Source organism: Spermophilus citellus, assembly GCF_964194105.1.
Source record: "Spermophilus citellus genome assembly, chromosome: 3".
In the NCBI taxonomy this organism is placed as follows: domain Eukaryota; kingdom Metazoa; phylum Chordata; class Mammalia; order Rodentia; family Sciuridae; genus Spermophilus; species Spermophilus citellus.
Window position 1 is genome coordinate 26,485,198 of NC_138184.1, and position 288,358 is coordinate 26,773,555.

The window sequence follows — 288,358 nt, forward strand, 5'->3', positions numbered from 1 at the left end:
GGATCACCCACACTGCCTCCTTAAACACCTCGGTTCTAGGCTATTTACTTATTTCAGACTCATGTTTCTGTTGAAATGTGGCTGACTCTCTCCAGCCCTGATCTCAGGCCTGCCATTGGTCATTTTCAAGCAAATTCTGTCTATGGTGCTGAAAGGAGGACAGCAACAAAATAGAAATCATCAGACAGAGGTAGTAATCACAGATATTAAGAAGTGACTGGCGCTGCACACAGTGGCACATACCTGTAACCCCAGCGGCTCGGGAGGCTGAGACAGGAGGATGGAGAGTTCAAAGCCAGCCTCAGCAATGGTGAGGCACTAAGAAACTCACTGAGACCCTGTCTCTAAGTAAAATACAAAATAGGGCTGGGGATGTGGTCGAGTACCCCTGAGTTCAATCCCTGGTACTCCCCCACCCACCCACCCACCCACCCTCACAAGAAAAAGAGATGACTGGTCATCCATTGTAAAGAACACACAAGGATGTTAAAGGCCACCAATAAATAAATAAATAAATACACTCAACTAGGCTGCAAATGACAGACCAGAGAGTGTTGGATTAGATTCAAAGAGAACCAAGGTGACTAGAAATGAGCTGGTAATAGCAATATAAAGTTTGAAGGGAATAGAAATGCTTTTGTATTTGGTATCACTGTGTCATACACACTAATGGAAGATACTTGGCATAGGAACAATTTTATGTGAAAAACATCTTGGGATTTAGATCATCACAACATAAGTGTGAGCCCAGACTATTAATCCTGTGCCAAAGAGAATGTGACTCAGTGGTCCTCTGGAATGCTATACATTAGACTACATTTGGATCCTGGTCTGGGTAAAGGGACTGAGATGGGATATTAGAAGAAGGTATGCAGATTCCCTTTCCTGGGCCCCCTTCCTCAAGTGTTGTGTTGGCTGCTAATATGCCTGAGAATTGCCCTTGTCCAAACAGGGACCTCTTCATTCAGGACAGTTACTCCTAACTCCCATCAGCAGAGCTAATGACTGAGTGACAGAATGCAAAAGACAGAACCCTTTGCCTCTAGGTGGGACTAACTTATTGATGCTATTCATTCCCCAGAGCTCCCCAAGGAATCCCCTGCTGAAGTTGGTCTCTAGCCGAAATCACATCCTTGCTTAGCTGTGTCCTTTGTCCCACCCTGCTTCCCTACAGGTTTCCATGTGACCACTCCCTAGTAAATCACTTGCACCAGAATGCCTGTGTGACTCTGGATAAGGGTTCTATTTATATATCATTCAAGGAGAGAGAAGGAGCTGGACTATTTAGTCAAGGGGGGAAGAAAGGATTTGAGGAAATATGATAAGTAGCTTCCTTCAAATACTAAAAGAAAAAGGGAGGGGGAGGTGGAAATTAGACCTAGGAAGAATTTGGCTTAGTATCAGAAAGAACTTTCTAATAATCAAACTTTTACAGCATAGGTATAGTCTTGTAAAATAATTAACAGCCTACCCCTGGAAATATTCCCCCAGACTCCAGGGGACACTTTACAGTGGTGATTCCCTGAACCAAAACCAACACTCTAATTGTCATTATTCTAAGTGGCCACAAGATGGCATCAGCAGAGAATTCCCAACCAGTGACTAACTAGAAAATTCTAGTTGTTTTCACAGATTTATCCAGACCTTTAGCTGTCAAAATAGGTGTTGTGTCTACCAATATTAGCCTTTATTGATTGATGGCCACACATTTTTGAAAGTAAAAAAAAAAATTTCCTGAAGTCATAGTTTTTACTATCATAAAATAAAAAAGGAACCTCAGAAGGAGATGAATTTACTGTGTGTGAAGTTCACCCTGAATTAGCGTACACATATTTTTTTTAATATGTTGATCATGGTGCTTCTTCCATATGGTTACATAGGTTTCCAGGTCTGACTATTGTGTACTGTATCTTCCAAGGGAGGGAGTCTGTGTTTAAAATAGCCTCAATGACGCGTTTGCATGACAGGTCTCAGCCTAGGCTGATTTATGGTTCTCAAAGGAAAAATAAATGATCCATACTAGTAGACTTCTTTTTTAATATTTTTTAAAAATATTTTTTAGTTGTTGGTGAATATTTATTTATTTAATTATTTATTTATATGTGGTGTTGAGAATTGAACCCAGTGCCTCATCGAGGCTAGGCAAGCGTTCTACCACTGAGCATAACCCCAACCCACTGTTAGACTTCTTTTTGTACCAACCTCAAAGTCTACATAAGATGTCCCAGCACTGAGATGCTGAGGAACAACTCTATTGAGGAACCCAAATATACCTGTGATTTCATGAAAAAGAAGTATTTGTATCAGAGCTCTGTTCGAAACTCTGAGGCCAATTAATTCTATCAGGTCTCAATACCCAGCCATGCTTGGCTCCAATCTGTGGTAGCCAGTCACCAAGATGGCCACCCGAAAATTCTTTTCTCCTGGTATCTATTCTCTTGTAATGTTCTTGTCCATACTGGTCTATGTGACTGATATAATATGTAGAAGAAACAACATATGTCCACTGAGACTAGGTCATTAAAGACACTTGCAGGTTCTGCCTTGCTCTCTCTTGGATCACCCATGCTAGAGGAGACGAGCTGCCATATTTTGAAGATGCTCAAGCAGCCCTATGTAGAGGTCAATGTGGAGAAGAACTGAGGCTTCCCATTGACATCTTGCAGTAACTTGCCAGCCACATACGTGAGCCACCTTGGAAACAGGTCTTCTAGCCCTAGTCAAGCCTTCAGATGACCCCAGTTGAATGGATACAGCTCAACATAATTACAATAATCTTGAGTCATAACTGCCATGATTGCCCCTAATTAACCCTTGTTGTTTTTTTCCACAGTTTCCCAATAAACCATAAAGAGAAAAATCCATTAGGGGTTTACAGGTGAATCCTGGCTCCAGGAATGCACTTGATGCTTCAGTATTATCTTAAGATAAACCAGATACGTTCCAGCCAGGATCAGTTCACGTTCATCTTAACCCAGAAATATGCCCTTCTTTCCAACCCAAATTCCAGGGATTCTACTGGCCTTAGTGCCACTCTGGACCATCCTTCTAAGTCTCATGATAAGTTGCACTCTGCAATGCTATTCCTGTCTGCTTTTCTTTCTTTGGCCTCCAGGCACTTTGGGGCCAGTCTTCATAGGGTTGGAACAACCTAGTTCCTCTGGAACAACAACTCTATGCAATATTTTAACTGCAGTCTCATGAAAGACCCCGGTCTGAACCACCAGTGTTGCTGATTTCCTTTCCCTCAGTAGCTGTACAATCATGCTTATCATGTTAAACTACTAAGTTTTGGGGTAATTTGTTATGCAGCAGTATGTAACTAAAACAACACCCCCAAATACTAGCCTCCTTGGCCTTATCTGTTCTCTTCTCACATTCCTGTCCACACTCTGGTTGCTGTCCTCCCTTCAGGGGCTTTGCTCTGGCTCTTCCTTCTGCCTGGAATCCTCTTTGCTCATATACCCCAGGGTTGAGTCTCTGGTTCTGTTCAAGTCTTTGTTCAAATGTCACCTTTTCAGTGATACCTGCCTGGACCACTCCATTTAAAATTGCAATACTTCCTGACATTTCGATACTCATTTCCCACTCCCCTTTTTTCTTTCTTTCTTTTTTGTAGCCCTTATAACATTTTATCATCTAATATAATCTATTTATTTATGCTTATTCTCTCTCTGTATGTCTCTTTCTTCATAGTAGAATGATTATTCCACCTACAAGAAGGGAATCTTTGTGTTTTGTTTACTGATATAATCCAAATATTTCTTAGGATGATTCTCAACATAGCCTTGAGGTTTTCTCCAAGTATTCCCCTCTACCTGGAGGGGACTGTTCTCCAGACTCTGAGCCCAGAAGACCCCTCAGAGCCCATATAACATTGATATGATAAGATTGCTGAAGATACAGTTGAATATGAGAAAGAATACCCTGCATTTGAGGCAGATGAGGGTTGACTGTCCACTCCCTAAGTGTGTGATCCTGGGCAAGTCATCCCCCCTCGTTGAGATTCAGTTTGCTTGCCTATAGTGATGAAATTAGTAGTGTTTGTCTCCTCTGCCTTGCAGGAGTGTGGTAGGAAGCATGGCCTTTGAACTTAAATCCTTACACCTCAATGACCCAAGGAAATGTCTATCTTCAGGTTTACCAACTGGTCTTTGTGATAAATTACCAGCTTTGGGAAGGACATATTTGTGTTTAAAACTCAGAGATCTAGCAAGTCACTAAATGAGATGTGGATTACAATGTTCCAGACACAGGGAACAAAGGTGGAGGAGGGGCATGCACACCTGATCAGGGACTACTGATATGGGAAACTTGTCGGGTTGGAAAAGATCAACCACTTCCCAGGAAGTCCCTACTAGACCCTCTGTGGACTCCAGGACTTCTGATTCTTACACTACTTTCTTCATCACTCCATGTTCTCCAAGAGTGGTAAATGTAATCATTTTCATAATATGGTTACGTTTTCGGGCTCAGTTCCTTGGCTCACTGGATACTCCATGGATCATCACACTTCTGTTTAAGCACTATGTATTGCATCTGCATCCACTTTTCAAGCATCCTATCAGAACAGGAGGCAATCCGAGGTTATTGTCCCAATTCTGCCAGTCACCTGAGTTCTTGCCACTTCCATAGTTCTTAGACTACCTTTTTCTTCTATATAATGATAGGAGTTTCTATCTTGTTGGATCTTTGCTTTTATACCTTATTGGCTTTATCTCAGGTTTACTACTGTGCAATTTCAGGCTAGGTACTGGGGCATTTCTGAAATATAACTGTGTGCTTTATGTGTGGGTGGATGTGCATGCAGGCATGGTCTGTATCTTTGAATCTGCAGTTTAACTGGTAATAATAATAATGATAATTAACAATTTGGATGAATATAATAAAATTTTATTGATTAAAATAATAACAGTGGGCATCATTTATTGAGTGCTTGTTATTTCCCAGCCACTATATTAAATTCAGGCAGGGACCACTTAAGTGTAAGAAAATCAGTCACATGCAGTCAGTGATAGAACTGGGCTCAAGAGTCCATTTTTTATTTAAAATTACAGCATCCTCTTATTCTTCCCTCCTCCCCAGCTCTTGTTTTTCTTCAGTTATGGTTCCAAACTCTTTGTTCCCTCAAATCACTAGACAGATTTTCATAATTAGCCACCACAAACCACTTCCTTGGCCAACCCACAATGTTTTTTAATGTTTTTAGTTGTCAAGGGACCTTTATTTTATTTATTTATATGCAGTGCTGAGAATTGAACCCAGTGACTCACACATGCTAGGCAAGTGCTCTACCACTGACGTACAACTCCAGCACACCTCAACCCCAATTTTTAATGTGCCTTACCCAAATCTCTTGGCTGGCTCCAACTCCATCGGCAGCTGTCATTGACTATGGCCCAGAGTTTGTCCAACAGAATGGCAGGAACCTCCACTCTAAAGAAAGTCCATGCCCTCCTTGCAGGTGGGGAGGACTTTCCTACTCTGGTCCACTTCACATCTTCTGTCTGATTTTTCATGCTTCCTCCTTTGAAATCTCCCTCTGAGCCAGGCTGAGGAGTTCTGGAGAGATTTTGCTAACCTCACCTGGAATAAGCCCTGCATCTTTTCCAGCTATTTATATCAGCTCACATCCTATATTTTTCAGAACTCTTTTTTTTTTTTTTAAAGGCAGGTTCTCAGCAACAGAAGCTGACCCTTTAAAGGCCTTATTGGAATGATGTGGAAATCTCACAGAATTTACAGAATCTGAACAGGCAGGCCCCAGGAAGGAGAGGAATCAGGGTGTTTGAGGAATCCAAACAGCAAGAATGAATGGGAAATCTCTTCAGGAGGTTTGTGTCCAGCATACAATTTCCATTCTATATCCTTGTGCTCAAAATTTGAATCCAGTCCAGCTACTTGGGAGACTGAGGTAAAAGGAACATTTGAGCCCAGGAGTTCAAAACTAGCCTGGGTAACAGAGAGACCCTATCTTATTTACTTATTTTTAATATTAATTATTTAATATTAACATTTTAATATTAATCAATTCATTTTGGTCACTTGGCCACATACACCCTTTAGCCACAGCACTTTGACAGTCCCATCAAGACTGCATGTAATGGCTGCTGTAATAGCTCAGTGGTACAGCGCTTGCCTAGCACATATAAGGCATGGGGTTTGATCCTCAGCACTACATAAAATAAATAAAATAAAGGTATTGTGTCCATTTATAACTAAAAAAAAAAAGAAGAAAGAAAGAAAAGAAAAAAAAGAAAAAAGACTGTAGGTAACTGGGTAGAATAAGTTTCTCAAGTTTCTAAACCAGGACAGAGGGGTGGCGGAGCAGGCCAGACAGTGGGGCCACAACTTCCTTTCTTTTTCTCAAGCCTCAGATGCACCTCCTGATGGCCTCTTACCACCTGCCTTGCCTAGGGATGATATTTAAATTGTGTGCAGAAAAACCAGTGCCATAGCCCTCAAAGCGCTTGTTGCAGAGCACACAGTTAATTACCTTCCTTCACTCTGTAAACTCCTTGGGGCCAAGAGCCAAGGTTCCTAATTCCATAGGTTTGCCAAGAGCCCTTTCGTGTACCAAGTCTTAGTGACTGACTGAGCTGCATGTTGTGTGGAGGGACAGGATATGTGGAGGTTGAGGGACTTCAGGTAAGTGGGAAGCCTTTTACTACCAGAATATACCTATTCCCAGGTGAGAATAATGATATCAAGTTCTGAGAGAATTTGAACAAAGAATCGCAGTTCAAAGTTGGCACTGGGTCAGGTTCCTTTAGACTTCCATTGTGGTCACATGTGCTTCTGGAAACCACCCCTATCATTGATTCTTCTTTTTTTTTTTTTTGAGTATGGGGGATTAAATTCTGGGGCACTTGACCACTGAGCCACATCCCCACACCTATTTTGTCAGTGAGACAGGGTCTCACTGAGTTGCTTTTGCTGAGGTTGGCTTTGAACTTACAATCTTCCTGCCTCAGCCTCCCTAGCCGCTGGGGTTATAGGTATGTGCCACCATGCCCAGCCTTGGCTCTCCTTTCATGATATTTTTCTGTTAGAGCCCTTATGAAAAACACCAACATTCCCTCTACTAACCTGCCATTTGAGAAAGAACTTTGATAGGGATTTGGGACATTTTGATGGGAGGACTCAACCAACTATACCCCCTACCTGCTTAGCTGGTAATTTTTTAATTCATTCAACAAATAGGTAGTGAGAACTATATATCAGGGCACTATTCAAAGCACTACTGAGGACACAGCAGTGAATCAAAGAGACCAAGTCTCTGCCCTGCTTAGATCAAATTCTAGCAAAGGGTCCTACAAATAATTGGATGATCAGGCAAGAAACAAGTTGCCCAACCAGTTGAGTCTCCATTTCTAAATCTTTTTCTTGGAGGCAGGAGGTGTTCATCAGCTCTCAGTGCTTTTTCAGACTTACTATTCTAGAATTATAGGAATGAAGACATAACAATTTTTAGACGAGCGCAGTGGCACACGCTTGTAATTCCAGAGGCTTGGGAGGCTAAGGCAGGAGGATTGCAAATTCAAAGCCAGCCTCAGCAAAAGCAAGGTACTAAGCAACTTGGTGAGACCCTGTCTCTAAATAAAATACAAAATAGGGGTGGGGATGTGGCTCAGTTGTCAAGTGCCCCTGAGTTCAATACCTGTTACCAAAAAAAAAAAGATATAACACATTTTTGTATCTAATTCAAGACAAAGAGGGTATTCAAAGTGTCCCAACATATAAAGAATGGTAATAGTGGGTTTTTTAAAAAAATTTTTTAGTTGTTGATAGACCTTTATTTTATTTATTTGTATGTGCTGCTGAAGATCGAACCCAGTGCCTCACACATGCTAGGCAAGCACTCTACCACTGAGCCACAACACTAGCCCCTGATAGTGGGTTTTTAAAAATTTGTTTGGTAGTGGAGATTGAACTTGGGGGTGCTTAATCACTGAGCCACATCCCCAGCACTTTTTACTTTTTATTTTGAGTTAGGGTCTCGATAAGTTCCTCAGGGCCTCGCTAAATTGCTGAGCAAGGCTTTGAACCTGTGATCCTCCTGCCTCAGTCTTCTGAGTCACTGGGATTAGAGATACTTGCCACCACTCCTGGGCTTAGTGATAGTGTTTGGAAGGAGTTTGGAATCTGAATGGAGAGAGAGAGAGAAAGAGAGAGAGAATGAGTGTAATTCAAATTTCACAAAATTGATTCAATGCTGTGTCCCAAGCTCTAGAATAATGATGGACACACCACAAACCCTTACTAAATACCATCTGTTCAGTGGATGAACCGTGTGGGAAAGGGGAAGGGGACTTAACAGGTAGGTCTGAAAAGTAGGGGGAGAATTTCCTATGTTGACTCTAGTTCCTTCCATGTACCTTTTCCCCCTCTCCCTTGTCTTGGGAATACTACTGCTCTTTCTGCAACACTCCCCATCCCCTCAGGCATTTGAACCAAAGCAGAGTCCAGGCCTGAATCCAGAGGTGAACTGTGGAATCTGATTCTTCCCACTGTCTATGATGCTAAGACAAATTCCTGGCTCATTATTGACTAGATAACCCTAGGGTTTCCCCTCTTCTGAGGAAAACTCCCCCCCCCTTTTTTATTTTTTGTAGTTGTAGATAGAGAGCATGCCTTTATTTTATTTGTTTCATTTCTATGTGGTGCTAAGGATCGAACCCAGTGCCTCACACATGCTAGGCAAGTGCTCTGCCACTGAGCTACAGTCCCAGCCCCAAACTTTCCCTCTCTTTATCTTCCTGTTTATTCTTAATGGAGGAGAACATTTGCTTCCTAGGCATGCAACACATCTTCCTTAAAGAATTTAAGCCTGGGGTCAGAGATTCCAGTGCAGACAGGAAGAGGCCAGGCAGGAAGAGTCCATGGTGACACAATAGGAAGTGCTAGGGACTGTGGGGAACTGGACAGCTGAGTCCTATGTGTCCAAACTCAGACTTCTAAAAGTACTGTGTGGGCCAAACAAACCTCATCTGTGGGTGCGCTAAGCTGGGGGACTTCTTGTTTATGGCATCATTGATCACTAGAAATAAGAGAAAGACTTAAGAACTTCTAACTCCATTATTCTGTAGTCCCTCCCCTGAGATTATGTGACCAATTGGATGAAGGGAAGGGAGAGAGGCCATCCCCAATGGAAAACTGTAGGTTGATAACTTCGGTAATACCCTACTATATCCACATTTGGCTGGGGTGAAGACTTGTCTTGGGTTAAACTACACAAAATTGCTATAGAGGCACAATTACAGGCTGAAACAAAAGCTGCCTTTGACTATTGAGAGGGGACAGTCTGGGTCAGAAGGATCAATTTTCTGATGAATCAGTGAATAATTCTGACTGGAACTAATCAGGCTTGTGCATGTCACCCTTCCTCTATAATCCATAGTTCACTGATTCGAAATTTGACCACCCTCCTTTGACTTCCCTTCCTCCTCCTCTTTCTCCTGGCTTTCCTGGCATACATGGAAATAGAGTACATATGCATGCACACACATGCGCATTTGGAGAGCAATACAGGACAGAAGGGAAGAGGAAGGCTCAGAGGGATGCTAGAGCCTTCTTGGACAGGACTGGAAAAAGAGAAAGATGTGAGAGGATGATGGCCAATGGAAGGAATTTAGTGCTTTCTACCTCCTGGGAATCAAGAAGGTCTCAAGAAAACTCACTCCTGGGTAACAAATTAGCTCCCCAGCAAGGCACATTCCTGGAGGATTAAAGGTTGGGGAGTGTTCTCAGCAATGCTTCTAGCTTCTAGTTACTGATGCCAAGGGAATAGGAAGGGCAATCAATTAATTTTCCCCTCAGGATTCCAACTGATGTTATCCCACAAAGCATTGGGTCACATTTCCAAAGTCATGTTAGGTCAGGGATCACCCATCCCATTAGTTGAGGTTATATTGGTTTCAAGGAAGAGAAATGGATTTTGCCTGGCTTAAACAAAAACAAGGGTTTTTGGAAAGCTTCTGGTGTTTTTTATGAAATCCAAAGAGAGCTGATAGCTGAATAATCAGAACTCACAAGAAAATTAGTACCAGGAGCTCATGGTTGCTTTGCCAGTGCTATGCTTCTGTTTCTGTAGGCCTAAGTTCTCTTTGGGATAAAAGGATCTTATGGGTCCTATGACTTAACTCAGTTCCCTAGAAGCAGAGGGAGTCTGGGGAAAGTGATTTATTGGGGAAGTGCTCTCAAGAGAAACCTGTAAGGGAATGAGGAAAACAGGATGGAGCAGGAGACAGAGCTAAAAAGCCTGTCTCAGCCTTACTCTCCACCACGCGGCCTGCGCAATGGTTTCATTAATGAGGTTCTAGGCATAAAGTTAGTTAGAAGAGATCGAAATAAAACACACAGACTCAGTTACCTTATTTCTATTGCTAGGTCCGAGATGGCTCCCCTCTCTGGTTCCCTCCTCTAACCGCCCAGCAGGGCAGCAAGGATTACTCAGGGCTAGCAGGAGAGAGAGAGAGCGAACACGCCAGGGAGTAGCCTTTTATTGGGGAACAAGAGATTCAGGGGAGAATTCCATCCAATGAAGGTTGAGGGGGGCTGCACTCCAAGGTCAGGGTCAGTGATTGGGTCCCCGGGGTCAGTGGTCAGGCACACCCCCACACGGATGGGCTCTCTCATCAGGAAAGGGCCGGGAAAGCTTCAACACAGCCAAAGTGCCTCAGACCCTTAACTGGAGCCACCCAATCACGTGTCAGAAATGGCTTCCCACTTTACTCTCTAGTGGGATTTGGAGAGTGAATAGCACTACCGCGTTATCTCCCCTTTCTTGGTTTTCATCTGCCTGGCACCCCTTATTCTTTACTTCTTAGGGATTTTTTTTCCCTACTGGTATTGAGGATTGAACCCTAAGACACTCTACCACTGAGCTACGTTTCCATTCCTTTTTATTTTATTTTGGTACTGAGGATTGAACCCAAGGATGCTGTTCTGCTGAGCTATATCCCCAGATCTTTTTATTTTTTGAGACAGGGTCTCACTAAGTTGTTTAGGGCTTCACTAAGTTTCTCAGGCTGGCCTTGAACTTATGATCCTCCCGTCTCAACCTCCTGAGCTGCTGGGATTCCAGGCATGCGTGTTCTTCTTTGTTCTTACTTCTTTGTTCCTTTTCTATGGTGAGATTCCCATCATATCATTCCATCCTTTTGGTTTCAGGGTATAAACGGGGTCAATCAAGTCCTCCTCCAAATTTGAAGCTCACATGGAAGGCTTCTGGAGTCTTTAAGAAGTGCCCTGAAAACAGGCCAAGGATCTCCTGCTGGTAAGAACCTGGAGCTCCCCAGCTTTCTGTCTTTCAAAAGGCCATGGTCTTTCTCTTCCCTTAGTACTGGAACAATCCAAGAACAGTCTTTCCAATAAACTCCTTAGACAGAGCCAGTTTCTAGTGCTAATAGAAAATTTATATTCTCCCCTATTCTTTTTTTTTTTTTTTTTTGGTTTTGGTTTGAGGATGAGCAATGATAGGTTAATAGTAGATTACATATCAGACTTCAATGACAAGAAATACGTTGAAAAAATTTCAGCAAATTGGAGTTATCAAACATTGAATTGCAAACATAAGTTGGCTATTCAATCAAGCATTCAGAAAAAAATCACTGAAAGCATGTGGAATCAATTGGCTGTGGAATTATGGTATTCACAAGAGAAGTATATTCGTTTTGTCTAAGGTGTATGCTAAACATGCTTTAAATCAGTAAAAATTTTGTAAATTTATCTCTCTGGAGACTTGGTTATTTGCCAGCACAGCAATAAGATACAAATTAATTTATTTATTTTAGGGATAATATGAAGTTCAAGTAAAATGTACAGGGCTAGGGATGTGGCTCAGGGGAAGAGCACTTGCCTAGCATGAGCAAGGCCCTGGGTTTAATGCCCCCCAAAAGGAAATTTATGTAAATACTTGGTATTGCCTACTATCTCCCTATTCTTATTCTGCCACAATCATTGAGCAAAATGGAGCATTTTTGAAGGATTTAACTATTCTATTTATTTGTATTTTATAAATAAAATCTCCTTAATTGGCTTAAAACAAGTCATTGCCATATTAAAACCATAACTGTGAATTTCTCTTATTACATATCCATGGTTTGAGTCCATATGCTCCAGGTTTATTTATACTAAGAGATGGCTACCAATTTAGGATTTAAAAAAAAACTCTGTCCTTTGAATTATCTAACCTAAATATGCAAACTTTTCTCTGAAGGACCACATAGTAAATATTGGGCCATATGGTGTCTCTCACAACTATTCAACTGCTGTTGTAGCCATGGACAGTATACAAAGAAATGGCCACATGGCCATGTTCCAATAAATGGATGCTAAAGTTTGAATTTCGTATTATCATGTGTCATAAAATATTCTTATTCTGATTTAAAAAAAACATTTAAAAAATATCAAAATGATTCTTGGTTTGCAGGCCATACAAAAACAGGTGGTGGCTGGATTTGTTCTAAGGGCTATAGCGTGCCAACTCCTGCCCTAATCCTCCAATTGATTGTATATTATTGAACAAAAGAAATATTGGTTTATGAAATTGAGATTATAAAATAATAAGCATTAGTTATAGAGTATATAGTAACATTGTCTCCTAAAGTTATGAGCATATAGTCAAGTATATACCTATAAAACATTAAACAGGTAAGATTTCCTTGTTCACAAGAATTCCTATGAAATGTAATAGAAATGCAGAATGAGCTTACTATAAAGCGACTGTCTATGTACTTGTTTTCTTGACTATCTAATTGCATTGTATACTAATTGAACATTTATTGTTAACACAGAATAAGGAAAATAAGGAGTTTTATGATGTATAAATTACAATGTATAATAACAATGCCTTACAATTATATAGCATTGGATAGTTCACAAAAACTGTAGTTTCCTATATTTCTCTCAGGATCCTTACAACAACCCTGGAGGTACACAGTCAAGGTATTATTATCCTAATTTAAAGACAAGCAACTGGCCCAAGATTACACAAGGGACAGGGGAGTGGGAGGAACACTCTGGTCACACCTCTGAATCATAGTCAAGAGTTGTTTCCATAAAACTTAATGATACAATCATGCAATTCAAGAACTGGGTAATGAGTAAATCCTGCCTCACCACTTGAGGAATACACAGTGTCCCTCCACAGAGATGCCTCAGGTTTATCAACTTGTGCTCCACGTGCCTAATTATGGGAAATCCAGACATTACCTTCTCCTTCCCTCCTTTCCCGTATGTCTAGGAATCAGAATGATCTCATCCATCATCCATGGCTGATTGCTCTGGAAGGTGTTACCTTAGCTGCTGTAGAAGTTGGGAACTAGGTGTCACTACTGAGTCCAGAATATTCCAAAGCAACACCCTCATCAGTTATGCCCTTGAGAGGCAGTGCACTTGTCAGACTTCACTGCTGCCCATGGGGTTTGAGCATAGTGTCTTACAGCTAATAAAGGCCCTGTCTGAAACAAACACAGCCCATGTCAGACCCAAGCTCAGCTACCACTACTTTGATGGCTTGCTGAGCCATAGGAATATGCAGGAAGTGACTTGGTCAGAGTTTGTGTCCTCACTGTGGCTGATATTGGTGATTGTCCTCTCAATTCTTCTATAATTATACATTTAGGTCGTGCATCCAATGCCAACTAGCTCAGGGATCTCAATGTTAAAGTTCTCTAGACTCTTCACTCAGATTCTTCCCCAGGGCACAAGTCAAATGTGGAAATACATTTTCCTAAAGCCTTTACTTACTTAAAATTTAGCTTACTGTTACGGGCTTTTGCAAGCATACAAAAAAGTAGAGATATGATTTTATACTGTTTTCCTCTTCTCTCCCCATGTACCTATCACCGAGCTTTCATTCTTATCAGCTCTCATCTAATCTTGCTGCTTCTGCCCTGCCTCTTCCCCCACCCTTCTGAAGTATTTTGAAGGAAATACTGAAGATCAACTAATTTCATTCCTAATTAATTCAGTGTACAGTTTGTTGGGGGGTGTGTACTAGGGATTGAACTCAGGGACACTCGACCACTGAGCCACGTCCCCAGCCCTATTTTGTATTTTATTTATCTCACAGAGTTGCTTAGCACCTCGCTTTTGCTGAGGCTGGTTTTGAACTTGTGATCCTCTTGCCTCGGCCTCCTGAGCTGCTGGGATTACAGGCATGCAGTACCACTCCTGGCTTCAGTGTACATTTCTAACAACAAAGACTGTTTTCAAAAATATAACCATAGTATTTGAATAATACCAACAATATTATTGAGCCTTTATCATCTAATACACAGTATACAGAAAGATTTCCCCATCATCTCAAAAATGTCTTTATAGCTGATTTATCAAATTAGGATCTACATATTATATTTGATTATTATGTTTCTTAAGTCTCTTCATTCATTAAGGTAATTTATTTGTTAAAGAAATCTTGTCATTGGTCCTGTAGAATTTTCCACATTCTGTAGTTGGCTGTATTCTCTTGGTATTGACATTTCCTACTGTTCTTCTATTTAGAGGTTTGATTGCATTCAAATTAAACAATATTTTGGGAGAGTGACAAAAATATTTCATAAGCAGCTCATGAATTTTGGAGTATGCTAATCAGGATGCTTATGATTTATGGCTCTTTGACTTTAGTGTTGTTAAAATTGATCAGTGAGTCCAGGTGTTGTTAACCTGATCCATCCATTATAACTCTGCCCACCAATCTTTCATTTGATGGCTTTATCAGTTATTTATAATTATTACTTAAATCTATTATTTCACTAGAGGTTTCTGAAATGATACTGTAATTGTATTATTCCTTTTATTAATGTAAAATATTATTATTATTAAAACATTAATATTATTTATTAATAGAAAATATTCTATATAAAAACTTATTTTTCAGAAACTCATTGACTACAATGAAATATAATTTGTACAATAAAGGGAGAATGAACTTTTGATTCTTTATTTATTTACCAACTACCTTTACCATATAATAAACACCTTGGCACAGAAACTTCTATAGGTGACTAGTAAACATTTTCTTAGTCATTATAAACCATGGATTTAAACATAATTTATGTGACAAGTGATTTAGAATATATTCTGTAGGCAATGGTGAACTACCACAGGCAGTTTCTAAATCTTCAACATAAAGCATACCTGAAAACTATCTAAAATCAAACAAAAAAACTTACTTGTCTTAAGGAGGAATCCTTTCCCAAAGAACTAAATTCTAAGTCTTTAAACATACCTAAACTTATAAACTCACCTTTAATAATGGATTCTGTACTTGTTTTCTGACTTCCTTCTTCTCTTCAGTTTACTGGACTTCATTTAAAAAAAAAAAAAAAACTGGAATTGAACACTGAGCTGCATCCCAGACTTTTTAATTTTGAGACAAGTTCTTGCTAAATTGCTGAGGCTGGTCTTGCACTTGCAATCTTCCTGACTCAGCCTCTTGAGTAGGTGGGATTGGACTACTCAGCTGTTGGGCTTTATCTTATGTATATCTATCTGGTTGTCTGATTGAAGCTAAAGATACTGTTCTTTTGGTACACCTAATAATGATTTCCATATTCAAATTATTTTTATTTAATTTTGTTTGTACCAGGAATCAAACCCATGAGAACTCAATCACTGAGCCACATCCCCAGCCCTTTTTTGTATTTTATTTTTAGAGATAGAGTCTTGCTGAGTTGCTTAGAGCCTCGATAAGTTGAGGCTGGCTTTGAACTTGCTATCCTCCTGACTCAGCCTCCAGAGTCGCTGGGATTATAGGTGTGCACCACGGAACCCAGCTATAATTCAAATTATAAGACCCATTTTCTTATAATTAATGTATTTTCATTTTTATAACATAAGAACAAACACATGCTCAAATAATTGAACACTAGTATGTGGACAACAATGGGGATCCTGCTCAAACTGAAGCAATGACTAGAGATCAGTGCTGCTGTATGATTCATGCAGCATGGGTTCAACATATTTGTCAGCTTATGCATCAAAGTCAGCATTTGATGTGTAAAAGGACAGTTAGGTGTTTTCAAGGAGAATGTATTAAACTCAGTTACTGACTGTGATACACTGGACTGTTTGTCAGCTTACTTGCTAGTTCTAGGAGGGAGGGAGTCACATCCATTCATTTACTCCCAGCATCCAGTACATGATTTTTTTAAATGAAAAAATAAATGATCTATGTAAGACAAGAGAAAAATTGACAATGGCTTTAAGCAGTGAGGACAATAATTAGATCTATTTTTAAAGTTATATTATTTGCAGTTAGACTTTGGTAGTGTTGGTACTTGTGTTAATCCATTTGGGCTGTTATTGCAAAATATGATAGACTAGTTTATAAAGAAAAGAAATTTATTTTTCACAATTCTGGAAGCAGGGATGTCCAAGATCAAGGTGTCAGCAAAATTAGGTGTCTGGTGAGGATCCACTTCCTAATAAAACAACTGTTTTCTTACTCTAATCTTACATGGTAAGAGGTCTGTTTTAGGTCTCTTTTATAGGTTCCCTCCCACCCCCAAAGGGGTTTCCTGCTAATCACTTCCCAAAGGCTCCATTTAATAACATCTGTTAGTTGGTGTTAGGGTTTCAACATATGAGTTTTGAAGGGATACAAATAGACCATAGCAGTGATATAAACCATATTTAAGAGATTTTTTTAGTTTTCGATGGAGCTTTATTGTATTTATTTATATGCAGTGTTGAGAATTGAATCCAGGGCCTCCACATGCTAGGCAAGTGCTCTACCACTGAACTACAACCCCAACATCAAACCATTTTTCATTTACAAATGAATCCATCTCCTTTAATAGAGATTTTGTTATATTTCATGATTATTTCATTATTATAAATTTATTTTTTAAGGTATTGGGGATTGAATCCAGTAGTGGTCTAAACTAACCATACCCAAACCTAATTTCCATTACACTGAATTCTGATGAACAGGACCACAGTACAGTGATTCTCGTCAGAATTGTGTTTGCTAATAAAAACTGGCTACTCCATGGCGTGTACAGCTCCAGGATGTGAGAATAATTTCAACAACTACTCATTTAGTTTGGTTTGATATTCTGCCAATCTTATGACTGATTTGAAGCACATACTAGAACAGAGAGTGTAATGTTTGGTGTCCAGGGAAGCAGCAAACTAGAGGAGCCATCCCAAATTCCAGAAATATAAACATCCTCTGTATACCAAAGTTATCCATATTCTGCGGCAAATATTTAATTCAAATGTTAAAAAATGTTATATTAAGTAGGTCAAAGGTCATGTGGAAAAATATCTTAGTATAAAAAGGGAAGGAAATAGTAAAACTGAAAAGAGGTGGAAGAAAAAACAGACACAACTGTACATTTTCAAGATTTTACACTGTAAATGTCCTTCTAACAGAAGATGTATTTGAGCTGATTCACAGTCTTTTGCTTTTGCAGTCTTTCCCACGCCTGTGAGTTAGCAGCCACCTTCCCCCAAGGCACTGAGGGCAAAGAATATGTTTCAGGCAAACTGATAATAGGAAAGAATTATAAGGACAAGAAACAACCTGTAATATCAGGTGGGAGTGTCCAGAAAAGCAATGTGCTGAAATTCTGACCCTTCCAGCTGGGTAACTTTTATACTTGTGATTTACTTTTTGTGATGTTCATTCATTAATGACAATGGAATCTGTGACAGCCTGATGATTCAGGGAAAACTGTAGTATTGGGCATGAAATTGGGAGAAATTCAACATGAGTGCATTACTAGTTTCTTCTAAAAGACTAAGGAAGAAACAGTGCTTAGGTTTTGAGTTACTTGGCATAGTAGGTAGGTATTGTTTTTTGCCCTTCAGTATTTATTTTCTCATTTGAGTGACAGTAACCCTTTTGTCCCCCCCTGGGGAGCCACTCCTGTCTTATAATAGTTCATGCTTCTTGGGTGACCTGGAGAAGAAGCATATGAGTCAGATTTGACCAGTCACAGCACAGAATTTTATAGCCAGGATAACCTGCTAAAGGAGGGAGTGGGGTGGGTTAACCCATACTGGTTCAGCAAATCCACTGGGAAGGATCTCCTTATTGCTAAACTCAAGAGTACAGGTAACATTCATTATTAAGAACTGTCTTGCTGGGCTGGGGTTGTGGCTCAGTGGTGGAGCGCTCACTTAGCATGTGTGAGGCACTGGGTTGATTCTCAGCCCCACACATACAAATGAATAAAAATGTAGTGGGATTCCTTTTTAAAACTTAAAAAAAAAGAACTGTCTTGCTATCACATGAAGTCTAAGAATAAAGCCAATATGGAGGAGAGCTGGCCATTTATTAGTTGCAAAAGGCTAGCTTTTATTTGTCTGACTTGAGATGAGCATGAGCTGCAATAGATTGAAAGTTCTAATTCTATCCTTATTTTCATAAGACAGCAGTGTCTAAATATTTATAAGAAAATTGATACTTTATGAAAACAAATGTAAACCTCTATATTCAAATAGTTTATTTTATTCTATGAACAATATAAATGTCTTCTAGGGACATGGTATTGTGGAGTATATGAAATAAAATAATTTTTTTTCCTTAAAAACATCGAATCTGCTTGGGAAGGCAAGACCAACACTGAAAAAATCTCAAAAAAAGAAGCCCTTTAGAACACAAGTGAACTGCAGACAATAATGAATACAAAAAATTCTGAATGGCAATATAAAGCAATTGATATTTGCAAACAAAACCAACTTATAACAAAAACATGAATAAAAGACTTTAGACCAAACTCTTTCAGGGGTTTACTGTCAAGCCACTGGTGCTTGCACTCCTAATCTTTAGGTGGTGATTCAGACATTTGCATTTCCTACCTGGTTTCTCTGAATTACTGACTTGTATCTCTGTTTAGATGTCTAATAGGCATCTCAAACTCACCTTGTTCAAGTCTTCTTCCAAATCTTCTAGAGCTGCCCTATTTTCCAAACTTCAGTTGATGGCAAGTAATTCTTCCAGTTGCTTAAATCTAAAACCTATGATATCTATTATTCTTTTTCTCACATCTCAAATCCATTCTATAACCAAATTTTGTTGGTTCTCTACTCAAAATTTATTCAAAGTCTAACCACTTCTCTATTGCTACCTGAATCATTGCAATAGCCTGACTGGTCTTCCTACTCTCATTCTTCCTCCCCCAAAAGTCTACTTACAGCACAGAGTTTAAAACACGTCATTTTACTGGGAAAAATTTCAAGAGTGCAGTAAAGTTGAAAGAATTGTACAGTGATAACCTCTAAACATCACTTAAGATTCTACTACTGCTCAAAATGGCTTACATTATTCAAAGAGGAAAGCCAAGTTCCTGTGATGGCATGATTGGGTCCTAATCATCATTCTTCTTTCTTGTCCATCACTTTTCAGCCACACTGGCCTCCTTGTTGCTCCTCACATATGGCATGCACATTTTTGCTTTAGGACCTTTGCATTTACTGTTCCTTTGCTTGGGATGCTCTGTCCTCCAATAATTCACATGGCTTGCCTCTCTTTACATCACCTCGTTAGAGGTCTTCTCTGACTCTTCAAGTATTATGTTGAATCATATGATCCTCATGCCACACACTGGGTTGGATAATATAACTCTAATGTTATTTTGAGTTAAAAATAATTTAAAAATTAAGCTGGGAAGGGTGGCATGTACCTATAATACCATTTGAGAAGCTGAGATGGTAGTATCACTTAAGCCCAGGAGTAATGTAGTGGGATTCCTTTTCAAAAACAAAACAAAACAATACAAAAAAACACAAAAATTTCATATGGCTCAAGCTAATAAAATAGAAAGCCCATCCCATTATTTCATTCTCGCCCTTTTCTAATATTCTTTATAACACTATCATCTTATGTACTTTTTGTGTATTATCTGTACATAAGGTGCTCAAAGATAGGAAATTTGTTGTCCACTGCCATGTGTCCTTAGTATGCAGAATAGTTTCTGGCCCAAAGTAGGTCTTCAGGACACATTTATTTAAAGACTGAATTATTTTTTATTGTTCTGAAGCCAGAGTAATCTTTTGAAAATACACATGATCAGATCATGCCACTCTCACTAAAAATTCTTCAACTGGTTTGCATTGAGTTCAGAAGATAAGAATCTTTACCACAGCCTCTAACATCCTGCCTGGTAGACCTTTACTTAGCTGCTTCCCCCACCTCCAGTCTTGCTACCCTAAACTTGCAATCCTCCTGCCTCAGCCTCCTGAGTTGCTGGGATTAAAGGTGTGTACCACCATGCTCAGCAGGATAACTTAGCCCGTAAGCCATGAAATATCACATTGTCTCTTTCTTTTTTAAAAAAATATTTATTTTTTTTTAGTTGTAGTTGGACACAATATCTTTTATTTTATTTTTATGTGGAGCTGAGGATCAAACCCAGGGTCTCGTACATGCTAGGTGAGCACTCCACTGCTGAGCCACAATCCCAGCCCTGTCTCTTTCTTTTGATCCCTGGGATTCTGCTGGTTCCATCATGATGTCTATATGCTCTTTTCAGCATAATCCCACATCTGCCTCTAATTTACTCTCAGGCACTTTTAAATCCTGATGGGAAGCATCTATTCTAAGGACTATTTCTGACACCCCATATTGGGTTAAGTCCCACATCTTTTGTGTCCTTATGGCAGTACATATCATCCTTAGTAATACGTGGTGTATTATGAAGTTACTTCTGTGAGATTGATTCCCTTATCAGAAAGTCTCTTGAGAGAAAGAATCCCACTCTTTTTTCTTCCCATTGTATCCCTAACATTTAGGAAGTGTCTGGTACACAATAAGAGCTTATTTTAAAAAAAATATATATATATATATATATATATATAGAAAACACAGATACCAAGGATTCAGGGCATGAAGGGAAGACAGAGGACACAGAAGGTGGCTAAACTGCAAGCCAAGGAGAGAGGCCTCAGGAGAAACCAACCCTACAACACCTTGATCTCCGATTTCTGTCAAAAAGAAATTTCTGTTTAGGAAAACAAAACAAAACTTGGGAATTCTACCTCCTTAAGGCAGAAATCCTATTTTGTCCCCATGTTTCTAGTGCCTAACGAGGTGCCAGTATACAGCAAATGAATAATAGTTTGCTATAAATGAGCCATAATATAAAGGATGTTTTATTACTCGTTTATAAGTATATAATGCAAAGGAGCCCTCACTTGATTATCTCTGATGAAGCATGCATACATAATTGATACCTAAAATATAAATTCTCCCCTCTCATTAACCTACTGCCAAGAACAAAGAAAGTAATTTACACCTTTTTGTTTCCCCTGCTCTGAGTGAAGAGTGAGCCGCCCTGGCTAGGATAATCCATGCAGAGCCAGAATTAGCTGCAAGTGAGATTTTGAATCCCAACCCAACAGATTATTCTTATTTGAATAGTTAGGTGTTTAGAAATATTTTTCTCCCAGTCAAGTGAGGAGTTTTCTTTTTCCTTTAAAAAATTTTAATAAGAATCTCTTTGAAAATATTTCAGTGGTCAGAGATTGTACTAAAATACATACATTCACAGTTGTATAAATGGATTTAGGTCAGGGTGATATGAAACAGTAAGCTTTACAAATCAATCACTTTCAATTGTGTTGTCCCACAGAATTTTCAAATAAACTTGTAATTTGAGTTGAGCACCTTAGCAAACTTATTAATTATTAATATTTGCTAATTAAGAAATAGGAGAAGAACCAAATCAAATAATAAAAGAGTTGTTTCCAAAATGGCAACCTTTTGATGTTATGAAACATAAAAAGAAACTAAACACCTGAAGAAGATAATAAGATGTCAGTTTCCTAAGTTTTAATTTGGAAGGCTGAGGTAGGAGAAACAAAAATTCAACACCATTCTCAGCAACTTAGAGAGACTGTCTCAAAATAAAAAAAAAGGGTTGGGAATGTAACTCAGTGATAGAGTGCTCCTGGGTTCAGTCTCCAATACAGCAAGAAGACAAAACAAATACAACAACCACCAAATGCCTAGATCATTAGAGTTATGTAAGATGGTACCAACAGGGACAATTGGGTGAATGGTACATAGAAGAAAAAAAAAAAGAGAGAGAGAGAGATGACAGCAAGAGAAAATAGTAAATACAGACAGGAAATTTTAGAAAGAGAACTTACACATAGTGTAAGGCAGTTATATTGCCAAGTTCAGATAGCCTTTTAAGGAGCTATCCAAAATTAATAAGTGCTCCCAACACATTAACATACATGTATACACAGACACATAAAATTATACTTGCAAAAGTAGCAACCTATTTAAAAAAATTTTTTAGTTGTTAATGGACCTTTATTTTATTCATTTATTTATACGCAGGGCAGAGAATCAAAACCAGTGTCTCACACATGTGTGGCAAGCTCTGTACCACTGAGCCACAACCCCAGCCCCTGGCAGCCTATTTTTAATGTTTAAACCAAAGTTTCCAAAGATGTCTAGAGAGACAAAAGTTTTGTTTGTGAAAACCACAACAATGATTATTTGCTCTTAAGAAAGGAAACATTTATTGCCATCAAAGAAAAATATAAAAGACTGGTTATAAAGGAAGGAAAAATATACAGATTCTACCACCTTATTCCCAGAACTACATAGACACTTTCAAAAATTTCCTTTATCTATTAATAAGTCTTCAGAGCAGCCAGCCCATACACTCCTGGGGGTATACACATCTCAGACTATTCCATAAAGATCTGAGAGCACATATTTTTTGGTGAAATAGTTAACACGCAGGGAGAGACTGCCCATGATATAATTCAGAGTTATACATTTAGTCAGAATCCCCTTGCAATGACAAAATGTTAGTGTCACACTTTACAGCATTCTTGGCAGCACTCAAATCATATAGGACACGATGAACTCTTACAACAAGTGGAACAGTTTTCATTTTCTTGTTGCCAAATAGACAGTAAATTGTGAGGGAAAAGTAAAAACACAGAGAAGTTCCTCCATAACGCTGTACCTTAAAGTACATTTTCATAGTAAAAATCCCAAAACCAACATAGAATTCTGCTTGGCTGGACACTTATCTTTCCCTTTTAACTATTAAAATAAGCCAGGTCTGGTGGCCTGTAGTCCCAGGTACTCAGAAGACAGAAATGATAGATCCCAGGAATTCTGGGCTAATCTAAACAACAGAGCAAGATCCTTTTTTGAAACAAACAAACAAACAATTAAAGGAGCAAAGCAGTATGAAGAAAGGGGGAAATTAGGGCAAGAAAAACCTGAGCTCAAATTCTGGCTTTTCCAGATATTAGTTTTGTTACCTTAGGGAAGTCACAATGTCTCTGAACCTCAATGTCTTTGTTACTAAAATGGATATAATAATACCTATATCTCAAGGTTAGTCATAATACTGGAGAAGATATTTAAGCAACTTACACAATTCTGTGTAAGAAGTGTATACTCAATAAGTTTAGCTCCCTCAGTTTTTCCAAAATGACACTGCAAAATATTTAGTTTGTCATGAGTCAAAACAATTGGCTAAGCAGTAAAATGAAAAGGGCAAGAGAATCTAACTCTAATATTATTCAATCTTTCCATTAATCATGCAGTTCATATTTGGATTTATGGGTATTATTTTGGAACCACATTAATATTTGATTAGATTCTCTTCCTTGCAAGTAGGGTTTTTATTTTGTCTTCAACTGATTTAACAAAAGATGACATGTCATTAATCCTTTTATTCAGATAACAGTACAGCCTGTTACAGAGAGCAGGTAAAAATCAGTTTTCATGTTTACTCGAGTCCAATAAAAAGAATGACATGGAACGAATCAGCCAAAGGTTATAGAATTTGTCTCCCTAGGCTGATGGATATATTTTTCTGTGTCTCATGAACCTCCAATATTAGTGTCATAGTGGCAGCACCCAAGAACTCTAAGGGTGCGCAAGCTTTCTAATTGCAGAGGGTTTTGTTTTGGAGGGCGGGTACTGGGATTGAACTCAGGGGCACTTAACCACTAAACATCCCCAGCCCTTTTTAATATATAGAAATGGGTCTCACTGAATCGCTTAGGGCCTCACTAAATTGCTGAAGTTGGCTTTGAACTTGTGATCCTATTGCCTCAGTCTCCCAGCTGCTGGGATTACAGGAGTGCGCCACTGCACGGGCTTCAATTAGGATCTTCACATGGAATCTTTGAGCTTATTCGGAGAGTTCTGGAACCTGCAGTCCCTATATATGTTAGGTGTATGTGCATTTCCTGCCTTTTTCATCAGGAGGCTGCTAAACTATCACTTCCTCTCAGAGGATCTTCTCTAGCCATCTTCTCCAGCCAGAGGCCTTGCCCATAAAATCTTTCTCATCACAGTTTCTTGCAGAGTCGTATTTACAAGCTGTCATTACCTGGTTTATCTGCATCAGTGTATCTATCTCACTAGAAAGCAAGATTCCCAAGAGCAGAACCTGGTCTTTCCCAGTGCTTTCGACCTGGTGTGCCTCGACAGATACAGATATTTCTGGAATGAATGACTGACAGGTCCGCGTCTGTCAGATTTTATTTTATTTTTTCCACCTGAATACTGTGTCTCGTTGATTCCCAAGCCGGCCTGAAATTCACAGGCTCCGGGACTACAGGTGCGCACCATCGCGTCCGGTTATCCGATTTTTAACAGACTCTAAACTCTTCCTTTCACCTCACTCCGCCAAGCATTCTTCTCTAGAAATCATTTTAAAATAATGCAATTCAATTTTGTAAATACGGCTTGCAGCGTTTCAACCACGCCCATCCGCACTCTCTGGCTTCCTACAGCCAGAGCGCCACTCCCGCCCACTTACCCAAGCCCACAAAGTCGGGCGGTTTAGAGGCGACCCCGGCAGGTGCAACCGTGAGCCAGCACACGTATCAATTCGCATATCAGTCAGTCCCTGTCCGGGGTCTGGGATACGCCTGCCTCGAAGAGCCCTGGGCCTCCGCCCCACCGGAGGCCGCGCTCCCCGCCCTTCCTTCTTCCCTCCCGCGCCACCCCAGCGGCTCGCGGTGGCGGAGTGGGGAAGCAGGCACACTGCTGCCCGGGACATCTCTACCGCCAGCCTCGGGTACTTGGCTCGCCGAGGCTTAGTCCGGCCGCAGCGCGCGGCGCTCGCGGGCCGTCCTGGCCACAACTACTTCCGGGTGAGCGGGTCGGTGACCCCGTGGCCCCGCCCCTCCTTGGCCGCCTCCGCCTGCCGCCGGGGCTGCGGCTCATCCTGGGGCCGGTTCCCGCTGTCTCAGCCGCCGCGCTGAGGGCGCACCAGCTTGATAGATCGGCCGCCGGTGCTGGAAGCCACCGCTTTCAGCTCGGCCCTCCTGGCTGGGAACCCGGGACCGACTCTGGCCGCAGCGCCTCTCGCCCTTCGTCGCTGTGCCGGGCGGGTGCCGGGCCGGCCAGCCGCGCTCCGGCCCTTCCCAGGCGGCTCCTCAGCCACAGCCCGCCCAAGAGGCAGGTAAGGGCCGCTCCTCCCGCCCGCTCAGTGTGAGCAGGGAGCTGGGAGGCCCCTCTTCCCGGCCTCCGCAGCCCAGAGGATCCGCGCCGCCGCCCACCCCTGTTGGGGGCCGGGCTACCCTGGGACTACCCAGCTCCTGGGCCCGGTCGCCGCTTGACTGCCGAGATCTCGGGCATCTTCTGTCGCGCACCCTCCCTCCGCGGGGAGGGAAGGTGTTATTCCAGTTGTGGTAGAAATTAAATTGGACGGCTGCTCCTCTGACACGAGTGTCCGCGGCTCCTTCTGTTCCCGACGTCACACTCAGGGTTTCGGTCCCCGGAGAAGCACTCCCGGGAACGGTGTCAGGCCGATGGACGGTGTAGCATTTTTATGGAAATTTTTTTCTCTTTGCTCCTTTGACCTGAACTGAAGCGCGGGCTAACAGGAGCTAGCTAGGTGGGTCAGGGTTAATGCTTGACTAATATGGGGCATTATTCACACCCAGATTGTTGAGTTATACAGTTGCAGTCAGTCCCGGCTTCCTTTTTCTGTGGATATCCAGCCAGAAGAAGCCCCCTTCCTTTTCTTGGGGAGAAAAAGATTCAAGTGTTTGCAGTATTTTTTATACCGTGGGAGTTACAAATATCAGCTTTCTGAGACACGGCTGGGGGGAAGCTGTAGCCTAAATTTTAATTGTTTATAGCTTGTTTTCTTTTAATGACTCAGCATTTCTGCCACAAACAGAAAAACTGTAATTTAATTGACTAAAAGGATGACAGAATTGCTGTTAATTTTTATGTTATCACATTGAGAAGAGAATGTGGATGCAGTAGTGGAACTGAGAGATGGAGAGGAGGGTAGGGATGAGTAAGTTCTTAATCAGTGTTTAAAGAAATATTTTTTCAAAATAATACTTTATTCGGTGATAATCTATATGAAAAGGTGCAGTTGTTGGAGAGTACAAAATGTTGCAGGTAAAGTTAGTGGGCAGGAACTTCAAGTATGCCACGGTTTGAAATTCTTGAAGTAAAACCCCGTTTCACCAATGTCATGCTCTGTTTAACAAATACAGAGATGATGACCTACTATACTTGTATAGAATAAGAATTTTGGAAAGTGTGATTCATATAGGAAGTTAGATCACTCACCTTGTGAATCACTGATATGGATCTTAACAGTGAAATAGAGGAAAACTAAGTTTGTTTCTGCTTGTTTAATTAGATGCCTTTACTTATTTTATAGGGAGTGTTAGGTTTGTTGCTGAATGGTTTTTGTCATAAAGTATGCTAAGAAAATGACAATTGAAATTTTGCAAAATGCTTTAATTACTAAGTGGATTGTTGTGATTTTGCCCCATTTTTTTTTTTCTTTTTGGACTAGATGTGGCAAGATAAATGAAGGGGTGTAGAAGCAAAATAAATGACCCTGGCAAGGAGAACTACCATCACTAAGGTATGAAAAAGTTCACTGAAAGAATTTGCGTTATACAAAATAGTCTTTTGAGTGGAATGCCTTACCCATTTTGCCATTCTATCCTTAACAGAATGAGACTATACTGTTAATTAAGTTTTGTTACAGAAGAAAGTGTGTATTGAATTTGTGATTTATTTTTGGAATGGATTGATATTAAACTAGAAATAACTTTTTATTGCTGAAATGTAATTTGATCATTTTTGGCTTTCAAAATGTTGTTAAGCAAAATAACTTTGAATTACAGAGGTCTTGATACTTTTAACCATGTTTTTCTTTTCCTTTTTTTGGGAGAGGGGGATTCAGCTTGTTTTACCTTTATTTTTCACTCATGAAGACCTTCAATTAGCTATTTTTTTAAAGTAATACCAAACTTATCCAATTGGTCTTACTTACAAAATTTCTTTAATTCTTTGACTAAAATTTGGCATCCTTTTTTACCTTTATGTATTTTTTTGGGGGGGGGATTTATTTATTTATTTATTTATTTTTTTAATTTAATTTTTTTTTATTGGTTGTTCACAACATTACAAAGCTCTTGACATATCATATTTCATACATTAGATTGAAGTGGGTTATGAACCCCCAATTTTACCCCAAATGCAGATTGCAGAATCACGTCGGTTACACATCCACAATTTTACATAATGCCCTATTAGTAATTGTTGTATTCTGATACCTTTCCTATCCCCTACTATCCCCCCTCCCCTCCCCTCCCATCTTCTCTCTCTATGGGGGGGGGGATTTTAATATTTATTTATTTTTTTTTTGGTTTTTGGCGGACACAACATCTTTGTTTTGTATGTGGTGCTGAGGATTGAACCCAGGCTGTGCTACCGCTTGAGCCACATCCCCAGCCCCCCTTTATGTATTCTTATTTTCAGTATTCTCTAATGTTGCTTTTGATTTTTGTCCAGCTGAAAGTGACTTAAGAGTTTCAGTTCCTTGCAAATAGAGATTCCCTTTTGGAAAATCCCTTGTGGGAACCACCATAACTGACAGCCTTAGTGGGCAAATATGCAAGTGAAATCTTCTTAGGTCAAAATTTAAGCATCTCAATAATGAAGGAAAAAAGAGATATGCAAAATATATTTGGCAATGTATCTCTTAAAAACAAATTTTTACTAGAAATGAATTTAGCAAGAGGGAGGGAGCACTTTCTTGCAAAGCTCTATGAATTGTTTATCCTGGTCCTAGTGTAAAGAACATAGTTCATGGTGTAGAGGGAAAAAAATTCTTCTTGCAATGTGCTGGGAATGTTGATGAGGATCATTGAGAAGGAAGTAAAATTCTTGTCCTTAACATAGGAGCACTATCTATTGCACCTACAAAATAGAAACCATTTCATAGCCTTTTCCTTTTAGGTAGTCACTTTCTCTCTGGAGAATCTGAATAGAGGGATGATTCCATAACTAAAAAAAATGTAATATACTTTTCCAGTTTGCAAATAAAGATTAGGTTCTATGACCATCTTTCAAAACTGAGCTTTTAAAACTTTGAAAGGAAGGAATTGAGCAAAATTTACCTTGTGAGTAATCTACTTCATTCTTTTCTCCATTTTCCCTTCTAAGATAATAGATAGGATATCTTTGGAAGTGATTTTTTTTTAGTGTTGCACTTTGCACTTCCACTTTTAAAAACTTGAAATAAATTAGGCTAGGCTTAAAAGGAATGCGATACTGGGTTTATTGTATGCTATACTCTTTCATTTGTTCTATTATTTTTGATTTTGGTGGTGTTAGGGGAACCAAGAGAATTCTAGTTCTTGAATAGTCTCTGATACTTGCTACATATGTATACATTTGTTTTACTCTAGTGATACACAAAGCAATAGGTAAAAGTAGAGATGGTTAGGAAGAGGGGAAAAATGGCATATATAGGATAATGCTGATTTCATGGGTTTAGTAGAATTTGTGGGATTTTTAAAAATCGATAAAATATTTAAAAAGAAAATGTAAGTTTCCTTTCTGCCCCAAACTCCTAGGTTTTCTTTACCCCTACCTCCTAATCCAAGCAAGCACTGCTTATGGTTACTATGTGTCTTCTCAAAGTTTTTTATTATATATACACAAGCATACGTTTAGTAGAAATATCCTGTACCTTTCATTCTAACCCTTGATGTATCTTGGAACCCCCTCCCCCAACATATATATTTATATGATGAATGTATATATTCACCTCATTTTTTCTAAAGATTGGATGTCCTGCTTAGTGTAGATGAATCCTAATTTATTCATTTTCCATAATTTACCATTCCCTACTAACAGACATTTAGATTGTTTTTAGACTACTACAAGCACTACTATAATGAAAAACTTGTAAAACAAGTCTTGGCTCTAGTTTATAAGTATGTATATATAGTGTATGTTTGACTGTATGACTGGGAGTTTGGGACTTAAGGTGTAAAAATTTAAAAATTTATTTAAATCCTATATTAGACTATATAGGCTTGTAGAAGAAAAGACTTCTTAATTACTTTGTATTCTCTACCCATTTTTCATTAAAAAAAACATTGCAAATGTATTTTATAAGGTGATTTAAGACATTAGAGTATCAGATGCTTAATTTCATTTGTTTCAATTAGAAACAAGGTAGTTTGAAGACTGGTGTTTTCACATACAAACCATTTATATTTGGTAATAGTTAAGTGGCTACATCTTCTTCAGTTGTTTCAGAATTTTATGTTTTATGTCAATTAATAACATTGTATATATGCTGGACTTAATGCTGGGCTTGATAGCCCAAGCCTATAATCTGAGCCACTCTGGTAGCTGAGGCAGGAGGCTTGCAAGTTCAAGGCCAGTCTCAACAATTTAGGAAGACCCTGTCTCAAAACAAAATTTAAAATGGACTGGGAATGTAGTTCAGTAGTAGACCGCCCCTGGGTTCAAACACCAGTACTGAAAAAAAAAAAGTATATAGTCTATTTAATTTTTTGTACTGTTGAAGTCTGCTAATATTAATAGTTAATAATTATTAACAGTTAATATTAATAGTTAATAATTATAATTATTAATAATTATAATAGTTAATAATAAATAATAATTAATATTAATAGAGAAATAAATAGTCTGTCTTCTTCCTTTACATTCTGCATCCTAATCTGTTTGTAATAAAAATACAAATAGATTCTGTGGAAGCTGGGCTCGGTGGCACATTGTCTGTAATCCCAGCAGCTTGGGAGGCTGAGGCAGGAGGATCACGAGTTCAAAGCCAATCTCAGCTAAGTGAGGTGCTCAACCACTCAGTGAGACCCTGTCTCTAAATAAAATACAAAATAGGGATGGGGAGATGTCTCAGTGGTTGAGTGCCCCTGAATTCAATCCCCAGTATCAAAAAAACCAAACCAAACCAAAACAAACAAAAAAACCAACCTCTTTGGAGCTTAGGATCTGAAAAATCTCTTTGCAATTCATAGTGTTTTTGATGGATTGATTTTTCACGGCAGGAAGAAGGTACAGATTCTTTTGTTGTGGTGGTGCTGGGAGTTGAACCTGGGGCTTCACACATGCTAGGCAAGTGTTCTACTACTGAGCTGCATCCCCAGACCTTCAGATTCAGTTTTTATTCTGCAAAGCGTTTGTAAGCAGAATAAGGGAGGTCAAGTTTTTAAATTTTGATTAACATAAAAGTTCACTAATGGCCAGGAGGAGGTTCAAGATCCTTTGTCCTCTTAAATGAGAGAGACTAGAGAAAAAAAGTTAAGTGCTGAGAAGTTCAAGTATGATGAAGTTGGAACTTGTGAGTGGCAGTTTCCCTGGCTGGTGCCTGGGATCTATTTTGAGGCCTTGTCAAAGCTCATCTGACAGAACCTACCACATAACTGTAATCTGGCCTGGCCCTGCTGCAAGTCAGGAAGGCTTGTGGTTTAGGAAAAGTGGCAACCACAGAAGAGGGGATTATAAAGAACATTTGTCTTCATAAGATTAAGGCTCTTTGGGGGCTGGAAATCTGCTTAGGGTGTATCCCAGGATCTAGGTTTTTGGCTATTTTATTTATTTATTGTTTTGGAAAGAGGATGATTAGGGAAAACTGAGCAAGTTTTTATAAAGAGATGTACAAGGAGAGCAAAGAATTGTCACAGCACTGATGTTATATTCTAGTTATTTGAGAGTGTTTGCCAGGGATCAGTGGAATGTTTTACAACAAGGGAAAAATCATTACTCTTACTGACTCAGGGAGGCCATACCATAATTTGAAATAGCATTCCAATTCAGACACCTTCACACTTGTCACTGGGATCACAAATGTGAACTCTTGGACTTTTGGAATGATAGATTGTTTTACAGGATTATTTTGAATTCACATAAATTAGCTTCTTCTCAAATTCTCATTCTGTTTTTTCCACAAAAGTATAGAGTACCATGTAGTTTTTGCTTTAAACTCTTAGTTGTTACCAGATGCTGTCTCCTAGCATAGTTGTGTCCCTGGGTCATGTGGTGCCTCATGAAAACCTTGATGTTTTCTATATTTAGTGAATGAAACACTTGAGTTTATAGTTCTTTAGCTATGTCACTTCTTAAACTAGAAAGCTGTTAAGGAACTTAGTGTTCCACCCTTTGACCAAGGTTCACATTAGTGTATTTAACTGCTATATTACAGTCAAAGTTGTTTGAAGAATTCAGCATGCAGACTTAATTTATAGACACAAGCCTGCAGATGGTTTCCCTTTCTTTTGTTTAAGATTAGGTTGTGGCTCCAGGAAATATAGTTTCTCCTTGTCCTCAAAAATTGGTATTGTAGCATTTTATGTTGGTGGTATATTTAGGATTCAGTGTGAGGAGAAAAAATAAAATAGTAGTGTTTTTCTTTTCTTCCTTAATGCTATTATTTGGTTTATTCCTATTATTCTTTCCCTGTCTCAGCTTTTCCCTCCTAGAAGAAGAGGTTAAACAGTTGGGAAAAGCCTTAGGGTGCATATCAAAGTGTTTTTATTTTTTCAGAGGTAGAATATTATCCACCTCCCACCCTACCCCAATTAAAGAATCATAGCTCAGCTTTTTCTGTTGTTTTCACTTTGAAACCTATATATACCTTTATTATGCACATCAGAATTTTAACTAGTTTTTATATATTTTTATTGCTTTAGGAAATACATTTAATTTTTTAAATTGCTCTGAACACTTTGTTATTCTTTCTACAGTCCCACTTTTCAAGTAGAAACATTTTAACAGCTTGGAGCAATCTTGACTATTTTAAAGTTAAAGAGTATACTTTCTGCAGAGGCACACTTATTTTCCTATGAATGGTTTAAATCATCTATGTCTGATAACAAACAATAGCAAGCATATGTGTCGTAGCTATTTTTTTTTTTAATTAAGTATTTGGTCTAAGTGATTCAAGCATTATAGGACTAAAGATAGAAAAAATTTAAGTTTTAGATGTGTTTTTTTTCCTTGTCATGAATAATGATATCTATATTTATCTATCTTTTTATCTATCTATCTGTCTATTTATCTGTCTAGTCATTGCCTTCCTGGTCTTGCCAATTTCATTTTTTGTGATCTACAAGTTTGTTTTGTTTTTTGGTACTAGAGATTGCACCCAGGGGTGCTCTACCACTGAGCTACATCCTCAGCCGTTTTTATGTTGTATTTTGAGACAGGGTCTCTTTGAGTTGCTGTTGGAATCACTTAGTTGCTGAGGCTGTCCTTGAATTTTTGATCTTCCTGCCTCAGCCTCCTGGGTTGCTGGAATCATGGGCATGTACCACCATTCCCAGTGACTTTTTTTTTTTTTTTTTTTTACTTTTAAACATTTTTTGCTCCCTAGCACGCCCTTCTGGCACAAGTAAAGCTTTACCTTGCCCCAAAACAAAAAACAAAAACAAAAACATTTTTTGCATTACTGGGGATTGAACTCAGAGCTTTATACTTGCTAGACAAGCATGCTACCACAGAGCTACATCCCCAACCTTTATTTAAAAAAATTTTTTTAAAATGTTTATGGTTATTTTTATTTTTTAAATTTTTAAATTTTTATTAGAGTATTATAATTATAGTTGGATTCATTTTGACAAAATCATACTTGTAAGGAATTTGATTTCAGTCACTGTCCCCTTTTACCCTCTTCCCTCTTTTTCTTCAGAACTCTTCTATCTGCTGATCTTCCATTTATTTATTTATTTATTTATTTATTTATTTATTTATTTATTTATGGTACTGGGGATTGAACCCAGGGGCACTTAACCACTGAGTCACATCCCCAGCCCTTATTTATATTTTAGAAATAGGATCTCATTGAGTTACTTAGGGCTTCGATAAGTTGCTGAGACTGGCTTTGAACTCGAAATCCTCCTGCCTCAGCCTTCTGAGCTGTTGGGATTACAGATGTGCATCACCACACCCGGCTCCTTTATTTATCTTTCATTGGTACTTCCTACATATACATAAAGGTGAAATTCCTTTTGGCACATTTATATATTATATAACATGATTTTTATTAAATTCATTTCATATTTCTTCCCCTTTCCCTTCCTTCCTCCCTCCCTCCTCCTCATTCTCCTACTCCACCACTTTTACATATTCATGATACAATCCCCACTCCCCATCCCCCCCACCCCCGCACCTACAGCCTTCTTTCCCTTTTTCTGCTCCAGTTTCCATGTATGAGATACCTGCACATTGAAAACATGAAATATGGTGGAATGAAATTAAAGAAGACCTAAATAATTGGAAAGAATCCTATTTTTATGAATTGGAGTCTTAATATTATTAAGATGGCAGTTGTCTTCAGATTGGTCTATTGATTCAGTGTAACTGCTTTGTAATCCTGATTACCTTCTTTTTTTCTTTTTCAACCATTTACCCCCGCAAATAAAATGACAAACTGATTCAAAATTTACATGGAAATGTAAGGGATCCAAAATAATCAGTCAGTCTTAAACAAGAAAAAATTGAGGATTCCTTTTTCCAATTTTAAAACTTATTGCAAAGCCACAGTAATCAAGATGATGTGATATGGCATAAAAATACACATACAGATTAATAAAATAAAAATTGGTGTCTAAGCCAGGCACAGTAATGCATAATCCCAGTGGCTTGGGAGGCTGAGGCAGGAGGATTCTGAGTTCAAAGCCAGCCTCAGCAACTTAGTTAGACCTTGTCTGTAAATAAAATACAAAAAAGGGCTGTGGATATGGCTCAGTGGTTAAGTGACCTGAGTACAAAACTGGTACACACACAAAAAAAGATGTCTACAAATAAAAAATATCCGCCCCCTTTTTTTTTTTTAAAGTACTGGGGTTTGAACCAAGGGGTACTCTACCACTGAGCTGTATCCCAACCCTTTTCTTTATTTTGTATTTTGACACAGGGTGCCTCTAAGTTGCTGGTCCTAAATTTGTGCTTCTACTGCCTGAGCCTCCTGAGTAGCTGGGATTATAGGTGTGTGCCATTCTGCTGAATTATAAGCCCTTACTTCTCTGGTCAGCTGATTTTTCAATAAGGGTGGCAGGACAAGCTGGGCATGTGGTGCATACCTATAATCCCAATTACTTGTGGCTGAGGCAGGAAAGACTGTAAATTCAAGGCCAGCCCAGGTAACTTATGGAGACTCTGTCTCAAAATGAAAAAATAGAAAGGGCTGGATTTAGCTCAGGGGTACAGTGCCCCTGGGTTCAGTCTCCAGTATTGTCAAAAAAGATGGCAAGACAATTCAATAGGGCAAGAATAAAGTCTTCAAAAAATAGTGCCAGGATAAGTACATGTTCACATGCAGAAATATGAAGTTGGATCCCTGACTCACACCATAATACCAGAGTTAACTGAAAATGGACCATAGACTTAAATATACATGGCAAACTGTAAAAATGGGTCTGTTTAATAATGATAATTATGATAGAGTTATAGGTGGTGATGATGACGATGATGATGAGGATGATTTTTGGTGGTTCTGGGATCAAACCCGGGGTGCTGTGCCACTGAGTTACAGCCCCAGCTCCTTTTCGTTTTTATTTTGAGACGGGGGCTCCATAAATTGCCTGGCCTGGCCTCAAACTTTTGATTCTCCTGCCTCAGCTTCCTGAGTCACTGAGATTACAGGTGTGGACTATTGTTCCTGGCCCACATATGTATACTTAGTCATTTGTTTACATCAGTTTTGTTCACTGCTCTATCTTCAGTCCCTATAGTAACTGAAAATAACACATACATATTTTTTGCATGGACAGTGTTGGTTATTATTAATTACTGAATAACAAGCATTCATTTTTTTTATGTGGTCATGATTTAATTGGCATTGTTTCTTAAATTACACCTTGCTACCTTCTTTGCAAGATACCAACTTGGATTCAGACCTTAACTCTGTCTTCAGTTACAAATGACTGTAAACCAATCTGGTACAAGAATTTCTTATCTTTATGTAATTTTAAGGTATTAGAACCTCTTGAACATGTTCTTCTGAAACTTTAGGCTGAATGACTTTTCTGAAATGCCTTTCACTCAGGAATGGAAATAGATTTTAGAAATAGTTGTATTAATTTTAAACTGTTAGGCAGAATTGCTGCTGACTTCCATTTTCTGAGGCTAATATACTCTCATAGTTGTTGTGAATATCATAGTGAAGTTAGGAGGTTTAGTAATTAATTTAAATTTAAATATTCTAAAATTTACTGGAATAATTGATCGTGTGCAAAAGTAGTTATTGGCTAATTTTTCCAAAGACAAATATAAATCTTCTGTTAAAGTTGAATGTATAAATGGGCATTAAAGAAACATCCAAACTTACTGCATTTATTTTATTTCAGGGCTGAACACAGTGAAATCACTTACAGAGTTGGAAGGCTATTAAGAACACAAGATGGGGACTCCTGGTTCTGGAAGGAAACGAACACCTGTGAAAGATCGATTTTCTGCAGAAGATGAAGCTTTGAGTAACATTGCCAGAGAGGTGTGTCTGGTAAACTCCTTCTCAACACCAAGTTACACAGATGAGAGTATTGTAAAAACGTGGGGGTGACATATAGATACTCATTCATTGAGCTAGTTTCAGAATATTTACTATGAATAAGATATTGTTAGCCTCTAAAATACTGTATTAGAATAAAATATACTTAGATAGCTATTCACCTCACCTGCGTTAATTTTTCATTATATTTTGAGTTCAAGGTATTGTCCTAATGTATTTAAATTTATAATTAATCTTCAAGATTTAAACTTAGGGTAATTAATTAGAATGTTGGAGATGTAACTATTGAAATGCTCATTTGACTGTAGTTCCAAGATGTGCTATGTGAATTTTGACAGAAATAGTTCTTATTTGGTGCCTATTCAGAATTTTTTTTTTTAAAAAGAGAGAGTGAGAGAGGAGAGAGTGAGAGAGAAAGAGAGAATTTTTAATATTTATTTTTTTTTAGTTCTCGGCGGACACAACATCTTTGTTGGTATGTGGTGCTGAGGATCAAACCCAGGCCGCACGCATGCCAGGCGAGCGCGCTACCACTTGAGGCACATCCCCAGCCCTCAGAATTTTTAAGTTACTTATTTAAAAATAAAATATTTATTTTTTAGTTTTAGGTGGATGGACACAATGTTTTTATTTTATTTTTATGTGGTGCTCATACATGCTAGGTGAGCACTCTACCACTGAGAAACAACCCCAACCCCTTTAAGATATTTTTTTTGAAATACTGCAGTGGAATTTTTTTTTCCAAGTCTTTTTTTTTTTTTTTTTGGTAGTGGTGGTACTGGATATTAAATTCAGGCAAGGCATCACATATGCCAGGCAAGTGCTCTACCACTGAGCTACATTCTCAGCCCTGTGGTAAAATTTTTTGTTTAATTCTTATAGTAGCAGAGCTTCTGGAGCATTGTTTGTTTGTTAATAATTCAGAAAAAGAAAATAAGCAGTGTCACCTGTTAAATTACTAGCAGCAATTCCTTATATAATGGATATTTAAGATAACTTCCACCTTGGATTTCTTAGCAAGATACCAACTTTGATTCAGACCTTAACTCTGTCTTCAGTTACAAACTGACCATAAACCAATCTGGTACAAGAATTGGTTAGATTAGCATTAAATTATATTCTTTTTGTGAGAGTTATTCCCATATCACTTTTTTGTTCTTAGTAAATAACTTATTTATTATTAATGCTGTTTTCTTTTTTTAAATTGATCTATATTTTTCCTCTTAAAAGCTGTTTAGTTTGCTTTTGAATTAGAAACCAAATTTTCTGCAGTCATATATAGCAAATAAAAAATAAAGGATTCTCCAAAAAAACCAAAACCAAAAACCAAATCTTGAAGAGTGTATGAAACAAAAGTTATTTAAAAACTGATAACAAAGTTGTGATGTTACTTTTTCCTTTAATACTCTAAAATTCTATATTTAATGGGCTGGGGATGTGGCTCAAGCGGTAGGGCGCTCGCCTGGCATGCGTGCAGCCTGGGTTCGATCCTCAGCACCACATACCAACAAAGATGTTGTGTCCACCGAGAACTAAAAAATAAATATCAAAAATTCTCTCTCTCTCTCTCTCTCTCTCTCTCTCTCTCTCTCCCCCCCTCTCACTCTCTTTAAAAAAAATTCTATATTTAAATGCTGATGTTTAGCCTTAAATTTTAAGTATACTTTTAAAAATTACATTATAGTTGTACAATAATAAGCCCATAGTGGGACTAATTTTAACATATTCATAAACTCATGTAACATGATTTTCTTCATTTCAATCCCCATGATATTACTTTAACAAAACTAGTTAAAGAAGTTCATGATACTACTTTAACAAAATTACTTCAAAAAAAATTAGATGAGACATTCTTAGCTTTTTTTTGTGTGTATGTGTGTTGTGCTGGGGATGAAACCAGGACCTTATTCATGCACACACGCTTTATCACTGAACTATGCCCCAGTCTGATGACATGTTTTTAGATAAAAATACAAAAGACATTTAAAAGTGAAAAAGTAGATATTATGTTTCAATAATCTTAAGTATCTGCACAAATGAAACATTTTGGAAGCCACATTGTTTTACTTAAAAATTGAAACTTCTCAAAATATTTACTTCCAAATTTGGAGGGCTAAATGAGAAGAAAATGCCAGGCTTCTTTTGTATTTTCACTAAGTATTTGAAACCCCCCCCCCCCTTTTTTTGACTGGTGCTGAGAATCAAACTCATGGCTTCATGCATGCAAGGCAAGTGCTTTACCACTGAGTTACACCTCAGCCTCCCTCCTTCCCCTTTTTTGATGTGATCCTTTCTTTAAAAAATTGGGTTGGAGTCTAATATCCAATATTGTTGAGTCCTTACTTTATGACAAGTATTAACCTAAGCATTATTCATATATTATTTTATTTAACCCTCGTAAAATTCTGAGATTGGGTTTATTTTTATCTCCATTTTACAGATGAGGAAACCATTGCACAGAAAAGTTAAATAACTTTCCCAAGGTTACATAACTGGGAAATAGAAGAACTTAGGTTTAGGTACATGAATTTTGGCTCCAGTCTGTGCATTTAACCACTTCCTATACTACACTATTTAATTAATCTTCTCCAGCTCCCCCATAGCTTGTTTTTTTAATGACTTTGAAAACATTTTTGCATCTTGATTCTCACAGAAATCTTGATCTAGGTAAGATAGGTATTATTATTAGTGTTATTTACAGTTGAGGAATCATCTGAAGGAGAGAGCTAACTATCTAAAAGGTATTAGAATCTGGTCTCCGATTCAGCCATTTAAAGCTGTTGTTTATTCTACTTTACCATACTGCTTCCAAGAGAAGTGGACTTTGCAGACTTGAAAACATGGTTTTGAATTCTGGCTCTGGCTGATAATTGGTTGAGTAATTTTGTGAAGTCACTTCTCTTGACCTCAGTTTTCTCATCTGTAAAATGGAAATAATACTGTCTTCCTGTCTCGTAGGCTATTGTGATGATTAAAGGAGATAATGCCTGTGAACCTTTATTGTTAGGCTTGTGGAGGCTATTTTTGTTGCTTATTAAGAAGAAATAGTGAAAGCTGGGTGTGGTGGTGTGTGCCTATAATCCCAGTGGCTCAGTAGGCTGAGGCAAGAACTTGTGAGTTTAAAACCAGCCTCAGAAACTTGTGAGGACATCAGCAACTTAGCCAGACCCTGTTTCAAGATAAAACATAAAAAGGGGAGGGAATGTAGCTCAGTTTTTAAGCACTGCTGAGTTCAGTCTCCAGTACCAAAAACCCCCCACTATAACCATGCTTAATGTCTTGAGACACTTTAAATACTCCTTTGCCTTGAATTAGGTATAGAAAATTGTTTCCAGGCTGGGGATGTGGCTCAAGCGGTAGCGCGCTCGCCTGGCATGTGTGCGGCCCGGGTTCGATCCTCAGCACCACATACCAACAAAGATGTAGTGTCCGCCGAGAACTAAAAAATAAATATTAAAAAAAAAATATTCTCTCTCTCTCTCTCTCTCTCTCTCTCTCTCTCTCTCTCTCTCCCCCCCCTCCCTCCCTCCCTCCCTCCCCCTCCCTCCTCTCTCTCTCTCTTAAAAAAAAAATAAAAAATAAATAAAATTGTTTCCTCTTCATTCCTATAATTCTAAAATAACTCCTTTAATCAATTCTTTCTCTTTTCTTTAACACTTTCATAGCCATTCATATGCTTCTACTCATATACTGGACAATTGGCATTCATGGATAGTCCCTGATCCTCATTTTCTCCAGTGGGATCATCCCTTTCACCAAAAAATATTGACTTATGTTAGAAATAAATAAAAATGAACAAAATCTCTACAACAATAAAAATGACAGCTTATTTTTTTTCTTCAGTTAAATCTTGTTTGTCTTTCCTCACTTCAGGTTGTTTTTTGAAGTGGATAGGGAAGACCATAAATAAAGCAAAATAACCTTTTTTTTTTTTTTTTCATCTTAACTAGTATCTGTTCAAGTTTCCATGCTTCTCAGTTAGCAAGAAAGCAGACCACCAGAGAGGATGAGAAGGAAAGGAAACAAAGAATATAAATGTGTTCCATATTTGGATAACTTTTATGCTAAAATATGTGGTAAAACACACATAAAATTTACCATCTTAGCCACTAAGTGTACGTATAGTTCTGTGGTATGAAGTAAGTTTATGCTGTTGTGCAACCATCACCACTGTCCATCTCTAGAACCCTTTTTATATTGCAAAACCTGAATGCGTTTAAAAAAGATGTTGAAGTGTTTGAAGTCTGTTCCATGGAAGTAGGAATGTGGGTGGATTTAGGAGCCTTGCATATCTGTGATGGGAACATTGCTGTTTTGCTGGGGGAGCTCAGTCTTTTACAGTTTTTGGAGGTGTCAGAAGTTGTCAGCAAGGTCACTAGAATTATCAGAAGACCAATCTGAAGGCTTATTGGCTTTTAGTGAAAATCATCTGAAAGAATATATCAAGTGTATTGAATTGGGGACCTCTAGGCAGCTAGCCTCTGTCTCAAGAGGAGAAAGATAAGGGTGGAATGAAAGCCAGTTCTGCTGCCTTCCCATATTCAGTTTGATGAATGTTTCTATGAGAAGAAATTGAAGTCTCTTGAAGTGTTTGCAAACAATCTTTTCTTCTTCTCCTCCTGCTCTTCCCCCTCCTTTTTTTTTTTTTTTTTTTTTTTTTTTTTGGCAGTGCTGGGGATGGAACCCAGGGCTTTGTGTATTCTAGGCCAGTGCTCCAAATTGAGCTACACCCCAACACTGCAAACAGTCATTTGAAGGTGTCACTAAAGCCTGGAATATTATTGCTTTCCTTGTTTTGAGCTGAAATTATGAAGAAAACATGTTTTATGTTTAAAACTTCTTCCAATGGAATTCATCAGAAGGTTGTTTAGTTTTTGAACTGATGATCTGAGATTCCTTTTGGCTCTAAAATTCTGAGATTTCTTTTAAGATTTATGACTTACAAAAAAAAAAAAAAAAAAACCAACGCTAGGTGCAATGGTGCACACCTGTAATCCCAGTGGCTCAGGAGGCTAAGGCAGGAGGATCTCAAGTTCAAAGCCAGCCTCAGCAAATGGCTAGGTGCCAAGCAACTCAGTGAGACCTTGTCTCTAAATAAAATACAAAATAGGGCTGGGAATGTGGCTCAGTGATTGAGTGCTTCTGAGTTTGATTCCCTGCCCCCCACCCAAGAAAAAGAAATTGATGTTCATATGCACAGTTCTTTTAAATCTAAAGAATGAATGTTGGACATAGGAACTGATTATAATCTATAAGAACTGGAGTGTAGTTGGTAGTGTCCAGAGATTTTTACATTGACCAGAAGATACACGTAAATACATTTGGAATACAAAAGTACTTGTGATAATAAGGAAGAATGGTAGCTCTATGGTTATATAACTTTTGTGGCTGCTGGAATGTTCTGGTTTCCTTTTTTTTTTTTAAAGTATATAATTCAGTGGCATTAATGACATTCACATTCACAGTATTATGCAACTATCACCCCATCACCATTATTGATTTCCAAAACTGTTTCATCACTGCAGACAGAAACTCTTAACTATTAAGCAATAACTCCCTAGTATTCACTTTTTCAACTCCTGGTAACCTTTAATCTACTGTATGTCTCTATTAGTTTGTCTCTTCTAGATGTGAGTGAAATTATGCAATATTTGTCTTCTATGTGTATCTTATTTCACTTAGCATAATATCTTAAGGATTCATGTTTGTTTAACATATACCAGATCTTATTCCTTTTTTCTTCTTTTAAATAACTTTATTCCTTTTTAGGCCAAATAATATTTCATTGTGTGTATGTACTACCTTTTGTTTATATATGTTTATCTATTGATGCATCATTGGTTGGATTTCATTTTGTTGCCTAAGAAAGTTAATGGCCAGATGAGGTATCTTGGAGAATCTGAAGTTTGTGGTTTATGATTATAGATTAACAGCTTCAGGAGAAAGATACACAGGGGAGAATTTTGCTTACTTTAAAATACTTTCCAGTGTTAACTGCTTTATGGAATGGTCTTCTCACAGTAATTTTACTACTTTTAGTAATTTATTCATTTGTAGGCTCTGGTAAACTTTTGTTAGGGATAAAAGCTTTTTTAAAATATAGAGAATTATCATAATCAGTAATAATTATGAGCATTAATGCCATCTTTCATTTTAGAATATAGTTCCTTTTTAAAAAACACATTTTTTTTGATGTCATTTGCTCAGTAAATATTGAAGGCATGGGCTAAGGACTTTAAATGAATTTAATCCTCACAACAATCCTGTGAGTTAGTCTACTATTATTATTTTATCAGTGATGAATCCTTGGTATGGAGAAGTGAAGTAACTTGCCTTAAGAATGGCTAGAGCCAAAAATTGCACTTGGCTTCTGCACTCTTAACTGTGGTCCGTCCCATAGCATCAACCTGGAAGCAAGGAGGATAGAGAAGCCAGAGTTAGGTCAATGGTTCTACTCACTGCTCTCTGGGAGATGTTTGGCAATATACGGAGAAATTTTTGCCTGTCTCAATAAAAGAGATTAGAGTAGGGAAGACGTGTTACTGGCATTTGTGGATAGAGGCCAGGAATGGTGCTAAATATCCTAGTGTACAGTTCAGCTTCCTACATCAAGGTAATATCTGGCCCAGAGGTCAATAGGGATGAAATTGAGAATCCTACATAGGTTCTTACAGCCTGTATTTAGGATTTTGCTCTTTGTACTAAAAGCAAGGGAAAGCTTTGGAAATTTTTGTAGGGTTATGACATGATCATATTTGAGCTTTGAAAGAATGACTTACTGAAGGTTGGAAATTGTTATCAGAGGGTCTTTAGTGCATTCAAGGAAATTAAGTCTGAGACTATAGAGATGATGATGGCCAGCTTAGAATGGTAACAGTGGAGTTGGTGAAAGGTGGTTGGAAGGAGAAGTTAAGTAGTCAGTGCTCAATGAATAATTATAGTTGAATGGCAGAGAGAGACGTTTTGCTTTTTTATCTGGATGAATGGTGGAGTGGGGAGGGACTATGAATATATGTTGTGTTTAAGGTGCCTGTGAGACACCTACATGGACATTATAAAGAAGTGGTTTGAGAATATAGGTCGAGAGCTCAATGAAGAGGTTCGGGCTGTAGATTAACATTTGAGAGTTGTGAGTATATAGAAGTAATTGAACCCATAAATGTGAATGAGATCATTTAGTGAGAACATATAGCGTTCAAGAAGATCCCTCTTTGGTCTCAGCCTTAAAATGCTACAGAATTTTCAAAATCAAGTGTAGAGGTTTTCTTAGTTCTGCCATACACACACACACACACACACACACACTTACTTTTTTTTTTTTTTTTTGGGACATGTGCTAGGCATCTACCCAGGGCCTTGTACAAGCTAGGCAAGTGCTCTCTCTATTCCTGAGCCACATCCCCAGCCCTCTGACATGTTTTAAATTATCTTATGTGCTTGGTCCAGATTATCCTATATAAACTGGATTTGTCTGAAAAAAGAAAAAAAAAAAACTCCACAGGAGGCAGAATTACTGAGAATTACTGTTACTTAAAACTTAAACGTGTTCTCAGTATTAGTACATAAAAATTCATCAATATAGAAAGTGAAGTTTTTTCCATTTCTAGCCAGTTTAAAAAAAAATCAAAATTCTCCCCTTTCCTATTTTTATTAGGAAGATCTTTTATTTATTTGGGCAGGTACTGGGGATTGAACCCAGGGTCTTGTATATGCTAGGCAAGTGCTGTCCCCTGAGCCGTATTTCCAGCCCTTTAGTTAATTCTTTTGAAAAGAGCAAATTTAAGTTGTTGTGGTTTTAGTCATTTAGAATTCCTTCAGGTGGTATTAATGCATGAATTTAGCCAATTCCTGGTGGGTGCAGACCTTCCTCCATGTTTTTCCCACTTACTGAACTAAAGTTAAGGACAGTAGGATGTGTGGTTAGGGTAGCACTCTCTTGTCCTTTGCCTTACCCTCATGTGCAGCATGGCCTTGGTCAGTTTTTCTGTCATTGCCAGTGTTAGTCTCAGTATCTCACTGTTCCTTGATTTGTTTCTCTATTCAGAATTAAAGGAGGATTTTTGTGTTCTAAGATTTAATTTTGTCTCAGACTGAAACTTTCAGTGTCATAATCTTTGCCATATTCTGTGATTTACAAGGATTTAGAGGGAAAAAATTCAGATAGTACAGTAGCATTAACCTAAACGTGAAGGTGGTGCTGGCAACACCTTTTTCCACTCCAGAAGCATTTTTACTAGAACCAGGATTCATTTTGGTTAGATATGTCATTGTAGATAAAAAGTTTCACTTTTTCTGCTCTATTTGCTTCTATTCAGACCTCAGTAATAAAGTCCTTAACCTTAGATTTCCTCTATCATTCCAAAAGAATATTTTCACTGTCAAAAGGCCTCTGAATAAAAGAAAGATATATTTGTTTGACACCAGAAAAAAGATGAGTTAAAATTCCTAGGTTTTTATGTAATACATGTTGATGTTGATGTTCAGAAAAATTTAAATATTTGTCAATTACCAAAAGTTTTTTAGAAAATGGTTAAATACATTGCAATATCTAATTAAGAAAAATTGTATCTAAGATTTTGTACTAAAAGGAAGTTGCTAGGAAATGGAGTAATAATTTTTATTTGTTAATTTGGTAACCATGGCAACACAATAAATATTATGTCTCTTAATTTGTCTTTCAGTGTTCTTTTGGCATGAGTGTCATGGAAGAATAAACAAATTAAACACAGCAAAGTCTGAGTCTTAGTTACCTGAGCTAGTCATTTTCTTTGAATGTATCACTTTCTAAAATTCTATAGTTAACATTCCTTGAAGTTAAAGCATAGTCTGTAAAAGCCCAGATTATACCTTACCTCTTTTATTCCAGCCAATTTTATAGGTTTTATATTATAAATATAAGCGCGGGCTGACAATTCCAGACTCTGTTGACTCAGTTCAGTACATTTCTGTTAAACTATGAATTTTAAATTTGCCTGCTTTTAAAACTGTTACATGATTGCAGTGTCACAGAAGTTTTTAAGCTGGAGGATTTTTTTCTTCTAAAGGCATTTGAATGAGTGGTTCAATGTAGTATTCTTATTCAATACAGAAAGGTTTTGATAATGATATAAATATTCCCGAATTCAGCACTCCCAACATGAACAAATGTCGATTCGTTACAATTACTTCAGATCTTTTCTTTAAAAAGATAGGAGGGAAGAAAGGGAAAAGATGAAATTATAAACCAAGTTTAAGGCCCTTTGTTTCATTTTCCAGGCTTATTCACCCTTTCTCCCCATCATGGGAAATCACTAACAAAATCAGAAAGTGTCTTTCCTGTCCCTGTTTTTGAAGTTCTAACATTTATCTGCATAAACAGTATTGTTTTGTGGATTTTTGTGTATTGGTTTGTAACTGCTCTATATGGATGTGTGTGAATACTGTGGAAGACTTCCAGAATAGGAGCATCTCATGCTGCTAGAGAGGAGTTGGAGTGGGAGGAGGTGATGCTGGGGAGGAAGGAGGGACCAATCAGGAAAGTATTTATGCATTTGATTTTTTATACTGTGGGGGCCACTTAAAGGATACATAACTTATCAGATTTGAATTATATTACTATAATTACCTTATCTACCTTGTTGGGAGGGACTAGTAGAAGGCAGAAAACAGAAAGCGGCTGTTCTGATCTTGGTGAGAGGTGATGAGAGTGTGAATTTAGGCAGAAACAGTGGAATGGGAAGTTGGGATAGAAGAAATAATCAAGAGATGGGAACTTAATGGGAGTGAGGTCATTGAGACTAAATAAATATGGTGGGAAGATACAAAAAAAGGAAGAAGCCTCATGATCCTTATTTCATATTTTGGCTAATGAAACATTTGAAGGGCAAATATAAAGAGGAAGATGAAGTTTAAAGGAAGGATTATAAATTAAATTGGGGGTATAGTGAGTTCAAGGTTCTAGTGGGAAGAGGGACAGCTCTAGTGTTTGATAGCCAGTTAGAGCAGAATTGTTGGGGGAAATGTTTGGCTTGGATACAAAGATTTGCAGACTATCTCTGTCTTCCAGGAGAGAACCTAAAATGAAAAGAGTAGATCAAGCCTGGTAGCTTTAGTTATATTACAGATTTAAGGATCTAACAGAGAAGAATGTGCCCATGAAGGATTCCGGGGAAGAGTGGTCAGAGTAAAGGGGAAAACCAGCAGACAAAAACTCTTGCAGAATGTCAAGAGATGAGAATTTTAAGAAGCAACGAGTGATAATGGCATTGAAAGTCCAGAAAGGAAAATTGAGATAAGAATTTTAAAAATTCCACTGGGTTTGGTACAGGTCATTCATGAGCTTTCCTTGAACAGCTTCAGTTAAGTGACTTTGGCAGAAGCCAGACTGCTATCATTTGAAGAGAGTGAGTAGAGAGGAGGAAGGTGTGAGAAAACTTAGCTGTAAATAGAACACAGGGTAGAACTGAAGTATGGTGGGATTTTTTTGTTGTGTTCTGCTTTTTAAAGATGGCATAGACTTTGAACCTACCTTTGAGAAGAAACCAATAGAAGGAGAAAGTAAAGATGAAGGAGATAGATGATAGGGTAAGGTCCCTGAGGAAGGTGAGGAGAAGATGTGTTCAAGAGTATGTGTGTGGGTTGGGCATGTTTGACCTGAAATGACAGGAGGTGGGGCATTTCTTCTAGTGGAATGACAAAGTAAAAAGGAAGTGTTCCAAGATTGGGAGATCTGTTGGAAGCTGGGGAAGGTGTAGATAGAATGCCTCCTTTATGCCTCAAGATTCATTTTGTCATGAAAATGTATTGGCACAGGAGAGGAAATCCTAAAAGCATAAGGGCTAGAATAGTAAATGCAAAGAGAACAGTGCTGGACTAATCAGATTTTGTAGAATTTTTCCCATTGATAATGATGACCTTTATATTTCTTAGAAATATTCTTCTTATTTACTTGAAAACAGGCTACACATTTTTACTGTGACACAGTGCCTGTTTTGTTTCTAAAAGCCCATGTGGTTCATTGTATACTTAGAGTACATGTACTTGAAAAAATATGCTTATTTATTTGTGATTAATGAGAGGTGATACATTAAGTGCATTTACTTAGTGGACCATACCCAACTTATAGTATTTGAGTATGTTTATAAGTTATGTTAACTCTGTTGCTTCGCATCATAAGGTGATATAGATTTAAACTAATTTTTAAAAAATAAACATATCTTTTTTTCCCTCCTGAATAATACTCCCAAATGAAATCTAATTTGTCATTTATATCCAAAGGAAATAGTGAGCAAGACCCAGCAGATTGGATATATTCCTTCTTACTTGTAGATCGACTGGATGAGGAAGGAAAGGCTTATAATAGAATTAATTATCCTCAGATGAGCCTTTAATGCCACTAGGAGCCACAAGCATATTTATTTTAACTGTTCCCCTGTGTTTATTTAACTGAAGCAATTACAAAATTCAAATTCAGAATTCAGAAGGCTTAAGAATGCTTTTGGATGTTGTGCACTATATATTATGGCTTATCATATTTTGTATTGAGATATTTTACCTTGCTTTTCCTTACACTTTCAGGTAGATTAATTCAACAGTGTGTATCGTGGAATGGCAAGGAACAGAGGAGAGCTGACATGGAGAAACTGAAATTAGAAAACTTTAGCTTGATATGGTGGCACATGCCTATAATCCCAGTGATTGGGAGGCTGAGGCAGGAGGATTGCAAAAATTCAAAGCTAGCCTCAGCAATTTATTAAGGCCCTAAGCAACTTAGCAAGACTCTGTCTCAAAAAAACAAAACAAAAAAAAAACAAAAGGAAACTTTATTCCAGGTGAAAGTGGTAAGAAGGGAAGATGTTGGGAAGATGGGGGAGAGTATTGGAATGGAAATAAAAGGATGGATTCAAGGAAGACTAAATGAGAAGGTAGGAGGTCCTGAGATCCTAGGTTTGATGAAGGGTGACAAAATTTCCATTTCTGGAGTCTGGAAAGTAGAGGCACAGCCCTTTTAGAGGGGAAAGATGAAGTTATTTCCATTCAACCTAAGTTTGTGTTGCTGACAAGATCCATTAGAAGTTAGAAATATAAGCTTTGATTTTGTAAGAGTTTGTGATGTAAGATTTGAATCATTTTCATTGGCTGATAGTTGAAACTGTGGATTAAAAAGATGAAAGGAAAGACTATGTACAACAGAAGGACATTATCTACATTTGGAATAAAGGTGTAGTCAAAGCAATAATAGAACCAGAATAGTACAGTTTGACAGAAAAGAGAGGATCTGTGCTAAGTTGAAAATCCTAGGGTAACTCACTCAAAGCAAACTTTTCTGATTTATCCAAGGGTATGTATGCTCTTAGACTTGGAGTATACAGATACAGATGTGCAGCATGGTTAAGAGTGTGAACTGGAGTAAAGTTCTTAGGATGTGGATTTCTGCTCTAATATTTGCTGGCCAGGTAAAACTGGGCAAGTTACTTTTCCTTGCTGTACCTCAAGGGATTATTTTGGCTGGGGATATAGCTCAGTACTAGAGCATTTGCCTATCATACACCAGGACTTGAGTTCAGTCCCCAGGGGAAAAAAATCCAAAAAACAAACAAAAGAACAACAACAAAGATTATTTTGTGTATTAAAATAAAATAAGCATCTAGCCTTGCTAATAAATAAGTGCTTGAAAATGGTAGTTATATTGTTAGGTCTCATCTTCCTTATTATCTGGAAAGTTTGAGGTGTTTTTTCTTTTTAAAAATTTTTAAAAATTTATATGAGACAGCAGAATACATTACAATTCTTATTACACATATAGAGCACAATTTTTCATATCTCTGGTTGTATACACAGTATATTCACACCAATTTGTGTCTTCATACCTGTATTTAATTTGAGGTTTTGATTGTGAGATTTTCTGATAATATTGGTTAATTTTATAAAGAACGAAGGCAGATGTATCCCTTAACAGATTTTAGTACAGTTGGAATTTGATCCTGATATATTGCCATAAGCTTAATCACTATGTCTCAGACTGTGTTCCTGGAGCATGATGCTTGGAGATTATTTAGAGTTTATTTAATAATGTGGTACAGTCTCAGAAATGCTATATATTCTACAATCTTCTTTGGGATTCATAATGTATATTATTAAGGACTCTAGTTAAAAACAAAAACCAAAAAACCCCCTTAACTTAGCATTTTCCAAACTTGTTATCCTAAGATCTCCTTTCTCCTCTTTACATAGTTAATTTTATGTATTGGAGTTTTATATATTTCAGTATTTATTTTATATACTCAGTCTCATCTATTTAAGAAAGTTTAAATTGAGATATAATTCAGATACTAACAATTTCACCATTTTAGAATATTCCATGTTTTTAGTGTATTCATAAAGATATGCAATCATCACTTTATCTAATTGTAATGTTTCCTGAGCCCCAAAAGAACTCTCTTCTTAGTAGTCACTTCCTTTCTCCTCCTTTCCCCCCTGGCAACCAGTAATATACTTTCTGTCTGAATGTATGCCAATTCTGGACATTTCATATAAGTAGAATTATATAACATGTGGCCTTTTATGTCTGACTTTTTTCACTCAGCAACATGTTGTCAAGATTTATCCATGTTGTAGCCTGTGCCAATGTTTTATTCCTTTTTATGGCTGAATAATATTCCATTTTTTGATATCTCACATTTTATTTATCTAATCATTAATTGATGGAAGTTAGGATTATTTCTGCTTTTTGACTTTTGTGACTAAGGCTGCTATGAACATTTTATGTGTATATATATTCTCATTTCTCATAAGTACATGTCTGGAGGTGGATATGGGAGTCGTATGACAACTCTGTTTAACTTTCTGAGGAAGTGCTAAATTGTTTTCCAAAGCATTCTTCAGTACTGAAATTCCGTACCCAGTAATTAAAAAATTCCCCGTTCCCTTTTCCCCTCAGTCTTGGCAACTACCATCCCACTTTTGGTCTCTATAAGTTTGATCACTTTAGGTACCTCATTAAAGTGGAGTTATACAATAGTTGTTCTCTTGTGTCTGGCTTAAGTCATTTATCATGTTTTTAAGATTCATACATGTTAGCATGTATTAAAACTTTCTTTTAAAGGCCAAATAATAATCCATTGTATGTATAAATCACAATTTTATCTATTTATCCATTGATGAACATTTAGATTGTTTCTACCTTTTGACTATTGTGAATAATGCTGCTATGAACCTTGTTGTTTAAATTATCTTGAGTCTTTGCTTTTAATTCTTTTGTATGTATATCCACAAGTGGAATATTGGCTCAAATGGTCATTGTGTGTTTGGTTTTTTAACTTTGTTCCGTTTGTTTTATGTGTGTGAGGTACATGGTAAATGAATCTAAAGCAGTTCTTTTATGCCACTTTATTCTGAGGTAAAAATGTTAGTAGTACTTCCTAGAAGTATAATTTATGTACTCAAGATATTCTACTTAAAAATGTGTCAGTTATAAAGTAAAGAAGACATCTTGAAACAGAATATAAGATTTTTAAAAAATATTTTTTAGTTTTTGTCTCTAGAAGGTAGGAATCAACCTTTACTCCTTGCTGTGCTTACTATGTGGTAACAATGTATAGAAAGAAACAGATAAGGGAGTATTAAATTCTGTTTACTTCTTTTAAAGTGTGTAGCTTAGTGGTCTTTCTTCAATACCATCTGCAAAGGAGGTAATTCCTGAGTTTTAGATAAAGTTGGCTAACCAACCAAGGAAAGAAAGTTTGTCTTTGGAGCCCAAGGGTTTTTGATTTATTTATTTATTTATTTATTTATTTATTGTTGTTCTCTTTTGTTGTGAAAGAAGTCTTATTAAAGAATAGATTCTGTTGATCTATAACTTATGTTTTGTTAGGAAGTCTCATTTTAGTATAATTGTACAGAATTGGCCATAGACAGATCCTAGAAGGTAGAATAGGCATTTTCGAGTTGAATTTCTAAAAGAGGTACAAAGCTAATACACATGGCAATGAAAATTCCTGCTTATTGCCATGGTTCTATGTTAGAAAGGATTTGCAAGCTTTGTTACTGTGTAGTTTATATATATATATATATATATATATATATATATTTTTTTTTTTTGCTATGTATTGATGTATAACTTAGCCTCTAAGTCTTTTTCTATAAAATACAAAGGCTAGGAAGAATGTTGTCTACTCATAGTCCAGAGGGGTAAAGAAGACGTCTTGAAGCAGAATATAAGATTTTTAAAAAAATTTTTTAGTTTTACATGGACACAACATCTTTATTTTCTTTGTGTATCTTTATGTGGTGCTGAGGATCAAACCCAGTGCCTCCCATGTGCAAGGCAAGTGCTCTACAACTGAGTCATAACCCCAGCCCCAGAATATAAGATTTTTAAAAGATAGAAGTCAATGTAAAATTTATGTGAGAATACTAATTGTTATGGATATGTTAGTGGTTATCACATAAGGGTATGTAAATTATAATTTATTTTGCATGATTTTTTGCTATTAAAAGGCCAGTTAAGCAGAATGGGAAATTGACAAAATTGAGAGAGTTAAATAGAAGTTAACTATTAAACTATCTTCTCTCCTTAAAGCCTTCTGTGACCTTGCTGGGTAAAACGAATTTCTCCCTCCAGCCTGCTTTGTTCCCCCTAATCCTTGTGCTTATCTCCCTTAACTTTGATTGTGAGCTGCTTTAGGGCAGAAATGTCATATCCTACTGTGTATTTTAATCATCTCACATAATTGCTTACACATAGTAGATCCTTTTAAACATTGTTTGAATCTTTTATTATGATACTTGCACAAATATAATAAAATGGGAAGAAGCAACTACTGTAGTTATCAAAAGTAATAATCTAAATCAGAGTTAGGATGTGGCCAAGGACAGAGGAAACCCGTAAGATAGAAACCAGAGAGCAGATTTTAAGGTTTCATGGGATGCATCAAGTTATCTCCTTATCTCATTTCCTAACTGTGACTCTGGCCTATGGCCTGTAATTTATTTGTTTATTTAGCAGACATTAAAGCATGAAGTTGTGGGATGATGGAAGCTTACAATTAATAAAGCACAACAGAGGCATGGGTATATTATATTGCTCTATGAAAGAGGGAATGCAGGGAAATCTTCATAGAAGATAATATTTTAGCTAAATCAGAGAAGGGAGAGTACTTCCTGCCAAGCAGATAGTCTGAGAGGTTAGCCAAACACAGTTGTAGAGTCCAGGCAGAGAGAGAGAGAGAGGGGATGCACCTGGTCCATATGTAACAAGTTCTGGGAAATGACGTGGGGACCTTACTATGAGTAGTCTTATTTCTGTATTTGCCTCTTTTATCTTCTTATTGCATTGTTTCTTGGAGTTTTTGCTTTAATAGTTTTTTTATTAATAGTGGGGAGCAAGGGAGGTATTTTACATGGCTGAGTGACATAAACAGAAATATGTTAGTATGCATTAGAGGGCAGATTCTGGAGGTAAGAAGATGGTTTTGGAGGCAGTTGGAGTAAGTCCAAGCAAGAGATGTGTTCCTGTTGTATGCTTTCATTTACATGAGATGTGCATAGGCAAATTTAGAAGGTAGATAAATTGGAAAGTAGTTTGGAGGTAAGGTGTGATAGGGAGTGGCTACTAATAAATAAAGGGTTTCTTTTTGGGGTGATGACAATATCCTATTACAGTAGTGATTATTGTATATCCTTTTACAATGTTATATTAAAAACCACTGAATGTATACTTTTAAATAGTGATTTTTTAAAATTTTTGGTTGTACTGGGGTCTGAACCCAGGGTCTTGCACATGCTAGGCAAGTGCTCTACCACTAAGCTACATCCTAGTCTCCCAACCCTTTTTATTTTCTTCTGAGATAGGATCCTGCTCTTGAACTTGTTGTCCTCCTGCTTACCCTCTTGAACAGCTGGAATTACAAAGACGTGCTGGTATGCTTGTTTAAACGGCGAATTTGATAACATGCAAAGTATATCCCAATTTAAGAAAAGGCAAGGCTGGAAAAAGAGACAGAAAGAGACTATATAGAATGTATGTAGAGTTCCTGAAAAAGTATGGTTTGAGAGATATTCAGTGATGGAGAATTGGTATCATTTAGAGACCGAATATTGTCAATATTCAAAATGAAATAGTAACTGGTTTTGAAATTTCTAGTTTTGTGTGATTGAATTGATGGGGAAAGAAATGCTAGAAAAAGATCATTTTGGAGACATATGTAGTGAACTATTTGAAATATGTTAAATGTGTAAGCAAGGTAGGCCATTAAAGATAATAATCTAGCTGTGAGGAGAGACTTTGGAACTAGAGAGAGAAACAGATGTATAGAAGTTGACTGAAGAGGCCACTCAAACTTGCTGACATCTTCCAACCCTCCTTTAGAAAGTCATGTTCCTTTTGCTTCGTATCCTCAAGTGTGGTATACAAGTTGTTTTTGTTTTTGTTTTGTAAAGCTGAGTTTTATGTTACTTTTCAGGCAGAGGCAAGGCTAGCAGCAAAACGCGCTGCCCGGGCAGAAGCAAGAGATATACGCATGAGAGAACTGGAACGACAACAAAAAGAGGTAATTTGGGGAAATAGAACCATAATTTCATGCTTACCCCCCCCCCCCCCCAAAATCAGTACTTGGCCCGTTTAATTCTGATTCCTTTTGAAACACTGGGAATAGTCTAACTTGCTATATGTGTTTTAATAAGCCATTCTGTGTTAATCAATGAAATGTAATATTTGTTTTAAATAATAAATGATTTTGTTTTTTGTGTATGCATTGTTAGAAGTTCTTATAATAAGTGCTTTACTTATGTTCACTAAAGTAGGTGTGGAGATGACAAAACTATTTAGTATACCCCTAAATGTCCTAGTATTTGGATTAATTGTGATATCTGTATAGTAAAACAGTGACAGATCAGTCTTATAATTTTGAGACATATTTAATAATCATTAAAAATATTCATGTAAAAAAATGAAAAGAAAAAGAAAAACAAGTGAAACTGTAAAACTGATAGGACCCAATTTTGTGTTACAAAAATTAGTACCCATCTATAGGGTCAACCTTCTAGAAAGAATATTGATTACTGTCAACACTTTGGTTTGACTGTGTTGGAGTTATGATTGATTTTACATACTTTTTTTTTCCTAGCTTACAAATTTTTGATACGCTATTATCATCAGAAAAGCAGAAAAAGGCTTATGGAAATTGAACTGACTAAAATGGAATACTTTTTATGCTTTCCTTCTGACATTGACTTGGCCCTAAAAATCCCCATAAAAATATTTTTGATATTGTATTAGTATAAGGGGGAAACACCTGTGGGGAAATATTAAGCGCTTTTGTTTTGTGTTAGTGGTGGATTTTCTGCTAGTGAGTTAAAAAGAAATTTATGTATTCTATGTTTTATCATAGTTCAAAAACAAAAATAGTTGATGTTGCTAATTTTTTTAACCTCATAAAGTTTCAAATATCAAATAGAAATTTTGACTGAAAATGGAAATGTTACAATGTATTGTCTTTTATATTCACAGGATTTTACTAAACTATAAACAGGAGATAGTTATTACATATAAGTTCAATTTATGATCTTCTAAACTTCAGAGAACCATGCATCTTTCTATTATTGAACATATTTAGCTTCATAGTTTTGTATAGGTGAATGTGTGAATGTGTCACCTATCATGTTCTTTAGGGCAAATATGTATGAATAAGAATTTTTTTGGAGAATACAGTGTTTTGGAAACTGTTCAGTTATGAAACTTTTGCATTTGTAGCACTCTCATCATTCCTTTGACAAGAAATGGGGACAGATTCACAAGTGGCTGGTAGGCTAGAATTGCCTGTCCTGCATGTTGTGATAAGTTGCTGACATAATGCAGTTTTGAAGTAAAACATTGACTAATGGTTTGCAAAGTAGAAGTGTTTGGCCTGTGTGAACCTAAAGGTCATGAAATATCTGTTCTGGCTGAAGTGGACCAATTGTGTACTTGGAATCCAACCATTTTCTGTTGTGATCAGCAACTTCACTTTCGTTTCATGAGTGCCCCTGAATAAGAAAGATTGAGAAAATGAATGCTTGTTTTCTTCTTATGGGTTTGTCCTTTTCTTCTTCATATCCTTCCTTTCCCCCATCCTCTTTAAGAAAACTGAGTCCCTTGGGTCTCCGTGAAGAGATGACATAAGTCATTCTTCCATGTTCTCTGAAAACGATTCTTTTTAGCTCAGCTCTCTCAGCTCCTTTCCAAGTCCTTTACCACAGCTTCCAGGTTTGTTAGCTCTAAAAGCAATTCGTATATCAGTAAAAGTTATTGTGAATCACTCCTAAATTTGAATGTTTTTCAAAGTTTTTTAGTTCTCTGTCTCTTTTTGTAAGGGTTCTGAACTTGGTATGTGACTGAACTTGGGAGGTAGAATGTAAAACCTTAAAATCTCATGCAGACTTTTGGAAGTATGTGTAGACATTGAAAGTATGTATAGTTTTTTTTTTTTTTTTTTTTTTTTTGACAGTGCTGGGGATTGAACTCAGGGGCTTTGAGTGTGTGCTAGGCAAGTACTCTTTCCACTGAATACCCCAAGACCAGAAGTATATGTATTTTTATGGGAAGTGCTCACAGGTATTTTTATCATAAGAGAAAGTCTATGACTCCTGCAGGGTTAAAAACCATTGTCTGATTGATGATAAACAAGCAGCTTCCATAAGCAAATTTCTCCTATAGCAGCATTTTAAGGTATAACCAGAATTAAAATATTTATAATGTAGTGACCCTTGAACTTAAACCTTTATCATAATTCTCATTGAGATATTGTTTTATAAAAGAAAGAAAAAAGATGCTTGGTAACTTTAAATTGCATGATTCCTTATGGATATGTTTGTTATTTTGGAGTGGAGTTTGTTCCTGATTGTAACTAAAGCTAGCCTAATTAATTTATTTATTTAATGTGCCTTCTGTGGGTTAGTATTATTGTTGATGCATTAAAAATGCTTCATGTAAATAAAACAAATCACTTAATTGCAAATTTTCCCAGGAAAATTAGCTTTATTTGTTGTTTAAATTGTGTATTATCATTCTAAAGTTAAATGGCCAAAGCTTTTAATGTTATAGAGCAAACCAAAAAAAAAAAAAAAACAAAAAAAAAAAACAAAAATAGAAAAGCATATATTAGAAATCTAACATTTGATTTGTATATTCAAGGACCATGAAAATCTCCCCTAACTTTAATACTTTTTTGTGTGAGACTGATTTGTTGGAATATGAATTAGGGAACAAAAGGACATGGGGCTCAGGGACTCAGCAGTGAAGCTAACTTGAGAAACCCCTGTGCATCAATCAGTGTGCTGTATTAGTGCTTTTTACCTAGGTTCCATTTCACATTTTAAGACAGGTAACACTATTTTCATTTTATAGATGAGAAGATAAAGGATTGTTAAAGTAGATAACTTGCTGTATAGTTCTTGGCAGAGTTGGAATTTTCAAGGTAGAGAGTGCCACAGCTGCCAATAGTTTGCAAAGTGACACAACCAGGTGGAGCCTACATTTTCCTGGGCTTCCAGATAATCTTAGTTTAGCCAACTTTCAATGAACCTAATCATTCTGATTTTAAATCTGTTGTCTTTAATCAGTAACATGTTGGTGTATGTCTGGAGGAGTAGATGCAGTTTCTAATGTTTTCCAATTTGAAACTGAAGGAGTGACTCTAGCCTGAACTTAGAAAATTTAATTTGTTGATAGAGAAGATAGTCAAATTCATGGGGGCCGTGGTTTTCTTTCTTTTTTTGGGGGGGGGGGAGGGTACAAGGGATTGAACTCAGGGGAACTCAACCGCTGAGCCACATCCCCAGCCCTATTTTGTATTTTATTTAGAGACAGGGTCTCACTGAGTTGCTTAGCACCTTGCTTTTGCCGAGGCTGGCTTTGAACTTGTGATCCTCCTTCCTGAGCCTCCCAAGCCACTGGGATTATAGTTGTGTGCCACCATGGCCTGGTTTGTGGTTTTCTTTTAATGAAACCATTTCATACTCACTTCAAGTGAACTTTTCCAAAACATAGTATGTTTTATTTTTATAAGTTGAATTTAAATTTATTAAAACATTATTTACCAGATCGTTTGGAACAAATATACATCCATCTTTTACAACATCATTCTATTAACTCAGGTTTCTTTAATCATAAGGAGGATTCCTGGAGTAATGACAATGTGTGTTGCTTTCCTTGACTATGCAAGAAAGGGATACTCTGCCTTGTAATTCGTTCCTAAAAACACGGTTTACTGTAATTTGTATTTGGCCAGTGGTGCTGTTAATTCAAGAAAAGCCATTGGCAGTTAAATCCTACTCTAGAAATACCTGGGAGATGAAGCTTTTTGTTCTTCCAGAGAAGGAGGAGTTTTGGGTAAAAACCAGAATACCTTACCACCACCTGGCTCCTTGTAATTAATGAAGAATTAGCTAGTGTAGGATGGTATCTTTAAGATTCAATGGTCTGGTGAGCCTGAGGATCTGTATGCCTGTCCCAGGTTTATGACTTTGCAGATACTTATTTAGTCTTTCTTTTTGTTTTTAAAATATATTTCTTTTTAGTTGTTGATAGATCTTTATTTTATTTATTTATATGCAGTACTGAGAATCAAACCCAATGCCTCACACACGCCAGGCAAGTATGCTTCTGCTGAGCCACAGCTCCAGCCCTCTTACTTAATCTTTCTGTGGTATAACTTTCCTTCCTGTAAAATGAAGGGATCAGACTAGGTGGTCTCTAAGGACCCTTTGAACTCTTAAAAATAATTATAGAGTTGTTACTAGAGTCTTTTATACAAGGGTTTCCTTCTGTTTGCTACTATGCAAAAGTTTTCAAAGTATGAGGAATAATTAAAATTTTCCCGCGTGCTTTCTTTGCCTAATATAAGAGAGGTGATACTTGGCAGACTCTTGGTAGATTCTTGGTAGACTCTGGGTAGAACATGTGTTTTGGATGTTTTTGGCATAATAAAAGTTTCTTTGAGCTTGCCTTACTATTTTACCTGAACATTTATTTTTTAGTTAGGTTTAGAGAAGTTCTTCTGTTCAGTGTGGTAGCCACTAGTCATGTGTAGGTGTTAAATTTCAATTTAAATTGACCAAAAAATAAATACAACTTAAAATTTAGTTTCAAGTGCTCAGTAGACACATGTGGCTACTAGCTATCATGTAATGAGAGCACAAATAAAAAACACTTTCATTCTCTCAGAAAGGGCTGTTGGATAGTGCTTATTTAAGGTATAGTTTATGATTATGGGAATAAACTGTATTCTCTCTTCAAATTGCCTGGCCTATATGGGAGTTATGTTTTCTTTTCAGTCTTCTGATGTCTCTTTAAGCAAGGCTTTCAAATGGAGCTAAATGAAAAGCTGTTCATTTTTTTTGTGTATGGTGCTGGGATTGGATCTGGGGCCTGGTGCTTGCTTGCTAGGCAAGTATTCTATTGCTGAGCCACACCCCCAGCCCCCAAACTATTTAAATATAGAAGTATATCTGAACTTCATAAGGTATTTAAATTAATTTAGAATTATAATAAGAATTGAAAATAAATATGAATTCAACTGTCTTTGTTGTGTCTTTGATGGAATATGCTTTTTAGATTTTTTTTTTTAAAAACAAATACTCCTATGTGGTTGGTACAGTGAGAAGAAAGGCTAACATAAAGTGAAGCTTGAACATTAAACCTTAAACATTACTCTAATACCCAAAATAACATTGAGAGGTGCATGTAGCATTAATTTTGCTGAGAGGTGCATGTACAATAAATTTGCCTCCTGGTTGGTTAAACTAACCAAGTTAACCAGACTGGCATTGGTTATTGTTTAAGCTGTATACCCTGCCAGGCTAATGCATATACTCCCAAAACTTTTGTGGTGTAACTGGATAAAGAAAATGAAGAAATATGCTTGATTCCTGTATGTGTCTGTTGTATAGCAGAAAATGTGAATCTAAAGATCAGAACACTGGATTGGAAATTGAAACATTGAATCATAATGGTGCTTATGAATACATGTCAGAGCAAATTTGATCAATTTGGCAATGTACATAGCAGATGTCAACCAGGATATTTTTGGAATTATACTCAAAGATCATGACCAAAAAGAGATAATATACTATTATGTTTTGGTTGAATTACTGTTTCTATTTTGAAATGAACAGTCATATATACCCCCATGTATTTGTTCTGCTTATGAAATGATCATGTTGGATTGCCATGAGGTGTTGTGGCATTGATTGTTTTTGGAAAAGATATTGTGAATATTGACAGAAGTGAATCTACTTAAGACATTTTGTGTAGACTTTTAGTGTAAATTACTTTAATACTTTGAAATTATGAAATATCAGAAATTCCTTTTGGTTTTAGGTGACAATATTCTTAGGGCTGGCCATTTGATTTCACATGTGTCAGGCTTTAGTGCTCCATTGCTAATAACAGAATAGGGAAAATTTAGAATTATGTATGCTTTAGTCAACTAATGTTAAGCTATAGTCAATCTTTATAAACCACATCAAGTATGACTCTTGAGATAATTTAATCAACTTTAAAATATGTGGTTTTTTTCTAAGCATAAGTAGTTTTTTTTTCTTTTACTTTGTTTTTATTTTTTGGTACTAGAGTTTGAAGCCTCTACCACTGAGCTATAGCCCCAGCCCATTTTTATATTTGGGATAGAGTCTTACTAAGTTCCCAAGGCTGGCTTCAAACTTGTGGTACTTCTATCTTAGCCTCCTTAATCACTGGGACAATAGGTGTGTGCCATCACACCTGGCTAAACATCTATTTTTAATGCTGAGCTCAACATCTGTTTGTTAAGTATAACTGTGTATATTTATCTTGGTGTATTGAGCTCTTTTGGTCAGATGTAGATAGTATCTTACATGTGGTTAGTTGTACATACATATGATAAAAATTGCCAACATTATTTCTGCTTTCTAACCAAAGCATGCAATTGCCACAAACTCAGCTTTTAAAGTGAAGTTGTCCAAACCTGCCTGCGCTAAGATGTTGTACTGTTAATTTACTGATTTTTGCTCCATTTTTCTGATAAAACACCTGTCTGTTCAGTGAATAACCTTCCATGTACTTTCTCCTTTCCCAGGAAGATTCCGAAAGGGCCAGGTATTCGCACCGGTCCAGTCATCACCGTTCTTATCTGGTTTGTAATAACATATAAACTTGCCCCTAATGCTTTTCTTCATTAATTTAATGTAGTCACTCACAGATTTGTACTGTTTATTTTTATTTTTATCAGGGAGTTGAGGATACATTGTCCTTCCGAAGTCCTGGAAGTCACAGGGTTGGTATTTTAAGTTGTTTACATACCATAGTAGCAAAGCTTTTATATGTGAGCTTGCTTCAGAATCAGTGATTATATAAATAATCAGATAGTGTTCATATATTCTTTTTCCTTTTTTTTTAAAATGGAAATATTGTCAAAAGTTATTTCACTGGAAAAAAAAAGATGCTTTCTCTCAAATTATTGCTATAAGTAAATCATTTTTAAAATCTTGAATATTTTCATCTATTAACATATCCTATTTTTCTATAGAAGGCCCTTTGATTTCAGAAAATTATCACAAAATAATAAGATTGATTTTATAGAATAATATCTGCTTGGGTCTGACTTTTAGATTTCTCCTGCTTTCATATTTTCTTCTTCTTTTTTTTTTTCTATATTGGGGGTTGAATCCAGGGGCACTCGACCACTGAGCCATATCCCAGCCCTAATTTACATTTTATTTAGAGACGGGGTCTCAAAGAGTTGCTTAGCCCCTCACTTTTTGCCGAGGCTGGCTTTGAACTCATAATCCTCCTGCCTCAGCCTCCCCAACTGCGAGATTCAGACATGTGCCACTGCGCATGGCCTACTTTCATATTTTAAAAAGTGACAGTTTATTAAATGGGAAGTAGCTTTGAGGCTTGGGTGGCTAATTACAGTTTTATTACATGGAAAATTTGAGCTGTTGATTTAAAAAAATTCTTTGCTTTTCATATGTATAGGAATTATGCTTTGACATTTTGATTAATAGTTTATAGAATGTTCTGGTGTTTTAGCATAAGTTATTAAAAATCAAAAGAAATGAGAATTTGCTCCTTAAATACTTGCATATTGTGCTTAAACACTCATCTCTCTTTTCTTAGGGAATTATGCTTTATAGTAAAGCAATGCTTTTAATTTTTACAGTGATAATGCCATATATACATTTTATGTTTTTTTACATATAGATTTTTCATTAGTAAAATGATTTTTCTCATTACTTTCCCCCAACTCTTAATTTTTCTTCCTATTTTTTATAATGTGTAATAATAAGTGTGTTCTGACATGTTAGTTATTGACATCTTTGTATTCATAAATAGTTTATTACGTTGGTTGTTTTTGTTTTTGTTTATGAATGTAATCTTTTTTTTTTTTTTAGAGTAAGTGCATAGGCTAATTTTTGAATCATGAATATTTTGGTTAGTTACAAAGTTTTTAGAATTTTAAGAATATTAACAAATCTTCAAAAAAGTCCAAGATAATCAGTGGCTTGAAGTGGTTTTTCAAGGCCGGGTGTGGTGGTGCATGCCTGTAATCCCAGCGGCTTGGGAGGCTAAGGTAGGAGAATCTCAAGTTCCAAGCCAGCCAGCAACTTAGTGAGGTGCTAAGCAACTCAATTAGGTCCTGTCTCTAAATAAAATACAAAATAGGACTGGGAATGTGGCTCAGTGGTAGAGTGCCGCTGGGTTCAATCCCTAGTCCAAAAAAAAACGTGGATTGTTTTTCAGAAAGAAAATGCTGTCTTAATGCTTTCCTCTGGAGATACTTTTTAAAAAATACTTTGAAAAGAATCATGTAATGAGTTAACAAACATTTCAAAGTTGAATGTCAGGGGCTATGAAAATAATCCCCCCCTTTTTAAAATGGGGGTATTTTTAGTTGTATATGGACACAACACCTTTATTTTCTTTTTGTGTGGTGCTGAGGATCGAACCCAGTGCCTCACGCATACTAGACGAGTGCTCTACCGCTGAGCCGCAACCTAAGCCCCCACTCCTTGTTTTTAATGTATGACTTTTTACTTTGTTTTCTATTATGTTTATAGTGTGAATTTTCACATATTTGGTATCAGGCTTTTTCTTTGTAAATTTGTATGACATTAGGGAAACTTGATTATGTTAGTTTAACTTAAATGGCAAAAATCTACCAAGTTTGACTTAAATAAACAAATAACAAATAAACAGAAATCTACCATTAAGCTTCTAGGGTGGTATTTACCTAGAGTGTCTCTAGACTAATGAAGTTGATTTTGTGTGTGTGTGTGTGTGTGTGTGCGTGTGTGTAAATTGTATTAGGAAACAAATGTAAGGATAATTTTAACTCACCAGTTTTTGTGGTACTAAGGATTAAACCCTGAAGTGCTTTACCACTGAGTGACACCCACAACCCTTATTATTTTTAATTTTGAGACAGGGTCTTAATGAGTTACTGAGGTTCTTACTAAATTTTTAAGGCTGGCCTCAAACTTGTGCCTGCCTCAACCTACAGAATTGCTAGGATTATAGGTGTACCATTGTTCCAGGTCATTTTTTTCCCCCACCATAATAATTAATGAAAATCTGTTACTATGGGATAAAGTTCTCGATATTTAAAAAAAAAAATCAATGTGTGAACTTGAAGAGTAATAGAAGTTTTACACCCTAGAGGAGACTATGGTACTCTGTTATCTCTAAGTGTATACATTAAACACACTGGAGATATGTGGACATTCCCAGAAATAAGTCAGAATGCTCACTCATTATATTGTTTAAAAGAAATACAATTGAGTTTTTTCCTGTTTTAACTAGATAATATTGGGAGTTCCAAGTTTTCGTAAGATTGTTTGCTTTTTGGGGGGACAGGGTGCTGGGTGTGGATTGGACATGTTAAACATACATTCTACCACTGAGCTACACCTTCAGTCTCTGGTTATTTGCTTTTTAAAATAGCTATCTGCTAAGCTGAATGTTAGACAACTTTTGTCCTCTGTGTAAATAAATGTAATAAATGATGGCCAAAATTTTCTTCTGCTTTACCATATAATTTTTTAAAATATTTTTTTTAGATGTAGATGAACACAATATCTTTATTTATTTATTTTTGTGTGGTGCTGAAGATTGAACCCAGTGCTGCACATGTGCGAGGCAAGCACTCTGCCACTGAGCCACAATTCTAGCCCTCTGCCCCTTATTTTTTTTTTTTTAACTTTACTTACAAGCTATGTATTAGGAGGTCTAATACTTTTTTGAACCTCATATTTGGTGTGAGAACCTTAATAGGATCTGGATGTGAGGCAGCTGCATTTATGATTTTATCCTTTTGTTCAGTTATAGGTAACTGAACAAAAGCATAAAATCATAAATGCAGCTGAAAGGTGACTTGCCAGAAGCTATTTGAGCTGGAAATGTTGGTGTTAATATTATAGATTTAGTATTTTAAAAAAAGCAAAATTAGTTCAAGACTGTGAATGGTAGGGTTAGGGGAGGGAGAATAAATCAAAACCTCAATTTATTATTGAGACAATCTGTATCTATTAGTTATGTGTAATGATGAGATCATTAGCAGTGTGGAATATTAGTGGCTGCCTTAAAATTAATCTTAAAAATGCTTGGTTATGATCAGCTCAGTGGTGCATGCCTGTAATCTCAGCAACTCAGGGGGCTGAGGCAGCTGGATCACAAGTTTGAAGCCAGCTTCTACAACTTAGACCTTGTTTCCAAATTAAAAATTAAAAGGGCTGGAGATATAGTTAAGTGTTCAAGTATCCTTGAGTTCAGTTCCAGTATTGAAGATGGGGTAGAAATGCTTGGTTATTGGTTTGTGTATTGAAATACTAGAGGGCAATAAGGTAGAGATCCAAAATTAGAGAATGATATGATCTTGAATTACACTGGGAGGAACAATTGCCATTTCTCGTGGGTAAAGATTTTTACTTTTAGTTTCTATTTATATGTTAATAGCCTTGATATAATTTCAATGAATTTAGTTTTTAAAATATCCTTATATTTTATTTTTTGTCATTTACTGCTATACTGTCTAATATTACTAAAGAACCCATCAAAGGATATTACTGGGACACTTTGGAGCAGAACCAGTACACCGAAGAGGAGAGACATCATGGTGTGTAATCCAGAAATGTGTGGTGTTAGAGTTCCGTACATTCATTGATTTTCAGTGTCCTGGGGTTTGAGTAATAGGTGCATTCTGATAAAAACTGACACTTGCTGAACTTTGTTTCTACAACCTTTTGCTCTACTTTATTTTGTTTCCATGTGAAAATTTTCAGGCAGGTTTCTCTTGAAAGTTGGAGGGGTTTTTTTTTTTTTTTTCCTCTCTCTCTTTTAAATAGATTGTAATAGCAAATTTGGAAATGTTTTAGCTAGCACCCTTAATATCCCCAATTTTCCTTCCTTTGATACATCATTTGTTTTTAAGCAACATAAATAGCAACTTTCACTTATAAGCAAAACTCTTTTCGTTTGCCCAGTTGTTCTGGTGGCAGTTATGATGTATACCCCTACCAGATAGACTGAGCAGTTTTAAAACCATCCGAACTTTTGCATTATATTTTGGAGAAAGAATTGAAACAGATAAATTTTTCAGTTCAGTTTGTTAAAATCTATTCCTATGCAAAATGCAATTGGTACAACAAAGAGTATAAGAAGATATGTCCTTTCTCTTTGCTGAATTTATCTTGTTGATGAGATAGAATCATTTATATGTTAGAGGTGTGACTTGAGTAATATGTTTTTTGAGCCATGGATTTTTTTTTAAACTAAAGGTATTTTAGTTATACTAAAGGTATATCTTTTTAACTTAAGATATTTTAATTGAGGAAAAAAAGTAAATGAAACTTCTGTAGAAAAGGAACTTTATTTTCTGAGAAACATCTCTCATCATGAAGTCATATTTTACCATTGTACATCATTTACCAAATGCACACTTGTATGCATTTTAGAAAATTTTGTTACATATGCAACAATAACACTCCTTATTGTTTGCTTTTCTGCTACTTTCAGAATAAAAGAAAAAGCACACACATGTAGATAATTTGCTCAAGTATTTTTTGATATAGCAATAACATTTTTAATAATTTTAAACCAATGGTAAAATTGTTCCTCCTAACCTAATACTTTATGAATTGCATTATTTGATGTTTCTGCCATCTGTGTTGTAAATGACCAATTTATTATGCACGAAGGGTGTGACTTTGTTCTGTTCATACTATTATATTAATGCTATATAAGAAGTAGATTGTATAGTCTGGTCTTCTAATATATTTTAAGCTTTTTAGAATTGCAGCTGTTACAATAAGAAATATTTTTTATATCATGATCTAGTATATAATGCAGATCCCTGGATGTGTATATATGAATATACAAATATATGAAAAATATTATTGAAACAAAAGTTTCACAAAATAATGTTAACTTTTACTGTGCTCAACGCTTTCTAATATTTTATCTTCTAAAATGGTAGTTGAAACCACTAAATTGATTTCATGACTGGCTTGTAACCTGTAATTAGGAAAACATTACTTTTTTTGATTAGCATTCCATAAAATGCTAAATGGATGTAAGAGTTATAAAGGTTTTTTTTTTTTTAACTGAACAATTAGTGTTTAAAATAATTGAAGAACTTGTTCATTGCTGTTATTTATTTTATACATTGACATGCTGGGTAAGATGACTTTAAACATGTAAGCTAGAAGGCTTAAAAAATGTTAGGAAACGACCATTTTGTGTAGTTACTATTTACTTCATTTTTCTTGGATTTGAAATTTGGTATCACACATACTATCTTATTTTTATATTTGTGGTTTTTATTTTTTTAAAACATTTATTTATTTATTTTGTGTAGTGCTGAGGATTGAACCCAGTGTTTTGCGTGTAGTTTGGCAAGCACTCTACCATTAAGTTACTTCCTTAACCCTTACTTTTTTAAAGGACCCTAGATTAATTGTGGATTTTGTGGTTTTTATCATGAATTTTGTATATTTTCTTTGATTTATATTTAATGTCACATTTGTATTGTATTTAGTGCATTCCATATTTTGCTATGACCAAGTTTCTCACATTGTTTAGCATTTTCTTGAGGAAGGAAGTTTATCAGGTGTGTGTTTAGAGTAGATCCAAGGGAATGCTCTGCATTTTGTTGCTGCAGTGGTTCTTTTGTAAGCCTGGTCTTGCCTCATTGCCTGTTCATTCCCTGCTTTTGCCATTTTTCAAATAGTGGGAAGTGATAGTAATAGTCATGTAACTAAAAGTATCATTGACTTCAGTATATGCAGTCCTTACTTTTGAAGGCTCCCTTAGGTTTTGTGTTATAATATACTGAGATTGAATCATCTCACCATTACTGATTATGAATTTGATATTTGAAAGAAAAATAAATTGTTTCTTATTGATAGTTTTTAAGAGGTGGGGATTTTAAGATATTTGCTCTATTGCCCAGGCTGGCCTTGAACTCCTGGGCGTAAGCATTCCTTTATCGTAAGCATTCCTTTATTGAGCCTCCTGCATAGCTGGGACTATAAATGTGATCCACTATGCCCATCTTTGAACATACATTTGTAATTACACATACAGTTCAGCAATAACTTATACTAGGAAAGATTAAGGGGAAGAGAATTCTTTAATTCAAATGTAATAGCTTTTGTATTTGATGATTTTTTTTGTCTTTAAAATAATGCTGGATTTTAACCTGCAAATGTTACTTTTCCCCCACCTTCTTTTTTATATTCTTTACTTTGGAAATACAACCATTCTTTCATCTTTTCCTGAAATCAAGTATGATACTCTCAAGGATAGATCATCAAGACTTTCATCATTAGTATGTAGTGCATGACTTTGTGTTAAGTGTGGAGTTTTGCTTCATAAACACCAATTATTAGTAAACATAGATTATGACTAACTTTCATGGTTTTCTAATGATTTTCTGGGGAAAATGTGTGATTAACAAGCAAAAATTATTGTAATGGTGGCATAATTTATTATGTAAATAGTGATTTTTTTCTTTAGAATTTCTAGTATATATAAAAATGTTTTGATTCCCTATTCAAGATTAAGATTGGTAGTAATATTATTTCTTAAAATAGTGAACCACTCCCTTAATAACACTCATTGCCCTGGAGGACATGTTTCTAACAGTGTTTGATTCACATTGTGCTCCCCAGGCCTGTTTCATGTTATGTGTCACGAGCTAGCGGGCATGAGGTTGGTGAATAGAAAGTATCCAGCAGTGATAGATGATATTTTAGGCATTAATGATGTTCAGGCATTTTGGCTTGATTTGGTAATGTCATATTAGTTAAATAGTTAAGCTATAGACTGTTTTCCTGGGGTTAATATTAGGTAAGCAGGTTGCTCGAGTTTCTAGATACCTAGACATCTCTTAAAATAGTCACACTAATGTATAGAAGGAAAGGTGCATGTTCAATAATAAAAGAAAACTGGGTTTATAATTATTGATTCAGGATCTAGCTGTGCATGTCAAATAGTTTTTCTAGAGCAGTCTGTTGTTGACTTTTTTTAATTTTAGTTTTTTAATATATATTTTTTAGTTGTTGGACACAATATCTTCATTTTATTTTTTATTTGCTATTTATAGTTATATAGTTGTTGGCTGTTGATAGATAGACACACTTTACATACCTATATATTTATATATATTTATTTTATGTATATATTTATATATGTACATTTATGTATGTATATGTATCTCTTTATATATACACACACACATACATTTCTTTTTAGGCACTGGGACTTGAACTCAGGAGTGCTCAACCACTGAACTACATCCCCAGACTTTTTTTATTTATTTTATTTTTAGATAGTCTGGCCCAGGCTGACCTTGAAATTGTAATCCCCTGCCTTAGTAGCCTCCTGAGTTGCTGGGATTATGGGCATACACCACTGTGCCTGGCCCCCTGTATTGGATTTCTTTGTCTGCCAGTAGACTTCTTAGTATTCCCCTCTCTACACTTGGCTCTATGCTTCTTGGAGAAGTTATATATTAAAACAGCCTTCATTTCTGAGGATCCTTGTATAATGTGATCATTTAGTAATGCTGCTACTACTTTGGGCAGTCTGTACCATTTTGGCTTTATTCCTCCTGAGCAGTACATGCTATAGGACCACTAACTGAGTTAATGAGTATTGTCCTGGGCAGTGAAATGTTACATTGTTTGTTTTTTCAATTTGATTTGGTTTATATAAAGGATTGCTTTTGGCTTTAGGAAAGAGGACTATAGAAGGATGTAGTCTTTTGTTGTCTATACTTTTATAAAGAAGATGAAGGGACTCAATTGAGATGTGGGGTAAAGGTACCCACCATCATCCTGACTAGCTCTAAGCCCTAATCAAGTTTTTTATAGCTGACTAGACACTAAGCTGGATGCTGGAAAGTGAGGGTGGATGTAGATGTGTAGAGAGGCCAGGTATCTTAGCCATGCCAAGTGCAATGAATCATTTATTAATGGACGGGAAATGGATTGCATGAATACTACTACTATTATCTCATATAATTTTGAGACAAATTTTTAAAAATTGTTTAAAAAACTTGACTATGTGATCATTGACATTAACTTAAAATATTTACTTCCAGAATCATTCTTACAGTCACTCTTATGGAACGAAGAAGCGATCTTCTCATTTTCATAAAGACCCCCTGGTTAGTTCTGTTGTGTCACATATTACTTTAAGTAAGAATTATGACTGCTTTGGTGTTTTTGGTTTTGTTTTGGTGTGCCCTTAAGGCATAATTGGAACTTGAAAATATGCTGAAAGATGATTTATCAGAAACTTTTGAAGTGATTTTGTTTTTACTTGTAAGATTTAATATCGGATTAGCATATGCCAACCTTTGGGGCTAGAATTAGGTTAGTAAGGTATCACAAGAAGCTAATGAATGAGGTGTTTTCATTTATGAATTATCTTTTGAAGTATACCTCAAGAATAGTGAGGTTTTTCATCCTTATTTTAGAACTTATAATTGATTTGATTATGGAATTATGGTAGGTTTCATTATGAAAATTTGTTTTGTTTTGAAACTTGGAATGCATTTTCTGGTGGAAACAATAAAGTATGTAATGACAGTTTCCCTAGTTCACAGAAAACTTCTTAACCTGTAATGTAACTAAGCTGCAAACTACCTTTTTTCCCATGCTAGCCACCTTTGCTAAATATCTAGTTTAGTGGGGAATCATCTTCAGAATGCCCACCTGAGACACTAGGAATGCCTTTTTCCTGTTTTGTTGATGTAGTACTGGTAAAAGAAGCACAGTTCCCAAGCTCCCTGCTATTTTAGGGTTACCATGGGGAAGTGGGTGGCTGGCTTTGTCTAGTGGGAGTGAGAATGTAATGGATGAGAGATTTAAGAGAGGCCTTGGATGGTGGGGTATTGGGAGCTCTGGGGAGAGGTGAGCGATGGCACTTCCTTGGGGGTGTGAGTTGGGAGTGGTGCAGGAAAGCCTGGGTAGGAGGGGTAGGGTTTGGGTGAGAGTAGGGATATCCCTGATTGCAGTGTCAACAGTAGAGAGGGAAGTCGTTTAAGTCAGAGATTGCATATATTTTCTCAACCTTGAGTAAAAAAGATGACTAGAGGAAATTTTATAGATGATTTCTCTTCTCAAGTAACTGTGTTGTATAAAACTATTGTATAGTGTATTAAAAATGAATTTGCCATTGATGTTTTAGGCCAAACCATATTGCGCTCTCTTTCTTGTAATTTAATTTTTTTTTAAAGAGAGAGTGAGAGAGGAGAGAGAGTGAGAGAGAGAGAGAGAATTTTTAATATTTATTTATTTATTTTTTAGTTCTCGGCGGACACAACATCTTTGTTGGTATGTGGTGCTGAGGATCGAACCCGGGCCGCACGCATGCCAGGCGAGCGCGCTACCGCTTGAGCCACATCCCCAGCCCTTGTAATTTAATTTGATCAATTTATTTTGACAAATAATGGGATGAGGAAAAGTTTGGAACCAAATAACTCTTTAATCATTTCTGTGGCGTTGCCAAATGGATTATAAAAGTGGTAATTATTCAGTTGTCCTAGGTTTTCAAGGACATTGTTAAGTATGACATGAGAATAAATCGCTTATTTTTATTTCATTTTTTTCGGAGGTAGTTCTTGTTTTTTAAAGCAATAAAAATTAGTAATGGGGCTGGGGATGTGGCTCTAGTGGTAGCGCGCTCGCCTGGCATGGGAGCGGCCCGGGTTCAGTCCTCAGCACCACATACAAACAAAGATGTTATGTCCGCCGAAAACTAAAAAATAAATATTAAAAAAATTCTCTCTCTCTCTCTCTCTCAAAAAAAAATTAGTAATGACTTAGTTTGAAAATAGTTATGTTTTAATACCAATCTCTCTTTTTTATATATTTTTTTACATGTTGATGCACCTTTATTTTATTCATTTATTTGTATGCAGTGCTGAGAATTGAACCCAATGCCTACACATGCTGGGCAAATGCTCTACCACTGAGCCACAACCCCAGCCCTAATACCAATCTCTTTTGAGAGACTTGAAATAATTATTGCTTTGACTTTTTTTAGCATGATCCAATGCTTTAAAGACATTGTTTTGGAGAAGGAAGTTGGCAATGTCAGGTTTTGCCTTTGTGTGTTGTTTGGTCAACAGCCTTTAATCTAAGAAAAATGTGTTTCATTTTGCTTTTTTCAGAGTGGCCTCTACTTTGATCAGAGAAACTATAGCAGTCTTAGACATAGCAAACCCACCTCTGCTTACTACACTCGGGTCTGTCTAAAGTTTTTTGGCTTCTTGTAAATCCACTTTTAACTTTCTAATTCCTCGTTTGCATTTTGACTAGTTGTAACTAATCTGGGAATGACTGTGTTTGAATCCATTTTTGGTAACTGACTTCATGTAGTCCATGTGAGTGTGCTTTCAAACAGTGGGGATTATTGAATCACCCTGTTTATAAATCAGTTCCATTCCCCCCCCCCCCAAAAAAAAATTTTTAAGTGAAAATTTTAAATGTACAAAAAGTTCAAAGAATTACATAGTAAACATCCCATACCTGTCACTTAGATTATAAAATTTATTATATTTCCTTTATCACATAATTATTTATTTCTCCATTCCTGTATCCATCCATTGATTCATCTTATTTTTTGAAGCATTTCAAAATAAGTTGTAGGCATCGATGTGCTTCACAATGGGTGCCCTTTTAGTAAAGTTTGCATGTGAAAGAATAAATTACACGAGATGAGAAGAATGTAATTAGGTTTCCAGTGTTAGAATCTTGTTTTTTTCCAATGTATTTAACAAACAGATCACACATTTGAAACACGTTAAATATGTGACACACAGTACATTGAAAATAATTCAGGGCTGACGGTCTAGTTCAGTGGTAGAGAGCTTGCTTAGTGTGTGCAAGTCAGTACTGGAAAAAGAATAATTTATAAACCTGCACACAGAACTTCAATACTCTTGTTTTTTACGTCTCATTGGTTTTGGTGAAAAGAACTGAGAACTTGTATCCTCAGATGACATCAGAAAAGAGAGATTTAGTTCCTTTAAAAAAACAATATTGTGCCCTTGTAGTGCATGGATTCATTGTTGACTGGTATAATTTATAGCTGATTAAACTAAGGCACTTTGTCCACAGCATGTTTTGCAATATAGGTTCTCTAATGTATTTGAAAAAGAATGCGTGTAGTGATAACTCAAAACTCATTTATCTGCTTCCTTGCAAAACAGCCTAAGCTCATTAGGAGTCTTGTTATTGAAATCACTGAAAATATCATAGGAGCTGCTAATGACCCGATATGGTTACCGCTTGCAGTGCTCTCTGTTTCTCAGTGGTTCCTTAGATTCCTATCTCATACCCTAACAATAGTGTTTAAAAGACATAGACACATTTATAAAAGACTGGTCCAAGTATTTTTCTTTCTTATCATTTACAGTGGTGTTCAAGAAGATTTCTAATGACTAAAGTTTTTTTACTTCATGTGTTCCTAAACTACCCTAACCACTCAGGAATCGCTAATGAATTATGGAGTATAAAATCATAAACTGAAGTCTTTTGCTTTCATAATGGTGGGACCAGTTTGTTTTTGTTTTTGTTTATCTATTTTGTCTTTCTTTCTCAACAGTCTTCTTCCCTATGCAGTGACCCTCTGGCAACATCTAAGAGTCACAGGGTTAGTACTATTGGGGGAGTGTGTTACCTGCAAGTTACCAGTAGCTTTTCTTTGGGTTTAATAATGCACTTTTTTCATAGGCCTCCCCTACTGCAAATTCTGGTCTGCTGAGAAGTGCCAGCCTGGTTGGTATTTTCTTATTCCAGTGTGTGCAGTGCTGGTGGGGCAGCTGGCATGGGCTAACTCTGTGGCTTGATAGCCTTCCTCCAAAATAATCAAGAACACATGGCTTTAATGACATGTGTACTGCATAATGTGCTGCCTGTGTTTAAAGTACAAAACTGTAGGGCATTAAAAATAAGCATATTCCCTTCACAGAAGTAGGTACTGCTGATAGTTGGTAGTCTTTTTTAGAATCCATTTCCTACTGAGAAGATAGATTTGCCTGGGTTCCATGTACTCACAGTGTGAGATGGCTGCCTATGCAAGGGATGTCATATTTTAGTTTGAACAGCTACAACCTTTGCCATATTAATCTAGGATCTGATAAAGCAAGCTGGCTAGAAAAACAAAAGCAGTAGCTCTCTGTAATATGTGAATTGTTGGTTGATGGCTTTTAAGCTGTGGTTTGTTGTGTCATGGCCTATGCTAGTGGACTGGGAAAACTTAATTTTATTGTGATAGTGGGCAAAATGTTCTCTGTACTTCATTTCCCTTTTCTGCTCTATTTCCTCTTTAGAGAGAATAAATAACTAAATATTGGTTCTTCTAGTTTTATTACATGATGATGAAAGAAAATGCTAAAATCGGTGTTTTTTTTTTTTTAATGAAGTACAAATTTAAAGTTATGATGAGATTGTTGTGTGTATATCAATGAATGTTTTGGTAGCCTTTAGAGTCTTTACTTGGGAAAGTTATACCCTTATGTCATTTTTTAAAACTTTTTTGGGAACTGAGTACTCAAAAAAAAAGTTAAGACATTTTCAAAATAACTTTGATGTACAATAGATAAATGGTATTTCTTTTGTTCTTTAGGCATCATTCTACGATGGTGGATTATATAACCCTTATAGTTCTCGAACTGTAAGTCTAAATGGGGAAGTCGTGAAGAGCAGGGAGATGTAGGAGGGTACTATTGACTTACAAAGAAAAAGTCACTCAATCTGACCTGTAATTACTTAACAAGCTGTGATCACTCAGTTAGCCAGTCGTGACTCTCACCCACGCTGTGAGAAGGTGCCTGCTAGCAGTCATGACTTGAAATATGAGGGAAATAAGTAGGGAAACCTCTTTTCTTGCTCAGTAATTCTTCCTGAAGTTCTGAGCAGCACTTCTCAGGGCATCCCCTTTCTCTCCTCTCTCTGTTTCTATGGGCTGTTTGTTTCAGACCAGAGAGTAATAGTTACCTTTTGCCTTGGGGATCATGGTCAAGTTAGGTCTAAGGCCATTAATGTATTCTCAGCAGAAATAGGACCTGATCATTATTATAAAACCTTTCTTCTTGGAAACTTTATAGCCATCTGAATACAGTTCTTACTCATCAAGAACAAGTTCAGCCCGAAGCAGTCCTGTGGTGAGCTGTCTAGTTTCTTTGCATGTTTTATAGAAACTTTTGGTTGTTTCGTTAACCTGCATTCACAGTTGAGAATATTAAGAATGTGGTGTGTTTCACTGCTTTGAGCATGGATTATGATGCTCCCTCACTGCACAAAATGAAGCACTAATTTCTCCTTAGCACATAATTTCTCAAGTGAGTCTTGAATCATGGTCATTAAGAAAATTTTAAGATTATGTATTTCTCATTTCTGTGAAACTTCTTATCTTCTAAGTGGGGATAATTCAGTGTTTGGTTGGCTACCTTTTGTTTTTCATTTCTATCTGAACTTCTGTCTTGTGCCATTTCACTTGCTCACCAGCACTTTTGTAAGTAGAGGGGAAGGAAAAGAAATAAAACAGGCCAATATATATATATATATAATTTTTCATATATTTATGGAAAATAAAACTGGAATAAATCTAGTTACCTAGTCTTTGTGGAATATCAAACTTTACAAAAATAATATCAGTTAAGGAAAGTCTGAAGTAAAATTCCCCAGGTCCTTTCCTCCCCATTTCCAATACCCAAAAGGAGCCTCTGTTTTTATAATAACTTTCAGGGTATTTTCTGCACATATGAGTGCTTTTTATTTTGAACACAAATAAATTCCTATATACCACATACTGCTCCTTGACATTTTCTCTAAAGTATCTTTCTATATCAGCACATAGAGATTTATTTCACTCTTTTTTTGACATTAAATTTTTTTTTAACGAGTAAGCCATGTCCCTTACTTGTTTCACTTAATGCCTCTTAGAGATAGTTTCATATTAGCATATTATTTTTAATGGCAGTTTTATTCCATTAATGCACAGGTATACATTTTAAAAATCATTCCCTATTCATAGGCAATTAAGGTTGTCAGATTTTTGCTCCTATAACACTTTTATAATGAACTATATATATATATACTTATCTATGTGTATTATTGTGGACTTCTGTGTACACTATATATAGTACATGTAAATAAATGTGCTATGTACACTTTATATATGTAAATAAATGTGCTATCTATAAATATACATTTATCCATTTATATTATTAAGTGCTTCTATGAATGGATCTTCAAGGTAACAAGGTAATCTGCACATCATGAAATAATAGGATTAAGAGTATATGCTTTTAATTATGATGCATATTACCATATTGTCAATAAAAGGCTATATTCATTCACATTCCCAAAGGTAAATGATGACTTTAGAATCTACCTTATTATTCTCAATAATGTTAAATAATGGAGAAATTATTTAATCAGTTTATTATCATCAAAGATTTACTTTGTGGAATGGAATAGATGAGCTCTGTGGACTTTCTTTTAAAATTATCTTTGGTTCATTTCTGCCATGTCCAAGTGGCAGTTCTCAAAAATGCCATTCCTATATTTATAAAAAATTATACTCAGATGTTTAAGGATATAAAGACTTTTCACATAAGGAGGAAGTTTATTTTTAACCCATTTAGTAATAAAATTCTGCTTGTCAATATTTGGGCCTGGTAACATTTTTTTAATGTTCCAGGACTGGTGGCACCTTGCAAATAGAACTTGATAATGTAGTTTCAGTCAAGTGTAGGACCTTGCCCTTGTGAGCTGGCTATATCCTGTTTCATTTGCAACTTGGATTACAAAGTTACTTTGTGATGCCAGAAAGGTTTCTTAGTGATGTCAGAATGGGGAAGCAGGAAGAAGATTGCCCCATCCATGTAGGGTAATATTAGATATATCTCTACAAATTACATAGGGATGAATAAAAGGAAAAACGATTCATCACTTCAGTGTCCTTGCTGGTAGGAAATTCTGTCTTTGATACATATTATTGAGTGTTGAAAATTTTTTTTCCCCTTTCTCAAACTAAAACATTGAATATATTTATTGGTTCCATGATAGGATCCCAAAGGATCTGGAAGTTTAAAAAGCATGAAATCCCTAGCTAGTTTTGGCTTTTACTCATGTCTTCCACTTTGTTTAATTTCAGTATAAAATTCTGCTTTAATGTTTGTGCTTTTTGGAAATAGCTTTTGATTTTTAATGATAGTTCATTACGCTTTGCAGTAGCTTTTCTATTTAATGACACACAACAGATTGTGCCAATTATATGGAGTGTTTGTATGCTTCTCAAACCTTCCCTATCATGCTTACAATCAGGTAAGACCTGTAGTGAAACTCAATCTTTTAAATTATCTGCATTTAATATCTATAGTTGGTCAACGATGACACCGCGAGCATTGTATCTTCTCTATCTTCTGATCGTGCCAGTCATGGGCGAAGGGAGAGTGTGGTGAGCATGGTTTGCATGCAAACAAATATGATGAATTTTAAAATGACAACAGTGTGTGATCACATGAAATCTATTGGTAAAATTTGCATTTGACAGAAAGAACATTTTCCTTAAATTTAGTTTGTATGAATAATTTGCCAAATAATGTGTGCTCTCGAGACTATGAATAGACCTTTTTAAAGTTACCAATACTACAAATTTTAAAAATTCTTGTCTGACACATTCAACTAATTATTAATTGTAGAGGCAACAGATATCTGTTTTAGAATACAAATGATATAGTTGAAGGTTATTTTATGAAGCAGGAAAATTTATAGAATTAATGACATTTTTGTGATATTTAAGGAACTGATTTGGAAATTACATTGTTGAGGATGTGTGTTAGCTTGGAGCTAGAATAAAGAGCCCTAGGAAGCTGTGATTTCTTTAGAAAAAAACCAAAGGCATTTAATGCAAGTATGTTATGTGAAAGATTATAAATCCAAAGTTTTCCTAAAGAAAGGGAACACCAAATGTTTTTGAGACTTGTTGCCAAAATTTGATTTACCTAATTAAAGTAGTTGTGATACCTTAGCCAATTAATTAATGCTCATGTATACAGCTAAAGGAGAAAGAAGAAACTGAAACATCTGAAAGCACCTCAGAAGGCAATGGAGTGAAAAGGGCAGGGGCTTTGATATAATGATGCTTGGTTTCATATGCACTTCCGCTACTTAATAGTTGTGCCGATAGCAGTTTTTTAATATTTACAATGGAGATGTTAATGGCTATCTTTGTAGTCAGGCTTAATATGGATTAAATGAATGACAAGGTGGAAGATACCTATTAAGATTCTGAAATAGTAGGTGCCGATAATTACTACATGTAAGTCCAAGTATGCTATTGTTTTGAATAAAAATAGCATTGCTTAATTGTATTAATCCTTAGAAAAACTTTATACCGGTAAGCCTGTTTTGTCTCTGTGATTGGGCTTCTGAATTCCTTTAAGGAGAATAGTTTTAAAGCAAGGTAAATGGTCAGCTGAGGTAAGAAATAGCTGATCAAGGTTAAAAATTATTAATTCAGTGTTAATGGAGTGTCTTTTGAATTTGAGGCAGTGTGTTAAGTGCTACAAATAATGTTGTCAGCCTCTGACATGATTGGAGTTTATGTGCTAGTGAAAAAAATTAGGAAATAAGCTGTTAAGAAATTAACAAAAAGAAAAGAAATTATAGTGACTATAAAGAGAAAAAGCAGGCAATATGATAGGGAACATACAAGTGTGCGTTTGTATGTGAGTAGTCCTTTGGATGGAGTGGTAAGAGAAAGCTCTCGAGGAAGTGACTTCTGAGCTGACACCTGAAATTGGACAAGTCAGCTGCTCAGTGGGCTGGGAGAACTTTCTAGGCCAGTGCTGAGGATTTATATGGGAAAGAACTTGGTGAATTTGAGGAACCCAAAAAAGACCAGTGTGATTCCCTTCCTTCATTATTTTGTCCTATAATCCCTGGCGTGGGGAATACGAGAAAGAGTATTGTGGAAATTGAGTCAAATTTTTGGCAAGCACCTTGAAAATACTTTAGTATTCAACATATATGTACTCAACAGAGTGAGTATTATAATGAATTATAAATTTTGTGAAATACAGTAAAGGCTTTCAATAGTGTTCTAGAGACCCGGTATTGATGGTAACAGATGTCTTAAGCATAAATTTTCTTGCCCTCAGGCAGTAAACAATCTATAGTATAGAATTCAAGTTAAAAATGAATAAAATAGTTTATTTTAGGGAACTGTGATTCCACTCAGGAACCCCTTCTCTTTTCTTTTTACTTTTTTGAGTATTAATTGTGAAATTTTCTTATTTCAATTCATGGTATTTTATCACACACCAAAATTTAAACAAATTTTCTCCTTATTGGCTAATGTTTTTATCTTTTTCTTCTCTCTTTTCTTAACTTTTAAAGCATCTCATTTTTTTTTTCTGACTGAAAGGTTTCTGCTGCTGATTATTTTAGTCGCTCCAATCGTAGGGGAAGTGTTGTCTCTGAGATTGATAACATCAGTATTCCAGATACGACCAGTGTGAGTGTATTGACCAGTGTGAGTGTATCGCATGTCACAATGATTCTGTCTTACACTTGTGACTAACAGTTAATATGATAACTTTTTAAAAATTAGGAACTTTAATTTACTGCCTAGGAAATATTTATTTGAATCTACTAACATAAACTATAGCTATTTGTTTTGGACTGTATTTATTATTATGTCCTTTTGAAAAAATTATTTTTCCTGTGATTATTTTTGCTCATAGAACTCATCAGGAGCTTCAGGCAATTATCACTATTTTGCCAATTTGTCTCATCTGTTTTTTACTCTTTTTACTTTTTTTTTTTTTCTGAATTATTTTAGAGCAAATTCTACACATTTTGTCATTTTCCATTAATTCAAAATCTTTTCAGATCTACTATACCATTATCATACCTAATGAAATAAAAAAGCAATTCCTTAATGCCATCAAATTCTTACCCTATATCCAGATATTCCTGATTGATCTTACAAATTTCCCCCCTTTTTGAAGTATTGGCGCGTGCCTGTAATCCTAGAGACTTGGGAGGCTAAGGCAGGACGATTGAAAATTCAGTGCCAGCCTGGGCAACTTTGTGACTATCTCAATGTAAAAAAAAATTTTAAAAATGTCCCCTTTTGGCTTTGCTGAATCTATAAAGTGATAAGTAGACTTAAAAGTTGAATAAGAAAGTATACTACTTAGTAAAATGTCATTAGTTGATAACAACTGGGAAGAATCTGAATAGATTTTTCCCCCCATGGTGCTAGGGTTGAATCCAGGGCCTTGTGCATGTGAGGCAAGCACTTTACCAATTAAACTATATCCCCAGCCCCATGAATCTGAATAGATTTTAAACATGTAGATTATGGTGTTGTTTTGAAGAAATGTGTCTATCCATTGTTTTCACATTCATTAGGAACTGAATTAAGGAAAGACTGTCCAGGAGAGATAACTTGGGTCATTTGTCTTATTAAAGGAGCTCTAACCATCAGATTAGGATCTACCTGCTGATCTCATCTTTGTGACATTTGCCCTTTGTTGCTGGTATTAGTGTTGTTTTGCCCACTGACCAGTGCTGTCCTGATTGTCAAGCATTTTGGAGGGGATGAATGGCAGCATTTCCTTCTAGAAAAGTTAGACATTAGTTTTCTAATGTCTAATTATAATTAACAATTCAGGGATTATTTCAAATAGCTATTTCTGAACTATTTTAATCCTAGAAAATAATTTCAAGTGTGGCCTTTTAAATATTCCTGATTGTTGACTTTCAAACCTGCCTATGCAATAGTATCAGCTTGCTATGGGTTGAATCAAGGACTCTCTCTACATATAAAATTAGACGATTACCTCCCAAGTCATTCTGAAATATTAATTTGCTTAGTAGCCTCTTCCCCCTCCCCAGATATGGACAGTTACATTTATTTTGTATACTTGTTCTCATACAGATTTTGTTTCTGTCATTCTTCAGTTTACGGTATCTGAGTTAATGGTTATATCCTTCTTACATTTATTTCTTGGAAATTTACTTAGTAATTACATAGAAATGAAAAAGTTGACAGTTATTAAATCTCTCCCTATCTCTACCAATTACATGTAACTCTTTAATGAAAGGAAAAAAAATGTCTTAGAGTAGAGCTTGCAAATCTTGTTATTTTACAGCCTTCAATTCACTGGCTTTTATTAATGACTATATAAGGACTTATGTGATACTTTTAATTTTGTCTCTTGGAAAAGCCTAAAACATTTGCTGTTTCTCCATCTAGAGCAAGTAATTTTTCCTAATAGTATTTATTTCACAGAGCGTGCTATGATTCACTTCATTGTAGACAAATAAAAGGCTGACTTGATATTGGTAGGCCCCTCACCCAATTTTAAAGATAAGTTGGAAATCTGCAATTTCACTGTGAAATATTCTGATTTTAAAATGCTGACAATAAATTCAAATTTTTAGAAGATACTTTTAAAAATATTTATTTCTCTCTTTTTTTTAGTTATAGATGGACACAATACCTTTACTTTATTTTTATGTGGTGCTGAAGATCTAACCTAGGGCCTCGCACATGCTAGCGAGCACTCTACCGCTGAGCCATGGCCCCAGCCCCTAGAAGATACTTTCTGACTGCTCCTTTGTGTGTACCAAATATATTTTTATAGCTAATAGTTTTATAACTTCTGAGCTAAGAGGTGTTGAAAGTCAGGTCCTGATTCTGCAAGTCTGTGTACTATTTATGGTCACCTTAGCTCTATGTCATTTTTTTTTCTTTATTGGCTTCATTTTTGTTCTAAAGGTTTAACTGGAATAAAGGAAAATAATGTAAGTGTGCTAACTAAAATTTTGATGATTGCTACTAATAATTAAATCCACTTCTGATTGGTATTGTCAGCCAGTTTTGCTTTAGGAACTTATTAAAAATGATTGTTTTCTTCCCTTCTTTGGCTGGGGAATCAGATCTTCCATTTTGTTTTTTCTTTTTTCAAACAATATTTGAATAGCAATAACAAGCCAGTACAGGTTGAGCATCTCTAATCCAAAAAATCAGAAATCAGAAATTCTCCAAAAACTGACATTTTTGGAGAACCAAAATAGTGTCACAAATGAAGAATCCCACTCTTGACTTTGTGAGAGGTCACAGTCAGTACTCTGGCACACTAAAAATAAAGTGTAGAATCATCTTCAGTCTATGTATATAAGGTGTACATGAACAATAAGAGAATTTCATGTTCAGACTGGATCCCGTGCCCAACATATCTCATTATGTATATACCAATATTCTAAAATCTGAAAAAATCTAAAATCTCAACACTTAAACATTTCAAAGAAGGGATACTTAATCTGTATATGTAAATATACATATTTAAATATATATAAACAGGTTTTATACACACACACACACACACACACACACTAAACAGAGGATTCTGATCTACTGACTACATTTACCAAATTACACTATGAATACCTTTGTAGATTATAGTTTTATACCTTAAATATGATTACATTTTATTAAACTTGAAAAGCTTTTTCAGGATCTTGGCAGACTCTTTGGGTCTCATTATAAATATTAACTTGTCATTGCACTGCTGCTAGTTAGACATCCTGGCTATTGAATCCCCTGGGGCTTTAGAATACCAGATTTCACCTAACTTTACAGTAAAAGTCTCAGAAGTGAGAGCCAAAGCATCTCTGTCCAAGTCACTGCAGCCACAATAACTGGACTGCAGCATGACTGCTCTGGGCATTTTTTGCTGGCTTAACAATCCCTGAGGTTTGGCGCATGATCTCTTTTGAGTTGCGACAGTTGGGATCTGTCAGAAGATAGAGAAAGTGGTAAGATTCAATGTTGTGATGGCCCAGTTTGGTGATGCCAACTTCTGAAATCTAAGATTATTCCAGGGTGATGTTCTGCTACAAAATGGGTGAGTTTGGGGGTAATTTTTGTAAACAGCAAATAGGAAGAAGGATTTAAATAGACTTAGAAGAATATTTTTATTTTGAATATTTCTTGCTTTTCTCCTTAGCTTGTTAGCAGAAATGAGTTCGAAAACACTCTGAGAAAAAATAAGGCAGTTTATTCAGATATAATAATTCTTTTCCTTGAAGAATAACTCGTTAAATATCAGGCAGTGCATTTCACTAGTACAGATTTGAGGAAGGACTATTACCTTTTAAGGCAATAATTGACAATATTAAAAAACAACTTTTGCTTACTGTTATTACTTGTTTGTTGCAAAACATTGTATATATTGTTTTTTAAAAAATCCATATAAAACTGTTTTTTGAGAGTAATGAAGCAAGAAGTAACATTTAGAGTTAAATGTCTAATATTTTAGTTACTGTTATAATAAAAGGTGTTTATAAACATGATGAATGTGAGTAATAAAAAGAACACTAAAAACTTTTTTAAAAAATAGGAAGTTAAAGTGTTCTGAGTAGAACCAGTAATAATAATGTTTTGTATTTTAATAATTAACTGATGAAGGTTTTCAGATTTCTTCTCTAGTTTGGACTGGGAAGGCTGATGTAGGGTTTGGAGTCTGGGTATATTTTATGTTTCTTTAGTTAAACCCTTATGTGCCTTTTCCCCCTAGTGGTAATTGGGATAGTATATGCAAGTAAATAACATGAACACTGTATTTCATAAAACTGAGGTTTGGACCCAACTCTGACATTTAGTAATTGTTCAACCTTCAGCAAAATCTTTCACCTCTGAATTTTCTCCCTTAGCTCTAAAATCAGAAATTTAGACTAGAACTTTGAGGTTCTTCCCTTCTTGAAACATTGTCCAAAACAGCCCCAAAGCCTTTCAGCAGAGATGGGTTGATTCACTTATGATATATCACGATAACAGACTACTATAAAGCTGTTCAAATAAATGAGGTAAATAAATATATAAGTACAGATGGAGTATAGGATGTACTTATTCATATATCCAACAAATTTTATACTAAATACTATATATTAGATGTTATTATTGGTACTAGGTATACAGAGAAAAACAGGATTTCTGTAGAGAGATCAGACCCTAAGTAAGTGAATAAATATAGTATCAGAGTGATAAATGTTATGAAGAAAAATGAAATACTTTCTCAAAACATTGAGAATTTGGTAAGGGAATAGAAGAAACAGAATATATCTGGAACACTAGTATCAGAATTTTTAATGATTTACGGATTGGTTGCCATTGGTGATTGGAGGTCAGAATATGGTATGTTAGGGATAAAGACCTATTTCTGATATCACCATCCCCATTTTCTTTGGCCATGTATGCAAATATTACTCAAAACAGAACAAAAACATTCTTAATGATGTGAGGAAAAAATATTTGATGATTATATTTAATGTGCTTTAGTTCAATCTGAACTTCTTTGGCTAAGTATACTAGTCTTATCTATTTGTGTCTTAATAATGTTTAGAAATATTTTTTTTGGCTTTTGGTTTATCAGGACTTTTCTTTTGATATGTATACACTTTTTGTATTAACATTTGCAGTACTAAAAACCTAATTTTATATATAGTTTTCTTTAATGCATTTTAAATACCATGAAAAGAAAATCTATCCAAAATCTATCCTTTTAATGAATATTGCTTGCTTAATGCATGTCTTTCTTAGGATAAGAAATAAAGTTCTTGACATTTTGTCTTATATGTCTTAACTTTTATATTGGTTTTAGTATATTTACTTTTAGGTTTTAAACATCACTGAACTTGGGAAACTCAAATGAGATCACTTCTTTTTGGCTCCTAAAAGAAAAATCAACATACTAAGCATCTTTTCTGATTTTTATCTCTGTTCTTTTATAGTTGGATGAAAAATCTGACAAACAGTATGCTGAAAATTATACAAGGGTGAGTATATAAATTCCTAAGGGAATTATGTTCTCAAGGTCAATTAAACTTTTCTATGACTTGTTCATTATTTTACTACAATTGGCCTGATGGAGCTACTCTTGCTCCCTTCATCTATTTCCTGTCCTTGACCCCTCAGAATTCCTCTTTAGTTAAATCATGTGAAACCCTGGGAAGAGAAAAGACTGCATTTTATTTCATTGAATGTCACCTCTTTAGCTTTTGGTTGTTCTTTTGGTTTTCATTCCTCTAGAAATTTATCCTGAGAAGCCATCAAACACTGGAATTGAAATGTGCTTAGGAGTGGTGGTGACAAACTGAGGATTTGATTTCTTTATATATGTTATTTCTTTAAATAAAGTAACTTTTTTGTGTTAGTTTCTAACTTTAACTTTTCTTCTAAAAGTAGCTTTAGAAAGTTGGTTAAGGAAATCACTTTTTAGGAATAATTTTATATTATATCCAAGAAAGTTATATCAGCTTTGTCCAGTAGACATACAATGTAAGCCACTGTTTTAAGTATATACATTAGTCTAAATTTTCTTGTAGTCACATTAAAAAATTAAAAGAGGCAAAGTTATGTTATATTTAATACAAATATCCAAAATATTTCAACATAGAGTCAATGTGAAAAATTAATGATACATATACTTCTTCCTTTTTTCCACACTAAGCTTTTGAAATCTGGTATATATTTTATATTTAATCTCAGTTTGGTCTAACCACATTTCAAATGCTCAAAAGCCACATGTGGCTAGTAGCTAGCATATTGGACAACACAGATCTATATCGTTTATTAATCAGTAGCATACTCACATGAAATTAATTTTGGAAAGAGCAATCTGAATTCCTATTGATAGGCAGTGTTGCTGCTTTCAGCTGCAAATAGAATCTCTGCCTTTATCAGCAAAGTATTAGAAAAAGAAGAGATTCTTAAAGCAGTTTTAGGAACTTAATAGGGGAAGTGCCAATTAGCATATCAGTTATAAAGGTCTAAAACTGCCTTAAATTAGTATATTGTGATCACCTGAGTGCTATTTGAATATAGCAATGATTAACTTAGAGAATAAACAAACTAGGTTGAGGGTGGATGTAGCTTGGTGGTAGAGGCACAAAAAAGATTGTGAGAGGAAGGAAGGAGGAAAGAAAAGAAAAGAACCATCTCCCATTAAAAACAATTTCCTTCTTGGTTATTTAATTCTAGATTCTAATAAGGTGTTTTAGTTAAGAAAATTATGCTTAGTAGGCCTGTACCCTTCTCTGATGGCTCTCTCCCAGAACAACTTATATTGCCCATTGTGATGGTACTTGGTAACTTCCTGACTACACTGTTTTAGTATATCCATCTGAAGTGCACATCTGCTTCTACCACCCTCTACCACCCCATTTTTAGTTTCCATAGCAAATATATTTTTTTTTTAAAGAGAGAGGAGGGGGGGGGGAGAGAGAGAGAGAGAGAGAGAGAGAGAGAGAGAGATAATTTATTTATTTATTTTTTTAATTTTAGTTCTCGGCGGACACAACATCTTTGTTTGTATGTGGTGCTGAGGATCGAACCCCGGCCGCACGCATGCCAGGCGAGCGCGCCACCACCTGAGCCACATCCCCAGCCCCTAGCAAATATATTTTTAAAGAAATAAGATTCAAGTATCATATTTCTCTCTTTCTAGCCTTCATCTCGAAATTCTGCCTCAGCAACAACTCCTCTAAGTGGAAACTCATCCAGACGAGGAAGTGGGGACACCAGCAGTTTAATAGATCCAGACACCTCATTAAGTGAATTGCGGGTAAACCGCAACTTTTGGTTTGCTTTTTAAAAAATCTTCTGGTTTCTTTGTAGTGTACAGGAACTTTTAATATTTAACGTGACTTATTAGAAAGAAGTGACTATAAATTCCTTAAAAATAATTAATAATACAGTTTAAAAATTTGACTTGGATATTTCAGAGCCTGCAGGGAAAGAGATTAGATTATTCCTTTTTTGTTCTCTTTCCTGAAATTTTGATGGTATTAGAATAAGTTCTACAAATGCAAAAAAAAAAAAAAACAACTTTGTTACCTGTATAAAAGCAATTCTATCAGAATTAACTGGCCATATTTTAAATGGAAAATATGTGGGTTTACAAAGAAACAGCCTGGGAAATATTAGTCTTTTGAGCCATTGTAGTAGTATTTGGCTACTTGAATATAGTTATCTTTTTTTTATAATACTATTTGAAGTAATAATAATATTTTGACAACCAAAATACATGAGATAATGAAACACTTATTTGACTCATTAGTTGTGTCTCTTGTCTTTTTAACCTTTTAATTTATAAAATGAAAACTTAAAAAAATATACTTGAAAGTCTACTTGCTCAATCTGAAATTTGTGAGGAACAGAGAAGGGTACTGAAAGAAATTGCCTTCCTCTCTTCCTTTCTTCATTCAAAATTTATTGAATACTTGGTCCTGGAGAAAGGAAACCGATTCTGGCCTTCAAGAGGCCACACTGTTTCATAGAGAAGACAAACTGATTCAAAGCAATAAATCCAGATTGTGTGATACTATAGTAGTACCAAGAATAGGCTAAGTTAATTCAGAAAGGCATCATCTAAATTAGACTAGGAGAAGAGATAACAAAAAGTCTTTTCAGAGAAGACAAATTTGAGCCAGAGTTTGAAGGGAGAATAAATATTAATTAAGCAAAGAAGTTGAAGAGGGAGGGTTTTCTTAGATGCATGCAGAGGACCAGAATGTTATGTCGAAGTTGCCACAGGATAGACTGAGAAGTAAGAAGCAGTGGTGGGTGAGAGGAAGTCTGGGAAGAAATGAGGGCCCAATCACAAAGCATCTTCTATGCCAGCCTGAAAAGAATTCAGTTTTTTTTTTTTTTTTAATCCTGGGTAGATAGCATGCCTTTATTTTATTTGTTTATTTTTATGTGGTGCTGAGGATTGAACCAGTGCTTCACATATGCAAGGCAAACATTCTGCCACTGAGCTACAGCCCCAGCCCAGGAATTCAGTTTTCCCCTGACAATTCTGTTATATTAAGTAGGGGACCAATATTCTCTGATTTGAATTATTAAAAATAACTTTGGCTATAGTTCAAAGGAAGCATCACAATAGAGAAAAATAATAATCCTGTGGTTGAACAATAAAGATCAGATGGGCAAGTCAAAATGGAAGGGAGAAAATATAAGAAACATAATCTGAAGTGAATATGTGAGGCTGGAAATTTGTTGGGCAGTAAGTGGAGGTGGGCGAGAAGAGATTAAGAGAAGGTTTTAACCTTCTTTTAAAAGTGGGAGTGTTGGGCTAGGGATATAGCTTAGTTGGTAGAGTGCTTGTCTTGCATGCATAAGGCCTTGGGTTCATCCCCAGCACCAAAAAAAAAAAAAAAAAAAAGTGGGAGTGTTTACTGTTTTCATGGATTGGATTGAGCCAGTAAAGAGTAAGGTTGAAGATTGAGGAAGAGAAGAGGATGACAAAGCAAAATGCTGAGCAAAGTCCAGGGTTCAGATGGTCTTGCCTAGTCTGAAAGTCCCTTCCACTGACACAGCAGTGGAGGAGGTAGAACAGGTGGTGACCAAGTAAGATTTGTAGGTAAGGTTGGAACAGGAGTCTGGTTTGTGAAATGGGCTGAACACAGGAGAAGAGTTGATCAGTCCAGCATAGCTGTGGCATTGAAAATGTCAGTATTTATTGAGCTTTTACCATTTATAAGATGTTGAGTGCTGATGGTGCATTGTTGAATAAGACAATTTCCTGCCTTTGGATGCTACATTCTAGTGGGACAAAAGGACATGAGAATAAGGTCTTCCATTCTCAGACTGAACTCTCTTTAAATGACCACCTTGAAGGAATGAGATTTTGTGCCCTAGCACCTGGTTTCTGATAGATCTTTAGTAAATGTTTGTTGAATGAATCAATGAGTAAAAGACAAATCTCCCAGGGAGGGAATGAAGTGGGCAGGGGAAGCATAATACCCAAAATATGTATGATTGGCCTTTAGCAGTTGATCCTGCCTATAATAGCAGAGTTGGATTTGGGGCCCTCATGTCCCACCTGAATTGAGTATCCAAAATAGACCTTATATAACAGGGTCAGGCACAAGGGAAATAATATTTTCCATTTAAAATTTGGCCTATTTTAGTTTTTTTAATTATACAGTGGTAATATTCAGAGCAAATGCTTTTCTTATCATTTATGTGGTATCATCAGGTTAAAATGTCTCATTTAACATTGTATTCAAAATATGTTTAACTTCCCTCTTTTTCTCCCAAATTAATTGTGGTCAGCAACCAAGTCATTGAAAGATAACTTTGTTCATAATATTTTTGAAGCTTACACATGAATCAAAGTTGCTAATAATTGATTTTACTAGTTGCAGGCTAAAAATTATTTAAGTGATTTATTAAATTAAAAATTTTATAACTTATATACCTTTTTTCTATATACAGCCCTACCCCCATTTACTGATGTTGTTTTCAGTAGAATTAGTGCCAAGAAAATATTTAACATTAGCTTGATTTCTCCAGACCTTACACCAGCCCCACTATCAATTTAACCTATTTGCCCCTTTAGTGGTTTGGGGTAATAGCTTTGGTTTCTTTTAGTTTGGAATGTACAAAAATAAGTCATATTTTCATCTGACTCTTTTAAGACTTAAGATATGTTTGTGCCTGGTTTTATGCAATGGTTCATTCCTATGTCCTGCAGGATATCTATGAACTTAAGGACCAGATACAGGATGTAGAAGGGAGATACATGCAGGGGCTTAAAGAACTAAAGGTATCAGGGTCCATTTTGCAGCCCAAGCATGCTCCGTATGCAGAAGTGTTGGTTATGGTGACTTCACAAGTTCTGTTAATCCACTGCACATAGCTTTACTAACAGTGTTTGTCTTTCAAGCATGTGCTTAACCTGCAAAGCATAGGAAAGTCAAACTTTCAATTTCTGCTTGTTTAGATGTTGAGTATAATTTTTGGAATATTCAGCAAATATTCCTTACAGTTCTGAAGACATGTAAAATAGTTGCACATCTCTTGTGTTTTAGCCATAAAAATGTTAATTGGGCAAACACCTAAAAATATTTCAAGTTTTTTTTTTTAAAAATTGAGAATTGAACCTTAAAATTCTTCCAAGCTAAATGAAAGGATTTTACTTATTTCTATCATCAAATTCAGTCAGTATTAAAAGCAGGCATAAGAAGCAAATGAGAAAGTATTATTATAAATATCCCCTTTGGAGGAAGGAATCAGAAGATATGAGGCCTATATTTTCTTTTTGTTTTTACTTAGGCCAAAAAGATCTCTAGTGCCTTAAAGAATTTGGAGTTAAATTTAAGTGGGCTTTATCTTTTCTCAACAAGGATGACTAGTAGCTTTCAATATAAATGTATGAGATAAGGGGTTATGGAGTATAGCTCAGTGATAGTGTGCTTGCTTAGCATGTGGGTTGTAAATGGCATTTGTTACCATGTTCTTTCCCTACCCATGTTTCATTATGAAGGATCAAGCCTAGTTTTATGAAGAAACCCAAAGTTTAGGTCTGCATATAGCATCCTGATTTGCAATAAAAATATGCACCAAGTCTCTGAAAAAGCAAAAGCAAGACATTCAGAAAGATGACTCAGGATATGCTCAAAGGATAAAGCGTGAACCTCATGAGCAGGACATGATTTGAAGTAGCTGCGCTCCCAGCCACCACCTTCATGCCGGTGCTTTGGTCCATAAGTTCAAATTCAGGACCACAAAGGGTGGGAAGTCCTATAGGGAGTATCCATGAGGGAGGCCTGAAAGCTGCTAATAAGACAAAGTATGCCTGTAATCCCAGTGGCTAGGGAGGCTGAGATAGGAGGATCAAAAGTTAAAAGCCAGCCTCAGCAATCTCGAGGCACTAAGCAACTCAGTGAGACCCTGTCTCTAAATAAAAAATATAAAATAGAGCTGGGGTTGTGGCTCAGTGGTAGAGTGCTTCTGAGTTCAATTTCTGCCACCCCCCCCACCAAAAAAAAAAAAAAAGACCATGTGAGGTTGAGTAAACATCAGGAAAATTTAGTTACTCTTCTCATATAATCTTATTGGTCTAGTCTTCAGGATTTAATCCTGATTTAAACTTTTAAAAACATAATTTGTAGAAAAATCTTGGGTTCAAGAAGCAAATTCAGTACATTAAATAAATATGTGCATATTAAAGTCTCATACCTAACAGTGTATCATCAGGAAAGCAAACAAGTGATTCAGAGGCAGTCTTGTTTTAATTTTTTAAAGATGTTTTCTCTTGTATTTATTGCATTTATTGCATTCTTTGAAGTATACAAAAGAACAGCTTAGATTTGAGACATGAACAGTTAAGATCCCCCCCCCCTTTTTTTTTAGTTCATGCTAGTATATAACTGAACTTGACTTCAGATTATGTTTATCCTTGGGAGGAAAGTCTATCTGGTGATGAAGCATTGTGTTGTGATATATTCTATTTTAAAAAGTATGTTGGTTCACTGCAAATGCCATTATTCTTTTTTAGTGGGGAGGGTGGGTGCCAGGATTGAACTCAGGGGCACTCCACCACTAACCCACATCCCTATTTTATTTAGACAGGGTCTCAACTGAGTTGCTTAGCGACTCGGTTTTTGCTGAGGCTGGCTTTGAACTTGTGATCCTCCTGCCTCAATCTCCCGAGCTGCTGGGATTACAGACATGTGCCACAAAGTCCAGCGACATTATTCTTGATTATTATGTTTGCCTTTGGACTGTTTTCCTCAAGTCTTCCCTTTATCCTTTCTTTAATCAGGAAAGTTGAGCCTTCAGCAATACAGTGTTTATCACATTTCATAGTACTGTTTAGTGTGCACTTACTCATAAAATACAGTAAAATGTTTTTGAAAAACAAGTGAATTAAAAGATTTTTAATGATTTTTATAAATTAAAGAACTAAGTTCATTTTAAAAACTATTAAAATTGATACCTAACTAAATTTTAATGTGGAATGACAGCAGTAAATAAAAGAATGTAGTAAATCTTGTTTCTAGCAACCAAAAACTTTCCAAGGCATTCAAAAAAGGCAACCTGTAGCATACAATGTATAGTATATAATTTATGTTTAAACACATAAACAGAGGCAAGCAATAACTGCATATGAATGAATAAGAAATGCCTGATAGGTTCTCCACCAAACATTGATGTCTCTGGAAGGCACATGGTCAAGGAAGAAATTTGCTTTATCTGTATTGTTTTTCTTGCAGTGAAAATCTTATCATGTTTTGCTTAGGTACTTTTAGGAGCAGTTGGTTTTTTAACTGGTAGTTAACATTTCAGAATTACTAAAAATATTCTTAAAATCTTGGCTTACCATTACTATCTGACCAAAGTTAAATTACTTAGCCTCCCTGTCATCTGTTATCTACACAATGGGGATGATGGTAAATATCTGATGGAGTTACTCATAGATTATATTCGGTAAGGCATATAAAGAACATGTAAATACTTTATAATACCCTGTAATTATTATTAGGTGGTATTGTCATAACATTAGTCAAGAACCTACCTGAAGCTGGGTATGGTGGCACATACCTGTAATCCCAGCTTTTCCAGAGGATAAGACAGGAGGAACACCAATTCAAGATCAGTTTTGGCAACTTAGTGGGACCTTGTCTCAAAAAAATTAAAAAGGGATGGGGGTGTAGTTCAATTGTCGAGTACTCCTGGTTGAATATCCAGTTTATCTCCATCCCTACCCACCACCCCTAATCTTAGAGGCCAGGGTTTGACCCTGTATATTTCTAAAAATGTTGAATGCAAAACTTCCTCTTGATAATTTGAGAGGCAGGACTAGTACTAAGATACTCAATGTATCTCCCTCAAACTTTTAGCAGTAGAGTATTCTGTGATTTTTTCAGGCTATGAGGAAGGACACCAGCTTACCTTCACAGCAGGCCATGAGGAAGGGGCGACACCAGCTTATCTTTGCGATCACTTGGGTCCAACATAATCTTTTTTTTTTTTTTTTTTTTTTTTAAAGAGAGAGTGAGAGAGGAGAGAGAGTGAGAGAGAGAGAGAGAATTTTTTAATATTTATTTTTTAGTTTTTGGTGGACACAACATCTTTGTTGGTATGTGGTGCTGAGGATTGAACCCGGGCCGCACGCATGCGCTACCACTAGAGCCACATCCCCAGCCCAACATAATCTTGATTTAACCAAAAAAAGTCCATCTTTGGTAAATGTTTTTTGGTAAGAAACAGTTCACACTCCACTTCCTTGATGATCTTAGCCTGAATGGATGGATCATCTTCCACTCTCCCAAACACTTTAAGTGTGTATCACCTTTACTAACACTTGACATATAATGACAAATAGTTGATAATATTTATGGATTTCATATTTGCTATCTCGGTCTTTTCATAAATTTGGAAATTAACATTTGTTAATCAATTTGTACAGTTTCATAGGTTTTTAACTAGGTTTTGTGATGTAGAGGACAAGAACAAAACTCATGCATCTTTGTAAAAGTACATAGGTACTTGGTTCATTTTTATTGATCATTTTGTAATTAAGACCTTTTAGAAAATGTTCTTCCAAATATTTCCCATGCCTTTGCTTCTTAGAAGAAGTGTAGGAATAAAGAGAGAAATGAGTTTGACTTAAGTAATCCCAGGAAGAACTATCGAGAGGAGTTAATAGACTATGGGTATAAGTATTACATTATAACTTGGCTAGTCTGATGAAATGTCTACTGTGGGCACACACTGAGAATAAAATGATTAAGGTATCATGTCCATTAAATCAAGTAGCACACAAACTAGTTGAGGGTTTTGGCCATAGGGCTGTGAAAGTTTGTCCTAAGAGTTATATGGGCATTTAAAAATAAAAGAATATGAATTTATACTTGGAGCCACAGGGTTATGGACTATAATTTAGTTAAATATGTGCCTGGAATACTAGACCTGCTGCCCTTTACAACATTACTTTTGGAACTTGGCATTTCTCCACTGTTGTTTCCAGAAACATCTTTTTAAAATGGACAACTGATTGATGAAATCTTAGGCCTGAATAAATATTAATATACATAATAAATTACAGTGTTGTCATTTTATTAGAGAAAAAGAATATATAGGTATATACAGTCAGATTTTAAACCTTTACCCAGTGACTTCAAAACTTTAGGGTGCACAAGAATTACCTGGAGCCTTTTAAAATATATATATTGATATTGCTGGGCTCTACCTCCAGATTTTCTGATTCAGTGGGTCTGGGAGGAAATTGAAAATTTGCATTTTTACCCTACCGAATTGTGTAAGAACTTTTTTTTTTTTTAACTATTAACTTGTCAAATGAAAAAAAATCATACTAAATTTTGCATTACATTAATATTCTATTACATATGTACTATTATACAGTTGACTTTGCTTATAATCTTTATTTAGATTGAATGTTTCTAATACTAGTTTAAATCTTTTGTGAAGCATGATTTTGGAGAGAGAAAGAGAGAAATGTATTTGTGTGTATTCTTATCAAGGTATAATTCACACACTATAATATTTTCCCATTTTAAGTGCATAGTTAGTGGTTTTTAGCATAATCACAGAGTTGTGCACCTACCACTACAACCCTAGCTTTAGAGCATTTCATCACCCCAGACACAGAGGCTCTGTACCTATTAACAGTCATTTCCCATTCTTCCTCTCCCACTCCCATCCTCAGTCTGAGCAGCTGCTAGCTTTGTCTTTATAGATTTGCCCATTCTGAAGATTTCATATAAATAGAATTATACAGTATGTGATCTTTTTTGGTTGTTTTTTCATTTAACATAATGTTTATAAGATTCATCCATGTTATAACATGTATTGGTATTTTTTTAATGACTGGATAATATTTCATATATAGATTTACTTATTACATATCATTTACTATTTTTGCTATTATGAATATTACTGCTGTGAACATTTGTGTACAGTTTTTATGTAGACCTATCTTCATTTTTCTTGGGTACATAAGTAGGAATAGAATTACTGGATCATATGGTAACTCTATATTTAACAGTTTGAGGAACTGCCAAACTGTTTTCCAAAGTAGCTATACCATTTTACATTCCTATTAGCAATTATAAGGGATCCAGTTTCTCCACATCTTCCCTAAAACTTGATACCTTATTTTTTTCTTTTTGATTATAGATTATAGCTATTCTAGTGAATGTGAGGTGATATCTCATTGTTTTGGGGGGAACTAGGAATGAACCCAGGGATCCTTTCGCACTGAGCTACATCCCCGTCCTTTTTATTTTTTATTTTGAGACAGGGTCATGCTAAGTTGCTGAGGGTCTCCCTAAATTGCCCAGGCTGGCCTTGCACTGGTGATCCTCCTTCCTCAGCCTCCCAAAGTTGCTGCAATTACAGGCATGAGCCACTACACCCAGCCTCATTTTTTGGTTTTAATGTGCATTTCCCTAAAGTCTAATAATATTGTTTTCATGTGTTTACTGGCTGTTTGTGTATCTTGGTTGGAGATATTTCTGAGTCCCTGCCCATTTTTAAATTGAGTTATATTGTCTTTTATTGTTGAGTTGTAGGAGTTCTTCATATATTCTAGCTATAAATTCTTTATCAGTTATAGGATTTACAAATATTTACTTCCATTCTGTGGGTTGTCTTTTCATTTTCTTGATGGTCATTTAAAGCATAAAAGTTTTAATTTTGAAGAAGTCTCTTTTAAATTTATTTGTAGGGGGTTCATAAGCTTTCGTTGTTGTACCTAAGAAACCACTACGTACCCCAATGTCCTAAAGATTTACTTATGTTTTTTCTCTGAAGAATTTTATAGTTTTAGCTGTATGGTTCATTTTGAGTAATTTTCTGTGTGGTGTGAGATAGGGGCCTAAATTAATCCTTTTCATATGTGAGTGTTCAGTTAACTCTATCATTTATTCTTTTCCCATTGAAATATATGACCATACTTGCCAAAAATTAACTGATTATAAATATAAGGGTTTAGGATTTGGAGATCTTTTTCCCTTGAACCTTGGTTTGTAAACATTTGTGCTAGTATTTTCAAAAATTTATTTCTAGAACTTAATTTCTTTTTCTAGGTGAAATGTTTTTCATTTTTGCTTTTAAAAAATCAATAGGTACAAGTAATTACCAAATTAAATATAATTATTAGAAAAACATTTATAAGCTATTTTAGGTAGAAGTTTTGAGGTGTATAAAATATCAGGCATTTTGTGGTAGCTCTCTTTAAATATTTGTTTTTGTATTGCTCACTTATAAAAAATGATTAAAATTTGAATAATTGCTAGAAGAAAGTTTACATATTTTCATTAGCATTATCACACACAGTAGGAAAGTATGGAAAACAGATGTTCAAGAAGTGGCAAAATTCTGTTGTTATTGTTATATACTGTATTTTGAACACTACCAGGAGTAACATTTCTGAAAATATTAATGATTCATTATTTTCTGACTCTTACAATTATGTTTTCCACATACGTGTACACCTTTCAGAAGCTATATTGCTGCTTGATTTGTTTTCTTGGTGAGCAGAGAGGAAATATATTTCTTAGAAAGGCTCTATTGGCTTATTATCATCTTCCTGTTTTATGTGCATGTTACTAAACATGGAGTTCCCAGACTGCTTTTATTTTGTGAAAATGCATCTTTATATGTTTGTGCCAGTGCTATAATTTCCTGTGATATTTCTTATATACTATACAATGAACATATTTAAGATACCAAGCTGATGACTTTATCATTTAGGAGTCTTTGTCTGAAGTGGAAGAGAAATACAAGAAAGCCATGGTTTCCAATGCACAGTTAGACAATGAAAAGAACAATTTGATCTATCAAGTGGACACCCTTAAGGATGTTATTGAAGAACAGGAGGAACAGATGGCGGAATTTTATAGAGAAAATGAAGAAAAATCAAAGGTAATTGCCTATCTTGTATCATAACATTTTATTGGATCAGAAAATAAGATCCAGCCATTTAAAAAGTGATGAGGTCAATAGGGATTTGGAGTTTTTTTTCCCTGTGATCTCCAAATCCAGCCTAAAGAATGATGTATTTGCCAAAACTTAATGGTCCAAGAAACATTAAAAAAAATTTTTTTTTAGTTTTATTTTTTATTTTCCCTATTTTTATTTTAGCACATTTGGTCAGCATGTGCTCTTTTTAAATTTTTTCTTTTTTATTTTTTCTAAGAAACATTTTTGCAAAACTTTTTTGTGTGAACACATTTTCCTTTTTCTTAAGTATACCCTTAGGAGTGAATCTGCTGGGCCATAGAGTAACTCTCTGTTCAGTTGAGGAATGACAGACTGTTTTCCAAAGCAGCTTCACTGATTTACATTCCTTACCAGCAGTTTATGCAGGTTCTGATTTCTTTGTGTCCTCACCAACACTTATTATTGTCTGGCTTTAATTCTTGCCATCCTAGTGGATATGATTTTGATTTGCATTTCCCTGATAGTCTGATGCTTTGGAGTAGATTTTCATGGTCTTATTGGTATATTTTCCTTTGAGAAATGTCTATTCAGATCCTTTGTCCATTTTTTAAACTTGGATTATTTGTCTATTATTGAGCTATATGAATTTTTATAAGTTCTGAATACAAGTCACTCATCAGATACATGAGTGGCAAGTATCTTCTCCTGTAGACTTTTTACTTTCTTTTGCTTTATTAACTTAAGTCCACTTTAAAGAGAAACTTCCTTATTTCTTATTATTCAGATGAGATGATTTACATAGGGAATGGGTTTACATAAGGAAGGTAAGATAAAGGCTTAATTCTTTGCCTTTATTTACAAGTTTTCAAAACAAGGAATTATCATTATGAAGTCATGAATTCAAACATTTGATTTTTTTTTTTTCAGTGTATTGCAGCTTTTATTCTTATTGATGCTCAAATTGTCCCACTTTTGGCTAGTGTGAGCCTCTTCAGGTTGATTCCCCACTATTTTTGATGAGTCTAATTGTTTGTGATAGCTTCTTTGCTTTCTGACAGAAGAAGATGTTCTTGCCTCATTTTGTATATTTTCTGGCCTAGGCTTGGAATCAGCCATTTTCCCAAGGAACCCTGGTCCTCTTTCAGTGGAGCATTATGGATGATAGGGGTGCTTCTTGTCCCTGAGTTGCTCACTGTGTATAGGCTTTTATTGGATATATCAGGGAAATATGTATGTGGGGCTTCTGTTTGTTTGTTTGTTTGTTTTTTAAAGAGAGAGGTTTTTTTTTAATATTTATTTTTTAGTTTTTGGTGGACACAACATCTTTATTTTTATGTGGTACTGAGGATCGAACCCAGCGCCCCGTGCATGCCAGGCGAGCGTGCTACTGCTTGAGCCACATCCCCAGCCCCTGTTTGTTTATTATGAGTTCATGCTGGTAGTCCCAGTTTATATTCAGGACCTTAGGGATTTTACTTAACTTCTTCTGTCTTAATATCTGTATCTCCTTTTTCCCACACTGCAATTTCTATTTCTCAAAGTCACTGGGGATGACAGCAGTTATGTTACATTTTATTCTCACTGCTTTATTCCATATTACTCAGAATAGCAATACCAACCTTAACACATACATAATTACTGAAAGGAGTCAAACATGTTTGGTTTGGTATGGCCTTTATTTTTGCTAGGCTATGTATAGCCAAACTATTGTTTTAAAAAGTTACTTGAAATAGTTTTCTCTCTCCGTGCTTAGGCTACTCTATCTTCTCTATGAATATATAGTTAAGTTCATTGCATTTTATAGTCAGTATGTATGTAGGTGTTGCTTTTGGGTTTTAATTTATATTTTTTATTGTAAGCAGCACAACATAAAATTTATCATTTTAGTCATTTTATTTTACTATATTTTCTTACTTATTTTTGTAGTACTAGAGATTGAACATAGTAGTATCACCACTGAGCTACAGTCCCACCCCATCTTATTTTTGTTTTTTGCAATAAGATCTCACTTAATTGCATAGGCTGACCTAGAACTTGTGATTCTTCTACCTGAGCCCCTTGATAGCTGGGTTTACAGGCATGTGCCACCATGCCTGGCATTTTAAAGAGTATGGTTGAGTGATGTTCATTCACATTGTTGCGCATCAGATCTCTAGAACTTTTTCATCATTTTTTTTTTCCTCCAGTATTGGGTATTGAACCCAGAACATGCTGCCACTGAGCCAAATCCTAACCCTTTTTTATTTTTTTATTTTGAGACAGGGCCTTGTAAGTTGCTCAGGCTGTCCTTGAATTTGCAATCCTTCTGCCTTGGCCTTCTGAGTTACTAGGATTACAGATGTGCACTACCATGCTAAGCTAAAAGTTTTGATTTTTATGTAGTTTAATTTATTGCTTCATTTTCCCTTATTGCTTTCAGATTTTTGAATCATTTTAGGTAAAGTTTCCCTACCTTTGGTTACATTTTTTCCATTAAATTTCTGTGTGGTTAATTGGTTCTCTTACTTGCTTTCTCATATAGGATGAAACTTTTTAAGATTTTCAAATCTTTCTGTGGAATGTACAGTTGTTCTAGGTTCCTACAAACTGGCAGTCCAGACGTGTCTGAAACTCACACTTGGCCTCTGTGTTTTATCACATATGTTCTCTGCCATGACCCATATAAATGATGATATCTTTTGTTTAATAACAGGAGCTAGAAAGGCAGAAACATATGTGTAGTGTGCTGCAGCATAAGATGGATGAACTTAAAGAAGGCCTTCGGCAAAGAGATGAGCTTATTGAGGTATGTCCATGAACTGTGGGAATACTCAATTTTGATAGAACATGAGTTGATTAGGATGCAGGTATGTATGCTGGGAGAAGAAAGGTAAAATGCTGCAGAGTTCATTGTGTCTTCACATTTGGTTGTCTCCTAAAAAAATTTTAAATATGAAACATAAAGGCAGATTTAAAACAAATTATGACTATGAACCCTATAAACATTCCCCCTTCAATAGCCCAGTATTTTAAACATTTTAAAAGATATGGTTGAGTAGTGTTAAGTATATTCACATTGTTGTATATGAGATCTCCTGAACTTTTTCGTCTTTATTTTTATACCTGGTATTAAACCCTTTGGCACTCCACCACTGAGTTGGCTTTTTTATTTTATTTTGAGGTGGTCTCCGTAAGTTGCCAAGGCTTACTTCAAATTTGTGATCCTCCTGCCTTAGCCTCCTGATTATCTGAGATTATAGGATAATCAGGAGGCTAAGTCAGGAGGATCACAAATTACAGTATGAGTAGGGAAAGTCGGCAGTGATAATTTACCAACAATGTATAACAAAGCAACTTAAGTACAAGAGGATATCAAGTAAGTATCATTGCCTAATTAAAAGAATTCTTTGAGAATTGCTAAATGTTAAATTCTGGTTTTTCTAACTGATGTTTCCTTTATAATTCATGATGTTCCTACTATTATAGATTCTGCTAACAGAAAATCAGTTATCAAGCTAATACATGTCTTATTTTTTTAGTTCTGTTTTAAAATATAAAATTCAAAAATCTTACTTATTCTCTGTGAAAAAGGATCATTTGTTCATAAACAATTCTAGAAATGTAAGTTGTTCCATGTTTGGAAAAAGCAGTTATCAAAGAAAGAGTACACATATGGAGCCACATGTACACAGAAATCTAGCTGGCTTGCTGCCACATAACTGTGGTTGGAACAGTTATTCCCAGTCCCCTTGCTTGCTTTTTCTTTTTTTTCTTCTTTTTTTTTTTTTTTTTTTTTTTTTTTTTTTTGGCGATGCTGAGGATCAAACCCAGAGCCTGGTGCATACTAAACATGTACTCTGCCAGTGAACTGCACCCCTAGAAGCCCCACCCCAACTTTTGTAGGGGCAAGCCAGTGAGACTCCTGTTGCAAGACCCTGGATGTCATCTTTCCTTTTAGCAAACCACTCTTGCCTTTTCTGTTTATCCCACACTTTAAAAAAGTTTATCAGTTTTATTTTTTATCTGTTTTCCTCCCTCTGATTCCTTCCCTTTTTTCTTCTGCTCTTTTATTACTTCTCTTCCCCTCTTCCTCTGCAGGAGAATCAGCGCATGCAGCAGAAACTAGACACCATGACAAAAGAAGTGTTTGACCTCCAGGAGACACTTCTTTGGAAAGATAAAAAAATTGGGGTATGAGATGAAGTTGGGCTTTGATTAGAAGCTCATTGATGAGGAATAGACCAATAGAATTTAACTTAGGGACTCCTAAAAATCTGGCCTTTCGATTGTTCTTGAGTAGTTATACAATGTGAAATATGATTAGCAGAAGACAGAGGGTCTTCCATGGGAAAACCTGATTCTGTGCCTGGAAAGAATTCATCTTTCCAGCCGACTTGGGGCTTGTGAAACCTATGAGTAGAACTTTAAAAGAAGGTGGTGTTCTTGCTCCTAGGATCCATATCCAGAAGCAGCCACAGGCATTTAATTCAAAGTTTGTGGGTAGTGTGATATGTTTACAAGAATCTGAATAAGAAGCAGAAAGATAGGGAGTGGGGATAGGGAAAAAGTTATGAGCCTCCTATAAATTCTCAGTGAATAAAATGGGAAGAGATTAAAATCAGTTCAATTATGGAAGTTGATAGGAATGTTAGACTAGGGTGAGTTGCCAAACTGTGACATCATCTCTAATTATAAATCCAGAACTCCCTAAAGCAGAGCCCAGATAAGGGAAAAATTCCTCATTGCTTTTTTGCTTAGTCTTGCAGGTAGATTCCAAGTACTCTGGAAACTGAAAATTGTCAGGTGTCCTTCAACTGACAATCCTGTCTTTTGGCATGAGATTTCTGTTCTGCCTTGGGTCCGTGGGTCCTACGTAGTTGCCAGAGGCTTACCTTTTTAGGGAAAGGAAACAAAAAACAAATGAGGAAAGTCTTGTTTTTTTTGTTTTGTTTTGTTTAAGATTAGATAGGGTAGTGAAATGTTGGCAGAGATCCACAAAAGCACTTGTGGATGTGACAGACATGCTCAGATGTGAATGCTCTGCAACAGATCCTTCCTTTTTAGGGCCATTCTGATGCCCAGCTGGTGGTCAGCTGTACGCCATTCTTTTCACCATTCCAGGTACCTCATCTTCAGTTAATAAACACAAAGGAGTTCATAGATCAAGAATTTAAAGAACTAAACTACTTTTAGATAATTTTCTGATGCTTAAGTTACTGAGTTTCTGAAACTTCATCCAAACCTAGGAAAGCTTTCTGAGGGATGAATGAGAAACTCTATTAGGCATTTTGAAATTGTGGTTGTGAACTACTGATTTTATTTAAACTTTTACTTGGGAACTATAAAATGAGATATGAAAAATTTATGTTACAAATTAGGCAATTTGTAAAGTATAATTAAAAATCTAGTCATTGTCTACAGTGGGCTTCTTTTAGGACTTTACATAATTTCCTTTAGCACAAATCTACAGATCCAGGGTTTCTAATTTGTATAGTTGTCTCAGTTTTTGAAACTGAGTATTGTGGACCAGTCTTAGAAACTCTTAAAACATTTAGTTCAATAAAATGTTCTTTGCTACCAAACGGGCATGCTGATGGTTAAGTTATAAACTTGGCTTTTTAATTGTCTGGACATTTTTTGAATGAATAACTGGAAGTCTTTATTCTGTGGCTGTACAATTATGCATTCCTTTGACTTCTTAAAATTAAACATTTTTAATTTTGAGAACATTTTAGAGTCACATGCAACTATAAGAAATAATACAGAAAGATCCTGTATGCCTTTTATTCTGTTTTCCCAAATGTTCCCACATTGCAAAACTAGTATAATAAATATCACAACCAGGATACTGTATATAATAAGTTGAGATACAGAAGTTTTCCATTTCCAAAAGGGATCTCTCTTCCCTGTCCCGACTCTGGTACCCAGGAACATTCTACCACTGAGCCATATCCCCAGCCCTTTTTAGTTTTTATTTTGAGACAATGGTCTTGCTAAATTGCTAAGGCTGGCCTTGAACTTGTAATCCTCCAGCCTCAGCGTTCTAAGTCTTTGGGATTACAGGCATGCACCATTGTGCCTAGCAGATCACTCCTCCCTTTTGGCCACATCTACTACCCCTGTCCCTCCCACCCCAAGCTCTGTTTTCTATTTCTATACTGCTGCCATTTAAGAATGTTTTATGAAAAATTGTTCTAAAATACAAACAACATACAATTTACCATCTTAACCATTTCTTAAGGGTATAGTTCAGTGGCATTTATGTATATTCACAGTGTTGTGCTACTGTCACCGCCATCCACCACCAGAATTTTTCATCTTCCCCAGCTAATACTTTGTTCCCATCAAACAGCTGCCATCCCTGCCAGCCATCTTTTTACTCTATCTGAAGGTACTGTACTTTATAAATACAATCGTATAGTATTTGTCCTTTTATAAGTGGCTTATTTCATTAAGCATAATCTCTACAATAATCAGTATTGTAGCATATGTCAGAATGAATGTCCTTAATTTTTAAAGTTGACTAATATTCCATTGCATGTGTATACCACATTTATCCATTGATGGGTACACTTGGGTTGCTTTTCCCTTTTGGAAGTTGTGAATAATTCTCCTGTGAACATGGTAGACAGTTATCCCTTTGAGATCATGCTTTCATTTGTCTTGAAATACTCAGCAGTGGAATTGCTGAATCATATAGTAATTCTATGTAAATTTTTGAGGAACAGTCATTCCATTTTCCATAGTGACTATGTCCTCTTACATTCCCATTAGTAGTGCACAAACATTCCAATTCCTCCACAGTTTCTCCAATACGTGTTATTTTCTTACTGTAGGTAGCCATTATTATCTTATTATTATTAGCCGTTCTAATAGATTCAAGGTAATCCTCTTTTAACTTTGAAGACACATTTCAGTTATGGTCAGTGACTACTTAATACATCATTTGTCTCTAGCATCATTTCCTAGATTCAGATTTTGTGACTTCCCGTTGAAATATGTCTGTGATTCCCAGGTTAGAGTTCAGTTTTTCTAGTTGTTCCTTCAATGAGCTCAATGGTCTTGCCTCTAGTTCCACTGCAGTTCTCCTCAAATGCCCATGTGTAGAGTAAGTGTATACAAAGGTCCTGTGTGCTTGGCTAACCCATCATACATTTTTTCCCATTCTGAGTGAGATATTTGTGGCCCAGAACAATTGTATGGTGATTTAACCTGTTGCCTCAAAGTTCAGCCATATATATTGCATATATCTCTGTTTGGCCTTTTGAGGTTAGGTTAGGGATAAAGAATTATTTAGATCTCCACAAACATGTACTTTTTCTCTAAAAAAAAAAAAATCAACTGTAGGAACTATTATTGCATGCAAACACAAGGGTAGTTGTTATATATGGTCAGGTAATGCCACAGGATTGCAAATCCAGCATAAATACGTTTTATCCAATTATAAGGTATTTTGGTAGTTTTCAAACTTTGTGGTGAAATGGACAGATATACAGGATATATTTTATTTTCCCATCTACAATTGTGGGAGGATGAAATTAAAAAGTCTAAAAGTAAAAATTAAAACCCAGCAGTACAAATGTGGAAAGAGGAGAAAATGTCATGTACTAGCATTTGCTAGAATTCTTGGTTTCAAATTGGTCTGTTCCTAAGCGGTCTTTTATATTCAGTGGTATTGTTTCTATAGAGCATGTTGTGACAGTGATTATTTACTCAGTTACATGTGGTGATGCATGGCATAATTATGCATGCAGATACCAATAACTAAAAGTACCTAACCCAGCAGAAATTAAAGTGTGGCTATCCGCTGATGGGAAGATATCACTGTGCTTTGTTCTCCTGATGTTCCATTTGTTAATAATCTAATAGAATGTTAATGCTATCCCCAAGTGTTAGAGTAAAGACCATATGGTACTAGAAACTTAAATTAATTTACAGGTAGATCATATAATACAAATATAAACTATAAAAGGAAGTTAGCCCAACTGTGGTTAGCGCATAGTCCTGCTGTAATCCCAGCAGCTCTGGAGGCTGAGGCAGGAGGATCAAGTTCAAAGCCAGTCTCAGTAAGAGTGAGGCACTAAGCAACTCAGTGAAAACCTGTCTCTAAATAAAATACAAAATAGGGCTGGGGATGTGACTCAGTGGTTGAGTGCCCCTGAGTTCAATCCCCAGTTATTCTCACTGGCCCCTGCCAAAAAAAAAAAAGAGGAAGTTAGATATTGACATTGCAATTGGATAAGAGCAGACTTGCCCTGTGACCTACTTTTGTAGCATCATTTGGGATGATAATCAAGTAACATAATGCAACCTCTATAGAACTGTGATATATAAAAAAAAAACTGTGTATGCAAGGTCTTTGGAACCAAAAAGAATTAGATTCATTTTCTGGTCTTGCCACTTACTGTGACTTTGGGGGAAAACCAACCAACCAACCAATCAACAAAAGGAAGACCCCCACCATCACACCCACATACAAAAAAACACTTCTCTGAGCCTCAATTTTCTGATCTATAAAATGATAAGACAAGTAGTACATTTGCACTGTACATAAAGGAGGTATTTCATATATAAAATTACATATAAGGGAGACATTATGGGTACATAAAATAGCTCCTGCCATATAATTTGTGTTCCATAAATGGTCATTGCTATGATTCCTTTTTAGTCCCAATTTGGCTGCAGAATAGAATTACAATGATTTTTAAAAATTGCTCGATTGTAAGCAGTTGGTCCACTTTGAAACCTAGTCAACTGAGAGATAAGTTTACCTGTTGTAATTTAACTTCTTGGGTTTATGGGAATGCTGGCAGAAAACATTAAATACAAGAATAAGTATATAGAGAGACTTTTTGAAGTAGCCCAGCTGTGAGGTCCCTGCATAGATTACTTAAGGTAGTAGTCTGGGTTACTACATAGTAGATTTGATTTTTTTTCTGCTTTTGCATTGTCCTCCTTACCTTTGATAGTTCTGAGATTCAGGGAGTTCCCAGTGGAAACACCAGTCTGCTTTCTCTGAACCTCTCTTGTGGCCTTGACTACTGCAGGTAGTGCTCTTTACTGAGTACCCCTTTAAACCTCTACCCTTGAGGTGAGCACCGTTGCTATCTCTACTGTTTATCAGATGAGGAAATTGAGGCATAGGTAAATTAAATATATGCCAGGACCTAAAAGCTTTATCCTGGAACCCATAATCTGCCAGCCTCCATAGGTGGGCTATATTTATTTTGTCAATGTTTTATTTTTGCTTTTCACATTTTGAAAGTACATCAGAAAACCAAATGAGTCTTAATTGTATTTTATTAAATTAACAGAAATCCTGGAAAATCCCTTTGGAGACTTGCTATTTTGGACTAAGTGGTATTTGAGTATTTTGCCACACTATTTGGAGAACAATCATACAGCCAATATTTAATTAAAATAACTTACGTATACTGGTTATTTTTCTTCCAAAACCAACTTTTTATTTTAAAGAGATCAGATATATTCTTGAATAAGTTGTTTTAGTTAAACATGAAATACTTCTTGTTGTTGACCAAATGAAAATGTACTAAGGAGGTCAGTGAGGAAAATTTTAACTCTTGCTGCTGTCTTCATCTTCCTTTTCCTATTTTCTTCTTTGGAAAAGAAAGATTTTTTCCTGCTTGATGTGATAAGCATGTTTTGCTAAATTTATGCATGAGAACCAGTTTCTACTAAAGCTCTCTTCTGCAGATGTATACCCATATAACCATTTCCTCCCCTGACTGCTTGTTTCCCAGCTTTTAATGGTCTCCTTGCTTTTTATGCCTTTATCTTTGCTTATTTGAATTAGTTACCTTTCACTTGCTCTTTTTCTGTGCCATTTTTTCCCTTGCTACCCTTCCTAAAACCAGGCCCTAGAGAAACAGAAAGAATACATTGCCTGCCTTAGGAATGAGCGAGATACGCTCAGAGAGGAGCTGGCTGACCTGCAGGAGACAGTGAGAGGAGAGGTATGTGAGCATGAGCTAGAGCTCAGTTTCCCCACTGCTTTACTCTGTCTTTCTCTTATCCTGTCATCTTTCCTAGCCTGAATACAAACGACAATTTTGATCTGGTTTGATTAAGTCATTTTCTTCACAGAGGTGTCTATATATTCCATGTAATTGATTCTAACTAGGTTTCACCCGTGGCAAACATACATTGTTGCAGAGTTACCTCACAGAGCTTCTGCTTCCATATGAGCCATCTTTTGTGATGGTGGGTTGTGTTTTTTTTTTTTTTTTTCCTTTCCCACAGAAACATGGTTTAGTTATAATTCCTGACGGCACTCCCAATGGTGATGTCAATCATGAACCAGTGGTTGGTGCCATTACTGTTGTGTCTCAGAAAGCTGCTCAGGTCCTGGAGTCAGCGGGAGAAGGGCCACTAGGTAAGACTGGTTGCTATTTTATCTTGGATCAATGTTGTTGGACTTCTAGCTTGTTCATAATCCAGCTTGGAAAACAAAAACAGGATAAGGGCCATCTGAAACTCATCTAGCTCCCTAACAGGAAGATCTGGATGTATTATCTTTAGACATCTTTTGACATTGGGTAACCATCATCTGAGTCATTGTGAGGCACTTAAGTGTAGCTACAAGGTCCCTGGATGGAAACACCATGGGTCTGCACCCAGTGCTTTTCACGAAAAAAGTCAAGCATGCCCATCCCAGGGAGGCTGTGGGTTGGCAGAAACTTTCCAAGTGTATTTTTAGTTTTTTCTTCCTGGAACATCTGGTTTTGTGTTTCACTACTTAGTTCAGGGATAGCTCTTTGCCATCACATTTCTTAAGGCAAGAAATAGATGATCAGGAATGATGGGTATCAGAGGCCTGAGATTTCTAGAGTAGGGCTTCTAAGCCTCTTAAAATCTGGACCTCTTAAATGTCATTCTGAGAACCTAGTGGCACCTCTCCCAAGGAAACCACCAGGGTGCCCATCCGTTGTCCTAAAAGTCCTACTAAAGGAAGAAGAATAACACAGATAGTTACTGTATCATCAGCTCACTTTTACCTATTAAGAAACAATCCTTTTACATTTTTCATCTTGTTTTTACATATGCCAAGGTTTCCTAAAGGAGCAGGAGGTGCTGGAAAAGTGGCACAAGCTGATAGTATTTTAAAAGTTAGTAAGCAGGTTCTTCAATGTGCAGAATTTCTGAAATGTAGTTATAGGGCACTTTGATAAAGTAGAAGATGCTGGGTGGGTGAGAGGGAAGATCTAGAGAATGGAATAAGTAGAGTCTAGGGTAGCTCAGAGTATTTCTTCTGCCTGTTCGGAAAGTGCTGAAGAAAACAGAACTTATATTTGGCTGCGACCCTTATTAATTGTGGGATGTGCTTCTTTAACTGAACTATTGTAGTCTCCTCAGACCCAGGGGCCTATGTTACTTAGCTTTTCATCAGTGTGAACAAAATAACCTGAAAAGAACAATTTGGAAGAGGAAAGACTTATTTTGGCTATAGTTTCAGAAATTTCAGCCTGTGGTCTGCTAGCTCTGTTGTGCTATGGTGAGACAGAACATCATAGTGGAAGGGGTGTAGTGGAGGAAAGCTTCTCAACTCCTCTCAGTCAGGAAGTAGAAAGGAAAGAAGAGTAAGCAAGGAGGCAGGAATAAGATACAGTCTCCAGAGGCATGCCCCTGGTGACTTAGTTTCTTCATCTATACCCCACCTACTTACAGTTCCCACCCAGTAGTTCATTCATATTATTACTCCACCAAACGGATTAGTCCACTGATGAAGTTACAGCTCTCATGATCCAATATTTTTTCTTTGGAATCTTGCTACATTGAGGATTGTGTTTCTAACACAGAAGCTTTTCAGGGGACACTTCATATCCAAACTATAACAGGGCTTATATTGGTGCCTGCTTAGGAAGAAGCAACATACTCCACAGGCTGGGAGCAAGCCCTAATGACCCTGCTTCCCAGCACCAGATTTGCCCATGGCTGCCCCCATCTTAAGAGTTTTCCAACTCTCACTAAATTTTGTGGGAATTTGCTCCTTCTAGCATTGTGGTCCTCTGTTTTCTTGGCTCTAGCTTGCCCTTGCCTAGTCCCTGTCTTTCACAACTTTTGAGCTCTCCTGCTAAAAGTAGAAGCCTGTGGGACTCCCATTGGCATTTGAGTTTTTCTGTCTACTGGTGAAAGTTTGTAAATTTTAGAAACAAGGAAGTGGTCTCCTTTGTGCTTCAGTTTGTCCTTAACTGGAAAAATCACTGTTTTAGGAGCAAATGTTGTATTTGGTACCCTGATAAACATCAATGTGTGGAAATACATTTGGGATAATTAAGTAATAGTATGAAAGTTTCTATTTCTTTTCATACTTGGAGCTGTAGGTAATGTAACTTATCAGATGTTTGCTATTTGAGAAATTAATTATTTATATACTACTTCATTACAAATTTAGTTTATAGCCTTTTTCATTTGTTTCAGATGTAAGGCTACAGAAACTTGCAGGAGAAAAGGAAGAGCTACTATCACAGGTAAAGACTTTCTTCTTTTTAGAAGATATTGTTAATTTACCTAAGTTACATGGCAGACTGTTAATAAACTATTCATTGGAAATTGGAAATGTGTTTATTTTAAACCTCAGTACTCAAGTGAAATTTAAAAGATAAAAAGATAGTGCATATTTTGTGTCTTTGTTGTTTCTTACTCTTAAAAAACTATAGGACACAATCTCCAGTGAGTCATTGAGTTCCGCAAAGTGAGTGGAGACAGCAGTCCTTTGCCTGACTCCTCTATCAGCCCTGACCATTTCTATTTAGTTTACAGCTGACTCTTTTGGTTTGTAACCTGCTTATGTTGCTTCTTGATCGTTCTGTTTTAGGCATTCTCTGTTGACATTCCTCTGTGGAAGATGAGAACTTAGCTTCTTTCGTCCTCTGTCCCTGTCTTGGACGTGCATACTTCCCCATCCTCATCTCCTATTAATGAAGGAACAGTGTAATTCTAGTCTGTGTATGTCATCAGGACTTCTGAGCATTACTCACAAGGAAGCCATGTGACATTCTAGGCTTGACTTTCATCTCTTTCACAACCATTTGTTAATACTGTGGTTTTTCTTTTCGTTTCATTTTCCTGGTTTTCTTTGTGTTTATCATTAATTTAGCCACAGAGTTTTAAGCAGTAGTTTAAACCCATTCTTGTTGTTTTCACATGCATCAGCTATTCTCTTGTTTTATCTTCAGAAGTCTTGGCTCTGACTTGACCCATTCTAAACTAGTGGTTTTCTCCTTCCACATGCATATGTGATCATGCTGTCTTGGCACATGGGACTTTTCTCTGCCTATGATTTGGGCTCAGTTCCCTTTTCCTAGTCTGATGCCTTCTTCCTTTATTTATTCTTTTATTTTGGTGTATCTTCCATAACTTCCTGAGGAAAGGGTATGTGGGCTGTTAACTTTTCATGATGTTCTGGGCCTAAAGTGTCTTTTATTTTACTCTCTTGCTTGATTATAAGTATCTAATTCTTCTGGTCTGCAGCATTTCCCTTTGGATTTTAAACAAACTTCTCTGTCTTCCAGTGTGGTTAAGAGTGTTTGAGGACATTTTGATTTTTAAATCTTTTTTAGGTGACATATTTTTACCCTGCTTTTGAAAGCTCATGTCCTATTTTCTTTCTCATTAGTGTTTTAAAATTTCAGTGATGTGTTTTGAAGTTTTATTGCATGACACTGGACCCTGTCAATTCTAGGAACTTCTGTTTTTAGTTCTGGGAAAATTTCTTAAATTATTTTGTTGACTTTTCCCTTACTCCTCCTACTCAATCATTCATCAAGTGTTGAGAGAGATGCCACTATTTAACAGTCACTATTGTATGCACTTGGGATATTTAAGTGAATAAATCAGTTCAGAAACTGATCTGTCCCAGTGGATCTTACATTGTAGAGAGAAGAGATCAGAGATAATAAATAGTGAATGTAATTAAGAAGTAAATTATATGCTATGTTAAAAGTTTATGTGAATGCATTTATTATAAGTGTTTCACTAGCTACAGTCAGCTCTATGGGTAGAGGTCGTGACTGAGTAGAGTTATATTTTACTAGGCAAGTATAATGGGGCAAGGGAGGTGAGGGAGTATAGAAGAGAATGATGAGTCTACTGGACCTAGAAATTTATCTGGATAAGGAGGATTGAGAGGACATCCAAGAAAAATTAAGGCACTGTGAAAATACGATAGAATCAGTGGACTAGAAGTATAGTGGAGTTGAAGTATGTTAGGGTCTATAGATAATAAGTTGGAAAGATTAGGAATCGTGGTGAGGGGGAGGATGCATGGAGCTGAATTGTATAGGAACTGTTCTCTGATGTTGAGATCTAATCTATGACTATAGCATGAGTGGCTGGGGACAAGAAAGGGTGGATAGCAAGATCCTTGGAGAGGAAGTATTCCAGAAACTGAGAGATGAGCCCAAGAGCCTCTCTGTAGGTGTTTCTTGAAATTACTGAGAATGAAGATGGGTGGTCTTGAGGAACTAAAATGCTGATGGAGTGGGATGATGGAGGTGAGGAGAGGGAGGTAGTGTGTGTGAAATTAAGAACTGTGCCTTTAAAGGAGGATGGGGTGTAGAATAATTCAGTACCAGCAAGGAAAACAAGAGGACACCTATTAATTTCCGGGTTCAGTGGTAGGAGGCTGTGGAAGAAAAACAAAAACAAAACACCCAGTACTTGGTGGGACTGCAGAAGAATGTAGATGAGCACTGAGGTAAAGGAAGAGCTCAGAGAAGATGCTGAAGGAGGCAGGGGCTTGCTACTGATGGACTGACACTTCCAGAGGGCACAGTAGAAGAGTTCCAGGCACTGGGAATGGTTAGGAGATGAAGGTTATGGGCTGTATAGTCTTGTGGGGGAAGAGTGCAGAAGAGGAAGGACGACCCTTTTCGAAATGGATGTAATGATTTCCTCAAGGCAGAGAATACTGGCAACCCCATGAATGTTCAGAAGTCAGAGGTGTCTGGGAAGCATGGGTTTAGTCCAGTGCAGAGCTCACCCTTTCCCCATAAGGTTCGTGGCAAACTTCCTCTTGACTACTGTGGATAGAGTTGAGGACAGTTGGGAAGCCACTTGGACATTTCCAATCATTTTTGTATATAGAAAGCTTTCTAAATATTTCACTTATCTCTAAATTAAACATTACTGGTGATAAGAATAAATTGTAACTGCTTGTGAAACTTTCCATTTTTAATAAAAGTAAAATACCCAAAGATGTACTGTTCCATAAATATACACGAATAATAAAATATGGCTATTTTTATTGGGACACCTGGTCCTAGGGCTCACTTCTTTTATATTTGTTTAGAGCTTACCTCTAGTACCCAGAATCGTGTGTCCCTTAGTAGGCACTCAAGAAAATCATCTGAATGGAATGATTTGTATGGCCAATATGATGAGAATCTGCTTTGTTCTGTGATGTGGCCACCGGGTCAGGCATCTGCTTCATTTGAGAGAGTGGATTTTGACAGTGACATTTATTTCCATTTCAGATTAGAAAACTGAAACTGCAGTTAGAAGAAGAACGGCAGAAGTGCTCCAGGAATGATGGCACAGCGGGTGACCTGGCAGGACTTCAGAATGGCTCAGACTTGCAGTTTATCGAAATGCAGAGTAGGTACTAGGGGACAGGCCAGTCTCCATTTGTATACAGGTGTGTCCCCAGAGTGGGATTGTGAGCAGGTTGTTGGGTTGTTGGGTTCTCATACTCACTTGTTTTGGTCATTGGTTAGTCTAGACAGCAGTCAGTAAAGCAGCTGAGCAGAGGCTGCATTGGTCTATGGCCTTTAGGTATGTGAGAGGACACCATCTTGCTCTCCTGCTGTTTCTGGGCAAAGGGGTTTCTTGGAGCTTTTTGCAAGTTGTGAAATGCCTTTGACAACCTGATACTGTCCTTTGTCACACCCAGGTGTAACTTTAAGCTCCCATGCAGCACCCTTCCCCCATTAAAGTTTTGTAGAATTTATCTTGGATAATTGGAGATTTGGTACTAATACTAATGTTAAGTAGTTTTAAATTTTTTTCTAGAAGTACTTTATTAATTTATTTTAATTAGGTATGTATGACATCAGAATGCATTTTGAGTCATTGTACACAATTGCAGCACAGCTTTTCATTTTCTGGAAGTATATTTTAACCCAAATTAGTCTCTAGATGGAATTTTAAAAAGATCACAAGTCTAGTGTACTGTTTATCCAGATTATTCCAGTATTTAGCCCTTTCTACTTTTGACCCCATATTATTTTTACACACATATAGCATTCATATTAAATCCCTAGCTCAGGGATTTCAGCAGCCATTGGTATATAGTTGGTTTTGTTGGTGGTGGCATAATTTATAGACAGGGAAAGACTGATTTTTCCAATTTGAATAGCTTTCCTGATAACTGATTTTAAAATCTTGGCTATTAGGTAAATAATCTGAATTAGGTCAAATAGATAAGACTTTTTGAATTAAGGTTTATTAGTACCAACTTTTGAAGTATTACTACTTCTTTTGGAGTCAGCTAAAATGCTAATAATGTTTCCTGGTGAATGTTTTGTTACAGAATATCATTTCACTGTGGAGGGTTGATGAAAACAGGGACAGGATTAGAGGGGGCTGGCTAGTTAGGAAGATATGATGGTGAGCCTGAATCAGTACAGGGACTTCTGACAGGAGAAATTCAGAAGGAATTGAAGAGAAATGGGCTGGCATTTATGTGTGGCTACTTTCTAGAGCCAAGTGGGTGTTGTAGAGCTGGTTTTTGCAGAAGGAAAAAGTCTCCAGGGAGGGGGGGGGCAGGACGGGGGTGGGGGGCGGAATAAAACAAAGTGAGCTGAGCAGGACTGTGGGAATGCCAGGCCCAGCTGGTGAAGACAAAAGCAAGCAGCTCCCTTGGACCAGAAGGCCAGGAAAGGGGCCCAGGCAACTCTTGGCTTTGAAAAGCACCTTGGCAGACATGGTGCTTTGGAATGAAATGACACATGAAATGACTGAGACAAGGGACTTATACTTTTGTAAACAGGAAGGAATGGGTGGGTTGAAAAGTGAGAGGGAAGCAGCATATTTTGATAATCAATAGGTTGTTAGGGATAAGAATTGAAAAACAAGACCCTAAAATTGAAAAACAAGACCCTTCTGTTACAGAGCTTGTGAATGGAATAGGTCTCTTCACTTCCAGGATGGCTTTATAACCCCATGAAAGGTGATAGCAGCTATACCATTCCAAACATCTCTTGCACTGAAGATAATTAAGTAGTTATAATCTTGACCATGTGGAAATATAGAAAAGTTCTTAGGTTATTTGAATATTTCTTTTTGTTTAAAAGTTAGATTTACTTTATCTCCTTCAAGCTAAGATGATTCTATAATCATTGTATAGGGAAATTTTTGTTAAATTTGGGTTCCTGGAGGGAATTTTTATTCCGTGCCCCATTCATTTCTCAGTTTCTCATTTTAAGTGATTTATTTCTTAGGTCAGATGCACATCTAATGATTCATAGCTCTTTGCAAACATTATCACAGTTTATTAAAAAGCATTTCTTCTAGCAAATACTGAAGCATCCAAGGCTAGACAGAGCCCCTTACCTTACACACACACACATACAAACATATACTCTCTCTCTCTCTCTCTCACACACACACACACACACACACACACACACACACACAATTTGAAAACATGATCAATGTCATAAAAAACAAATTTTAATGCCATAAGGGAAGGAGAAGATACACTTTACTAAAGAGAGTCATGCAGGAGATGAAAGGGCACTTGAGGTTTGGGGGAGCAGAAGCAAAACCTGGAAGGTGGGAGGTACAGGGTTAGGTTTGGGGAACCAGAAGGCCCAGTTCTGTGAGCATGGAGGCTCTGTGGGATACAGGGCTGCAGATGAAGTTGCTTCCTTGGTTTTGCTCACAAAGATCAAGGGGTGAAGAAAGACTTTTCTCTGAATTTCTAGTTCAAGGGAATGCTGTTGCAACATAAGTGCTGGAGATTCAGCAGCCCATCACCTGGCTGCTGGAGATGTGGCAATTGCTGTGTTTTGTGTTTCATAGTCTCGGAGGGCACATTTCTCTGCATGCTGCATATCCGAAAGATGAAGATTATTCATCATTATATTCTGTTCTAGGAGATGCCAATAGACAAATTAGTGAATACAAATTTAAGCTTTCAAAAGCAGAACAGGATATAACCACCTTGGAGCAAAGTGTAAGTACTTCTTCTGTATGGTACTTTGTGATTTAAATTTTTTAAAAAACATCTCCACTTCCTGCATCTAAGTGGCTAACCCTATGAGTGCAAGAGTTACTGTGAGGTTTTTTATTTGTTTATTTGTTTGTTTTTTTGGTGGTGGTACTGAGAATTCAATCCAGCAGTGTTCTACCATTAAGCTGTATTTTCAGTCCTTTTTATTTTTAAGTTTGAGACAGGGTTTTGCTAAGTTGCCAAGACTGGTCTAGAACTTGTAATCCTCCTGCCTCAGCCTCCCAAGTTGCTGGGATTATAGGCATGCATCAACATACCCACCCTATTTGGGTCTCCAAAAACGCTCTTTAAAATAGAGAAGCCAGCAGAGAGCACCTGGCAGGGCGCTTTAGCCTTCTGTTTTCTCTAAAAACATAAAAAAAATATACCTAATAATTTTTTTTTTTTTGTAGATATTTCAGAAGAATTTAAGATCATAACATCTAACAAAATCCCTTAGTGTACATTTAAAAAGTCTAGAAACTTCTCCAGTGAGTTTCCTCTTACAATGCTATTGTGGCACTTAAACAATATTTTATCATAAAATTGGGAAATTGGCCCAGTGACTCTATATCTGTAATCCTCTTGGAGATTCTTCTTGGTTTATAAATAGTAGCTGGGTCTGAGAAGACCTATGACTCATCCTAGGGGGACTCATTAGTGTTATATTATTTAGAAATCGTAATGATGTTATATTTCCATTGTGGTTACCAAATAGTGGTAGTGAATACTAGATGCCTGTATTCTCATATTCACAGATTAACCGGCTTGAGGGGCAGGTGCTGAGATACAAAACTGCTGCTGAGAATGCTGAGAAAGTTGAGGATGAACTGAAGGCAGAAAAGAGGAAGCTACAACGAGAGGTACTTGTTTTAATATACCTCTTGGAGAATACATTCCTAAAAAGAAAAAATCCTTTGGAAATAAATTCTTTACTGCCTAAGAAACTTGACACTGGGTCAAATCTTAAGGAAATAGCAGTTGAATGTCACTTATTCTTGTTACCTGCATGTTGACTGCCACTTACTTTTTTGTCTTGGTCAGTTAGACTTAATAAGTTAAAAAGGTGATTTTCATTTTTGTTTCAGATTAGGTCTATTTCTGCATCTTCTCTATATCCTTTCTGTGATTTTTTGCAGGGGAAGGTACCGGGGATTGAACTCAGGGGCACTCAACCACTGAGCCACATCCCCAGTAATATTTTGTATTTTATTTAGAGACAGGATCTCACTGAGTTGCTGAGTGCCTCACTTTTGCTGAGGCTAGCTTTTTTCAACTTGTGATCCTCCTGCTTCAGCCTCCTGAGCAGCTGGGATTACAAGCATTTGCCACCACACCCGGCCCTTTCTGTGATTTAAACAAATAATACATATAATCATTGTTTAACACCTTTAGGTGACTAAAAAAAAAAAAAAATAGGCTGTTTTGGGATCATGTGTGAGGCCATCACAACTTGCAATGCTTCTGTTTCCCAGAAAATTGAAAATAAAGTAGCACTGAGTTTTGTTTGAGTTTTTGGCCACATGAAGTCACTGTGCTCTCTCCCTGTCTCCAGTTACGAACAGCACTGGACAAGATTGAGGAGATGGAAATGACCAACAGTCACCTGGCCAAGCGGCTAGAGAAGATGAAGGCCAACAGGACAGCACTTCTGGCCCAGCAATAGGGCAGCTGCCCTTTGACCTGGGTGCTGCTCTGTGGGGCCCTGCCCAGAGGGACTGACTCTTTTGTACATTGACACAAACCCTTTCAGTACTGTTTTGAGTTTTTGTCATTAAAACATCCACCTTTGTATTTTATAATTTATGAGAATGAAGCAGGTTTGAATCTTCATGAACGAACACTTTGGATTTTGTGTGTAGTTTGATTCTAGACTAAGAACTGGTCTGTGCTATTCATGTTTTGTTTCCATAATTTTAGAATCATGTTTACTCAACATTTTCCCCCAGCTCCCTCAGTGACTGGGCACTTGGAGGCCTTGGCACGGGGTCTGGAGGACAGCAGTTCTATTGAGCTGAGATACTTGCTGGAGACCTCAGAAAACACAAGTGCCTTCTCCACAGAGCAATTCAGACTTCACTGGTATCCCGTGGTCAAAAGACATCTACCCGTCATATGAGATAGTGTTTATATTTTAGTGAAGAAATAAGTTCAAGCATGGGGAATCAATGTGTTTCACTCAAATTTATATGTTTGGAGGAAAAACCCTTTTTTTTGTAAAATATTTAAATTTATATAAGAAAATGTTAGAAAAAGATACAGGGAATGTATATAAAACTTGCTTTATTGCAGGGGGTAGTGGAAGTCCAAGGCCTATTCTCTTAGAGTAAGAGCAGGGTCCTTATTCTTCCGTATCAACTATGCTGTACCCTCTAAAGTATTTTCATCAGCTGCTTATTTGTGGAATGAACCTCAGACAAGCCCGAAGGTGGAGGGAAGGGCAGGGCAGGCAGGTGGGAAATCTGCCTGTGAATTCTATTAAAAATACCCTTCTTGCCGACCTCAAGTGGCTGTTGACACATTCATTTTATTATAGGAGACTGTGAAACAAATCACGGCAGCCATGTCTCTCCTATCTTGCTTCCTCCTCTTTTCTCTCCTCAAGGAAAAATTATCTGGAATGTAGAACTTTTTCTTCTACAAACTTTAATTTCATCTTTAAAGGCATCCAGTTCAAGGGTTTTTTTTTGTTTTTTTAAATAACCGAGTGTAGACAGTTTTTAGGATTTGTGATTTTCTTTCACTATTGGAATCAAGGTGGTGTTTATGGACATGATTACTGTAGCTTCAAAGTTTACACAAAAAAGATGTTGGGGAAAATCTAATGAATCAAGGCCCCTTAAGATAATAAAACTAGATTTAAAACTAGATAATAAATTCAAAAGTGAATAAAATCTTTAATAATTGTTCCCTTCTTTAGAGTAATTAGCCCTTCATTTTTAATATATGGAAACCAATCTCCTAGATTGAGACAATTTCCTATAAATCATCTTTCTATGGTTTTGAGGTTGGACACAGGCAGGAGGATGTTCTAAAATGCAGTCTAGCTCTGAAGGCCTGGGAAGCCCCTTTCCTCTCCACCAGAGATCACTCAGCTGGCACTCTTCTGGGCTCATGAAACCTCACTTCTGAAATGCCCCAATCCAATGTTCAGAGTTTTAGTTGTCAGAAACTGATCTTGTCCCTTTTATGACACAACAAACATATCCCTTCCACTCTTTTGTCCCAGTCTTTTCTAAATGGAATGGTTTCATTTCTTCCTGAGATACTCTGTTCTTTTCCACTGAACTTTCTTCACAGAAGCCTGTAAATCTGAATTTTACCTTAAAACTATAGGCATTCTTCCTCCCTGTGCTGAATGCTCAGTTTCTGTAAATGCAAGCTAATATTAAGGTATCTTATTTTGGCACTTATAGTTTAAGTGTATACTCACATTATCCTTCAAAAAGAATACTGTTAAGACACATCTGAAAATTTATTTATAGTCAATCCACCATGCAAGAAATGATCTTTTCTCTGTCATTTTACTTTATTTCTGGTGTTTACTTTGAATTAGTTTCTCCTTAGAGAATAAGTTTCTTCTAGTGTAGTTCCTCCCTATGATGGGCTTCACTTTTATTTTTCATTTCTTCATACCTAGGACTGAGGGTGTAGCTCAGTGGTAGGGCACTGTGGGTTCAATCCCCAGTACTGCAAAACAAATATTTAGAAACACCTTTTTCCTTCTGTTCCCTCCCTTCCTTCCTTAGTACTAGGGATCGAACCTAAGGTCTCCTGCCCCCCCAGCCCATAGACATTAACAAGGTGGGATAAGTTAAAAACTCACACCAGTTATAGAACACATGAAGACATTTACCCTAAGAATAAATTAACTTTGGCTACTGAAGATATTGATAGATTCTCAAATCAAACTTTTTCCATAGTTGATCAGTAGAGATTTAGGTGTTCAGGACTTATTTTAAAAGGCAGCTGGACTGACACAATATATGGTATCAGAGGATAAAAATTGCCAAAATACAGAAAGAATCAAATCAAAGCATAATCTGCCAAGTCTTCAAGACCATTTTAGAATTCCTCACGGTGCTTGTAGAACACCTTATTAGATATCAGGGGCTTTCAAACTTTGGTGATTCTTCAACACAACCTGGTATATACTAGGAAAAATCTGATCTAGGAAACTTTTCAAGTGTGATGTTAAATAAGAAACTGTTAAGACACATCAGAAAATTTATTTATAGTCAATCCACCATGCAAGAAAAAGTGCCACAAGTTGACAGGCAAATGCAAATTTTCAATCCTGTCTTACCAACCACATTGGGATATAAAGGAAGAATAGAATACTCAAGAGTTCATAAATGATCATATTTAACACCTCTCAAAGACTTTGTACAGATCAGGCAGGTTAGCAAGCTGCAGGACATTCCCATCTTCTGTGAAATGTTTAGGAGGCAGAAGGTGTGAGCGGAATGCTTTATAGACAATGTGTTCCACAGTCCACTTCCAGGGGTTTGGTGTGGAGCCAGGTACCTCGCTCTGAAAAACACATGTTAGATGTCATAAGCCTTCCTATACATACTGCCTTCCTGGCAATGGGGTGGGCACTGGGCCTAGACAGTCCTGGTGGCTTGCGATGAACTGTGTTGTCTAAAGCTTATGAAGGAGCCTAGCATCTCAGTAATCCCAGAGGCTTGAACATAAGAGATGAGGTCTTTGAGAGGGCAAAGTAGCCATTGCTCTTGCAGGGCCATCTCCTATGGAATCTCTGTGTCCACTCAGGAAGGAATGTGTTGATTATTGCAGGATCTAACATAATGTCTGATCCTTACTGGTGTCTGGATGGCAACATTTGAAGTATCTAACTCACCTTCAAATTTGGGGGTCTGAAAGTAGCTGTTTTTCCAAAACCTCCACAGATAAGAAATGAAAAAAAAAATGGTAATTTTGCTTTATTGTTCCTATGAGAAAATGTCCGTTATCATCTGTAGTTCCTTTCCTTGAGGTACATATTCCCAATCAAATAAGATAACTCTCAGCACTGTATGGTAAGTGTGCTGCCTTGCCTTTTCCACCAGAGTGAGAAATTCCCACGGCTTTAGCCAGAAAGACCCGGGAATGAATCTCCTACACCTATAAGGCACTGGGGATCCCTGAGTAGGCCAACTGTCCTGCAGCTTTCTGACCTGTGAAGCACGCAGACCACTTCATCTCAGGGTGACCATGAACTCACTAAGATGGCTATGCAGTAAAATGGCTATCCTTTAATTTGTGTACTACTTCCACTCCTCTGACCCCTACTACCCCTGAAATACTTGCTGATTGAAAGGGATTATTATCTGACTGGTTGTTATTTGTGTCAGATTGACCTATAAGTGGAATTCCAGAGTCTTATTTCCTGGCTGTGCAGCAGCAGACATGGCAGAAATAAAGGGTGACCAGGGAGACATCCAGAATCTGAGGACTTGGGCTGACAATGGGACTCAGGGACCCACCAGCCTCGGACACTCTGTCTCAATGTGATGGCTTGTACTTCTACAGTGGACAGTTTCTGAGATCATTCTAGAGGTCTAAGTTCTAGAGCAGCAGAAGGAAAAAAAAAAAAAGCTCGTAAATAAAGCTGACCACTATGTTTGATAAATGAGAACATACCCTGTTAGATATATGAGAACTCAAGATTTTATAGATGGGCAAGTTTCATCTCTTAAAGGTTGTATAAGGGCCCGTCCCTGTCCTGGAGTGCTAGTGTGTTAGGCCACAGTACCTGTTGGCCTGAGAGGGTCGACTCCTCCGATATGTACTGCTTCCGAATGGAATAAAACATAGCACATTCTTTACTTAAGCTTTCGAAACATTCCTTTTCTTCATCCCAATTCACCTGGTTGAAAGAATTCAAAAACTTAGGTACATGCTTTAAACAATTTCATTTGTAAATGGGGATAATGAACTACTTATAGCTAAAAAATGAAATGTGACTCTTAGGCATTGAAATAGTTGATAAGTATGGCTGGGGACAAATATTGGTGTGGCTGATGGAATCTTCATGCTGTTCTACCCTTGTCATCTTGACAGTTCCAAACGAAGGTGCGGTCACATGCCCCGTTTACCCAGAATCCATGCATGTACCCATATGCTTAGTACCTGCTTATCACTCACCTCTGTAGCTAATCGAAGGATGAAGATAGGCAATCCCTCCAAGGGGGGCACATAATTGTCAATTAGAAGGGGTAATCCAATCAGGTTCCCTTCCTGCTTGTGGGAAAAAGGACAGAAAAGGGGACAAGATTTAACAAATTTATTTAAACAAAGTATAAACAAATTTCATTAGTGCTTCCCCAGTTCTCATCCTCAAAGGTTTCTGGTTACTTGACTGGACTGGGCATGGGAGGAAGATCCAAGCAGTTAAAAAGCTTTTGGTCCCAGTGTACAGCAAAACAACCTTTTATTTGGCTCTGCTCACTAATTAACACATCAAGACAGAAACTCCCTAAGATTAAGAGGTAAGAGAAAGAAACAGAAGCAAGTGGCATAATCTCATGTATTGAAGCCTGCAGAGTGTGGAATTCAGCTCTTCCTTCTGTCTGGATCCTTAACCATGAGAACAGGAATGGCATAAACAGTTGTATATGCAAGAAATGCAAACAGGGAACAGAGAAGATTTCATTTCTGTCACATGCTGCTTCTGAGGGGGAGCCCAGACTTCTCATCTTGATCTAGGAATCTGACAAATATGGCAGGGGCTGTATACAACAAATGGCCATCATACCATATCAATTTCCAGAGAGAAATAGTCTGCAAGCATCTCAGCCTTCTTCTTCAGAAACTCAACAATATATTCTGCAAGTCCTTCTTTGGGGCCATCTTCCTCCGTCCAGCCACTCTCAGGACTGTCTAAGGCAAGCATGGCAAGGTCAAAGAGTGGTGCTGGCTCCTAGGAAGGAGTGAGAACATCAAGTGGCAAGCATTAAAAGGACATCAAATTACAAAGCCCAAATTCCCACCAAACCACTGCCAGAAGAGCAGGTGAGATACCACAAATGTTAACATTCCCCATTTCCCTCCAAGGAAGTGCCTGAAGAGTCCACACAAAACCTCTTTCCTCTTTGTCAATGGGTGTTTCAACAGACAGGCTGTGACAGACAAGAGGCCTGCTGAACAGCAGGAGGGCTGAGGCTACCAGCAGGTACTTTTCTTTTATGTAGCTCTAGGGATTCAACTAACACAGTTCTAGAAAACTACTAGGCAGATCATTTCTTTACACTGATTCACCCATAACCAAATCAGGGAGGAGGGAGAATAAATCAAATTGAGCAACATTTCAGGTAAATCATCTATCTGGTGAGGAAGAGGATGGCAATCTATGGTCAAAAAGGAGATACATAAAGCTATTCTCCATTTTTTCCCTTCTGTTGTCGTTAGTATTACTTTGCTGTTATTTTTTCATAATAATAGGATTAAAAAAAGGATGTAACAACTTTAAACACTTTAGTACCCAATAACAGTGCTTTAAATTATTTAAAGGAAAAAACTAAGATAACTGCAAAGAGAAATAGATAAATTTGTATTTATAGCTTGAAGTTTCAATGCCTATTTCTCAATAACTAATAGAAAAAATAGAAGATTAGCAAGGATATTGAAGACTTAAGCATAAATATCAGTTTGATACATCTGATATTATAGAACGAACTCAACAATATCAGAAGACTAATTCTGTTAAGTACAAACAGGATATTTACCAACAAAGACCATATTCTGGGCCATGACACAAATCTCAATAAATGTATAAGAATTCACATGTGTTCTCTGACCAAACGGAATTCAGTTAAAAATCAGTAACAAATCTCTGAAAAATCCCTAAGAGATTAGAAACTACATGACACAATTCTAAGGTCAAAGAACAAATAAAAAAGAAAATTAGAAAGTATTCTGTTCTGAATGAAATACAATATCAAAATTTGTGATAATGCAGTTTTTAGGGAAAATTTATAGTATTTTACATCTATAGCAGAGAAGAAAGCTCTCAACTTAGTGACCTCAGCTTCTACCTTAAGGAATATAATATAGAAGACAAAACAAAATAAGCAGGAAAAAAAAATAAAGGTCAGAGCACATATCAATGAAATAGAAAACAAAAAGCAAGAGAAACAGGGATAAAGCCAAAGTTAGTTCTTATGATATGATCAATAAATCAACAAACCTTTAAGTAGATTAATCAAGCTAAAAAAGAAGACAAATTACCAATATTAGGATTGAGAGTAGTTATATCACTACAGATCTATAGATATTAAAAGAATAAGTAATATTACGAACAACTTTAGGCCAATACATTTGAAAAAAACAGGTTAAAGGAACAAATTTCTTGGAAGAAACAAAATGCCCAATGTTACCCAAGGAGAAACAGGTAATTTGAATAGCTCCTTATCCAGTAAAGAAATTAAGTTTATAGTTTAAAATTTTCTCATAAACGAATTTCCAGGCCCAGATGAAATTACCCATGAATCCTATCAAACATTAAGGAAGAAACTCTATAAAAACCCTTTCAGAAAATAGAAAATGAGAGGATATTTATCAAAGGAGAGGATAGTATGGGACCAGCACACCCTGATACCCAAACCATAGATAACAGTACTTCTACTCAACTTTGTTCTGGACGTTCTAGCCAGTGCCATCAGTCAAGAGAAAGAGAAAAGGCATCCAGATTGGATAGGAAGGAAACTTCTTAGTCTTTGATGACATGATCACTTATGTATAAAATCTGATAGATTTGAATTGCCATTTATCACAGCATTAAAAATATGAAATATTAAGGGATTAATTTAACAGAATATTTTCTCCCCAAGTTAAACTATATATTTAACATACCCTAATCAAAATCTCAGCAGGCTTTTTCATAGAGTATGTCAAATGAAAAAGGAAGCTACCTGGATGGGTAGTATGGTTTTAACTCTGAATTAAAATTAGGTACTGAAAAAATCTTGGAAGAATTGGACTAAAATTAACTGTTGGGGTTGTGTTTTGACGAGTTTTATAAAATATTTATTTTCATCTCTTTCCAAGCTTTCTTAAATAGATATGTATTAATTTCTATTATAATAAGCATTTGTTCAAGTTGGCCACTAAATGACTATTTGGCTAAAAAACATCTTAAGGCAATTAGATACTTCCTACATAGCAAATAATATAATACATAAACTATCCTATGCATATTTAGAAAAATTTAATATACTACAAAGAAGATATTTGTGTAGAGCTCCTATTTTCAGAAATGACCAGCTGTTTAAGTTCCAGAAATGAGTATATAAACTTACCGATAACTTCAGAACACCAAAATTGGCAAAATCATAAATGAGTATCTGGTAGAACAATTCTTCACTGAAAACAAAAATGAAGTAATTTTAATGAAGAGCTGAATCCATGCTTGTGGGCTGAACAGCGGGCACAAAATGGGAGAAGTAACCTCTGAAACATGGACAGAGATGGTTCTGCCTGGCTGTGGAATCTGGTTTACTGTCTAACAAGATTTCTTCTTCCTTCAAAGAGCTGGGAGTGCCAACATTTGTTCCTACCAAGGCATTGGGTAGCCAGCCTCCACAGGCAGAGATTAATTTAACAGAATATTTTCTATGTCCAGCTTACTGTCTGGCTTGCTATCACCCATGCTGTTCCCAGCCCTAGGGTGCTATAAAAGATTTCTGACGTCCTGTAGTGAAATTTAAGTTTTTTGTTTGCCTTTCCCACTTAACAAAGAATCCTATAACAACTTTTGACAACTCAACATTAAAAATTACATAGGAAAAAATTACATGGAATGTATAGGCAAGACAGGGAATCTTCCTAAGTAATCGAAAGAGGATATAAGGCAGAATTATACTACACTGATATATGGCTTAAGATGGTGCACTAGCTGGCAACAATCCAAGAGCAGCTGTTAAATATAGAACATAATGAATTATTTACAGAAACAAAGACTTGGAATAAATGTCACATTTATATGATACTTTCTAGTTCTTTTTTGTGCTTTTATTCGTGCACTATAGTTATACATAACTGGGTTTTTTGACATAAACATACATGCATGGAATTTAATTTACTCTGTTTCAGTTTCCAGTGTTCCCCCTTTCCTTCCCTTCACCTCCCCTGAATTCTCTTTCCTCTACTGGACTTCCTTCCACTCATTTATTTATTTTTAATTGGTGCTTTATAGATATACATAAAGGTGGAATTCGCTGTGATATATTTATACATGTACACCGCATAATCTTGTCAAAATTGCCCTGTATTTCCTCCCCTTTCCTTTCCTTCCTCCTCCATCTCCTTCCACTCCACTGGTCTTCCCTATATCTTTATAATATCCAATCCCCGCCTCCCATTTTTTTTCCCCTTCTTTTGCCCTAGCTTCCATATGATCCAACCCTTGATTTTCTGTTTTTCTTGATTTTCTTCTTATTTCACTTGGCAAGATGTTTCCAGTTCTCTTTACCAGCAAATGCTATAATTGTGAATTTCATACTATAAATACTGATGTGCCTGTATTTTGATAGTATGCTGATTTTAATTCTTTTGTTATATTGTATTGATGCGTCTAGTCTTAAGGAAGCACCTATTGCTTTCCAGAATGGTTATACTAATTAACAGTCCCAGCAAAAATGTATGAATGTACCTTTCCCCCACATCCTAATATTTATTATTATTTGTATTCCTGAAGACTGCCATTCTCACTGGACTGAGATGAAATCTCAGTGTAGTTTTGATTTCCATTTCCCCAATTGCTAGCAATTGTTGAACATTTTTTAAATATTTTTTGGCCATTTATACTACTTCTTTTGAGAAATTTCTTTTGCCCATTTATTTACTATGTTATTTTGTTTTGTTTTGCTAGTTCTTTTGCCCATTTATTGATTGGATTATTTATTTGTTTATTTTTTGGATGTTAAGCTTTTTGAGTTTTTTATGTATTCTGAACATTAATCACCTGTCAGAGGAGTAGCTAGCAAAGATTTTTTTTCCATTCTGTAGGACCTCTCTTCACATTCTTAGTTGTTCAAAACTTTTTAATTTGATGTTGTCCCGTTTTATTTCTTGAGTTTTGGGGGTCTCAGTAAGGAAATTGGTGTTGACCCTATGTTTTCTTCCAGTAGTTGCAAAGTTTCTGGTCATCTTTGATCCCTTGATTTGAATTTTTGCAGGGTAAGAGAGAGGGCTGTATAGCTTCATTCCTCTGCATGTGGATATCCAGTTTTTCCATCAACATTTTTTTTTTTTTTATTATGCTCTTTTTTTGGGCTGGGGCTGTAGCTCAGCAACAGAGCACTTGCCTCACATGCATGAGGCACTGGGTTCGATTCTCAGCACCACATAAAAATCAACAAATAAAATAAAGGCATTCTATCCATCTACAACTACAAAAAATTTTTTTTAAAAAAGGCTCTTTTCTCCAGCATATGCTTTTGGCACTTTTGTCAAGAATCAGATACCTGCATCTCTATAGGTTTGTCTCTCTCTCCTATTCTACTCCATTGGTCTTCATGTCTACTTTGATGCCAATATCATGCTGTTTTGGTGACTATAGATCTGCCCTTTACAGTTCTTAAAACAACTAAACTTTGGAGATCTTGCTGAAAGACTTCATTATCAGTCAAAGCAGACAAAGAATCCTCTAGACCTGCATTATAGTGGGGAAAATGAGGTATCAAGTGAGTAACTAATGTGTCCCATGTCACTTAATAAAGTGACAAAGGAAGGAGGTGAATCTAGATATTAGACTGAACCCAGTTCTCTCCTTGTGACTTTTATCTTCTCACTGGAAGCCATTCACATTTATTAATACAATCATCCAAAATGTTTAGGACCAGAAGTATTTTGAACTTTTTCTAAATTTTGGAATGTTTGCGTATACATAATGAGATATCTTGGGGATGATCCAAGTCTAAACACAAAATCCATTTATGTTTTACACCTTATACATATATCCTGAAAGTAATCTTATACAATATTTTTAAGAATTTTGTGCATGAAACAAAGTTTCACAGTGCAGAATTTTCCACTTGTGATATTATGCTGGCACTCAAAAAGTGTCAGACTTTGGAGAATTTTAGCTTTGGATTAAGGATGCTCAAACTGTAGCTGCAATTCTGGAACTGGCCTGGATTTCTATCTGTGACTTGAAAGAACCTGAATGCAACTGTGATTTGAAGCCTTGAAAGTTATGTACTTAGATATGCCACAAAGGAAAGAGCAAGCAAAGTAGAATTACCAACAAATTAGTAAATGGCAGCTCACTATACAAACCCAAAGGTTCTCAAAAAAGTCAATGGAACTGGAAAAGAGCTGCACCAAAAAGGTTTCCAAGCCTAGGAAGGAGTTCTAAATATCTGAGCTATGGAGGCAATGGTATGTTTCTGGACTGGGGCAGTTACTCAGTAAAAGATGGAAAACAAGATTTTATGTCATGTGCCAACTCTAAGCAATGTATACTGGCTGTTGCACTTAACAAGGCTGAGAACCACTTGAAGCCACACAGCAGGTTTTGGAAAGGGGTAGTTTGACAGTTAGTGAATGGTGTTTAATATATGTAAGGTAGCAGCAGCATCCCATATCTATTACCTATTTGAGAACATATTTAGCAATGGTTCTAGACAACAGCTCATTGACCAAAGTCCCAGGAAACCATCAATAGAAATGTTGCTAGGCAAATGGCCCTGTTGAGGTCCATCTTTCTGTGCTGATCAATAACCCCTGGCTTTTTTGGCGGTTACAGTATGCCTTTGGTACATCTCCAAAGCCAGATGGCATAAGATCTTCTTGCCTCCCCCACAGTACCCTGTTGCACACAATAATACCAGATTCTCTACTAGCACCAATTCCTCAACATCTGGTTCACAGCCTACAACATTGAACTAACTCAGTTCAACACTGAGCACTAAGCCCATTGTGAGGACTAGGCTTCTCGGGTTATTTTCCTCACAAAAAAATCCTTCAAGTTAAATAGTAATATCCTAATTTACAGATGAGACATAGTTTAGGAAAGTAACTGGCTCATAGAATGGGAAATGGTTAAACATGGATTTGGAATCATAATTGCTGACTCCCAAACCTTTCCAACCACCTCAAACAGCCCTCCCCAGCTTTACACCCTGGACCATTCATCTAGTGGCTCTACTTTTTAATTTTTTTAAATATGTTTTTAGTTATACATGGACACAATATCTTTATATATTTTTATGTGATGCTAAGGATTGAACCCAGGGCCTCACATGTGCGAGGCATGCGCTCTGCCACTGAGCCACAACCCCACCCAAGTGGCTCTACTTTTTATATATGCTCATTAACTTACCTAAGTTTGGTGGTATTGAGGAGGTATAACTTGGTCTGATGCTGTGCCAGGGCCCACTGAGGGTTTACGCAGCCCACGAAAGAGTGGTTATGTAGCATCTCTCGGAGAGCTGGAAAACAAAAAAGAGAAATGTAAAACAGGTAAGTAATGAAATCCTACCAACACTTCTTCATACTCCAAGGTAACAAGAACCAGCACTAAACACACCAAACAGATAAACATGCCATGACTGAACCTCCTGCTGAAAACACACACACATGAGGAATTTCTAGACTCATCTTTTAAAATGCAATGAGGGGGCTGGGGTTGTGGCTCAGTGGTAGAGTGCTTGCCTACCATGTGCGAGGCACTGGGTTTGATTCTCAGCACTGCATATGAATAAGTAAAGATCTATCAACAACTAATAAAAATATTTTTAAAATGTAATGAGTAATTGCTAAAAGATTAAGGAATACTCAAGGTTTAATCAAAGACAAAGCAGGAACCCAGAGAAAGAATGAGAGCTCTGAAGTCAGTTTTATACAAAGATATTAGATGAACCTCAGGAATCACAAACTTAGAGTGAGAAAGGAGAACAAAAGTCTAAGAATGGTTTGAAATGGGAATTCTAATAGGAAACCACTGCAGTACACACAAGATTGAGATGAAACGAGTGTTCTTAAAAAGAAGTTCCTGGATAAGCCCTAAACTGAAGGTATTTTCACATAACTGATTACTATCTAGAATATATATATAAAGAACTACTAAAATCAGAAAAGATAAAAAACCCAACAGAAAAATGGGCATAAAACTTGGAGAGGCACTTAGCATTAGAGGAAATACATTTAACTGAGCTTTACTAGTCACCAATGAAATGCAAATAAAAACCACCATCAGATTACTGTTTCATGATTACCAAACTGGTAAAAAGTCTGACAGCATCAAATATTGGAGAGAATACTCCTTGGGTACAAATATACTTCTGTACATTGTTGATGAGAGTATAAAGGAAAATTAGAAAATAGTTTGTCATTTTATGACCCAGCAGAAACTCTTATAAGTAAACGCCCTAGAGCAGAGCTTCCCAATCAGTGTGCCAAGCCACTGATCAACTCATGGGTGGGAAGCTGGGTAAGATTTGAGCAGCCAGGAACTGAAGCCATATGAATCTTTCAAATGTCCTTCCATAGAACAAATGAATGCATATTCATGAGGTAGAATCCATTATACAGAAAAAGTAAACCAGAGCTGTATGTAACAAATGGATGAATTTTAGGAACATAATATGCCTGTGTATGTTCACATAAAGCTTGCAAAACTGAATAGTTTTTTAAGGAATACAAACATAGGTGGTAAAAATATAATAAAATGAAAGGAAATAACTGCACAATTTGGGACAACAGTTATTTCTAAGGGTATTTGTTTCTCTGTAGATGCTACATTATTTTGTAATATGATTTTGGATATGCTTGTGTGTGTGTGTGTGTGTGTGTGTGTGTATTATTATTATCTTGGCAGTGCTGAGATAGAGCATAGGGCCTAGTGCATGCTGGGCAAGCATTCCACCACTGAGATACACCCCTAAGGCCTTTTTAAATTTTGAGTCAAGCTCTTACTAAGTTGCCCAGGCTGGCCTCAAACTTTAAATTCTCCCGCCTCAGTCTCCCAAACAGTTGAGATTATAGGTGTGTGCCAATCTTCCCAGTCCACGAGTTATTATTTTTAATGAAAGACATCAATCTCCACCAAAAAGGAAGAAGGGAGAAAACAGGGCAAAGATCTAGGCTCAGCAACAGGCCTATATGTTGTATTTTTACTATATTTTTTCTTTAAGCTTGGCCATCACAAGAAAATTTTCATAGTGTTATATAAGTTCTGTGATGACCCCTCCACCCCGAAAAAAACAGACATTCATTTTTAGAATAAGTGTTTCCCTCTGTTCCCACTGAAAACTCAATGTCTCTACAGGATGTTCTGCGTGGGTGGAGAATGATTATTTTAAAAGCTGGAGAACATCAAATAATCTTGAATAATGAGGCACTGGAGGAAAGAGAAAGCAGTGTAATCTACTAAAAATGGGTCAGAGATTTTTCTGTGCAGAATATTCATGGCCTGCTCTGCTGCACCCATAGCTGCTGACACGTAGCCCCACCAGCAGGGCAGGGAAGGGCAGCATGTGTTTACCATGCACAGGGCTCTGCTTCCCTGGGCCTCTTCCCAGCTTGTCACAGCATCTCTAGGTCATTCCTATTCTAAACTCCTCACAACCCTAGAAGTTCACCAGTGTTATTTCCCTGCTATTTTGCAAAGAGCAAAATGGGACAAAACCCTTCCGGGCTTTAAAGCCAAACTGCATGCACATCTGATTCACAACTGAAGCCAGCAAGTAAAACCAAGCCTAAGGAAGGGCCCAGGAGCAAGCACCAGAAGAAAGGAACCAGTTCTTTAGTTTCTGATGTCCATCTGCAGGTGAAGGCTAGTGCCCTGCTGCTGCCTTCTAGAGCCCTGTGTGCCAGGACCTCTGCTATTGCCTGAGATGATCAACTGGCCTACCTGGCCCTCTGGGGAGCTCTGACTGTGAATTCCTGCTGAACCGCCCTTCTCTCTACCACAGAATTTCTTTCATTCTATAGCAATGGTAGCTAATTATTTACTAAACAATCCCCACACAATACCATGGTATTCTAGAAGGCAGTGTTCGTGGCCTATTCATCTCATCCTCTACCTCTGAGCTTGGCACAAAGAATTTTATAGAGAAGATACACGACAAATGCTTGCTGGACTGATTTCATATACCAAAAGAGACTGTCAACTGTGACAAACCATGTTAAGAGTATATATATTTAGACCTGAGTGTATTCACAAGGACCAAGAAAATAAAATTGTGGTTGTCTGGGGGCAAAACAAAACAAAACCCCAAACCAAAAACAAACAGCTATGACATTCATTATCCCCATTTAATTAGATAAAAATTATGGGACTAGCAATAAATCCAATCATTACTAATCCCTAATGTCATGAAACACCTGACTGGATACTGGGCCTTCCAAAATTAACCTCATTTGTTAACTGAACATGTGCTCACCACAGATGGGTAAACCCACCAGGCTTAAGAAACTTAGTCTGAGTGTTCAACTTGGATACCTCTCTAGAGCAGATCCTAGGTCTTCACCTCCCAGCTGTTCCTCTCAACCACTTGACCTCTCCTATAGCAAGTATCTCCTGAGTCTACATGCCAGGCACCATGCCGGGCAACATGAATGAGACAGTGATCTTGACACTGACAACACACTGATGAAACAGCCAACTGGAGTTCAGAAGGCTGTCTTGAGAAAAGCAGCTCTTATCTCTTCAAACAGGATCATAAGGTCAATGACCCTCAGAGAAATCCTGGTGCAGCATTCCACTCAAAGACAGCCAGTTTTCCCCCGTGGGTATAAATGAGATGCCTGGAACAGTGCCTTGGAGCTTCCAAAGTATGCACACAGTATCTCAAGTATTCGCAACAGCCCAGTAAGGCCTGTCATAGTGGCACATTTTTACAGAGCAGCACAACCAAGCCCTAATAGCTGAGTGAATCTCTGCTTGGCCAATGAAAGGTGTAGCTGGCAGGCGCTTCATAAGAGTTCTAGCTTTGCTCACCCCACTTCCCATATTACAGCTACTCCTGCTGTGAGACCCTACATGCTACAGACCTCCCATGTCTGAAAATACTGGATTTGCCCTATGGTGTCAGAATCACAGGGTGTGCTTGTCCTTCACAAGCCAATAACCTGGTTTTGCAATTAAATACTGGGTGAGACTTCCTGGGTAACTGCCAAGACAAGCAACAACCCACCATCTATAAGTACCTAGGCCTTTTTTCCCCTCAAGACAGGTGCCCACAGTGGTGCCCTGGATGGCCTAGAACTCCTAGACTCAAGCAATCCTCCTGCCTCAGCCCTCAAGTAGCTGGGATTATAGGCATACACCGTCACACCTGACTCTCAGATAGTTTTGGATCATTGGGCTGTTCCAACTAGTTTATCCTCTTCCTCTTCCATTTCTTTGTCATTAAAACAGGAGCCGAGTGTGGTGGCGCACACCTGTGATCCCAGTGGCTCAGGAAGCTGAGACAGGAGGATGGTGAGTTCAAAACCAGCCTCAGCAAAAGCAAGGCACTAAGCAACTCAGTGAGACCCTGTCTCTAAATAAAATACAAAAATAGGGCTGGGGATGCAGCTCAGTGGTAGAGTGCCCATGAGTTCAATCCCCAGTACCTACTGCCAAAAAACAGGAGATGACAGTACCTGCTCTGCCTCCCTCATAAAAGTATTTGAGAATTAAATGAGATGATGTGTGTGTATAATTTTATACCATGTAGATTTATCGTCTTGGCTTCAGCAAGACTCCAAACCTGACCATGCTTGAGACAGGGTGGTATTATATTGCACTGAAGCAGTCTGACACTATTAAAACATTTATTGAAATGATCTTTAATAGTCTTTGCACGAGGGAGACAAACTCAGTAAATTCCAAGTCTGAGAGACTCTGTCAACTAAGACTTTTGTGAAGAGGACTGTTAAATAAATCAAGTAACAAGTCGCATTACGTTACTAAAAATTGTTTTAAGAGCTCCCAGCTTGAAAGCTAATAACAGGGGAAAGAGCAACTGGAGCAAATCTTCATGGAAATAACAATTAGAATCCAAATGGCAATTGTTTCCATACAATTGGCAAAAAGTCAGTCATAGGAAGTTTTTACCCTGCCCAAGTGTAGAGACACCCTATGTATCTCTTCCTACATGTAAACAAAGGTCCAGAGTGCTAAGAAAAGAGAATGAACAGGGAAAGGCAAGTTGAGGCCTTCCTAAATTAGATCAGCTAAGTGGTGACTAAGCCTAGGAAAACCTTAAGAGGCAGCTGAGTCACAGCAACTGTTTCAAAAGGTTAAGGATTAGTGGGAAAGTACCGACTTGCTCCTTAGCTATTCATTCCTTTTAAAAATTAATCCAGATGTTCATATTTTAAAATATATTGAAAAATAGTATTGAAATTTATTTAAATAAAGAATATATAATAGATGAAAAATGAAAAGGTCATGGTTAAATTTTATGCAGATGCAAGTGCAGAGTTGCCACCTGGAATACTGCTCAATAAAGCCTGTACTTGGGGTGTTCTTGCCTCAGATGGTGGGGTCAGGATGGTGTGAAGGCCAGTTTGCTGTTACTCACTCCAATCCCTGGATCAGCCCCCACTTTTAATTCCTACAACCATTAAGTTAGTTTTGAAGTAATAGGGACCAAGATGGAGTTCTATACTTTGGTATTCTCAAAAGCTATTTCTGAGGAAGATGATAATAGTTTATTACTTTCTCTTCAAGTTATAAAAATATCTACTGACTCCTTATTCTATAATAAGTATTTTATTTATATTTAATCTCTAATCAGCACAATGATCTTCCAGGGTAAAATTAATCTCACTTTATAGATGAGGAAAAACCAAGGCATAGAAAGGTCAAGTCCCAAGTATGAGGTCACATGGTAGAAGTGGTTGTGCCAGGAACCTCCAAAGCCTGTGAACTTTCAGCAACAGCATATCCCATTCAGGCTACAGGATAAGAATTTTGCTGACTGTCAAACTGCTTTTAACTAAAAACAGTAACAAAAACAAACTAGAAATTGCTGAAATGACTGCTCTACTCTGACTCCTGTGGTTTAATGAGATAACCGATTAATTCTAATTAAAACAAACCAACTATTTACCCCCTTCTCTTCTTCTGAAAAGTGTCTTTAAGGGAGGGAAGAGAGGTTTGCCCAGTACATGCAGTGGGTACCCTGACAGCATATATGCTTTCTGCATTTCTCAAACCTATTAATGTTAGCAGGCAGATTTCAGCACTTACGTACTCTCATGTCCCCGCTCATTAATTTCTTCCTGCAGACTCAAAACACTAGTGAGGTTAATGATCCTTCTCCGGGGCATACAGGCTGCGGTCATTTCCTTCCGGGAATCACTTTCTATCATTTCCACATCGGAGTCTTCCCGATGTCTTTTTCTGCAATGAAAAAAGGAAACAGGTCATTGCTTTTCCTTTTAATTTTTGGACTTAGCCAAGTTTTTCATGTTGCATTTTGGAAAAGAGCAGCTTCTACACAGCCGCAGAGAGATCCCTACTGGTGGTAGGCCTTTCCAAGATGTCTACTCTCTAGTACACTCCTTATCTGACAATCCTTAGATCCTAGCAGCAGGTTATGTAACCAGGGTTTGGAATCTAGCTTGGCCCATAAAGCCATAGGGTTCTGAGCAAGTGAACTGATCTTGTCAAACCTGATTCATTCATTCCTCCATATACCCATCCATCTATCTGACACTGTTATATACTAATTACAAACAGCAACAAACATAGCAGACACGGTACCTGCTCTCCTGATGCTTACTTTCCAGTAGGAGAGTCAAAAGACAATAGAAAAAATAAAAAGATTGTTTTTAGTAGCAATAAATGCTAGGAAGAAAATAAAACAAGGAAACATACTAAAATGATGGGAAGGTGAGAGGAAAGGAAGCTTTAGTCTAAATGAACAAAGAAGGCCTCTGGCAAGAGGGGACATTTGAAATGAGACCTGAGTGGCAAGAAGTCAGTGCCTTCTAGGTTAAGGGAACAGGAAGTGCAACCAGAGGGTGAGAAGCTCAGTCAATTCAGATTAGCCACATGAGCCATGTGGCTAAAGCAGCATGAGGAAGAGGGAAAGTGGAGGTTTAAAGGGAAGGCAGGCAGGGATTTAGGTTTTAGCCCAATGCAATGGGAAGCCACCGAGAGGTTTTTGGCAGAGAAATGATGCAATGACTTTTGCTTTAACTGTTCTGTGGTAAATATTACTTAGTTCCTCCAAAATAAAATGCAATACTTCCTTTGCAGGGTTTAGGGCATTAAATGAGACAATGTATACAAAATATCTGACACACAATAAATGTTTGATACATACCAGCATCTTTCAATATTGTCTAGAAAAAAATCCTTAGAAACTGTCATGATAGGATGTCTCAGAAATAAGTAAACTGGAATTAAGTAATTTGTCCAAGTCGAAGTGGACATTTAGTGCTAGGGCTTTTGGTAGTCAGCCACCATGTAAATGTGCAGTATGGGGCAAATGACTTTATCTGAGCTCCAGGTTCAGCATGCATACATATTAAATAAAGAATACTGGGGCTGGGGTTGTGGCTCAGTGGTAGAGCACTTGCCCAGCATGTGTGAGGCACTGGGTTCAATTCTCAGCACTGAATATAAGTAAATAAAACAAAGGTTCATTGACAATTTAAAAAAAAAAAAAAAAAAGGAATACCCACCTCACAGATTTCAGTGAGGTACAGTTTTTAGAGAATATGCATAGTGTACACAGGAAATGCTCAAACAAAATGAGTCTAGTATTATTCTAGTATCATTCCTGTCCCTTTTTCCTAGCTCTCTTTTACCACTCACTCATATACTTCAGGAGTTTTGTGAACTGGATTTAGAAAGTGGGCTTCTTCTAAACAGAATGATAGCAACTTTGTAGGATAGAAGAGCTATTTTAGGCTTCTGTCTTTAGCAACCTCTGGTGTTGAAGCTTTATCATAATGCTTTACTAAAAACAAAGGATACACCTGCTTTTTTTCTGATGTGTTTTTAACTAATACTTGGAAACCATAGATGTTTATCGTACCTCAGAGAACACATGGTCAAAGACAGACGGTGGACATAGTCACAGCACTGCCACAGTGGAGGGAGAGGACAAGTCAAGCAAAAGAAAATGCAAGTGGTTCATGAAAACCCAAACTTAGAAGATAGTTTTATTAAAGAACAAAGAGGTAAGCTTCACTTTCCTCAAAAAGCCATACCTGGGGTTGTTTGGGCTGGGACTGGGTGCTCTCTTCTCTGCTGTTTCTGAAGCCTCCTTAGTTGCATCCTCCTCCAAGCTCTGATTTTTGGCTGCCACCTCAGCAGGAGATGGAAGTTCAATCATCTCCTCATCTTGCTGCCTGGCCTCACCACTAGAACCATCTGTCCTATCCCCTGGGATAGTGGCCTGGGGCTGACTGGACAGGGCCTTGCTCATGGGCTGCAGAAAGGCATCAAGTTTCTGTTCCCGGGAATCTGTTCGGACCATTTGGTAAGCATAGACCTTGTCACCACTTCCAGAAGTAGATGAGGAGGTCACACCTGTTGTGGATTTAACCACCTCCCCAGAAGGACCTGGAAGTCCTGGTAGCAAAGTCTGTATCAAAAAAGAAGACAGTAGAAAGACTCAGAATATAAATTATAGAAGCCCATGGGCCAAAATGGAGCAGTCTTAGAGAAAGAAGTTAGAACTAGATATGATTAGCATTACACAATTATTATTATAAGCAATTTTGACCAAAATTCAATAAAATAGGTTTACAACTATAAAATTCAAGAATTCAACAGTCTGTATAATATTAAAATTAACTTAAAATACCACTGTAAAGTTTTCATATTTTTATCCTTTCTTTGCTATTATTTTGTTTTTCTGTTGAAGTGAATATATACAACATGAAATTTACCATTTTAACTATGTTTAAATGAGAGTTAAGTGGCATTAAGCACATTCACACTGTGTGCAGCCATCTCCACCATCTACCTCCAGAACTTTTTTATCCTCCCAAAATGAAACTCTCTATGTGTTTAACAGTAACTTCCCATTCCTTCCTCCTCCTAGCCTATTTTGATTTTATTTGACTTAATTATTTTTTACAGTGCGGGGGGATGAACCCATGGCCTTAAGCTCTCTATATCCCCACCCCTATTTTTAAATATACATATTTCCTAGCTCTGCACACTTAAAAGGCCAAAAAGTAATGGCTTCCCAGAAGCCATGAGGACCCCAGATCCCATATTATGGTCCCTAAATACCAATCCCCAATAAAATGAACTACAGCTCCTCAGAGAAATGTAGCCATTTCTAATCCAGGGTTTAGGCTGGGAAAGCACAGAATATGCCTAAAACATCCTGCCTAATGGAACTGGGTCAAAAAGAGAGGGCACCAGCTAGAAGGGGCTTCCAGTGGATTAAGATAGGATCATTCAAACTTCAATAAGAAAAATAATTATAATTGATTAAAATAGGTTGTTTTGTTAATAGCTATGACAAAATACAGAGAGAGAGAGAGAGAGAGAGAGAGTGGGGAGGGAGAAGAAGGAAAGAGGGTAAGAAAGGAGGAAAGGAAAAAAACGTTAAGCACCACTGGAAAATGCCAGGATATCAACTAATTCCTTTGAAAATTCATATAGTTAAAGGAACAGAGTTCAGCATTTGGCCTTACTTTCTAGTATGAACTATATTTCAGGATAACCAAACAGCTTTAACAAATGAGACAACATTCTTTTGTATAAAAGAATTATAATCAATTGATAGAGGAAAAAAAACAGATAAAACCAAAAATATCATAATCTTTAATTTAATAAAATAACTGGTTCAGGTAGTGGTCATCAAATGGTGAAACCACTGAGCTAGGTGTTGATGGACAATTTGACAAAAGGGAATCAGGTGACAAGACCTCACTGATGAACCTACCACCAAAATGACACAACTAGTCACTCTGCGCCTCCTACTGGGACATGATAGGAAGCACAGGGTACCACCTATCCAGAGTCCTTGCCAAAGTGCTTTCCACTCCCCATTGCAGGAGGATGTGTGAAAAACTCCTCAGTCTGGGGCAAAAATGAGTCCCCTACTTTTCCTACCCCAGGAAACCCCACTAAACTCATTGAGTATCACTGCTGATACCTTACTTTATGTCTTCCTTAGAATATGGATGAGTCAAAAGGGCCACTAAGCAGATTCTATTGGTGTCTTGGAGTCCATTGTTCAAAGGCAGGAGTAGATTGGCAGGGGATGGATCTGAGACAACCACCTGGGTTATGGGCCCAGCACACTCCTATGCCAGTACTGCTCTAGGTAGAGGATTCTCTCATTCATCTTCAAGTTTCACAACATGTTCACGCTCCCTGAGCTGCTTCCTGCTGGAACTCCTCACTCCTGTTCTGCATCCCTACAACACAGTCTGACTGATTTCATGTGTCTCCTCATCACCAAAAAGAGGAAAATGGACAAACATGAATGAAGCCCACAGACAGCATCTTTGAATAAAGAGCTGCTCTGACAAAATGAGTGGGGGTTAGGTGGCTATCATTTGTGAAACTGTGACCCTAGGTCATGATCCAAGGTTGTTTTGAAAATTAGACTAGTGAACTCAACAATGACATAAATGTATTTAATGCTACTTAACTGTACATTCAAATAATCATTTGTGTGTGTGTGTGTGTGTGTGTGTGTGTGTGTGTGTGTGTGATATATATCTCTTTTACCACAATTTAAAAGAAAACCGCATGCCACCTCCTTGACTGGAGTAAGGAAGTTTCTGACTTTATTAGAGTGGACTATTGGCAGTCTGGAAAACTAAGGTTTAGCAATTTGGAATATTTTCTTCTTTCAGGGGATCAAAAATGTGCATGAGTGCTGGGATGAGTCTCAGTGGTAGAATGTTTGCCTAGCTATGTGTGAGGCACTAGGTTTGATCCCCAGCACTGCAAAAAGTAAAATAAAGTGAATAAAAATTATTAAAAAGAAGAATTCTTGCCACAAAAAAATTTGACTCTGAATATAATCATGCCTCTAGATCTAATTTAAGATTCAAAGAAAATATGGAGGATCAGAACAAGTTAAGTGACACTAAGAAGAAGCAATCAGACTATCCAAACTGTGCATTCTTCTATAGGAAACCTATACAACAAGCCAATGGAACAACAATGAAAAAGAAAACTTTTCTAGTTTCAAAGAGAATTAAACAAAAATAACCAAATACTATGAATGGAACTTGACTGGATACAGATTTGAACAAAGCTGCTATAAAAATATTTTGGACAACTGGGACATTTGAATACAGATTGATAATTAAATGATATTGCTATTAATTTTATTAAGTGTAAAATTACATTTTCTTATGTGATCACATAAGAAAAAAATTTTAGATGCAGAAAGAGGTACTAGGGGAGACATGTCTGGATTGTACTTTAAAATACTCCTTTCCCCATCCCTAAGCAAGACAGGGATAGATAAAACTAATAGGGCAAAATGTTGATAGTTGTAGAACCTGAGTGACAGGTACATAGATATTGGCTGTACTGATTACTTTCTATTTTTAGAAATATTCATAATAGTTGGGTACATGGTAAATGCCTATAATCCCAGTGATGCGGGAGACTAAGGCAGGAGGATCAAATTTGAGGCAAGCTAGGGCAGCTCAGAGAGGTCCTATTTCAAAATAAAAAATTCTAGGGCTCTATCTCAGTGCCTCAAAATAATAATAATAATAATAAAATTACATAAAGTAGCAATTCTGTTCAAAAAAGTACAACATACCCAATCAATAAATGGGCTAAGGAACTGAACAGACATCTTACAGAAGAAGTAATACAATCGATCGCTGGGTGTGGTGGTACATGCCTATAATCCCAGTGGCTCAGGAGGCTAAGGCAGGAGGATCAAGAGTTCAAAATCAGCCTCAGCAAAAGCAAGGCACTAAGCAACTCAGTGAAACCCTGTCTCTAAATAAAATACAAAATAGGACTGTGGATGTAGTTTAGTGGTTGAGTGCCTCTGAGTTCAATCCCCGGTACCCGCCCCCCCAAAAAAAGAAAAAAAAGACAATCAGTCAACAAATCAACAACCAAGAAACATATGAAAAATTGTTCATTATCTCTAGCAATTAGAGAAATGCAAATCAAAACTGCTCTAATATTCCATCTCACTCCAATCAGAACGGCAATTATTAAGAATACAAGTAATAATAACTGTTGGTGAAGATGTGGGGAAAAAAACACTCGTTCATTGCTAGGACTGCAAATTTGTATAACCACTCTGGAAAGCAATATAGAGATTCCTCAGAAAACTCAGAATGGAACCACCATTTGACCCAGCTATCTCACTCCTCGGTTTTTACCCAAAGGACTTAAAATCAGCATACTACAGTGACACAGCCACATCAATGTTTATAGCAGCTCAATTCACAATAGCTAAATTGTGGAACCAACTAGATGTCCTTCAACAGATGAATGGATAAAGAAATTGTGGCATATATACACAATGCAATATTACTTAGCTTGAAAGGAGAATGAAATTATGGCACTTGCAGATAAACAGATGGAATTAGAGAAAATTATGCTAAGTGAAACAAGCCGATCCCAAAAAACCAAAGGCCAAATGTTTTCTCTGATAAGTGGATGCTGATCCATAGTGTAGGGATATGTAGGGAAGAATGAAGGAACTTTGGATTGGGCAGAGGGGAGTGAGGGGAGGGATGGGGCTGTGCGGATGGGAAAGAAGGTAGAATTAGAGACTTTATTACCCTATATACATGTATGAGTACGCTACTTTGTACATGGACTCTCTGCACCATGTAGAGCCAGAGAAATGAGAAGTTGTGCTCCATTTATGTATAATGTCTCAAAATGCATTCTACTGTCATGTATAACTAATTCGAACAAATTAAAAAAATGAAAAAAAGTACAACCTTTCTTGTAGGACAATTAAAGCCACTATAATGTATTTACTTCATTTGCTTTTGCAGCATTCAAAGGTGGGTTTGGGGAAGCAAAAGTTAACAAAACCACTTTGCAGGTAGGAATTTTAAAGTCTAAAAAAATGGAATACTTTATGCAATATGACATAATTGTAACAAATCTGCAAGAGGGCCCAGGGTTCCTGATTCCCAAACCAAATGGCTTTACTGCAAACCAGGGACTTTGATTTCCTGGCCCTGGGTGGTGGGGCACAAGGCACAAGCAGGGGAGCAGGAAGATGGCATTTCTACAGCTGAAGAGTTAGAGGTCAGTTAGAGGTCAGCTGCTGTTGATGAAGAGGAAGGTATTCTGATCACCCTATAGACCAGGGAGGACTCTGGATTGGACCTCATGTTCCATGACAGCAAGGAGTCTATAAGGTCAGTGTTACTGCATCATCAGAGTAAGGCTCTCTGATGTAGAAATACACTTTCTTTCTGAAGACATACTGGGTCAGGACTCTATAGAATGAATGTTCTTATGGGAAGCAATCATCCACTGAGTAATTTTTAAAGCTTTTTTGAAACTTGCTCTCACAAAAGTCTGTTTGCAGAATACAGTGTAATACAATAGAGAAAATATTTCCATTTTAATTTCAGTGTCTGTTGTGTTTATAATGAACACATCCTTGCCATGAATAAGAAGGCTGCCCAGAATCACATCATTTCAGAAATGGGAGGGGACACTAAAGAATATATTGTCCAAATTGCTTATTTTACAGATAGGAAAACTGAGGCTCCAAAGAAAGAAAGTAACTTAGAATTGAACCTGTATAATTCTAACAAGACACATAGTGCCAGCCCCTAGACCAAACATCTTCTGTTCACTGTTAACCTACTGCTTGTAACTGTCCTTAGATATACAGGTGACCAGTTCCATCATTACTGAGGGAGACCAGGAGGCAAGACTAGGCAATGGCTGGTAACTTAGGTCTGTATAATATTAAAGTTCTTTCCACTCTACCTACTGCCTCCTGGGGCCCAAGCCCTCCATTCAGCCCTGCATGAGTAGAATTGGTCTCTTCCTGAGCATCTGAAGGGCAAAAGAATGCACTGAAGGAGCTACCTGTTCCATTTTCAGATAGCTCATTTTCCTAGGAAGTCCAAGGTCCCAGACAGAGGCAGATGAAGAAGATAACTCAGTCCTATTAACAGCTTCACAATTAGACCCAAAGAAAGAAATGCTGCTAAAAGAAACCTATCAAAGTTATACTTACAAAGAAAGTTCTAAGGCACAAGGCAAAAATTTGGGCTCTCATGTCTGACAGGGCACTCTACCAGGTGACAAAAGCACAAAGGTGGAAAAGAAACACCCTCACCTGGGTAAAGTACATCCTGGAGGAATTCGAGCCCAGGAGCTTGCCCTCAATGTGCTGCTGCACCCGCTCCAAAATGCTCTCTTCGTGGAGGAAGTGGACTTCGTGCTTTGTAGGGTGCACATTGACATCCACATTCTGGGGACTGATTTCCAAACTGCCAGGAAAAAAAGAGGACAATTACCACAGATTGTGGAGGGTGGGTGGAATCCACACATGGTGTACATGGTGACTAGATGACTTGGGAAGCCAAATAGCAGTGGTTAAAATCTCAAGATCAAGTGAGTGGTCAAATGTTGGTTTTACTACTGAAGAGCTGTATAGCTTTAGATAAGTTACAATATATTTCTTTGCCCCTTGTTTCTTTATTTGCAAAGTAGACATAACAGCATTTCTTATGTCACAGGTTTGTGGTCAGAATTAAATTCATGTAAAGCACTTTGCATACTCAACATATTTAAAATACGTTAGCTATTATCAATATCATTCTAGAATTAGAAGAATTTTTTATTATGTGACCTCAAGAAAGTCACTTAATTTCTCTGGATGTTTTCTCATTTGTAACAATAAGGTTACCAGGAATCTGTCCCCTACTTATTTTTCAGTATTATGTGAGGATCAAAACTAGAACAGATGCAAGGGAACTTTCCATCAGTAAAATGTAACAAAAGAATCAGTTCAGAGACTGTGTCAGCTATCAATTTATTGTCTGTGCTCCAAGTCCATCATCTTTCATTACTTGTTCTATGATAATGAAGCTTTACAATGTGAAATTTTGTCAGTAGAGGGCACCAGAGGGACAAAGGAGGAGGAAGGGTTTCTCTGCCAGGTTAGGGTGCATTTGTGAGTCTCCATACTCAAGCAGCATGTAGCCCCTTCCTGTAGGCAGCTGTCACTAGAGCCTCTCAGAGTGGCAGGGGAATGCCTTATTGACTTTTCCATCATGCAGTGAATCACTTCCATTCTCTTCAACAAGATCAGCACCTCAACCTCCAGTGTTGGGGGAGGGTATGCAGAAGGGACTCTATCTTAGCCCTTGGTGGAATGGCTGCTCCCTGTCACTTCATCTCTTACTACCTGATCTCCCTTTACTCTAATCCTGTTTGTAATTCTTTTTTTAAACTTCCCATGTTCTAATTGTTGTGTGGTTTCTATCTCCTGTTTAGACATGGACAGATATGGAGATAGAAGAAGGTGATAACTGGACCAATTTATCACCTAGCAAGGGAATACAAAAGGGAATCAATATTCTACATTTAGTTTAAAAATTAGCTTTGGCCATGATTCCCACCCCTTCCCACTTCAATCAAAACTAGAACGAAGAGAAAATTACTTTCTTTCTAACACAATTTCTGCTCAGAGTGAAAAGGTTTCAGACCTAAGATGTTTCAGAATGAACCGTACCCTGTACAAATATGGCCCTATTGTTTTTTTTTTTTTTTTTGGGGGGGAGCGGGGGGTTGCACCCGCAATCAGGGACTGAACTCAGGGGCATTTGACCACTGAGCCACATCCCCAGCCCTATTTTGTATTTTATTTAGAGATAGGGTCTCAATGAGTTGCTTAGTGCCTTGCTTTTGCTAAGGCTGATTCTGAACTCTCAATCCTCTTGCCTCAACCTCCTGAGCTGCTGGGAGGGCCCTGTTCTTAAGAGAGCAGTCTTCTGTAATGTTGTGATAAAAATGCCAAGGCTGTGAAATAAACAAGCTAATAGTAGAGCAAGAAACAATGAAAACAGATTCTCCATACTATAATTTTATCTAGGGTAGGGCGCTTCACATTTATTCTGTATTTCAAACATCTACCACAGGATTTGGTCTGTATAAATGCCAGTGCTAAATTATTTATAATCATTAAAATTATTTAAATGAACTTAAATAATTATTTAAGTGGCTAAATTATTTAAGTGAACAATCAACAATGGACATGCCAAGACAAGAACCTCCATAGAGCAGAAGACACTGATGGAAGGAAAACTGTAGCTGTTTCAATTTTTCAGACTGACCTCAGCAGAAGGAATATTCAGAGTTTCTTGAGCACATTGTCTATTCTGCCTACAAGCTATCCAATCCTCCTGAAGGGGAAAGACATGTTATTCACTTTCCTGCCACCAACATAGCAGTGGCTCTCGGTGAGATTCTGCTAAGTTAGTAAATACATAAGGGAAAACTGTGCCTTTTCTCTATGAGAAGGGACAGAGCATCCTTCCGCCAGCCATGATAGGATTCACTGATTGGGCAATTGGCAAGCCTACATCTTTCTCGGAATTTCTGTTCCTGTGAGACTTGAGTGAGGAGTTTGGTGCTACATACCTGAGGTACAGGAATGGGTGTGTGTTTTTGGGCAAATATGCTGCATATACCGTTTCTATGGCTTTCCTTAAGGAAGTTGATTCTACCAGACGATCTAAAAAAGAAAAGGAAAGCAACATGCTTGAAACTGTCTTTATAGGGAGGTCACAGGTGTGCACTCCCACCAAGCCATGAAATTTTCCCAGGAAGAATACCTCCAGAGCAAGAGCCATATCGGATTCCTGTGGAGAAAGGCCCCTATACCTGTCATCACCTCCCAGCACCACATTATGGGCATGGGACTTGCTCTTTTCATCCAAAAGCAGAAGAGATGAGAGGCAATAAATTATGTTTCTCCACCTCCCTTGCCTTCAATCAGCCCATGTGGATTAACTAGCTGTGTCCTTGTTGGGCCCAGCAACAAATATGACCTTAGCTCTCAGATTTTCATTGGGCAAAAACATACTGGCTACCTATCATATGTGCAAGTACTGGGAGAAACTATGCTAGTGAATGACTAATCCAACCCCAAATGGTCAGCATTATCTTTCAGAGGTGTGTGCTACGTGGTGTGTGAGAGCAGCTAACTCTCTCAGGGGGTTCCAACAGTGGGGTTTCCATACCAAGTAATGAAAGATAAAAATAAGTTTTCTAGAATTTAAGGCAGTACAAATGTCTGACTGCATGTTTAATGTAATTCAGAAAATGATGCAGGATTGGAGTTGGGTATATAACAAGACTAGGAGAAAGAAGACTAAAATCAGAGGAAAGGTCTGTTTTCAGAAAACAGCTCTTTCTTCTGAGGCAGATTTTAGAAAACTTGCTGATGATCTGTTGTCCCAACTGTAGCCAAGGATGTTGCACATCTTTGTATTTCCAACAAGAAGTAAAACCATAATTTTTACCAATGAGGAGACTATTGTTTGTGTGCTCACCATATCCAAAGCCTCTGCAATAATGAGCTTGTACTCTTTAATACATGCCCTGATCATACAGGCCTGAAGCTGGAATGGGAACCTGACAAAAAGGACAGCTGGATCCCTTTTGCTGAAATTTCTAAACTTGAGACTAGCCAAGTTGTCTTTGTCTCTGCCACCTAGGTGAGCCTGCATAGTGTATAACTGTAAGAATCTGACCTTTCTTTGCTACCAAGAACCTGGCATCATGAAAGGGTTTGCTATAATACAGAGACTATGGTGAGCAGCTCCAGCAGAAACAGACACATGCCAGCCAGATGGTACTTACCCTGATTTCTGCTTGTCTATTCTGGAGCCAACAAGTGTGTTATAAAGCAGTTCTTCTTCATAGTTAGAAAAAAACCCAATGAAAATCATTTTGTGAGTCTTACATGCACCCAGCTTTGTTTTCTATCAGGCTTCAATTGTTCCTCATGCAATAGGAAAAAACCTTGCTAATATATGAGTTTAACACAATCTGTCTATAAAAGGATTGACTCTCCCATCACTGTTTCTATATTGCTTTGAATAACTGCTGCAAAACATGCATACTTTGAGACATTTATTATTATTATTACTCCTATAAGTGGAAGAGGGAAATATAACATTTCTAACAGCAAAAAAAAACCCACAAAAATTATAAAGTTATCATGAAATACTTTAAAATAATAAAGGTAAACAAGCCATAAGAAAATGAACACATGGAAAGATGCATGTTATTTTGGATAGAAAACTGAGTCAGACTGTCTGGATTATGTGTTGTTTTTTCCTTATCAAAACCTTGTAACAGGGGCTGGGCTTGTGGCTCAGCGGTACAGTGCTTGTCTGGCATGTGTGAGGCCCTGAGTTTGATTCTCTGTGCAACATAAAGATAAATAAATAAAATAAAGTTATTTAAAAAAAACCCTTGTAACATACAATTAAGTTTACAAAAGCAGAACATAAAATAGTATTACTTAATAAGAATTACATAAACAATGTCAGCAGAAAGATAAGGATTGAAAAGGAATTTGGGAAAAATCAAATGCACTTAATTTTCTCTCTCATTTCTAGAACTCCTCTTTGTATCACAGATTTCATTCTTTTTTTTTAATTGATTGTTCAAAACATTACAGAGCTCATGATATATCATCTTTCATACATTTGACTCAATTGGGTTTTGAACTCCCATTTTTACCCCAAATACAGACTGCAGAATCACATCTGTTACACACTCACATTTTTACATAATGGCATATTAGTGACTGTTGTATTCTGCTACCATTCCTATCTCCTACTATCCCCCCTCCCCTCCCCTCCCCTCCCATCTTCCCTCTCTACCTCCTCTGCTGTTGTTCAATTCTCTCCCCTTTTTTTTTTTCCTCCCCCTTGCCCCTCACAACCTCTTATAATTTTGTGTATCACTGAAGGTCTCCTACCATTTCCATATGCTTTCCCTTCTCTCTCCCTTTCTCTTCCCCCATTCGTCTTTGTTTACTGTTAGTCTTTTCCTCATGCTCTTCCTTCCTGTTCTGTTCTTAGTTGCTCTCTTTATATCAAAGAAGACATTTGGCATTTGTTTTTTAGGGCTTGGCTAGCTTCACTTAGCATAATCTGCTCTATGCCATCCATTTCCCTGCAAATTCTATGATTTTGTCATTTCTTAGTGCTGCATAATACCCCATTGACAGATTTCATTCTTTAAAAAGAAAAATCTTAATGTTATTAAAACTTGGTATTTTTACTGCCATTACAGTAAAAGTTATATTAACTTTTAAGTTACAGTAACTTTTACTGTAATGGCAGTAAAAATAGCTAAGGTGTCTGTTTCTGTCTTTGTCTCACTCCCAGTGTGTTCTATTGTGTAATATCAAACAACAGCCCTTGATCTAGGGCATGCTGTAGAGGCTTCACTTCCAGAGGGTAAGGTGCTGGATTATAGGGCCTGTGATGCTTTCTCCCAAGACCCTCTTATAAGCAAGAACCAGACCATGACAGCAATAAGCACGAATGAGAGGGCCAAGCACTGATTTAGGATAAAAAGTATAAATGCTTTCTAATTAAACAAATTTTGGCACAGGGTTCCCCACACATAATCAAACCTCTGAGTTAGGAATTTTGCAGGGTTCCATAAAATTCTCTGTGAACATACATCCCCACGTAGTTCTTTTTCACTTACGGTTGATGAAGAGTAAGAAAATGCACTTCTTCACTGAGTAGTTTGCATTGGATATGTAGCCATTCATTTTGAAAGCTAGGGTTTTATCCTCACACCCAACTTCTATCAGTTCTCTGGTTAGAAAAGATAAATTTTGAGGCCTCTGAAAACACTGGAAAACTCAAACATTATAAAATAATCAGAATTCGAAAACACACAGCTTCTTCCCATAAACTAACCCAGCCAAATGAGGACCTCAGAGACTTGGTTCATTGAGGTCCTCTGGACCTACCCATCCATCTGTCCATTCACGCATCCATACCTACACACATCACCCACCCAACACACAGTCAGTGTTGTGAAGCACTTAGTCTATACATCAGGGACTGCTCTAATTGCTGGGGTATAAAGATGGGGGCAAGCTCTGAGACCTTGTTTTGCTGAAAGTTTTATGCATCTTAGTAACTAAATCCCAGAGTTAAAATTCCAGGAACTTATTTCTGCTTAACAACTTACTGTAAAGCTTGGTACCACAATGGAGCTCCAATGTGTTGTTCCCCAGATTGTGTTTATTGGGGAGGGTAAGTTGATTTGAAAGACTGGTTCTTGGATATGCCACACTTATCTCTGCCTGAAGGCCTTCCCTAGGACTGAACCTTCTGCCTGGAGGGCTAACTTACTGGCAGTTAATTAATTCCTATTTATTCTTCACATCTCAAGGAATACTTCTTCAAAGATCCTTCTCTGACTATCTGACCCAAGATTTTTCCATTATGTCCTGAATTTTTAATTGAGGCAACAAGCACAATCTGCTTACGAATGACATAATAGTCTCATGTGTCTTTCCACCTGGAGAGTTCTAAGAGGGCAAGAATTGTTTCTGTTTTGTTTACTACTGTATCCCCACCATATATTCTAGCCCAGCACCAGGGGAATAGCTGGCACTCACTAAGGATTTGCTGGTTGGACAGCATAGTGTTTCCTGTACACACTGAACCTATAAACCATTTCTTCCCAAAATGTCTTAAGAGGCTGGTGTTCTGGAAACCTGCTTTGGAAAATGCTGCTCTGTGGGATTTCTAATCTCTTATAGTCTCTAGGAATTTCCCTAATTATGAGTTTTAAAATTTAGTCAATAATCTAAAAAGTTATACTGTAACAGAGCTCTCTCTGTTCTGGGAACACAGTTTAAAAATAGTAACTCATTTATACTTAATTAGAAAGAAAAGGGTAAAAAGAATGAATAACTTGTCTTTCAAAGTAGAAATCTGGTATTTGGACAACTGCTGCTGCTTTTAAGATTTCTGGGAAAAGTGAACCAGGGGCTGTCAGATTCTCCATGCATCTATGCATCCACAGCACCTCCTGCATGTGTGGAGTATGGAAGGGTTTCAGTATTCTTCCCCTCAGATTATAACATGGCCAATCTGGACTTTCTGAATACCTGAGATTCACTGAGAAGTCTACAATGGCAATGGTGGTCTTTACAAGCAGATGGGAGCACCAGGAAGAATCTGCAACACAAGTTAGCTCTCCTCTTAGGCTTTCCTGACAATGCAGATTTGGTGACACTTGAAAACAAGTCTTTAAGGGCAGGAAATATTTTATTCATGTTTACACTTAACTTCTAGCCTGGAATGTGGGAGGAGATTAATAAATATTGAATAATAAATAAATGGAATTCTAAAGTAAGTTCAAGGAAAAGAGGAAGCAGTAAAAAATGACAGAATTCTACTATGCTATGAATATCCTAAACACGAAGACCAGGAGAGAACACACTGATTTCAGTCATAGCATCTAAGAGGCAACGCATACCCTGGAAATGTCAATTACATGAAATAATAATTCTATTAGCAAACTTGAAGCATAAAGACAAGCCTGTATATTTGACTAAAGCAAACTCTTAAGTCAGGTGCAATCTTGAGATTAATAAATAATGTGACTTGATGGAAAACTAAGATAAGAAATATAAAAGACTTTTTATATATGTTATCAACGTACCGACTAACAGCATTTCCAAAGATGGAGCGAATATTGTCCACAGTTGTGGCACTGGCTAGTGTTCTGACGTCAGCTACTGTCTCGCCTTGCTAATAAACAAATAGAAGACACAATGACTTACTCTCTCATAGTTGTAACCAAAACATTATCTCCACAGGCAAACTATTGAAAATTCCCTTTTGTTATAATACAAAACCATCCCTCATAATTCAAGAACTTACTTTTTTAACTGAGAAGCTAATGCCTGAATTGTGTATTGCATACCTGGAAATAAAAACAAAATAAATGATAAGCAAAAACTAGCAGAATACAAAGCCAGGCACAGTGGCTCACACTTGTTATCCCAGCGGGAGGCTGAGGCAAGAAGATTGAGAGTTCAAAGTCAGCCTCAGCAAAGTGAGGTACTAAGCAACTCAATGAGTCCCTGTATTTAAATAAAATACAAAAAAGGGCTGAGGTTTTGTCTCAGTGGTTGAGTGCCCCTGAGTTCAATCCCCGGTACCAAAAAAAAAAAAAAAAAAAAAAAAAAAAAAAGGCAGAATACAAAATAGATGTTAGAGCCCCTCTAGTTAAGTAAACCAGCTAAATCAGTAGAGCTAAAGGAGAGAAGCAAACACACACAAACAAAAATATCTCAATACATCCTATTTTACCCTCAGAAAAATAAACCAGCAGAGACCTTAAAGAGATCTCAATGCTAAAATGGGACTAAATCAAACAAAATACAGGGTTCCTTTCTGTTTTTATAAGTTGCTGACTGGACTCAAGGATCTTTCAACACAGTCTCTTCTTTACTTGCAGTTTTATTTTCATAGTGTCCAGAAGGGCCTGGGGAGCCTCCAAAATATCTTTAAAAGCTAACTTTAAACCCTGAACACTTTTATTCTCTCTCAGATCCCTCAATAGACCCTCCTTCCAGGCTTCTCCCCTGCCCCTAGATCCTGTTCCAGTATCTCCCAGCCTTTGCTTGGTTGGCCATTACTTATTACTCCTCTCTCTATACTCCCTATGAACTGAAATACTGAATCTAGCACAATGCATTTAAGTTAAAAAAAAATTCACTTTATCACACCTAGAACCCAAACTCCCAACTTCCTTTATTTTCAGGAGATAATGAATATTCTGACACTGATTTATAAATTTAAAGGGGGAACAAAAAAAATAGAGAGCTTGTTTGGAGGTTCTAGCAGGGAGTACAGCTACTCATATACCCTTGATCTAAGAACATCCTCTTCTATTGGGGAAGGTTATGCTCTTCCACTAAGCATGCAGCTTTGGGAGATTTGCACATTGGAGTGGAGAGGGAGAAAGGGGACACTTGCATAGCCAGCCATATCAGCCAAATCAACTCTCGACGATCAACAGGTCACAGATGTTGCAGCCAGATCGTCCTCACATCCAAGAAACTTAATGTATAAATCTGTACCAGTTTTTTATCGGGCAAAAGTCTAATTCACTTTAGGTTTCTTTAGAAATACTGAAAAATAATTAACATACCTATTACAATGCAAGATCATGTGGGTTTGGAAAGCCCATGCTGGAGCTATCTGTAGCAGCAGATTAAGTCAGTCAAGATCATAATGTTGCTTTCACCTACCCTGAATTCCCTCTTTTACTTCTGGTAACAGTCTCTAAGCTTCCCTTGGGAAATCACCTCTATCCTATTCCCATTCCACCTGATGCACTCTCAGAAAGACTACCAATCAAGAAGTGTTCATTCCATAGTCATGGGTGCAGCTCATATGACCCAAGTTATGCCAATTTCAGATATACTCTCCAGGAAACAAGATACTCAAGCAGGGTCAGGAAAAGAATAAAAACAACTGAAACAGAATTATAATGCTAAAATCCTGAAGGCACCCTGCTTTTTGTCATCTCCAAGAAGCAGCTGTCCACACCTTTTTCCGCTTCTAGTCTTCCAATACATTTATGTTCAACTCAAGGAAGCTAAGGTCAGTTTGTTTTGGTTGCCACCAAAGCAGCCTTACTGATATAATAAAGACCAATTGTTCTTTGCTGAGGAGATGAGAAAAAGCTCAGAATTGGTGACTAAGCTTTGATCAGAACAATACGTACGCTAGTATTGCTGTTTACTATTTAGCTCAGCAATGGTTTTCAATTTGCAAGCACCAAAACATTCCTTTGATGAAATATCTCAGAGACCTTCTCCCACATTTTCGACTGTACCTGCCAACAACTTCCAAAATTTTTCCATACTCTTCACTTGGATTTTTTAAAGCTTTTCTCCTTGTGGTTATGTTGTAAAAAAGATCCTCCACCTGAACAGAAGATTGATTTTTCTTGTAAATTTATAGAAGAACATGGAAAGAAAGGCTCACATTGTTCACTTAAACCTGAGTTTTAAAGTAGTGAATCCAAAGATATTTACTAACAATATACCTATAAGAATTGATTGGGGAAGTAGGCAACACTGACAAAGGAATTGAAGAATATTTTTTTCTGCCTCTCACATTCATTCACTGATTTCTCAACTATGAGAGCTATCTGTATGTTAGCCTTTTTGCTTTGCTTTTTTTTTTTTTTTTTTTTAAATTTGTGGTGCTGGGGATCAAACCAGAGCCTTGTGCATGCTAGACAAGCACTCTATCACTGAGCTATATCCCTGGCTCTAGGCTCTTTGCTTTCTACTCAAAATATGAATACAAATTTTAAAGTGTAGTCTTACTCAGGAGAAATCATAATTTAGGGGGTCATACATGTAAATTTATAAAAAATGACAATATCACATGGCATTTAAAGATATTTTTCAAACTAAGGATAATCACAAAATTTCCAAGATCATTTGGACTTTCTGGAAATCATGCTGTAGTCACCCTGTCAAGGCTCCTTGTTATCATGCACTAAGAAGTATACCACATTCATTTATGCCTACTGCCTGCTTCATCATGCCCAGGAGTTAAAATGTTAGAATGACCTTCAAGGAGATGTGCTCTAGTTGGGATTTGTGGTGCAGGAAAGAGTGTGTAACATGACAGCAGATGTTTTGTGGGGTCAGAAAATGGAAAGAGACTAACCAAGGCGTTCTAGAAATAAGGCAGCATGATGGACTTCCTCCTGACTAATGATATAGTCATATGATCTACCAAATGCAATTTGAGGTAGCTGTGCACATATTCTTTGTTCCATTTAATAGATGAGTAAACTTGTTAAGTGACTTGCCTCTAGATACAACCATTGACTGATCAGGCTGGGACTCCAAATCATGTTGTCTGAAGCCAACCTTAATGTTTTTTCAATTCTAACTACCCTGCCACTGATTTTTGCCATCCCAACTCCTTACAAAAGATAAAAGGGTGGGAAGGCTGCCATGCCACAAAACCCAAGAATCATTTTTCTTACTTACAGGGTGATATCTTTGGTCTTCTATTAACTAGCAAAAATTAATTTGATTATTAGCCTAAAAACTCTAAGACATTTATTTTTCATTATTTATACAAAGCTCTTTTTCAACAATTTACATTCTTACCGTGATCTGAGTCCCTTGATTGCCGGCACATGGTTTAGGAGGAGCTTTCAGCTTTCCATCGGAGTAAGTTGCTCTAATCAGAAAACATGCAAGATTATTAATATCTAATAGAAAATGAGATACTCAGCAGAATAGAATAGACATTATGATTGCTATATGTATATAGGTGACTCTATGACCAGTGTGATTCTGCAATCTGTACAATCAGAAAAGTGAGATACCCCAATGATTCAAATGTATGAATTGCCAAGATCATTGTAATGTCCTGTGTAGCTAATAAAAAAATAAATAAAAAAAAAGAAAATGAGATACTTATCCAAACTGTAAAAAAATTATACCAACAGATTAAAATACAGTCACATTATATATTCTCTTTATTACTTACTTTTTCTATTACTTTCATATTAATTCTAACCAAATTAAAATTTAAAAAATGGTCCCTGTTCGAGTAAATTTTGATTTTTTTTTAGCTGCTAAATTCTGAGCTACTATAGTTTTGCCATTGCCTAAGATAATAGTAAACGTCTGATACAATTCTGCAATCACTGACTGAGGAGCAACCATGTACCAAGCCTATGGAAGCACTGATGATAAAGAAAGGTCTTAGTAAACACTTGCCCTAGAGAGGGGACAGTTTTACCTAAAGGACAGAAGAATGTGCTAAGTGAGCCATATGGCCTGGATGGGAGTGAGGGCTGGAAAAAGCATCAAAGACGAGAGGACAGTTCACCTGGGCTTCAGGGAGGAAGGTTTCAGGTGCAGAAACCAAGAGAGACCATCTAAGAAGGGAAAAACAAACAAAAGCATAGAGGCTTCTGAATACATGGCAGCTCGGAATGTGTCTCAAGAAGAGGCTGGAAGGGCAGACTAAAAACACACTGGGAAGGTACTGGTTGCCAAGATGATGACTCCAGATTTCATGCGGTTACAAAAGGGGAGACACTAGAGATCCTAGGCAGGGGAAAACATGATCCCAGAGGTCAAGAATTAATTTGGGACACATTAATTCGTAATGATCTCCAAGTTTTTTATATGATTCAAATCATACCAGTTCACCCAGATGCTGGGGCAATTATAATTCATACTTAGTCAACTCCCCTAGCTTACACGCTGTATACTCTGAAGTGCTCATTACTTTGCACATTTGTCTGCTGAAGAAGACTAAGAAAAGGATATAGAATGAAATAAAAACACACTGCTCAATCTCCTACTTCATCAAAAGGGAAAGGTTATCTAAATTGCCTCTTTCATTCTGTATTAACCTGTGATAACAACCAGCACTTTGATGACATATTTAAAGAGAGGATACAACATTAAAACAATAACATAATCATTAGAACTTGAAATTTTTTATTTTGATTGACAAATAATCTGTATTTCTAATTTTCAAAAAAAAATTTGGCATGAATTGGGTACTCCTGTCTTCATCTAGTAAATAGCTAGGGCTTATAAAAACAAAGTGCAATTTTGATTCCCTGAATTCCATTTTGTTCTGTTCCAAGGCCATTCATCAGCCTCTAGAAGTTGTGTCAGCAGAACAGCCAGCAAGCAGCCACTCATGGGAAGGCAAGACAGTCCAGGAACATAAGGATAGCATGAGCTGGTGGCTCAGGAGCCAGCAAAGGTACTATGAGCCTTCAGCATCCCAGTCACAGCCCTGTAATCAGCCCCAAATGATATCCTACTAAAGGATAAAGAAGCAGAATTAACATCAGCAACCACCATTTACTCAGAATATTTATAGGTAAGATACACACCTTGCTGGACACTTGTAATATGTTACATTTTATATTTTAAGAATCCAAGAAGTAAGAATATCATCTAGTAATCATCCCTGTGGATTATCAATTTATCAATAGAGAGGAAAGAAAACTTACCCAAGATCTCAGCCAAAAAAAGACCACGCTTGGTATATAGTTATGATTACTCTGAGATCCAGGCAAAAAGTACAAGATGAACATACAGGAGTAAAATAAGTCAGCACTATACCTGTATGCACACTTTCCATCAGCTGTCTTGGTTGTAATAGTAACATGAGCCACATGGCTTATGCTGGCCAATGCCTAGGAAAGAAAAGGAAATAGAATGAGATAATAACACACTGCTCAATCTCCCACCTCATCAAAAGGGAAAGCTTATCTAGATTGCCTCTTTCATTCTGTATTCACCTGTGATAACAACCAGCACTTTGATGACATATTTAAAGAGAGGATATAAAATTGAATCAGTAACATAATCACTAGAATATGAAAATATATTTCTTCAAAAATCTAAAAGAAAACCCATCAAAGCATTAATGTGCTAACAACAATTATATTCAGGTGGTAGAACTATAGCCATTGTATTAGTTAGCTTTCTATTACTACAGAACAAATATGTGAAATAAACAACTTATAAAGAGAAAAGTCTTTTTTTTTTTAAAGAGAGAGTGAGAATGTGTGTGTGTGAGAGAGAGAGAGAGAGAGAGAGAGAGAGAGAGAGAGAGAATTTTTTAATATTTATTTTTTAGTTTTCGGCGGACACAACATCTTTGTTTGTATGTGGTGCTGAGGATCAAACCCGGGCCGCACGCATGCCAGGCGAGTGCGCTACCGCTTGAGCCACATCCCCAGCCCAAGAGAAAAGTCTTACTGTGGCTCAGTTAGAGACTTACTCCATGGTGAGTTAGCCTCTGTGCTTTTGAGTCTATAGCAAGGCACAATAATGGTGAAGAGCATGGGTGGGGATAGGGGAAGCAAAGTCACTCACCTCATGGCTGTGGAATGCCAAAAGAAATGAAGGAGAGGAAGGGGCCCATTACCTCCTTAAAGGGCACACCCCCAATGATCTGAAGACCTCCTACTAGGCCCACCTCTTAAAGTTTTCAATAATGCCAAGCTGGGGACAAGACCTTAACACATTGTCTTTTGAAGACCCAAGGCCTCATGCATGCTAGGAAAGCATGCTACCACTAAGTCATACCTGTAACCCCTTCAATAAATTTTAAAACTTGCCTTCAGAAATGGATAATGAAATCACTCCAAATAGATGATGCTATAAATTGTTACTCAAAACTTGGGAGGGGGGTACCAGGGTTTGAACTCACAGGCATTTGATCACGAAGCCACATCCCCAGCCCTATTTTGTATTTTATTTAGAGACAGGGTCTCAGTGAGTTGTTTATTACCTCACTTTTGCCAAGGCCAGCTCTGAATTCACAATCTTCCTGCCTCAGCCTCCTGAGCTGCTAGGATTATAGGTGTGCCGCGCCACTGTGCCCAGCAAAGCTATTTTTTTAATAAGCAATTACATGTTTATAAATATAAAATTTAAACAATACAATTAAATCAAAATATATTTTAGAAACCCATGACCATTTCTTTCCCCTTATAACTCAGACTGGTTTCCTGGTCCTTTGAGATCTGAATCTCTTCACAAGGACAACATAGTATATAAAGATGCCACCCAGAAACTGTGCTATAATGGGGTCTTCATAACAGCTTCTACACACTTGAAGGAGGTTCAATTCATTAAAAGGAACATAGCTCTACTTGGCAGGCTGAGGCAGGAAGATCACCTACATTCAGGAGTTTGTGACTAGCCTGGGCAAAAATAAAAAAAAAACAAAAAAAGCAACATGGATCGGGCTCAGAGATTACTTTGTCAAGAATCCTTGGTTTATGTAATTTTCATCATTAAAAAAAGCAAATTATCTGGAGACCTATGTAAGGAAGAACATTACATATGTACAGTAGTACAGTACTACACAGCATGTGGAAGAGAGAGTGACACTACACATGGTCCAGCAGATGGTCTTGCTGCTTCAAAGAGGCATTGTTGCTGACAGGGAAACAGCAGACAGGAGCACAGATTGTGGAGTCAAGGGCCTGGTTCAGTTTCCCACTCTGTCACTTTCTAACTGCATGCCCTGACTACATTCTTCATCACTCTGTATACTTCTCCCTGTATAAAACAGGGCTTCTGAAAAAACTACTCTGTGGGGCTACTGTCAGAATTAAGAGTTAATACATACATCTGCTGAGAACCATGGCTGGCACAAAACCTCAATAAATCTTCCCTGTTTAACTGCAGTGAGAAAATAGCCCTGAAGATGTTTCACAGCTAGGGCAACGCTCCAGAGACCATGGGCTTGGAAACTGACCCAGGGAATTTCAAAGCCAGAATGAAACTGTGTTTCTGGAGCTTGACCTGAGGCAGCCTCGGGTCACTATCACTATGAGCACAAGGATGCTTGAGAATACTCTGGTTTGAAGTAAATAGAACAACATTACACAGATTAGATCAGAGACACTTTTTAATTTTTAAAAATTAAGTAAAAGTAATACATGCCCATAATGATAAAAAGTTCAGAAGCTACAGAAAGCCCTGAAATGAAAAGTAATAAGCTCCTTTCCTCTTCTCTACCTCCACTCTTGTTTTCCCAAAATAACTACTCATGAGAGTTTCTCTGGTTCTCTATAGCCTCCAGAAAGAAAATGACCAAGTAAGCTCCAAGTCTTCTGACCTCCAGAAGTACAGGATAATAAATTTGTGTTGTTTTATGCCACTAAGTTTGTGGTAATTTTGGGCAGCCAGCAATAAGAAAACACTATCAATTGTCTTAAAAGTATGTTTACTTTTACCCAGGAATGTTACTTCTATAAATTTATTCTAAGAAAATAACTAAACAAAATGCAGTATTTCATCAAAGCTTTACATTGGAAAAAACAGCACAGTCTTAATAGGAAGTCACTCAAACAACCTATACTATACATACATAATAAAATAATGTGTACCCATTAAAAATTATGTAGGCCTATACTTATTGGATGAAAAGGTATCCATAGGAATTAAGTTAAAAAATAGAGATCCCATTCAGTCTTAAAAATATTTTTGTCTATTTTCCATATCATACATTCCTATAATTTTACCAACATATAATTTAGAGTGTATCTTAAAAAACACAAGCTTAAATGAATCTCACGATATTTTATAACAAGAGACTTAATAATTTCTCCTTAATGCTATCAAATAGTTCAAATACATCTCAAATATGTCTCATTTTTTTTCCACACTTTGTTCACATTAGGATTCAATAAGCTCTAGTAAATGAAGTTGATTCATAAGGCCTTTTAAATCTCTCTTAATCTAGAGGTGATTGTTATCCTTCTCTACTATTGCTTGACTTCTATGTTTTTCCTATATTGCGACTTAGATACAAATATTGAGCAGATTCACTTTCATTCATATATATATGAATGAAATATATATATATAATATACATATTATATATATATATATATATATATATATATATAATATACATATTATATATATTAGTTGTAGTTGGACACAATACCTTTATTTGATTTTTTTATTTTTATGCAGTGCTGAGGATCGAACCCAGTGCCTCACAAGTGCTAGGCAAGTGCTCTACCACTGAGCCACAACCCCAGCCCCCAGATTCACTTTTTTGTTTCTTTCTTTTTTTGGTGGTCCTGAAGAGTGAACCCAGGACCTGACATGTTAGGCAAATGCATTACCACTCAGCTACACCCCCAATCTTCTTTAATTTTTGTATTTTGAGACAAGGTCTCACTACATTGCCCAAGCTATACTTATATTTGTAACCCTCTTGTCTCAGCCTCTCTAGTAGCTGTGATTCCAGGCATGCACTGCCACACCCAGCTCCACATTTCAGTTTTTGACAAGAAAACTTTATAAGTGGTTTTGGGTATTTCTATCAAGTGACACATAATATCTGGGGAGTTTATAGTAATATTGAATATTTATGAATAATTTTCAGTCCTGGAAACTAAATTTAATTAAGTTGGTTCAAATTTGCATATATTTAACAAGTAAAAAATACCAAATCTTATTACCTTTCATATTGAGAAATATATGCTGAAATGACAGCAGTGTCATCATGTGAGGATATTTTACACATTTCTTTAAACCTTAACTTACCTCACCCCGAAAGCCATAGGTAGAAATACTGGTTAAGTCCTCAAAGGTCTGCAGTTTACTTGTAGTGAACCTCTCACACATAATATCCAGATCTTCCTTCTAGAAATTAAAAAAAAAAAAAAAAAAGCAAATAATTATGTTATCCATTTTTCTAAATCTTCCTGAATTTCAATTTTATCAATTTAATTTAGAAATAAATTTCTCTTAGAAGCGTTTTTAAATTAGTGATGACTTCCTCACTTTGTATCCAGAATACCACATTGTCTTGGCGTTCCTACTTTCTTACTAGGCTGTTCCTTTTCAGTGTCATTTGCTCTTTCTACCTCCTACCCCTGGAGGAACACAGGATTTCATTTGTGGACCTCATCCTTATCTATACTCACTATCTTGATGATCTCATTCAGTCTCATAGCCTACTTTTTTAATTAGAAAAACTTTTAAATATCTACAACTTTTTAAATTGTAATAAAATACATGTTAACATAAAACTTTCATCTTAACCATTTTTAATTATCCAGTTCAGTGGTATTAAATACATTCACAGGGTTAAGCAACCATCTCCAGAACTTTTTCATCTTCCCCAAATTGAATCTCTGTACTCAATCATCAATAACTCTCCATTCTTCATCTTCCCCCAATCCCTGCAAACCACCATTCTACTTTGAGTTTAATGCATTTGACTATTCTAGAAACCTCATATAATAGAAATCACATATTTGTTCTTTTGTGACTGATTTATTTCACTTAACATAGTGTCTTTCAGGTTCATCCATATTGTAGCATTTGTCAAAATTTTATTCTTACTTAAGCCTAAATATCATCCCATCTTGTATATATGCATCACATCTTGTTTATCCATTCATCTGTTGATAGACACTTGAATTTTTACCAGTTAACTATCGTAAATAGTGCTGCAATGAACATGATTATACAAATATCTGTTCAAGTTCTTGCTTTCACTTTCTGTGTGTAACAGAAGTGGAATTGTTGAAACATATGGCAATTCTGTTTTATTTTTTGAGGAATCACCATACCACTTTTCAAAGTGGCTACACTATTTTACATTTCCATCAGCAATCCACAAGGAGTCCAATTTCTCTACCTTCTTGCCAATAATTTTATTATTATTTTGATAACAGTCATCCTAATAATGGGTGTGATGTGGTATCTCACTGTGGCTTGTATTTGCATTTCCTTCTCACTAATGCTGAGCACCTTTTTAGGTGAGTCTTATGCCTTTTTTAAAAAAATATCTTTTTAGTTGTAGTTGAACACAATACCTTTGTTTTATTTATTTATTTATTTATTTATTTATTTATTTATTTATTTATTTATATGTGGTGCTGAGGATCAAACCCAGCACCTTGCACGTGCTAGGTGAACGTACTACTGCTGAGCCACAACCCCAGCCCCTAGTCTTATGTTCTTTAACAGTATCAAAATGCAGACAACTCCCAAATTTTTACCTGCAAACTATACACTGCATTTCAGACCCTCACACAAAGAAAAATCTTAAATTTAATGTGCGCCAAAATGAACTTTCCATCTTCCCCAAACCTGTTTCTTCCATAATCTTTCCCATTCAGTAAATGGCAATTTTTTTCACCATTTATGCAGGCCAAAACCAAATTCAATCCTGATTTTTCCTCTCACACCCAACATCACAAATTCTGAGAGCTTTGCCTTCATAATTAACTCAGGATCACATTGCTTCTTATATCTCTTCTACAGCCAAATTGATCCAAGGCACTAATATACCCTCCTGAATTGTTGCAAGAACCTCCTCCTTGTCCCTGCCCTGTCTTTCTGCAGTCTATTTTCCCACATGGCAAACAAAGAACTTTTTATAAAACCACCAAATCATATAACAGTTTGCTTAAAACCCTCTAGTAGTATCCTACCACAGTCACTAAAAAAGCCAAAGATTTTACTATGTACCACAAAGTCCAGCATGTTCTCTCTCTGATCTCATCTCCTTGCTCAACCTGCTTTAGACACACTTGCTTCCTTCTGGGTCCTTAAACATGCCAGGCATTCTTCATCTCATGATCTTTGTCTTTTCTGTTCTTTCTGCCCAGAAGATTTATCCTTTGAATAATTTCATGATTTATTCCTTGATCTCTACCACATCTCTCCTTAAATATCATATCCATACTAAAGCCTTCCTGAATTATTTAAGTTGCATTCCTACCCACTCCCTCATTTTCTTTCCTTTGCTTTAGTTTTCTCTATAATACTTAATGCCATATGACATACTATTTATTTTACCTGCTTGTTTCTCATTACTATAATGGAAATACCCATTGCAGTATGAGAAAGGATTTTTGTCTATTTTATTCACTGCTGTATCCACTGAACAATATACAACACAAAATAGAACACATAATTATTGTTTGTATTGAATTCTTCAGCCAAAAATTTCCAATTACAAAAGCCTAAAGTTTCCAGTAAGGGGAAAGGTTCTGCATTTTCCTGCAGAGATATGACATGAAGCACACAAACATCCTGCTTTTTTGAGGTTTTACTTACCCTGATTCCAGTGCCATTGTCTTGGATCTGAATCAACTTCAGACCTCCCTCTTTAACAACCACTTGAATACTCGAGGATTTTGCATCTAAACTGGCAAATCAAACAGAAAATAGATTATCAGTCTGCAACTACTCTATTGCATGCATGTATTTTAATATATGTCAAGCAATAGAAATGAACTCTAAATAAATACAAGAGTGCTTGAGTGATGTGTTTTTCATTTGTTTTACACACTCCATGTCTACATCATATGAATTTACATATTGTGTAAGATAAAAAGAAGAACAACATCATTTCTAATAGGTCATTCATCACTATTTCTATTCTTTTAGGGGAAAAAAGTTAAATTCAGAAGTAGGAACTTTCAGCAAACGCATCTTTCTCTCTTCTCAACTAATTTTACTATCAATTTTATCCAGATTTCTAAGTGACTCTAATGTCATTTTTAAAAATTCTAAATGTTTTTCTCCATTATCCCTTCTCTTTAAGAAAATATAGTCAGGTGTGATGGCACATAATCCCTCCTCCTTTGGAAGTTAAGGCAGAGGGGTCATAAGTTTGAAGCCAGCCTGGGTTACTAGGGAGACCCTTTCTCAAAAAAGGTTAGGGATGTAGCTCAGTAGCAGGGTGCCTCTGAGTTCAATCTCCAGTACCACCAAAAACAAAACAAAGAAAAACATACGTATGGTAAAGAAAAAAATGGTAAGGCAGAAAGTTCTTTAAGAAGTCAATAAATCTTTCGTGCTTTCACAGAGTAGCCTATACACACAAAGCACCTATTAGACAAAATAAATTCAGCCTGGGGCTGCATGAGAAAGAAGTTATTGACTTGCTCACAGAAAATTCCTTATTCAGAAATAAGAAAATAAGTTATTTAAACATTAAAGACCTTTCTCAGGAGCCCCTTTATTGATGTTGTATCAGCCATCATTACATATATTAAAAAGAGTCTAACTGGACTCCATATAAAATCTCTGCTTACAGAATTAATTATAAGCCACTGAACTAGTATGTTTAGTTTTGTTGTACAGAATTTGGGCAAGGTACAATAACTGGTTTTAAGTTATTCTGTTTATTCTAAGACTATAGAAACAAAAGCCAGACAACGACTTATACTACCACCACAAATCAAATGAAAACGTCCCCAGGTTCCATGTTTCTTTTTGTGTGTGTCTCTTCTACCAATTTTCTTATTTTCCCTCTGAGGTCCTTTCTGACCCACTGCTCTTTCAGTCCCATCGCTCTGAATGCTTTATGTTTTTACAATGAATCTCTCTACAAATCTGTCATTCTTCACCAGAAAGATTTTTCTTTTCTAATAATGTATGGACTTTATTAACATCAAGTGATTTTAATACAAAGGACATGACATAGTCTTTGGGTACTTGTCTTTTGTAAGGTTTACCGTTCACGCCCAATTTTCTTTCCACATATTTTTTAACATCTTTGCTCCATGTTTGCGACAGAGCTAAGCATTAGAATCAACAGATGCCCTAATAAGTCAGACATCTTCAAAGCACCTCTCCAAAAAGTAAAAGGCAGTGAGGCCACTGACTTGGTAATAAGGGGATTCAAAGTTAAGCCCAACGTCCATTAGCCTGTCTTAAAACTCCAATGATTTATTATTATTTTTAAAAATATTTTTAGCTGTAGATGGACACAATGCGTTTATTTTATTCCTGATTTTTACGTGGCGCAGAGGATGGAACCCAGTGCCTCACATGTGCTCGGGAGCTCTCCACCACTGAGCTACAGCCTTAGCCCCCAACGATTTATTTTTAGTAGAACTCAACAACTGTGCCTTTGAACGGGTTTGATTTCTTGAATAAGAAACTGATAACATGGTATACTCTGAAAGAATATTTTTTTCCTCCCACGATAAATTTTTATACATTCTTAATTTCGCATCTTCTGCATAATTTTAAGTAGCTCTCTGAGTTAACGGTACCACTAAAGCTAGGCCGAACACACCCCTGCTACAGGCGCTCCACACGCCCTAGAATTTATGTATCGCGAGAGCAGTGGAGAAATTCTCGGTTCCGGGAAAGGAAAAGGCGGGACCGACGCGCCCCCAGGATTCCAGCGGCTTCCAATGACACGGGCCTGCGCCGGATGCGCCTCCGCCCTCGTCACCGAGGCGTGTCCGCGCCATTCAGAGAAGCGGCCCTTTAGGTCGTAAAATCTAAGCGAACCAGGCTGGACTCCCTCCATACCAGTTTTCAATCATCTCTTTGATCGCATTTGCTGGACGCTGAATAACTTCCCCCGCCGCGATGCGATTCACCACTGTCTCGTCTAACCGCCGAATAACCCCCGCCACAAGCGACATTTTGGCGCCAGAGAGGCCCAAGTCGCGTCCAGATGCTCGCCGGAAGTACCTTCAGCCAATCACTTCAGTCCCTCAAGCCCTTGGTCTTCCTTCAATTATGGTTTACACCATCCTGTAACACCCTGTAGTGGCAGCTGTTGATTGGGCAGCTTGAATGCCAATCAAGTTTCTCAACTGCGTGGGCTGCTGGGCCTTTTCGTCCGTTTCTAAGGCTGCCTCGCACTCGCTTAGAAGGATGTGCGCTTGCGCGTTAGAAATCACTGTCGGCTCTTCCAATTGGTTCGTTGGTCGTAGCTACAGGGACTACGAAATCTCCAGCCAATAGGAACGGAGATTCCATGGCAAAGGCTGGTGTCCGGCTGCTGAGGTGATCTGGCGCAGAGCTCTGGAGCTGCTTGCCGCTAGTCGGGCTCCTCCCCTCGCTTTGCGGCCTCTCTGAGGTTGATCCCGTTCTTGTGTACTCTGGCAGAATGTGGATGACGCCCAAAAGGAGCAAGATGGAAGTCGACGAGGCTCTTGTTTTCCGGCCCGAATGGACCCAGCGTTACTTGGTGGTGGAACCTCCAGAGGGCGATGGGGCCCTGTGCTTGGTCTGTCGCCGCCTTGTCGCTTCTACCCGCGAACGTGACGTCAGGCGCCACTACGAGGCGGAACACGAATACTATGAGCGGTATGTGGCGGAGGGCGATCGCGCGGCCTTGGTGGAGCGTCTGCGTCAGGGCGACATGTCGTTGAGCACCTTGCTCACTCCAGAGGAGAAAGCTGCTCGTGCAGGCCTCGGGCTCTGTCGCCTGTTGGCCTTAAAGGGTCGCGGCTGGGCTGAGGGGGACTTTGTACACCAGTGCATGGAGATATTGCTAAAAGAGGTACTGCCGGAGCATGTAGGCGTCTTGCAAAGAATTAATCTGTCTCCAGAGATCACAAGGCAGAGGATTCTGAGCATTGACAGTAATCTACGTTGTCAGCTTTTTAACCGAGCCAGACAATTTAAAGCCTATTCTCTTGCCTTGGACGATCAGGCTTTTGTGGCCTATGAGAACTATCTCCTGGTCTTTATTCGTGGCGTGGGCCATGATTTGGAGGTGCAGGAAGACCTTCTGACCATAATCAACCTGACTCATCACTTCAGTGTTGGTGCACTCATGTCGGCCATTCTAGAGTCTTTGCAGAGAGCAGGGCTTAGCTTGCAGCGAATGGTTGGACTGACCACGACGCACACTTTGAGAATGATTGGTGAGAACTCAGGACTGGTCTCATACATGAGAGAAAAGGCCGTGAGTCCCAACTGTTGGAATGTTATCCACTATTCAGGATTTCTTCACTTGGAACTGTTGAGCTCCTATGACATAGATATTAATCAGATCGTAAATACCATATCAGAATGGATAGTTTTAATTAAGACCAGAGGCGTTAGGCGACCGGAGTTTCAGTCTTTACTAACTGAATCTGAGTCAGAGCATGGTGAAAGGATTAATGGACGATGTCTGAACAACTGGCTTAGAAGAGGGAAATCTTTAAAATTAATATTTTCATTACGAAAAGAAATAGAAGCATTCTTGGTTTCAGTAGGGGCAACAACAGTCCATTTCACAGACAAGCAATGGCTTTGTGACTTTGGCTTTTTGGTGGATGTTATGAACTACCTTCAAGAACTCAGTGAAGAATTGCAAACTAGTAAAGTCTTTGCTGCTTCTGCCTTTGACCATATTTGTACTTTTGAAAGTAAGCTGAATTTATTTCAGAGACATATTGAAGAAAAAAATCTAACAGACTTTCCTGCTTTCAAAGAAGTTGTTGATGAGCTTAAACAGCAATATAAGGAAGATCAAAAAATATTTGATCCCGACAGATATCAAATGGTGATCTCTCGTCTGCAGAAAGATTTTGAGAGACATTTTAAGGACCTAAGATTCATCAAAAAGGACTTAGAACTTTTTTCAAATCCATTTAACTTTAAACCCGAATATGCACCTATTTCAGTAAGAGTGGAGCTGACAAAACTTCAGGCAAATACTAGCCTTTGGAATGAATATAGAGTCAAAACCCTGGGACAGTTCTATGCTGGATTGCCTGCTGAATCTTACCCAATTATCAAAGGGGTTGCCTATAAGGTGGCATCCTTGTTCGATAGTAACCAAATCTGTGAAAAGGCTTTTTCTTATCTGACTCGAAACCAACACACTTTGAGCCAGCCACTGACAGATGAGCATCTTCAAGCCCTGTTTCGGGTTGCCACAACTGAAATGGTTCCCAGTTGGGATGATCTTGTGAGAGGAATAAATGAAGCTAATCTATAAGCCTTTGTAGTACAACATTGAAAGAATACCAGAAGCAAAAATCTGTTTTGATTTTTTTTTCCCCCAAGTTTTCTAATTTGGATTGTTGGAAAACACCAAGCTTACTACAAGACATCCAAATCAATCACAATTCAGAACCTCCTGACAGTTGCCTTTTTTTTCATATGGCAGCATGGGACTGAAACATGAGAATACCACCTTTTTTAAAAAAAACTTTGTTTAATGGCAAAGTCATTGTCTTTTACTTTTATGGTATAATTGATTTTAAGGAGTTTAATATTGACAACATTAGTTGAATTAGAAGTCTGTTTTTAAGGTGTTCTGAGAATATATGCCAAAAATTTAACTTTTATTTTAATGAAGTTTTAAAATTTTGATTCCTGTAGTCTGAAGTTAGCAACCCCTTAAGTGTTTAAACTAATTTGCAAAAACTCACATAGCAAGTTCATGAGTTCAAAAAAGGAAAAACATAACATACAGTGGAGGTATTTTGTCTAACAAAATGTTTTGAGACTATATTTTTAAAACATTTCTGAGTCTGAAATAAATATTGCCAGATTTCCTTCCTCTTACCTTCCCCCATTCACCCCAGTGAATCTGATATTACTAACAGAGGAAGTTATCAAAAATTTAGTCAAAGGAGCAAGAATTGTTTTTAGGTTGCTGATTTTAGGAGGCTTCCTGCAATTTGGAGATAAGACTTAACCAATTTCTGGGGGTTTTCCCTGAATTTTTCACAACTGGGGGATGTTTTATCAGCTTGCCTATCAAAGGACTTTGGTAAGTATAGAATCTTAACCTTTGCTAGTTAGCAATTCTTTTTCCTACTCTAGACAGCAGTTTGGCCCTATCAAAAGGGTGAGGAAAAAAACAGCTTTTTGCACTTCATGATGAGGAGGTGTGAGATATTTTAGCTTATTTTATGTGCGTATTACCGCTTTATAAAGAATTCCTATTTAAAGGAAACTTTTAAAATGATATCAGATTTTTTTAGTTGCTGGAAATTGATTTATTCTAAAATTTAAGAGTATCTTACACGTTTGGTAAAGACAGTGCACAAGTAGAAATATTTAAATTTCAAGAATTGGTCTTATTCACAGATTATAGTAATGCCTCATTTCTAGTAAGACATCTGCCTTGTGCTAAAATAGTTACTTTAAACTTATATTAATTGTGACAAGGCAATCTCACATTAAAGTCCAATATATAAAACTAATTTAAAAACAGGACTTAACTTGTATATCATAGATTCCCAAGTACAGTTTGAAAACTTGTGCTACTAACTGTTGCAGCACTTTATGCTGTGGTCACTAATCCAGCAAATTCAAGGAACCAGGAAACAACCAAGAATTTAGAAGGAACTGATGCACAAGCTATCTTCATGGATGCTGTTAGAGCCTAGGAAGCAAAATTGTTTCAGTGCTTCTCAATCAGAGGCAGTAACCCTCCCTTCTAGAGGATGCTACGAAATGTGTAGGGACACCTTTTTGGTTGTCTTATTTGCTGGGGGGGTTTCTGCTGGCATTTCAACCTAAAGACTGCTCCCTCCTGCAGTATATACAACAGTTTGGCATTATGAAGAATTATCTCTCCCTGCCCGTAAACCCCCAGTGTACATATTATCTTATGTCAAGAAACAGGGCAAATTACCGGTAGAAGCAAAATTAGACAGGCAAGTTGGGTAAACTGATGGAATACTTGATGGGGAGACTAATTTCAATATTCCAAGGTTAGCTGGTAAGGTGCAATAAAGGTTCCAGTAGCTCACATAATAGCATTTGTAAATCAGTAATTCTGAATCAGATTAAAGGGCTCTCTCCTAGTATACACAATTAGTTTGGGGCAGATAAACCTCTTATATATTAATAATATCAAGTTGAGATTTTGATTAGCAAAGAGTAAGCTCAAATATCTGAAAAGATGACAGTGAAAAACTGAAAAAAATAAGTCTACCGGTAATTTCCCTATAGTTTTTGAGTGTTGCTTTCACAGCAAATGCTTTATTACTTATGAGAAAGTTTGTAAGACTTGAAGGCTGCTTCTGCTTTCTAATCCCAGTTCCTCAGATATTGAAATCTTGTATATTTTGTGAAGTTCTAGTATGTTTTGCTTAACGTGATAACTAAAATTAGTTTGCACCATATAGTAACTGAGTGGGGAGAGATAAAAGCAAGGATTTTAACATTGATCCTCATAAAAAGAGAATTTGCTATAACTAGTCTTGTTTATTTAAAAAAAAAGTGTATTTTACTGTTTTCTGTATTAAGTAATTCTGTAGCTGCATGGCAGTCTTTTCTTTTATAAATATATAGCTGTTATTGTTCCTGTTGTATCAGTGCATATAGATGAAATAAGTACCATTTAAAAAAAAAAAAACAAACTGTGTACTTACCAATTACTTCCCCATATCTCCCATTCCCCCTTGTTTCTTGAAAAATTTGCTCTCCTTGTTTTCTGTTTTGCCACTCAGACTGTTCTATCAAGCTCACTAAGTCCTTGTCAATATCTTTACCATCCTTGAACTGTTACTTTAGATTGAGGAGATTTTAGTTCCAGGTATGCTTTCTTAGTCTTCTTTGCAGGCACCTCTTCCCTTAAATATCTGTTCTTATTGTTTTTTTTTTTTCAAGGCTACCTACTCTCCCTTGCCTTATTTCCCTTCCATCTCCCTAGCCAATCATCTCCTTCCATGGCTTCAGTTACCACCTGTATGCAAATACTCCCAAATTCATATTTCTTTTCTGGATTTTTCCCAAGTCATATATTTAATTACTAACAAATCCACCTTGCTGCCTCACAGGCACCAAAACACATCATTGATCTTGACCCCAAACCTCCTGCTCATTGTTCCTCTTTTCTTCAGTAAACAGAATTACCACTACCAACCATCCAATTGCCCTTACTCAAGCCAAAAACTGAGTCATTCTGTTCATGTCAGTCCTATGCTTTAATCATTGCCCTTAGAATATAATACAAATTTTTATTTATCTTTCAGGTCTCAGTTTATATGTACCTTCATCTAGGTAGCCTTTGTTGATGCCTCTAGACTAGTTCCCCTGAACTAAACTCCCTAAACACCCTGTTCTTCCTGCCATACACTTAGCTCTTATTACTGGTTATTGATCACTGCTAGACTAAGCTTTACAAGGGCAGGGACCATATAAACCTTGCTCACTATTTTATCTTTAGCAGTTAGCACAATGCCTGGCATTTTAAGAAATGTTTGAATAAATAAATATTTGTGTAGTGTTTTACAATCTTTGAAGCTCTAGCACAGTCGCATTTGGCCTTCACAGTCATCCTACCTGTTCACTAGGTAGTTGTAAAACACATTGCAAATTAACAATAAAGCTAAGTTCTTTGTGACTAGGGACCTCATTGTTGTATTCCTAGAATTTAGTGCAGTGCTTAGCATGTGGTTCACAGATGTGAATGTTGTCAAGGAAACAAACTGAGATTGCAGTTTTCCCTAGTAAACAGTGAGTATTAGGATTCAAACCCAGCTGTACTCACATAAATCCACTGTGTAATATTCCGTCCATTCATGATATAGTCTTATTTTTCTTTTATTCTAAAGGCAGATTTCCAAAGGAACCTACATAGAGAGAGAAAAGATTGGACAACTTTTTAGATTGACCTAAGATTAAATTTCAGTTATTAAAAAGTTACATTCAGTATTAGAGAAAGATAATGCCACATAAGAGTTAATATCCATTTTTCCTTTTGTAGGCATCAACCCTAGGAGAAAATGGCATGCTATTTATTTTGCTACTTTCCTTTACAGATGATTTCTGGCTCTTCTGGAATTTAAAAGTAAGTAAATTTAACAAAATATTAGAAGAATGACTTCATCCTCTGGTCACTAGTTATTCAGTTCATTTGCTTTCCCACCTGCATAAGGTTCTTATCATCTCTGCAAGGAAGATGACCCCAAAGTGCTGTATAGTTAATTCATACTTTTAGATTTGCTATATTTCTTTGCTTTCATATTTCCATGCCTCTCTGAACTTAATTTCTGGGTAACAGGCCTCCAGTCTTAAGTAGGGGAGCCATACCCTTAGTCTCTTTCCTTAAACTGTTCTAATTTACAGGATTAACTACCATTATACTCTTAGTTGGATTTTTAATCTGAGTCACATTAATTCATTCAGAGATCTTAACAGTAGATATGGCAGTCATCCAGTGATTTGATCCTTGCTGTAGAACTATTTAATCAACCTTTAAGTGAAAGGATTTTTCTCTTTTGTCTTATAATTGAAAAGTTGCTTCATTCTACCCAGTAAGTATTTGAGTTTATGATTCTATTTCTTTCCATTTCTGCCTGTAAACTGACCAGTTCTTTTCTGAGTTATTTCTTCTCTACATTTTGTCAGATGCAGCCAAAATCAACCACAAAATAATTTTGTTTTTCTTTTTATTTAGTAAAGGGTAGATTATCAGCCTTCTAGTTTATCTCAAAGAATAGTTTGGCCTCTCCTTAATAGCAATTGTCCCTGTGTAGGTTATTTCTTTCATCCTCCAGTAGTAATTTCCTGAATGCCTGCCAACTAATCACTAGGCCATTGGGTTCAGTATTTTAGTAACTGCTATAAAATCTTAGGGTTTTAAATAAATTGTCTCTTGCAACTTGTCTAGGGACTTTGTTCTAGGTAAGGGGTTGGCAAACTACAGCCCATAGTCAAAATCCATCCTGATTTATGTTTCTCTCTCTCTCTTTTTTTTTTTTTTTTTTTTTTTTACTATTTTTTAATTGTTTTATTTATTTTTTAAAAGTTTTATTGGAGTACAGCCTTGTCCATTTATATATTTTCTATGGCTGATTGTGTTTTACAGTGGTAGAGTTGAATAGTTTCAACAGCAAGTATATGTCCCACAAAGCCTAAAATATTTACTTTGTGGCCCTTTACAGAAAAAGTTTCTTAATCCTTGTTCTTTATTTTCCTCATTCTGGGACTCAGGCTGACAAAGTAGTTACCATCAGGGATGTGGCTGCTCAATTTGGGAAATGAAAAAAGTTTGGCAAATAACTTGTAGACCCTTAAAGTAACACAGCCACACCTCAGTCCTAGGAGCATAATCCTTCCACAACCAGGGAGGAAAGCCAGAAATATTTGGAAGATAGCACTACTGATTAACATGATTATATTTCTCCATTTATACAATTTTTTCAATATATTTTTGCCTTTTTATTGATGTAAAACTTGAAAGTTGACAAAAATTAAGTGTATATTTGAATGTACCACCCAGATCATGATAGAAAATACTTCTGTCACCCCAGTAGGTGTCCTTATGCCTTTCTCACACACAGATAACTGCTATTCTGACCTGTATCACCATCAGTTAGCTTTACCTGTTTAAAAACTATATAAGTGGAATAATTATATGCACTCTTTCGTGTCTTTGTTCAATATGTTTGTGAGGGTAATCCATGTGGATGTAGTAGAAGCAATTCATTTTTACTTTGTGTTGTATTCCATTGTATGACTCTACTACAATTTATCTATTCTAATGCTGATGGAAATTTGGATTGTTTCCAATTTGTGGTTATTATGAATAAAGTTGCTATGAAAATTTTTGTGTCTTTTAGTGAACATGTTCCTTTTGGTATATTCATTGGTAGCTATTCGGCTTCCATGTTTCCTTCATACAGGTTCTTTGCCACAGCCACCAGAATGATCTTATTTTAAAATAGAAAGTCGACAATGTCCATTCAATGCTTAAAACCCTCTTCTTGACTTCATATCACAACCCATAAAATCCAAGGTCTTAACTGGGCATAGTGGCACATGCTTGTAATCTCAGCTGCTCTGGAGGCTGAAGTGGGGGATAGCGATAGCTTCAGTCCAGGAGTTCAAGATCAGTTTTAGGCCAGGTGCACATATAATCTCAGCGATTTGGGCGGGGCAGGGTGGCTGAGAAAGGATAATAGTTTCAAGGACAACTTCAGCAACTTTATGAGACCCTGTCTCAAAATTTAAAAAATTAAAAAGGCTGGGTATGTAGCTCAGAGTTAAAATGCCCCTGGGTTAAATCCTTTTCCCCCCAAAAGAAAGAAAGATAGAAAAAGACAAGCTTTGGACAACATAGAGACCCCACCTTTGTTTAAAAAAAAAATGTCCAAAGTCTTAATCAGGGCCTACAAGTTCCTGCACAATCAGTACCCACACATATCCTTTTTCTTCCTACTCTGTGTTACATCTTATTCTTTATCCCTCTCCTCACTATGCTCTATACCAGACATTGCTTGTCAACTTGGGAATCAAGATAAATGATTTAGCTCTGTCCTTAAAAGAGATTGTAATCTAAGTAGATAATTGTTTCTTTTAGTTGCTGGGTACTGAATCCAGAACCATGTGCATACTAAGAATAGATCCTACCCTTGAACTATACTCCTTACCCCAACAGTTTTGACATAAGCAAAAACACTGGTTTGTGGTAAATTAATTTCCCCAAGTAACACATTTAGAGATTAAATTACAAAACCTGGATAAATTTAAAGAAGTATGAACTTTAATATATTTTAGTTGTACTTATTGTGGATTAGAGTTCGTCAACTTGATTATGACACTATTATTTGCTTGCTCAAAGGGTAGGTGGGGCATGGGAATTGGGGATAGAGGAAGGAGGAAGGCAATGGAATAAATAAGTACTACTAGTTGAATCCAAAATAGCAATCATAAAAGGGACCTCTTTAAATATACCATTGTTGGTACATTACTGGTAGTTATAACGTAACTGATGAAATATGATTATTAAATTCTCATTTTTACAACTTTTTTGATGTGCAATTGAAATATAAGAAGCCACACGTTTAAAATTTGATTAGGTTTGACATACACAAAAGTGCATAAAATCACCATAATCAAAATAATGAATGTGAGGCTGGGGTTGTGGCTCAGCAGTGGAGCACTTGTATGCGAGCCACTGGGTTTGATCCTCAGCACTGCATAAAAATGGATAAACAAAGTGGAGGTAATAATAATAATGAATGTCACTCAAAAGTTTGCATTTGTTTTGACCAAGGGAAGGGAAAACTAAGGGGGTGATGGGGAGACTTTGTTGAAAAGAGATGTCTCAGTTCACATTGTAAAAAATTACGATAGTCTAGGTGGCTTAAGTAACATCTCACAGTTCTGAAGAGTGGGAAGTAAAAGATCAAGGTGCCCTCTGATCCATGTCTGGTGAGTGAATACTTCCTCTGGTGTACAGATGACCGTCTTTGCATTGTATTCTCACGTGGTGGAGAGCAGGAAAAGAGAAAATAAGCTGTCGTCAGCCCGGGTTGTGGGTCAGTTGTAGAGTGCTTGCCTAGCACGTGTGACGCACTGAGTTCAATTCTCAACACCACACAAAAATAAATAAAGGTATTATGTCCTTCTTCAACTAAAGAAATGTTTTTAAAAAGCTCTCAAGTCTTTATAAGAGCACTAATCCCATTGTGGGGATTCCATCCTTTTGACCTAAATGCTTCCCAAGACCCCACCTCTTAATGTCATCACATTGAGAATCAGGATTTTGCCACACAAATTTGGTGGTGGATGTTTTGTATGTAGTAAGAAAATACTGGGATACCTTTCAGGACTACCATTGTCTTCTCTCTCTGCATCTGCCTTTCTTTTTACCACTTTGCTAGTCAGCCTTTCTTTTTTATCACTAATCAGCCTTCATACATTTCCCTGGCTTCTATCACTACCACACTTCACTGCCACTGCCACATTCTCTTAATGTGTCAATTACATATTCCTGGGCAGGACCCTATGGAAGTCCAATCTTTGATGATGTCTTTCAGAGGCCAGGCATATACCCATAGTGAAGTGAGTGGTGGTTATGAAGGGGAGAGTCCAATAATGTATTTGATGGGGCTTCCTGGTTGTAAGAAACCAACTTGTACTAACTTAAAGGGGAAAAATGAAGGAATGATTAGGGACTGCAGGAGGGAAAAAAAAAAAAAAATCCCCTGGAAGCCATGTGAGAGTATTGAATTCAACAATCAATTGACAATTGCTTATTGAAGGCCTACTAGCACAGTGGAGATTCAGCAGTAAATCCAAATAAATTTTCTCACATGAATCTTGACTGTGTCCTTTTTGTATAACTACTTTGTCCTAGTTTTGATTACTCATTTTCTTTATGGGAGAACATAGTTGTGACTGAATGATTCTTCCTAAGGGATGCATAATACCATAGCCTTAGACCCTCAATCCTAAGGAAGGAATCCTAAGAGGAGGAAATTTTCTGGAAGGTTTTGAGCCGGGTGGACACTCAAAGAAATCCCAAAGAATTTATTATTTACTGTAGTCAAAGTTTTCCATGACCCCTCTGAAGCAGAATTTATGGATTTGTTAAAAAGGTCCATAGAAGTAAGAACTAAAAAAGAGAAAAATGGTTTATAGAAAGATCATTTATTCCAACTTCTTTACAATGTAAAGAAAGTGGATCCTACAGAAGACGTTAAGGTTATCTTGAATTATTCAGCAGGACCAGGACAACAGCCCTTTCCTGAACTATTTCAGTGCTTTCCCCCTTGTGTCATTTCTGTAATGACCAGACTGGCCTATGCCTCTATTTCTTTTATGGGATCACCTCTTTTCTTTGTGGAAGACCTCAGAATCCTCATAGTCTTGACCTTTGTTTCTAGCCTGTCATTAATGGCTGAGACTGGGTATCTCTCTTTATACTTTAGGAGTCTAGAATTCTTTGAGATATCAATATGTTAGATAAAAATTAGAAAATTTTCATATTGTGATATGTATTTTGAAAGGCTTTTAAAAGCACAAATATTACCTGTATCTAGAGAGGGTTTAAAAAATTTTATCTGAAAAGAAAGAGGCTAATGTCACTTTAGATGTTTTTGACAACTTTTCCATTTCATCTTTGTTTTTTACATATCAAACTAATTTTAATATCTTTGAGTTTTCTTTGAATATTTTCCATTTAAGTTTTCAATGTATTGAGTTATTTGTGGCATTTTCTCTTTTCTCCTCTGTATCTCTGCTTATGTTTCCTCCCATTTGTTTGAGCTTTTCTTTTTCTTAGCCTCACTAGACTTTTTAAAATCTTTTTCAAAGAGCTTGCTTCTTCATTTATATATTAGTGTTATGTCTTAATTCGTTGATTTCTGCTTTTATTTTCTTTAATTTTTTCTGTTTTCTTATACTTTTTTCCATTAGATTATTTTTCTATATCCTTGACATTATTAAGTAAAATAAGAGTTATGTGAATACAAGCACTGTGATACTGTGATAGTCTGATAACCAAGATGGCCACTACATTATTAATGGATGGGTAGCTTATATAGTGTGGATATGCCGGACAAAGACATGACTCATGTCCTACCAGGGCAGAGCAGTACAGTGCAAGATTTCATTATACTACTTAAAACAGAGCACAATTTAAAACTTATGAATTGTTTATTTCTGGAATTTTCAATTTAATATTTTTGGACTGGAGTTGACTATGGGTAACTAAAAGGTCTGAAAGTGAAGATATGGAAAGCCAAACTGCAGGTAAGGAGAAGGATTACCTAGTCAAATTTATAGAGACAGAAAGTGTAAGGGAATGTGAGTCTTATTATCTAATGGTACAGAGTTTTAAAGTTTTGCAAAATAAAAAGAGTTCTGGAGATGGATAGTGGTAATGGTTGTATAACATTTTGAATGTACTGAGTACCACTAAACAGTACAGTTAAAAGTGGTTATGATAGTAAATTTTATGTGTATTTTACCACAATATGTTTTTTTAAAAAGAATCAAAGGGTATAGATCAGTGGTAGAGCACTTCCCTAGTATGCATAAGATCCTGGGTTCAATCCCAATATTACTAATAAAGAATAAATTTTAATAATAATCAAGTGTAAGTACCCCATAAAATTAAACAAAAACCTATCCTATGCTCCAGCAATTTCATTCCTATTTGCCCAAGGTAAATGAAAAATGTCCACAAAAAGTTCGTTTTTTTTTAATTGCTTTTATTTTTTAAATACATGATAGCGGAATTCATCACAATTCTTATTACACATATAGAACACAATTTTTCATATCTCCGTTTGTATATAAAATATGTTCACAATCAATTCATGTCTTCATACATGTACTTTGGATAATGATGTCACAAAAAATTATTTGGTCAAGAATGTTCATGGTAGCTTTATCTGTAATAACAAAAAAAACTAGGAACAAACCAAACATCCGCCAACAAGAAATGGATAAATAAAATGTGTTATATCCATACACTGGAATACTAGACTGGAACAAATGCACATAACAATATGAATGTCAAGAATATCCTAAGCCAAAGAAACCAAAGGAAACTGTTTTTATGAAAATCAACAACAGAAGAATCTAAACTGTGGTAGAAATCAGAGCATCAGTGGTTGCTAGGAGTGGGAGGGAGTGGGAGGGGGGACAGGAAAAGGGAAGGTGCAGATATTGGGGATATATGGGTGTTACTGCTTAGATAGTTTCAAGAAGGAACTTTCTGAGTTGGTGAAAGTATTTATATCTTGGGGGAGATGGAAAAGAATATTTATTTATTTATTTATTTTATATATATTTTTTTATTTTTTAGTTTTCGGTGGACACAACATCTTTGTTTGTATGTGGTGCTGAGGATCGAACCCGGGCCTCACGCATGCCAGGCGAGCACGCTACCGCTTGAGCCACATCCCCAGCCCAAGAATATTTATTTTTAAATTTTAAGCTAAATTAATTAATTACTTGTTTATTTATTTTTGTGGTGCTGGTGATTAGAACCCAGGGCCTTGTGCATGCAAGGCAAGCACTCTACCAACTGAGCTATATCCCCAGCCCTTAAGCTAAATTTATTTTTTAAATTGACAGATAAGAACATAAAAATTTTACATATTAATGGGATACCATATGTTATTTCAATACATGTATACATTGTATGTTTAAATCATTTTATATATCCACCTCCTCACATCATTTCTTTATCGTGAAAACATTTAAAATGCTTTCTTCTAGCTTTTGGAAATATATTGTATGTTATTGTTATTTCTAGTCACCCTCCTGTGCAATTAGCACAACGTAATTTCTTACTCTTAGCTTAGTACTCATCATTTTACCTCTCTCTGTCCCTTCTTTGTCTCCTCTCCCTGGCATCTGGTAAACCACCATTGTACTCTCAAATTCTATTAAAATCAACCCTTTTAGATTCTATGTGAGAAAGATCATGTGGTACTTTCTGTGCCTGGCTTACTTCATTTATCATAGTGATCTCCAGGTACATTCATGCTGTCACAAATAGCAGGATTTCATTCTTGTTTTTACAGCTGAATAGTATTCTATTGTGTGTATGTATTACATTGTCTTTATCCATTCATCAATTAATTGACACTTAGGTTGTTTCGATTTTTTGGCTATTGAGAATAGTGTTGCAGTGGACATGGGAGTGCAGATGGCTCTTTGACATACTAACATCATTTCTTTTGGATATATACCCAGTAATGGGATTGCTGAATCATGGTAGTACCATTTTTAATTTTTTTCGAAAAGTTTCATACTGTTTTCCATGATGGTTGAACTAATATCAACAGTGTGCAAGGGACTCCTTTGTTTCTTACCAACACTGGTACATGTTATCTTTTGTCTTTTTTATAATAGTCGATTCTAACTGGAGTGAGGTGATATCTCATTGTGGTTTTGATGTGAATTTCCTTGAGTATTAGTAACGTTGAGCATTTTTTCATATACTTGTTGGCTATTTGCATTTCTTCTTTTGAGAAATGTCTATTTAGGCCCATTGTTAATTTCTTAATCAAGTTTTTTGTTTGCTATTGAGTTGTTAGAGTTCTTATGTAATGTACATATTAATCCTTTGTTAGATGTATAGCTGACATATGTTTTCTCCCATTCTTTTTTTTACAACTTTATTTATTTTTTATTAATGTGATACTGAGGATTAAACCTAATGCCTCACACATGCTAGGCAAGCACTCTACCTCTGAGCCACAAACCAGCCCCCACCCATTCTTCTCAGTTTACCTCCTTCATTCTGTTGATCGTTTCTTTTGTTTTGTTTAACTTTTTAGTTTAAGGTAATCCAATTTGTCTATTTTTGCTTTTGTTTTCTAAGAATTTTGGGTCTTGCCCCCAAAATTGTTGTCCATTCCAACATTCTGTAGCATTTCCCTGTTTTCTTCTAGTAATTTTATAGTTTCATTTTTACATTTACATTGTTGATTCACTTTGAATTGATTTTTATAACTAGTGAGAGATAGGGGTCTAGTTTCATTCTTCCACATGTGGATATCCGATTTCCCCTGCATTATTTATTGAAAAAAACTGTGCTCTCTTCACTGTGAGTTCTGGCACTTTTGTTGAAAATCAGTTGGCTATAGATGCATGAGTTTACTTCTAGGTTCCATTAGTCTGTGGGTCTATTTTTATGCCAATTCCATGCTGTTTTAATTACTACAGTATAGACTGTATTTTTGAGCCAGGTAGTATAATGCATCCTGCTTTATTCCTTTTGCTCAAGATTGTTTAGTGTTTCTCTGTTGACTGGGGTTTTGGTTCTACAGGTATATATATTTGTCATAACCCATCAAACTGTACACTTAAGATTTGTGAATTGAGATCTGTGAATTTTACTGTATATTATTTATAAATCAACATAATTAGTATTTTTAATAGGGAGATTAGAGGTGTAACTCATTGGTAGAGCACTTCTTTAACATGCATAAAAGCACTGAAAGAGAGAGGAAAAAGAAAAAAATGAATTGAAAGTCTTTTCCCTGCTCTTCTCCTCCCCCTGGGGGCAATGAGGCAAGTATAGAAAAAGTACTGTAGTTTTTCTCTTTTGTATGTGCTTTGATGCATATTACTTATAAAACAACCATTATTCATTTCTTTATAAGCAGGTTTACTTGTAACCAACAAGGACAGCACATTATTGCTGACTGGTATAATCCCTTTAACTAGTAAAATAGATGACACTGTAAACTGCCTGTAGCTATACAGCATCATGCCTAGGCAAGAGATAGTTCAGGGATGTGTCACAGCTCACAAAGAAGGTTGCTTTGTGAACAGCAGCCCTCAGCGTCATCTTCATTATCAGCGAAGAGCTGGTTTCCCTGGCAACAGGGTCTTCTTAATGCCTGGTGCCAGGCAACAGGCATGAAATGTCTGTAGCAAGTATACGTTGAAAAAGAAGTCCTCTTTACCAAATGCTTCTCTTTAGACTATACACTCAAGTCCATTGACGGTTAAAAACAAAACAAAAAATGAAAAGCATCAGTGCCCTTATTTTCTCCTCTCCTCCCTCATTCGTTCCCTTTAGTAACAACCATTTATGACCTTTTCTGATATTAGTTCTTTTGGCCCATACATATCTCTAAATATTACTAATTCTCAGTTTATCAATTCTAGACACCATCTATTGCCTATTATTAATAAGGATATAGATAACTTATACTATCATATTTATTCTTATTCTTTTTTTAAATTTTTTTTTAGTTGTTGATAGACCTTTATTTTGTTTATGTATTTATCTGTGGTGCTGAGAATCAAACCCAGTGCCTCACACACACCAGGCAATTGCACTACTGATGAGCCCCAGCCCCTATTCTTATTCTTTTTTTTTAATTTCATTTTTATTTTTTAGTTATGTAGGTGGACACAATAACTTTATTTTATTTTCATGTGGTGCTGAGGATCAAACCCAGTACCTCACACATGGTAGGCAAGTGCTCTACCTCTGAGCCACAACCCCAGTCCTCCTATTATTCTTAACATGACTTTTTTTTTTTTTTATAGTTGTATCATTGGTTTTCTTTCTATTGGTTACTTTTACAAATTTAGATTTTTTTTCTTAACTGATTTTTTTTATTCCATTAAATTTCACCAGTATCCCTTAGTTTTCCTCTATCCTTGCCTCCATCTCTCCTCCCATTTCTACCCCCACGTTTTGGTGAACTCCACTTTTATATTTATATGGTCAAGGTTGAAAAATATTTATGTTCTTCACAGAAATCATAACTGAACCCCTATACTTGGTTTATGAGTTGATGGCACAAGTTAAAAATCACTAAATGATATTCAGTTGTTATGATATATTATTAGATTTTCTTGTATACTTCTAATGTCATGGCCCTAGGACTGCTCAAAGGACAATAACTGTTCCTAGAAATTGTAAAGTGGATTTTCTTTTCTCAAACTACCACCATTGCTCAAATTCATAACACATTTTAGTTTACTTCAAATTTACCTCATGCTTTTCCCACTTTCTTGGAATTTAAACATTTTCTCCCAATTGGGGAAGTAAAAACCTTCATCAAATCACATGTATATTAATTGCCTTTTTTTTTTCTTATTCTAAAACTTCTCAGGGTTTGTTCTAGAATTCTTCTTAAGAACATAGGGGCAGTTATTGATGTCTTATTTCAATTTGGACAAATTTCTTTAAAACCTCACTGCAAGGTATCTGGGGTTTCTTTTCATTAAATTTACATGGTTAGTTCTATCATTTCTTTTTGTCTACATACTCCTCACACTTGAATTCCTGGCCAATATCTTTCATTATCTCCTTCAGGAGAGGTAAATAGTAAATAAACTCTCCAAATCCTTATAGGTGTAAACAATGGTTTTAGTTTGCCCTTAGTCTTGATAGCTGGCTTGGTAGGTATGGCTTTCTAGCTTCAAAATTATTTTTTATAGAAATTTAAAGTTCTGCTTCAATAATTCACTAAAAACTTTTAAAATTATGAAATAGAATACATATGAACAAAAAACAAATACAAATTCATATCTTAATGAATTATTATAAATTCCTATAAAGCCCTATACATCTACATCAAAACTCTCATTCTCTCCAGCCCCACGTCTTTTTCTAACCGTAAGTTTCCTGTTCCCTCCTAGAAATATCTATAATTCTGATTTTTCTTTTTCTTTTTTTCTTTTTGGTATTGAGATTGAACTCAGGGGCATTCAACCACTGAACCATATCCCCAGCCCTTTTTAATTTTGTTTAGAGACAGTCTCAGTTGCTTAGTGCCTCACTGTTGCTGAGACAGGCCTTGAACCTGTGATCCTCCTGCCTCAGCCTCCCGAGCTGGGATTATAGGCGTGTATCACTATACCTGGTTATAATTCTGATTTTACAAAACAATTTCCTTTTCGTGTGTGTGTGTGATTGATTGACATTTGATTGACATTTGGGCTTTTGAGAGTTTAAATATTGTACCAATTTACAAGGCAGAAAATATTATTTATTTATTAATTAAATATTATTTCTTTGCATAATAGTAATCTAAAGTGATATGTAAAGCATGTCTTAATTTTCATTTTTTAATTTTATGAAGTTTAGTTCCTGAACTTGCTAATTTTGGTTTCAAGCAATGTTTATTTTAAACTCATTATCTTTGCCTTTTTAAGTATAGCTATTATTCTTATTATTAGATTACTTTTTTTTGGAGAAATACAACCTATTCTTGTTCTATCATTGCAGTAGCCCCTCGAATCTCACTGAAGATCAGAAACAGATTTTGAAGGTCTCATTTCTTTTCTACTCCTTTAACTATCAAAGAGGTGGTCTCCTTCCTGCTTCTTTACCATTCCTATGGAATATAGTATGTGGTAGTTACACAACATGATGAAGGTACTAAATGCCACTTAATTATTTGTTTTACAATATTAAATTTTAAGTTATGTAAATTCATCTCAATAAATTATTTTTAAAACATCTTAATCCATTTGGGCTGCTATAACAAAAAGTCTTAGACTGAGTAATTATAGTAGAAATAGTAGAAATTCACTTCTCACAGTTCTGGAAGCTGGGACATCTGTGATCAAGGTACCAGCAGATTTGGTGTCTGATGAAGCTTTCTTTCTGCTTCAGAGATGGTGCCTTCTTGTTGCATCCTCACATGATGGAAGGGTAGAAGGTAAAAAGGGACTAACAGATTTCCTAAAAATTTTTTATAATGGTGCTAATCCCACTTATGAAGATAAGAGTCCTCAAGTCCTAGTCACCTCCTAAAAGCACCATCTTTAATACTTTGCACTAGGATTGTTAGCTTTCTGTCACTGTGACAAAATACCTGAGGAAAACAAAGGAGGAAAGATTTATTTTGGGTCATAGTTTCAGAGATTTTAGTTCATGGTCACCTGGCTCCATTACTTCTGGGCCCATGATGAGGCAGAACACCAGGGCAGGGAGCATACGATGGATAAATCATCTCAGTTCATGGCAAACATGAGGCAGAAAGTTAGAGAAAATGGCCAGGGACAAGACATACTCTCCCAGAGCATGCCTCCAAGACTCTCCCTTCAGTTAGGCCCAACCTCCAATAGTCCCTTCAGCTATGAATCCATCAATGGATTAATCTACCACCTCTTTGATAGTTAAAGGAGTAGAAAAGAACTGAGACCTTCAAAATCTGTTTCTGATCTTCAGTGAGATTCCAGGGGTATTGCAGTGATTGATGCACTGGGGACCACACTTCCAACACATAAGCCTTTGGGGGACATTCCAGATCCACACTGTAGCAGGGATTAAGTTTCAATATGAATTTTTAAAATATTTCTTTTTAGTGATCAAGGTACTAGCAGATTTGGTGTCTGATGAAGCTTTCTTTCTGGACCTTTATTTTAATTATTTATATGTGGTGCTGAGAATCGAACCCAGTGCCTCACACATGCTAGGCAAGTGCACCACCACTGAGCTAAAACCCCAGCCCTTCAGTATGAATTTTGGAGAGATACAAACATTCAAACCAAATGAAGTATATATCTAAGATTCTTGTTTTTTCTTTGAAGTGACTGACTGTAAATGATGATGTGTATGGACAGTTTTTAAAAAATTTTCCTATTTCCTCAATCATCTGTATTCCCTGGGGTGTCATTTTTTCCCTTTTCACTTCCATATTTTATGTATAGGATTACCTCAACTGTATGGAGCCATATCTAATAATGAACAAATAGGAAGGTTGCCCGAGCTGACTCTACATATCCTAGGCTAGTTGGCTGGTTTAATTGGTAAGGAATGGGAAAGGAGCCAAATGTCATCAAGAGGAGGCCTTACATTCTTATATCTGAGATGTCTATATCTTTTGGAGCTGATATTTTCTCACCAGGAAGCTTGACTCTTCCTGAGAGTGAAGCCCTGAACACACTATATCTGAATCCCACAGGATCTCTGAACTTATGAGCACATGTGCCAATACATCTCTATTTAAACTGATTTTCATTTGGGTTCTCTGTTAAAGTGAATAGCGTTCTAACCAAAATTGTTTTTCACTTAAACTGAAATAACCCCCCCCCTCTCTCTCTCTATATATATATATATATGGTCCAACAACTTTATAGGTCTAACAGTCCTCAGAGAGTATGAACACATTCTTTTGAATTGATTGTTAATCATCAGTGACTGTTTCAAGGTGATTGGATTATGTGTGAGACATTTTTACTCTCACTTTTCTGAAAAAAAAAAAAAAACAAACGTTTTTGGATCTTAAAAATATACTTGCTAGCCAGGTATGGTATCTATCATCCCAGAGACTCAGAAGGCTGAAGCAGAAGGTTTTCAAGGTTGAGGCCAGCCTCAGAATTTAGCAAGGCCCTAAGCAGTTAAAATAAATAATTAAAGAAGACTGGGGCTTTCTCAGTGGTTAAGCACCCCTAGGTTAAAACAAAACAAAACCAACTTGTTATAAAATATAATCTTTATATATATCCACTTTTCTTTTACCTTTTTTCTTTCTTTTTTTGGTACTGGAGATTGAACCCAGGTGTACGCTAGTGCTCAACCACTGAGCCACATCCTCAGCCCTTTTAATTCTTTATTTTGAGACAGAATCTGACTAAATTGCTTTAGGGCCTCACTAAGTTGCTGAGGCTGGCCTAGAACTTGGCAATCCTCCTGCCTCCGCCTCCTAAGTCATTGGGATGACAGGTGGGCACTACCACACCTAATGCAGAAATTTTTAAAGCACCTGCAGTGTACAAGGCTCTATGGAAGGATGAATGAAACCTCTGTTCCTGAAAAGTTTTACAAACCAGCAAAGAAAAAAAAACACAAAAAAGTAAACATTAGGGAGCGAGGGCCTGATTGTGAAATGGGTGGCATTTGGTCTCTATTTTGCTTAATTTCAGCTAATGTATAATATTTAAATGTCATTAAAGTTGAAACTATGAATGTATCGTTTTTATCATTTGCATTGAGGTAACCATGAGCTGTCAGTGTGTCCTGCAGCTACACACTCCCACCTCCCGGTGGCAGCATACCTAAAAGAAAAGAGCAGCTGCTGGTGTCACAAGTCCTTTCAGAAAAGACACTGGAGAAAAGCAGCGGCAAGGATCATATCAGATCATATTGCTGGAGGAAACAGACGCCTCTACAAACAGAAAGCTCGGTTCTTGGCCCAATGCCAACACAAAAACGAGGACACAGTTTTGAGACAAAGGAAAAGGAAGGTTTATTGCCTTGCTAGCAAAGGAGAAGAACAGGGGACTCCTGTCTCAGAAGCTGTGATTCTGCCCATCAGGGAAAACAGAGGGCTTTTAAAGAAGCTCTTGAAAGGCTATATTCCAAGTATGCCCTGACAGGGGGGTCCCAGGTGTTCCCTAATGGTGTGTTGAAATTCACTTGTTAATTTGGGAGATAGTCACTTCCTAGATCTTCTGGTGACATCTCCTTCCTGTGATGGGCCTGTGCACCAGGAGAGATAACTCAAGATAATCTTATCCCCACCCCCAAGTTTGGGAGGGGGAGAGGGAGAAGAGGAAAAGAAAAACATGTGCCTTTTAAATTTAGCAGCAAGGACAAATTCAAAAGGTGAAGTGGACCACTGTTACATTTCCCCACTGTCAATTTCCACGTGCCATTTCTATGGAAAAATGAATATGACATCTCTAAGCTGCTTCCTGCTGAGAGAGGGTGAAGTTGAAGGGAAGTGACACAAAGTCCTTGTTCTCTTTCAGGTGGGGCATGGACAATTAAGGTTATTCAGCATCTTGGCAGTCCAGAGGTCCATGGTGGTGGTTGGTGGGTATTGGACAAAGCGTATATGGGGCAGGGATCATGTAAAGACAACAATAAACAAGATAGCAAAGCATTACTTTGTTTTGTAAACAATACAAAAGCAATTAGTATTTCAGCCAGTCTCTGAAAACCATAAAGATAGTAACTCATAATTATTATTTTTAAAAATTTGTTATAGTAAAATGCATTTTGACATATTGTACACAAATGGAGCAAAAATTCTCATTCCTCTGGCTGTACATGGTGTAGAGTCACACAAGTAGTGTACTATTACATGTATATAGGGTAATAATGTCTATCTCATTCTACCTTTCTTCTCATCCCCATAGCCCCATTCCTTCCCTCACTCCCTTTCTACATAAACCAAATTTCCTTCATTCTTCCCTACCCCCCCTGTTCCACTATGGAACAACATAAGCATCTGCTTATCAGAGAAAACATTTGGCCTTTGATTTTTTGAGATTGGCTTACTTCACTTAACATGATACTCAGGAGTTCCATCAATTTACCTGCAAATGCCATAATTTTATTCTTCTTTAAGACTGAGTAATATTCCATTGTGTATATATACAATTTTCTTACTTTTAGATGGGAAAACACACTAACAACATGAAGAAACAAGGAAATAAAGCTCCCCAAACAAAACAAGATGCTTCAACAACAGAAGCCATTAATAACACAGTAGAAGAAATGTTCAAGGAGTTCAGATTGTATATAATTCAATTGATATATGAAGTAAAGGATAGTATAAGGAGCGAAATCAAAGAAAAAATACAGGAAGTGAAATACCACTTCAATAAAGAGATATTGTGGGAAAAAAACAAGCAGAAATCTTTAAAATTAAGGAGTCAGTAAACCATGTATAAATTCAATAAAAAGCATCACCAACAGACTAGGGCACTTGGAAGACAGAACCTCAGACAGTGAAGACAAAATATAAAATCTTGAAAGTAGAGCTGAACATGCAGAGAAGATGGTAAGAAACTAAGAAAAGAACATCCAAGAATTATGGGATAACATGAATATTAAATTTAAGAGTTATAGGAAAAGGTGAAGGAGTAGAGATACAAACCAAAGAAATACACAATATTTTCAATGATATACTAGCAGAAAATTTCCCAAACCTAAAGAATGGAATGAAAAATCAAATACAAGAGGTTTACAGGACCCCAGATGTACAAAATTACAGCAGACCCACACCAAGACACATTATAATGAGAATGACTAACACAGAGAATAAAAATAAAATCTTAAAATCTGTGAGAGAAAAAAAATCAAATTACATATAGGGGGAAACCAATTTGAATCTCAACTGATTTTTCAGCCTAGATCCTCAAATCTGGGAGGTCCTGAAATAATATATTTCAAGCCCTGAAAGAAAATGGATGCCAACCAAGACTTTTATATCCAGCAAAATTGTTTCAGATTTGAAGATAAAATTAAAATATTCCATGATAAACAAAAATTAAAAGAATTCACAATTAGAAAACCCACACTACAGAACATTCCATGAGGATGAAGTGGAAAAAAAAGTGAAAAACCAGCAAAGGGAGGATCTACATTAAAGGGACATTCAACCAAATGAGAAACTAAGACAAATCAAAAACAAGAAATAAATCAAAATGACAGGGAATACAAATCATATCTCAATAATAACCTTGAATGTTAATGGCTTAAACTCATCAATCAAAAGACATAGACCGGCAGATTGGATTAAAAAGCAAGACCCAACAATATGCTGTCTTCAAGAGACTCACCTCATGGGCAAAGACATCCACAGGCTGAAGGTGAAAGGATGGGAAAAAAACTTATCACTCATATGGATTGCATAAACAAGCAGAGCTTTCCATTCTCATTTCAGGTAGACTTCAAACCAAAGTTAATCAGAAGAGACAAAGAAGGGAAATACTTCTTAATGGAAGTGTGTGTGTGTGTGTATATGTATGTGTATATATATATATATATATATATATATATATATACTCGCAGGACATAACAATTATACATATTTATGTCCCAAACAATGGAGCATTTTTGTACATCAAACAAACCCTTCTGAATTTCAAGAGTCAAATAGACCACAGTACAATAATACTGGGTGATTTTAAAACACCTCTCTCACTACTGCACAGATCTTCCAAACAAAAACTAAATAAAACTATGGAACTAAATAATACAATCAATAATTTAGACTAACAGACATATATAATATTTCATCCATCAATGAGCAAAAATACTTTCTTCTCAGCAGCACATGGCTCCTTCTCTAAAATAGACTATATCTTATGCCACAAAGCAACTCTTAGTAAATACAAACAAAACAAAACGAAACAAAAAAAACAGATATACTACCCTGCATTCTATCAGACCACAATGGAATTAAATTAGAAGTCAATGATAAAATAAAAAAGAGAAACTACTAACAAATGGAGACTAAATAATACACAAATGAATGATGAATGGATAGTAGAAAAAAATCAACGATGAAATAAAAAAAAATTCTTAAAATGAGAACTCCAGTACAACATATCAAAATCTCTGGGACCCTATGAAGGTAGTACAAAGAGGAAAGTTTATTGCACTGAGTGCATTCATTAAAAGAATAAAAAAAAAATCAAATAAATGGCCTAACCCTAAATCTCAAAGCCCTAGAAAAAGAACAAATCAACACCAAAAGCAGTAGAAGACATGAGATAATTAAAATCAGAGCTAAAATTAATGAAATTGAAACAAGGAAACAATTGAAAAAAATTGACAAAACAAAAAGTTGGTTCTTTGAAAAAATAAATGAAATAGCTAACCCCCTGACCATGCTAGTGGAGAGAAAACTCAAAATTACTAAAATGCAAGATGAAGAAGAAATATCACAATGGACATGTCTGAAATACAGAAGATATTATAAACTATTTTGAGAATTTATACTCGAATAAAATAGAAAATATCAAAGACATCAACAAATTTCTAGAGACATATGACCTACTCAAACTTTAAACAAATCAATTTCAAATAATGTAATAGAAAATGCCATCAAAAACCTACCAATAAAGAAAATCCCAGGACCAGGTGAATTCTCAGTCAAGTTCTACAATACTTTCAAAGAAGAATTAACACCAATACTCCTCAAAGTATTCCATGAAATAGAAATGGAGGGAATTCTTCCAAACTCATTTCTATGAGGCTAATATCACCCTGATACCAAAACCATACAAAGACACATCAAGGAAATAAAACTTCAGACCAATATCCCTGATTGAACATAGATGCAAAAATTCTCAATAAAATTATGGCAAATTGCATACAAAAACACATTAAAAATTTAGTGCACCATGATCAAGTGGAATTCATCTCAAGGATGCAGGGTTGGTTCAATATACAGAAATCAATAAATGTAATTCATCATATTAATACACTTAAAAACAAGAATCATATGATCATCTCCATAGATGCAGAAAAAGCATTTGACAAAATACAGCACACCTTCATGTTCAAAACACTGGAAAAACTAGGGATAGTAGGAACATACCTCAACATTGTAAAAGCTATATATGCTAAACCCAAGGCCAGCATCATTCTAAATGGAGAAAAATTGAAAGAATTCTCACTAAAAATGAACAAGACAAGGATGTCCTCTTTTACCACTTCTATTCAACATCATCCTTGAAACTCTAGCCAGAGCAATTAGACAAAAGAAATAAAGAGACATACATAGGTAAAGAAGAACTCAAACTATCACTATTTGCTGATTATATATCTAGAAGATCCAAAAAATTCCACCAGAAAGCTTCTAGAACTAATAAATGAATTCAGCAAAGTAGCTGGATATAAAATCAACACCTATAAGTAAAATACATTCCTATACATCTATGACGAGTCCACTGAAAGAGAAATTAGGAAAACTACTCCATTCACAATAGCCTCAAAAAAATAAAATACCTGGGATTCAATCTAACAAAAGAGGTGAAAGACCTCTACAATGAAAACTACAGAACACTAAAGAAAGAAATTGAAGAAAACCTCAGAAGATGGAAAGATCTCCTAGACTCCTGGATAGGCAGAATTAATATTGTCAAAATGACCATACTACCAAAAATGTTATACAGATTTAATGCAATTCCTATTAAAATCCCCATGACATTCTTCATAGAAATAGAAAAAGCAACCGTGAAATCTACTTGGAAAAATAAGAAACTCAGAATAGCTAAAGCAATCCTTAGCAAGAAAAGCGAAACAGGAGGCATCACAATACCAGACCTTAGACTATACTAGAGAGCTAGAGTAACAAAAATGGCAGGTGTTGGCACTAAAATAGACTTGTAGATCAATGACACAGAATAGAGGACACAGAGATAAACCCACATAAATACAGTTATCTCATACTAGACAAGGGTGCCAAAAACATTCACTGGAGAAAAGATAGCCTATTCGACAAATGGTGCTGGAAAAACTGGAAATTCCTATGTAGTAAACTGAAATTAAACTCTACCTCTCACTCTGCACAAAAATCGACTCAAAATGGATCAAAGACTTAGGCACGAGAACAGAGACCCTGTACCTAATAGAAGTAAAAATAGGCCCAAATCTTCACCACATTGGCTTAGGATCTGACTTCCTTAACAAGACTCCTAAGCGCAAGAAGTAAAATCAAGAATCAATAAATGGGGTGGATTCAAATTAAAAAGCTTCTTCTCATCAAAGGAAACAGTTACTAACATGAGGAGAGAGCCTAAAGATTGGGAGAAAATCTTTACCACATACACCTTCGATAAAGCATTAATCTCTAGGATATATTAAGATATTAAGAACTCAAAAAACTTAACACCGAAAAGAACACCGCAAAACCAAAAAATAAATAACCCAATCAATAAATGGGCTAAGGAACTAAACAGACACTTCACAGAAGAAGAAATACAGTTGATTGTGGGAGGCCATCCTGGCAAGTGATTTGAGTTACCTCCCTGGCTGGGTGAGAAGCGCTTAGGCACGACTGTGTCAGAGCTTTCCCCACCCTTCTCCAGGTCTGAGGGCTTGACCCAATCGTTGCCCCTGACCTTGAGATGCTGCCCCCCTTAATCTTCATTGGATTGGATTTTCTCCAGAATTTTTTGTTCCCCAATAAAAGTCCACTCCCTGGAGTGTTTCTCTCTCTCTCTCTCTCTCTCTCTCTCTCTCTCTCTCTCTCTCTCTCTCGATAGCCTCTTCAGTAAACCTCGCTACCACAATAGGTGGCTGGAGGCTGGAGCTAGGAGGAGTCGTCCTGGAGCTGGTTTAAAGGTAATTAGAGTCTTGTCTCTGTAATTCAAAACTCCCTGGCTGGGGATGTGGCTCAAGCAGTTGCGCGCTTGCCTGGCATGCGTGCGGTCCGGATTCGATCCTCAGCACCACATACAAACAAAGATGTTGTGTAAAAAAAATAAAACTCCCTAGTGGTTTCTCACGTCTTCAACTTCTTTCATGAACCCGGTGCGGGTCGTGGGCTAAAGTTGATCAACAAATATATGAAAAAGTGTTCAACATCTCTAGCAATTAGAGGAATGCAAATCAAAACTACTCTAAGATTTCATCTCACTTCTTTCAGAATGGCAATCATTAAGAATATAGGCAACAATAAATGTTGGTGAGAATGTGGTAAAAAAGGTAAACTCATACATTGCTGGTGGGACTGCAAATTGGTGCAACCAATATGGAAAGCAGTATGAAGATTCCTCAGAAAATTGGGAATGGAACCACCATTTGACCCAACTCTCTCACTCCTTGGTTTATACCCAAATGACTTAAAATAAGCATTCTATAGTGATGCAGCCACATCAATGTTTATAGCAGCTCAATTCACAATAGCTAGACTATGGAATCAACACCTATGGAATCAACCTAGGTGCCCCTCAATAGATGAATGGATAAAGAAAAAATGTGGTATATATACTCAATGGAATATTACTCAGCTTTAAAGAAGAGTGAAATTATGGCATTTGCCAGTAAATGGTTGGAGTTGGAGAATATCATGCAAGTGAAATAAACCAATCCCACAAAACCAAAGGCTGAATGTTTTCTCTAATATGCAGATGCTAATTCACAATAAGGTGGGGACACTAGGGAAGAATAGCATTACCTTAGATTAGGTAGAGGGAATTGATGGGAGGGTAGGGTACGGGATGTGGGGAAGGAGAGATAGTAGAATGAAGCAGACATTATTACTGTATGTATATATGTGACTACATGACCAATATGATTCTGCAACATGTACACTCAGAAAAATGAGAAATTATACCCCATCTATGTATGATATATTAAAGTGCATAAATGCATTCAATTGTCATGTATAACTAATTAAAACAAATTTTAAAAAATTCCTACTGAAATTCACAACCCCACTGCAGCAGCACTGGCCAAGAGTACCATGATGCCAGCCACAGAGATCATTTTAAATTTTCTAGTAGCCACACCAAGAAAGATGAAATCAAGTTTAGTAGTAATGTATTTTATTCAATTCAATATATGTAAAATATTATCATGTGAGCTAATTATCCATATAAATATTTTACTGAGAATATATATATATATATATTTTTTTCTTTATCCATTCATCTTTTGAAGTGCATCTAGTTTGGTTCCATAGTTTAGCTATTGTGAATTGTTGCTATAAACCTTGATGTGGCTGTGTCACTGTAGTATGCTGATTTTAAGTCCTTTGGGTACAAATCAAGGAGTCGGAGAGTTGGGTCAAATGGTGGTTCCTTTTCAAGTTTTCTGAGTTATCTCTATACTACTTTCCAGAGTGTTTGCACCAATTTGAAGTCCCACCAGCAATGAATGAGTGTATCTTTTCCTCCACATCCTTGCCAACACTTATTTATTATTGCTTGTATTCTTGATAATTGCCATTCTGGTTGGAGTGAGATGAAATCTTAGACCAGTTTTAATTTGCATTTCTCTAATTGCTAGAGATGATGAACATATTAGCTCATAATTATTACAGTGAAAAATAGATTGAGTTTCTCTGTGTTAGGGTGTTAGGAAGATTTGTAGGTCTGTGAGATCAGGCTCAAATTGACTCAGGACAAACCTGTGACTCTGGAGTCCTTTGATGATAGTTATTATTAGGTACTCTCACATAAGAACCCTTCTATGTAGTCTCCAGCTTTACTTATTTTCGGTAGGGCTGATAAAAGTGTACATCTTTAGTTGCATTTAAAATTTTTTTTCTTTTTTTCTAAATGTTCATGTATGGCTCTGCTTTGGCTATGGCTCAGTTTTGACTGACCTTGTTCTATCTACTATTAAGAGTCAGCTAAGACTCCTTAGAGATCACTCTTGGGAACATGTGTGAAGCCTCTTGACTTCTTTTGTCTTCCTCTACCAATTGTGCCATCTGCTAGCATGGGTCAGCATCTTGATGACTACATGTGGCTTCCCTTAGAAGCATTAGGGACATTTCCCTCTCCAGTCACTTTCCTCTTTGCAGAATGTGCACTGGTTGGCTTCCTGTTTTCTAGGGTCATCTTGATCTTCTTGATGAGCAGATTGGGTGACTCACCAGACTTGTAGGACACAGAGAGGGTTCCTGTCTTTCCTTGGATTGTGGCTGACCCTAGAGGGCAAGGGCCAAATATTGGCTGCTTTTCTTCTTGGCCCTTTTACTTCCCTTGACTTTAGTCTCCAAGTTTTTGGTGTAGGCCAGTTTCACCAGTATTAAAGTGGGAGTAATGGATTGTAATTTTACAGTATTTAATTGGGGTCAGTATTAGCACTGGAAGTCAGCCTTATATTCTGTGTGTCTTACAGATGATGACTTATTATTTCCAATTAACTCAGGTTGTTCTATTAGAAGGAGTACCTCTATTCCAGTGGATTGGGTTTCTCTGGAGGCTCAGCTTCTTCTGCCTTTGCTCAAGACACCACAGCCCCGGGGCGTGGATGGAAGTTTTAGAGCTGTGTGGCATTTATTCTTTCTGCTGCAAAGGCCTTGTCCAGCAGGCCAGGCCCCAGGGCGCCCCCATGTCGGGGCAGCGGGTGGAGGTCCAAGGTGGGATCATGGAAGGTTACGGCCAGATCCTCAGGGTCTCCACCGCCCTCAGCTGTGTCCTGGGCCTCCCCTTGCGGGTGCAGAAGATCCAGGCAGGCCACAGCACGCAGGGCCTGAGTATTATGACCGGAAGGCCTCAACATTTATGTGGACTGAAAATGATTGGAGATTTGTGTGATGGGCAACTGGAGGGGGCAGAAATTGGTTCAACTGAAGTAACCTTCACACAAGAGAAGATCAAAGGTGGAATCCATACAGCAGATACCAAGACAGCAGGGAGTGTGTGCCTCTTGATGCAGGCTTCAATGCCATGTGTTCTGTTTGCTGCTTCTCCATCAGTACTTGGTTTGAAAGGTGGAACTAATGCTGAAATGGCACCACAGATCGACTACACCATGATGGTCTTCAAGCCAATTGTTGAAAAAATTGGTTTTAATTTTAATTGTGACATCAAAATGAGGGGCTGTTATCCTAAAGGTGGTGGTGAAGTGATTGTTCGAATGTCACCAGTTACACAGTTGAAACCAATAAATTTGACTGATCGTGGCTCTGTGACTAAGATATATGGAAGAGCTTTTGTTGCTGGTGTTCTGCCATTTAAAGTAGCAAAAGATATGGCGGCAGCAGCTGTGAGATGCATCCATCAGAAAGGAGATCAGAGATCTATATGTTAACATCCAGCCTGTTCAGGAACCCAAAGACCAAGCATTTGGCAATGGAAATGGAATAATAATTATTGCTGAGACATCTACAGGCTGTTTGTTTGCTGGATCATTGCTTGGGAAATGAGGTGTAAATGCAGACAAAGTTGGAATTGATGCTGCTGAAATGCTGTTAGCTAATCTTAGACATGGTGGAACTGTGGATGAGTTTCTGCAAGACCAGCTGATTATTTTCATGGCATTAGCCAATGGAGTTTCCAGAATAAAAACAGGGCCAGTTACACTCCATACACAAACTGCTATACATTTTTGCTGAACAACTAGCAAAGGCTAAATTTACTGTGAAGAAATCAGAAGATGAAGATTACTCTAAAGACACTTATATTATTGAATTCCAAGGAATTGGAATGAGAAATCCAAATCTATAGGGTATTTACCTCTTAAATGATACCCCAGTGATGTATTGCACTAACTTATTTCATGTATACTACAAAACAGCGAATATTATTAAAGGGACTGACTAAATTTGGATATGAAATATGTTCTAGATTTACTGAGAATGCTTCATCAAATTAATCTTACTTTAAATATCTCCTGAGATATGGGCAATAAAATGTAAGAATTGATGGATATGTATGATAGTCAATTTCAATATTAAATTATTAAAATCTTCTTTATACCTGAAAAAAGGGAGTACCTCTGCAAAACACCAACAGGTAACAGTTATACAGTTTACAAGAAAAATATAAAATACAATTCATAATAGCAAAAACATATTCAGTTTGTATAATAGCTATGATCCAAGAAACATAATTTTCATAATCCCAAACCTCACTTAATTATATATTATATCTCCTGTTTATTTCAAGACCACAGTAGTCTTTACAATAAAAAATTATCCTTTGAACATAATTTTAAATGAATATAAGTCTAGCCTATTTTGGAACCATTCTAACATGGAGTAAGGTGAGAGGCAGAGTCCTAACTATGATGAGGTGGGGTTCTTGATAAATCTTAGATAAAGTTTATTGTATTTCTTAGATAAAGTTTATTTTATTTCTGAAGCTGATCTTTGCCTCTTTCTTAAATAGCATTTTACAAAGTTCTCACATATTGGTTCCTGAGTCTATATGAACGTCTGTTAACAAAATACAATATTACATCTGAGACACGAATCAAACAAGCTCCTAACCCCCTTTTTTTTGGGGGGGGGGGAGAGTGGCAAAATGTTTTCATTTTTCACAATGTTAATCTTTAAACAGATTGGACTCTCATCATTCAAAAATACATTCAATTTTCCACCCCAGTGTAAAAAGTAACACAAAATTTTATATACATCTTGTTGATAACAGGTTACTTTTATCCAGTTATAGAACATTAAATGACATAAGTAGCCAATTAAATTGGCTATTTCCATAAATCCAAAATTGCCATTACAGACAACTTTAGTTTGGAGGGAGGAACTGATGTGACTCCATTTTTGAGAAACCAGCATCTACCTCAGAGATGTAGATGCCTGTCCAAGGAAGGGGGCGTGACCCTTGTCCTTGGAAAAAACCCACAGAGCACTCCTGAGCACATACCCACCCTGATGAGTTGTTTGTCTACAGATAACAGGAGAGATCTATGGCGTCAGGTGTCCCTGACTCAGTTAGGCTAGGTGAGAATCCATAACAACCCCCTAGCAACCACCAATCAGCATGAAACAGGGAAAATACCTGGGATGCCAGATGACCCTCCACTAGTTTATGGTGGTTAATAACATGTTGGGAAACCATGTAGTTTAGCACGTACACCCCTCATGGCTTAAACCAATCAGTTCAAAGGAATCCCCCTCTTGTACTAACCAATCACCCCTACCCAACTTGTTCCCGCCAGTGAATGTTAAGAGTTGTTGTTTGATTTTCCCGTGGTGTGGAATGATTTGCTGTGTGATGTTGTGACGTATAGAGTGTCCCCCAAAACCTATAAAATCTCACTGAACAAAGGACCTGGACTCACTCCCTGGGACCGCTGCGTCGGAAATGGTTGTGAGTCCAGGTTTGAGCTTGCAATAAAGACTCTTGTGTGATTGCATTGGATTCGGCTCCTGGAGGTCTATTGGGGTCCTACGAATCTGGCATTACAGGAGGATACTAGCTTGGTAAAGTGTTCTCCTAAGCTTTATATTTTAAAACTTGGATACTAGAAGGACATGAATATATTTAATACATGAAGAAGTAATAGCGTCACAATTGCACAAATGTCCTTATATTAACTAGGTTTAATTTTCATAGCAAAATTCAGAATCCACAGATAATTACAGGTTTATATGGTGTAGGGACAAACGAGGCAAGGCACTGAAGACAGCAGGAAACAGTTTTATTTGGCTCCAGCCAGGTTCAGAGGGTACAGCCTTTGCTGTAATCAATCAATCCCCTGAACCCCGAGTTCAGGGAGTTTCAGAGTAAGGGGAGGGGCTCAGAAGTTCACAATCTGCAGAAGTTCACATAAAAGCAGCTTTTTCTTTCACTGTTCTGAGCAAGTTAACTCTTCAAGGACAACACCTGAGAAGGGGAGAGCTTCATCTCCCCTTTCTTTCCTCCCCCTGCCAGCTGTTATCATGGGCCCATTTGTAACTTATCTTAAAAATGTAGACATCTCTGTGAAGCCCAGCTCAAGGCCAGAGGCCTTGTTTGCACATTTCAACAAAGTACTATACTGGATACATTTGTGAAAAATTAGTAGGGGGTGTCCAGCACCTGGAACGCTGGTATCTTCCCAGCCAGTGGCCAAGTAAAACAGGGCAACACGAAGATAGGAAGTTTATTTACATTGGACTCTTTCTCAGAGACTCTTTTGCTGATAATCCTAAAATCAGCCATGGTGAAGAGGGCTTTTCTGTGGAGAAAGGGGGTGTCACTTTATACAGAGTTTAGCAGTACTAGCAAAAATCAAGGATAGCCTTAAACCTCTTATACATTTAGAGAACAGTGTTAATGATCAGATGTAGACTTAGTCAAAGCAGACATGTATAAACCATTTTTTCAAATGGCAGTATGGCCCTTTTATGCCAGATGCAATGTAAAAAATAGACCCCTTGTTGGTTAAACCTACATGAACTTTCATTTATAATCTTACAGAATATTTAGATAGGGCTCACACAAACCTATTTAGTTTCAGATGCATACATATTTTGAGTCACATATATTTAGGTTATTCATGAAAGTCAAGCCTGGTTAAAATTGGAAGTCATCAGTTTCTCTGACAAAGAAAAATTCTAAAAGCAATGAACATTACACTTGGAATATTTTTTAATCTCTCAAGACTTGCAGAAATTGGTACTCATCAGTATGAGGGTTTTGTTTGTTTTTAAACAGGCAGAATAGGCCTATTGTAGGGTATCAGGCAAAACTGACTCAATTCACATTTTAAAAATTTGTCCAGAAGAGAATGATTCCCCATTAATGCCTCTCTCTTAAGGGGTGACCCCCGACCCCTGCAAGTTATTTTCTCCTAAAACAGAATCTTAGTTCAGATAACATTGATCAACTTTCTCAGGGTCCCTTTCTCAGGACAAAAAGAGCTTACTTAGTTTTAGCAGACCTATAGACCTTTTTCTTTTCCTGGGAGGCACTTACAAATGAAGTTCTTGCCTTTGGAGTAAGACTGTTATCTATACATTGAATTTACATAACAAATTTTATCTTAGGAGAGGGATCAGGACAATCTGGCATATACAAAAAACTGTGACTTTATCTTATTTTCCCCCTAGTTTGAATTCAAGGGGTTGGAGCACAGGATATCATTGACTAGTCTCCCTCATCACCATCATAATGTATCACCTTTAAGCTTTAAGTAGGTTCCCCACTGTCAATTATACCCTGAGATATTCCCGCCCCCATTTCCATATGTCACACATACCCACACCCACACACACACAGAGACACACACATCTTGAAGGTCACATTGATCATACGAAGATTGTTAGGGACCTCTCTCTAGAGAAATCATCAGGGCCATATATGGGGACTCTGGGAGGTCCTTGTATTTAGATCTGTGGGCAAAAGGCAGGGTTTCACCCAGAAGAGTCCCATGGTCAAATAGGGCATCCTGTCAGTTCTAAAAATGGGCAACTATTTTGTCCCCAGGTTATAATTTAAGAACACTGGAGCCCATTGCTATGTTCTTTGTGACTGGCTGCTTCTACCCGGAGCCCCCTGAGATAAGCTAGTTGATCATCAGACAATGAGTGTAATGGACCCCAAATAAGGTTTTTTCAAATGTGAAGGCAACTCTGTGAGGCTAATTAAAAGAGGTGTTGATTTTTTTTTCATATATTTGTTAACCATTCACATTTCTTCTTCTGCCAAGTGCCTGTTTAGTTCCTTTGCCCATTTATTGATTGGGTTATTTGTTTTTTTGGTGTTAAGTTTTCTGAGTTTTTATATCCTGGAGATTAATGCTCTATCCGAGGTACAGGTGGCAAAGATTTTATCCATTCTGTAGGCTCTTCACATTCTTGATTGTGTCCTTTGCTGTGAAGAAGATTTTTAGTTTGAGACCATCCCATTTATTGATTGATTCTTGATTTTACTTCTGAGCTTTAGGAGTCTTGTTGAGGAATTTGGTTCCTCAGCCACCTCAGTCCCTCCCTTTACTCTCAGGAATGGCTCCTCTGTTTGCACCTGAGGCATACTCAAACTTGCCCATCCCCTAACTCTCTGGTAGTCAGCTCTCAACAAATTTACCGGACATCTTCAGCATGGAAGTGGGTTGCTTAGAGTGCCAGGCCTTGTCCAAAAGAAAGCTGGAGCAGGGACTGTTCCTGGGTCCTATCTGGCATGCCCATTTTGTTACCGAAAGCTCATCCTTTCTCAGATTCCAATCCAATAATAAGGACATGGTTTTAAGAAAAAGTAAAAAGAAGACTTATTGCTTTGTTAGCAAAGGAGAAGAATGGGCTAAGATTCTGCCCATCAGGGAAAACAGAGGGCTTTTATTTTTTAAATATTCCTTTTTTTTTTAGTTGTAGATGGACACAATACCTTTATTTTATTTGTTTTTATTTTTATGTGGTTCCAGGGATCAAACTCAGCCTCATGCTAGGCAAGTACTGTACCACTGAGCCACAGCCCTGTCCCCAACAGAGGGCCTTTAAAGAAACTCTTCAGAGGCTATATCCAGGTTACCCTGAGAGGGGATTCCAGGTGTTCCCTAATGGTGTGTTGAAATTTACTCATTCATTTGGGAGATAGTCACTTCCTAGATCTTCAGGTGACATCTCCTTCCTGTGGCAAGTATATGCTCAAGGACAGATAATTCAAGGTGATCTTATGCGACACCCCCAGGTTAGGGAGTGGGAGAGAAAGAAGAGGAAAAGAAAAACACATGTCTCTTAAAATAAGCAGGAAGGGCTATATTCAAAAGGTGATGTAGACCCCTGTTACAGTGTGGCACTGTTCAAGATGGCTGACAGCAGAATCCTGGCAGCACTTTCTTGTTCTTATTTTCCCCTCTACTTCATTTGTCCCCACTCAGTCCTCTTCCCACTCTTTCCCTCCAAGGACCCTCTGTTTTCAATCACTTTATTTCATTTATTGATTTGCTTACCACCCTAGCATCTTCCCTTTAGAGCTCACCCCATACTTTCTGTCCTTTGAGTCTTCTGGTTTCATTCCCTTAGTGTTCTTCCTTTGTTCCTTTGCCTTCCCGTGAGAATCAGTTTCCCAGTTTGAATGCAAATTTCTTAGCCATCCTGCTCAATATTATTTGGCCCTGGCACTAATTTCATATGATGATAAACTGACTGTCATGAATACTAATTTGGAATTTAGCTAGTAGTTTCATGACGTTGGTCTCATTACTTATACATAAGAGTTTCTTTATTCATTCATTCCATGGGCATTGTGTCAGCTGAGTGCCAGGGGGCTGGGAACATAGGATGATTATGATAAACTCCTAGACTTTGAGGTGCTCACTGCATAGATGACAAATAGTTATAAAGCAATGTGACAAGAGCTATAACAGAGGCTAAATAAGGAGCACTGAGCAGGAAGTGGTGACAGTGGAGAGGCTGGACTGGGGTGGATGGGTCAGTCCAGGTTTACATTTGGGAGGAGATGACAGAGATGAGTCAGTCATAACAGGGGTTTTGGAGTTTGCCAGACTGAAGAGGGTGGGAAGGCCATATCAGGCTATAAAAATAACAACATGTGAAAATCCATTGGTTCCTCAAACTCTCTGGGATTCAGGTTCAACTAAATGGAGGAAAGCTCCGGGTTTGACTCAGCTTATCAACTAGACCTAGTCTAGGTGTTTGCTTTCGTTAGTGGTAATAAACTTTCCACCTTATCTGGCTTTTCTGTGATTGGGTGTTATTTGGTGTATATTGTATTAGTATTAAATTAGTTGGATAGGAATTTTCACATAATACAATTAAGTTTTCCAAACTATAAAAAATATCTAAAGATTTTTTGGGGGGCTGGGGATGTGGCTCAAGCGGTAGTGCGCTCGCCTGGCATGTGTGTGGCCCAGGTTCGATCCTCAGCACCACATACAAAAACAAAGATGTTGTGTCCGCCAAAAACTAAAAAATAAATATTAAAAAGCTCTCTCTCTCTCTCTCTCTCTCTTTAAAAAAAAAAAGATTTTTTTTTTTTAACAAGTCCACCATCTCCATGGCAGCAATTAGCCAGAGCCACATTAGTAGGAGCCTAGCTGACTCTTAGTCTCCTATTGCAGTTTGCTGCAGACTTTTCCTCTTTCTGGTCCTTATATCTGGCCAGATATACTCAGTTGTGATACTTACCTGGACCTTGAGGCAGCTGAATTTGTGACCTCCATTTTGACACATTTAGGGGCTCCAGTTATGAGAGTTGGCTGGGATTCTTAAGAAGCCCAATGCAGATCCCTTTCCTAGAGTGGTAAGGAAGTGGAAAGAGGGCCCTGGAGCTGGAGCTGGCCCAGATGCTGAGGTTGGTTGGGTACAGTGTGACTCAGAGGGGGATGGGTAGGAACTCAGGGAGAGAAATGAGGCAGCAGCACACAAGGAAGAATGATGAATAAACACCCTCAGGGCCCATTTCTTGAAACTCGATCCTGATCTGTGAGGGTGAGAATTTAGGTTAATCTGACTGTCCTGGGAGCACAGAGTACAAATAGACAAAGGTTTCCCAAGTCCCTGGCTAACTCACAGCTGCCCCTGAGGCACCCTTTGGACCAAAGAATATCATAATGGTACTTGGTCCACTTTCAGGAGGACAGACTTACTGCTGTCTCAGAGCTACTTTTTCAGGGAATTATGGGGTTCTAGGTACTGACAACATGGTCTAGAAGGAAAGTATAGAGTCTGAGTGGCATAGCCGCAGAGAGCAGTAGACTCTTCACCCACTAGGGATAGGTATGATGAGAGGACATCCAGAGTTCTGGAATCTCATAAAGTACAGGATCAGGTCTGAAGTGTTGACAGGCATAGGGGTGCACTTGAGTTACTGTAGGTAAGGAGGTCTGAATTAATTTTCTAGATTGATTGTATCAAAGGGCCACAAATGCGTGGCTTAAATGACAAAAACTTAAGATATTTGACCAAGTCCTATAGATAATCATTTTTTTAAATGCATCCACTGCATTGTCTACATTTTTTCCTATTTATTTATTTATCACATAGATGACAATAGTGGAGGGCATTACGTTTATAATTATCCATTCACAGCACATTTTTTGTAACTCTGTATATAAAGTATGTTCACGCCAAATTATGCCATTATACATGAGCTCTCTTATTTTTTGCATACAATTCTTAATACACCATTATACCACCATTTATCATATCTCTGTTTGTATATAAGGTATGTTAACACCAAATTCACATCTTCATACATGTATTTTGTATAATGATGACCCTCTCTCCTTCCACCATCCACACAAACTCTGCTCAAGAAAACCTTGCTTGAAGAGAAATGTGTGTGGCAGTGGTACTTGGGGATCGCCATGGGGAGAACTCCTTGTCTAGACTGTAGTAGTTATCAGAATAGAATGACAAAGTTCAGGACCAACTCTCTCTCTCTCTCTCTCTCTCTCGATCTCTGTCTCCCTATCTCTCTCTGTCTCTCTTTCTCTCTTCTTTCTATCTCTGTCTCTTGTGCATGCATGCATGCACACATACACAAATAACTGAAGATTTCAATTATAGATATATTGATGGATGATGTAAACTTGGGAGTATTGAGCCAAATAATTGTAACCCTGAAAGTATACATGTGCAGAAAGAGTATGAATCATACATTCCCTATCACACTGATGTTTTATTTAATTGTTTGCCCTAGAGCAGGTTTTCTGTGTAATGTAATAAAATCTACTGAACACTCTAAAATTAGTTTTGTGTGTGACAGGCACAAAGAGAATTAACATATTGATATCTTGTTTACAGTTAAGTTTAAAGTAAAAGAAACTGTATTTATTTATTTATTTCTATGTTTTGGATTATTTCTTTTAAGTTTGATAAAAATAGGCCAAAAAGCAGTTTTCTATTTTTTAAGTTGTTGTTGTTTTTCTTTCTTTTGTTGTATAAGTTTAAGTTGTATAACTGTGCTTAACAATACATATAAAGAGAAAAATCAGTTTTATCTGAACAACTTAATATTATCTATCAGAAAGTATAATATATATTCATAATGCAGTATTACCCAGACATAAATAAAAATAAATTGGATGATGTGTTGTAAGTAAAGAAAGACACAGAAAACTATTACATCTTTTATTCATGATAACTAAAATAAAATTTTGTTAAAATAGAATATTGATTATTATAGCTAGGGTGGGTAATAAGGTATCAAAGATGTAATAAGTGTATATTGATATTATTAATATATGTGAATGTATGTATAAAATATTACACTGAATCACATTAATATGTATACTTTTATGTTAATAAAATCCATCATCCCACATAATTACTTTATTCTGTGTTAAGAACACCTAAAATTCTACTGTCTTTGGGATTTTCAGAATTTGATGCAGTACTGTTAACTATAGTCCTCAAATATACAATATTCTTTTTGTATGCAAAAAAAATGACAAAAACTTATTTTCTCACAGTTCTGGATGGTAGAAGGTCACAATCAAAACATCAGTAGGATTGGTTCCTTCTTAGGGTTCTGAGGGAGGATCCATTCTATAGTTTCTGGTGCGGCTGAGAATCCTTGGCATTCCTTGGCTTGTGTATACGTCACTCCAATTCTATCTTCATATGGTGTTCTCCCTGTATGTCTGTGTCTTCACATGGCCGTCTTCTTATAAGGACACCAATCACACTGGATTAGGGGCCTGCACTACTCTAGGACAATCTCATTGTAACATTATACCTGTGATAACAGTATAATCATGCATGGCAACAACATTTTGGTCAACATTGGACGTTATATATAACAATAGTCCCATGAAATTATAATGGAGCTGAAAATTTCTAGTCACTTGATGATATTATATCCATCATAATGTCATAGTACAAGGTATTGCATGTTTTTGGTGATGCTGGTGTAAACAAATTTACTACTCTGCCAGTTGGATGAAACTATAGCATACACAATTATGTATAGTACATAACACTTGATAATACTGTTACTGGTTTATGTATTTACTATACTTTTTGTTGTTGTTTTAGTGTACTGTAGGACAGTGCTGTATTATACTGATAGTATCCTCATACATCTTGTGTTTACTGTATCGCTTGATTACATCTTATATATATATACCATATATCATTATATAAATAATATGCGTGTGTGTGCATGTGTGTGTGTGTGTGTGTGTGTGTGTGTGTATACAGACACCATATATATGCTACACATCCTAGGTGTGTAATGGGCTATGCCATCCAGGACTGTTTAAGTATATGATGTTTAAATGGGACAAAATTGTTCAATTATCTCTCAGAACATCTTACCAATGTTAAGTAACTCATGATTGTATCTCCAAACAAGGTCACATTCTGAGGTGCTGGGGGTGAGGACTTCGACATATATTTATTGAGGGAAACAATTCAGCCTATCACAGAATATATCAACAAGTCATAGGTGGTGACAAGAGAGGTAAGACTCATGTTCACAAAACCCACTTTTTCTCCAGGTTCCTGCAGATTGGGAACAAGGTGAATTGCTTCCTCAAGATCAGTATGTTCTCATTAACTCTTGCTAACAATCAACTCTTGCTATCATCTAATGTCGTGATGCCCCAGTCCCTCTGCCTCTGCTTCCATTGCTCCCTCCATCTCTCCTTTTCCTTTCCCAATCAACTGCCTTCATTCTGTGTATCTTTCTTTACCTGGTGGCTTTCACTGTCTCTAGTCCTAATGGTCCCCTCTAGCTGCCTTCTCTCATTGTTTTTCAACTTTTGCTATCGCTACCATTTGCATGGTTCTCCATTCTAATCTCCAGTTCAAATAATCAAGAGATGGCTCGGTCAGCAAGTCTCTGTTGGAATAGCTTTCTTGCCAGTTTGACTCAGGAGGAACTGGCTAGCCTGCACACTGGTGACCCTAGAATAAGCGCCTGCCCATTCTGGCCCAAGTAGCTGTATCCAGAGTGGGTTCTCATGGTACAAATCATGGTTAGTTACTTTGGTGGAAGCATCACCATGTAGTTTATTAGTAGGTGACTAAAGGCAGGACAATGGTCCAATTGTTCTTCAAAGATAAGTTTTCCCAACATTGACATCTTGGGCTGGATGATTCTGTTCTATAGGAGATCAACTTGTGCATTGCAGGATGTTTAGCAGCATCCTTGGCCTCTACCTGGCAAATGCCAGCAGTGACCTCTCCTGAAAAGTTATGACAACTGAAAATGTTTCCAGACATTGCCAAATGTTCACCAGGGGTAAATCACCCCTGGTCGAGAACCACCCCTGATTATAGGGGAATGGAAGGCATCAGGTGCATGTTGTAAGTACTGGGAATGTGAAGACTAAAAATAATATAACTGTCTCTTCAGGGTTGGACCAGAGACTGAGAGGGGCAGCTCCTGCTATGAGCAAGGAGTTGAATGGAGTATGGTGAGTGCCATATGAATAGCTGCATTCATTCAAAACAAGGAGAGAAAAACAGAGTATCCAGTGTGGGGGTGGCTGGGTGGGGGAACCTGCATGGATTTGAATGAGATGATCATGGGTTTATTCTCTGCATATACATTTTTGAGAATGTGCCATTCTCTGTGTGGGTGTAGGTATCTGTTTCAGAAAAATCAGGTCTCTGTGTAAGAGAAATTACTGCCAAAGGCAGAAGGCACTGAAAGACTGAAGGAAAAACCAGATAGATCAGGATTGTAGAAAGATCAGCCTACTAGGGACTAATATTAGACAGAAATATCTTTGGTGGCAGCAGAACAGGAGGATTCTCACAATCCAATGAAGGAGCAAAGGCTAAGCTAGACAAAGAGGGGTGTGGCCAACCAGGAAATACCTGGTTTTTCTTGAAAACTATTCATATGGCAAATTTCAGTTATGAAACAGTCTGAACAAGGTACAGTGGCATGTGCCTGTCATCCCAGATACTTGGGATGCTGAGGCAGGAGGATCACTTGAACTCAGCCAGCCTGAGTCACCTTTTTTTTTTAAATTTATTTTTTAGAAGTAGTTGAACATAATACCTTATTTTTTATTTTTATTTTTATGTGATGCTGAGGATCAAACCCAGGGCCTCACACGTGTTATGTAAGCACTCTACCGCTGAGCCACAATCCCAGCCCAGAGACCCTATCTTTAAAAAAAAAAATTGGGAATCAGTGACTGGTATGTACAATGCTCAGCTGACTACCTTATTGACTTTGTTTTTCTGTAGGGTTTTGAATGCATGCTGTAGGCAAGATGGCTGTAGTTAATATCAAGCTGGATGCCTACAGTATCTGTGTGAGAGCATAAATATTCATTTGTCTTGAGGTACATAACCCATATTGCATGTCCTTTGTTATCAGGATAAATTAGTTTCATCTATGACACAACTGATATTCACAGAAAGTTACACGGAGTAAGAATCAGTTTCACTGAAGCTGAAAGAATTTGCTTTCTGTTTTCTTTCTGTTGTATAGACCTGTCTACCTCCCGGCATATGCTAGGCATATGTAATATGTAATGTAAAATACAATGTCCCCAGTGATCTCCAGTGACACCCTTCTTCAACATCAGAGTACAGGATCGACTGAGCTCAGAGTTCAAGCCCGTTCTGAGCTTGTTTCTTTGTTCTAGTCTCAGCAATTTGACCAACTGGTTGTATAGTAAACTGCTTAATCTTTCATTTCTTTACTTGTCTTTTATGTAAAATGGATATGATTAATACCCTTCTTAGAGGACTGTTTTGATAGAGGACTGTTTTGAAAATAACTTACATACATTATCTTAAGGACTTAAGAAATATTGCTATACAAATGTTGAAAAAAAATAAATTGTACTTCCTCATATACATGGCATTATGTAAGCTCTTTCTTTTAAAGAAAGTCAACTCATATTTATTTATGTACAGTCATGCGTTTCTTAACAACGGGACATGTTCCAAGAAATGTATCATTAGGCAATATTGTCACTGTGCAAACATCACAGAGTACACAAACCTAGATGCTACAGGTCAGTCACCTGACATTGCCTTGTGATGCAATCAAGAGACACAATAATCAAGAGATGTTTGGGGCTGCTGTCAGTATGATTATGGCACAGGCCTGCAATCCCAGTGGCTTAGGAGGCTGAGGCAGGAGGATTGCAGATTCAAAGCCAGCCTCAGCAATTTAGCAAGGCTGTAAGCAACCTAGTGAGACCCTGTCTCTAAATAGAAAATGAAAAGGGCAAGGGAAGTGGCTCAGAGGTTAAGTGCCCTTGGATTTAATCCTCAGTAACACCCGCCCCCAAAATAAATAAAGTAATGATATAATGCATAGTATAGTAAACACATAATCCAGTAACACAGTCACTTATTAATATCAAGCATTATGAGCTGGGTGTGGTAGCATGTGCTTGTAATCCCAGCAGCTCAGGAGGCTGAGGCAGGAGGATCACGAGTTCAAAGCCAGGCTCAGCAACAGTGAGGTGCTAAGGAACTCAGTGAGACTCTGTCTCTAAATAAAATACAAATAGGGCTGGAGATGTGGCTCATGGTCTAGTGCCCCTGAGTTCAATCTTCAGTATCCCCCACCAAAATATCAAGTATTATGTATAATATACAATTTTATGTGTTACATTTCTAGATACTAGGCAGCATAGAAGATCTGTTCATACCAACATCACTATGAACAGTTGAGTACTAATGCATTGAACTATGATATTATGACTGATATACTGTCACTTGGCAATAAAAATTTTTCAGCACCATTATAAACTTAAGGAGCCATCATTTGTACATTCAGTCCACCGTTGATTGAAATGCCATCATATGGTGTATGACAAAATGTTCTTTATCATCTATCTGAATATTTGTCTTTCTTTGTACTTGGTGACCTATCTGGGCACATAGGTCTGCAGTCTTCACTTGGCATAGTGGTCATTTTGGCATATCTCAATAGTCATTTGTTTCATTAATGTTTTTGTCAATGATTCTGGTCTGCCCATGTCTTCAAGACTACCAGTTTCAGTTATTCAAGGCTATAAAATGGGTCCCTGGACATTTTCAAGGCAGAATAGCTTACCACTCTTTGAACCAACCAACCACATGGGAGAAGCAGAAGGGTATGTCAGGCAGGGCCACGGAGTCAGAGAACAGAAACCCATGGACACCATATTCTTTTTTTTTTTTTTTAAGAGAGAGGGGGGAGAGAGAGAGAGAGAGAGAGAGAGAGAGAGAGAGAGAATTTTAATATTTATTTTTTAGTTCTTGGTGGACACAACATCTTTGTTTGTATGTGGTGCTGAGGATTGAACCTGGGCCGCACGCATGCCAGGCGAGCGCGCTACCGCTTGAGCCAAATCTCCAGCCCAAGGACACCATATTCTTTAAATCTGTCTTTAATCTGTTGACAGAGAAGGGGCAGAGCAGTACATGGGCAGAGGCAGAGGAGGAAGATGCTGCTGGAATGACAGTCTCTCTTCTGTGGTTCAGAGAACTGATCTCTGACTTTACTCACATGCTGTGCTGTACTTGAGCAGAGCTCTCACCTAACAGGACCTCCTTCCTTAGAAAGCAGTTGAATACACCATCTGTTGTTAGTGAAATTGTCCTTTGGAGCAGCTCTCCACCCTTTCTGCTTCCACCCCCCCCAAACCAATTGGTCTGCCCAAATACCCTTTCCAATCCTGTGTAAAACTCCCCCAGAGTTTTGGTAGATAAAAATCTTCTCCATCTTCTTAGTTTTCTAGCAATGTTTTTGGGGCTCCATAGAGGTGAATAACATGGACAGTTGCCCAGGTGAATTACCCCTTGATCAGGCTCTGCAGTCCAAGACCATAAAAAAGGGACAGGTGTCACTGTGCAAAAGCTTAGCTGGGTATGGAAGTGGAAGTGTGGATGAGAAGAACGACATTACAAAGCACATTCTCCAAAAGGTAGGCCTTCCAACCATTTAAAAAGAATATTAGGCCAGGAGTGATGGGATCCCTGTAATCCCAGCAACTTGGGAGGCTGAGACAGGAGGACTGCAAGTTGTAGGCCAACCTCAGCAATTTAGTGAGGCCCTTGACAACTTAACGAGACAGTGTCTCCAAAAAATAGAAAAAAGGTCTGAGGATGTAGTTTAGTGGTTAACCCTGGGTTAAATCCCCTGTAGCCACCCCTCATCCCCCTCAAAGTAAATAAAAATACATAAAAGTATAAGCACAATAGTGGATTGAACACAAGTATTTGCATTTTCTTCCTCCTGAAACCTCAGAAAAAGGGTGTAAAAGGACTTTTATTTAAAACATACGGAGAGGGATAACAGGGGGAAATGCAACAGCAAGAAATGCTTGGAAGTTAGGAACCTATTTGAGTGGGAAATGGCTTAGATGTAAGAGAATGGATGGTAAATTGGCAGTGTGGAAAGCTGAGAGGCAGCCTGTTTTACACAGAAGAGTCCCCAAAAGGCTCAGAACCATTGGTGCCACATATTTCTAGAAGTAGGGGTAAAGAAACAGCTTAAAGGTAAGAAAATTTGGTTAAAAATTTAAGAAGTACAGGGCAGGGTGTGGTGGCGCACACCAGTAATCCCAGCTGCTCAGGAGGCTGAGGCAGGAGGAGTGCTAGTTCAAAGCCAACCTCAGCAACTTAGCAAGGCCCTAAGCAAATTAGTGAGATTATGTCTCAAAATAAAAAGTATAAAAGAGAGCTGGGGATGTGGCTCAGTGGTTAAGTGCCCCTAAATTCAATCCCCGTTACGATCCCTCCGGCCACCCCCCAAAAAAGCAGGACTCCTAGACCCTATCCCAACTCAGCTTTCCAATGCACGTTCTTCATCAGGCAAAAGAGGCTTTATTTATTCCCTTGAGGAAATAAAAATAGGTCTTAGGATTGACAATACCAGAACTGAGGGTAAAGGTACCACATTGCAAATGTTCAATTTATATCCCAGACTCTGAGGCCCCTAATTCCCTTACACCTGCTTAGCTCCTAAACTATTTAGATTGCTCCACCCGCCCAGCCAGTGGGAAGACCCAAAGGTTCCTCACCCTACTGACTCACTGATGGTCTGAAGACTATTTATTAATCCAGAACTCATGTCTTCTGAATTTCCAAGTAGCTTTTAAATCATCATTCTTTTTTTTTCTTTAAACTCTTCTTTATGGAACAATTTCTATTTTCACAAAAATGGAGAGAATAGTGAAATAGTCCCTTTTATCTCTGGGGATATGTTTCAAGACCCTCAATGAATGCCTGAAACCACCTCCAGTACTGAAACTATATATGCATTATACTTTTTCCTGTATACACATACACAAATTTAACTCCTTTCCATCTTTTCACACACTTTAGCCATAACTCTTGCAGTGTGAGGTGTGATTGCAAAACTGGCACCAATTTCCTTTTACTTCTTCACAATTTCATTCACAGATAGAAAATTTGTTCTTACTGTAGATCTCAGAAAGCTTAATATATGATTTTTTTTTAATGTTGTTGTAAGGCAAGAATTTTTACCTTTTCACTTGAAGCACTTTATGACTTCTCTTTGGCATAATGAAATTTTCAGCATCACTACTCTGGGGCTTTGAAGCTATTATTAAGTAAATTAAGAGTTACCTGAACACAATCAAGAATGTGAAAAGAGACCCTTCAGACTGAGACAAAATCTTTGCTACCTGCACCTCAGATAGAGCATTAATCTCCAGGATAAATAACTCAAAAAAATTAACACCCAAACCCCCAAATAACCCAATTAATAAATGTGCAAAGGAACTGAATAGGCACTTCACAGAAGAAATATGATCAGTGAATAAATATATGAAAAAATGTTCATCATCTCTAGCAATTAGAGAAATGGAAATTAAAACTAAGACTTCATCTCACTCCAGTCAGAATGGCAATTATCAAGAATACAAATGACAATAAATGTTGGTGAAAATGTGGGGGAAAAGGAACACTCCTTATACGTTGCTGGAGCGCCTGCAAATTGGTGCAACCACACTGGAAAGCAGTATGGAGATTCTTCAGAAAACTTGGAATGGAACTGCCATTTGATCCAGTTATCCCACTCCTCAGTATATACCCCGAGGACTTAAAATCAGCATGCTACAGTGATGCAGCCACACCACTGTTTATAGCAGTTCAATTCGTAATAGCTAAGCTATGGAACCAACCTAGGTGCTCTTCAACAGATAAAGGGATTAAAAATACGGTATACATACTCAATGAATATAATTCAGCCAAAAAGAAGAATGAAATTATGGCATTTTCAGGTAAACGGGTGGAACTGGAGACCATCACACTATGTGAAATAAGCCAATCCCAAAAAACCATAGGTTGAATGTTCTCTCTGATATGTGGAGGCTAACATACAATAAGGGGGAGAGGGAAGAATAGAAGTACTTTGGATTAGACAAAGGGGAATGAAGGGAAGGGAGGAAGGGTGGGAATAGGAAAGACAGTAGAATGAATTGGAGGTTACCTTCCTATGTTCATATATGAATGCATGACCAGTGTAACTCCATATCATGTACAATCAAAAGAATAGGAAGTTATACTTCATGTATGTATGATTTCAAAATACATTCTACTGTCATGTGTAACTAAAAATAACAAATAAAAAGTTAAGAAAAAAATAGAGTTACCTGAACACAAGCATAGAATACAGTGACAGTCAATCTGATAACTAAGACAGCTACTAAGTGACTAATGGGCAAGTACTGGTATTGTGTGGAAGGAGGGATGATTCATGTTCTGGGCTGGATGGAGTGGGATGATTTGAGATTTCATCACGCTACTCGGAACGGTGCACAATTTAAATCTATTTCTGGAATTTTACATTTAACATTTTCAGATTGTGATTGATTGCAGGTAACTGAAAATGTAAAAAACAAAATGTGGATGGGGATGGGGACTATGCTATAATGAACTTCCACAGACCTACTACTACCCAGCTTCAACATTATCTTGTTTTATCTATACAACCACCTTTTTGATTTGTTTGTTTTGATTGAGTATTTTAAAGCAAATACCATACACTAAATCATTGCATTTTTTTTAAAGAGAGAGATATCAAGTATATATTTCTGATAGGAAAAAAACTTTATAAAACATAAGCACAATGCTTATCATACACAATAAATTAACAGTTATTTCTTAATATCATCAAAGCACCTGTGTTATTATTTTCTAGATTGTCTTAGAAATGTATTTTTATAGTTGGTTGTTAGACTCAGGGCTCAGGGCTAATGTACTGCATTTAATTGATATGTCATTTAAATCTCTTATATGCCCATTATGAGTTACTCATCCCTCCTCCACTCCCTATTTTTTAAAAAAATTCCATTTATTTGGTGAAAAAAAAAAACCAAATCATTTTCCCTGTGAAATGTTCACATAGTGGATTTGGTTGGCTGCATCTTCATTTTGTCATTTTAATATGTATTTCTCCTTGTATCCTATGAACTGATAGAAAGATCAAAAACAGGGATTCTTAACCTTCTATGTGTCATGGACCCCTTTAGCAATCTGACAGACCCCTGCTCAGGATATTTTTAAATGCATAAAATAAAATGGAAATGATTGCAGAGAAAACTATTTATATTGAACTATAATTCTCAAAATCCTTTTAAAACTAAATCTCTGATACAATAACATGTCCTTTATTTTATTTATTTTTGAGATGGGGGTCTTACTATGTTGCTCAGGTGGATCTTGAACTCATGAGCTCAAATGATCTTCCTGCCTCAGCCTTCTGAGTATCTGGGACTGCAGGCAGATATGTGCTACCATGCCCATCCTGTCCCCATTCCCTTTCCCCTTTCTTCTTCCTCTTTCTCCTCCTCCTCCTCCTCCTCCTCCTCCTCCTCTTCTTCTTCTTCATTTTTTCCACATTTTTAATTGCTGCATAATAGTTAAACATATTGGTGGGATTTGTTGTTACATATTCTTACATGCACACAATATAACACTATACTTTGGCCAATATCACTCCCTAGCACTTCCCCTCTCCCTCCCTGCCTCCCACTCCTTGGTCCCTTTCCTCTTCTAATCTCTTTGATTTTAAGGAGATCCACCTTCAACTTTGTTTTTCCATCTTTTGAGTAGTGGAAGTCCTTTTCAGTTGGTTGCAGGATCCTTTTACACAACCCTATTAGTCTTTGGTGACTTCTTTGTTTTCTGGAAAAACTAAATATCCCAGCAACTTGTACATTTCTGCCTCATTTTTGGAACCAGTGATTTTCTTTACAGAGTCCTGGTTTCTTGTAGAGAGGAAAAATGTTTGAAGATTACCTCCTGGGTACCAGGGGTGCACTTTATTATCAAACCAAGAAATAGTATGTCACATCCAAGATGGAGAGAACAAATAGAACTAGAAAGTAATGAGTTCTTTTGATAGTTCCAATTCAGTTTTCAGAATTCAGAAAAAATTTTAACATCTTTGATTTATATTTGTATTTCTTTTTTTTCTTATTATAGTTTACACATAAAAATAATTTACACATAAATAAATATTTTAAAATAACATGCCAAAATTACTTAGTAACAATAACTATTGAGTTCAAGATCTTTTTGTTGGTTTGCTTAAATTTGTATTCCTCACGGTAAATTCCATTATTCAAAATACTGTGTTTTAAAGTTACATAAAAGAATTTTTGTGGGGATATGCTATCCACTTTATATACTACGTTAAAACTACAAAACAAGGCATATTTAAAGAAACCTAGCTTCCCTCTGTCTTCTTTACCCTGTTTCTCCTTATAAGTAGCTATGTATGTTATTTGGTTTTCTTTCCATTCAGTCTTTTTGAAAATAGAAATAAATACATAAAACTATTTACCTCTTTGTATTACCCTAAAAGCAGAGTAATATAAACACAATTCCTACTTAGATTTCTCCCATTTAATATTTCCTGGCCATCAGTCCATAGTGTTATGTAGAGATACTTCCTATTTCTTTGTATAGCTGTATAATTTCCCAATGTGTGGATGCCATAGTTTATTCAATCTGTTCTCTACAGATGGACATCTTACTCCCTAGTCTTTTTTTATTTTTATTTTTTTGTAGTTGGACAGCATGCCTTTATTTTATTTGTTTATTTTTTTAATGTGGGGTTAAAGGATCAAACCCAGTGCCTCATAAATGCAAGGCAAGCGCTCTGCCACTGAGATACAGCCCCGGCCCACTCCATAGTCTTACTCATAAGCAGAAAAGCATCTGAAGAAAATCTTTAACAAGGGAAACAAAACAAAAACATAAACAGTAAAGGGATCATGAAGCATAAAGCCTTTGCAGCAGGCAAAACCAAAAAATCCACCATTAAGAGTTGCAGGGATTATGTGCATAATCATAAAAAAGAAAATGGGATACTCCAAAAAAGGAAGAATTCAAAAAGAATTCTTGGAAAAAGTAAAACTTTGATATAAAAAAAAAAGACTTGTAATATAAAATTGAGGAAATTTCCCAGAAACTAATTCAAATAAAACTTTTTAAAAAGATGGAAACTAGCATTGATTTGAAAATTAAGGGACACTATCACAGAGACCAATATTGGAAGTCTCATATCTAAATAATATTTCAAAAAAAGAAAACAAGAAAAATAAAGGAGAAAAAAACCAATTAACAAAATAGTTTAAGATCATATTTCCCAGATTGAAGAGCTTGAGTGTTAAGACAAAGAACCCACCGGGTACCAAGTAGAACGCACAAATATACCAATATCCAAGCACATCATGTGTCATTTCAAAACATTGAGGAGAAAAAGAAGATTCTTCCGTCTTTGAAAGATTAAAACAAAAAGAGGTCCAATGAAGATTGGTGATGGAATGTATTTGGAATTCTCAACAACAGTCCTGGAATTTAGAGCTCACTGGATCAAGAGCTTCAAATTTCTGAAGGAAAATGATTTCCATCCTAGAACTTCATACCTAGACAAACTAATATATCAAGGGTGGAGGTTTTCATATAGGAAAACAATCTCAAAAAATTTACTTGATGTATAACATGGGGAGAAAGGCTTCCAACAACAAATAATAAGCAGACCTAATATTTAAAATAATCAGCTCAAAGACATAAAAGTGACTGCTTCTGGGAGATTCAGGTGGGAGCGAGGGCACTAGCTCTTTTAACTGTACCAATGTATAATTGTGATAAAAATGAAAAAATAAAAGAAGAATAATGAACAAATTTAAAAGGAAGGCGCAGCCAACAGGGGTGATGGCTCAGTGGTTGAGCGCAGGCCTAATAAATGCAAGGTCCTGGGTTCCATTTCTGACCTCGTGAAACAAAACAAAACTCAGCACCCCGATATGACTGTTTCGAGGACAGTGGTGAAAGATACGAGAAGGGAAAGTGTGACAAGCTCCTGAGATGCTTAAAAAGCCCCAGCCAGGGTAGTGGCACTTCTTCACCACGACTCACTCGCCAATCCCTCCTCGCCTTGCCCTCCTGACGTCAGAGGCTGGCTAGGCCTTCTGGATGTGGAGACTCAAGGCAGCTGCCAGGGAAATGGCAGTACTAAGCGAGGGGGCGTGGGTCTTCTCCATGTCAGCCAGCGTTTCCTCGCTGTGATCAAAATATCAGACAAGAACAACTTTGAGGAGGAAAAGTTTATTTTGGGCTTGCGGTTTCAGTCCACGGTGAGGGGACTCCACTGCTCTGGACCGAGGTGAGGAGAAACATGGCGGAAGAAGGTGGTGGAGGAACGCAGTTGGGCTCACTGCAGCCTGGAAACAGAGAGTGAGCGAGAGCTGAGGGACAAGAGAAAGGAACCCCAGAGGCAGCCCCCAGCCACCTACATCCTTCAGCCATGCCCCACCTGCGTCCAGCCACCACCCAGTAATCCGTCCTAATTCTTAATCCATCAAATGAATGAATCCACTGGAGAGGCTACAGCTCTCATCATCTAGTCGTTTCCCCCATGAACATTGCAGAATTGTCTAACATGATTTTTTTTTTTTTTTTGGTGGTGGGTGGTGGGGGTGGTGGTGGTGCACCTCACATCCAAACCATAATACTAACAGAATTGGGCCATGTTGGGCCATGGATCCCAAGAAGGGCATGTAAAGACCCCTGGAAGTTGAAGGACCATCGACGTCTGGTAAATAGCCAGCAGCCTGGACCATTTGGAAGTTGGCAGTGGTTCCCAAGCCTTGCTACCTGTCATAATCACCTGGGCAGCTTTGAAAACCCGGCTGCCCCTGACATACCCCCTACCAATTAAATCAGACTGCTTGGGAGTAGGACTCCGATATCATGATTTTTTAAAAGTTCCCGAAGATTCAGAACCATGGGAGTTTCGTGTTCGTACAAGGAGGTCGGTGGGAAGGGTAGGATGAAACTGAGTCTCAATTGCTGGGTTACTCATGGAGTCTCTAGTTGGCAACCGGGTGCCGCTGGAGGCATTTGAACGGGAAGTGATGCAATGTATTTGAGGAAGGTGAATGCACAGGCAACATGGGAGGCGGTAGATTCTAGAATCAAGGAGACCACTAGATGAGACTGGGAGACCACGTCTTGACTCACAGGAAAGCACGTGGGGTGGGTGTCTCAGGCGCGTCGCTGCGTTAGGAAGGCCTCTCTGCCTCTTTAAAAACAACACCGCTCCTCTGGCTGAAGCTCCGTGGTCTCCTCCCCCAAGAGGGGCGCCTGGTGTGGTGGGCTCCCCAGAAGGACGTGAGGGCCACCAGGAGGCGGTGTAGGCCGCGGCCTCGTCCAGGGCAGAGAGCTTCCCTCTCTGGTTGGGTGGGATCCCTGTCCCAGAGAAGCTGTGAAGGCCCAACCAAGTGGAGGGTGGAAGTGGGTGTGTTGCCCAGAACCGTTGGGGGATGTGACAGCCTGGGGTGGCCCTAACTGTCCCCCAACTCTTTGGGTCTTCATTGTCTTTCCAGGAGGCAGGGGAAGTAGACCAAGACCTCGCTTGGTTCCTTGCCTGTTGCGGCCCGCGGGGAGCGGTGGACTCGACATGAACACTGCCGTGAGCGTCAAGAAGCCCGGGGCCCCGCTGCCCGCCCCACTCCAGAACCCCCATCGCCCCCAGAGTGGAGGGGCGAGCACACAGTGAGTATCAGCGTTCGCCCATGGCTGAGGTGGCCGGAAGTGGGCGCCTGGGCCGCTTAGGGCTGGAGGGAGACTGAGGGAAGGAGGGACGCCACGGAGGCCGTTAGCGACCACGCTGGGCCTCCGGACCACTGAGAGGAGCGAGTTGGCTGACGGCCGAGGCTGGGGCAGGAGTGTGCGCCCCGTCCCTCGAGGCAACGGGCGCGAAGCACTCGTTTTTCAAAGGCGGCCGAGAGCCACCCCATTGGAGCCCTCACATGCATGATGTGAGACACCGAAACGCCCCTTTTGAACACGATGACAAACACCCCCTCCCACCCAGCGGCGACGTGCACGTGACAGTTTTCGGGCTCTCGCAACTACGTGGAAACTTGGCCTCGGTCTGGTCTGCGGCTGCATTCCGCCCGGGCGCCGGGGTCCCGGCGCCCCCGCTCTGTTCAACACGGCGGGGGAACCGAGCCGCAGGGAGCAGGGGCCCCCGCGGGCGGCCGCTGCCCCGCGCCGCCCCTGCCCCGCGCTACGGCGCCCGGAGCTTGCGGGCTTCCGCACCGCCCGCCGCGCGCGCCCCCCGGGCAGCGGCTCCCGAGGCGGCGGCGGTCCTGGCGCGGTCCCTCCGGCCCCAGCCATGTGGGACCCGCGGGCAGCTAGGTGCGTAGCGGCGCTGGGAGCGCGGGGCGCCTCCGGCCTTCTGGGCCCGCGCCCCTGCCTGGCGGGAAACGGCCGCGCGGGGGCCGGCGACCCCCGAGGCGGCGGCGCAGCAGGCCTGGCGAGCCATCCCCGGGAGGCCGCAGCGGTCCAGACACTGACCTGGGCCTGTCGCGCGTGGGCGGGCGTGGGGGCGGCTCCGGCCTTCCACCCCGGGGGACTAGGGCACGCGCTGCGACAGGACTGCGGCGGCGCGCGGCCTGCCTGGATCCCACCGGGACCTCGAACCTGCTGCCCTCGGCCCACTTCCCCTCCTCCGGGACCCCGGCCCGCTGGCGTAGTCCCCGCGGACGCACCCCCGGGGCACGCACTGGGGAAGGCTGGCTCTCGGGCGCGGGGTTCGGCGGGGCATGGAACGGCGCCAGGCTGGAAGGGCGGGATTCGCGGGGAACTTTAAGAGAGCGCTGGCCTCTTCCCGGCAGGAGGAGGCCTCCTTCCCTGCCCATCCGGATGGGCTTGCCTGAATGGGGCCGCATGGCCCACCTTCCTCCCCTGACCGAGTAACGGGGCAGGGTGGCAGCCGGGGGCCCAAGACAGAGCACCAGAGTCCTCAGAAGCCCAAGCTTCTGCTTCCGAGAGTTTCCCAGCGTGTGCTCGGACCCTGTTGCTTTGGAAGAGCTCTCTGCTCTGCTCACTTCCCCAACCCTAGTCCCGCGCTCATGCCAGCAGGGAGCCCTCAGCCCCACTGAGATGGGCTTGCTGTGCTGGCCACCGTTTCTTCAACTTGGGGGCGTTTCTGGCCTGATGCAAGCTTTGGTGTTTCCTAGGGAAATTTTTTAGGGAGGTGTGCAACTTGAAAAAAAAAATCGAAGAGAAAGAAAAAGGGCGTTCTGAGGTCTCCAGTGTCCCTATCTGCCCCCAGCCCAGTTGCTGTTGGCCCAGTTGCCTTGCAGCGGGCAAGCTTGGACCCAAGTACTGATGTTCTCTCCTGCTGCCTAATGCTGAGCCTTCTTGTGCCAGGCATCTTTTTGAGGCAAGGCTGTTACCCTGATGGTGTCTTTTGTTGAACATCTTTGGTGCTTTCTAGAAAGTATCATATTGGGGGGCGGGTTTGGTGGCGGGTGTCAGAAGTTTGTTTCAATTGTGTTTAGTCAAGTCTGTTTTGTAGGATTGTAGGATGGGTTCTTGAGTCCGAAATACCCTTTGCAGGTTTTTGCATCCTCTACAGGGGATAAAGGTGGGATGGGTATATGTGGCAAGTGCTCCCAGAGTAGAATCTCCCTGCCACTGAGGGTTTTCAGTCTGTTTTTTTTGGATCAAGACCCACAATAGAGATTCTCACACCCATGTACATAGAGGTTTATAAAACTGCATCAAGAGCTTCTTTTGGCCGACCCTTGTTTTCTACAAGGTGAAACACACTAATTCTATTCTGTTGGACATAATGTATTTTAAAAAGCTAATCATAATTCATTAACTTGATTTTATGACTGACTAACCAGTTTTAGGTGACAACTGCAGAGCTACAGATGCTTTTGGTTACTCTGGTTCTGGCTGTCTATTCACAGGGAGCCCAGTGGGGCATTGTGAGAGTGCTGGGAAGGTGGGTGCATAATGATTCCTTTTTTTTGGTCATATTTTGGAAAGAAGAAGAAAGGAGAGTGCTTCAAGACTGCAGTAGACTTTGGACCTAAAGCTTTCAAAGGGGATTCTTTAAGTCTTTCCTTAGAATTTCACAGCTGCAGTGTCAAGAACTGAGCCTTAATTATTTCATAGAGGAAGCATTTGCATCCCAGGAAGACCATGGCTTGTTAGTCATTAGCTGCTAGAGTAGTGGATATGGTATTAGACATCTGCTTTCTTGACTTCCCTGCCCATGACAAATACAGAATTTGTCCTCTGGCATTTTTAAACTTTCCTTTACAACTTGGTACTGTTTTTCTGTGGTTGTTACCAAAGGCCCATTCTGTGGTGTATACCCTCTTATTTTATCTTTGCTTCTTGGAATGAAGATTCTTTTAGCAGCAAAGAAGTGTCTACAGGTCCCATGTCTGCGACATTTTTGAGAACTGAAGTGGAGGTTGGAGTGTGGGCATCTGGCCATTATTTTTAATGGCCTTGAGGAATGAACCCTCCTTTGCTTTTCCAGATGGGCAAGTGAAGCTGACAAGTCAGAGCTTTGCCCTCAGAATGACTGCAGCTCACTGGTTTTGGAGCAAGTTTCCTTGGAGTGCAGCCTGAGGTTTTCAAGGCCAAACTTCATTACAAGAAATCTTTTCAAGGAAGAGGAGTTTGGGGGAAATGAACTTTCATCTTAGCAAAGATGACACTAAGTTACAGCAAAGTTCTGTGTTGGGGGCAAGTGGTAGGATGAATTTAACGTTTTTTTAAAAAAAGCATTAAAGCAGATAAAAGTCATTTTGGGAACTCAAAAATGTCATAGTGTTGAAATCAACAGCAGTATGGTTTTCTTTTTTGGTTGTTCATTCTTCCCGACCAGACATTTTTCTTGGTCTCAGGTTGTATAAGCAAATTGCCTTATTTCTTTGGAAATAAAATATGAAAATATGGAAGAGTGAATGAATTGGGTAAGTGAATGATACTCTGGACTCAGTTAACCTGAATCAATTCCATTTATTGCCTGGATGTTGACTCTTAATGCCCATGCTGCAGTCACCATAGCATGCCTGTCTAAGCGCCCATGAGCCTGGTGAGCTGATGGTACCTGCTGTATGTCTTTTGGAACCAAGCCAAATCTAAATTTAGCTTTATCTGTCTTCAAAGTTCTAGTGATATTATTTGGATTGGGATGTTTTATTTAGTTAATTTTTCTGTGCTGGGGTTTGAACCTAGGGCCTTGTGCATGGTAGGTAAGCACTTTCCTTTGAGTTACATTCCCAGCCCAAATGTTTTTATTTTCTAAGCACTGGGTCTTTCTATCAATGGGATAGCACTTGAAAATGGTCAGGGTTGCTAGGCCTGGAAAAACAGTGATGATATTTTAGAGGAGACAAGGCCAGTGTAGAAAATATGAATAATTATAGCACCCATACTGGGCTTTTTTTTTTTTTTTTCAGTACTAGTGATTGAACGGTAGGATCTTACGCATGCTAGACAAGTGCTCTACCACTGAGTTACATCCCCAGACCCCTTTTAAATTTTTTTATTTTGAGACAGTGTTTCTAAATTGTTCAGGCTGACCTTGAACTTGTGATCCTCCTGCCTCAGTTTACTGAGAAGCTGGGATTACAGATAAGCACCATTGTGCCCAGCTCATCCTGGTCAATCTTGATTCATTGTGACAAGAATGCTTAGATAGCAGCCTTGAACTGGGATGGACTTAACTTTCATGTCCAGCTGTGGCTTCCTGGGCAATCTCATTTGGTTGAGCCTGGGCCATGTCATTCTTTATCAGAGTCTACTGTACCTGGGAGCCTCCAAACTTGGTGACTTCTAGGGGTCATCTCATTCAGTCCTGAACACTCTGTTCAGGTACTAAGGATACTTATGAGCTAGCCTCCAGAATTTCTGATGTGCTCTTTCTCCTTATCGATTCTCACCTCTTTTTTTGCTTTTCATTTTTTCAGGTCAATTTTGCTCCTTAGATGTATCTGAGGGCATTGTATGAGGCTAAAGAAGGGTATAAACATAAAACAGACCTGCTAATGATGATGAAACAGAGTTAATGTCAGGAAGACCTGTGAGAATGGGTTAGTGAAAATGTAGGCAAGCGCTTGGGGTTTCTAGGTCCTGAATGCATCTCAGGAGGAAGTATGGGAGGTCAATTTAGAGCTGTACCTAAACAAGATGAAGAGAACTTCAAGCAGGTGGAATGAGGTCGAGAGAGAGAGAGAGAGAGAGAGAGAGAGAGAGAGAGAAAGAGAAACATTTTACAAAAAAGAAATTATATTCCAAATACCAATGTAATCATAATAGTTTATCCTGTACCAGGCTCTATATAAAGTGTATTTCATATATTATTTAATTTCCATAGAAGTATTGTGAGTAATCCTCATTTTACATCTCTACCTACACAGAATATGAGCTTCATGAGGGGAGTAGTGGTTTTCTGTCAGTCTTATTCACATATTCCAAGCATCCAGCAGAGTGCCTAGAACACAGTAGACAATCAATTAACATTTATTGATTGACTGAGAAAATGTAGAGTCCAGGTCCAAGTCATGTAAGGCAATACTGTTCCTGTTTCTAGTAAATAAAACTGAGGCCTGGAGTTAAGTGAATTTTGCTGCCTGACATCAGGCCTGAAAGAGGTGAAAGTGGGACTTGAACTCAGGTTTCTAGGCTTTTTGTTCTGTGAGGAGGATACTGAGTTCTTATGTCATCCTCTGGTGCTAGCCCCAGCCCTATTACATTGCATTGCAAAGACCTTTAAGTTGGAGGGAGCCGGGTGAATTTGGAGTCATATGAATATAACACAGCAAGAATAGTGTTGGAAAATGTTGGGAAGGTAAGGTAAGTGTTGTGTATGGAAATCTGAGCTATTTGGGCATTATTCTAAACGAGGTTAGAAGCCATGGAGTGTGTGTATATGTGTGTGTGTGTGTGTGTCTGTGTTTTATTTATAAGGTTAACTCTGGAGGGTGGGAGTGTGGATGAATCAACCTGGCCAAAGTCTACACATTTTTCAAGGCCAAATCAAGGCCCTGTTTTTCAGGAAATTGTCAACACACACGTTTTCATTAAAGAACTTTTGAGAAATGCATCCTTAGGTGACTTCATTACTGTGTGAACATCATAGAGTGTATGTACACACACTGGGAGGGCTGGGAGGTCACTGAATGATGTAGTTTAACAGGATCACCCTCATATCTGCAGTCTGTTCTTAACCAAAACATTGTTATGGGGTGCATGACTGTGTTACAGAGAGACTAGGGGAGGGATCTGGAGGAGGGAATGACTGGACTGCTATTATTCATAACTCAGGATCTCCTTTGAATGAGAAAGCACCTTTGTTCAAGACCTGTCACAGGAATGCTGTGTGCCTTTTTTTTGGCTTCTCAACTTCACAAGTATAGCTGCCAGGTGCTCCAAGGGAGAGCAGAAGCCTAAATGAGGGGAATAGCAAACTGGATTTAGCACAAATACCCGAATCAAGATTTTTAAATAAATGGCTGGAAACTATGGCTGGTGGATACTTAAACTCTTCATTTGTTTTGAGGTAGAATGTTCAATGCTAACCTCTCAGTGGTTCTTCAGATTGGCTTTTGCAGGAGTTTGATTTTAAAGCTTATCTTCTACTTTTTCCCAGTCATCTTCACCTTTTGTGTACTTCATCTCTCTCAGGGATTGTGAACACAGTTTTTGGTTTTAGACTTGGGTTTGAATCTTTTTAGAGAACTCCATTCACTTGTGTGGGTATTTTGGATTTTTAAAATTGGGCTAATTGTACCCCTCTTTTATTGAATGTTGTTAGAAGTATTCAGGGAGAAAATGCCTAGAAGGGTTTGGCACAGGGCCTGTCATATGGTAAGTACACAAAAGATTTTACCTGTTCCCATGCAACTGCCTTGAATTACTCTCATTCAAACAGCAATAGGGAAAACAGAAGTCTGTGGCCTCTGAGGAGGTATTGTGGGTCTACCACTGCCACAAACTGAGAGGGAGGTGTTCATATGGCTCCCTCTTTGGAGGTTTAATGCACCAGTAGTAGAAACTGATCTATCTTTGACTTTTAGTGTTATTTCTTGATCATTTTCCAGGGGTCTAACTTGGTTTTTAGGACTTGAAATGTCTGTCAGGGCCCAAATCATCTGCATACTATCCAAGATTAAAATTTGATGTAAGGCTTTTAGCTTGTTTTTCCTTGAGGATGACTGTCTTTAGGCAGAGTTTACATTCTTATTCTTTCTTTGGAGTTACAGTATTTCTTTTTTTGGGGGGAGGGGGTTAAATTGTGGGGATGGTAGATGGTACTCATTTTTTTGGAAAACGTTCTTACTTGGAAAAATAATGAGTTGGAAACTCTAATTTAGGTCCCCTTCAGTTTCTTTTGGTGTGTGCAAATGTTATTGTTTGTCAGTTCCAAAAATTTAGGAACTGCTGATCTATGGGATTATTCTTTAACCGTTTTGAATCTCCAGGACTATAATTGCACATGCAGATATGTGGCCTTGGATGCTGACCATTAAATTCTGAATGAATATTTTTAAATTTGTAGGTGTCTTTCTCCTTTTCTCCCCTATTAGCCAACAGCTTTGGTGATTTTATTTCAGTTGGACTTAATCTGGTTATTTCTGGTTTTTATTTTGTGTGGTTGGCTTTGATTTGGCATCTTTATCCAAGGGAACAGCTGACAGTTCAACATTTCTTGGCTTTCCAAGAAATGGCAAGAAATCCAGCACTATTAGTGAAATCATTTAGTCCAAAATAACTGTCCCTCCAACTTTCTTCCTTTTCCACTAAGCTAATCATCTGTCTCTGATAAAGAAGCAGCCAGGAAATTATTTATTTATTCAACAATGCTGAGCCCTTGGGTTGCAGAAATAATGATTAACAAAAGACTTAGTTTCTGCCTTACGAGAGTAGGCTGCTGGTGAAAACATTTAAATAAATAAATGTTTAGCACAGAGTTTCTGAGACAGCACAGTACCTAAAACATAGATGCTGTTGTCTGAAATGTATTTCCAAAAAGGTGAGTAAAGAGCTCACACAGAGGTGTTCAGAGCAGCAGCAGTTACTGTGGCTAGAGAATGGCCCAGAAAATCTGAAAGTTCCCTGGGGAAGAGCTGATGTGGATGGAGGCAGGTAGGTGAGGCCCTAGGTGATATTGGAGGGTTTTTCATCCTGTACACAGCACATGATCTGATGGACTTGGGAACTGACTCACTGATGGTGTTGAGGAGGCTGAGCTGGAGCTGAGTGAGACTAGAACAGGGAGAGCAATGAAAAGGCCAATACTACATTAACACAGGATGGTGAGGAAGATATTTCTGGAGGGTGTGTTGAACCAAATTCAGAGATAGCTATTCTGGGGCCTGCAAATGCCCCTTTTTCTGCTTATCTCTGGGTATAGGTATCATGTTCTCTTACTGAAGATTGACTTCTCAGTGGAAAGTAAGGCTGATCCCCTCCGGAGCCTCCTACCCCAGCTTCCATCTCTAGAGGATTCTTCCCAAAGTTCCAGTTCAGAAACTCCCAGAGAAGGGCTCTGACCTGTTATATTTGGCACATGAAGAGCACAAGGCCCTGGGGCTTGTGTCTGTGCACCTTAGCTCTCCCCTGAGAAGGCCTTTGCATTGAGGTGAGCAGCCAAACCAGAGCTGCCTACTATGATGACACTGTCCTCTAGCTGGAAAGTGTTTCTTAGGTCCTGTAAACAGATGCTTTTCTTCCCAAAGGAACAATTCAGTAGGAAAAGATTTGGGGCCATTTTCAAATATCCTAGTGCTGACCTCTCCTACGCTAATCATCAGCCTCATCTGCCTTGGGAAGTGGTCAAGGCCTTGAGATTCACAGATTTTCTTTGCTATAGCTGCTTACCTGACTGGTAATTTCAGGTAACCCCTTTAAAAAGGCATTGTTTTCACTAAAGGTTTTTTCTTTGTTGGGCAAACAAAATAAAGGTTCTGTAAATATTGCAGGAATTATACTCAATAATGGGCAGGGATCCCCAATGCCTCTTGGACACTAGTCTGAGCTGTCATGGACCAAAGGTAAGACTTGCATTCTAGTCTTGGCTTTCCTGCCTACCCAGAGGTGATGGGAGCAGGGAGCTGAGGTGAGTGAGCCCGGATTTCACCTTTGGTGTTCTTTACTGTGTCATCTGACTTTGGTCCTAAGAGTCTCCAAGTCTTGGATTACTTGCTCTAGAAATTGTAATTCAAATATCTCAATTTATTAAATTCTTTCTATTTATATGATTCAATGAGGTATTGTATTAGTTTCCTAAGGTGGCAGTAAAGAATCACCACAAACTGGGTGACTTAACAGAAATTTATTCTTTCATAGTTCAGGATTATTCTGCCAACTCCTAGATCTATTCCCTAAAGATCACCACTCTCACTAGTTTCCTAAGTGCCCTTCCAGAATTTCTCTCAATAGATCAAGTGTACACATACATGCACACATTCATACACATCCTTAAAGCTCTCCAAGTTGTTCTCCAAGTTGCTCTATAAATTGCTCTCCATTTTGATTTATTCACTTTAATTGCATATTTTGAATCCTTTCCTTTTTATCTAGATCTACCTTATAGTTTTAAACAACTGTACAATGTTCTGTTCTAAGCTGTATCACACTTTATCTAAACTTCTCCAGTTGTTGGACGTTCGGATTTGTATTATTTTGCTTTTACAGAGAATGAGGCAGTGAACCTCCTTATATCCTTGAATAAAATGTGGTTGTAGAATAAATTCCCAGCAGCTAAATAGCTATGTTACAAGTTTGTGCATTTAACATATACCACATCATTCTGCCATCAGCTGTATATGAGAGTGCTCTATTCACAATTTTGTTGATTTAGGGTACTATTAAACTTTTTTCAGGTCCTTTTAATGTATTCCTATAGATTCCTATACATTGTAGTTTTCATGGATTCATATATTTCAATTTTCTTTATGGTTTCTACTTTTAGTATCAGTAGAGTGGACTTCTCAAAATTGAAGATTACCTACTCCCCCCCCCACTACATTAAAAATTGTTATAATTTATGTCATTCAGGTATCTAGAATATAAAAAGGTTATGAAGAAAAATCTTCCCTTCTCCACCCTCTGCCCTGCTTCCAATAAAGATAAATAGTTTAATTTCTAGAAGTTCCTTCCAGAATTTCTTTATGCATTTGTAAGCAAATGCAAATAAATATTCTTATTCAGCTCCTCATTTATTTATTTATTTTTTACACAAAAGGTAGTGTAGAAGACACAATGTTCTATATCTCTTTTCTGTATCTCTTTTTTGAAATATATTTTGGATCCCAGATTGGTACATCTTTTTGTTCTTTTTTTTTTTTTTTTTTTTTTTTGGTACCGGGGATTAAACCCAGAGGGGTTTAACCACATCCTTTTTTGTATTTTATTTAGAGACAGGGTCCCACTGAGTTGCTTAGAGCCTCACTAAGTGGCTGAGGCTGGCTTTGAACTCAGGGTCCTCCTGCCTCAGCCTCCCAAGGCGCTGGGATTACAGGCGTGTGGCACCGCACCTGGCTCTTTAAAAAATATGTTGTATTTATATGCAATAAAATAGATTTTAAGTGCCCTTAGTCAATCCTGTTGTAAGATTCTGTGAAATAAATTCTTGGCTGATGTGTTGGCACACACCTGTAATTCCAGGGACTTAGGAGGTTGAGGCAGGAGGATTGCAAATTCAAGGCCAGCCTAGGCAGCTTAGCACAATTCTGTTTCAAAATAAAAAAAGGAAAAGGACTAGGTATGTAGGTCAGTGGTAGAGTGCCCTGAGTTTAATTCCTAGTACTGCAAAACAAAACAACAAACAACCACCCCCAACCAATTCCATGTTGATGGGCATTAAAGTTAAGTCCAGATCAAAGTGATGTAAACATCACTTTTTTAGATATTGGGCATATTTCTTCTTCAAGTGATTAAAGATGATCTAAAATTTGTACCTACATTTTCTTCTAGTGCTTTTCATTTCTTTTTCTCAGTACTTTAAAAAATGGGATATTTATATGCAATAAAATAGATTTTAAGTGCCCTTAGTCAATGAATAAGCACAGCAAATGTATACATACACCTATGTGACCAACCACCCTGATCAAAATAAAGAACAATTCCACTCTGCCAGAATGCTCATCCATATCTCTTTCTAGTCAGTATACCTGTCTCCCTAGGCAACCAGTTTTCACTCTTTCTTTATTAAATATCTGTATTTATTTATTTTTATGTGGTGCGGAGAATCGAATTCAGTGCCTTACACATGCTAGGCAAGTGCTCTTCCACTGAGCCACAACCCCAGCCCCGACAACCACTCTTCTTATTGTTTAGATTTGCCTGTTCTAGAACTTCATCTAAATGGAATCACACAACATTTGCTATTTTGAGTCTGACTTCTTGTGTTCAGTCTAATAATTTTTGAGATTCTTTATACTGCTATGTGCATTAGCGGTTTGTTCTTTTTTATTGCTATGCTATTTTTTTTACATTCACTTTTTTTTATTCATTTGGAACTAATTTTGGCATTTGATGTGTATTTTCTATTGCTGCCATATAAAATGACTACAAACAGTAGTTTAAAACAACACAAACTTATGGTCTCATTGTCTGTAGGACACAAGTCTGGGTTAGCTTGGTTTGTTTCACAAAGCTAAAATTGGGATGTTGGCTGCTGGGCTCTCTTTAGGAGAGTCTGCAAAGAATCCTCAACCAAACTCATTCGTGGCAGGATCTAGTTCCTTGTAGCTATAGGTGTGAGGTGTCCTATATCCTTACTGAATGTCAGCTGGGAGCCCTTTGGTGTTTTAGGGCCACCTACATTCCTTTACCTTCAAGGCCTACAGTGATCGACCTAGTCCTTTGTGAAGCTTGGTCTGCTACCTCTGTCCTGCCTTCATCTTCCCCTGTATCTTTCTGGTTCTAGCCACAGAGAGTTCTTTGTGTTTAAGGATTCATGTGATTTAGATTGAGCTCATTCAGATAATCCAGGATAACATCCTTGTCTTAAGGTGTATAATCCCAATTATATCTACAAATTCCCTTTGCCATATAATGCCATGTATCCACAAGTACTGGTGATCAGGGTATGGACATCTTTGGAGGGTCCATCACTTAGTTTACCATATGGTGTGAAGTAGAAATTTAACCTCTTTTCCAGACATTTAGCCAGTTGTGCTGATTGATTCATTCTTTTCCAGTTTATTTCAAAAGCAACCTTTATCACATATTTATTTCCTATTTTTCTGTTTTATTACATTGGTGTGTTTACTTTCATATGTGAGTACTACATTGTAAAATTAGATAAATCTTATAAATACATTTTAAAGTGTTAGAAAAGATTCTCTTTTGATACTTCTGTTTTAATTAAATTCTACTGGCTATTTTGGTATGTTTATTCCTTTGAATGAACTTGATAGTTCTTCCATTAATTTTTTTAAAACATCTTTTTATAAAATTAAATTTTTGTTGAAAATATATAGTCATTGATATGGAAAAATTTGACATTTTGTGATAACGAATTTGCCCAAGCAGAAACATGGAGTATTTTTAAAATTCAAGACTGTGTTTGAGTGAATTTTGTTTTTTTCCTCAAATAAATCTTGCAGACTTAAATCTCTTCATATATACTTTATATAGAGATTTTTAAAAATGCTCCTATAAGAATTACATATGTTCATTTTTTAAATTAAAAATTTTTTAGTTACTCTAGTTTTTCTTTGAAAATCTGTAGTTTATGTTCTCAGGTTATTTTAGTCCTCTGATAATTTAAGCCTGCAAACCTCAAATCATAAAGCAGTGTCAATATAATTAACCTCCCTAGGAGTCCTGCTTCTGCTTTTCTCACATAGCAAACTGTTCCATTTGTAATCTAAAATTTAATGAAAAACATGTTTTGAAGTACTGTTTAGTCGAGGGACAAGAGTGAGTCAGTCTGAGGTGAGTCAGGTCCTAAAATGAATATCAGGGGAAATTTAGGACTTTAAAGTTGGCTATATTGAAAATTCTGAACAGCTAATCAAATAGGGATCAAACCAGTGGAATAAAAGGCTTTTTTCCTTCTCCCTTTTAAACAAAACAAGTTGTTTCATGAAGTCAGGAAATTTTCTTTACACTTGCTTTGCAAGGTTAACAGCGGTATTATTGGGTCTCACCTTGGTTTTGCAGGTTGTCACTCCATTTTTTTTAAGGGGACAAGTAGTAAGGAAACTTAAAATTTCATATTTATGGGGATGCTATGGAGCAGTTCACGAGTTTCTAATTGTAATACTGTGGGCAGTAAATAGGGGATGCTTGGAGGAGATATGAATTGAGTTTACTCAATACAACCTGTGACCCCACATTCTGTGCCAAAATGTGGTACAGAAATAATTTCAAGAGAACTTAGTTCATAATTACAGGTATTATTCATCTTTATATGTTGAGTGTTGTGCATCATAGAAAGAATGCATGAAGCTCAGAGATGGCAACAGGATAATGCAAAGAGCATGGAAATACCCTGCACACTGAAATTCTGGGAAATAGCCTTCATTTATCCATCATGCTCACACACAAGGAATTGGAATCTAAATTTTCCACTGAATAGAAAAATAACATTTTAGATGTTGCACCTGGATTACTGTTCTATCCAGAACCACATTCTCCAATAGAACTTTCTGCAATGATGGAGGTACTCTAGCTCTGTACTGTCAGATTTGGTAACCAGGAGCCGGCCACACATTGCCATGGAGCACTTGAGACATGAATAGAGTGACTGGGAAGCAGAAGTTTAATTGTATTTTGGTTAATTTAAATTAAAATTTCAATATCTTCATGTGTCTAGTGGCCACCATATTGGACAGAATGTTCCAAATAGAATAATAAAAGAATAGTATAGGAGCCAGATCAAATAGTAATAGTTAAAGCTAAATCACCATGTTTTTAGCTTTAAGTAACAGAAAACCCAATGTAAGCAATAAGAATATTTATTGCTTCATTTGAGACACTCTATTGTTTGGCAAACCCAACAGTCCCTGTCAACCTCTTTTTGTGCCTACCATTATAGATCCAGATAGTTATTTCTGACCAGTGACACAGGTGGGATCTACTTAGGGACTTTGGGAAAGTTTCCTCTTTTGTGGAAGAGTTGAGTGGTATGGGGTTGTGTGTGGCTCTTCCCTTTGCCCTGTTACTGCCTTGAAGGTTATACCTAGAGTTTTAGCAGCTTTCTTCAACCCTCCGCAGACAAACATGAGGGCACAAAGCCAGTGTGTTTATAATGGTGTCACAGAAAGATGCAGAACTACTTTTACCCCCTGACTTTTGATTATGTGAGAAAATTACTGCTCCTGGTTTAAGCCATGTTCACATATTCTGTTTCTGGGAGCCAGATACATCCTAACTGATGTATTCACATAAACAGAAGTAAGTCCAGAGATGGGGCAGGCTTTAACATTCTCTCAAATCAGTGCCTCCCATCCCAGTTTTCCTCTGATTCTCTGGGCTCGGTCCTCTTTATTTGAGTGTTGATTTATCCTTAGGCCAGAAGCAAACTGAAGCTGAAGTTAGGGTCACATATCTACACATCACAATGTCTAGATTCACAGCCTCACATCCATATTAGACATGCCTCAAGAAATAATGATCCTTTTCTGGAAGCTTGTTTAAAAAAGTGATAAAACATTTCTCCAGAGTCCTTCATAAAACACTTCTTTACTTTTTGAGGTCCAGAACTGTGCCCCATGCTCAGTACTGAACCAACCCCTGGCAGGGAGATAGGATTTGCTCATCAAAACCTTAGAAATGTGGCTGGGGTTATAGCTTAGCAGTAGAGCACTTGCCCCACACATGTGAGGCACTGGGTTCGATCCTCATCACCACATAAAAATAAATAAAATAAATGAAGATATTAAAAAACAAACAAACATTAGGAACTAGGAATAGAGTCGGCTTTTCTTAAAGCCAGGGGCTTTTGGAGGGGACAGAGGTAAATAACTGTATCAAAATTGGGGTTCAGTTAGACAGGAGAAGTTACTTTAAATGGCCCAAGAATGGACCCTATAGCCAAATGGGTAGATTGTCAGAGCTTCCTAAGTTATAAATATCATTAAGGATCAACTTTCACATTTCTACCATAAAAGATTAACCTGTTTTTATTACAAAACCATTTCCTGGCACCAGGCTATCTCTAGAATCTAAGGAAATCTCCTTAGCCACTTATCGGTAATTGGTGCCTTAGAAAATTTATTTCCTGAGCTTATTTGTGTGCTGTATAGCTGAATGATGACTGTAAGGTGTCTAGGTCAGAGTCCACTCTTCTTCCAGCTCTTTGGTAGTGATATTACTAAGCTGAGAAAATGGTTCTCATTGTTATCTAGTGGTCTTACATATTGCTACCTAATAGTTACTTATTAAAAACAACACAGGGCTGGGGATATAGCTCAGTTGGTAGAGTGCTTGTCTCACACGCATAATGCCCTGGATTCAATCCCCAGCACCACAAAAACCCAACAACACAATTCTCTATGGTTGAGTCAGATCTTCATAAAAGAGGACATTCATATGGCCCATAAACTTAAGAAAAGGCACTCAACGTTTTTAGTCATCAGGAAAATGCTAATTAAAACCACAGTGAGATACCACACTGGCTAAATTTGAAAACACTGACAATACCTAGCATTGAAAATACTGGCAGTTTATACTCTCAGCATACTGCTTTTGGGAATATAAATCGATTCAACCACTTAGAAAACTGGTGGTATCTACTAAAACTAAACAGTGTATCTCCTCTGCACCTCAGCGATTTTCTTCCTGGGAAGGTACCCCCCACCCAGTGCAGACATTATTCACTGAGAGACATGTACAAGAATGTTTATAACAACTTCATTCATAGTTATCTCAAACTCATCAACAAATGGATAAATAAGTGCTCATCAACAGAATGGATAAATAAATTGTGACATGTTCATACAACAAAACATTGCACTGCAATAAGAGAATGGGACCGGTACTTGCAATACTATAGGTGAGTCTTACACAGATAAAGTTCAAGGAAAGAAATCAACTAAGAAGGGTACCCACTGTGTGGTTATGAGGTTCAAGGAGAGGCAAAACTCATCTGTGGTTGAGAAGTCAAAATAGTGCTGGAGGTGGGATTAGATTAGAAATGGGCAAGAGGGAATCTTCTCAGGACCTGGAAATGTTCAAATACAAATTTTGGTGGGAGTTACATGAATTTAAAAATTCAATGAGCCAGACATTTAAGACCAGTGACTGTTACACGTATTATTGTGTTTTATCTCAATAAAAATGTTACCAGAAAAAAAAGGGGGGGCCTGTTTAAGATAATGGGATATGACAGATCCCTATTGTATCTCTTTTTATTACCAGTGTATGGTAATTTTGATATATGTTATCTGACAATTTGACTGTAACCCCACGTGTATTTGTTGCATAATGTGGTTATTCTTATGGTCACAGAAATTATACTGTGAGTTCCACCTGCCTGTGATGCCTGCTAAGAGATGAGTTTTAATTGTTATCTTGTCAATAGGGCCAGGCCTTCTTGTGGTTTTATAAATAATTTGTATCTTGGCTGTCTTTACTTCTGCGGTATGCATGTAAATAATTACTAGTAAAGATGGGGGAGGCTTTGGTATCCTGCCATGTTTTAGGGATTTTGGTGTAGCATAGTGTGCATAAGTTAAATAAATAAATTTCCTGTTAAACATGGAATAGAAATAGAAGTCTAGAAAATGTTCCTTTACATTGATGCATTAATGTTTCTGTTTCTGGATTTCCGATTCATTTCTTTTTTACTTAGATTTCCTTTTAAACTGTGGTAAAAACCACAAAATTTTTCATTACTGTTTTTAAGTGTGTTTACAGGTTAGTAGCATTAAGTACATTTTCACCGTTGTCCAACTGATCTCTAGAACTTTTTCATTTGCAAAACTGAAACTCTGTATTTCTTAGACATACCTCCACATCTCTCCTTTACCCCACTCCACCATTCTGCTTTCTGACTATATGAATTTTATTTCTGTAGACACCTCAGAGAAATGGAACTATATACCATTTGTCCTTCGGCGTCTTGTTTTTTTTTTTTTTTTTTTTTGGGTCTCTTTTTGTGTGTGTGGCATTTAGGATTGAATCCAGGGGCATTCTATTATTAAGCTATACTCCCAGCCATTTTTATTTTATTATCTTTTACAATTTTGAGGCAGGGTCTCACTAAGTTGCTGAGGCTGGCCTTGTACCTGTGATTTTCTTGCCTCAGCCTCCTGAAGTCTCTGAGATTACTGATGTTAAATGTTTTACCCCATAGAGTCAGTGACATAGAATGGATATTCACAGGGGGCTGGAGACTCTGTGTATGTAAAAGAAAATTCAGTAGTATTACATTTATATTTGAAATCAAAGCTCCCATTTGTATAATGCAGAGTAAAGTTTGGCAAAAATACTTGAAGTTGATTTCTCCTGCCCCTTACTCTCAGTCCCATGAAGTCCATCAGCAATTCTTATTGGCTCTTCCTTCTGAATTCATTCTATATTGGCCTGTTCTTTTCCATTTTGCCTTTGGCTAGGATGATCCAGAAATATCCCTTAGGACTTATTAATCCTCAGCTTAAAATCTTCTAGTGCTGTACTGTCCAGTGCAATAGCCACTAGTCAAATATGGCTCTGTATGTATTTACTTAATTAAAATTAAGTAAAATTTAAAATTCAGTTTTTCAGTCATACTAACCATATATGTAATAACTGCATGCAGCTAGTGTATTGGATAGTGCAGAACAGAACATTTGCATTGTCATGAAGTTGTAACGAACAGTGTTGCTTTCCCAATTGCATTTAAGATGAACTCCAAGCTCCTCTGAAGTCCTTTACGATCCTAGTTCATTTATCTTTGTAGATATTGCTTATCCTTCAGCTTCACTTCTGCATCCTGCTTACCTGTCTTCTTGAACTGTGAAGCTCAGAGCCTTTGTACATACTGTTGCTCTCTCCTGAACACTTACCCTTCGCTGGGATTACTGCTCTTCTAGAATTTTGGCTTTAAAAGTCAATTCCAAGAGAGGCAATCTTGCATTTTGACCCCTAGAAACTAAGCTGTTTTTCTGTTATATGATTTCTTATAACCTTGACTTTTTCTTTGTTAGAAGAAAAATCTATTTAATATTCTCATAATTATTTATTTAATGTTTTTCTCCCTGGGGATAGTAGCTATTCTTTTACCTTCAAACTTCTGATATGCAGCACAGTGCCTAGCATAGGTTAGGCAATGTATAATTTCCAGGGCTGGAGCATTCTGAAAGATACAGACCCTACCGGGAAGCACATGTGTTCAGTGAGTGTCTGAGATTTCACCAGAAGAGGCATGTAGGTTTAGAAAGTTAAGAGATCCTGCATATGAGGGAGGTATTTATTTATGGTGCTTACTTTTTACTGGAAGTATGACTCATAGGATGCAAAGTTCAGGACAGTTCAGAGCTGGACTAGTCAACTGGTTTTAGAATCATCATCTTGTCTTTGATGTATATGTAGTTGGGTGTGGATGAGGCTGTGTATATTAAGGAGGAATCATTTGAAGTTGATAGACAAAGGAGACCAGCTAGAATGGAACAGCCATCAGTTTTTGGAGGCCACTTAACTGAGTTTTGATGGGTTGGGGCAGGCAGTGAGACTGCTGAGGCCTGGTGGCAAGGTGAACAGGCCGCCTTGTTCCATTTAGCACCTGAAGAGGAAAGGCTTTGGAATAGCACCTTATTTATCCAGAAGCCTCTGAAAGATTTTGAATGAGTTTCTTAAGAAAATCCCTACTCTTCTCCTCCCACATTTGTATCCTTTCCCTTATGTGGGGGGAAAAGAAAGCAAAGAAAGTAAATTGGAATCCTCAGAATGAGCTCTTAGTTTGGATTCTTAATTTGAACTGTCTATGGCCCCCTGCCTGGGGAAAAGGAAATACTCAGTTTTAAGAGGAACTGTCTTTGAATTCAGTGAGAATTGTCTCTCACCCAGCATTCCAGAACTGATAATGGATCATTGACTGCTTTGGGAGTCTTTAGATTTAAAAAAAGAAGGGCACCAAAAAAAGTAAGCAATTTTTTTGGCAAAGAGGGGAGTCTGCTTAAGAACTCCCTTAGTGCTTCTATGGATTCCTTGGCTGGATTTAGGAATTCAGTCAATATAAGAACTGATTATCATGTGAAAAGCACAAAAGTTCTATCAGTTTTACGTGTACATAGGAGTGAAGTTCAAGGAAATGACCAAAGCATGATGCTTTTATATTTTTCAGACAAAGAATAATAAATCTGTGAAGGAATGACAGGACAAATGGATATCTGGACTACAGCAGTAAATTCAAAGGGTGTTACCAAGAGATATGTGTGGGAGGAAGATGGAGAAGCTAGTGAAGGATAAAGATTAAAGTTTATTTACTCAGGTTCATTGCAGCCCCAGTTACTAGTATATGGTGATCATGGTTCTTTTCCAGCCTTGGTATGTGAAGGGCATCCCTCCTGAAAGAATCTCCATGGCTTGCTGCATGTAGGGAAGGCCAGGTCATATGGCCTTTCTACAATTACAGATCTTCAAATGATTGCAGTCTGAAATAACCAATATACAAATTTGGCATGTTTTGAGATGGTACATTTTTAATCCCTTTATTGTCAAGAATTCTACTAGTATCTGGAAAAGATATGAAGACAAATCCTTCTTCTGCCCATCTCAGCTCCCCAGGAACGCCACCACTTGTAATCTTTGCTCTATTCCAATAACTCAGTTATAGAAGTTCATGTATATATACACAGCATATATACACAGTAATAAAAAGCCACAACTTCTTGATTCTTCTGTGTTTCAGACTTGTTTGTTTCAAAATCTACTAAGTACATTTGCATTTTTCTTGCTTTTGCTTCCTTAACTTAGTGAGGCAGCCTGTGACACTTTCCAACAACTAGACTTTGAACTCTCATAGCCACGTAGTAACACTGACCAAAAGCCAGTAGTGCAGCTGTGAAACTGTCTTTATGTATCATGTAGCTTTTGCATCATTAATAAAACTGAAAGCATAGGGGAATAAATGCTTGGTACCAGCCTCAACTATCATATACTACAGTGATTTTACTGGATGCTAACATTTTAGTTTCTGTCCTGGCCTGTCAGAGTGTAGTTCTTAGTTCTTGTTTAAATTCCAGAACTGCCACTTTCCCACGTGAATGTGCCAAGTAGCTTAACTTCTTTTTGCCTCAGTTCCCTTACATATAAAACAGTGATGCGAACATGCCTACCTGGGGTAAGAATGAAAGACACAATAATGTAAAGCACACAGTGGGTACATACTAGCTCTCAAAAGTATTCTCATTATAGTAAATTATTGTCACTTTCATTTAATCATTTTATATTACAAATTGACTGCCAGTGATTTTAAAAAGAATCAAAAGACCCAACAATTGAGCTGTCTGTCTTCTGTGGTGGAGATATAAAGCATTCTTCCTTATAATGAGAACATAATTTTCAAGGAATCCTATTGGGAAGCAAAAAGCCTTTTTAGTGGTTGGCATTCCTCCTATCCTCTTGGCATGAGCGTACCAAGGAAAAGCAGAAACAGGTGAATGAATACATTAGATATTTGCCTACATAACATTTAGTGCTCATGTTGGTTTTCTAAAGGGGTAAGAAAAAATTTTGAAGTGAATAGCTTTTATTGTTATTTGCAAATACAGTAGAAGCATTTTATGTTTAAATTTTCACTTAGACCCTTAAAGAGTTTCATTTTAATAACATTTATGATTATTAAGGTGATAGATTGCACAGCAATTGGAAATTCAGAAAAATATAAGGAAGAGAATTAAAACCCTGCCTAATCACAATGGCCTGGCTGTTAACATTGTGGCATATTTCAGTATATTTTGTTACATTAAGTATATTTTAAATATATTTAAATTTTAATTTGATGGGCTGGGGATGTGGCTCAAGCGGTAGCGTGCTCACCTGGCATGCTTGGGGCACTAGGTTCGATCCTCAGCACCACATAAAAATAAAATAAAGATGTTGTGTCCACTGAAAAACTAAAAAATAAATATTAAAAAATTTTCTCTCTCTCTTTAAAAAAATAATAATTTGACGTCACACACTTTTTACATATAGCTTGTATTTTTCATTTACTAACTTTGTCAGTAAATGTCCTTTTATAATATGATTTTTAAAATAAATATATGGCTTTCTACTGTATGTGTATTTACTGATTTAAATCCATTATGTACTATGGATCAGTTTTTCACCATGGTGAACATCCGTGGGGTTGAATCTATTTATGACATAGTATATTTCTTCTGTAAGCAGTGCCTCATCACTTGGGATCATTCTTTTCATTATTTTCCAGTGTTACTTTGTTTAATTTTCTATTTCTTTACTTAGTAGTGAGGGTAATCCTACTTATCCACTGTTTTGGACTCTTACATGTGTTGGTCAGAATATTGGTCTTTTCTTGCAATGGACAGGTATTGTCCCTTTGTCAGTTGTCACAGTGATTTCCTTGTTCTTGTTTTCTAGTCACAGCCAGTTTAAAGACTTTCTATTGGACAAATGGCTAACAGTATTAGAGAAACATGTCTATTCCCTAGCAAATCAGTGCCTTATGTTTTTCTCATATTTTCCTCAGTCATCTCTGTGTAAATGTGTCATATAATTTAGAGATTATTGGATTGAAAGTATATGTAGAATTTTGTATTCTGACTTATTTAGGAGTCATGCCTCATTCTGAAAAAGCGCTGCCTAAGGAATGCAGTACAGTTCAAAAACCCACTCCCAACGAGCTTGGATGTGCTTAAAATAAGCCACAACATATATCTGCTTGGTCTTGCTGCTTTTCCTAATGCTCTGCTGAAATTTGAAATGATAAAGACTATAAGGAATATTATCTGTTCAAGAATTGAATTGATCAACAAGATACCCTCTAGATTTTTATAACCTCATTGGTACATGCTCTGCATGAATGCCTATATTGTCCTCCCATTTAAGGCCCTCCCTTCTGCTTTGCCTTGTCCACTGTGATCCTGAGAGAGGGAAATCCTAGGGGACATCTCTTTTGACCTCTTCCTTTTTCCTGTCTCCTTGGAAGCTGCTTCTAGATGCATTCTTGGAAACTCTGCTTTCCTGCCTTTGTTCCGCCTCTACTGAGTCCCAGCATGTGGTCAGGGCTGCCAGGTACTTCTTTCCAACCCCTTGGCCACACCCAAGAAAATCAGTAATGTGCCCTTTTTATGGGTCTGACATTCAAACTTTTACACCACAACATTTAAGTACCCTTATGTGTTAGGCCATAGAGCCACAAAAATGAATAAGACAGAAATTATGACCCAAAAGAGGCAGGCACCCTTGAGAGATTTGTATAAGTAAGCAAGCAGTGGCAACTTCAGGTACAAACACTTCAATGCTCTTTTTATAGTGTTTTAAGAAGGAAGTGGGGCAGGAGAAATAAGAGGCCTTCAGAACTACACCTGCCTTCTGCGTTTTACTAAGAGGGCAGAAAGACTGTCAATGGGGTCTTGCTTATTGATGTGGTACAGTGACCAAGGACAGAAGCTTGGAATTGTTCAGATCTGGGATCAGAACTGGGAAATGCCATAGTAGATTCTTAGGAAAGTGACTTGAGCCTGTTTGGGTTTCAGTTTCCTCATCTGAACAGTGGGGAGAGTACCTCCTTATGGGCTTTGGTGATGGGTAAACAAGAGAATAATCATGGTACCAGTTGCAGGAATAGTGCTCACTACCTGCCAGTTTTATGTTGTCCCATGCATGAAAGCAGCCTCCAGTAGATCATTAATACCGAATAAATGAAGTGTTCTGGCTGCCCCCAACATCAGAAAAGAACTGAGAAGGAAAAGTTCTTCTCAGAAGCCCTGTCTAAGCCCCAGTGCTGGTGAGAAGTGTTGCCAGGGTGTGGTCTCTGAAGGTGGGTGGGGCCAGAATGAACAAACTCCTCCAGGCTCTGGGCAATACAAATGTGAAGGTGAACTTGCCTTACACGGGCAGCAAGCCTTTCCTCGTCCCCTACAGGATGGACCCAGCAGCTTATGCTGAGCTATTGAAAGAATCTGGCAACCAGGTTCTTAAGAATGGGAACTTCTCTTTGGCCATCAGAAAGTACGATGAAGCCATCCAGATTCTCCTGCAGTTATACCAATGGGGGTAAGTATTTGGATTTTATATCCACTTAAAAAAAATAAATGAATACTCTGTTGTTTATGTTTTCTTCTCATTTCTTACTGCACCATCTTGTTTCTGTTTCCTTTCTCCCTCACTTCCTATACATTGTCAGCACAGAAATTGAATGAGAATGTTAGTGGAAAAAGGGAAACAGAAACTGAAACACAGAGGGCTGTTGATAAACATAACAAGAGCTTCTACTTCTGTCTGGTTAAGGGATCGAACTTTCTGGGACAGCTGAAGTCCCCTCTTTCTTTCATCTTCTTGATGTTCTTGCCCTTTACCCCTGACCACAGGGGCACACCTTCCAGGCACCAAGGCTTACTCTTGCTTTCCTTGCCCCTTCAGCTTTAGGAAACCTGTTCTCAAACACTATCGTCATGACAGAATGAGAAATTATTGAGGACTCCAAACAGCCTTTGTTTATGTAGGTTATAGCCATCTGTTAATCCAAATTAAAACTTAAAACTGAGAAATATTTAAAATATGTATTTTTAACTTATTAAAAATACCCCACGTCTATTATGTTTTTATGAAAAATACCTACGTTTTTCAAAACAAAAGTTTTGTGAGAAGAGTGGCACATTTTTGCAAATTTCCTTAGCATTTACCTTAGTAAAAGATAGTTTGCTTCTTCACCTGTTTCTGCATTCATTTTGTTTTGATATCACATTATGTAGCCTCTAGAAAATTCCTTGTATGCTGTGAGAGACTAAGTGTGAAAAAGGTTCATAGTGTTTTAGTATTATTGTTCTGTTATTTCCTGATGTTGCTGTAACAAATTACCATGAACTTAGTAGTTTAAAACAATACATATTTTTCTTTTACATTTCTGAAGGTCAGAAGTCTGAAATGAATTTTGTGGGGCTAAAATCAAAGTTTTATCAGGGTGGTTGCTTTGTGGGACTCAGAGGAGAATCCACTTTCTTGCCTTTATATCTTTTAGTGTCTATCTGTATTCCTTGTTTTTTGTCCCCTTCCATTATCAAAGCTCATTGTTCCAATCTCTGTGCCCATCATCATAGTGCCTTCTCCTTTCCTGTAGTAGTGTCTCACTTTGTCTCCCACTCCTAAAGATCCTTGTGATTGTATCATAGTCCAAGATTATCTTCCTTCTCAAGATCCATAAATTTGTCATAACTGCAAAATCCTTTTTGCTGTAGAAGGTTATATTTGGGAGCCATTTTTTGGCCTACTATGATGGTGAAAATATTTTGACTTTGTGAACCATCTGAAATGAAATGGTCTTATGACCCTCAGAGATTTGGAGATCATTTTGGGGGAAATGGCTGTAATAGAGGGAGCAGAAGTTGGCATCTGTGGGGTATACACAGTCTAAACATGTCCTGTGAATTAAATAACTGAAACATAGCTCTCACCTCCTTTTTCTTTTTTTTTTTTTTTTTTTTTAAAGAGAGAGTGAGAGAGAGAGAGAAGGGGACAGACAGAGAGAGAGAATTTTTTTTTAATATTTATTTTTTAGTTCTCGGCGGACTCAACATCTTCGTTTGTATGTGGTGCTGAGGATCGAACCCGGGCCGTACACACGCTAGGCGAGCGCGCTACCGCTTGAGCCACATCCCCAGCCCCACACCTCCTTTTTCTATCATCCCTGGTGTCTGAACTCTAAATGAACTTGAGTTGAGTGTGATTGATTTATGCCTGTAGCTTCTCTTGTTCTGTTTTAGCCTGGTATATAGATCAGGACTGTGTAAGACTGGGCCTAGAACTCCTCATTTAGTATAAAACATTCAAATTTCCTAATGAGGTACTGTTGCAGAGTGGTTTTGATGGTACACTGATTCCACACTGTTTGTGCTTAGATCTTAGCTCCTTCACTACTTTTGTGACCACTAATTGGGACTTCTGCCTCAGTCCTCACATGCTGCTGAACCTTCCTGATACTATGCCCTTGCCTACTCCCGGCTGCTCGCTTTCCTGCCTTTGTTAGCAAACATAGGGATTAGGTGTGTGTGATTTTCTGAGGGAGTCCTCTCAGGAGAATCGGACCCAGGGAAGCAGGCTGGGGCAGGTTAGAGCTCCAAGCAGGGATGGTACTTTCAGGGTGGATTCAGCCTGATTGCACTGGAAGTTCTGAAGCATGAATTCTACCATAGAGCTGGTTCCACTTTCAAACCAGAGGGCTAACCTTTTCATTGCCATGTCAGTCATTGTAGGCTGTCCAGCCTCTGGGGGTTGTCCTAGGGAGTGGACTGCCATAACAAAATACTGTAGACTGGGTGGCTTAAACAAAGCGAATTTATTTCTCATAGTTTTGTAGGCTGGACATTCAAGGTGCTAGATGATTTGGTTCCCCTATGAAGGCTCTCTTTCTGGCTTATAGGTAGCTGCCTTCTACCTGTGTCCTTACATGGCAGATAGAGAAGAGAACGAGTATGCTCTCTAGTGTCTCTTCTTACAGGGGCACTAGTCTTGTTATGAGGGCCCCACCCTCATTACCTCATGTAAACATAATTACCTCCCAAAGGCCATATCTCTAAAACAGTAACAGTAGGGGATTAGGGCTTCAACATATGAATTGTGGGGGGCGTAATTCAGTCTGTAGCATGGTGTAACTTCCTGGGAGAGGGCAGCTTTTGTTAGTCAGAGGGCAGGTCACTGGAGAAGGGAGTTCTGAGAGCCCCTAGATGGAGCCAACAGTTGCTGCAGCTGGAAATGGTTACACATGTCTGGAAAAGTCACCATGGTATCACTTACGTTTGTGGTCATGGGTATCCTGATAACACCTGCTACCTGCTTTGCCAGTCCCTGCCTTCTGAGTCTTATCCCTTCATCTGAAGGAACTCATAGGCAGTGAAATAAGCCAGATATACAGAAAACCAAGGGTGGGGACAGTAATAGAGGTGATTTTTACTTTATTTTTGTTTGTATTACCTAACTTTTCTACAGTGATTTGTATTGTTTCACAATTAAAATATCAAATACAAAAGTCGTAAGTCTTGCTTTTCTCCTTTGTGTGTTTTACATTTCAGTGGCACTTGGGCTTCTCTTGACACTGTAGTATATTTTGTATGTTACTTCTTCCAACCTGGTTTCAGTTCTAACCTTGCTACTGTACTACCAATAGACTCAGGCAAGAGGGGTTCCCTGCTGTGCTTTAGAGGGCCCCCCCCTTTGGCCATCCTCCAGCTGTGACCCTTCCTACAGGCAGGAGTCTGTGGGGTTGGGGCTTCACTCACCCAGAGCCCTTGCCTCCCCTTTGTCCACACTGTGATTAGCAGGACCCTGGAGTTCCTTGCCCATAGACCCTGTTCCCAGAGCCTGCGGGAGTCTATAATCTGCAGCCTATGGTATGGTCATGTGTTCTGCAAGATCCTTCCTGTGTATCACTCTGCATCCATTCAGCACCAGCATCTGTGTGGAGTGGTTCCTGTAAAGGCCCAGTGGGAACTCCCCTCCTTAGCACCAGTCACCATTTTTATAACATCTTCTCCAACAATCTCTGAAAAATAAAAAGATTTGTGGAGATCAGTGGGAGATGGAACTAAGGTAATGAGAACATTTGCCATTAGAAGGTGGGAGCAGAGAACTTGGAAGTGAGGAAGAACAAATTTGTACATTGTAAATGCTCTAGGCTTTCTAGGGGGCTACAGAGGACAGATCTGATGGGTATAATTGAGACATTTCCTGCTGGAACCCTCTTCCTGATGCCAGGGTGGCCTTCAAGGATTGTTTACCATGTTTGCTTTATTGACCACCATTTTGTTCTTTCTCACAGGGTCCCCCCGAGGGACTTGGCTGTGCTGCTGTGCAACAAGTCCAATGCATTTTACAGTCTTGGGAAATGGAATGAGGCTTTTCTTGCTGCCAAGGAGTGTCTTCAGTGGGATCCAACCTATGTGAAGGTATGGGTTGGTGGCAGCTTTGGGTGGTGGCTGCTGCCCTCTTCCTCTTAACCTGCCTCTTTTCCTCCTGTCTTTTTTTTTTAAGCATAGAAAGCTAGTTTTATTTAAAGAATAGAACAGAGAGAGACTTCTCTGAAGAGAGGGGCACCAGAGCTGGGTGTCTGAGAAGTGGGAGTATCCTGCCCCTTTTATACATTTTAGATTTCCTTTGTTCTCATGCTCTCTCCTCCCTCCTTTCTTTGTAAAATGTACATGCTAGGTGTGCTTCACCTGCAGTTTTCTTTGTACTTAAGACAGCAGCCCATAGGGCAGGTGAGCATTACCTGGAAAAGAGTAAAAGCAGTGTTAGCAAATAATTCACTTTTTTGGGGCAGTGGAGCTTGGCCTCCTGGCATCTGGAGGATAGTGAGATTTTGGAGGAGCTCATATTATTCTTATATAGTTATACCAATACTTCTAATCTGTTCATGTTTTTTGCTGTTTATAAGTTTCATTATAGCCAGGCTTTCTTTCAGATGCAAGCTGGGTAGATGACATGATGCCAGTTCTTCAGAGAGAATTTCTTAGTGTAGAAATCAGCTCCTTGAGGAGAAATCATGGAAGTTTGAGAGGCTGCATTTCAGTTAAAATGCCCTAAGTGTCCACTTTTTTTGGGGGGGGGAGGGGCTTGTTGTTACAGTGCTGGGGATTGAACTCAGAGCCTCATGTATGCTAGGCAAGTACCCTACCACTGGACTGCATTCCCAGCCCTAGTGCCCACTCATCAAGGCAGGTACACAGGTTCTTGATGCCTCAAGGCAGACAAAAGGAGCAGAGGACACCATCCCAGCCATTTAGTATTTCACATTCAAGTTGGCAAGAGGAATTCTGGTGCAAATAAAATAACAGGATTTAAATCAAATAGCAATTCTGGAGCTATCTGAAGCAAATGGCAATTAAGTGTCAAATTAGTGGTCTAGACAGTTTTTAGAGAGGCTCCACCATAAAGTGGGAAAAGCCTAGGCCTTTCTGTCTCATGTTCTACAGTGTTCTGGTTTCAGCAGATTGGCTGAATTACACTTCTCTCAGCCTTAATTTCTTCCACTGCAAACTAAGATAATGCTTATGTGTTGCTTCAAGGATTAAGGAGACAGTAACCAAAGTTGTTAGCACTTAGTGAGTAGGAGTTATTGTTATATCCTTAGTGGCATTTGTGTATGATTGCTGGAAGTAGACTGAAGTGAAAAGGGGTGGGGAGGCTAGGCCTAGTGATTACTACCACCCTGAGAGAGGAGTGTGGATATTTTACATTGTAAGTAGGCACTGACCCCTAAGCCTCTCTTTTGGAGAATGAATACTTCTTTTTTCCCCTGCAGTTCCGGGGTTCATACCTATGGTCTAATGCATGCCTGGAAAGCACTCTGTACCACTGAGCCACACCCCCAGCCTGGAGGGTGGATATTTTGAAAGTCACTGACTAATTTTAAATGGGGCTAGGGTTGTGGCCCAGTGGTAGAGTGCTGGCGTAGCATGCATGAGGCACTGGGTTCGATCCTCAGCACCACATAAAAATAAAACAAAGATATAGTGCCCACCAAAACTAAAAAATGAATATTTAATAAAAAAATTTCTTAAAAAAAATGAGAGTGCAGGTCTGGGGTTGTGGCTCAGTGGTAAGGTACTTGCCTCACAAGTGAGAGGCACTGAGTTCAATCCTCAGCACCACATAAAAATAAATGAATAAATAAAGATTTTGTGTCCATCTACAACTAAAAATAAAAAATAAAAAAATGGGAGTACAGTCCTGAGAAACTCTTCCCCAAAGCATTTCAGGATTGTCTCATTTTCTAAGCAGGACAGGGTTAGTTGATGTTTGTCTGCATCTCAGAAGTTGTGACTGTGGCCCAAGGGGCAAGCGGTGCTAAATGATACTCCAGGCTTCTTCCTTGAGTGGCCAAACTTACAACTCTTGACAGCACAGCCACCAGGGCCACTCCTCCCTTCTTATGCAGGGATTCTGTGTGTCATTGTCCTCTGCTCCCCATTTCCATTGTTCTCTATAGGAGAGGAAAAAATTTTTCTCCTCTGCCTATTTTTGGTACAATAGTTGGGCCCCTATAAACAACACTGATAAGAAACAGTTTACCAGAAGGAAAGCATACAAATTTATTTTTGATGCTGATTTTTGTGTGACATGAGGACCTTTATAGAAAAGAAGTAAACACCCCAAACAACAGGATAGGCCGAAAATGTATATGTAATTTTCAACAAAGTAATAAATTGTGTAGATATGGAAAGACAAAGGAAAAGAACTTTTAGGGCTGTGACCTGTGGGAAGGTTGATATATGGAGAAACAAATGGAAGGTAAGGACATTCTTAGCAAGGTTTGTGCAGGTCCATCTTAGAACCAACTTTCTTTCTTTCTCATGATCATACAACTTTTCTGGTAAAACATTTCTTAGGATTTTTGCATTTAGTCAATTAAACTCTGGGAAGGCTTCTTTTTGCATCTGCTGAATCTTAAATTCCTTCAGTTTAAAATAATCTATATGCCAAGGTGGCATATTCAGATTCCCTTCACCTCTCTTCAAAATAAAAAATGAAATTTAAATCTGAGAGTCAAAGAAATGGAAGAATCTGTACCAGCTTGCCTGGTTGGGGTATAATACAAACAACAAACACATTTTTTTTCTTCTCTCTTTCTCTCTCTGTCTCTCTCTTTTTTTTTTTTTTTTTTTTTGACTGTTAACCTGAGATCCTTAAACTCTCTTTTTTCTTTCTTTTTGGTACCAGAGATTTAACCCAGGGGTGCTTAATCACTGAGCTACATCCCCAGCCCTTTTTTATATCTTATTTAGAGACAAGGCCATGCTAAATTGCTGAGATTGGCTTTGAACTTGTAATCCTCCTGCCTTAGCTTCCAAGTTGCTGGGATTACAGATGTGCACCACCATGCCTGGCTAAACTTTAAAATGAAGATTAAAACAAATAAAAAACAATCAGAGATTTGTTGTTAGTTGAAATTTTTAAGTGCTTTCCCTTTTATGAACCTAGTTTGTAAACACTTAGTGTATTATCTTAGAAAGTTGTATTGATAGTTCCTGATACTGATTTGGATGATCAAAATGGGGAAGGCAATGTTATTCCTAATTTAGAGTCTTTCAATTAGTATATAGGCAAAACTAGACTTTTTAAAAAATTAATCTTTATAGAAATCAAAATTTTTGCCCTCTTATATATATTGCTTATAACACAGAGCACAGTAAACCTCAATGCTTGCCATTACAAGTTTTTTTCTTAAATACCTAGTAGAGATTGTGTTTATTTTGATTGAAAGAATCAGGAAACATTTTCTGTGTTTACATGAAAATCTCATTCTTTTCCTGAATACCAGTCATGGGATTTTTTTCATTCCTTTGTCTGGCCCAGACTGTGATTAGAAGTATGAATAATAAGCCACACATATAATTGGAACCAGGCCTGCTTCCTTCTCTCTGTGTCACATGTTAGATGCTGTGTACATTATAGAGTCGAACTGTGATTATGTATTCGTTTGGCAGTTACAACATGATAGAAAGAATGTGGCACAGAATATAATGTGGAAACCCTGTAACCTGTGCTTGTTAGAAACCTGTGTCTGCCTGGAAATGAGGGTTCTGAGTTGATTCTCCCGTATCACCAGTCTTGCCTTTCCTTTCAGCAGCAGGTTAGAGGAGATGGGGACATTATAATTTTGCTCTTTTTTCCTGCTGCAGGGGTACTACCGAGCTGGTTATTCCTTGCTGCGATTGCTCCAGCCTTATGAAGCAGCCCGCATGTTTTTCGAGGGTCTGCGACTTCTGCAAAGTGGCCAAGATCAAGCACAGATTGCTGATTTCCTTGTTGGTGTCTTCACCACCATGAGCAGTAAGTCACACTGGGGGAAATTAACTTAAAAAAAAAATCACTGCTGGGGTTGGGATTGTGGCTCAGCGGTAGAGCTCTCACTTAGCACAGGCAGGACCCCGGTTCAATTTTCAGCACCACATAAAAATAAAGGCATTGTGTTGTGTCCATCTACCCCCCCCCAAAAAAAAATCATCGTTATTTTATTTGAGAGCCTTGTGGTGAGATAATTCCATGTTGTTTCTTCATGGCCGAAGTATGTAATTTGAATGAAACTGGTTTGCACATTAGAAAGCATTTTGGAAGCTTTGCTGGCTCATGCTTATGTAAAAACAAGGAAGTACTAATATACAAATGACTTCAGGCTTTTGAATTTTTTTCAGACCCTATAAGTTTTCTGTATTGCTATTTATAGTGATTTTTTTCTCTCTCTCTCTATGTGTGTGTGTGTGTGATTTTCTTGTTTTTATAGACATGAGCCAACAAAGCTTCCGTTATATATCATTTGTCTTATGTGATTTTTGCATGTATTTCTCAAATCTGTTAAGAAAATACTCTTATTTGCTATGAAAATAACCTGGAAGGCTGACGGATGGTCCTGGGAAAGCTCCCTGCCTGGTACAGTAGTGGTTTCAGCAGAGGACCCACCCATTCAATCTAGGAGGGACTCCTAGGGGAACCTTCTGAATCTCTGCATTAGATCACCACTCTGATGACCTGACCTGTGAGATGCCTTGGTCAGTGTGTAGTTTAGACAAAACCAGAAGCCTGTAAGCACAATGAGATGGTGTACTACCAAGTCCTGCCAATATCCAGGTCTTTGTTTTGAAGTATTGTATTTGATCAAATTTAAATTACACTGATTTAAGATGTGTCATTAATTTATGGTTTGCCAGTGAGAAACATCAGTTGTAGACATGTCCCTATTTCATAGTATAGAATGTGAAAAAAGTACATATTAGAGTTACTGAGAAATGGTCTTTGGCTTTCAGAAGTGGGAAATCTCTAATAGTTGAGTCAACTGTTATCAATTCAACTGTTCCCATTGTTATTATGGGAAAGCAAATTATATGATCTGTTTGTGGAACCCTGTGAATTTTGACTCGGTTGGCCCAGAGAGGTTAGCACGGTTGCAGTGGGAAGGCTTAGAGGCAGGCACAGCCATGGTCCTCAGACAGAGAAATGCAAGGTCTCCAGACACATGTGGGTGAGCCACAGCTCTCCAGGACCCGCTTTGCTCACAGTGGCCAAAGCTGGCCTTTTTCTGTTAAAAAAAATAATGTTTTATTAGTGAATTATAGTTATACATAATAGTGGGTTCATTTTTGACAAATTCATACATGCATGAAATATAATTTGTTCCATTTCAATCCCCAGTACTTCCACTTTCCCCTCCCTTCCTCTGTCCCTTATTCCCCATCCTCTACTCTACTGGTCTTTCTTCTATTTCTTTATTATTTTTTAAATTGGTGCTTTATTGATATACATAAAGGTGGAATTCACTGTGGTATATTCATATGTGTACATGGCATAGTTTGGTCAGTTTCGTTCCATAGTTCCTCCCCTTGTCCCCACCCCCAATCTCCTTCCTTTACTCCACTAATCCCCCTTCCATCTTCATGGGATTCATCCCCTTTTATTTTTTCTTCTTTAACTTCTGCATAGGAGAAAGCATTCGACCCTTGACTTCTAAGTCTGACTTATTTCACTTAGCATGATGTTCTCCAGTTCTGTTTATTTACCAGCAAATGCCATAATTTTATTCTTATTTATGCAAAATGGCCTCTTTTTCCACCTAATCTAGTGGCTTGGCCCATTCTCTGAACTTCCCCACTGTCTTTTCTTTATCTTTTAAAAGCCGTTGTCCTGTCAGAAGCCAGGCAACAGTTATGGGAATTCAAACATCTGCTTTTTGGTGACTGTACCTTAAGATAACCTGAGTGATTTCCGTTCTGCCCATCCTGAAGGGGCAGTTAACAGGATTTCTTAGGGCAATAAATACATCTGATACTTTTTTACCAAAGTACTTCATTTTGGAGGGTATGGTCCAAATTTTGAAATTTTGAGAAATATATTTATGGAAATTTTATAATCTTTCATACAGTGTTTGTTTGTTTAATTGTTTATTTATGCCTTGAATTTAATAACCCCAGAAGAGGTGCCATGTTATTCTGGCACTTGGCCTGTCCCTTTGGTCATTCTCATCCTAGAGTTTGAGAGGGGTGATGCAGAGGATCATGAAATGCTTTAGGTTGATGGGACACTAGGTTAGAAGAAGGTGTATTGACTAGAAGAATTGGTAGATCTCAGCTTCAGTCTTAGTTTTTGTCATGACCAGCTAAACTATATGCCATGAAACCTGTCTTCAGTGATCATAGTTTCAATCTGTTAGATAACAATAATATTTGTCACATTTTTCTTAAGGGAATTGACTTTTGTAACTTCCCTTGAGCTTCCATTTCCTCCTCTGTAAGTGCAGAAAATAGACACTGCCTTAGTGGTTTGTTTGAGAGATTAAATATAAGCATTTATCACTGGACCCTGCAAATAGAAAGGCTAAGTAGATGTTAGCCCACATTATGTCTCCTGACTCTTTGGAGATTAATTTTATGGGTAAATGTAAAATGAATGCCACTTCAGTCAATTATAAAGGACTTTATACTTTGAAATGCCTTTCTTTTTAAGATTTTTAATTACCATTGTCTGTGTGTGGTCTACATTAACATTTCTAAACTATGGAATTTTTTTCAGGTGACTCCATTGTTTTGCAGAGCTTTTTGCCCTGCTTTGATCATATTTTCACTACTGGATTTTCAACAGAAGTGTGGCAATCTGTAATAGAAAAGTTGGCAAAGAAAGGATTATGGCATGTAAGTAAAAGGAACTGGCTCTCTTATGGGGAAAGTATACTTTTTTATATTTATTTTTTAGTTGTAGTTGGACACAATACCTTTTATTTATTTATTTATTTTTATGTGGTACTGAGGATCGAACCCAGGGCCTTGCACATGCTAGGCAAGCGGTCTACCGCTGAGCCACCACCCCAGCCTTGGAAAGTATGTTTTTGATGAAATTATTTCTTTCTTTTCACACTGAGGGATTGTGAAGTATTATTTGTTTATCTTGATGTCAGTAGCTTTTTAATTGAAATAGTGTTAAAGATAGAAAGTTATTGAGAAATCTTAATCAACCAATTTCTCTCTCTTTTTTTTTAAGATAGTAAAAATACTTAGTCTGTGGCAATCTGGCCTCTTGATCTGTGTCTTCAGTGTTATCAAAGAGATGTAAAGTTTGAATGCTAATGGTAATGTGAGATGAGGACAATGAACATTGTACATTCATTTTCATAATTCCTTGTTGTGCTTCAGCTATTCTGGGCCCCAGAGGACCTGTGTGCTGATCAGAGGGTTTCTGAATAATTTTAAGTGTCTGCAAAAACCAGGGAATAGCTGCTAAATGAGGGTGTAGGTATCCGTGAATCCTAATCCTCCACTTGCTGCTTTGGTTTGATTACTTCCTTTGAGCCTCATTTCCTAATTTGTAAGTTGCAACATACAAACTTTTTCTTTAAAGTTTTTTTTTTTTAGAATTAAGAAATAATGGACTACAGTATCTAATAATAACATTAGCTAATACTTATTGAAGTCTTCTGATGTGCTAGGCACTGAGCTAGGAAGTTCTGTGATACCTGATATATGCTAAGTGCCCAGCGAATAGTAGTTTTCCTTGATGATGGGTTGTAAGTGCTCATGAGAATAAGGTGGCCAAGGCTGGGAGATTGATTAGGAAGGGGCTGTTAGGTTTTCTAAAGTTGGGCATTCCAGAAAGTTCACCAGAATCAAGGGAAAACTGTTAAGGACTCTAGATCTAGGCAAGTTAGATGACTTTAGAATAGATAAATTCAATTTTTGGCAAGGTCATGAATTCCAGTAGAAATCTAATGAAAACTATGGGGCTCTCTTTGCATTCGCAGATAATTGTACATATAGTTTCATGGGTTCATGGAAAACTCCATTAAGTTTAGCCATGGTCTCTTGAAGCTTACTTCCGTATTAAAAGTTCTTAGGAGGGCAGGCAGCAAGGATCAGGAAAGCAGACTAAACTCTTGGAGATCAAGAAATCAGAAATCCAGGACCCTGTTATGACATTTTGGATCTTCTCTCTTTGGATAAAAAGGGTGGACTCAGATCTATCAATAAGGATCTTTCCAGCTTTATTTTTAGAAAGTTCTGAAATTCTGTGATTCTACTACTAAGGTAAATCTCTAGGAGGTCTTAGTCTTCATTAGCAGAAATTCTAATTTATACAGACTTAGGAAGGAGCTGGGTTCTCTCTTCCCAGTGTGAAGTGGACATGAATAAAATTCCATGGCCTAGGTGGATGTGAAAGAATGTGATCCAGGCAGCTTCTAATAGATTATCATTCCATGCAAACAATAAACATCAGGAATACAGCCCAAGTAGTAGGTTGTGTTAGTCAGTATTTTGTCACTGTGACCAAAATACCCAGCAAGAACAACTTAGAAGAAGAAAAGTTTATTTTGGGTTCACAGTTTCAGAGGTTCAGTTCATGGTTGACTGGCTCCATTGCTCTGGGTCCAAGATGAGGCAGACATCATTGTAGAAAGGTATGGTGTAAGAAAGCTGCTCAGCTCATGGCAGCCAGGAAGCAGAGAGGGAGGACAAGGTGCCAGGGGACGGGGAACAAAACCCCAAAGTTATGCTCCCAGTGACATTCTTTCTACACCCTACTTGCCTAGAGTTACCACCCAGTACAGTAGTTCATTCAAATTATTAATCCATCAAATGGATTAACCCACCAATTAGTTTGCATCTCTTATAATCTGATCATTTTACCTCCAAATAGGCCTGCATCATCTCACACATGAGCTTTTGGAGACACCTTGGTCTCTGCTGAGCTCAAAATAAAATCAGAATTTAACCAGTTGAATGGAGACTATCCAAATGATTTAAAATTTCAAATGAATTAAAGGAGCAGCACAATGGTGTCATTTTCATTTCTCCTGGGACCTAGTAGCTATAAGAGATTTAAATTGAAAGGATTCTGTAATCCTGGACAGATCTGGCAACAGGGTGAATCCCTGGGACCTAATGTTCAAACCAGAGCACAGTTCTGACATTTTGGCTGCAGTGGGGCCTGGTAATTCTCAATTACTGGAAACAGGCATCTCGTAAAAGCCAGACCAGCAATCAGGACTGTCAAAGGCCAAGATGTATCATCTTGGGTTGAGTGTGGGCACGTGCTTATTTAAGTGACACCAAACTGAAAGAAGTTAGGAGAAAGATGAGGCCATAGTATCAATTTCTTAAGTCCTAAGTCTTTTGACAAGGGTATATATGAGGGAGGTTGGAATTGAGAGTGAGTCATACCAGAGCCTGGAGTTATTCATCCTGTTGGCATACCTGGATGATCTCATTAGGGGCGTTTCAGAGTATGCCTGACCTTGGAAAATTTGCTTAAATTCTCTGAAGTTAGGTTTCATGATTTTACATAAGGTCATGGTTGAACAACTGACCTTCTGGCATGGGTGGGTGGGGGAGGGAGGGAGAGAGAGAGAGAAAGAGAGAGGGAAACCTGATTTGTAGTATTTGCCAATTTCCATAGTGTAAATACTCTCATCACAGCCAAGATAGGAAGAGATGTGCACAATCAGCTCACTAGTTGGTTCTACCATACCACACAATAGGGTCTAATGGGCCCCAAGTACTTGGGGCTTATGAAACACTGGTATGTTAAAGAATTGATCAGGATGTAATATTTCTGAAGGATTCAAGTCTTCTGGTCATACTTTAAGAACTTGGCAGGGAATTACTTTTTTACCCTGCTGTCACTATACTGTCTGTGTGCAATGCTGTGTGACATGGGCTGCTCCTGTCCTCAGCAGGCATTGAAGAAGTATGGAGAGAACTTAGTCTTCAGCAAAAACAGGAAGACATTGATTCTCAATACTTAGGCTGAAAAACTTGGTAGGTAGCTTAGCAACAGCAAAAAAAGGACAGAGCTAGAGCATGTTTTTTTTTTTTGTTTGTTTAAGGCTTAAAATAATCTTTATGCTCTGATAACCTATGTGAAGAACATTATTACTCCAACCTTTTCTTTTTTCCTCCCTCCTATCAGTCATTTCTACTGTTGTCAGCAAAAAAAGACAGACTACCAGAAAATATTCATGTCCCTGAGTTGTCACTGAAAAGTCTCTTTGAGGTAAGGTGACTTCTTGAAACTTATGGTTTCAAATCAGGCCACTTCAGCCTTGTATTTGGGACTTCCCTTTCAGCTGCCTCACCACAAATTTGTTATTTATAATAATCTTAAACTTGGACTACAGCAAATCCAGGTTTTATTAATTCCAAACTTTATGGGCAAAGGAATTTTAAATTACATATTTTTGTGTTAGCTTTTTGTTGCTGTGACAAAATACCTGAGATTAACAATTTAAAAGGAGGAAAGATTTATTTTGGCTCATGGTTTCAGTCCATCGTCAGCTGGCAGTACTGCTTTAGGACCTGTGGTAAGGTAGAACATCATGGTGGGGAGCACAAGGTAGAACAAAGATGCTTACCTCCTCATGGCGGCTGAAAAGCAGAGAGAAAGGGGACGGGGCCCCAGTCCTAATATCTCCTTCAAAGGCATACCCCTTATGATCTGCTTCTTCAACTAGGCTCTACCTCCTGAAGTTTCCACCACATCTTCGTAGTGCCACCATCTTGGGACCAAGCTTTTTGGCACATGAGCCTTTGTTGGACATTCCAAATCCAAACCATAACAATATAGTTGTATTTAATTTCCATAATTCTTATGATTATTCCTCTGTGTGTGTGTCTGAATGTTTTCCAGAAATATGTCTTCATTGGACTTTATGAGAAAATGGAACAGGTGCCCAAGTTAGTCCAGTGGCTCATCTCCATTGGTGCAAGTATTGAGACGATAGGACCATATCCTCTTCATGCGCTCATGCGACTCTGTATCCAAGCAAGTGAGTGTTCTCCTAGTTACACCCTCCAAACTGCCCTCCAGCTCTTAGACCTTGGTCTCTGCTGAGCTCAAAATAAAATCAGAATTTAACCAGTTGAATGGAGACTATCCAAATGATTTAAAATTTCAAATGAATTAAAGGAGCAGCACAATGGTGTCATTTTCATTTCTCCTGGGACCTAGTAGCTATAAGAGATTTAAATTGAAAGGATTCTGTAATCCTGGACAGATCTGGCAACAGGGTGAATCCCTGGGACCTAAGGAAAGGACTTGGAACAGACAGATGCTTCTGGGCAGCACTCTGGAGAGAGCTGTGATTTTCCCTGCTGGCAAAGGCAGTTTTGATGGTCCTCTCTCCTCCACATTTATTTTCTCTGTAGCCCAGAGGGCCTGCTGCTGTGTTGTGGAACTTCGGCTGTGAGATCCTAAAGGAAACATGGTTATTATTGATATAGTTGGGTTCTGTTCTTTTAGAAGACTGCTATTTTTGTAAAAAAAAATTTGTAAGCTTCACCATCTGGTTATAAGATTTAAATTTAAAAATATTTTTATTCTATCATTGACACATACACTCACTCACACTTTAGACAGAAGTGTGTTTTTCTTTGCCAGACATACCGGGCATCAATGTTGAACATTTGCCCAAACCATTTTAGAGCCAAAAGGTGTGAAGAAAACAAGTTCCCATCTACTTGTCTCCACAGGAATTGGAGTGGTTGGGATGGCCAGAAGTTTGAGGCCTTAGACCCCATCTTTGTTTTTGACAGATTTTTGTCTTGCCTTATCTATTTCATAAGTGCCCCTGGGTTCAATCCCCAGTACAAAAAAAAAAAAAAAAAGGCAGTTGAATCCAATCTTCTCAGTTTCAAATTAGGTAACTGGAATGCAGAATAGTGTTTCCCTGGTTAATTATGCTAGTTATAATGTCATTTCTCTCCACTAGTCTACTCTTTAAGTAAGCTCCTGCTGTTATAGGCAGAATTGGTAAAATTAAGTATTTAAGTTTATCCCTGATTGGTTTCTTAGAGGACAACTCTAACATGGTGCAAATGGTATCCACAGAGTTGACAGAGGTATGTGGCTTTCCTAGATCTCAGGAGTTACAAGGAAGGAATCTAGGAAAACACTTAAAATCTATTTCCTGTCGATAATGATGGAGTAGGGCAATCTAATCAGAGATCCTAACTTGATAACTGAAATGGACTAGTGGTTCCCTTTCCATATTCTCTTTACAACAATGCCTGTCCCCACCTGCTGTCTTTGTTGGCATATAGCAACTCACAGTTGCTTCTTTGGCCAGGAGCTTTTTACTCCTAGGCATCCCTTCCCAGGCAGGTTCTCCCTCAACCTTGCCTTCTTTCTTGGGGACATTCTGTTCCTTTTTGACTGATTGAGTAGGGAATACAAAGGTCAGCCCAGGCCTTGAGGGTAGGTCAGAGCTGTAGTACAATTCATGCCCTAGAACTGCTGGAGAGATCAGGCTGGAGCCAACTGCAGCCAAGGCCATTTCCTTGCTTAGCTCCTTCCCTAACCCTGTCCTACTGTCTTTCTCCTGAGATCTCTGTCTTTCCCTTGATAAATCACGTGTATAAAAATCTCTGACAAAATGGCGATATTACCAAAAGTTCTCTATAGGTTCAATGCAATGCCAATCAAAATCCCAATGACATTTCTTGTAGAAATAGATAAAGAAATCATGAAATTCATATGGAAAAATAAAAGACCCAGAATAGCAAAAGCAACTAACTCTAAGCAGGAAGTGTGAATCAGGCGGTATAGCGATACCAGATTTCAAACTATACTACAGAGCAATAGTAACAAAAACAGCATGGTACTGGTACCAAAACAGGCGGGTGGACCAGTGGTACAGAATAGAGGACACAGAGACTAATCCACAAAGTTACAACTATCTTATATTTGATAAAGGGGCTAAAAGCATGCAATGGAGGAAGGATAGCATCTTCAACAAATGGTGCTGGGAAAACTGGAAATCCATATGCAACAAAATGAAATTGAATCCCCTTCTCTCGCCATGCACAAAAGTTAACTCAAAATGGATCAAGGAGCTTGATATCAAATCAGAGACTCTGCGTCTGATAGAAGAAAAAGTTGGCTCCGATATACATATTGTGGGGTCGGGCTCCAAATTTCTTAATAGGACACCCATAGCACAAGAGTTAATAACAAGAATCAACAAATGGGACTTACTTAAACTAAAAAGTTTTTTCTCAGCAAGAGAAACAATAAGAGAGGTAAATAGGGAACCTACATCCTGGGAACAAATTTTTACTCCTCACACTTCAGATAGAGCCCTAATATCCAGAGTATACAAAGAACTCAAAAAATTAAACAATAAGATAACAAATAACCCAATCAACAAATGGGCCAAGGACCTGAACACACACTTCTCAGAGGAGGACATACAATCAATTAACAAGTACATGAAAAAAAGCTCACCATCTCTAGCAGTCAGAGAAATACAAATCAAAACCACCCTAAGATACCATCTCACTCCAGTGAGATTGGCAGCCATTATGAAGTCAAACAACAACAAGTGCTGGCGAGGATGTGGGGAAAAGGGTACACTTTTACATTGCTGGTGGGACTGCAAATTGGTGCGGCCAATTTGGAAAGCAGTATGGAGATTCCTTGGAAAGCTGGGAATGGAACCACCATTTGACCCAGCTATTGCCCTTCTCAGACTATTTCCTAAAGACCTTAAAAGAGCGTACTATAGGGACACTGCTACAGCAATGTTCATAGCAGCACAATTCACAATAGCTAGACTGTGGAACCAACCTAGATGCCCTTCAATAGATGAATGGATAAAAAAATGTGGCATTTATACACAATGGAGTATTACTCTGCACTAAAAATGACAAAATCATGGAATTTGCAGGGAAATGGATGGCACTAGAGCAGATTATGCTAAGTGAAGCTAGCCAATCCCTAAAAAACAAATGCCAAATGTCATCTTTGATATAAGGAAAGCAACTAAGAACAGAATAGAGAGGAAGAGCATGAGAAGAAGATCACCACTAAACAGGGACGAGAGGGGGGAGGGAAAGAGAGAGAGAAGGGAAATTGCATGGTAAAGGAAGGAGACCCTCATTGTTATACAAAATTACATATAAGAGGAAGTGAGGGGAAAGGGAAAAAATAAGAGAGAGAAATGAATTACAGTAGATGGGGTAGGGAGAGAAGATGGGAGGGGAGGGGAGGGGAGGGAAGGGGAGGGGAGGGGGGATAGTAGAGGATAGGAAGGGCAGCAGAATACAACATACACTAGTATGGCAGTAGGTAAAAAAGTGGATGTGTAACCGATGTGAATCTGCAATATGTATATAGGGTAAAAATGGGAGTTCATAATCCACTTGAATCAAATGTATGAAATATGATATGTCAAGAACTTTGTAATGTTTTGAACAACTAATAATAATAAAAAAGAAAATAATAGAGAAAAAAATCTCTGACTTTCCCTCAATAAATCACATGTATAAAAATCCCTGTTTCAGGCTTTTAGGGAATCTGACCTGAGCTTAAAATGAATAACTTTCTGTAATTCATCTTTTCCATTTACACATTCCTGTGTCTCCCCACACCTGTTTCTGGTGAGTGGAAACGTGTTGGATTTACCATTTATTACCTTAGTGTGGCACACATTGATTTGCTTTGCTGATTTTATGTATGTAAAAAATAACATCTATAACCAATTTTAATTCCCTCTAGGGGAAAACCAGCTTTTCAGGTGGTTAATGGACCATAAGCCTGAATGGAAAGGCCGCATTAACCAGAAGGATGAGGATGGCTGCACTGTCCTGCACGTTGTCGCTGCCCACTCCCCAGGATACCTCATCAAGCGTAAGTGGCAGCACTGTGCTGGAGGGGTGGTGTGGGCCTGGTAGTTTCAGGCTTAGAAAACCCACATAATTCACCACCACCTTTTCTCTTCCCACCTTGTGGCAGCCTCATAGGGCTAATCTTTCCCTTGAATTCAGCATGATTGGGATAATAGGCTGTATGTAAAAAGAGGGTGGGGTGAGGGGGAAGAATTGCTGGGATCACTTATTTTTTGGCTTTAAGTGGCTTCTGCAAGCTTGAATGACCCAAGAACATGGGCTTTGGCTGTGTTTGTCCCCCTCCTCACATTGCATGTTACAAGTTGCTTTATTTTATGCCAGATTTGTGTTAGCTGCAGAGTTTAACTCTGAGCCAGACAATAGATGTGGTCTTGCCTTCCTGGAACTTAGAATTTAACACAGGAACTATATGTAGCCTTCCATACTTACTGGGGCTAGGCAGGCCACATGGAAGAGAGGCTGGCACATATAGGGAAAAACTGGTTCTTTGGACATGGACTTACTTAGTTTGTGAAACAAGAAGATGTTCACTCCCATAGAGCTCTCTGATGGCACCCATTTTCCCTGAAACTCTCAAGCTTCTCCGTCTTTGTTTTCTGTTTTGGATGGAGGATACAATTTTTTTCCATAAAGGTAATGGGCTCTCAGACTCAGTGGAAGGAAGGTGACAGGGAGCTATGGGGAGCTTGTATCTGCTGCCATTGCAGCCTGAAGCTGATCATGGGCACCAGGTTGGGCTGTCATCTTGTAATGGCATGAAACATTGGGAATGTGAATTAAAAAAACTGTGATATCTCATGATTTTCAAATGGCTGATCAGAATTAAACATACCTGTGGAGCAGACATAGCCTAAATGACTCCTTTTGGTGGCCTCTAGTTTGGTGGGTCCTCAGAAATTGCAGCAGGTCTCAAAAATTCTCTTTTAATCAGGTCTCCAGAAGAGCTGGTGAATCTTGTTTTTCTAATGTGGTTCCCCACTGAACTGGGACCCAGGAACCTATATGTGGGACAACAGAGAAAGAGTGTCCTTTGGATTTTTTTTTTTTTTTGGTGGTGCTGGGGATTGAACCCAGGGCTTTATGCATACAAGACAAGCACTTTACCAACTGAGATATACCTCCAGCCCCTATGTATTGTTTTTGAGATTTATTAAAATATAATTCATGATTATATAATTCCCCTGTTTAATGTGTACAATGTAATGCTTTTTAGTAAATTTGCAGAGTTGTGCAGCCATCATCACAGTAAATTTTAGAAAATTTTTGTTATCTCCCAAAGAAACTCCATATCCATTAGCAGTCATTCCCTATTTCCCCTACCCCTCCAGTCCTAGGCAACCACTAATCTAATCTACTTTCTGTCTCTATGGATTTGCCTTTTCTAGAAATTTCATGTCAGTGTAATTGTATAATATGTAGATTTTGGGGACTGGCTTTTTTTTGGGGGGGGACTAGCATATTTTCAAGGTTCATCCATATTATAGCATGAATCAGTAGTACATCATTCCTTTTTTTTTTTTTTGTCCACGGAGCTACATACTTTGTTTTGTTTTTAATGTGTTTTTTATAATGTTATTAATTAGCTTGCATTATTTTTGGACAGTTGGCTCTTGTGAACTATGAATGGTATGTACTGGCTCCAGCATGTGCTAAAGCTAATATTAACTTATTAATTTATAGTTAAATTCTATGCCACCAATTACTATGAAATATTACATATTTCAGCCCTGCAAATCATCAAGAAAAAAACATTTCAAGTAAGGACTTTGCAAAGAAACATACCTCTAGGTCTCCTATTATCCATGTAGCTTGACTAACATTTGGGTATTTTATAGACGTGTCATGACTTTAGTGCTAAATTGGCAAGCATTCTAGTTTTAGTAAATGTTAGCACAAAAGGACTGGGCCAGATGCAAACTTCATCATATCAGCAAAAGCCTTTATTCAGGAATAAGTCATGCCTCTGATGGACCCACTTTCCTGGTGGAAAATGAGCCACTGACCAAAGGGGGAGCTTATGCTTATGCAGGTTACACTGAAAGGTGACTTTAATTAATGAGTGTGTCAGTTTGGGCACTCAGGAATTTGAGATCTGTTCTTACTGGGGGTCTGGGGTCAGTGGTCAATATCTGGGATTTGTCTTTACTGGGCCAGATGGAGGGTCTGGGGTCAGCAGTCAGTATCTGGAAAAGGATTTTTTTGGGGAAGGATTAATGCTTTGGCCTCTTCTCAGAGACTGTCATTCCAGACTTGATGGATATCTCCTTCCTGGAGCCTGTCTTGTCACTGGGAAAGAATGTATTGGGAAAGGATCAATATATTACCTTCTCCTTCATCCCCTCTCCTCAGGCCACACTATTTTGGGGTTTGTCATTTTCCATATCCAATAATCAGCACTGTCTAATGCAAATATAATATATATTATATAAGAGGGGCTTTATTAGATTGGCTTACATTATCAGAGGATGAAAAGTAAGTGGATAGCCAGAGAAATCAGTAATTTATCAGTCCAAGAAACTGGAAGCTTTAGAACAAGAGAGGGGCCAATGATATAGACCCTGTCTAAGGCCAAAGACCCCAAAACCCCATGGAGAACCATTGGTTCAAGTCTGAATTGAAAGGCTGAGGGGCCTGTACTCTGATGTCTGTGGGTGACAGCATCAGAGAAACACACACACTCTAAAACGGAAAGTTTGAACAAGAGCTGGTTTCCCCTTCTTCTGCTCTTTTGTTTCATCTGAGCCCTCAGCTAGTATTTATTTATTTATTTAGTGGTACTGGGTATTGAACCTAGGGATTTGTACATGTGAGGCAAGGACTCTACCAACTGAGCTATATCCCTAGCCCTTAGCTTATTTGATGGTGCTGCCTACATGTGGGGCAGGTCTTCCCCACTGTGTTCACTGACACATACACCAATCTTTTCTGGAAACACCCTCATGAACACACCCAGAAATATGCTTTACTAGTTCTCTAGGCATGTCTTAATCTTCTCAAGTTGACAACCAAAATTAACTATCACAACCTGTACATAAGAACATGCATTATTTGTTTTTCTCTGATTGCATTTTTTTTACTTAAGATCTATCCCTGTTGCTTAAAATGATAAAATTTCATTCTTTTTGTGACTGAATAATAGTCCATTGTGTGTGTATCCATTTTCTTTATTCATTCTTCTGTGGGTGGAAACTTAGGTTTATTCCATATCTTGCTTATTGTGAAAAATGCTGTAGTAAGCATGGTGGTGCAAATGTCTCTTTGACATACTGATTGCAATTACAGTAGTGGAATTGCTGGATCATATAGAAGTTCTGTTTCTAAATTTTTGAGGAAACTTGAAACTGTTTTCCATAGTAGGTACACTTACACTCCTCAAAACAGTGTGTGAGTTTTCCTTTATCTGTATCCTTACTAGTACTTATTATTTTTTGTCTTTTTTATAATAGCCATCCCAGCTGGGGTGAGATGTTTCAATGTGGCTTTGATTTATGTTTTCTTGATGATTAGTTATTTTGAACATTATTTCATATACTTGTTGGCTATTTGAATATCACTTTTTGAAAAATGTTTATTCAGGCTATTTGCTGGTTTTTTAGTTTGACTTTTTTTTTTCTGTTTGAGTTTGCAAATTCTGGAAGTTAATCCCTTGTTAGAAGAATAGTTTTAAAATATTTTCTCCCATTCTGTAGGTTGTCTGTTTACTGTCTTTATTCTGTTGATTGTGTCCTTAGCTATACAGATGATTTTTGCTTTGATTTAATCCCATTTGTCAATTTTTATCTTTACTTCCTACACTATTGTGGTGATGTCCAAAAACATCTTTGCCAAGACCAATGTCCTAAAGTGTTTCTTCTCTGTATTCACTTAATAGTTTCATAGTTTTGAGTCATACATTTAAATCTTTGATCATTTTGAGTTGATTTTTTTTTGTATGGTGAGAGATAGTGATCTAGTTTCTTTTGGAAGCATATGGATATCTAGTTTCCTCAGCACCATTTATTGATGAGACTTCCTTTCTCCAGCGTATATCCTTGCTTATTTTGTTGAAAATTATTTGGTTGTAATTACATGGATATATTTCAGTGTTCTCTATTCTGTTCTGTTGCTCTCTTAAGTCTGTTTTTATGCCAGTATTATATTGTCTTAGTTACCATGGCTTTGTAATATGTTTTTTTTTTTTTTCTTGGTGCGGGTACTAGGGATTGAACACAGGTGCACTCGACCACTGAGCCACATCTCTAACCCTATTTTGCATTTTATTTAGAGACAGGGTCTCACTGAGTTGCTTAGTGCCTTGCTTTTGCTAAAGCTGGCTTTGAACTCAGGATCCTCCTGCCTTATCCTCCTGACCTACTGGGATTATAGGTGTGTACTGCTGAGCATAGCTATAATATGTTAGGCGTGGTAATGGTTACAACTTTGTTCTTTTTTCTCAGGATTGCTTTGGCTATTTGGGATTTTTAGTGATTCCACACAAACTGTAAGATTTTTTTCTATTTCCTCAATGAATGTCTTTGCTGTTTTTATAGGAATTGCATTGAATCTGTAGATCACTTTTTGTAATATGGACATTTTAACAATATTAATTCTTCTGATATATCAATATAGGATATATTTTCATTTTTTAATGCCCTCTTGAATTTCCTTCATCAGTGTTTTGTAATTTTCATTGTAGATATCATTCATTTCCTTGGTTAAATTTATTCCTAGATTTTTTTTGTAGCTACTGTGAATGGTATTTCTTTCTTGATGTATTTCTCAGCAATTTCATTATTTTTGTATAAAAAAGCTACTTATTTTTACATGTTGATTTTTGTATCCTGCAACCATACTGAATGTATTTATTAGTTTATCAGCTTTTCTTTGTGGTGAAATAGTTAGTTTTTTTCTATATATAAAATCATGTCATCTGCCAACAGGGATAATTTGACTTCTAGTAATGTGTTAAATTGATGGTGAAAGTGAGCATCCTTGGCTTGTTATCTTAGAGGAAATTACTTCAGCTTTTCTCTATTAAATATGGTATAGGCTATCTCTTATTGTGTTGAGGTACATTCCTTCTACTCCTAATGTTTTTTAAGGTTTTTTTTTATCATGAAGGAATGTTGAATTTATTGTCTTTTTCTGTGTCTATTGAGATGAGAGTATGGTTTTTAAATCTTCATCTTTTTATATGGTGTTGTATTATGTTTATTGATTTGATGAGATATATTATGTTTATTGATTTATGTATGTAGAACCATCACTATATCCCTGGGACAAATCCCACTTGATATGTAATCTTTTTGATGTGCTGTTCAGTTTGATTTGCTAGTATTTTGAGAATTATTACATCTATGTTCATTGGGCTATTTGTTTCTAGTTTTCTTTTGTTGTTGTTGTTATTATGTTCTTTTCTGATCTTGGTATTAAGGTAATGCTGAGCTCATAGAGTGGTTTCAGGAAGGTTTTCTTCCTTTTAATTCTTTGGAATGGTTTGAGAAGAATTGGTGTTACTTTTTTTCTTTATAAGTTTGGTAAAATTCAGCAGTGAAGCTTCTGGTTCTGGGCTTTTTTTAATGTTGTTTATGTATTTATTGGTACTGGTCACATCCCCACCCTTATTTTGTATTTTACTTGGAGACAGGGTCTCACTGAGTTGCTTAGTTCCTCGCTTTTGCTGAAGCTGGCTTTAAACTTGAAATCCTCCTGCCTCAGCCTCCTGAGCCACTAGGATTACAGGCAAGAACTGCAGAGTTAGGCTATGATATTTCTGGGGGGAGACTTTATTCCAATTTAATTTAGTTACTCCTTACTGGCCTGTTCATGTTTTCTATGACCTTATTGTTCAGATTTAGTGGGTTTTGTGTGTCCAGAAATTTATCCATTTATTTAAGGTTTTCTAATTAATTGGTATATAGTTATTTGTAATAGTTCCTAATGATACTTTGTATATATGTGGTTACCAGTTATAATGTCTCCTTTTTTTATCTGTGATTTTATTTATTTGAATTGTTTCTCTTTTATTCTTGGTTAGTCTAGTTAAAGTTTTGGCTTTTGTTTATCTTTTCAAAAACCATCTCTTTATTTTGTTGATCCTTATCTTTTTAGTTTCTATTTTGCTTATTTCTACTCTTTGTTATTTCTTTCCATCTACTAATTTTGAATTAGATTTTTCTTGCTTTTCTAGTTCCTTGGGTTTTATCATCAGTTTTTTTTAATCTTTGTGTTTTTCTTTTTATTTTGAATGTGTTTGGAATTCCTATCAAATCACCTGTTTATACTGCTTTTATTATCTCCCATAGATTTTGGTATATGTGTTTTCATTTTCATTTAAGAAATTTTATAATTTTGCTTTGATTTCTTTCTTCTTTGACCCACTAGCTATTTAAGAGTATATTGTTTAATTTTCATGTATTTTTACAATTTCTTAAGTTTCTCGTGTGTGTGTGTGTGTGTGTGTGTGTGTGTGTGTGTGTTACAAGGGATCAAACCTAGGACCTTGTGTGTGCCTAGGCAAGTGCTCTACTTCTCAGCTTTAACCATAGCCTTCTTGTTTGATTTCTGGTTTTATTCCTATGTGGTAAGAGAATAAATCTTGTTTGATTTCTAATTTTATTCCTTTGTGGTCAGAGAAGATACATGCTATTATGTTATATTTTTGAATTCGTTGAGACTTGTTTTGTGCCTTAAAAAATGGCAAATGTTCCATGTGCTGGTGAGAAGAATGTATTTTGCAGCTGTTGAATGAAATGTTCTGCAAACTTCTATTTGTTCCATTAAATCTATAGCATAGTTGTAGAAATACGACAGGAGGAAATGGCAGAGGAGAGCTACTTAGTTCATGATAGCCACGAAGCAGAAGAGAGAGTGAGAACTCAAGGAGCCAAGGACAAGATATAGTCCCTAAGGAACATCCAGTAACCTATTTCCTCCAGCTTTGCTCCACCTGCCTAAAGTTACTGCCTGGCTATCAAATTATTAATCCATCAAGTGGATTACTCCAATGAAGAGATTACAACTCTCATAATCCAGTCTTTTCACCTCTGAACATTACTGCATTGCCTAAAACATGAACTTTTCAGGGGGACATTCCTAGATCCAAACCATAGCAATATCTTTTGTTCTTTTATTCTGCTTTTCTCATTTATCTTGTGGTTTAGTGGGATTTTTATTGATAGGGTTTGATTTTCTTCTTGTTCTCTTTTGTGTATCTTAGTTTTGTGTACTACTGAGTTTTGTTCTACGATGTGTTTTCATTATGGTCATTATCATTGTTTTGCTTCTAATGTAGGGCATTTCTCTCCCCTTCCTCCTTCCTTTCCTTTCCTTTTCTCTCCCTTCCTCCTTCCCTCCCTCACTTCCTTCCTTCCTTCCTTCCTTCCTTCCTTCCTTCCTTCCTTCCTTCCTTCCATTGTACCCAGGGCCTTGCACATGCTAGACTTTAAGTATTTTTTCTTGTGGTGTCCATCTGATAGTGATGAATTCCCCCAGTGTTTGCTTGTCTTAGAAAGTCTTTTATTTCTTCCTCATTTGGGATAGATAGCTTTGCTGGTTATGGTATTCTTGGTTGGCTAGTTTTTCTTTCAGGACTTATCATATACTGTCCTTTCTGTTAAGAAAATTGCTGTTAGATTAATGGGGATGCCCTCATAAGTGACTTGATACTTTTCTCTTGCTGTTTTCAGAATTCCTTTTTTGTTTTGTTATTTTTGACAGTTTAATTATATATGTGCCTCAAAGAGGACTTTTTTGTTTTTGTTTTTTGTTTTTTTTTTTGGAATGGGGGAGTCCTTTGAGATTCTTGGACCTGTATACCTGTATCTTTTCAAGCAATTATTTTTGTTGAATATATTTTGTGTGCCTTTTCCTTCTCTTATATTTCTGGAACATTCATAATGTGGATGTTTGTTCACTCAATGGTGTTTGACAGTCCAATTGTAGCCTATTTATTTATTTAAATTTTAATTTGTTATATATATAACAACAGAACGCATTATAATTCATATTACACATACAGAGCACAATTTCTCATATCTCTGGTTGTACACAAAGTAGAGTTATATCATTCATGTCTTCATACATGTACTTAGGGTAATGATGTCCATCTCATTCCACTATCTTTCCTACCCCTACGCCCCCTCCTTTCCCCTCCCTCCCCTTAGCCCTATCTAGAATTCATCTAATCCTTCCATGCCCTCCCCTCCCAACCACATTATGAATCCACATCCTTAAATCAGAGAAAACATTTGGCATTTGTTTTTTTGGGATTGGCTAACTTCACTTAGCTTTATATTCTTCAACTCCATCCATTTACCTGCAAATACCATGATTTTATTTTCTTTCAGTGCTGAATAATATTCCATTGTGTATATATGTGTATACATATTCCATTGTATACATTTTCTTTATCCTTTCATCTGTAGCCTATTTATTATACATAGTGAAACCGTTCCAGCTCTCTGAAAGTTGAGTAAAGGTGAAGTAAAGAGAGCCCTTTCTGTCTCCATACAGATGTGTACACAGGCTGCCTCTATGGCCTCTGCTAAATAAGGCCTCTCAACTTTTATAGGCTGCTTTTCCTCCTTTTTCCTTCTGTTTCTCCTTAACTCTTTTCCTCTTTCTATTTTTTTTAATCAGGGAAACTGTATTATTAAAAAAACAACTTTATTTTGAACTAACTTGAGACTTACAGAAAATTTGGCAAAAGTTTTCTTATGCCCCCCCACAGTTTCCTATAATGGCAATGTTATATAATCAAAGTTTAATTGTTAAAATCAAGAGAATAACATTTATATAATACTGTCAATACTATACAGACCTCATATGAATTTCACTAGTTTTTTTCACTAAAGCACCTTTTCTGTCTCAGGATCCTACATTACACAGTTTCTTCCAATCTGTGACAGTTTTTTGATCTTTCCTTGTCTTTCATGACTTCGATCCTTTTGAAGAATATTGGTCAGTTATTTTGTAGACTGAATCAGTTTGAGATTATTTTATATTTTCTCATGATCAGAATGCATTTTGGGTAAGAATATAGGAATTATCTTGTGTTTTCAGTATATCATATCAAGAAATTATTTATGTCAATATGTCTTATATGGTTAACCTTGATTTTTTTGGTTAAAGTGTGATCTTTTGGTCTTTCCACTACAAAGTTACTAGCTTTCCAAATTCTAATTAATGAATACCTTGGAAGAGATACTTCAAAACTATGCAAATAATCCTGTTACTTCTTAAAAGTTTTGAGGCCAATTATAGTATCCACTGGTAGATTTTGTCAGCAGTGTTTATTACTTTAATCTCAATATTGATTTTTATCTTTTTTGTTTGGAATTCTCTTGTAATTAAGAGCTAGCTGTTCCTTCTACTCATATATTTATTTTATTTTTAAAATTTTATTCTTTTTAATTATACATGACAGTAAAATGTATTTTGACATGTTATATATACATGGAATATAATTTCCCATTATATTACTGTCATTACTGTCATGTATAACTAAAAAGAACAAATAAAAAATTAAAAAAACCTTCCTATTCCTGTGGTTGTACATGATGTGGAGTTATACTGATGTGTATTCATATATGAACATAGGAAAGTTATCTTTCTTATTACCATCCCCAGCCCTTTCCTCATTCCCCTTTGTCTAATCCAATGACCTTCTATTCTTCACCCACATATTATGTGTTAGCATCCACATATGAGAGAGAACATTCAGCTTTTTGTTTTTTGAGATTGGCTTATTTCACTTAGCATGATAGTCTCCAGCTCCATCCATTTACCAGCAAATGCCATAATTTCATTCTTCTTTATGATTGAGCAACAATCCATTGTGTATACATACCACATTTTCTTTATCCATTCATCTGCTGAAGGGCACCTCGGTTGGTTCCATAGCTTAGCTCTTGTGAATTGAGCTGCTATAAACATTAATGTGACCGTGTCTCTATATAGTATGCTGATTTTATGTCCTTTGGGTATAAATCAAGGGGAAAACTGGGTCAAATGGTAGTTCCATTCCAAGTTTTCTGAGGAATCTCCATACTGCTTTCCAGAGTGATTGTACCATTTTGCTGTCCCACCAGCAATGTGTGATATTGATAATTGTCATTCTGACTGGAGTGGGATGAAATCTCAATGTGGTTTTAATTTGCATTTCTCTAATTGGTAGAGATGTTTAACATTTTTTCATGTATTTGTTGACCATTTGTTTTTCTTCTTCTGTGAAGTATCTGTTAAGTTCCTTTTTATTGATTGGGTTATTTGGGTTTTTGGTGTTAAGTTTTTTGAGTTGTTTTTATATCCTGGAGATTAATGCAGTTATCTGAGGTGCAGGTGGCAAACATTTTGTTGCATTCTGTAGGCTCTCTCTTCACTTTCTTTATTGTTTCCTTTGCTGTTAAGAGGCATTTTAGTTTGATTCCATCCCATTTATTGATTCCTGATTTTACTTCTGTGCTTTAGGAGTCTTGTTGAGGAATTCGGTTCCTAAGCCAAAATGATGGAGATTGGCTGCCCATATATTTATTTATTCAATTATGTCAGTATGGTCTCATGGATATTTATTTTATTATATGGAATAAAATCCAATAGCATCAATTTTTTTTTGCTTAAATGTCTCCATCTTTAGCTATGAGTCACTCCTTCAGATTAGCCCCTATGTTTTTTCATCAAACCTCCATCTATTTTTGAGCACTTCCTCACAAGCACAAAATGCTTCAAGCTCATCTTGAGATTTCCTTGTCCCAGCTCTGGAATCAACCACTCCACTTCTCTAGGGATCTCTGGTTACTATTTGGAGATGATATTGAAAACAAGATCTAGTAATAAGTGTGACATTTCTTTCTTTCTTTTTCTTTGTTAAATAACTATTTATTTATGTTTAGTTGTAGATAGACACAATATCTTTATTTATTTTTATGTGGTGCTGAGGATCAAATCCAGTGCATCACACATGTGAGGCAGGCACATTACCACTGATCTATAGCCCCAGCCCAATAGGTTTGGCATTTCTAATTAGAGTGTCATTTGTTTCTAGGACTTCTTAGTAGCTAGAGCTAAAATATACATGTGTATAAACTAACCTAGGATACTCACATCTATATTAGTGAATCTACCTGCATATGTCTATATAAAAAACCTTGAGTTAAACACATGGTCATTTAGCCTTTTAAAATTTGTAACATAAAAAAAATTTATAACATCTCTCATTTATACTATATTTATTTGTTTGTTTGATTCTGTGAATTTCAGGCTTGCTAATTTATACCTCAGTGAGAAACATTTTTATTGTATAGATTTATATTTATTTAGTCATTTTATGTTCATCTGTGCTTATTTTATTTTTTATCTTTAGCCTTTGAACAGTGAGTCAAGGTACTGTTCTTTCCCACCCACTTTACTGTGGTTTTGTTAGTCATTTGTAGATTGCTTAGGCTCTTTTTTTCAGTGTTTGTCCTATATTTTGTTTTTCCCCAGTCTTATTAGTTTGTTTGTTCATACTTGGGGTATGTAAAGAGCATGTGAAACATTGCTGTGAGATTGAGACTCTCTGGGAGTCTGACCTTTCCAAAAGATGTATTTAGAGAAATGTTACTTCCTCCTCATTTCTGCTCTACTCCCTCCATCCTCATTTCCCCTTCTTTGTGCTCCTTACCTGTCCACCCCTGTAAATAAACTGTCTTTAATTTCAGGCTCCTTCTTCCTTTTGCAGCAGTGAACAGATACATATGTATTTTATTACATCTCCTTTTTTGGGTGAAGAGTCACACTGTACAGATACACTTTGGCACTTCGCTTTTCATTAACAGTGTATCCCGGGGAATGTACTCCATATGAATTCATAGTGTAGTGTAGTTTAGTTATATATTCAAGTTTTCATGTAGGAGAGTTGCACCAATTTCATTACCACCAATAATGTATGAGAGTAACTCTCTTCCTACAGCCCTCCCAACAGAATTTGTTGTCACATTTAACTTTTTTTTTTTCTGGTCTGATAGATGAGAATTGTTCTCTTGGTGTCATTTTAATTTGCATTTATCTAATTATGTTGGATCATTTATACATTTGAGAAATTTTAAAATATTTTTTTTGAAAAATAATATGCAAAAAAGCATATTTATGTATTTATATCTCTTCCCCATTTTTCTATTTTTTTGTCCTTTGTCCTTGATTTTAAAGAATTCTTCCATTTATCATCTCTTTGTGGTATATGAGTATTTTTCTCCCAGTTTTTCAGTTATCTTCTGACTTTATCCTTTTTTGTCATACAATTACAATGAAATCAACTTTATCAATCTTTTGTTTTATTTTTCCCAGATTTGGAGTCAAAGTTAAAAAGTCTTTCTCCACAACAAAATTACAAAGGAATTTGCTGATATTTTCTTCTACATATCTTCTGCCTGTGTGGGTTCTTTTTATTTATTCCTGAACTATTGGAATTTAAGTATGAGTTTTATCTTTTTCCAAATGACTTCCTATTTGTCTTACCTCCATTTATTAAAAAAAAAATGGTCTTTGACCTCAGTGATTTCACCTGCCACTAATTCTAGACTTTCTCTTCTATTCTACTCATCTTTTTGTCTGTTGATGAATACATCAAGCTTCTTTGAATCACCTCTTTAAAAACCAGTTTAAAAATTTAAAGTACACTCGTACACATTAGGATGGCTAAAAGAGACAATAACACGTGTTGTGACAATGATATGGAAAAATAAGAAAGTTCATTTGTTGGTGGTTAGAAAAATGGCTCCTCTGCTTTGAAAACAGTGTGGCAGTTGCTGAAAAAGTTCAAGTTACCATAAGACTCAGAAATATGCTCCTAAGCACATACCTAAGACAAATGTAAAAGTGAACAACAATTTCTAAAATGATTATTTATAGCAGTATTATTCAAAATAGCCCCAAAGTGGTAAGTACATAAATCTTCATCAACTGATGAAAAGATAAACAAAATGCAGTAGATCCATACAATAGAATATTATTCAGTCATAAAAGGAAGTACTAACACAGGATGAAATATGGATGAATCTTTTATTTCACTTAGCATCAGATGCTAAGTGACAGAAACCAGACATAGAAGGCCACATTTACATGAAATGTCCAGAATAAGAAAATCCCTAGAGGTAGAAACTAGATTACTGGTTTCCAGGGTTGGTAGATAGGGTTGGTGGGAGATGAGGAGTGACTGCTAGTAAGTATGAGGTTTCTTTTTGGAATGATGAAAATGTTCTAGAATTTGATAGTAGTAATGGTTGAATAACTTCATAAATATTCTAAAACCTGTTGAATTATATACTTTAAAAGGGTGAATCTTATAGCAAGCATATAACCTATATCTCAATTAAAATATTTAGAGGAAAAAATAGAAAGTTCAAGCACTTGGTAAAAACAAACAAACAAAACCCCAAACACTTAAAAAGGATATGTGATAAAAAGTTAATCCTTTCCACAATGTCAGTTGCCAAACTTTTTTTTAAAGTCTTGTCAGTGTGTGTATTTATAAAATAATTTTTCCTTTTTCAAATATAAATGGGCATATGATACATTCTATTCAGTAATACTTTTCATTGAACAATATATCTTGACTATCATCCCTAATAGTAACTTGATAGTTATGTCATCTTTATAACCCCTTATAATATTTACTGTTACAACCATATGCTATTAATTAAGATTTAAATGTGTTTTAGTTTATTTTGCTGTTGCAAACAATGCTCAGAGATCATTCTTTTTATATTTTTATGAGTTGATAGGAATGTATCTGTAAAATGATTTCCTAGTTGAAAAATTTGTTTGAAATTATTTATTTATTTAGATAAATTTTAAATAGATTACCTTAGAAAATCAAAAATACAAATAATATATGCTGAGAGTCTCTATTCTAACACTGTTCTTCCATCTCCTGAATACTACTAGTATCTTATGTTTTCTTCTGCAAATATTTTTGATGTACATAAGTTTGTGTATGTTTAAAACATTAGCATGTTGGTATATTTGGATTTTGAAAGCTATTACTAACTTGAACCCAAGAAATGTTGCCCAACAGTGAATGGGATTATTTTCATATTGGGTATTTTTTGATAATGTAGAGTCAAAAACTCTTCACATTCTTTAATCTCAGCTGAATTTCAAATCTACTATTTGAAATAGTCATGACATCAGTAGGACCTTAAAAATCTTTAGTTCTGTTGGTATTTTGGTAGCTGCTGGTTGTTATGATGGCCCTGCTGGCACTTCAGCAGAGTGATTTGAGAATCCCAGGAAAGCAGAGTCTCAAGGAATCAGCAGAGTTGGGCAGCAGCAGACCCCAAACCTAGAAATGGTCATCTTCTAGAATTGAAGTAAGAGCTTGTTCCTTTTGGGTAAGAGTTTGTTCCGTATGGCTTGGTTAGAACAGGATACTCAAATTAGTTTAGGCAAGAAAGGGAATTTATTGACTCTTATGAATGAAAAGTCCAGAGTTTGGTTCAGATGCTTGCTGCAATGGTGTCTTCAAGAACGTGTCTTACCTCTTACCTCTGCTTTCTTCTGTGCTAAGTTCACTGTTAGTCAAGTTCCTTTTCAGTTGAAGCACCAGAACCTTCAGACTAACTTTCTGCCAATTTGTCAAACTCAGCCAAAGAGAGGAAACTCCTTACAATAGTTCAGTAAAAATATTACAAGTATGTCTAATTGACCTGACTTTGTCACATGCCCTACATGAACCAATCACTTGGCTGGAAGGATGGACTGATCTAATTGGCTAAGTCCTGGTTAGGTGATATCACCTGAAGGGCATGATGAGACAGAACCAGTAGGATGGAATTATTTGATTAGGTAGGTGGTGGTGAGGCCTTCATCTCTTGAGCTGGTGGGTGGGATAGAACCAGCAGGGAGGAATGATCTGATTAGCCAGATCCTGGTGAGGTATTAGCTCTTGGGCCAGGGAGTTGGATTGGAGGTGGAATGTGACAGGTCTTTGTGTTTATCTGATATTTAGTCTCATCAAATCAGGTAGGCTGAGAATGAGCAAGAGGCACTTTTCCAAAGGAAAACTGTCCCCCCCCCAACCCACTCAGGAAAAAAGGGAATGAATACTAGACAGGCAAAAAATTTTGTCACTGGGCTGGGGTTGTGGCTTAGTGGTAGAGCACTTGCCTAGCACTTATGAGATTCTGGGTGTGATTCTCAGCATCACATAAAAATAAATAAATAATAAAGGTATTGTGTCTAATCACAACTAAAAAAAAATTTAAAAAGAAAATTTTGTCAGTGGCCTTCAGATTTTACTTCTTTATCCCCTAAAATAATTTTGAAAACCTGTGTGCCTATTTATGTGTTTTTAAAAGGGCTTTTTCGGCATCAGTTTTAATTGTCCCTTCATTTGGGGCAGTATAATATAGTAATTATACTAATTTTCTATACTGTGTAATTTTCTATACTTTATATTCTATACTGTGTAACAACATAACCAAAACCAGAGTGGCTTAGAACAATACCCATTTATTAGCCCACAGTTCTATAAGTCAGTAGTCTGGTGTGATGTGACTATTTCAGCTCATTTTCTGGCAAGGATGAAATCAAGCTATTAGCCTCAGCTATGTTCTCATCTGGAGTTCTAGGCTCTCTTTCAAGCTTATTGGTTGAACTGGCAGAGACAGTTCTTTCTATGTTTCCTTGATGGCTGACAATAGAAACTACTCTTAGCTTCTACAGGCCACATACATTTAAATGTCTTATGGTCCCCTGCATCTTCATAACCAGCTGGGGATTTCTTATGCATCAGATCCCTCTCATACTTTGAATCTTTGACCTCTTCTCTTTCTGAGCTCTAGAACTTTGACCTTTAGGACTTTTGTGATTAGGTCAGGCTGATCTGGATAATCTCCCCATCTTCAGGTCAATTGATTTGGGATCTTAATTATATTTTCAGAGTCTCATTACAGTAGCACCTAGATTAATATTTGATTGTATAACTGGGATAAAGTATTTTTTACATTGTGTGTCAGGAATCTGGGTGCCTTATAATTTTGCCTACTGCAGTAAGATCCTTGAAGGGTAGGAAGTATGTATTTATTTTTGTAAAGTGAAAGATAGGCAGTTGTGACTAGGGAGATGAGAAAGGAGAACACTATAAGCAGGATGATATTTGGAATAAAGATGGCTTGGCAGGCAATGAGTTTTATTAAAGATTAGGTACCGAAGTTGGAGGTCAGGCTTTGATTTGTTTAACTCTGTGCCAACATAAGTTTTTGTGTACCTCCAGAGATATACCTGTTCCATTCTGAAAACTGTTGCATTTGTGATCACAGAGACACCTTGATGCTTGGCAAATAGAGTAGAGCAGCAAATGAAGCTTACAGCTAGAGGTTTGGGGCTGGGAGGGTGGAAACAATGACAACAAAAAACCCTGATGCCTAAGCAATTGCTACTTCTTTCTTCTCCTATCCCCAGATAGGCGGCGGCGGCGGCGGCGGCTGCTTCTGCTGCTGCTTCTTCTTCTTCTTCTTCTTCTTCTTCTTCTTCTTCTTCTTCTTCTTCTTCTTTTTTTTTCCTTTCTGGAACAATATTCTGTTTCCTCTCTAGGGAATAAAGAACTGAAGTCACAGCTTGCTCTTATCCTTACAGCTGTAACTGTTGCCTAGTAACCAGATTCCCCCTCTCCTTGCTTGTTGCCAAGGAGAGGGGAGAAAGGTAGAGAGGAGCGCACTTCTGAACCTCTTAAAAGCTATTGTCCTTTCCACTCCACACAGGACTCCTTGCTTTGGGGAGTTGGGTGGACTGCCCTAATCTGGCAGTTTAGGTTCCTTGAACAGAGGGAGCCTGATTCTTTTGTCCTGGGCAACTGGGAGGAAGAGCACTCATGGGGACGTCTCCTTATGGAAGGAACCATGACAGTCCCCCCTTCTCATTTTGGCCTGCCCTAGGACAAACAGAGGATGTGCAGATGCTCCTGCGCTTTGGGGCAGACCCCACTCTGCTGGATCGACAATCTCGGTCTGCTGTCGATGTCCTGAAGAGGAATAAGAACTTCAAAGCCATTGAGAAAATCAACAGTCACTTGGAAAAGCTGGCTACATGTTCTAAGGACCTATCAGGTACAGCTCCTGTAAATTAACTTTTTTGGGGGATAAAACTGGTTCTGTGATATCAGATACAAATCAGTTTATCTCTTTTTGGGACACATAGATCTAAGTGAGACCCCTCTTCTCCAACATTCAGAAAACTGGTATGCTTTTTTTGGAAAGATAGAATGAGATAACTCTTATTTAGAAGGTATCTATGACATTCTGGGAACTTTTCCAGACCCACCTTTGAACAGTATTGGTGATTTTTCCCCCCACATATTCACACAGTTACAAATGAAAAAAAAATCATACAGAGTAGGAGATGACAAAAATCAAGTGTACTCCTCAGAAAAAAATTACTGCCAATAATTTAAAATGTATATCTATTTCTGAATTTATTGACTTGGGTTAGTCTCTATTGACAGACTCTCCTGAATAAGAGGAAGCATTTAACTATATCACTCCTACTTGTTGAATTTGATCTGATAAGATTACTTGTATCATTTATATTCCATTTCTTAACTGTGAATTTTCCATGTTTCATCTATAGATTGATTCTAAAAAATGAGAACAGTGGGTGCATGGTAGTAGTATATAAATGTTACCCTTTCTATAACTAGTGGCATGGCTGGACTCACAGAAATCAATCACTAAATGTCCTGAAAACTTTGTTCTTTGCATGTGATACTCTTAAAAACATCCCAGTTTAATGAAATATGTATATATTTTTATGTTTCTTGTAGTTTCTTGCACTTATGGATTATCTGTTACCTGAATAAGTTTCTTTCTTGATCTGCTAGAGTAGCTACTTAATAAGTTTTTACAAGGGCAGCATCGATGGTAGACTTATTAAGTTCTTAAAAATGTCTTTATTTTTTCCTCATATTGATTAATAATTTGTTTGAGTATAGGCATTATATTTCATTGATAGTAAGTGTACTTTATCCCATTTTATTATTTTTGTAATTAGAATGAGTTTTATAACCAGTGATATGTTAAAGTAATGGCAGTTTTTTCTTATGTCCAATAATCTGTGCTATCTTTAGATTTATGAAATACATTATATAACCTTGTTACAGCTTTGAAGAAATTGTTTCATTGCCTTTTATCCCCAATTTCTACTGATTAGAAGTCTGATGTTAATCTTATTTTCCCCTTCTAGAATTTTTCTGTTTTTGAGTTCTCAAATTTCTTTCAGATGTATCAAGATGTGGGACCTTATTCATTGTTCTTGTTTGACACCTGTTGGTACATTTTAATCTGTCTTTCTTACCTTAGAGAAATTATCTTTTATTATTTTACTACTCTCCAATGTTTCTTTTCTCTTATTGCTACTACTGTTAAATGGGCAAGTTTCTTGAATTAATAATAAATGTCTTTCAACTTGTCCCTAATATTTTCTCCCCAGATTTTTAACTTGGCTTTTAGCTTTTCCTTTTATAACTCAGTCTGTCCATTGCTACATTTTGAATTTGGGAAATCATAGTTTTAATTTCTAAGAATCTCTTTCTTCTTATTATTGTTTCTTATTATAGAGGCTTATTCTTATTTTGCATTTATCACATCTTCTTGAATTACATTTAAGAATATTAATTGTATATACATGCAGATATATAAAGAATGTATATGTGTGTGCATGTGTATGTATGTGTGTATATCTATCTCTGTCTCTATCTATCTGTATTTATTTATTTAAAGAATGTTCTCTTCTCTTCCCTGAATGATTGCTTTTAGGGTTAGTTGATTCCTTTTCTTGGTTCTGTTTTGTGCTGTTTTCCTTAATCATCTTCTGTTCTTTGTATTATTTATGTTTGTGAATGAAGTAACACCTTGATCAATACTTATTAAGTGGATAGTGTGCATAGTTAAATTTGTTTCTTCAGAAATATTCCCTCCCTAAAATGGGTGGGTGAAGCTACTCTGTAGGTGGAGAGCGTTGAGGTGGGAGGCAGTCTGACGTCTAGGGATTAGACGTAGAGTATGGAAAAGTTTTATGTGGGGAGGTTGAAGCTGCTTTTCATTTAATACACCCTCACTGGAATTTCCCCATTTGTTTCAATTTTTACTTATTTATTTTAATATCATCTGTCCTTTTCATGAGGCCATGATAATGAGGAAAGAGAAATGTTTTTGCAGAGTTCTCTTTTTTTTCAATGGATTTTCTTCTCAAGCGATGACATATTATGTTTAGTTTTTAAATGACCTCATGTTTTAAGGAATTATGATTTTGTCTTGAGGTTATATAATTAACAAACCATTGTGAAGTGCTGAGAGTTTGTGTACATGATGTCAGTTTCAGAATTGTTTCTCCAATTTGAGAAATTAAAATAACCACAGGGATTACTTAGCTAATTAATTTCTAGGTTTTAAAATAATAACAACAAAAAGAGAACTCCTAGTTAATAGAAGAAAATTGCTGCTTTGTTTGCAAATTTATCTTTTATTAATTATGATTTTAATTCTTAGAATAATGGGTATCTTTAGTGTTATACTTCTTAGCATGACATTCATTTGTTATTAAAGTTTTAAGTTTTGATTGTTTGTTTCCTTGTATAATAGAATCTTTGAATACCTGCTAATCCAAAAAACATCTAATTGTCTGAGACAAATTTTTTCCCCTTTTGTGGGACTGGGGATGGAACCCAGGACCTTGGACATGCTAGCAGGTGCTATACCCCTGAGCTATACCTGCAGCCCTGAGAGATGATTCTTAATCTTACTTCGATCTTCTTCACCAGTTAAATCAGTAGCCTCTGTTTGGAACCCAGAGAAGAGACTCAGGAGAATCTCAGCCTGTCTATATTCATTACAGTTCAGCTTACTTGTTTGGCAGAAAAGCATTCATGAGAGGAATGTGCACTAATTCAGGCCTGCCATTTGACTCATCAGGTAGCCTGTGATGGCAGTGGATACATGTAAGCCTAAAGCCCCCTGTCCTCCTCGGCAAACTTGTTGGATGTTTGAGTACTTCAAAATTTTCTGAAACATTGACCATGAAGACTTTCATGACATGCTAAAGGAATATTGAAAGACTATAAACAGTTAATGTGAAAAGAACTGAACTGATACAAATTTAAAAAGAAGAGGATGATAGTAGTCAGGAAAGGCCAGTAAATCAGAGCCTTCCTGTATTCCCTAAAAGTACTTCTAGCAGCAGAACCCTTGTAGAAGTCTTCAAATATCTCTGTGTGTAATGATATCTGGATGGGAGAGACATTGTCCGAAATGTCAGTGTTCCTTTATACGTCCATGTGGCTGTATATAGTTGTAGTATACTTTTTGTTTCTAATATTTTGCCTGTTGCACAAACTTCAAAACCTAAGGTGGGACTAGGAGATCTTTCTAGACCAGTTCTATGCGATATAATTATATGAGACAATGGAAATATTCTCTATTTGTTGTGTCTGATATAGCCATTGGTTACATATACGCATTGAGCAATTAGAATGTGTAAGTCTTTTTTATTATTATTTATTTTTCCACATTTTTTATTGTTGCATTATATTTGTACATAATGTTGGGATTTGTTGTTATATATTTGAACAAAATGTGTATGTCTTGTACATCTGAACAATTGAAATTTTATTTTTCTTTAATTAACTTTTATGTAAATTAGTGTCCACTATATTAGACAGTGTAGTTTTAGACTTCAACTATCAAAAATTCTTTATATTCAGAATAGTGATCAAGAAAATGGTGGGAGGGTGAAAGGAAAGTTCCCTAAGAGCCATGGGAATGAAGATGGATTTACTTTATTTTTATGGACCATAATTCCTCCCTATCCATTGAGGGGACAGAGGGAAATGTCTTTGGAAACAGCTGCTGCTGGGGTGTTTGTACCCCTGTTCTTGAATAAAAAGTCTCACCCAATGATTTTGATTTTTTTTATATCAGTGGTCCTGAGTGCAGTACATTTAGGACATGAAGTTTTATTCACTTAGATGATAAATGAACATTTCAATTTCAGACTAGGATTAAAGATGCTTTCTCTCTTGATCCTTTCTGAGAGTCTCTGTTCCCCATTTTGCTGAAAACAGTGGTGCTGATCTCTTTGGATAGGGCTATCTTTTGCATGGAGGTAAAGAAATAAAACTTAAGAAATAAAGAGTCTTGTGGAAGATTTCTGGTTCTCTAAACCAGAGCTTTTCCAACGTGTTCATGTATAAATATTTGGAAGCCTATGTTAAGATGCAGATTTTGATTCATCAGGTTTAGTGTGGGATCAGACATTCTGCATTTGTCTCAGTTGCCAGGGAATGCCAGGGACCACTTTGAAGAACAAAACTTTAATCCTTTATAAATAGTTAAGATTATAGGTTATTGCCTTTACTTGCCTTTTGTGGCCACCAGCAGATGGCAACCATGTCCACTTTCCCTAGTGGCTGTTGCTGCTCAGCTCTTAGGACCAAGAACAAGCAGATTGGAACCTTTGTCTTACTAGCACGGTGCCTTTTCAAGTGAGCTCAAGTTCAGACCTCTGTGGGGAGCCAGATGTATTTTGCTCAACACCAAGACAGTGCTTATTTCCAATTAATGCAGATGTGGGGTTTTGATTTAAAAGATGTCCATTGCATTTTCTCCTTTTTATAAACCTATGTTTTCATTTGTTTTAGGAAATGTATGAAATGTAGCAAAGGAAATATTAATTTTTATAAATATACCTCTCGGAAAATTAATATATTTGGGATTTGGTTATTTAGTCTAATTCTATGCATTTACAATTATAACATTTTTATTTTCTTTTATAAAAATGGAATGGATATATTAATTGAACCTGATCAAATTGTGTGTAATACAATTTATCAGTTTTGTCTTTTATACCTTAAAAAAGGTATTTTGGGCAAAAATGAAATGATTTATTTCTATTTCCTAATATTTCCCAGGACTATTGTAACTTCAGAAGATCTCTTTAATTTTTAATTTCAGATTTGCTGATATATTTTTGCTAAATATGGTAATTATAGAGAATTATACAAATATAGTGTTATACGGAAACAAAATTTATTGTAATCACACTTTGGCTTGTTTTCATTTAGTCTTGTTATTGTTTAATTAATAGTCATCTTTAAGAAAAATCTGTAATTATAATGCATAAGCAGCTTCATATCCTGATGTTTCTTTGTCTCTTATTAAGCTTATAGGAAATTTAGGAAAAAAGAAAAAAAAACAGAAAATTTTAGTGTAACAAGTCACCCACCACCTTACTTCCCAGGGACACCATTTGTCATATTTAGAACTTTCCTTCTATGTATTTTTGTGTTGTCAGTAATATTCTTTGATTTTTTTTCCTCTAATGCCTGGAGGTTTCTCTAATTAGGAACTGCCTTCTTAACTATCTAAACCATCTAATGTATTTATAATACTGCATCTAATTATCTCTATTGTCAGCTTAGCACATTTCTGTTCATTTTCATGTGACTTTTATACTAAGCCAGTTTTTCTGGAGAAAGAATGATCTGCCTGAAAAGCTTTTAATGGCATGGTACAAGGGGGCAAGCAAAGGAAATTCTTCTTTTACCAAAGGTCCTATTTTTTTTTTCTGTACTGTAAGGTTTTATTGTTTTCTGTGGCTTCATAGTTATTTTAGGATGAAGGTAGGAGGATACATCCAGGGATGCTAGCCAGACATCATTCCACCACCCACATGTTTTCTGTCTCACAATAAACTTCTAGCTAAGGTGATGTGGGCTCATCTGGCAAATGGTTACCTTTTTCTCTTCTCTGGAGTATTGTAGATTTTACTTCTCCCTGGTGTCGAAGCTCTCTTGATTAGATGGCAGTGAATGTTTGCCCCAGAAGTTGGTGCATGGATATTTCTGGTGTTCTGATTTGATTTGTTGAAATGGTAATCCAGGTGTGCATCAATAAGGTTGGCATTCCCTGCCTGCCCCATTGGATCCTTTTTACCATTTCTGTGTACTTCCCAATCTTTGAGTTTCTTCACTTTGAAAAGCCAGTTCCTAATTAAGGCTTGTTTTGTTTTCAAGAAATGTCTTTGAGCTTATAGAGCCTGTTTGGCTCATACTCCTTCAAACCAGAGGTGCCTAGGAATTTCCACTCTCCCATTGCAGCCCGTAGGCAGTGACTGATAGATGTGAAAATATGAAAACCCATTTCCCTTGTCTTACGTGGAGACAACTCTGAGGTCTGATTCATACTCCAGAACTCCTCTATGAGATGAGGCAAGGACACCCTCTGTGGGACTTTGCTTGAGCTTACCTTCTCAGTTGGATTCCTCTTCCACTTTTCTTTGGCTTCCCTACTTACTACTTTGCTGGTCTTCTTCCTTAATAAACTACTTACACACAATTCTTTGACTCTGGATCTGCTGCTGGGCAATCTGTTTGAAAATAACAATGTTTTCATTATTTGCACCCATTTTCAAGTAGTCCATCTCTTTTAATGTGTCTATACTTTGATAGAACATGACACTGGACATTAATTTATGTCTTTACAACCATGATAGCACTTCTACTGTGAGTCAGGCACTTTTCCTTTGGTGAGAAAACAGATGTCTACCTGTGCTCTCCTATCTGTTCAGTAAAAATGCTTTTTGAGGATATAATTTGATTTTAACATATCATCAATAGGTGTTTTGTCATTGTGACTGTTTCCTTGAATAAGTTGAATCAAGGAGATATTATCTTTCTTGGCCAGCAAGATGACTCCTTACTTAAATTGGCCTTTCCAGGTTGTCAGTAAGACATACAAATTTGAATGGCTAGCATATGGTTAGATGATGACATTGCACCAAGCCACCTTTCTACTGTTTACTTTCCTGAATTATTTTATTAGTTATCTAAACAGACTACCCAAATTTATTGACTAAAAAAAAAAGAGTTTGTTTAGCTCTAGATTCTGTATGTCAGCAGTTTAATTTGGGCCGTTCATACTGTTTTAATTGAACTCCTTCAAGTGTCTGCAGTCTTTGCTGATCTTGGCTGGATTCTTTCACATCTATGAGGCCTCAGTTTGGACAACAAATTTCAATTTGTTCTATGCTGTCTCTTATTCCCCAGCAGGCTAGCCTGGACTTGTTCTTGTGGCAGAGGCCAGGTCCAAGAGCCAATAGAGGTATACAAAATTTCTTGATACCAGGCTCAAAACTGGCACAAAAATCACATCTACTGAAATATACTGGTCATAGCAACTCTATAAGCCAGGCCAGAATCAAGAGACTGGAGTGGAGAATAATCCACATTTCTTGATGGAAGGAGCTGCAAAGTCACATTGCAAAAGATGTGAAAAAACAGAGGGGAAGAGAACTGTGGTTATTTTTGCAGTCTACCACAGCCGCGATGTCTGCATTCAGAAGCATCACGTGGTGGTGTTTTGCAGGACTCAGCAATGGTGATGGACCCACTAGTGACAGCGACATTTTCCGGAAGACCTCTGAGCAACTGGTGCAGTACATGAATTCAGGAAACCGGTTATTGCATAAAAACTTTCTGAAGCAGGAAGTAGTTCAGAGGTTTTTGCGCCTCCTTTCTTCTTTGCAAGGTATTTTTCTTCACAACATTCAGTTGTGTTAAAGATGATCTGTGCCCATTAACTTGCTTTTCCATGGACTGGGGATGTAGCTCAATGGTAGAAAGTATTCTTAGCCTGGGTTCAGTTTCCAGTGCCACAAAATCCAAAACCAAATTCTATTCTAGTATCTTTTAAAAATTATTCTCTGAAAATAAAGGTAATGCATCTATATCTAGAACATTCAAATAACACAAAGTTCTTCAGTGAAAAGTCTATCCAGGCTGCATGATAGATATTAGTTTCTAAATTCCATCCCCAGAGGCAACCATTGGTACTAGTTTTTCATGTAAACCATCTTAGTGATTCTTTGCATATGCAGTCACTTTTTTACATACCATAGTTGTTTCTTCTATAGATAATGGCTAAATGTTGGAGTATAGGTTATTTTAGAATTGAATGTTGAGTTTGTGTTTATGCTGACACCAGGAAACTTCCCCCAAAGAACTTTAGATGACAAACTTTAGATAATTATGACATGTTTTAGAAATTCTAAGTTGCTGAAACTTAGCATTTTAAAGATTGACATTTCATAAGGCTGAGATGTCTCAGTTTTACACAATGTATGGGAAGACATGACCAGAAGAGCCAGAAATGCTTTTCAGGATATATAGCAGACCCTAGTATTTAAGGCTTGAAGTTTTGTGTTTGAGTCTTAGCTCTACCACTTACTCCATCTATGACTTTAGTTCAATTACCCGATTCTTTAAACTTCAGTTTTGTCATCCTGGACTCAGCTGGGGAGCTAATCTCATGAGATAATGTATAGATCACCTGATCCAAAGTCCTCTACATAAAATGTTAATGCCCATTAGCTTTTAGGGTGAGTTGAATGAAGTTGGATTGTAATATTGGGCTCGTTGTATATGAAAGAAATGGGTCAGAGACAAATGACACACACAAGACCCTAGGATGGGCCCTCCTTATATGAGATATATTAGAAGTGGACATTCTTTACAAATTACATCTAGGGAATCCTCTTGATTTTGGACTTAATGTCATCTGACACATGAAGTCATTTCTTTTATACTTACTTAGGGTTATACAAATAAAACTTGACCTTGGTCAAAATCTTATCACAGATGGGAATGTTACTTTTGGAATGTCCTTTGTTTCTTAAGGTCTATGTTCCTGGGCTTCCTTTGTTTCCCTTTGGGGGATCCTGTGGGTTAGTGTGGGATCCTCTGTCTCTGGCTAGGGTCTTTCTCTTTTTCTCTGTGTTCCATACTATTTATGTCTTTCCTATTGGTCTTCTCACAGCTCTCTTCCAGAGTTCAGTCTTTAATTTACTTAACTCTTTTGATTCTTTATCTCTTTTTACTTTTTCTTCTCTCCTATTTGTGTCCTTAACTGCTCATAGGGTGGGATGTTGATAATTGTTTCTATTGGAATTTACAGAGTCAAATTGGTTTAAGTTGTCAAAAAAGTAACTTTTAAAAAATTTTTACTTTCATGCTAGAAATGCCACTAGCACACATTCCCTCCCATCTTCAACTCAGCTGTCCTCTGGTCAGCTTTTATCTCAGACTCTCAGTGGGAACAAGTCTAGATCTCTTAACCTGTGACTCATCCAGCATTTCTGGACTTGTGGACCCATTTCTCTTTCATGGCAGTTGGAAGAAAAGTCCTAGGCTTCACTTTTGATCACAGTGTGTACCTCAGAACCAATAATTGATCAGGAGGATGGAGAGTCTTGATTGGCTCAGGCCCAAATCACAGGCTGCCCTATCCCTTTCATATCTCAGTAGAATACTGGAGGGTGGGAGTGTGGTTACCAGAAGACCAGTGAATAGATTCTGTGAAACAGAAATTGTGAATGTTTATTTTAAAAGTTTGCCTTTTATACTTTTATTCTAATCCTTGTTAAAATAAGATGATAGACTTGCCTATATTTAATTTGTTCTTATTTTAAATGAATATTTAAAATATTAAAATGAATATTCATTTTAGAAAAAAAATGGGAAGCAAAAACTAGCAAATGCAAATCACATTGCTCATGTTTAGGTAATTTTTAATTTCTTCCATCTGCTCTTTCTCCCTACTTTCTTACTGGTAGGATTGTCAGACCAAATACAGAATGCCCAGTAGAATTTGAATCTCAGATAAACAATTATTTTAGTTATATTCCAAATATTTCATGAAATACACTAAAAATTGACTTGTTCATCTGTAATTCAATTTTAATTGACATCCTATATTTTTATTTGTGAAATCTGGCAATCTACTTACTAAGGATCTGTTTTAAAGTTTTTCTCCCTCAAAATTCATCAAAAGTTTGGCATGGGATAACCATTATCCTGTCACTGGACATCAAAGACCAGATGGCAACACTTAATGTAGCATGATACAAAATTCAGAATGAGGGATCAACTACCCTCTATTATCCTACAACTCTACTTTTTAATTATCTTCTAGTGTTCCCTGTAGTTCAGTGCTTCTTAAGCAGGGCATACTCTTAATATTATGAAAAATTTAAGTCAGGATTTTGCCTGTCTCAAGTGTTTGCCCTGAACTCAATCAAGTATTCTGCCTTAAGAAGCAATTGTCAATTCTTCTATCTCTGAGGCCAGGCTCTGTATTCCCCTACGGTATTTCTAATGTCCTCCAGAAGCCTGTGAGGTCATTGGTTACACTAATGTTCAAGAGTGCTTAAGTGACTTACTCAAAGTAATTAATTATTTATTTGTTTATAGTTTTGCCAATATATCAATGAAAATATTGATCTGTAATCCTTGTTAGTTGCATATAAATATTGGGTTGTAGTTGGGGGAGGAAGAGAAATCATATGAACCGTTTGTGGAGTGTGGTTGATTCTTATTTTTAAAAGAAATTCCTCCTGACCTGATCTGTGACATTAATCGAGACTGCGCCAACACCTTCATCAAGTTCTTACTGGAAAAACAAAAATGGTCCGAAGTGCTTCTGCTGTTAACACGCAAAGTGAGTGGGGAGCCACCACCTGGAGATTGCCTCATCAAGGACTGCAACCTCTCAGACCTGGACATCTGTACCATCATCCCCCACCTCAGTGCCTGGGACCAACGGAAGACACAGCTCCTGGGCCGCCTGATAGACAGTGGAGGTGAGAATGCCCAGATGAAACATGCTGGAGTATTGTCCAGGTTGTCTGGACTGGTGGTCTGGCTTCTTCTTGCTTTTGGAGATACCATGAAATTCTGCCTCATTCTCTTTTTATCTTCATCTTTTTGAAGCAGCTATGAGGGTCAATGGATTTTTCTGTAGGAACTCTGAATTTTTGTGAATTTCAGTTATCCCTGTTCTCTTTCTGTCATATATAAGAATCATTAGGTGTATGGATGGTCCTTGGCTCTGGTTTGGCCCACAATGCTCATTTCTCCCTGGCCTCTGGCTTTTGGGTAATTCTTGTGGTATTCTCTTATAATCAATAGATTGGGATTTGAGATGCTTGTTTTTAGTGTGAAACAGCCAAGGAATTGGTGGATGGAAAATCTGTCATTTTAATCAAGAACAATCTCATATAACTGGGCATATGTCCAGAGTGTGCAGACATCTTGCTAGGTTGGTTTTATTTAAAAATTAATTTAGAAACACCAGCTCCTTTCCCAAACCTCCACTCATGTAAGAGGAAGTGCCCTTCCCTTTATAAGGAGCAGTAGCACTTAGGTCCTCAGTCCTCAGAATGCCATACCCAGTGTATGTAGAGCCTTTAGGCATTGCTCTACCCACTGCTTTCGGGAGGTAGAGGAAAGCCTTCTACAATTTATTTCTTCAAACCCCTATGTTCAGTGTTACTTTCTTTGCTCAAAAACTATAGTTGTCTTGGTTTCCTTTTTTTATTCCTTGGTTCAGAGCCTCTCCTAGGATCTGGTGCTAGGAACCAAGTCCCAGAGGTAAATGCATAGCTGCTGCAGATCTACAGAGGGTGAGGCTGCCTTGGTGGAGTTCAGAGAGCCTGTAGTGCAGAGGGTGTGTGTGGATTGAGTTCAAAGGAAGGTAATATTGGGGGCAGATAGGTGTCAGGAAGATGGCAATTGAAGATAGAAGCTTAGTAGAAGAAAAATGTGGGGAAGGTGTTCATGTCCTGCTCACTGATTGTGTGTCAGGTATGGTATTATGCAAGCATTAGGATTGCCATTATTCTGCATGTCCTCACTCTGAGGCAATGCATAGTGGGAACTATGGGCTCTGTGGTGGCATGAGAGGAGGGGCTGGAAGGGGGTGAGGCCCACAGACAGAGCACTTAGAGCAGCAGAGCTTTCAGCCTGAGGGTACTGGGGTGGTAGGAGGATCTTGGTAGTCAGGTCAGCAGCAGCTCCTCCTTGGCATCTAAATAGCAGAAACAGTCCCTTTCTCTTCAGGTGAGCCAGGATGTACCTCTTCCCAGGATGTCACTCACAAGTGCCCTTCTCTTCTGCCTTCTCCAGCATTGCCCGATGGTCTGCAGCAGAGCCAGGAAAGGCCACTTCTCATGTGCCTGAAACATGAGGACTTTGAGTTGGCTTTTCTTCTCTTGACCAAGGGTGCAGACCCCCGCAGTATTTCTCTCACTGAAGGGGATACTCCTTTGCATGCAGCACTCCACATCTTTTTAGATATCAATGGTAAGCATTGTTTTTTAAGTGATCTTTTCCTTGATGAGTGTTTTAGTTAGCTTTGCATCACTGTGACCAAAATACCTGACAAGAACAGCTTAGAGGAGGAAAAGTTTATTTGGGGCTCACGGTTTGAGAATTCTGGTTCATAGATGACCATTCCATTACTTTGGGCCCAAAGTGAAGTAAAACATTATGGAGGGAATGACGTGGCAGAGGAAAGCGTTCCCCTTATGGCAGCAAGGAAGCAGAAAACAAGAAGGGAAAAGGCAGAGGGGGCTGCAGAGAAGTTGTATCCTTCCAGGGCATGTCCGTAGTGACCTATCTCCTCCAGCCTCCCCACACCTGCCTACAGTTACCACCAGTCTGTTGAAACTAGGATAAGTTGATTAGGTTACATCTCCTATAATCCAGTCATTTCACCTCCAAGTATTCCTATAACACAGGAGCTTTGGGGAACACTTATATCCAAATCATAACAGGGTTGGAAGCTGGAAATTAGAACTGGTGCTGTGCTTTTTGATCTTTCCATTTGGGAAAATCATTGTCTGAAAAAAGTCTATTTCCTGGACAAGCATGCCTATATCTCCTGACCTCTCACCCATAGCACAATGAGAAGAAGTGACCATCATGATGAATGGTCAAGGTGGGCACATTGATTTTTAAATTCCAAAGTTGACTATTGGTAGCTGACAGACACTTTCCATTTATTTACACCTTTTTCAATAATCCTGGCATGCAGGATCACTAGAATATTATAAGGTGATTTCAGGACTTACTCCTGACATTTGAGTTGGGGACTTCTTTGTTGTCAAGAGCTATCTTGTGCATTGTAGGATATTTAGCAGCATCGCTGGTCTCTTCCTACTAGTTGCCAGTGGTACCCTCCTGGTTGTGACAGTCATGCCTCCATACATTGCCAAATTTTCTGTGGAAAGTAAATCACCATTGTTTGAGAACCCCTGGGTTATTTAATTGGGTATCAGACACCTGGGGGAGGTCAGTATTATGAGATGTCCCAGGCTGGCATCTTTATCAAACCTAGGTCTTCTGATCCCTGGGAAAACTGGCTCAGTACTCACAGGATTTTGTTTGTGTCTTTCAGCTGACACTGGCTTTAACTTCCTCAGCCATCTTTTGGATTTATTCTGGTCCAACCCCACTGAATATTACTACCTCAATCCTAACATCCAGGACAGCAATGGGAATACCCTCATGCACCTCCTCTTTCAGAAGGGCATGCTGAAGCGCATGAAAAAGCTAATAGACCTATTGGTGAAGTTTGACATCAACTTCAACCTGAAGAACAAAGAAGGCAAAGACGTACGGCACCGGATTAAGAAGAATGATGCTCTGCTTTTGGCCTGGAACAAAGCTCTGACAGAGAACAGGCGGAGGAGCAGGCAAGACTCTGCTGCCCACCTGGGGAAGCTCTCAAGGTCTTCCACTGCTGGTCATACATCTCAGCTCAAGTCCCAGGGTTCCTTCAAGTCACTGCCATATGGCACCACTGCCAGAACCCCCTCTGAAGGAGCCACAGTTCCCGATAGCTGGGAGACTCTCCCTGGTGCTCAGGTGACCAGGCAGGAGTCTGAAGCTATCAGGCCACGGTCCTTGAGAGATCGCCTTGTACAGGACATCACAATTTTGATTCAGCAGGTTGAAATGGATACAGCTCTTCCAGAGGACTGTCCTCAGTGCCCTGAGCCTCTGGAGGTAGGAGGTGTCATGGAAGTAAAGAAAGATAAACTCCAGCGAACCCTGAGTATGGGGAGCTCTGACAGTAGTGGGAACAATTCTGCTGTCCCTGAGGCAGGGGAAGGACATGCTCAGGCAGGTCCTGGGGCCTCACAGCTTGTTCCTGCTGGCAACAGAGGGAGGGAGGGCAGTGATGATCAGGACAATTGGAGCATGCAGGAAATCGAAGCATGCCTCCAGGATTTTGATAACATGACCTGGGAGATCGAGTGTACTTCAGAAATGCTGAAGAAGCTGTCCAGTAAGGTTATGACCAAGGTCATAAAGAAGAAAATTATCCTTGCTATTCAGCAGCTGGGGAATGGTGAGTGGACCCAGGGCCTGCAGAAGCGCCTAAAGCACCTGAAAGGAAACATCCGGCTCTTTGAAGCTAAGCTGGATAAAGGAGCGAGGATGTTGTGGGAGCTCGCCATCGATTTCTCCCCTCGATGCAGTGAGAACCCAGAGAAAATTATCGCTACAGAAAGAAACACGTCCTCCATGGAGAAATCAGGGCGAGTCTACACGGAAATCATCCGGATCTGGGACATTGTCTTAGATCACTGCAAACTGTCAGATTCCATTATGGCCATCTGCAGTGCCTACAACCGGGGATTGTCCTGTGTCCTGCGTAAGAAGCTGAAGGGTATCAACAAAGGCCTAGTTTCAACTAACATGAAAATCCAAAAGCGAATACCCCGCTGCTATGTGGAGGACACAGAGGCAGAGAAGAGCAGGGAACAAGTGGATCCGGAGTACTTTCCCCCGGCCAGTGCAGTGGAGACGGAGTATAACATCATGAAGTTCCACAGCTTTAGCACCAACATGGCCTTCAATATCCTCAATGACATGACAGCAACAGTGGAGTACCCTTTCCGAGTGGGTGAGCTTGAGTATGCTGTGATCGACCTCAACCCAAGGCCACTGGAGCCCATCATCCTCATTGGTCGGAGTGGCACTGGGAAGACAACCTGCTGCTTATATAGGCTATGGAAGAAGTTCCACATTTACTGGGAAAAAGCTGAGCAGGCAGGAAGCCCGCTGCTAACCAAACAGATGTGGCCAAAGAGAAAGTTGGAAGCAGAACCCAGAAAAGAGGGTCCAGATAGGGAGCAAAAAGAGGAAGAAGAAGAGGATGAGGAAGAGGAGGGTTCCTCTGAGGTGGAAACACTAGACAGTGTAGAGGAGGAGCAGGAGAGTGAAGCCTGTGCAGGGGGAGCTGGGGTAGAGGCAGTGGGGGATGGCCATGGGGTGGAAGGGTATCCATCAGAGCATCCCCACCAGCTGGAGCATTTGCATCAGATCTTCGTGACCAAGAACCATGTCCTGTGCCAGGAGGTACAAAGGAACTTTATTGAGCTTTCCAAGTCTACCAAAGCCACCAGTCACTATAAACCACTGGAACCCAATGTTCACAAACTCCAGGACCTGAAAGATGAGAACTTTCCTCTGTTTGTCACTTCCAAACAGCTGCTCCTCCTGCTTGATGCTTCTTTGCCCAAGCCATTTTTTCTGAGAAATGAAGATGGAAGCTTAAAAAGAACCATCATAGGATGGTCCACTCAGGAAGAGTTGACCATCCCTAATTGGCAAGAAGATGATGAGGAGGCTGAGGTGGATGGGGACTATAGCGAGGAGGATAAAGCTGCAGAAATGCGTACAGGTGACAGTGACCCCCGTGTATATGTGACGTTTGAGGTGTTCACCAA

General features: G+C 37.6%; 4 protein-coding genes and 1 pseudogene across 23 annotated transcripts in view; 4 read left to right on the forward strand and 1 right to left on the reverse strand.

Annotated features, from left to right (window-relative positions):
- The first annotated feature begins 25,146 nt into the window (after positions 1-25,146).
- Positions 25,147-115,101, forward strand: LRRFIP2 (LRR binding FLII interacting protein 2). 13 transcript variants are annotated; one of them, XM_081283466.1, is made up of 31 exons: positions 25,148-25,409; positions 26,769-26,840; positions 35,605-35,747; positions 53,207-53,293; positions 54,496-54,546; positions 59,837-59,893; positions 59,990-60,034; positions 63,806-63,874; positions 66,545-66,586; positions 68,363-68,428; positions 70,439-70,513; positions 71,875-71,922; positions 72,003-72,047; positions 72,898-72,945; positions 73,379-73,435; positions 75,658-75,735; positions 77,707-77,796; positions 83,085-83,129; positions 84,800-84,916; positions 87,833-87,904; positions 94,861-95,031; positions 97,742-97,834; positions 99,127-99,219; positions 101,381-101,419; positions 104,904-105,002; positions 105,289-105,421; positions 107,467-107,516; positions 110,523-110,643; positions 113,145-113,224; positions 114,019-114,123; positions 114,816-115,101. In XM_081283466.1, exons 3-31 carry the CDS (start codon positions 35,658-35,660, stop codon positions 114,924-114,926), a joined length of 2,277 nt encoding a protein of 758 aa, XP_081139592.1. In that variant the 5' UTR covers positions 25,148-25,409; positions 26,769-26,840; positions 35,605-35,657; the 3' UTR covers positions 114,927-115,101. The 13 variants fall into 13 exon arrangements, with proteins under 13 accessions (XP_081139599.1, XP_081139592.1, XP_081139602.1 ...); XM_081283471.1 differs by lacking the exon at positions 25,148-25,409 and adding an exon at positions 25,628-25,844; XM_081283473.1 differs by lacking the exon at positions 87,833-87,904 and having other exon boundaries at positions 25,147-25,409.
- A 1,675-nt stretch (positions 115,102-116,776) lies between these two features.
- On the reverse strand, positions 116,777-162,286 carry MLH1 (mutL homolog 1). Of its 3 annotated transcripts, none has more exons than XM_081283480.1 (19): positions 162,040-162,167; positions 159,826-159,911; positions 157,297-157,395; positions 153,340-153,413; positions 151,351-151,423; positions 150,051-150,142; positions 148,085-148,127; positions 147,864-147,952; positions 145,884-145,996; positions 142,791-142,884; positions 140,482-140,635; positions 134,423-134,799; positions 132,454-132,602; positions 126,588-126,696; positions 122,563-122,626; positions 120,021-120,185; positions 119,411-119,503; positions 119,019-119,132; positions 116,777-117,793 (listed from the first exon to the last, which is right to left on the reverse strand). In XM_081283480.1, exons 3-19 carry the CDS (start codon positions 157,375-157,377, stop codon positions 117,626-117,628), a joined length of 2,052 nt encoding a protein of 683 aa, XP_081139606.1. In that variant the 5' UTR covers positions 157,378-157,395; positions 159,826-159,911; positions 162,040-162,167; the 3' UTR covers positions 116,777-117,625. The 3 variants fall into 3 exon arrangements, 2 of the variants coding, with proteins under 2 accessions (XP_081139606.1, XP_081139605.1); XM_081283479.1 differs by having other exon boundaries at positions 116,781-117,793; positions 159,826-159,916; positions 162,040-162,286; XR_014020751.1 differs by lacking the exons at positions 116,777-117,793; positions 119,019-119,132 and having other exon boundaries at positions 119,626-120,185; positions 159,826-159,916; positions 162,040-162,286.
- A 345-nt stretch (positions 162,287-162,631) lies between these two features.
- On the forward strand, positions 162,632-164,452 carry EPM2AIP1 (EPM2A interacting protein 1; the record flags this gene model as incomplete). Its single annotated transcript, XM_081283226.1, has 1 exon — positions 162,632-164,452. One exon carries the CDS (start codon positions 162,632-162,634, stop codon positions 164,450-164,452), a length of 1,821 nt encoding a protein of 606 aa, XP_081139352.1.
- Positions 164,453-165,150: 698 nt separating this feature from the next.
- LOC308643584 (RNA 3'-terminal phosphate cyclase-like) lies at positions 165,151-194,062 on the forward strand (annotated as a pseudogene). Its single transcript, XR_014024401.1, has 4 exons — positions 165,151-165,232; positions 168,237-168,265; positions 191,261-192,849; positions 193,744-194,062. The product of XR_014024401.1 is annotated as an RNA 3'-terminal phosphate cyclase-like (transcript).
- Positions 194,063-215,112: 21,050 nt separating this feature from the next.
- The window catches only part of TRANK1 (tetratricopeptide repeat and ankyrin repeat containing 1), a gene marked incomplete at its 5' end in the record, with an annotated part of 101,363 nt that continues 28,117 nt past the window's right edge, over positions 215,113-288,358 (forward strand). Inside the window, 13 exons of one of the 5 annotated variants that reach the window (XM_081283720.1) lie at positions 215,113-215,384; positions 237,045-237,176; positions 240,934-241,060; positions 244,796-244,946; positions 247,677-247,795; positions 251,064-251,147; positions 251,781-251,919; positions 255,648-255,779; positions 272,671-272,841; positions 280,150-280,311; positions 283,166-283,420; positions 284,745-284,921; positions 286,018-288,358. The exon at positions 286,018-288,358 is cut by the window's right edge and continues 566 nt beyond it. In XM_081283720.1, the coding sequence (XP_081139846.1) occupies positions 215,362-215,384; positions 237,045-237,176; positions 240,934-241,060; positions 244,796-244,946; positions 247,677-247,795; positions 251,064-251,147; positions 251,781-251,919; positions 255,648-255,779; positions 272,671-272,841; positions 280,150-280,311; positions 283,166-283,420; positions 284,745-284,921; positions 286,018-288,358 (4,013 nt within the window). Of the gene's footprint in view, positions 215,385-236,955; positions 237,177-240,933; positions 241,061-244,795; positions 244,947-247,676; positions 247,796-251,063; positions 251,148-251,780; positions 251,920-255,647; positions 255,780-272,670; positions 272,842-280,149; positions 280,312-283,165; positions 283,421-284,744; positions 284,922-286,017 lie in introns of those variants that run through there. The other 4 variants (XM_081283719.1, XM_081283721.1, XM_081283718.1 and 1 more) reach the window with 4 other exon arrangements.

Bases quoted from the DNA above. Each gene is read 5' to 3' on its own strand.
- LRRFIP2 (XM_081283466.1), top strand. From the start codon at position 35,658: ATGGGGACTCCTGGTTCTGGAAGGAAACGAACACCTGTGAAAGATCGA. The intron at 54,547-59,836 runs GTAGGCTAGAAT...CTCCTTTCCCAG, and splicing joins GACAGATTCACAAGTGGCTG to GAAGATTCCGAAAGGGCCAG. The intron at 60,035-63,805 runs GTTGGTATTTTA...ATATTACTAAAG, and splicing joins GAAGTCCTGGAAGTCACAGG to AACCCATCAAAGGATATTAC.
- MLH1 (XM_081283479.1), bottom strand. From the start codon at position 162,155: ATGTCGCTTGTGGCGGGGGTTATTCGGCGGTTAGACGAGACAGTGGTG. The intron at 142,885-145,883 runs GTAAGTGAAAAA...TTTCTTTTTTAG, and splicing joins TTTCTTACTCTTCATCAACC to ATCGTCTGGTAGAATCAACT. The intron at 119,133-119,410 runs GTGAGTGATAAG...TCTTTCAACCAG, and splicing joins TCCTTCGATTAGCTACAGAG to GTGAATTGGGATGAAGAAAA.